Raw genomic sequence first — 288,358 nt, 5'->3', positions numbered from 1 at the left:
AAGCTCACAATTTCCAATATCATAGCATTGCTTAGTCAAAGTTAATTTTTGGTTGAAAACACACATAAATGAACATTCCCTCTGTGTGGGAATTTCTGTGACAATATGACTCACTCCCTGAAAAAACATTCACCCTGATCCAAGCTTTTCTATAATTTCCAAAAGATTATGACAACAACTTTATCTTTGTCAATATTAATTCTAGTACAGGAATTCTCATAACCCCAAAATACTACTCAGATTTGTAAAAGTCACATTTCTCTAATTTAATATACAGATTGTTATCACAAATTTTTTGGAACACTTCTCATACATGAAACACATGCAAATCTAATCCATTTGAGAAAATGTAAATGTCATCTATGTAACCGATGGTACAGATTCCTAAAACAGGTGTATAAGGACATTATTGTGATTTGTAGAGGCACCACAAAGTGAATTTGAATTTCATTACAAAAGCTGCCATTAACAAAGTTTTGAAAGATTGCTGGAGCATTATCATGTCCACATGGTGTCACCCTGTACTTATGGTGCCCAACAGAAATGTTAAACATAATTTTTCATTCATCCCTTTTCTTTATGCAGATTAAATTATAGACATTTTGAACATCAACCGTGGTGAGAATGGTAGATCCTGTGACCTGGTTTAACACGTTGACTGCCACAGTGAATACACGGAAATTTGTTCCTAATACCAATGTAAAATCAGGGTGTTATTGTAATAAGCTTATTAAATGCATTTTGTTATTGATCAAAAATTACAATAAAAAGTGTTTTCTCTATAAAAATCATATTGAATTATATTGTAGTTCCTGGAACATAAAATTCTTTATGCACATCAGCTATTTGTGCACACCAGCTGTACAATAACTCGGCTGGGCCTAACAAGTCAGATCTTGCAGATTCATTGCAGTTGAATGTCACTGTATCCATTTGAGATTTGTAGTGACGAGACGCTAATTGTTGGGAAATCTATCCAATATTTACGTGTGTTACCTACGAATATGCTTAGTCTGAAGATGGTTTTATGAGATAACTCATAGGAGGTGTCTGTCTATAGATCACCTGCTATGAGTTAATTTGAATTTCAAAGTTAATGTGTTAATAGGGAGGAGATGAGTTGAAAGGGATAAGTGTTCTTAACCTTTACAAGGGTAGTAAATTTGTTTGGCTGAAATATGCAACTTACTTTACATATTGAAAATATACTTGGTAGTATTTTTTAAATTATTTAAATAGAATGATACAAAACCAATGTTCTGCAATATATGGATCAGCTGCAATATTTTCTAGATTTTATAGAAGTGAGAGGTCTAAAGCAAGGTTTTTGACTGTTCAACATGATCTCTCAAGATCAAATTTGGCATTGGTGACACTGGGTCACAATGACCTCTGATGCCATTCTATGTGGCTTTTGTAAGTGAAGTTTCTTAGGTGACACTTTGTTTAGTGCTTAAAAAATAAATTAATAAGCTGCTCGATGTACCATTTCATATGAGATGAGTGTGTTGTTGGGTTTCTCCTTTTTCAATGCTTCCTTCTGTTGTTTCAATTTGATTTCAGGTAACAATAATCATATACTTGTCGGTGGTGGGGTCCTTGCTTCTGTACATGGCATTTTTATTAGTGATAGATCCTTTCATCCGGAAGCATGATTCCTACACTCAGCCCCTACAAAACGAGGAGGAGAATGAGGTATGCTTCAATATTAAAACAATCATTGATTTATCCTTCACTTGTGTCCATCTAGAAGTGCTATTCTATTTTAGCAAATAATACTGAATAGTAACAGTTAAAAAAGTGTGTGATTATGGCAGAGTGAGAAATCCCGTGAAGGATTTGTGCCAGCCTTTCAGCTAAATAGTGACTTGCTGACATCTTTAACTTCAAATGTGGCATAGGAGAATAATTTCACTTTTAAGCTACTCTTACCTTTGCAAATTCTAAGTAGGATCAATGTTTGATTTTTAAAGTTTCAATGGAAAAATAATTTTATAGTACCTTTCAGATGTGCAAAAGGTTTAAAATTTTAAAATTTTCTTTTTAACACAGACAGGTTTAGTACTTGCACAACAGTCAATTGGAGTTTGTGTCTCATTGAGGACAGAATTTCATTTATTCTTCTGTACATTAAGTGTTTATTGTCTGTCAAAGCCAATTTCATTACTTTTATTCTCAACTGAAGGATTAAGCTTTACTTTTAGACAAAAGTATTATTGAAATAATTCATTATGTTTTATTATTGCAGTTACTTTGCATTGTTAAAAAAACAAGCATTTGTCAGATATGGCTAGTCATTTGCAAGAAAATCAAGTGATACTTGAGGGGTTTTTATATTCCTAGTTAAACTTTTTAGGTTTTTTCAGTAAAATGTAAAGTAGCAGAAATCAGAGTAGTTTATACTACAAAGTATAACCCATAGTGTGCAAAAATCTTTATTTTCAGGAATGTTGATTCATGGGTCTTGGGGGATAGTTGGGATTCAAAGGAATATGTTAAGTTGCATAATAAGGTGTTAAGATGTCCAGCAGAGAAAATGTATGCCTCTTTAAAGTTATTTTACTTTGATCACAGTTTCATACTATTTATGCATTGCTGTATTATTTGTTTTTTTAATAATGCTTTGGAAAGTTGCAGTGCCCTTAAGATAAAATCGGGGTGGTTTCTAATGTCTTGCTTGTTTGTGCCCATTCTTCAGAAATTCTGTCATGGTGGTTTCATCACCATTGACAACTCAGACTACTATAGTGCAATGTAGAAAGAGTGGCTTTAGTGAACTTTTCAGAAAGTGGCCTTATTTAAATATACATACGTATTTTACAAGATTTCTACCCTTAGCTGCCTGTAGTGGTCTTGTTTCAACAAAAGAGACTGCTGTAGATGTAACTAATTATTAGAATGCTGCTCAGTTTGGACTGTAAAGGAAAGGTAACATTTTCTGGAAATGCCGAGGCGTACAGGTTAAGAGATGAAGAGATATAATTTACACAAACTGCAGTATTGTGGCACATTCAAGAGGATGGCAGTGATCACCTAAGTAACCTTTGGAGATAACAGTGAGGAACTGTATCCTTTACTTACTGTGAAGTCAAATTTAGTGCAGTATAAAGTTCATATTTTGAAAAATTGATGAAGGAAAATCCATTGATATTTTATCTTGAGACTTTAATTCAGGGTCACAGAAAACTAATGCTTATCTTGACATCACTGGAAGTCACATGAAGATGCTTTCCATGTTTGAAAAAACCTCAATAAGTGCTTTTTTGAAATAAACAGCAAATAATTTAATTCACAAGTATACAATTTGTTTTTAAGTTAAATAATCACTGTAATTGCTTTACTTATATAATAAATGCCTAAACACTTGCGAGTAAATGTGGTGACATATGAAGTATTGAGCAAGCTATTTCTTAAATATTAACAATTACATTAAAGAAGGAATATATCGTGGTATAAATTTTTTTTATTAACAATTACTTTTCCATTCATCCAACGATAATTTATGTTTTCTTAAATTTGTGAAAGAAAAATTTTATTAAAAAAGAAGGCATTAAACAAAATACTGATTATGCCAAGTAGTATTATTATTATTTTGGTGGTAAAAATATGAAGGTTGTTTCGGGCTACACATTGTTTGTTTTTCAAACTCTTTTTGACTTTATACAACGTATAGACATGCATGACAGTCTGTCATTTACACAAAAAATACAAATTAAAAATCCCCTTATGGGCAAGAAAACCACTGAGGCCTCATTAAGCTCTGTATTGGCTCAAAGCCTTAACTCATCTCTTTGTAAGATTTACATTTAGACTTTGCATTAATAAATTGTAATCTAAGTACAAAATTAAGTTTTTCTTTTCTACAGTCTCTTGCCTTTGGGTTACAGCTGGATGTGTAAGGCAAGATCTGACTAGCCCTTCTAAAAAGAATATAATTCAACTTTTAATTACAACCAATAAAATATGTATTGTGTATAGATACTTTCATCATGCTGCCTTGCATTTTTAAATTACTCCTAGCTCTGCTGTTGTCTCTAATATTGAAAGATTTCTTCAGTACAGGGCTGCTTTCAGATGGCCATTCACGTAAAGAAATAATCTGACTATCAAAAATGAGATGCAGTATAAGTTGATGTCCTTACATATATGGACCTATTATTGCTTTTTAAGAACATCAAAAGGTCAGTCATTCATCAGTCAAACATCACAGTGAAATCTGAGATATATCCAGCTCTTTGTTTAGGCAGAAGTAGAGACCGTCAGCAGCCATCTGCTTAGGAGGCACTGTGACATACAGTAGATCACACCAGGCCTGCCCATAGCGTGTGTGTATTGACTAGGTGAGCAAATCTGAAGAATACTTAGTTTTATTTTAGATTTTCCACTGTGTTGTTTTTATAGACACTCTTTTATATAATTGCAAGATGGTGCAAAAGGAAAAAGGAAGAAGTTTGTAATGTTAATGTTGTTCAGTTCACCTGGAATGTGAAATAAGGTCAGTTTGTATGATTAAGTTTGCCGTAGTCCACAAATTGACAAAATAGTGAGCTCAATCAATGAAACAAAGAAATTATTAAAATAAAATACTGCATGTCCATGAAATATATGAACAGTAGCTATTTCCATACATATTTTAAGGGCCTCTGAATATTTGTGGAGACTTGATAGTCACATCTAGGTATAAGTTAATTGTTACTAATTATATAAAATGTAGTCAAATTTTAGCAATTCTGGTATGATTTTACAAAATGCTTTGTAAACTTTTTTTATTTGATAAATAATTCCCCCTTAGTTAATCCTCCAGAACCATTGTTATATATTTTTGGAATAGGTAGAATTGTAAATCACAAGCAGCAGGCATAACATTTTACAAATACAGTACTTTTAACGAGTTAAAATGGAGAAAAAAAGTAAATTTGTGACAAGTCACTGGTTTATAATAGAAAAATCATTACAGCTTCAAAATATCAACTTAGCTTTTTGATGTGTTAAAATCCTACAAGTTCTGAAAGTCTGATTGATGCAGCAGAGTACTGAGCTGATGTGAAAGGTGTATTATCAAGGGATGAGTGAGACACGTTCGTTATTGATTGGTATACTTTTGCACGTTACCATTAACATACACCCGGAGGTCCTGTTCACACAATTACGTATGAATGATACCTAACTTCCAGTCTCTCTGTAGTATTCCACAGAGAATCCCATTCATGTACTGTAAGTATGAATAAGTGACGCCTACAATGCCTGTCACTCCTCAGTACCATACTTAGGGACTCTTTATCCCAGGGTGAACAAAGTCTGGGTGTCCTGAGACACACAAATGCTCATACACCTTTAGGTTATATGCCACTTACCAACCAGTGGAGTCTTAGTTCTACTGCACTTGATTTTTCTATTGTGGTGTGACCTGTCAGCCTTAATAAACCCTGTAAGAATGGGCAAATGGCAATCTCCCCAGCACCAGGTGCTCTAATATTTACTTTATTACTTTAGTTACACTAGGTATAAAGACAAAGTACAGAAATCTAAAAGCAACATTGAATTTATTAAAGTAAAATAATACTTATAGAAGAAAGTACAATAGAAAATAAAATAGATAGCAAAGTCTGGATATATATAAAGTTTTAGAAAATCAATGTCAAAGAGTGGATGTTGTCCACAGTGGCTTTTTGATTCAGCAATCATACATTTAACACACAATTTTACACAAACAATACAATACAAATCAGTCAACAATACCATTGTACTATTCATACAATTATACAAACATTGTGTTTGAAATAAAAATTCCATCCAACTGACAACATACAGTATAATGAAAGAGACAGTTTACTGTGGTTCCTTATATTAATTACAATAGCAGAAAAGGTTTGATGCAGACAGAGCATGCTTATTTTAGAAATTATTTTTTAAATACTTGCCAAATTCTGAAAAACAAATCTTGAACCCTTTATTGTAAAGAACATGTTTTTTTTCAGTTTACCATTTAGTTATGATAAGTTGTATAGGATTCTTCATGTTAAGGAAAATACAGTAAGTCTTTGTGCAAGTAATTTAGTGTAGATACTACAGCAGATTTTTTACTGTTAACTGCTGTTACTCCTACTATTGTTGTTAAAGGACTGGGAGTCATTTTTGATCCAAGTCTATGTGATATAAATGCAAAACGTTTAAACCAAAATGATATGAGCATAGAACACTCCTAAAACACTTGACATAGTGTGGTGGGCACTTGATGATAATGTTCACAAGTGGGGTTTTGTCCTAGATGCATTTTAGACTGTTTTAAATGATAATATGAAATTATGGTGTATTCATGAATTTCCTGATTTTTTTAAATTATCCATAACCACTCACTGTTAAATAACATGGGTGCCCACCTTGTCAAAAATTGACATATGTGTCTCTTAGGCTTTGCAAACAGAAAAGCACCACTAGCAACGAATGTGATGCAGCCTCGAGTGTCCTTATACAGGACTAAATAAAACAGATGCAAAATACAAATACAAATTAATTTCGAAACATCCAGATTAGAAAACAAATTCAAAACACTCAACATGGCTATTAAATGTCATGATCTCTCACAGTTTACTACAATTCCTCTCCCACAGTAAAATTTAAATTTAGTCTTTGATAGTAAAATATCTAAAAAACCAGATATGTCAGTGAAGTTCCAGCGAGTGGCTTAAAATAATTATTTCCACTCAGCATACAGATCATACATTTGAGGATGGAATGAAGCTGATTTATCTGTAACAATGCTGTTATTGTCTGGATCTGCTTAATACACTTATAGGGTGAAAAATTATTTGGAACCTAACGCACCATTATTGGAATAGTGCAGGATCCATGCAAGGCGAGGTGCCAGTCTCTCATATCCAAAATTTAAATGGAAAAAAGAAGGTAAAAATATATATCGTTCAAGTTGCAGTAATTTATATTGAAAATAGCATGCTGTACTACTGATTGAAGGTTTTGCTGATCAGAATTTTTTGCAATCAGACTATTTGTACAGCTCCCTTAGCTGCCAAGATAACCAATAGCTATAATTTCAGTTTATTTAGCTGTAGGATGCAGTTGCCATAAAAGAAAATAAATAGATGGCTAATTACCTCTTAGGCTGGTACTGTAATATTCTGTAATCTGGTGGTATAGTGATGAGCATAGGTGCCTTCTAAGCATTTGACCAGGGTTCGATTCCTAGCCAACGCACAGAGTATGATAAAGCTTAACTGCTCTGTAAATTTAATGCCCTCACTTTGGGGTGGAATGGTGTCCCTGAAGGTAAGGATCTGCACCAGTATCTGGAAGATTGTTGGTTCATATCCCTGTTACTGCCAAAACAGATCCTACTCTGTTGAGCCCTTGAACAAGGCCCTTAACCTGCAATTGCTCTGGGGTGTTGCACAATGGCTGACCCTGCGCTCTGACCCCAAGGGGTATGTAAAAATTAACAAATTCATAATTCAAGAAATTGTATAAGGCAAAATAAAGAACAAAAAACAAAACCAAACAAAAGAAAGAACAAACCAAATACAATATGCTGTATCACAGCATATTTACTTTGTGTGTTTAGAGCAAACCTAATCTTATAATATTTCTGGTCTATGGCCTGTGGAAGCTGGCCCAAACACAGACAGGTGGACACGTTCATTTCACCAACAAACATTTCACTAATTTACAATATATATCACTCACAAGTGCACCACAAAACCCCCAAAGCCCCCAAAGTCCTGGCCACACAATGCCTTACTTTCTCTTCTTCAGGCCGCCTCCTTGCCTCCTCCAGAAAGCTCAGTCCACTCTACTCCCGACTCTCGCCTCGAATGAAGGGAGGCGGCCCCTTTTATTATCACCTGGATGTGCTCCAGGTGGGTTCCAGCAATCACCCGCCGACACGCCCCTGTGTGGCGGAAGTGCCGGCTGCACCCCCAGAAGCACTCCGGGTGTCCCTGCTCTTCTTCCCCCCCAGCACTTCCTGGTGTGGTGGAAGTGCTGAGGTCCAGGGCTCCAAAGGAACCAGGGCGGTCGCCCCCAGATGGTCTGGGGAAGGCGCAAGCCATCCTCCGGTCCTCCTGGGCGTCCCGGCCGGGTCGCCACCCCAGCCACCTCTGACAAGCCCTATAACTTAACTAAAAAACTTCTTTGTTTCCTTTCTTTCTGTTAAACTATTTACCACATCAATTTCCTCTTATTTGGTCTCTTATCTTTTCTATGTAATAAACGTTAGGAAACATATTCACAAAGCCAGTAAACTGGTCTTTTTGACAGTAAATTGTGCTGAAAATAACAGTGTGCTAATAAAATAATTCAGTTATAGAAATAATGCAGAGAACAGCAAATTAGTGCTCTTCCTGAAGATTGTGTCTACATTTGTTTGTTTTAACCTTTTTATGCAGATTTAATAATGGATATTTGGATGAATAAAATGTCGGTTTTTACTATCTTATTATGCACAGGAATACCAGTTTTAAACTGTTTGATTTAAGTTTCAAAACCATTGGAGGAAGTAATGAAATATAAAACACATGGCTGCCAATAGCAATATTCACACAAGATCAATTTAATATGAAGAAAACAGCTATTGGTAACACTTTAGTTTGGATACTGCAAAGATTTATAAATTACTAACTTACTCTTATGTAACAAGAACTTAACAAAGACTCCTTTTGGTCTTAACTCTGCTTATAAAGTAGTTATCAATTTTCTGTAAAGTATGGTATATTAAGAGCCTTTGATACACTGATTAAATTCCTTATGAATATGTAGGAGTCACAAGTCTTATATTGAATTATCAAATACAAAAAAAGTATGTTTCAATTAAGTCATTTCTGACTGTCCCCAAGAGAAGTTATTTTTGTCCGCTATATTGCACTGATGAATAACCACTCAATTTATTGTTGCTTTGTAAGTGTTATTAGCACTAAAAGAAGCTTTTGTTAAGGTCTTGTTGCATAAGAATAAATGTGTAATATATGTATTTTTGCAGTACCTAAACTAGTGTTACTCAAATATGATTACAACGTGTGTACTGAGTGAAAGGAAACTAGAGTCGTAAATATCCACATACAATAAACACAAAAAAAAAATGAAAACTCAACAGACAGCCCTCCCCTGAAATTTTGTAGTTATATGTTCAGCTGTCAGGCAGTAACAATAATGGTTGCCTCACAACATCAGTGAAGAGTGTGAAAATTGATTATGAAAGATTCAGCAATGGGCCTAGACAGTTCCAAAAACTCATTCTAGGTACCCAGGAAAAAGCACACAAAAAATACAGAGAAAATGTGTAAACACCACATAAACAGCGACTGGGTCAAGTGTGAGAAAATGACATTAAGCATTATGTAAATATACAAAGTTTTAAAATAAATGGATGGAGGACAAGTTATGACTTACGACAAGTTTTAAACCACATATGAACATTTTTTTCACTCCCAATAAAAATCATCAACAAGAAAACAATGCTAAAGTTTTTGCAAAATGACACTGCATATCACCTTTCCCTGAGCCAATAATATTCCTGTTTGTAGTGCCTCACTAGCCATGATCATAAACTTTTTCAGATATTCTAACAGAGAACACCCAAGATCTATAAAACACTGGAGACCATGTTATGTCGATCCTGTGTAACATTTAAAGTCCCAAATTTACCTTCTTTCTCTCCTCATACCAAACATTATTTTTATTTACCTTTACATTGAGGTCTGAAAGAAGCGGCAAATAACAACATACATAAAGTTTTCTGTCAATGTTTTCATGTGGTATCTTCATATATGGTCCTCCCTGCGTAGAGTTTGCATGTTCTCCCCGTGTCTGCGTGGGTTTCCTCTGAATACTCTGGTTTCCTCCCACAGTCCAAAGACATGCAGGTTAGGTGGATTGGCGATTCAAAATTGTCCCTAGTGTGTGTGTGTGTGTGCCCTGCGGTGGGCCGGCACCCTGCCCGGGGTTTGTTTCCTGCCTTGCACCTGTGTTGGCTGGGATTGGCTTCAGCAGACCCCTGTGACCCTGTAGATAGGATATAGTGGGTTGGATAATGGATGGATCTTCTTATATAATACGCTACTGTGGCAGTTCGTTTGTCTGTCCAGGATTTTAAATCATCTGTAGCTCGCAAACCATTTCACCTATCGACCTGAAATTTGGTACACATACACCATGTGACGTCTACTATCCACTTTCGGGGTGATGATTTTTATTACTCTTTTTATTTTCATTTTATTGTAGAATCAACTCTTGGCAGCATGCAGCAGGGCAGCCGTGCAGCGCATGCATACGTGCATCGTTCTCATTCCCTACCACTTTCGCGGTCACTTCCCCTACCTCTTCATATCTTTAATCATTCTTGAGGCAGATTGTTGCACTTAAGTGGAAAATTAAAGAAAGTATACTAAGTAATTGCAACACAAAAACTAACTTAATCAGTTATAACGTGAAAAGATGCCAACGGAAGAAGAGAAGCAGCGGGCCGCTAGGGTGGAGAAAAGAAGAGCTGCTCAGGAAGCAGCAAGCGCATCAACCTCTGAGCAAAAGAATGCTAAACAGAGACAGACAAAGAGTATGAAAACTATGAATGCTCAAGTCAAGCGTATTCGTGCAGTGTGCCATTACTGGTTAATAATAATTGGTATTACTATTACTAATTGTTGAGTTATTAATTATTAGTAATTACCATTTCAATTGTATATTTGGTAAATAATATTTAAAACCTCTTGTTCATCAGATGCAAGGATGGAACCAACCTAGGATAAGACATCTGGTCATCACAGGGTACACACAAATAAACCCTTGCAATGGCTCATACAAGGCCAGTGTACTTTATTGTATACAAGAAAACTCATCAGTAACTTTTGAAATAGTTACAGCATGCTGTTAGGTTGAAAAGAATAATGCTTGTGCAGCATCTGATATCTGTTTAATGCTGGCCTTGACTATACTGTTAAAATCAGTTTTGCTTTAATGTTCATCAAACTTTGATTGGTGAATTTTTTTACAGGATCTCTAGGAGCAACTTTAGATTCACTCATTTTGCCCAATAGTATTTGCATCCAAGACACTGTATTTAAATTGGGGAGGGCAAAAGGAGGTTTACAGTTGTGAGTGCATGAAGCTGGCAATTTTAGCATTTATGAGATCGTACCCAAGTGCACTGTGCCACTGTGACATTGTTTATAGTTAATACAGTTAAAAAAGCTATTGTAATAATCATTGGTCCACCCCTGCATTGTGTATCTGTTGTATTTATGTTAATGTGCAAATATTTATATATCATTTTGTCATCCTAATCTATCAATAATCTATTTCACACATGCAAAGTATCCTAGGAATTTACCAGTAAATTTGACAGTCCATTGTACATGTCAAAGTCAAACTGGCAGTTTCCTAGGTCAAGACATCATATAATTCCTGGAATATTTCCTGTTTAGTGTACATAAGAACAACGCCAAAAAAAAAAAAAATCAGTTTTAAACATGCAACAGTCTCAGCATCAAGACCTTAATTGTAAAGTATCTGCCACTCTGTGTGAGATGTTTTGAGAAGGTCTCATATTCAGACCTTGCTAGAATAAAATTTTGCTTCCACTAATCTCCAATCCCCTGACAAAGCTGTTTGGGGTAATGTCAACTGGGACACTACCACACAGTAAACAGGCTATTGTGATAATCTATACTATGCTACTAGCACATTGCCTTGTCATGCTTCGCCAGAAGAATCCTAATCCATCCACCATAACAAAATGGGAAAGGGATGTCCTGTTATAATTAATGTTAAAAGTGAAAAAAATAACCTATGAGGAAAAGTCCAGATGTTCTTTAAAATCTGGCAGGAATGTATTAATGATGTACTTGATGAATTAAGCAGGCTGATCCTCTGCTAATTTTCTGGATACATTACTTCGTATTCTATGTGTTTTTTTTATGGCAAGTGCAGGGGCTACTTGATCTACTGATATAAAAAATGTCTTATTACATTGTAACTTACTCACTAATGTTAAAAAAGGAATCACAGCATCTTTGTTTATTAAAAGCTAAGGTTCATGTAAGTAAACCAAACATAAGAGACCAGGGTAATGATTAATGGAACTCATAATTTTATCATTAACATGGCCATGTTTGGGCAACACAGTGGTACGGTGACAGCAATGCTGCCTTACAACACAGAGTTGGAGGATACTGTCCAAGGTCCCCTCTGCATGGATTGGCAATGCTAAATTGGGCCGAGTTTGTGATCACCTTGCATTGGAATTGTGCCCTCTCTAGAGACTGTTCCTGGCTTGTGCCCTGTGTTTCCTGGAAATGGGTCCAGCTTCTCCACAACAATGGTTGGAATAAAGCAGGTTTAGAAAATGGATGGATGAGCATGTTTTTTTAAGCTAACTTTTTAAATTGATCAGGTTTTTAAATAGTGGAAGTACTCTTCGTCTAAGCTCAGGAGAACATTTGTAGTTGTGCTTACTATTAGATTTAATTTGTGCACTTCCTCATCCGGTGCTATTTGCTATATGCAAAGGTAGTAGCATACTCTGATAGTTGAAATGTACTGTAGTACCAAAGCTGTAGGGAACATGATGCATGATGTTTTGTGTGTTCTTTGCAGAAATTCCCCCTAGTGCAAATTACTACAGTAAAAATATGGCAACTTACATTTTTGTATCTTTGTTAATTGGTATGTGACTATATTATTTTTCAATGTCTGTTATTATTTAAGTTTTGAAGCCATCTGTGATTGAAGTGCAATGAATACAACCTTGCTGGATGCCTTTAAGTTATCTTTGCCTCCAACCCAGAAGAGGGGGTATATGTATGTAACTTTTCTGTCCTGAGAAATTGCAAGACCACCATAGCAAATCCCAGCCTGGAACAGTTACTTCTTGTGTGAAAGGGGATTTTGAAGTTATTGGCCGGGGACAGTATGACACTAATGACAATGTAAAAAAAGGATACTGTATTCTGCAGGTATCTTATTTCCCACCACACAGCTTTTTAAGCTATTGCTGCCTATATTTATTCACAGAATGAATGTGATCTGCATTTCTGAAGTTTATCTATTGTCAATATTCAAGTAAATTACCAATTGTTACATGGATAATTATATTCCTCACTTCCGAGTAAAAAAATTATAATGTATTGATAGACGTGTGTTATTTTATTTTCCTCAAATTTTTCCTCATTTTGTCACTTCAGGTGACCAGTTTTCTTTTTTTTTTTTAATTAATTTTATTGCAATCCATACAAATCAATCAAGTTTTTACAAAAATAAAAATTGAGTTAAGGACAGCTCGATCCCCACCCCTGAGAGAGAGAGAGAGCAAGGCAAACGGTGTAAAATTTAAGGCTTGTAAACATACCTAAATTAATAAATTCTCTGTGCTTTATGAGCTTATTTTAAAATACTACTGATTAGATCTTGCCATGTTTTGAAAAAAGTCTGTATGGATCCTCTAACTGAGTATTTGATTTTTCCAATTTCAAATAATATAACACATCGGTTTCCCACTGACTTGAAAGAGGTGAGTTTGGGTTCTTCCAGTTTATCAGACTAAGTCTGCGTGCCAAAAGTGTAGTGAATGCTATCACAATTTGTTTGTCTTTCTCCACTTTAAACCCTCTGGAAGAACCCCAAACACAGCTGTTAATGGGTTAGGAGGGATTGTGAGTCCAAGGCTGTCTGAAGGTAATTAAAAATTTTGTCCAGAATAATGTTAATTTGGTGCAGGCCCAGAACATGTGACCCAGTGAGGCTGGGACTTGGTTGCAACGTTCACAGGTTGGATCATGCCCTGGAAACATTTTGAGAGTTTTAGTCGAGACAGATGTGCTCGATATATAATTTTGAGTTGTATAATTGTATGCTTTGCGCATATGGAGCTCGAATGAATTCTCTGCATTGCTACTTTCCACTCCTTTTCTGATATATTAATTGAGAGATCTTTTCCCAGTGTCCTCTTGGATCTTTGAAAGGAAGGGATTGTAAAATGATTTTATATATTGTAGAGATGGAGTCTAAGTCCTTGAGATTGAGCAATATTTTTCCAGCATGGATGAGGGTGCAAGATGAGGAAAATCTGGAAGGTTCTGTTTAACAAAGTTCCTGATTTGAAGATAGTGAAAGAAATGTGTAGCTGGAATGTTAAATTTGGAATGTAATTGTTCATAGGATGCAAAGACGTTGTCTATATAAAGATCTCTAAGCAAGTTAATTCCAAATTTTTCCAGATATTAAAACTGCATATGTTTGTGAAGGTTGAAAGAGGTGGTTCTCTTGCAGGGGTGCCACAGATAGAAGCTTCTCCGTCTTAAAATGCTTTCTACATTGGTTCCAGATTCTAAGTGAGTGGAGCACAATTGGGTTATTAGTATATTGCCGATAACGTGTGTTTATTGGAGCACAGAGCAAGGAATACAAAGAAGTACTGCAGGATTTTACTTCTATTGCGGTCCAAGCCTGTGTATGTTCTTCTATTTGTGTCCAGGTTCTTATCGCCTGTATATTTGCTGCCCAGTAATAAAACTGGAAGTTAGGTAGAGCCATGCCTCGTTTTGCCTTTTGTCTTTGTAGGGTCGCTCTTTTGATGTGGATGTTTTGAATTCCAAATAAATGAGGTTATTGTTGAATCTAATTGCTTAAAGAATGATTTATTAATGTATATTGGATGTTTTGAAATAAAAAGGAGCTTAGGAAGAATATTCATCTTAACAGTGTTAATTCTTCCAGCTAGTGTGAGATGAAGGGTTGACCATCTATGCAAGTCTTGTTTAATTTTTTCCATGCAGACGCGAAATTTTGTTGATAAAGAGCTTTATGTTTACTTGTGATGTTTACCCTAGGTATTTAAACTGTTCTGCAATGATAAAAGGTAGGGTATCTAATCTAATATTATATGCTTGAGAATTCACTGGAAAGAGTACACTTTTATTCAGATTAATTCTGAGACCAGAGATCTTTTGAAATTCTGTGAGTGCTGCTAAGACTGCAGGCACAGAATTTTCTGGGTCCGATATATACAGTACCATATCATCTGCATATAATGAGATTTTCTGTTCCAGTCCTTCTCTGCTAATCCCCTTTATCTGATCAGTATTTCGACAATGTATTGCCAGTGGTTCAATGGCAATTGCAAACAGCAGCGGTGACAAGGGGCATCCTTGTCTAGTGCCACGTTCTAGTTTAAAGTAGTCTGAGCAAATGTTGTTGATGCAAACTGAAGCTTCTGGGTTAGTATACAGTAATTTAATCCATGCACAAATGTTCGGGCCAAACCCAAACTTCTCCAATGTAGTAAAAAGGTATTTCCATTCAATCATGTCAATGCTTTTTCTGCATCCAATGATAATAATATTTCTGGGGTGTTTGATTTAGTTGGTGAGTATATTACATTAAACAGGCGTGAAGATTTGAAGATAAGTGTCGGCCCCTAATAAATCCAGTTTGGTCTTGTGATATTACCAGGGGAGCACTTTCTCCATCCTTCTAGCTATGATTTTAGAGAGTATTTTAACGTCATTATTCAGAAGTGAAATTGGTCTGTATGATGCACATTGTAATAAGTCCTTATTTTGTTTTGGAAAAACAGTGATTAGTGCTTGGCAAAAGGTTTGTGGAAGAGATTTGTTATCTCTGGCTTCTGTAAATGTTGCTAATAGGAGGGAGCTAGCTGAGCGAGAATTTCTTGTAAAATTCTGCAGGGTAGCCATCAGGGCCTGCTGCTTTCCACCTTGGAGTGACTTTATAGCATCTAGTAATTCTGATAATGCCAGAGGTTTATCAAGTTCCTCCACACTAAAAGTGTCTATTTGTGGTATCTGTAATGTATCCAGAAATGCATTAGATTGTGTATTGTCTTCTTTAAACTCAGTAGTATATAGGGATTTATAGTAGTCTCTGAAAGTGTGCATTATATTTTTGTTTTTGATGATTTTATCTCCGTTCGTTGGTGATTACGAGATTGTGTTGCACTTCTTGCTTGTGAATTTGTTGAGCTAAAAGCTTATTAGCTTTCTCTCCATGTTCATAGTAATGATGTCTGGATTTGTAAATTAGTTGTTCAGTTTCTTTAGTTGTCAAGAGGTTTAATTCTGAATGTAGAGCCTGCCTTTTCCTATGTAGAGTCTCGCTTGGTAGTCTGGCATGTTCTTCATCTATTTTAGTAATTTCGCTTTTTATCTCTGCTACTTTCTTGGTTTCTATTTATTTCTGTGGGAAAGATATGAGATAATCTGTCCTCTTAAGAAGGCCTTAAGAGTTTCCCAGAGTATTCCTGCAGAGATCTCAGGATGTATTTGTCTCTAGAAAGAATTTGATTTGTTTGGATATAAATTCTGTACAATTCTCGTCAGCTAATAGAAGCGGGTTGAGGCGCCATCTGCGGGTGAGTGTATGGGGCTTAGTAATTTTAGCTCCAAGATCATAGGTGCATGGTCAGAAATAACAATAGCATCGTATTTGCAAGATTTAATCTTAGGCAAGAAGTTATTGTCTATAAAGAAGTAATCAATCCTTGAGTAGCAATGATGTACTGGTGAGTAGAAAGAATATGTTCTTGAATTTGGGTTTAAAACCTCCAGGGTCTGATAAGTTGTGATAAGTTATAAACTTTGTAATTATCTTTGCGGCGTTAGATGCCCTATCTAAGAGTGGATTTAGAACACAATTAAAGTCCCCAGCCATTATAACTTTATGAGTGTTCAGATTGGGAATGGATGCAAATAAATTTTGTATAAATTCCTTATCATCAACATTAGGTGCATAAACATTTATCAAAATCATTTTACAGTTAGATAAGTCTCCCATGACCATTACATATCTCCCTTCAGGATCCAATACTACATCTGATGCTACAAATGGTACTGTTCTATGTATGAGAATTCCCACACCTCTAGTTTTCTTTGTAAAAGTAGAATGGAACATTTGGCCAGTCCAGTCTTTTGCAGCGGAACTGATCCTTGCTTAGTAAGTGGGTCTCCTGTAAAAATACTATTTTAGCATTTAGACCTGTTAGGTGAGAGAGTACTTTCTTTCTCTTTAATTCGTGATTCAGGCCTTTAACATTCCAGCTTACAAGTTAACTGTCCCATCATGGAGACACTGATTCTGAGTTTTTGATGTCATTTTATAGTCTTAACTGGAAGTGAGACAGCTTGGTCTTAATTTCCTATTTCCCCTAGAGTTGTTGCCATGCAGCTTATTATTACGTTGGTAGTTATAATTATAAAGATTAAGGATAGATTAGGTATAGATCAAGCCTGCTCTCTTTCTCTGCCCCCCTTAACCCCCCACCTTTCCTTTTTGCCTCTCCACGTGAGGCTAAAACCCACTTCACACAGTCCCGGTCCTCTGACATACCCAGAGACAGAGCACGTCCAAAGCAAAACAAGCCCCATGCAGCGCTTTTAGGGTTAAAAATAGAGATATCTATTACCAATATAGTCTAAAAAAATTTTGCACTTAAAATATATATATATCTTCAGCAATTTTAGTGCATTAAGATAATACACCCAGATAATAAACCGGGGATGGTGTTAAAATGTGTCCAGAATAAGCATAATAAGTCTTAATGCAGTAATAGCAATAACAATAAACCAAGGGTATGATGTTGAACAGTCTCGTTTAGGTTAGAGAGAAAATAATTAGATAAAAAGAGAAAAAAGAAAAAGTAATTAAGCACAATAAGCACAATAAAACATAAACAGATAACGCCCTAGTAATAATGAGTGATAATGAGAATATATGATGATAAAAACCTGTATTTTAAACAAATAGATCAGACAGTAGATTATTAATCCTTGCATATCATTAACGCCATGACTCACTATTATGTATCAGAATAGTCCCGGGATCAGTTCCTTTTCTGCTTCTTCCTTAGTAGCGAAGACATAGAATTGACCCTGCAATTCCACTTTCAGTTTGGCCGGATACAAGAGGCTGTATTTGACGTTGGCTTGCCGTAACCGCTGTTTAATGTTGTAGAAGGCTGCGCGTTTAGTAGCTGTTGCTGGAGAGAAGTCAGGGAAGATACAAATGTGGTTATTTTCATATATAATCTCTTGCTTGTTTCTGAGGAGTGCCATCACCTCTAGCTTAAATGACAATCTTTCAAAGCGAATAATAAAAGATCTAGGTCTAACGGTATTTGATCTGTGTACACGGTAAGCCGCTGCTATCTCAGATTCTGCTTTAAAGTCCTCCCCGATTATTTTAGAAAAAGTTCAGCTGCGAATTTCACAGGGTTTGGACTTTCTCGATTCTCAGGCAGCCCTTCAATTCTGACATTATTCCTTCTGCTTCCATCTTCCAAAGCAGCCAGTCTGTCTCCGAGTTTTTTGCATTCGGAGCTGACATTTACTGCTTTTTCTTCGGCACTGGCAGCTAAATTTTCTGCTATTTCAATCCGAGTCGTGAATGTCTCCTTGAGATCCTCCAGTTGATCAGTAAGCATGCTTAGTTTAACCGAGTTCTCCTGAATGTGCTCTTCAATTTTACCCAGCACCTGTTGCAGCTCCAGTTCCAGCTCCTGTCGCAGCCTTTCATTTGCCTCTACCCTTGCTTTCTCATTTGCCTTTTCGCTTTTCTTTATCTCTTGCATGATCTCAGCGAACATCACCTTCAGTTCAGACAGTTTAATTGTGCTTTCTTGCAGCGCAGGTGAAGCGGAAGGCTCTATTGTAGCCGGTGTCCCCGCTGTTCCCGGCTCGCATGGAGTAATTGAAACCGTGGACTGCAAGGCCTTTTCCAGTTTTAGGTGATCTTCTCGAATCGGCGAGCTATCGAGACCTGCTTCACTCATGCTCGTACATTCGCTCCCCATTTCGCTCTCAGCTGGCGACGATGTGGCAGACTGTGGTCCTGAGGAGTCTGGGTTTTCGCCCATTTGATCCAGGTCAGTCTCTGAAAGGCCGTATCTTGAACTAGGGCTTGCCGATCTTAGCTTGGATGCAGCTTTAGTTTTCGGTTCTTTCAGACCCCTTTTCTTGTTGGCCATGTTTATAAATGCTTACATATACTATAGCAGTGTCCCTCGGATTGAATAAGTACAGGATATCTCAGGATAATAAGCAGATAATATGAAAAATAACACCGCTGCTAGCGGAGCTCCACTTCAGACGTCCATCTCTCGCAATGGACGAGACCAACTCAGGTGACCAGTTTTCTAAATGGAAGCATCTTTATTTCAGCTTCTTGCTCAAATAGGTTAATTAGTAATCTCTTGTACCTTTGTCATCTCATTTAGTAATCTGATTAATCCAGATCAGAGTCGCTTGTGTGGCTGGAGCCTATCCCAGCTAGCATTGGGCACAAGGCAGGAACAAACCCTGGACAGGGTGCCACTCCACCTCATAGTGAACACCCACATCCACACACCAAACACACACTAGGGCCAATTTAGCATCACCAATTCAACTAAACTGCATGTCTTTGGACAGTGGGAGGAAACCAGAGCACCTGGAGGAAACCCACACAGACACAATGTTCTGTACCTTTGTTTTGTTTTTTCAGTAGATAGATAGATAGATAGATAGATAGATACTTTATTAATCCCAAGGGGAAATTCACATAATCCAGCAGCAGTATACTGATACAAAGAAACAATATTAAATTAAATAGTAATAAAAATGAAAAGAATTAAAATAAAATTAATGTTCGCATTTACTCCCCCGGGTGGAATTGAAGAGTTGCATAGTGTGGTGGAGGAACGATCTCTTTAGTCTGTCAGTGGAGCAGGACAGTGACAAAAGTCTGTCACTGAAGCTACTCCTCTGTCTGGAGATGACACTGTTCAGTGGATGCGGTGGATTATTCATGATTGACAGGAGTTTGCTTAGTGCCCGTCGCTCTGCCACAGATGTTAAACTGTCCAACTTTAATCCTACAATGGAGCCTGCCTTCTTAACAAGTTTGTCCAGGCGTGAGGCGTCTTTCATCTTTATGCTGCCACCCCAGCACACCACCGCGTAGAAGAGGGCACTCGCCACAACCGTCTGGTACATTAATTTGCAAACCGTATCATATCATAAAGTTATATATTTCTTACTGTATGTGCCATAAACAACATAATGATATCCATCTAGCAAGTCCACTATTAGGTTTTAAAACAATGTAAAGAGTAGTCTCTTTGCTCAATATTTTAATTCAGGTGCTCATATTATAACAATGTGCCAGTATGTTCTTTCTTTTGTTTTTGAAGTACAGGGGCAACATATCTACATCATAAAACTATTTTAGTCAATAAATAAAATAGATAGCTAAACTAGATGGACTGTATGTGTGCTTGTGTTGATATGCTAAACACTTTTGCAGGTTCACAATTTAAAATATAGGCTACATGCAGTATCATTTTGATTGTAATTGAAAATGTATAACCTATTCTTCATTGTTGCTATTCTATGTCAACTATAGGGTGGTCCAGATCTAATTATGTAATTTTCATTACGATATAACTTATTAAGTTTATTACATAGAAATTCACCCGAAAAATCCCAGACCATCGAGAAGTGTGTGAACTGACATAAAGACATAAAGAATCATCTTCGTGCCGAACTGGAATCGTCCCCTCATAAATCAAAGTCATCCAGACGATCTGGATCTGCATAATTAGATCTGGACCCCCCTGCCATAATTATTTGTAAACCATTAATTAAGTGAGATTGGATGTGTTTTTAATGTAATATATAAATGTATCTTTTAAGAGAGGTTGAAAATTAATATTCATTAAGTTCAATTTATTTACTTTTTCTTTACTTAATAATTACTCTGTCTTCGTATATCTTGCACTTTTGTGAATTGTAACAGAACAGAACATTCCCATGTATATATACAGCACATTCACAAATGCATCCAGTTTAGGACTGTGAATGCATAAGCCTCTCCTGAGGGCATTGACCACAAGGCAGGAACCAAACCTGAATCAGCTTCAGATCCACCACTGAGGCAGTTTCAAACTGCCAAATAATCTATCTTGCACAGCATGAATTTTGAGCAGTGGAATTACTCTGAAACTAACAACAGTTTCCAGAACTGGATGAATGTGATTCCTGGTACTCAAACAGTCAAAGAAGCTTTGGGGGAGAGAAAAATTCCAAGTAGATATTTCTGTGTAACTGGCATTTCAAAAGGATTTCTACATGTTCCGTTAGGAAATCTTTGAATCTGATGTGCTTTATTTAATTTTTATAGTTTTTAGTTTTTTTTACTTGGGGAATAATGCCTAATGTAGTGCTTAGCCTGAAAAGGTTAAACTACATCCTTATCTCATGCACTATGCAAAGGATAATACACAAAGCCCAAAAGAGACCATAGCAGGGATAAGCCTGGCTTCCTTGCATATTACCATCTGCCTCAAATACCAAATGCACAACTTCACCTGGTATTTCAGCAAACTGTTCACCTAACGTTTTACTGTCTCTGTCTGGTGCTACTTAGGCATCTTGTTTGTCTTTGCAGGCTGATTTCAAGAACTGAGTGATATTCTCTCAGCATTCATATATCCTCTCATCGACTTCACAAATATTCATGAAAATCTGGAACCATAATATATGTGTCTTATATTTATAAATCAACAAATAAATGCTAAAAGGTACCAAGATACATGCCCTGTGGGCTAATGATAGGGACAGGATCTGCTGAGCCTTCCTCAGGTGATCCATTACATGACAATTGATGTGGAGGAGGTGAGTGAGCTAATCTTTTCCTTAGTTTTGGCAGAGGTTCAGAGCAAAAGTGCATAGGCTTGGAAATCCCGGCCCTTGGCGCCACTCTAGTCCTAATCCCCATTAAGAGGTGGCTTTAGCCTCTTGGTAAACATGGAAGCAGGTTAAATACAGGTGGCCACAGTATGAGGTTGGGAAAGCTTTTTAATTAAGGAAACACCATCCGGTTTGTGGCTTTGGCATTATCGCATCTAAAAGTAGAAGCTCGGCTGAAGTCCTCTGACATACTAAAGATGAAATGGAGGAGTTTATAAAGCAAGGAATGCACTAATAAAGGTGAAGAAGAATATGCTGCACATAGCTGATTTCATTCTGTGCATTTCCGAGATTTAAATGAAGATTAAGTAAAAAGTAATCAATGAAATGTGAATACCAGTCTCAATTTAGAGAATACCAACAGTTGTGAAAAGACAATTTCCTCTCGGGGAGTAGCAAAGTATATCAAAGTAGAAGCAAAGGAAGAATGTGCAAGAGTGTTGATGCAACAGTTATGGGTATAGTAATAAGGATAAACGTGGTAAACAGGGATAGGTATAACAGATGTAAATAAGACTGTAGTGGCAAAAGCAGGGGCATTGATGAAGTGGGGGAATGGAAAAATGTATCCTGGTCCCTGGGCTAGTGGTAGGACTCGGGACGGTCTATGCAGAAATTTGTTTTTGTCACAGCAGCATCAGTAACAGTATCAGTACGAATGGTGGCGACAACTGCATAGAGCTATGAAAGGCGAGTATGCATAATGATTTGAACCAAGCGAATCATTATGCAAATCAGCTCCCTGCCTCTAATGCTGCACTGATGTCACAGGATAAAAGCAGCCCACCAATTCAGCCAGATTTCAGTTATTCAACATCAAATGACTGAGTGGTCCTTTTACAGATAATCTACCCATAATAAATGACTTACTTATGCACAACAATGTACATAGAAAGACTGAATATGAGCTTGCACAGGATGTCATTAATGATTTTACAACTGTGAATGCTTTGGAGTCAGTCGGTCAGTCAGTCATTTTCCAACCCGCTATATCCTAACACAGGGTCACAGGGGTCTGCTGGAGCCAATCCCAGCCAGCACAGGACTCAGTGCACACACACACACACACCAAGCACAATTTAGTGTCGCCAATGCACCTAACCTGCATGTCTTTGGAATGTGGGAGGAAACCGGAGCACCCGGAACATGCTATGTACTATAATTGTTTTACATAGCATTAAGATATTTTGTTTTAATTTGTTTTGCAGTGTTGCAAAATACAAGCTAATACTCTTTTGCATTTGGCTTGAAATGTAAAAAAATACATATGGTTGAAATGTTATGTAATATGTGTTGCTGATGTTTCAATTTTGCTCTAATGTTTTAAAATACACTAGCCAACCCGCGGCGTACCATATGCTGCATAATCAGGCCGGTTTTTTAATGATTTTTAAGCACAGGGAGAAAATTAACATTTGAAAAATCGGTAATGTAATAAATCAGCAAGAAAAGCAACATTGTAACAATGCATGGAACGAACCAACACACAATCGTCTGAAGTGACTGAAAACTGGCGCACCATCCTCGCGCCTTCTCCTACCAGACGGAGGGATGGGGGTGCACGGCGCGGAGTGTGGAACGGGAGGAAAGGAGAATGACGTCCATTCAGCTCCGTCCGTCATGCTAGTCTGCTGATTTCTCGTTCAGTATGCACTGCCCGCTCATTTGCCCACCTCCAACTCATCAAGTCGCCGTCTTTACATAGTCCAGATGTACCTGTGAGTGACGCAGACTTTTCATTGCTCTGTGCGGATCTGGCTGCTTTTCTATATATAATCTACCAAGACACCCGACCACGGTAATAGCGAGGTGGGAGGGGGGTGTGTACAAAGGGTTGGGATGCAGCCAGTAGGAGCGTAGGAGTCGCACTTAGTGGGACTTAGTTTGCAGCCCGAATGGGGTTCAACGGCTTACCCACGCCGGGTCGACACACGCTCAATGTCATGCATAACTATTTATTGAATGCTAAACACTTCTGGAAAGACACGGTTGTCTAAAACGGGTTGGTGTGAGAATACAGCAGTAAGCGAATGAAAAGATGGAACTCTGGAGAGAGCAAAATACAACACAATAGTGAACCCGCGGCATAACAAACGCCGCATAACTATTTAATGATGGTTGAACACTTCTGGAAAGATACAGTTGTCTAAAAAGGGAGGGTTTGAGGATACAACAGAATGAGAATGAAAAGATGGAACTTTTCATTGCTCTGTGCGGTTTTGGCTGCCTTTCTATATATAATCCACCAAGACACCTGATCACGGTAGTAGCGAGGTGGGAGGGGGGTGTGAACAAAGTGCAGGAGCATCTAAAAAGACGCATGTTTGTCGCTGAAGCGAATTACTGCATGTAGCGTGTAAAACAGTTTGCTATGGTGCACGCAAGCGTCGTAACAAACCTCTTTTTAAAGACTGCCTACTTCATTGTGTTTTAACCTCAGTTGTAAAGGAATGTTTTAAGGACCCCATGGGATACCCCTCGGTTTTGGCTGCTTTTCTATATATAATCCACCAAGATACCCGACCACGGTAGGAGGGGGGTGTGCACAAAGGGTAGGGATGTAATGAGTGGGAGCGTATGAGTCACATTTAGTGTGAATTCCACGGCTTGCAGCCCGAATGGGGTCCAACGGCTTATCCATGCCTGTCTGTGCTGGGTAGACACACGGTCAATGTCATGCATAATTATTTATTGAATGCTAAACACTTCTGGAAAGACATGGATGTCTAAAACGGGTTGGTGTGAGAATACAACAGTAAGTTATTGAAAAGATGGAACTCTGAAGAGAGCAAAATACAACACAATAGTGAACCCGTGGCATAACAAACACCGCGTGGCTCAGACGTGCATGTGGACTCTTACCGCAGACGAAAGGGACTAACTGGGTGGTCGGTGAGTTTTTGCGTCCGGGCAAATGGGCAGGCAGTGTGAATGCCTAGAGAGCGAGGGTAGACGCCGGCTGGTGAAAAAGGAGCGTTGGTGGGCAGGAAAACGTCTTCCGTGTTCCTGCAGGAGCATCTAAGAAGACGCATGTTTGTCGCGGAAGCGAATAGGTGTATGTAGCGTGTAAAACAGTTTGCTATGGTGCACGCGGTCATGCATCATAACCGAAAAGTTGTTTTTTAAAGACTGCTTACTTCATTGTGCTTCAACCTCAGTTGTAAAGGATTGTTTTAAGGATCCCATGGGATACACCTCGCAAACCATTTCACACGATGCATATGGCAATACACCTCCGCGAGAAACATGCATCTATGAACAGTCAATGCACATGACATTAACCTGACCTGCACTTCATGTGGCCTCTACGACAGACGAATATAAATGACGCCATTTTTTCTGTGTCGTCGCGTCCGAGTTGGTGGGCGTGGTCCTGCGAGTTGCCGTCGTATCCAATGGTCTTGGAGTTGGTGGGCGTGGCTCTTTCCTGCGTGCGCCATAGGTGTCTCACTTGTCGGCAGCTTAGTGAATCCACACCTCTTCCGGCGTGCTTTCTATGGTTGTCTTGCCTTAATGAATTATACTGTATATATAGATGTTGATAACTTTCTGTTAGTAATGGCCAATACATTGTGGGGCAGTTCTGTCTCGGCCTCTGACCTATATAATGTTGCCCCTGGCGAGAACTAATATTCATCTTAATTTCCGTTTGTGAATGAGTGACAGTTATCTCACCTGCATCACAGATCTTTGAGATTCGTGGTGTGGCTACATTCAGTGTAGATTCTTCTTTCATGTGTTCTTAGCTGAATAGTTTTCTTACCATTCATTCCATCTCACAGCAAAATAAACCTTTAAGACTTTTTTTTGGCACAGCTATTACATACCCTGCCTTTGTCCAGGTTTTCTTGTTGCTTATTGCTACACAGCACTGTATGTCTTACTATCTCTGTAAATTGTCTGTTGAAAGCGCTGAAAGACATTCAGAGTGCATCCTGACAGTCCATCTACACCAACCACAACTCACTGTCATGTAACCATAGGATCAGAGAGTGACGGCAACTATTTCTGCTGACTGATGGCTGTCTGATCTCACCACAAGGAGCCTGGGTGAGATTTGTTTTTCCAGGATGCCTCTTGAATGCATCATCATGGCGAAGAGTGATTTTTTTTTTTTTAATTCTTAATTTTTTTTCCTGTGTCTGTATTTAACTCCCAGAGAATTACACGTTTGTGCCAAGATTTTAAAGATGCAATTGAAGACATTTTAAAAGTGTGATTTGATGAAGGTGTTCATCACTTGTAAGATCCAGTGCAGCTGCTCACTGTTATCAAATTGCAGTCAATGTAAGAGAGACTGGGGAGGAGGATCTGGAAAGCTAGCTATCTCTCAAACAATCATTGTTCTACCATTACCGTACGACTCCTTATAACCATCTTATTGGTACTGGGACAGAGACTTCCTTCATGGCTGTACCAGTCAAATTATGTTACTCAGTCAGTTATTACATAGCCTTTCATAAACTAGTATTAGTGGCGTTTCTTCACAGTTATCAACCTGTAGTCTCAGTCTTTGGCAATAGTTTGCCTTGTTCCTGAATTCCTCTCAGAAAGGCCAACAAATTATTCTTACATTGCAGCACTTTAAATATTTTGATTTTTAATTTCCATTTTTTTCACACCATTCATACTAACTATTACTCTACATTTGCATGTGCATATCAATTGAAAAGTTAGGGTTCCAAATGTTCCAAGTGTTGCAGGAGTACTTTGTTCATTAATGAAGAGGGCTATTCATAATGTAGCCCTGCTTTTCAAATTAAGTAGGAGTAAGCATGCACAAGCCATTGAATAGTATTTTCAATGCATACTGTATAAAAAAGCAGAAGTATATTTGCACACAAGACAGAAATAAATGCAAGTGTGTAATCTGAAATTGAGCCAGCTTCAAGTTTCATGATTTTCTATAGCACTAAAGGCCTGAAGCTCTTAAACACAAACTGTAAATAACAGATTTTGTTTAAAACAAACTAACATGTTTTTATTGTAATTTAGACAGCTAGCAATTGTTCTAAATAAGTCTCTCTCACAGTCTGGATATCACACATGCACTTATCTTTAACTTAGACAACCTAGGTTTCAAGGTGATCTTTTCTGAAACAGTGACATCAGTGCCTGATGTGCTCCAGAACTTACTGGTACTCCAAACCAGCTCTTCTGTGCTTTGCTACTAAGAGCACTGGAAGGTTTTCCTCTGTACCAATAGTGTTTGAAGTCAGCTGGTATTCACCAGTATGCAGTTTCACTCTTTCTACTTTTTGCTCTTCAGAGTATGGTAATTTTTTATTTTAGTACTCCATGCCAGCACTTCTCGGGCGGCACGGTGGTGCAGTGGGTAGCACTGCTGCCTCGCAGTTAGGTGACCCGGGTTTACTTCCCGGGTCCTTCCTGCGTGGAGTTTGCATTGTTCTCCCCGTGTCTGTGTGGATTTCCTCCGGGTGCTCCGGTTTCTTCCCACAGTCCAAAGACATGCAGGTTAGGTGGATTGGCAATTCTAAATTGTCCCTAGTGTGTGCTTGGTGTGTGTGTGTGCCCTGCGGTGGGGCCTGGGGTTTGTTTCCTGCCTTGCGCCCTGTGTTGGCTGGGATTGGCTCCAGCAGGCTCTCGTGACCCTGTAGTTAGGATATAGCAGGTTGGATAATGGATGGATGGATACCAGCACTTCTCGCACTTCTCCTCTCAGTACTATAATACTACTACATAACCAACAGCTCTCTCCTGGGAATTGCAGTGAGGGGGAAATTCTAGAGTTTCTTTACCCAAGGAATACATGTGAGACATTTGCTTTAAAAGTGTCCTGAAAAAGTTGCAAATATTTTTTAACTTTATGCTATTTTGTTTTTCTTTGGGCCTTTTGATAATTATGTATCAATGTTTCCCAATATTCCCTAATTCTGCACAGTGCGTGACATCATCAATGCGACCGTATAAAGGTCAGCATGAACACCTCCGAATTTTCTGGGATTAGAATGAAACTGTGTAGTTTTTGTAAAAGATTCTTTGGTACATATTTCTGGTATTAAGACTTTTTCTTCTGACTTTTTGTTTTTTGTTAAGCACTTTTTAGTCTTGAGGAAAAATATCTCCTTTCCTGGTTCTTTCTCTAAAGTCTTACTGTCAGTTACACGTCTCCCCTCACTGCTCGTCTCCCTCCACAGCAACAGTTCCATTCCAGGGCTGTGGTTTTCTCTGGCATGTACTCTTCACCTTAAAAAATCTCAACCAAGTGCTGTTATTCAAATTATTGAATGTTATGCCTAGATGTGAATTGCTTTCGCTATTCCGTAGACAGCTAAATAACAACCAGTAAAAAATATCACATTTAGTCACTCACAGTCTTTCACTGCTTGTGAGACTACTACTGACAACAGTCTGTCCTCCACTTATTTCAAACCATTATAGATACATAAATACTGCTGCAGGATGGGACAGGGGGCAGGACCAGCAGTGATTCTCAGTAATCTATATAATAAAAGCCCAGCGTGGTGTCTGTGTCCGGGTCCGCTTTCCTTTTGGCTGTATAGCCGCCCCGTAGAAAAGCCCCAGTCCGTCCCCTCTCAGAATTCCTGCTTACCCCCCTCCGTTCTTTTCCCTTTGCTTTTATTTTTCCTGTTCCCGAAAATCATTTCAAAACAAAAGTAAAGAAATAGACAGAGCGTCATATTAATGTCTTCTCCCCTCTGCCTATTAAATAATCAATAAAATGAAATAAAAAAATCACAAAAGAAACCGAAACCACAACCTACCGTTACAGCGTCCACCGCGCTTCTGGCGTTACAGCCAAACATGTGGTGTATGCAGGTTATGAGGTGTGACGCTAATTAACGCCCGTACTACAACAGATTATATTGTTCATATACTATTAACTATTTACAGGGATCAACTCTTTTGGGGAAGTTCGTAACAAAAAAAAAAAATTAATTATAAATAACATTTTGCACTTGAGTATTTCGAGCCCCGCGTCTGAGTCGGATGGTTCCCCTGGTCACCAATTCATGTGTTTCACTATGCCCACTATACCTTTCCGTCTTCAGCTACCCATGTGCACTTGTACGGAGGAGACCTTACTGAACAATGCCGAAACAAAACGCAACTAAACCTGCTGCTGCGAGAGAGGACACATTACAGCGTGATTACGAAGCAAAGAGCCAAAGGCCTGACAGTCGCTCGCAAGAAACGGACACTCAGCATTCACACAGATTAGCTCAACGACACATCTGTGCTGCACAACGAAAGGCAACTGAAACACCTACAGAGAGAGAAGACAGATTACGCCGTGATCGCGAAAGAAAGAGGCAAAAGCGTACCAATGAGACACCCGACGAGAGGTCTTTACAATTGAGTCCTTCAACTGTGGTCATCCAACGCGCAGCGTAGTGCGCGCCAAGTTGCTAGTACTTTAATAATAACTAAAAATAATTTTCTTAAACATTGCTGTGAATCACAACTCAGAACTACAGTACCTATTAATACTATGGGCTTGATTAAATACTTAGCTAGAAAAAACAGTGAAAACTGCTATTTTCACTTACTTAAAAACATTGTCCTCAGTTGTTCTTGTATTACCATATCCTTGTCAAGAGCAACTTAACATGTGTTATAAAATTTAATAATTGCTTTGTGATGTTTCAATGTATTTCACAGTGGTTTAGCTCTATTGCACAACCCACTTTTTCATTTCCCTACAATTTATTGCAAGTGCATACAACATGCCACAGAAAATGTGGATAATGTACAGCGTTTGGTATTGTGAACTTAGAATTGACTTGCAGGTGGCCTTGGATCTTTCAGGAATCTAAGGTTGGATAAAATTTGTAATGTATTGTATCAGTTCAATTCAGATTTATTTTCATGTGTACAAAGTACAAAAGAACTCTTATGTGCATTCTTGACCAGCACACAGCATGCTGCCACAGCTTGAATCTTTCTCCGTAGGCAATGTAAAACATAGCAAACAATGTAATAGTAGAAATGCCACCAATTTCCAAAGATACAGTAATAAATAAGTTGTTTTTCTTTGCTTGATGCAGGCATGCATCCAAGATTGCAGTCAGACTGTAACCAGAAGGACTGATTTAATGTGGAACATGTCTGAATATGAAGTGCTATTTAGGAAAAAAGAATTCATGATTTCTGTATCTGTTGGCAAACCACTGCCATAGTGTGTGATACCAGCACTCCATATTAAAAAATGATTTGAGTAGACATGGCATAGGAAAAAATATGATTTTAGTACACGTGTCAACAGTACTGGCACACAGTTTGAGTTCAGAAATAACAATAGTTTGATGGCAGGTGCATAACTCGGAGCAGATGATTTCATGGGATGCTGACAGCTCTGTCTATCTATCTATCTATCTATCTATCTATCTATCTATCTATCTATCTATCTATCTATCTATCTATCTATCTATCTATCTGACATTGAGCACACGTTTGTGCTGACATTGAGCACATGTTTGTGCAGAGCATCATATATTACAAGCCATGACGGCATAGAACTGTGAATTAAAACAAACTGGAGTGACAAATTCAGCAACATAGCTTGGAGCTGAATATAGTGGATAAAAGTAGTCAGACTCTTTCACTTTCTACACACTATTTTATATTGTAGATTTAATTTTAAATGAATACATTTTCCATTTTTGCCCATCAATCTACACTCAGTAGGCCATAATTCAAAAGTAAAAACTTGGTTTCAGAAAGGTTTGTCCTTTGCTGTGGCACACCAAATTATGGTCAGGTGCATCCTGTTTGCTTTTATTATCCTTAAGGTTTGCCTTTAACTTGATTGGAGTTCACCAGTAGAAATTTGAATTGATTTGATATAGATAGAAAGGCACATGTCTGAATTTATAAGGTCCCACAGTTCACGCCGCCTGTTAGCACTAAAACAAACCATGAAGTTTATGGCACTCCCTCCAAGCAAGGAGCTTGATGAGAACACACTGGCCATTCTAACAGAAGCCCTTTTCTGAAATGGGAGAACCTGTTGGAAGAAGAAACATCAATCACGCATTTAAGGCAGCATAGCTAAATGGTTGCCACTCTTGATTATAAGGCATACATGAGACAGCTTCTTGGACTTGGAGAGTTTGAGGAAGAAAGGGCCTTTGGGCAGAACTCCAAGTACTATGTCTGGCAAAGACCAGGCATAGCTCATCATCTTCTTAATATTATCACTACAGTGAAGCATGGTGTTGGCGGGCATCATACTATGGGTGTGCTTCTCAGAGGTAGGGATTGGGAGACTGGTCAGAATTAAAGGAAGGATGAATGCAGCAAAGTATAGAAAGGTCCTTGAAGAAAACCTACTCTAGAGTGCATGTGACCTCAAACTGCGGCAACAAGTCACCATTCAACACAACAGTTACCTAAAGCATACAGCCAAGACAATGCTGGAGTGACTTCATGACAAGTCTGACTGACCTTGAGTGGCCCAGCCAAAGCCCAGATGTATTCCCAATAGAACATCTGTGGAGAGACTCAAAGACAGCAGGTTACAGACACTTCCCATCCAATCTTATCGGAGCTTGAGAGGATCTGCCATGTATAATTGGATAAACTATGTAAATCCTGGTGTGCAAAGCTTGTTGCAATGTACTAAAGAAGACTCAAAGCTGTAATTGCTGCCAATGGAGCTTCTACAAAGTACTGAATTAAGAGTCAGAATACTTTTATGAATGAATAAGTGCAACTGTAGAAACATGAAAAACTATATCTACAACAGCCAATGTGAGCAGTGAACAGAAACGTTATCTTTACCTTAAGAAAATAGTATCAAGAATCTGTGATGAAATGTATTACTTACAGTTTACTTTTATTGTCAACAGCACACCTCAGATATGTGAAAGGCATATTTTCTTGAATTGAAAAACTTTCCACTTCTAAGTGGACATATTTGTTAAGTGTAAAAGATTTTATTATTATGTTTGGACACCTGTCCCTTGAGTTCCATTCTAAAACACTAAAACATGCTAGGTATTTTTTTAGTTTATAAAAAAGTTTCATTTTAAAATATAAGTTCATTTGGTAAATTAATGATGAATTACCTTGATTGTGAAGAAATGACATTGACATGAAAAATACTGTACAAATGTTAGGAAGTTTCTCATCACACTAAGAGTAGCAGATAATGGAAGTTACCAAGGAGTATGACTGACTTTTTGGACTTTGAAAACCTAACTTGGTTGTTTTGCTAGAGTTAGGTATTCTTGTTATAATTGTTTGAATGTCCCGATTATGAAATTAGTTGGAAGCCCACATATTTCAGACTTACCAGTAGCATGTGCTGACTTTTGAGGTGTTTACTAATGGTCTGTGATAGGTAGTTGATGAAGTCTTTTTCATTTAGTCCAGTGTAAGTTTTGTTAAAAGGTAGTACAGTAGTTAGCACTGTTACCTCATTCCTTTAACAACCTTTTTTCAGCTCCTGGCATAGTCACTGCTGGTGAACAATATGTAGTTTCTGAACTTGTTGTTCTAGTGTTTTTTTCCTGGAATTTTGATTTTTTCCCAGACTGCAGGAATGATGGTGTGTATGTGAGACAGATGACAATTATTATGTGCCAGTGAAATGTGAAGCCTATTCCGGTTCACCAGAATTGTTTGTTCTTATCTTTTCTTAAACCAGCGTATAGCAACAGTAGTATGTATTAATTGCACATTTTAAATACATGCTTGCAAAGCACAGTGTTATAAAAAATATCATGGTGAATGCAGTCAGCATTGCAGGATCACCTCATACAAGTGCAATTCATGCAATTTCAGTGTAATATATTTTATAAATACAAGAGCACACAGGAAGCACTGCAACTTTGCTCACCAAGATAGATGGTTGACCTTCAAGTTCATAGTCAGTGGAACATTCTGTAATTATTCTGTAATGCATTTTTTACACAGCTAAATATAACAGGCAGAGTTCCCAAATTTTTTCAGAACCTTTCCTGAAGTTGACTTGACTATTCAGAAGCATTGAAGGAGGAAACTAAAGGAGGAATAACAGTTGCAGTCTTAGCAGTTCAGTTAGCGTTGGTATGAATAAAGATGCACAATTAGGAGGAAGAACTGAAATAAAGGCAAGATATAAAATAATGTCAATTAAGTTTTAGTTTGTGCCTATAATAAGATTTTTGGCAGTAAACTGTAAAATATCTGGAGTGTTTTCACCAATCTATTTTTCCAATACAATACCCTGATCAAAAACACTTTATCATTTTTAGTCCTTAAACTGACCTTAAACTGACACAAAAACAATTTTTGGTCAGTTTTTTTTTGAATGCCACATAAATACTTAAACATCTGTTGTGTATGAAACTTTTTTTAAGATATTTATACAAGTGACACTCTTGAGTAAAAGCAAATCACAAATGTTACACTGTCTAGATATGTGATATTAAATATATCACACAATTAATACAACAAACATGATTAATATGGCAGCAATTGAGTGCATTTTCCTGTCCTTAAAGTATTTAATATTTTGTAACCCATTTTGGTCAAGTCAGCAAATATTTCTTCAAATATGGTTTTATTTCTGCAACATTTATGTGGTTTTGCCTGCAACTGGCACCCCTTTCTCCAGTTAGATAAAGAGAACCTAATTCTTTAGGTCTACTCATGTCTATCATGAAGCATTTCATTTATTATGGGGCATCGGCTGATAATTCTAATCATCCCTGTTACACAGTAATTAGTAAGGAAAATATTATTTAGTTTTCAAAAATGTAAAACATAATTTAGTTTTTAAAAACCCTTGCACATGATTCATTCCGAGAAATGAAATCTCTGTTTTTGTTCTAAAAAGAAAGTCACCAGTTTCAAATATATATGCATACTAAATTGCCTCAGTGTCCTTTTTAATGTATGAGTCAATATCTAGTGTTTGTGTGTGGTACCCCTCCACTATACTCCATGACAGCCACCCTGACCAAGATGCAGTTGTTTTGCACATTGAGTAAATGGATATCACACATTTTCTGAGAAATTTAAAGTCAGTTTCAGAAAATCTTCTTGTCATTTGTCACTTAGATTCTTTATAGCAAAGAATATTTAGGAAGACTGAATTATGTAAGGTATGGAAAGTATATTGGACTTTTTGAGCGATCTTGTGTAGAACCAGCTAACATTCAGAATTTCTAATATGCTCACTTCATGAGAACTTCTGGTTTTCATCTCTGTGGAGCTGCTTTAGTTCACCAGCATTACATTTTTTAACTTTGTAAGTATTTTATGTATTGAGCAAGACTTAACAGGCTTTTTCAGATTTTCTGATACTTTTGGTATCAGAAAACAAGTTTGTCATTTTTATTTGCTGTTGTTTTATTCTTATACTTTTCCTTGAAGCCAAGTCTCTTTTTCTAAGATATGTGTTTTGTATTTTTGACAGAATAATATACTTTTAACTGTCCTATAAACAACTGATGAGAGAAATTCATTGCCGCACATCACTCACGTACACCGTCAGTGATGAAAGCAACCTTGCTTTAACTTCTACGTCTTCTACTCAAATTACCTAGTTTGTATCTAGGAACTCAAAGGGCGTTTAGCTTACATGTTGCTTAAGTATTTGTGTTTGTAAAGTATTTTGAGCTAAATCCTGTTTATGAAAAATGTGCTTTACCAATAAAAATTTTGTTTGTGGCCTTTTCTGTTTAAAGCCCCAGTGTTAACCAAGTATGTACAGTAGCATTTCCTGTGAGGGAGGTGTTTAGAATAGACAGATTGTGTGATATAGTTTATTTCAGTGTGATTCTGTTTAAATTCGTAAGGACCATCAATGTAACTGGTGGTACAAAACATTAATCTTGTAGCTCAGATTAGTTCACAAGTACAAGCCTCAATCCATCAATATTATGACATCTCTTTTTTTGATTTATGTGGTTACTGGGTGTTGAAGCCTTCCTTAGCAGCATCTGGTGTAAAGAAGGAACCATCCTATAACAGGATGCAAGCTCAAACGCTCCTAACCTATACTGTGCCTATTTACATTTGCTACATGCTCCAGGAGGGGACATCCCAAAAAATTCAAAAAAACATACAGACTTAGCAATGTTTTATTAACTGCAACATTTTCATGATGAACACTGTTGCAAATCAGTATACTGCCACGGAGAATAATATATGTTATGCACTTTCTTGTGCAAGCATAAAATGTGGGTGAAATTTCTTCATTGTGGTTCATTATTTATTGTGATTTTTTTTTTTCCTTTTAGGATGTTCGCCCCTTTACGGCTCAAACTCAAGCACGTGTCAACTCTGTCCTGGAGAGAGTAGAAGGGGCTCAACAACGTTGGAAAAGACAAGTTCAGGAGCAGAGGAAGACTGTCTTTGACCGTCATAAGATGCTGAGCTAGAGTGCAACCAGTGACATCACTGTTGCCCTTCAGGCCAATGAAGCTTTCAGCTGGAAAAGGCCTAGTTTCTTTAACTGCTTAGTGGAACATCACTCCTCCAGCAGGGTTGTATCATACTAGCAGCACTTTGTGTACATTTTTAAAACTCTGAGATGAAGGCCTATTCTAAGACCCTGGAACTGTTTCTTAAATGATTATGGCAACCAACAATGAAAACATCTTTGTTAACATACACTTAGATAGTCTGGGATATAACACTATAAGAAATTAGAAAACTTAAACAAAAAGGTTGTTAAGGTCAGAATGAGTATGAATAGAATAAGTGTGTTGTACAATTCTGTTAATTTATATAATCTTGTAAAACTTGTACTGTATGTCTCTGCATGTTTCTTGGGGTGTCTAAGCCTGGATCTATGAAACTAATCTTAAACCAGAATCAATGCAGTATCCCTTTTCACTTTATATTTAGGCTGTCAATATTCAGGGCCCTGCTTCTACTGTATCAAAATCTATCTTAAGAGACTGCACATTGTAACAATTCTATCTGTAAGGTGATCATTAAGCCAGTCAGGCTATCTTATAAGCACCTACTGTATGTTTTAAATATCTGGCTAAGTCTGGGCTGCAGAACTGCTTTACCTGTAAAAGTTAACAATCCACTGACTAACATCTCTGCCTGTTCAGATGTCTAAATTAGAAAACAACACTTAATAATTTCTGAATTTTCTCATTGCTTGATGCTTTCGTGTTTTGAAAATTCTCTTTTTTTCTAAAAACGGTAATAATAATTTCTGTAATGAGTGCTACCATGCTTTTATTAATAATTATTTGTGGATGATAATCATCCATTAATTTTATGTACTCTCTTTTATTACTGGGTTACAGGGCAATGATAATATCTTTCGAGAATGACGCACAAAAAATAAACCAGCCCTATGTTGGGGTATTATGCATCATAAGGCAAATTCATGCTCATATCAGGCTCATTTATTCTAATGCGAATATCTTTATATTAAAAAACTGCATTCCAAACAAAATATACACACACACTCTATATTCGTGGTAAAATCTGAAAAAAGGGTGTAACCAATATCCAGATTCTCTCTGGTATCTTCCTAATTAGAGGTGGCTCTTCTTAGAGAAACTGAAGTGGTTTGTTGTTTTTATTTTGCTTGTCAATTCAATCAAGCAACTGCCTACTATGTACTGTGAATCTCTGTCATCGATATTGGTATCTCTTAATAATATACAGTATGTAATGAAGACTGATCATTTAAGTCTTACTAGAGTCACAACGAAGGCAGCCTGGTCTATATCCTGAAAAGAAAGAATGGGAATGACAGTAACACATAGCCACACTGTATATCATGTTCCTTAACCATCCTTAACGCTTCAAGAGGATAGTTTTAAACTTAAGTAATAGCTTTTTAGGAAACCTTTACTTCAGATGCCAAGTCTTGTGCCTATATATAGAAAATAGGGCACTTTCTGTCTGTCCTGCTATGTTTTGCAATGCTGAGTCTATCATACAGTTTGTTTACCATGTGATTTTCACAGATGATGGGGTGTACTTTGTTCAATGATCTCTCTCATAAATTTGTTGTTTGAGTAAGAATGTGATTTGAGTAATAAACTGGGCCATTTTAATAATCCACCTCTTCTAGGTCCTTAGGATGTACTGTACCTCAGCGCAGTAGCCATACCAAATTATAATACAGCTAATTCACAGCCTCCTGAAAAGGTGTAGGTACTGTTGAGCTTTGTTAGCAAAACAGAGGGCATTGAGAGATCCTGGGTGAAGTGCGGCCCTGAGAATTCAAAGCTGCTCACTCTTTTTACAGTTACCTAATTAATATTAATACAAGTATGATCATCCCTGATAATCCTGATAGTCCAGTCGCTTAGTTCCTCAACAATGAGAATCCTGCAAGCAGGAATACCCTCAGGGAATCACAAGAAATTGCTGATGCTCCCTCACAATGCAGGTAATGTGCCTTATTCAGGAATCTGTGAGCAACTGTTCATTAGATACAAAGCTAAACCAGCAGTACCTAAGGACTCTCTAAAGAGACACAGTACTGAAGGAGTCCTATCTTTGTCTCAGATCACTGGATAGTGTCCATGTCTCACAACCATATAGGAAGCACCAGGATTCTAAAGACTTGGACCGTTGTCCTTCTGCAGAGATATATTGGGAGCACCATGAGGCAATTAAAGGCCTGGATCTTGATTTTTATCCAGGATACTCACAAGCCCAGTCACTCAAAATCATGAAGATCACTGTTCTGTGTTGGAAAATCAAATATAAAAGACACTTTCTTACTTCTATGAAATATGAAGAAAAATGTCCAATAAAGTATGAAGTACGACTTTTTTTAATTTAATGCTAAATGTTAATAGCTTTGTAGGTTATTGTGAATTTCAGTGTGTTTTGGTAACTGAAAATACATATTCTCAAAGAGAAATATAAATTGTTTAAATTCAAACAACTGATAAAAATGATTTTGAGTACAAACACAAGCCTTGGTAAGTATGATAATGAGGCCAACACCTTGCTTTTTTAGAGAATTTTATTCAAGAATGAAACCTAGAAGTGTTATTAAAACTAGGTACAGATTTACAAGTTATGTACACTAAATAAACTGAATTCCCTCACATCTTTAAACAAATGTCTGTAAGAGAACCTTTAAAGGGCTTTGCAATGCTCTTTTGAAGCTGAGTACCAGGAATGTTCTAGGGTTATTGCATTTAATAACGTTGGGTATTGCCAATAAAAAATACATAGTTTCTCCTTCATCATTTGTGAAGGAGTAAAATGACTTTCTTCTTAAATTGCCAATAGCTCAGTCTTTAAGGCTCTTTTTTTTAACATCAAATCATGCTGCAGTTTTTTCTAGTAAGGTAATTTTTTTTGTCTGTAAAAACTATAATATCTGTGCTAATTTATACTATGTTATCAAGTTATAAAGTTCACTGGCTTCAACAATCAGTATTCTAAGGTTTTCTAGAGTATTGAAATAAAAAAGACTTGTGTAGAGATCTTTCAGCTGTGCTTGCTATAGCAAAATTGCTGAAAGTAACTTCTGCTAGATGGCAAACACAATTCATACTGCTAGGTGGTTCTTTTATACGTTTACATAGGTAAACAAGGAGGAGGCATGCGTAAAATGTTTCAATCAAAGGCTGTGGTACTCTGGTGTTTTATCATGTTAGCCATTATGGATGTTGTAAGAAGTCAAGTAAAATTACACCTTTTATTGGCTAAATAAATGATTTTAATATGCAAGGTTTCGAGGCAACTCAGGGCCCTTCTTTGTCTCAAAACCTTGCATATTATAATCTTTTTAGTTAGCCAATAAAAATAAATAATTTTGCTTGACTTCTCATTAATCAAAGGCTGAAGGCGGCTGCTGATTGTTAAATAGAATTCACAAAAACTGTATTTACTGTGGCACCACCATCCACTTCCCAAAAGTGCTTTATTCTTTAAAGGAGCCAAAAGATATCTTAGCAGCATCAAGCATGAGGCAATGAATAATTCTGTACTGGAAAACCACACCATGGCAAGGCAAACTCCAGCAAAGAACACTCCCAGACAAGGCAAAGATAAGAGTCAACAGCTGACCTAACTTTTCAGATTGTGAGAAAAGTGTTCAAAGAGAAAACCCATACAAAAGTCTTCATAAGACAGCTTGCTTTGAATAGCTGTGACAGTGTAACGACCTCTGTGCTCATCCCTGGGGTGATCTAGTGTTATAGACTTTCCTTAACTACATTGTGGCCATCATTTTAATTATCACAGAGCTCAATGTTATCTTCTTTTTAAGTGCTTAAAACATTTCTGTTAGAATTATAGCTTCTTATAAACTGCTAATAGAACTAATTATGGACATATACAATAATTGCTACCTTAGAAAGACAAATGGTATAATAAAAGACCCAAGCCATCCTGCAGAGTCACTTTACAGTAGATCACTACCACTAGTACCTATAGATTCAAGGACAGTTTAGATGATAAAGTTACTGAAAAGCCAATCATAAGAACAAAAACAAATAATGTAACCTAACAAACAATGTTTCTATATACTGTATATACAGTGTACTGTACATACAGTAAATATCAGAGGGAGAGAGAGTGTGCTATATACAGTTCGCATACCAGGAGAAGGTGGGAGTGGAGGATGCCATCATCTAAATGCTACACCGATCCCTCTCCCACTTGGACAGAGGCAGTGGTGCTGTAAGAATTATGTTTCTGGGCTTCTCTAGCACCTTCAACACCATCCAACCTCTGCTCCTTAGGGACAAGCTGACAGAGATGGGAGTAGATTCATACCTGATAGCATGGATCGTGGACTATCTTACAGACAGACCTCAGTATGTGCGTCTCAGGAACTGCAGGTCTCTCTTGTGGTCAGCAACACTGGAGCGCCAGTGGGCTGCATCAGGAGTGGGTAGGAGGAGGAGGAGTATAGGAACCTAATCAAGGATTTTGTTAAATGGTGTGACTCAAACCACTTACACCTGAACACCAGCAAAACCAAGGAGCTGGTGGTGGATTTTAGGAGACCCAGGCCCCTCATGAACCCCGTGATCATCAGAGGCAACTGTGTGCAGAGGGTACAGACCTATAAATACCTGGGAGTGCAGCTGGATGATAAAGTGGACTGGACTGTCAATACTGATGCTCTGTGCAAGAAAGGACAGAGCCGACTATACTTCCTTAGAAGGCTGGCATCCTTCAACATCTACAATAAGACGGTTGTGGTGAGCACCCTCTTCTACGTGGTGGTGGGCTGGGGAGGCAGCATAAAGAAGAAGAACGCCTCACGCCTGGATAAACTGGTGAGGAAGGCAGGCTCTATTGTAGGCATGGACCTGGACAGTTTGACATCCGTGACAGAGCGCTGAGCAGGCTCCTGTCAAACATGGAGAATCCACTGCATCCACTAAACAGTATCCTCCAGACAAAAGAGCAGATTCAGCAACAGACTGCTGTCACTGTCCTGCTCCACTGACAGACTGAGGAGATCGTTCCTCCCCCACACTATGCGACTCTTCAATTCCACCCAGGGAGGTAAACATTAACATTATACAAAATTGTTGTCTGTTTTACCTGCATTTTTATCACTCTTTAATTTAATATTGTTTTTATCAGTATGCTGCTGCTGGAGTATGTGAATTTCCCCTTGGGATTAATATAGTATCTATCTATCTATCTATCTATCTATCTATCTATCTATCTATCTATCTATCTATCTATCTATCTATCTATCTATCTGTCTATTGTGCTATAGTCAACTGATGTAAAGAGACATGAAAGAAAGAGTTTCATCAAACAATGTACACATTACAATAAACTTGGACCTGAACTTTAAAGTATAGTTGAAATACAAATCAAGATATTAGTCAGCTTACTAGAATCATTCTACTTAAAAAAACAAAAAAACAAAATAAGAGATCACCAAGATTTAATATTTTGGATTGATATAGGAATGGAATAAAATCAAATATTTAATCAGATATTTACGCAATCATTTCCCTTTGTGCTAAAACTAAATGATAAATGAACTGTTAAATAAGTATAGAAAAACACCTATTTGATTTCAAATACAATTGAGACTGAACTGCGTAGCAGGTTCAAAGAGTGTGTGCGAGCTGTAGCTTGCTCATTATCATCCTAGAAATAAATTTCTATTTATCGTAGTACAGTTAATTATAGGTCAACAATGGGGGGATGGGGGCAACCAGACATGTTAATTGTTGCTTCACACCGGGAGAGAGATTACATGTGTAACATCTCCACTCTGATGTATTGAATACCAGGAACTGTTTTGAAGTTAAACCCAGTTCCTATCAAAGTATTTTCCGTGTTAAAAAATCTTATTCTAACTTTAACAAAAAAGTTAAAGAAGATGTGTCTTGGTGAATGTAAAAGCCAATCTACTGTATAAAACAGACCACAGTTGGTAAATAAAATGATATAATGAGTATTTCAGGTCACCTGTTTTCCTGTCTCTTGTAAAGAGCTATTAATTTAAATAATATAAATAAAGTGGCAATTCATTTTAAGCTGAAGATAATAGTATTGTATAGTGTGCAGGAACCAAAATAAATAATTGCAGTAGCTATATCTTGTGTGCATAATGTTTTAACTGTTGCCTACTTTCATCTTTTGTGTTGAGTTTCCACATTCATCCATCCATTATCCAACCTGAAATGATCCACCATGCCGTCCTGAGTTTCCACAGTTGGTAAATAAAATCATATAATAAAATATAATGAGTATTTCAGGTAGGGCACAGTGGTAGCGCTGCTTCCTCGCAGTAAGGAGACCTGGGTTCGCTTCCCGTGTCCTCCCTGTGTGGAGTTTGCATGTTCTTCCTGTGTCTGCGTGGGTTTCCCCCCACAGTCCAAAGACATGCAGTTTAGGTGCATTGGCAATCCTAAATTGTCCCTAGTGTGTGCTTGGTGTGTGTGTGTGTGTGCCCTGTGGTGGGCTGGTGCCCTTCCCAGTTTCTGCCTTGCACCCTGTGTTGGCTGGGATTGGCTCCAGCAGACCCCCGTGACACTGCGGATGGATGGAGTATTTCAGATCACCTGTTTGCCTATCTCCTGTAAAGAGCTATTAATTTAAATAGTGTAAAAAAAGTGGTAATTCATTTTAAGTTGATAATAGTATTGTATAGTGCACAGGAACTGAAATAAATAATTGCAGTAGCTATATCTTATGTGCAAAATTTTTGTGTTGAGCTTTTATGTCTCTTCAAGAACAAGTTAAAAAAAAAATTTTTCTACTCTTGCTGCTTTGTTGTAAGAAAACATATATATGTATAAATCTATATCAATCTGTTCCTTATGCAATCCAATAGAACAAATGCTACTGAAAGAATACAATTTTAAATTATTCAGTCTAAAAAATTCAACTGAAATTTAATTCTGAACACACCTGCTTAATCATCCCGATCAGCCGCACCAAATCAGGTGCACATTATTAGCATAGTGCTGGACAGTGCTTTGATGGGCTCAGTTTTATATATAGACTAGCAAAATACCCGCGCTTCGCAGCGGAGTAGTGTGTTAAAGAAGCAATGAAAAAGAAAAGGAAACATTTTGAAAATAACGTAACATGATTGTCAATGTAATTGTTTTGTCACTGTTGTGAGTGATGAGTGTTGCTGTCATATATACATATCTATACATATACACATAAATATACACACACACATATATACATACATATATATACATATATATATACATACACACACACATATATAAACATATATACATATACATACATATCTACATATATACACACACAGCTATTTCGTATCAGTGCAATACGCTGCTTGTTAAAACGGATAACTCCCGCTCTTACGTGCAAGTCTGCGTGGATATTATGAACTATCGTATTTGTTCAAGTTCTATTTAAATTTTAAATAGAAGGAATTTTTATTTAGTCGACAGAAATATCTTTGGTAGGAATGGTAAAAACAGACAGGAATATTATTCGTGAATAAATCAACTCAAACCTTAAACAACTTATAATATTTTGCTCTCCATAAAAATATATCCTGTCTAAATTATACAAGTTAGAAATAAAGTAAACGTTAAAAGAACAAACATTCAAATTTCTTTACTCTTATGTAATTTTATATAAAAAATAAACTTAGATTTTAAATATCCCAAAAGATTTTGCTCTCCATAGAAATATATCCTGTCAAAATTATACAAATTCAAATATGAACATGCTGCATAACAAAACCTAGAAATATAAATAAAATGTGTTCCTTTCAGCAATAACAAATCAAATCATTCAGTTGTCTTTGCTCATATGTCATTTTAGAGCTGGACGCCTGGCATCTTTTTTTGGCAACAAGTTCGTTTATGTTTGGTGTGAGGTTCTGTGTTGTGGAGATTCTCAGGATGGATTGCAGGTGCTCATCAGTGAGGCGACTCCTGTGTGCTGTTTTGTTAGTCTTTATCACTGAGAAGAGCTTCTCACACAGATATGTGCTACCAAACATGCACAAGGTTCGAGCCGCATGTAGACGGACTTTTTTTGTTCTTCAAAGTCACCAAAGCGCCGTGCAAACTCAGTGCGCTTAGTTTATCAGCAAAGTGCGTATTTGGGAACACCGTAGTGACGACTTGGTTTAACATTACTTGGCAACAGGGAAAGTGTGGCAAATTGCACTGGTGCATTTGTGTCTCCCATAAAAGCAGCTTCACTTGAAATCACTTTGTGATTGCATGGGTAAAAACGTCCGCTGAAGTGTCAGATTCTTATTTAATTCTTCTGTTTTCTGTATCTTCTGCATTGCATTCAGGTTACCCTGATGTTTTGTCTCATAGTGCCGTCTTAGATTAAATTCTGTAATTACAGCCACATTAGCTCCACAAATGAGACAAACGGGTTCAGTAAACATATACTCAGCCTCCCATCGGTTTTTAAAGGCTCTATTTTCAGAATCAACTTTTCTCTTCAGCATCGTGTGAGCTAGCTTCGCAATAACTTGCAGCATCATAAGCTACACTTGATTAACGCGGTAAGTGTTGGCAAGGCAGCTGAAGCGCTGCATTATGGGATCTGTAGTTTATTGTGTTACCAGCGCTTCATATACCCGGGCCGTTAATAACAATAATACAGTATATAAAATGATCTTGGGGCGGATATAATTACACGCGGGCGGATGTGGCCGGCCCTTGAGTTTGACACATATGGACTAAATAGAACTTGAAAAGATATATTTTTTAAAATGTGATCGCGCAATTCAGATAAGAGTTGACGCGCACTACAGCCTGCATGCCTCAATAAGTCATCCTCCCCTCGCTCTTACTTTTTTACCGTTCATCTAATGAATACACTGAGTATGGCTTTACCAAAACAATCATTGATGGCGAATAAAGTATCCATTATTCGAGTATGTAGATCGGGATATATATATATATATATATATATATATATATATATATATATATATATATATATATATATACATATATATACCGCGTATCGCAGCGGAGAAGTAGTGTGTTAAAAAGCTAGAAAAGAAAAGGGAACATTTTAAAAATAACGTAACATGACTGTCAATATACAGTATTTGTTTTGTGAGTGTTACTGAGTGTTGCTGTCATCAAGGATTTGATTATCATTATTTCTTTCAATCAGGTTCGTATTTGTAGGATGTGTTGTGTTCAAGTTACATTCCGTGTTTGTCAATCGTTGTAAAGATGACAGGTGTAATTCATCGATTCGTTTCTTACTGCATCAATAAACAGCTCATCTTCTTCTTTATCTGAGACCTGACACACTGGCATGCACGGGTTTTTTTTACACTGTCTTCCTTTAGCGGGACATTGACATTTTCCAACGTGTGCTTTGTTTCGCAGTAGTTGGATCTATGAATATGCTTGTATGTATCAGACGCTTCATATTTTTGCTGCCTTTTCAATTGTGTAATTCGGTTTTGTTCAGCCTCTTTGGAACTGTTGCTTTTATCTGTGCACTGCGTCAGTTCACGTGAGCCACTTGGTGTACATGCATCGAAGGTTCCCAGCTGTGCTGGTGCCATCTTGTGCTATGTCCATGGCTGTATTTAATGTTACCTTAGTCCTGGCACTTAAAACTTTCTCTCGCAGTTTCGCTGAGTTTGTGTCAAACACCACCCTGACCATCTCATCTTCCTCTCCATAAGCACAGTCCTTCACCCGTGAATATTTACCCGTGGCAGTTTGCTATTGGATTGCCGCTGACGGACGGCCTTATATGGGCAGGCACTAAATTACAAACGCCAGCGGCAGCCTGTCTATGAACTTAATTTAAAGTGTAGGTTTACATCGTGCTTTGTTTCCGAAGTAGCAGAACTCATGAATATGGTTGTATATGTCACTCGCTCGCTTCTTATTGTTTCGCTGCCTTCTCAATTATATAATGCATGTTTTCTTCAGCGCTTTTTTGAGGTCTTCCTGGTTTTCTATGTACTGCGTGATTACGTGGGAGGCGTGATGATGTCACACGAAACTCCGCCCCACGGCGTTGAAGCTCATCTCCATTACAGTAAATGGAGAAAAACTGCTTCCAGTTATGACCATTACGCGTAGAATTTCGATATAAAACCTGCCCAACTTTTGTAAGGAAGCAGTAAGGAATGAACCTGCCAAATTTCAGCCTTCCACCCACAAGGGAGGTTGGAGAATTAGTGATGAGTCAGTGAGTGAGTGAGTGAGTGAGTGAGTGAGTGAGTGAGTGAGTGAGGGCTTTGCCTTTTATTAGTATAGATGCAGAACATATTTGAATCTTAACAGTACAAGACCAAAATATGCCAATCCATAATTGAATGGCTAAAAAAGTAAGAAATGCAGAGGAATGGAATGACTAAGGTAAAGCCCAGACCTAAATCTCTTGAAATACTGTCAAGGAAACTTGAACCAGGTTGCAAATATAAGAATGAAGCAGTCTTATACAGTGGAACAGAAAAAGATGCATCCAAGTTGATATAACAGTTGCATAATGTAGAATGAAAATTTTTTATATTAGCATAGAGAATAGCAAATTAACATAAAGAGCCATAAAAAGTAATTAAAAGCTTCTAAAACATTATATTAAGAATAAATTAGAATGTTAAGCAAATAAGATAGGTAAAGCATAGAGTTAACTAAAAATCAGTTATATTGCATTATTTTTAAGCTTATAGGCACTGGAAGGCGCGTAGTGAAACCAGCTGGATTGGTGAATCAGCAGAGAGGCAACAAAAGGCTTTTTCTGTAAGCAAGGTCACACTGTAACGCATGAAGAGAAAATCTTAGTAAATTCAGGCTTTAGAAAAAATATTAGAAGAATATATTAGAAATTAGTTTTAGTGTAGAAATTAAGACAAATGAAGTATGTCAAGCAATGATTAAATGAAAGCATATGCAATATTTCTTTTTAATTAAAGTTTAGCTTTAGGCCAATATTATAGTATAGCTTGAAAGGCTAGAGGAGGAAGTGACACCATGAAAGACCAAATATGGAATAGAGGACATCTGCCCAGTTGAAGAACCAATCAGGAATAAGAAAAACAGAAACTGAAATAAACAATAGACAGTATAGCCAGGTGCGGAATGAGCTTATTGAACAAGGTTAAAATGATAAGAAATTGTTATAAAAACTTTGATTATGGCAATGTTCAGGGCTCAGCTCAATTTGGCCGTATTGGGTTGAGTCCTTGTTATTTTTTGTGTTGTTTTATTGCAATAAAGCTTTAAAACTCTGTCTGTCTATCCTGTGTCCTAATAGCCTTTACTTTCAGGTAAAAAGCCTTCTGATGATTAATTTTTCGCCACGACAATAACTGATAATCTGTTAAAAGAAATTAGTTAGAAGCAATGAACAAATTGCCTCTTGTTGAGCTTATCTGCCTGCAAAAATTAGAAAATGTTTGTTATCAATTAGAAAGATTCCCTGAAGTCAAGGGCTAAACTGTGAAATTGGCAAAAATTTCTTCCTTGCAGACAGGCTCAACATGGGACAATTTGTCCCCTTTGTCTCCACTTTCATCTATATAATACAAAGAAAATTTTAAACAAGCCTTGATCTGCAGACATCCTTTGTAATTCCCAGAATTAAAAGGAAAAAGGAATAAAAACAACAGCATGATATTAGCAACCAACCTGCTATCTTCTTCTAAGCTGAAGACACTGTTAATACCTGGTGTTACTTAAGTGACAGATATCACAGCTTATATTAAAATCGGAAGTATGAAAGACAGAGCAGCACCCTCTATCTTCATCAGTTAACTAGTTGTCTTGCTTTTCAGAAAATAATTATAGGCTGATATAACCTCTAGGAAAGTGCACCTTTAAGATACGTCGAGCACAGGTTGATAAAGAAAGAAGCAAATAAGTGATTTGACTGCAAAAGAGAAATTAATAACTAGTTTTATATAGTTCCTTTCATAGTGTGGTCTATCATAAAACACTTTACAGAGCCATTTCTAACAATTTATTTAACAGTTCTATATAAAACACGGAAATGATGAGCTCAACATGTTCTATCTATTGGCTACAATTGCTTTTGCACGGGATCACAGAGAATTAATACTAAAAGGCAAAAAACAACCCTGGATGGAACAGGATTTATTATTGCTGGGCAATGAATCACACTCATACTCACCCATAAAAGGCTAGAGTCACCAGTTAACTTTTAGAATGTTGAAGGAATCAGATAGCTTGACAATTTTTAGGTTCTACTCATGTCAGAGTTTTCAGATTGAAAAAGCAAAATAAATGAAGGATCACAAAGTAAGTCAGAAGTTAGAAAAGTTAGATAGTTGAAGTTCTGTGGACTGGAAAGAAACTTTCTACACTTACTGGCCACTTTATTAGGAACACTTTGCTAGTACCAGGTTTGATCCCCTTTTGCCTTAAGAACTGCCGTAATTCTTCATGGCATAGATTAAACAAGGTGCTGGAAACATTCCTCTGGGATTTTGGTCCATATTGACATGATAGCATCATGGATTTGCTGCAGTTTGTCGCCTGCACATCCATGATTCAAATCTCCCATTCCATCTCATCCCAATGGTTCTCTACTGGATTGAGATCTGGTGACTGCAAAGGCCATAGTCATAAATGAAAATATCACTACTGTAAAGATATACAGTAGCATATATACTGTATGTGTTGATTGTATATGAGAACACAGTGCTTTCTGGTACACAGCCTGACAACCCACACATGGGCTTAAGAAACGTCTTATTTTTATTTATTGTTAAATGCAAACATATTTGCAGACAATCATTTTTCTTTTTTATTAAAACAAAAGGATCATAGCTGGATAATATTGGATATGGACAGTAAGTTAATATAATGAGATAACACCAAACCTAATGACTTAATTGAAAAATAAACATTCCATAACTGCAATAGGCAGAAGCACATGCTAACATTAGGCAGAGTGAGGATTTGCCAATGGGGCTCTCTTTTATTGGGCTGCATAACTGCATCTGTCATGCCACAGCACTAAATACAGGGAGCAACACAAAGCAACAATGGACGAATTTTGTTCTTTGTGGACTTTAAGCTGTGGTGCAAGGACACTAAGCTTTGTATGTCTGCCTCTCTTTGGTCACTACAGTAGGTGCTTAGTCAAAGGAGCTGTTTGCTTTTCTAGATCAAGGTTGATGAAGCTCTGATTAATGCCACTCACCCAGCACTTGCACAGACTGCATTTAACATACAACATGTTTTGTGAAACTGTCTGCCTTTTTTATGTTTAGCCTTTTGTGCCAGCTGTGGCCCTGCCTTCTTCCTTTTACAGTTATTCCACCTCCATTTCTAGGGTCTGTCAGCCAACCTCCATCTCCAAGGTAAGGGGTGGAGTCGTGGCTGTGTTTGAAGTGCAATCAGGTAAGACAGGTAAGGGATTTCCACTGTCTGACAGATGGGACATTTCCAGACCTGCAGTGTAGTCTCACCGGAGGAGAGTAATATTAACCACACAGTCAAGAATATGGTCTAAACCCTCTAGGTCTAAGGATACCTTACATTATCAGAAACCGTCTCTGGCTGAACAGGTAAGCTCTGAAAGCATAATCAAAGTCATATCGTGATTAGAAAGGCTAATGACTATGTAGCAGTCAATAACAGAAATAGCAATGTCTAGTAATGCAAAGGATTTCTAATATGTATTTCATAAAATGAACCAATGATCCTACAATCTTTACGGTATGGTGGGTGAGATGCTAGCTGAGCTTATCGACAAGACAAAAATTAGCTCTCGCATTTCGTTAGCAATACTTGCAGATTTAATAGCACCAGGAAGTTAAGGCGCACAGACAAACCAAGCCATCAAAATAAAATAATAATCATATATATATATATATATATATATATATATATATATATATATATATATATATATATCCGCATTCAAATTTTTTACTTCCGAATTAGGGAAACCTGCAGATTTTAACTAAGCTTTACAAAGAAGAGGGCGAGGACGTTATTGAGGCATTTGTCTGCTTTCCAGCTTCAGCGGAGTGTGGGTCTTTTTACTTTGTGTATAAAAAAGGTGAGATGTGAAAACAGCACAGCAGCTCTGTGGACTTGAAACCAGGATTTTCCCGCAGATGCTAGGAGCTCCGCAGCTTCTGCAAACGATGAACGAGCAGGCATCGGATCTTTACTCTAAACCATTTCAATGTGTTTTGTGACTAACATACTTGAAATAAGTACTATTAAGGTATACTGTAAATATATACCTTAATCTTCACAATATATGCATTAAAACAATTGTTTTTAGTTAAGTATATGTTTCTATGTTACATAAAATTTCAAATCAGCTTAATCCAATTTCTGGATACAGAAGGACGGTGGTTGGGGTGTAGAGAATCAGCCCCGGACAGAGTGACAGTCCACTCACTCGTAACCCCCAGCCGCCTACAACCCCCCAGTCCCAACCCCCCCCCAATTGCACTGCAGGGCCGTAAGGAATCAAGAATCAGAACCTAACACGCATTTCTTCGAGTGCAAAGAAAACTCGAGTACCCTAGGTTGCTGGAAACACTGATGCAGCAGCACTGAAACAAATCAATTTCGATCAATATAACTATTCAAATGCACATTATTAATGTGAGAAAACCAAAACTCATTTTTTATGTGATTAAGTTGAAACCAAATGTAGGCAAACAATGTGCTTCTTTTCTTCGCAACACACTGTTGCGTTTGAACCCTGAGCTAACGGAAAGTTATTGTGTCAGATGCCCAAATCGCAGGCGGATAGGTAACATCTGTCCATCATTCAATGCAACTTAAAATAATGAAGAAGGTCCAGCAATAAAATCTGTTTAATAACAAATGAATCCGCCTATTTTTAATACCGATTTCTCTACTTTTTATGGAAATAAAAATAAATGTTTATGTTATACAAAAATAATTCTGCACATATCTGTGTAGTGATGTAATCCTAATCTGTGCCAAAGGTTTCTCCATGATTTAGCTTAGATGACAATGTACAGAAAATTGTTTAACAAAAAAAAAGTTTCCTACAAAGTATACCCAGTGCTAAAACAGGGCAACTCAACATTGCGGCAGCTCTTTACAGTTTTTTTCAATAACCAGTCAGGATTCTTACCACAGGTTACATATCCATAGCGAATTAACTATTAGGATTAACAAAAACGCAGTCATGATGAAATCAAGGCGCCACTTCTTAAATTCAAAAGTACCCCCGACCTAACTGAAGAAATAGGTCATAAAATCAGGAGATTAAAAGTCACATGTGTTTCCAATGCCGTGTGTGACATGTAGTTGGGAGAAAGTTCATTATGCTTTGAATGAAAGGGTAGTCAGCAGCAGCAGCCTTATGTGCTAATTTAAAAAAAACAAGTTGGACAAAGTAAGGAAAGAAAAGCCTGATAGATAGATGGGTGTTTCGAAAAGAATCTCAAGCACATCTCTTATTATGTGCACACTCTTAAAAATTAAGGCGCCAGAGTGGTTCATGGAGAGTTGCCATAAAGGAACCATTTTTACTTCTTAAAAGAATCATACACGTGAAGGTTCAAGAAAGAACCTATATTTATTTAGATCTGTAAAAGGCTCCACAAATGACTATGAAAAGATGATGTCATATTTGTAATATCCCAGTGTGTTACTGATTTTAAAAGGACTCTCATTGTATACATTAAAACAGGCTAACTTCAGGTTTTCTTGATCGGTTACGTAGCTTTCTATCCATTATAGATTTTTATTTTGTCCATGTTAGGAACTATTTTAAAGACCAAAAAACAATTTCAAATGCAAAGAATCTGACGCAGAATTAAATGATGCTTTGTCAAGCAATAGATCTATGTGGAAGCACGCAACCCAGTGAAATGCCACTGCAGAACCAATGTTTTTGAGAACGTAGATAGCTATCAGTTGATCATCACATTTAATAAAAAATAATTTTTTAGTCTGTATTTCAAAAGGTCTTGTGGCCCACTGTTTTTACACAGAACTTTTAATAACTATATTGATCTAAAGAGAGATGACAAAATTGGCTTGCCATGTTGCTGACCAATAAAAGGATAACTTAATATAATTAAAAGAATACACATACACATACATACACACCATGAAATACAGGAATCCAAATAGCCTTAGGCAACAGCACTCACTGTCTGTGATCTTTAAAACAGGGTGTAGACAGAGGATGTCAACCACTGCTCTTCCTGAGCCAAAAAAGGAAAAGAAAATCAAAGTGACAACAAAGCAGTTATCTGTGGGTCCAGCATACAAGATGGGTGCAACTATGTGCTGTTGCTTACGACCATTTTAGTGTTAGGAGTTTTCCACTCATTGCTTCTTTAAGGTCCTCAGGTACATCTCAGCATAGAAGAGAAAAGGTGACAAATGGCCAACAGATATATACAGCAACTAATCTACAGGAAAAATCGAAGCCTTTCTTTAAAAGATGTACACATTTTTTTCTTGGTATCAGAAGATTCAAAAAACAGATACATCTTTTCAGTATGCCCAACTTTTACACGTGTCATTTCTGCTCATTCCGTTCCACAGGTTTTTGGAGCTGTTTCTCCTGCTAAAAGTAGATGTTCATGCAAATTTACAATGTTTTTTACTCACTTTATTAAAAGCAACCCATAAATCACAGTACAAATGCTAAAATATTTATACAGTTTAAGTCCATGGCACAAGAAGTCATTTCACATGCTCAGGATAATATAATAAGTTAATGGTGAAGACAGGGCTGGGAACATTGTGCTTTGTAGTCCAGCAGCTTAGCTGCTTTAACATCACTGCCTATTAGACAGACAGACAGACAGACAGACAGACAGACAGACAGACAGACAGACAGATAGATAGATAGATAGATAGATAGATAGATAAAACTTTATTTACTTTTATTTTTCCCGGGGGAAATGTGGCTTTTTACAGAAGCTCTTTTTAAATGTTATATATGGCTTAAAGCAATTTATTGATAATTCTGGTTTTCCCCAAAGAAATACAGTGAAGGTGAGATGTTACTTTACATTGGTTGAGTTAGGGTGTGTGTGTGTGTTTGTGTAAGTGTACCTTGTGAGAGACTGGTGAGATACAACTTCATGACCCTGTAAAGAGGTTTATTAAAATGTATAAAGAATTAAATGCATAGAGATTAATCAGAAAGCACCATAACCCACTTGTCCTGCTTACCCTCAAGTTGTTGTACAGTATCATAATTCCAGAGTTTTTTAGTAAGTTTGAAAGTTTTAGTTCTGAAAGTTTTAAATAAAATATTAAATATTGCAATTAAGTTATTAATTCTTAATTGTGCAATTATAAGTATGATTATGCTGTATGTTAAGTTACTAGTGGATTAGCAGTTTCACTTCTTTCTGTGTCTGCTGGCTTTTAGATTAATATAATTATACACTTAATAATATATTGACACCAAATATCTAATTTTTGTCTTATTGTATTAATTTATGTTAATCATGGTGGTAGCCATAATGGCTCCAGAGTCCTGTGTTAGAACCTCTGTCCAGGACATGTGTGTCATTTTACATTCTCCCCAGGATTCCATGAGTTTTCTTCTAGGCACACTTTTCCCACATGCCCAAAAACACAACTAGAAACATTACTTGATTTTGTATTCATTTTCCAACTCCCCACAAAACAATCTGTTAAATGGATTAACAGGTTAGAAAATGAATGGATAAGTGAGTAGTAGAAACCTTCATACCGTATATTTCTTCAGCCCGGAAGTACTTCTGTCACCGTGACTTTGAAGTACTTCCGGGCTACGAGGTGTGGCAGAAAAGTAATGAGACTGGCAACACTGCAAGCGATCTGGCAACGCTGCGCTGTTTGTCCTTAATAGAGCACGTGTATCAGTACCCTCCCATAGCTCAGTGCGAGTTTCAGCTCCTTCCGTTAACTACGTGATTTTTGTGACTGCTATTACCGAAGTTGTGTTTTGTTTGTGCGTCATGCAAAATGGAAAAGCGGAATTTGGAGCAACGTTGTGCTATTAAATGGCAAGTGTGACGTTTGAAAAGTTAAAACAGGCCTATGGGGAACATTCTTTATCCCAAGCTCAAGTTTTTCGCTGGCACAAATCATTTTTGGAAGGCAGAAAACACGTTGAAGATGAACACCGTTCAGGGAGGACTTCAACTTCGAAAACCAATGAAAACATCGAACATGTGAACACTTGTGAGATCAGACCGTCGTTTAACATTAAGAATGTTGAGTGAACAATTAAATTTGAACAGATTTACCGTTCAAATGTCCTCAAAGGACGTGATTTCGGGACTTCAGAAAACATCCAAAAGAGTGTAACGGACATGCTGAAGACCATACCGGTTGAAGACTTCCAGCGCTGCAACCAAAAGTGGGTACAACGTCTCCATCGGTGTGTAGCTGTCCAAGGGAACTACTTTGAAGGGGATAACATTGATGTTTGAAAAAAAAAAAAACTTTTCTCATTACTTTTCTGCCACACCTCGTATGTAACCAGTAGGGAATCCCCAGTCTCCCTGTAGAGGCTTCTGGCGGCAACCAGCAGAGCTGTGTTGCCAAACTCCAAGTCCTATAGTGCCCTGTGGGCATCCAGGGCACCACTATAGTCCAAGGAAGCTGCCATCTATCGTTTTGGGGGGTGGCAGTTTCCTTGATCAGTTGCCTTCCCCCATTTTTCCATTCCAGGGGCATCCCAGCCGGGTTGAACTGCTGGCTCTCTCCCACAGTTCATATGGGGTCAGTATGAATTGCTTGTGAGTGCTGTGGTTTCCTTTTCATTCCAATAAGGTACTTTCTAGCTTAAACAGTGACTCTGTGACATAGTATGACTGAGAGTGAATGTATATTATGGTGAAGTGGTAGCAAATCCGTGATTAGTAAAGATACCGCAATATACTATACAGTGCAGAATGACAGAGGGTGCCTCCCTTAAACAATATTACAAAACAAAGTACAATTTCGTGATTTTTTGTGAAAATATTCAATTGAGTCTTAGATTTATATAAATTACCCCCAAGTCACATTAATATAAGTGCTTCGTACATTAGGTTGTTGTAATGTTTTGTGTGCATGATCTAGTAATTTTATGGCTGAGCTTACACATGCTATTATATATTTTTCAGGGACATGTTAAGACTGTCATTCTCACATGACCTTGATCTGGTAGTTTACCAGAGGTGTTGTTACTTGTATATAACAAAAAGAACAATTACTATTTCTGTTACATAGAGGTGATTTTAGGGCAGCTGAATAGCAATTAAAGGCACCTTTAGAGCATAAACATTTGCTGAAATCACTAATAGAATGGAAATTTCAAATAGCTCTTGCAGTAAATACAGAAATGTAATAATTACTTAGTGTTTATTTTTTTTGTGAAAATTATCAGAAGCCCCAGTTCAAAGCACCACACAAGACATACATACATTTCTGTCTTGCAAAAGCCCTGTCATTTCTTATTGTACTGCAATCATCATTTTCACCAATGGCTACATAACTAAAGAGAAAAGCTTAGAGTGATCATTATTTTAACATATAACTATTTATCTGCTCCATCACTCTCAAAATGAGCAACATATTGGCATAGTAGATGACATCTGGGCTAGTCATTATGTGTCTGTATAGTCTCTCTTTTTCTTTTTGCAACTTAGAAATGATTTTGAATGTTTATGTATGAGAATGTGTCCTGTGATGAACTGGTGCTAGTTTCTTCCTTGCACATAATGTTGTAAAAAATGGACGACTAGACTATAGTCCAAAACCTTTTACAAGTCACCGGCACATAGAACAACAGATTTCCACTGAGAAGCACCAATAGAATAGTAATTTGCATAATGAGTCAATGGTGAGGGCCGATGTAATTGCCTTTCATTTCATAGTTCAATGTATTAGTCACCAGGACACAATACCTGACAGTTGTATTCTGAATGAAGAAAGTAGAAAGTCTGGACTAAATGTCTGAAGTCTGAAGAATAAAAGTGAGATAGGATACTTTATTCAACAACCGGAATAAAAATGTTATTACATACTTATGTGGCAAATATTTACCTATTCATAAAGACACAGACTGTTGAGTGTAGATAAACATGTTAAACATACTGCTTTTGAAATATTTAGTAGAAACTGGCAACAGTGCAGAGGTAGATTATTGTAACAGGGCAGCAATTGCTCCCAGTTATCATGTGCAATATTCCTTTAAAAGTGCTTATACTCCACCTGGAACTTTTGATGTGGCCTCTGCCTTCTTATTTGGATGACTAAAAGCTGCTCACAGGGCTGCTGCAACAGTCCAAGGGGAATTCCAAGATATGTCTATGATCCTCTTCTCAATCAGACAAGAAGCCTGTGGGTGTGTTCAGTGGCAAGCAAGCTCGTGTTTCTATGTTTTAAAGAACTGTAGTTTGTTGGACAGTTAAGTACAGTGTGTGTTTATGTGTGCATAAAGTTAAAAAAAATGACTGTGTTGAAGTTTACGTTACATTACACATTATATATCATGAGACGTTAAATGAAACAGGCATAAGTCTGAATCCCATCAGATGCTCATCATGTAACAATAACAAATTCCCTACTTAACTGTAACCCAATTATAGAATTCATGTGAACCAATTTGGTATTAATGCTAAATACAAACATTGCTACTGAAAACAAAAAAATGATTGATGAGTAGAGATACAAATTACTGCACATTCCTGACAATGGGTGACTGGTTGGTAAGAGGCTACCAGGAGAACAGCTACCACAAAGACTACTGTAGGGCAAGATATGATCATTGGTAAAAAGAGTGAGATCAAATTTAACACCCCTTAGGGGGTGTAAGGCGCTGTCATATATAGTGCCTCAGAAATACAATAGGTACACATATACTGTATATGCAAGAAAAAAGACAGTTCCATTCTGCAGATGCCAGGGGTGCTTGAACCCCAACTTTGAGCAAGAAATAGGGCATGGAAGTCTGGTTAGAGGCCGCAAGACTTTCTGTCCAACTGGTGGGAAGATAGTCTCCCTAGCTAGGGAAGCTGGGTATATTCTGTTAACTGAAGGGTGTATTCAGGGGATACCTGCACTAGACCTTACTCTTACACCATTGCTACAGTATGATTCATTACATAGTTACTGAAATAGTAGAGTGGTACTGTGTTTCCCTTTTAAGAAAAGTGACAGCTGGAAATATGGATTGGAGACCTGCTTCATTAAAATACTACTCAGGTGACAGTAGCGCAGAAGCACCAGATGCCACTAAGAACTGTTTTAGCCTTCCTTGCTGTCCTTGATCCAGATTGGGAAAGTTGATGCTACCTAATGCTACCAGAGAGCTTTTGTGTGGTACTTCAGAGCTGGGGAAGGCAGTGAGCACTCAACCTCTTACACACTGGCAACTACCAGAGTAAAAAGATGCAGAGCAGGATATATGTTGTCTTTGTTACCTAGTATGCATTCTCACTATTATCCTTCCCTTGTGTTATTAATATTTTAATAAACACATTATCTTTATATATATATATATATATAAAAAACTGTATATATATATATATATTGTGATCTTTGGCCAGCTTCTCATCCCGGCCAATACCCCCAGGCTGCCAGATGGAGCCCTCCCTGCAGTATGAAGGTGCCCCAAAGACCAGCAGGGAGTCATGGACTTTGTAGTTTTTATCCTCAGCCCTGCTGGATACAACAGGGGCCGCAAGAAGGAGCTGCAGGGAGGACCGAAGATTTCTTTGTGCCCTATAACCCGGAAGTTCGTCAGAGGAAGAGCGACGTGCTTCCGGGGTGAGAAGAAAAGGACTTGTACCGGACCCGGAAGCGATTGAGAGTCACATAGACTGGGGATTGGAACACTTCCAGGTCAGGATATATAAAAGGACTGTGAGAGCTCCCAGACGGCGAGCTGAGCTGAATGGTAGGAGGGAAACGCGTCTGGGAGTGGAGGATTGTATTATTGTAATTGTTATTGATTGTTTATGAGTATAGTGGAGGAGAGGGTGCTTTGTGCACTGTGGCGATTTAATAAAGTCAACGTTTGGACTTTTACCTGGTGTCTTGAGTCATGGACAGGGGTTCAAGGGAGGGATAGCGCCCCCTATCTGTCACAATATATGTACAGTATATATATGGGCTCTTCTAGATACTTCGAGTATGGACAGATGCTCCTGTTGCTTTATTTATTTTTGGCTTTGGACTTCAAACCCTGAGGATGTAGGTTCAGATCCTGCTACTGACACTGTGTGGTCACTTCACCAACCTGTGCTACATTTACAAAAACAAAAAAGAAACATAACTAATTGTATTTCAAATGTTGTAAGTCACCTTGAATAAAGAAGTGACAATAATATATGTTCTTATACTGTTTTCTTCTAATGGGGTTTTCTACTCATAGAACATATATCTGTACAAGGGCATGTTATGTGCATTAATATGTTGCGTGTATGTGTGTGCTTAGAATGGACTAAGTACGGAATTCCTGTACTTATGTGTATTAATATGTACAATATATTGCATTAAGATGTGTGGGTGCTGGGACAAATGATATGCACAGGTAGTTCATACAACATGTATAGAGCACAGCTGTGTTAAACAAGCTTTGATAATGAGTTGATAGTGTTCACTTTCTTCTTTAAAAAAGTGGGGAAGGGGGTTCTGTTTTGCAAGATAAATAGCACAGTTACAAATAACTTTAGGTTCTGTGGTCCTCATGATTCACATATGCAGAGAACACTAGCTCCTTGGGGACCTTCAGATTTGAAATATTTTGTAAACATGCAAACATCAAACTATCTTTTGTTAAAAGGCCTATCCATAATAAAGCTTTTCTTATGTTCTTATCATAATGGATTAACATGGTATTTTACTGTCTGCTACATTCTTTTACTACAATTATAAAATACTCTGTTCTATCTTTTGACAGTGCTTTCAGGAGGATGAGCCACAGGGATATAAAGTGATCTTCCAACCACTGTGTGCCTTTGAGGTTGTCAGTGACAATTTGCCTCAGCATAGAACCTACTGGTCCGCACCGATTTTCCTGCTCCAAAAAAATAGAAAATGAACAGTAACTTCTCTCTTTCGTTGATGGACTGTACACCTACTGTTGTTCCTGGTGGTTGTGTGCAGTATGGGATCACACCTTCAACTACCTGCTCCTCTTCTCAGCACCCTGCACATCAGCACCAATCTACCAGAGGTCAGGGTGACTCCTTGGCTCGTGTGCCTTTCTTTCTGTACCCTGCTAACTTCGAAACCAGCTACTATGATGCTTCTTATGGAAGTGCCTTATTTCCTTATGTCCCTTTCCATGGCCATTTTGGGGTGTATGATTGCCCTTTTGAACCAGCTTTCATTCAGAAGCGGAATGAACGAGAGAGACAACGTGTGAAGTGTGTGAATGAGGGCTACGCCAGGTTGCGGGACCACCTTCCTGGCCCTGTCTCTGATAAACGCTTGAGTAAAGTAGAGACACTGAGAGCTGCTATCCGTTACATCAAGTATTTGCAAGAGCTTATCAGTAGGACACCACCTGGGGGTATTGGTTCAGAGCATGAAAATGAAGACAAAAATGCAAGGACAAACAGGCGATGCAGGGCCAGCACAGTGGAAAGTAAATCCAGACTGGACCATAATAGTGATGGTGAATGCCACCTTCTATCCTTTTCCTCTTCATCTTCACCATACTGTGAATCGGAGGATTCTGGCAACTAGAAAGAGCAGGAGACTGTAAAACATTCTTTTTTACTGTGATATTGACATCTTCAATTAAACAGTTTAGCTAAATGAATTGCAAGCTATACTTGGATGATGACAGCCAGAAGTCAGTTTGTTAACATCTGATATAGGAAAAAAGTAGTATATAGTATATATATGTTTGTCAAAAAGAACTGAGTGATGAGAATAAATGCAGAACACTCTTTCAGGTGTTCATGGACAGTGTATTATCTGCAAGCTAAGGAGAAGTTGCTGCCAGAAACATAGCTTGCACTCAACATGGTGTTTCCAGCTGTTACTGTGTTAGTGTAGTGGGACCTTTGTCTAAAGGCTACACCTAGTTGATATAAAGTTCTGGAAAGTGATCAGCGCTAGACTGATCAGGTGAAACATAAGCTTATTGAGACTGGTATGAGTTAAGGCAGAATATTATGACATTGTTGTTAACTTCAGGCCAGCCCAAACCGCCACCAAGAAAAAAAAAACCTCAAAACAATGTATCGTTCTTTACATCCAGTGATGTGCATTAATGGCTGTTTTAATTATGCTTTCAGGATCTATTTTGCTTTTAAACCATCTGCACCATCTGAGGTAATGCATACACCTCTTCAAAATTATGAATGCTCAGCATCTTGGTTCAAATATGGAAACTAGCCTGCAGCACTTGTATTGCTTTCCATCCTATATAAACTACATACCATTGTCAAACGCACATAATCTGGCCCTGGACATCATGCCAACCCACTGCAGAACCATATCACATACAAACCCTTACTCACATATTTCTAATCACCAGGGATGTGCGGTCAGGGGAGGCTCTGCCTCACCTGTCATCATGAAAAGTAAAAAAAAACTAATGATGATAACATAAAATAAATCTGTCCACTGGTCTGTGCTATAATTTTGTTTTCTGTATGATTCCAATAATTGTGATCATTTCTATAGTCAAAATCGCTGAATTTGCGCATTTCCTGTTTGAATAGAGGAGAGAAACGCGAGGTGTGGCAGTGATGAGATGAGCTTTACCTCACCTTGGACTGTGCTCTCCCTCACACACTGGGTTGATGCATGCAATTGGCACGTGCATGTTGCTGTCTCTGTTTGTCGCCAATATATTGTTTGCAGACACATTTATTATACACCTCGACTTTCCACAGCCTGGCAAATATCTTTAATGAATATGTGTGACATATTTAGTCTTGCTGATTGGACATAAAAATGCAGTGAAAAGGCACAAGGTGAGGCAGACAGTACCTTGCCGCACTGAAGGGGGTGGATGTGAGCCCAACAGGTGCTTGTTGCTGCTGTTCTTCTACGCAGACACTCTATAAGTTAGCGATATCAGAAAGTCCAGTGCACTGCAGCAGTCTGTATATTTTTATTTTTTGTTCTGACTGACTGCCAAAATATAACATTAAGATTTTTAAAACTAAAGGGAAATAAGGAGGGACTTTTAGAAGAAAGTGACAGAGATTTTCATGGAGAAGGATAGGCGTATGGACTTCATTTACAAAAAAGAGGTAAGACCATAACTGGTTTTCAATTTTATAAAAAAAAGGGATCAGACTAAGAAAAAAAATCCAATATTATACTGTATGTGTAAAGAATTCTGATGAGAAGTGAAACATAACCAGTAGTCAATGTAAATATAAAGAACTATCTTTATATCTGTCACCAAGTTTAATTATAGTGAAGCTTTGGAATCCCTTCTATGGTTAGTGTTGACCATTTTGTGGATACAAAAGCATTGCACTAGAGTTCCTTTTTGGGCCTCCTGTGTTCCAGCACCCATAAGCCTGCAGTTACCCTTAAAAAGCCAGGTCTCTCCACTACCTCCAATTAACTTGTTCTAACTCTCAAGTGCTAGAGAGTGCTACCTGTCCAGACTGTGGGTTATGACCTGCTGTATTGGCTCTTCTGGTCCCTTGAAAGATCTTCGTGGTTTTCTCTTGCAGATTATGGACCCTGGCATCTGCTGGCCAGGCTGCTTTTTGGTCTCCTGGGAGAACAATACACATGTGCTCCCAGGGTTACCAGTCTCTCTCTTACTCTTTCGTGGCAGTATACAAACTTGCTTCACTTCCAAAAATCGTGTTTTACAAGGTTTGCCATTCCATAACAGCCCAGGAGTTTCAACATTGGCATTTTCAGAAGAATTCAGCAAGTAATATTTATTGCCTAAAACAGAGACTGAAACAAAGATCATACTCTTTTTGGAAGGTAGTGTAATTAATAATTGCTTGATTAATGAATCTTACTCTAGCTCATTCATCATCTCTGGCCTATTAATGGTCTAAACAAACAGTAGAAAGGTATCTACCAGCACAGACTCAGCAGACTTTATTCTCCTGGTCTCTTGAGTGACTTAAGAACTAATTTAGGAATGCTCCCTAAACAAATCTGTTTTGTCATCTGTTTGTTGTTTGTTATTTTATGTCAGTGCAGATTTCAAATTATACTAGAGAGAGATGTGTTATAATAATGATATATTAATGATATCCAGATATTTAAGATCCCAAATATTTATCTGATTTCTAAACAGATTAAACTTAATTCTTATGAGGTAACATAACTTAATTATTAAAGAGGTTAAAGATTGGGATGAGCTTAAAAGTGTTGTTGCTGTTCTTTAACTCTCACCTACTAGTTCCCTGATTGATAGCTGACTGAATGCAATGCTGCTTCCAACTCTTCACTCTTCCAAACAGTCCCTATAATGTTGTTTATGAAGAAGGGTCTTTTATGGGATGGGAACTGCAACCTATTCCAAAATATTTATTTTAATGTATTTAATATTTAAAAAATTAAATAGTTTCATTCCTTGGGCTGGATGTATTTTTTCCATTTAAGTGACCTCTTTTTAAGAGATCTGGAGTGTGTACAGAGAAACATGTAAATGACATCTGAAACCTGTCAGATGGCTCCTAATTATAGGCTGAGTGGAGACGAACACAGCAGCTTACGTTATAGTTCTGTGTCTTACTCTTGCAGCCATAAAAGTAGCCTTTATCTTCCTTCAAAATGATCAGTGTTTATAGTTTCGGGGTGTATGCATACCAAAAAATATTGCCTGATGGGAAGAGAAGCACAAAAGCAAAAGCCAACATGTGTATTTTCAGAAGGATTTAGAAAAAATACAAGATAATCAAAGGCACAATTGATCAAATTACCAAATAAGCAAAATGTCTACAAGATCATTATAATGAGAAGAAGGTGACTATTTGGAATAGATTATGAAAAAAGGAGAGGGAAACAGAGAGAGAGAGAGAGGCAGTGAGAGAGGGGTGTAAATATTTGGCACAGCTACAGAATTTCACTGGAGTTTGTTTAGGCTCTGGTTCATTTAATTCAAATGCCAAAGAATGAGTGTCATAAATAAAGGGCACACTCTGACCCTCTGACTTGAAAAGTTAAAGGGACCTGGGCCTGTCATAACTGTGCTTAGTTTAATTATTAAAACATGATCAATTGACAAGCATCCTGGACTGTGTGATTTCTTGTGTCTAATTTCTTTTTTCTGATTTGTCATATAAAAAAAAACCCTTTATACAGTAACATTTTACTGTATATGCTTTTGTAAAAATGTGAAAAATACTTTTTTAACAATAATTGTAAAGATTAATTATATAGTCATGTAATGTATGACAGTGAAGAAAAAATGTATATTAGAGTAATTTAGATTTGACATGAAAGACCAATATGAAGAAAAAGTATATATTATTATATAAAAAAACATGAAATCAACATTCTGCTATCATTTGTTTGTTGTGCAACATATTCAAACATATACATTTTAAGTGCAAAGAAACTGTTATAGTTTAATTTAGCTAATAATCAGGGTTGATTAAGGCAAGCATATAACTTTGGCTCTTGCTCATTGAAATTAAGCTGTAAGTACCTTATACAGGTTCAAGAGGAACCTCATGTAATAAATAGAGTTTATATAGACAGGATCTTGGAAAAAAGAATGCTGTCTGTTAGTCTAGAACAGTTTTAAAAGCCATTTGTAAGATTGTAGAGTTCTACCAAAACACTCCTAGAGACATATTATTAAAGCAGAGGATGTTTGAGATAGAACTCTTTCCATGAAGTCCAAGTGCAGGATGATTTTAATGAGGTTACTAAGAACAGCAAATTATGGATTTATAGCATTTTCTTAGACTTCCTGCAGTACTATTATGTCAGTCTTGTAATACAATGACAGTATCCTAGATGAGGCACTGTCAATATGTTGTACACCTTGATAATAAGATTATTTGCTTTGTATTTAAAATATGGTGTCATGCAACACAACATCCTATTAGGCTTTTTAATTGCGTCTGTACACTATTGGCCTATATCCTATCCTGTACTAGGATACCAAAGTTTTTTTTTTCATAAGGCATCCTTTCAAGTCTAAGTATACACCATTAAATCAAAGTAGACCTTTTTATGTAAAATATCCCGGTATAAAACCTAGGTCAAAAGTTAAAGGAAATTGCTCAATTAATTCTGCTAAAGGTGGTATAGCCAATTATTAAGCCCAAGGAGACACTTACCTTAATGGGGCATTGGGTATTGTACTGTATAACCTTCTTCAAATAAATAAGTGAAATGTGTAAAAGAAATAAGTAATTTTATCACTCAAAGTTAGTTTTATATATTTTGTGTTTTCACTTTACATTCCACTTTCCTAGATCACAAGTTACTCTACCAATTTGTAATGGAAAGCACTGGTTTGCAAAATGGATATACCTAATAATAGCAGTGGTGCAGTGTTTAAAAAATCTTAAAAAGTAGCTTCAAAGTCTCAATCTGTTTCCTTTAAAAGTAGCACTTACGCAACATGCTTAAGTCTACTAAAATTAATAAGAATCAGTCATGGCTGTCCATCAATCTGACAGTTATGGTGCCCAGTCATTTGTCCATCTCTGACACTATGCCTCCTGAGTGTACAATGGTGGGAGAGCAACCCGATTTGTGAAATGCAGACCTGGGGGTATGATGGGCAAGGGAACTGCTTTCCATGCACAGCAGGCTGGCGTTGACAGAGCAGTCTTGCCACTCTCTTCTCCTCTTGTTGATGGGTCTGTTGCTGTTCAAAGTGACAGACTCCTTTGATGTGAGTCACTCTCCAAAGCAGGCAATCCCCAGCCAGTGTCTCGAGCTGCCTACGTGGAATAAAGCAGACCTTCAGAGAACGTGTTAATGGTCTTTCCAGCATTTCTCTGGGCCACCCTAAGGTCAGGATCCTTTGACAAGTTCACCATACAGGACCATCTGGAGAAACTGAGATTCATCCATGCAGCTAATGTGACTGGTCCTGTGGAAGACATACATGGCTGAGCAGTATGGCCTCAATGCTGGTTGATCATCAACATTCAAGACTTTTAATGTGTTGGATACTATCCTTCCACGTGATACCCAGGATCTTCCGAAGGCACCACATACTGAACTCTCCTAGGATGCAGATTTGCTTACAGTAGGGAATCCAGGACTAACATCCATAAATGAGAATTAATATACACACCAAGTAATAAACCACAACCTTGGTTGCCATGGGGAGACTCTGGTTAGAGAAGACACATTTGCAGAGTTGACCGAATGCAGATGAGGCTTGTCAGTGTCGATTTGCAATCTGCTCAGTCATACAGGCATTACTACACATTATGCATTATGTATGGGCCAAAAGCAACTTGGAATTCCAGAAGTACTATGTCTGTAATGTGATGGAGTAGCTGGAGAGGCATGACACAGTCAAGGACTTTCCCAGTGATATCTAACAGTGAGATACCCTGACTGCTGCCACAGTCCGATCGGTCCTCCAGCTTCTTGTAGATAATATCAAGCCAGTGATCCAAAACAGAGTGAAGAAGTTAGTCAAATTGACTAGAAAATTTAGTTTCCCATATATATATATTTCAGTAGGTAGTGTCTTTATCGGGAGCCTTCTTGTTCTTCAGGGCTTGGACAGCAGATTGGACTTTCTGGAGAGTTGGACTCTCATCTAGTTCAGTGACTTGGGGAAACATGGGTATCTTCTCAGGGATCTAAGGATCTGGTGCTTTGATTGAACTGTAGAATTCATAGGTCTTGTTCTCATCAGCATAGTGTTGAATGTCAGCATCCTTGTTGATTCACCAGTTGTTCTGGATTTCATGCAGCCTGCGTTGTGTAATTGATCTAATTTTTTTCCACTTCTGTAAAAGAAAACTAATGATGGATTCACAAAGTGAGCTTCAAAGGCTGCGTTCTTGGCCTCCAAGAAGGAGATAGTCTCATCTGTAGCCTCATCAAACCAGTCTGAAATTTCTCTCTTGCAGAATCCAAGGGCTTTTTTGGAGGAGGACTGGAGGACTGTGAGTAACGAGGTATATACTTCATCAAGATCTGGATGGTAGTCACGATGTTAGTATCCGTGGTTAGGAACAGGAAGTGTTCAAGTTGAGTATGAAGATGAGTTGGCAGTGGGTCTCTGGTATCGATGATTACAAGGGATGCAATGTTGAGGTGTGGCTTAGGGTATTGTCTTCTAGTAGCTGGTCTGAATAAAGCACGGTGGATGTACTGGACAAGTCTGGGGTCTACCCAGCATTCAGCACCTTGCATTGCTTGTGTGATCAGGGCATTCTGGAGATCACACTGATGAACAATGATATAGTCCAAAGGGTGCCAGTTCTTTGATCTATTCCATGCTGTCCTTAGTTTGTCAGGGAGCTGAAACATTGTGCTGGTAATGGACAGTTGGAGCTTCATGCAGAAGGGCAAGAGATGGAGCCTTTTAGTGTTCATGTTTCTGTTCGTGCATTTCCCAGTCACATCATTACAGACATCAGAGCTTCTTCTAACTTGTGCATTGAAGTCTTCAAGTAAGGCAGTCTTGTCTGAGGCCGTAATGCTTTGTCAAGGGAAACACAGAAGTCATCCTTTTCTTCATCTACAGAATCCAGCATAGGAGCATATGCACTAATGGTTGTCTTAAGTGAGCCTTTTGCCAGTGGAACATGCTGTCATTGAGCACAAGCTGATGCAGTCAGAACACACTAGAATTTTTGGGAAGTGTTAATTATTGACATCAAAGGCCAGTTCCATGGATCTCTGATTGTGGCCAGCGTTTCCAAAAGAGTGTATAGCCGGCTGTGGTGTCAGAGATGGATTCTTCATAAGTGTGGCGAATCTCACTGAGGGTGTAGATGTCCACCCTGAAACTCTGGAGCTCTGTAGCTCCCTACAGAAGGTAGTTGGTCAGTAGTGGTCTGCAGACATTACCAGAAAATGAGGATGTGAGATCAACCACATGGAAAGGCGTGTGGCTCACCAGGTACAGATGCCTGGCCAAGTACTGGTGAGACAAAATTTGTTTGGGATGCCTTTTATTGTCCCCTCCTCTTTAACGGTAGGCAGTGCTATCCCCGTCTAGTCATGTCAACAGGACACAAAAGAGGCATTTGATACAAAAAAAAAAACTTTGAGATCAAAGGGTGGAAGGAACGTCTGTGAAAAAGAGTTGTTGATATTAGTGATAGTGATGGTTCTTAATCCTCAGTCACACTGCTTCACTTCCTGTTGGGACTTCACATGGCAAGACATGTGTACGATGAAGAGGGACAGCAGTAATTTTCACCACCTTGTATGGACCCTTGGTGGCATGGTGTGGGGAGAGGGTGGTTGAGTCAATCTTAGTCTGGACCTCACCACTCAGATGAAAGTTTTTTGACATAACTTGGTACAGATTCACCTGTAAACATAAAATACTATATGAAGAGAAAAATTTATTTCTGACCTAAGAACACCACACTATTTAATATGCAGGACCTGAGACTCTACAAAGGTAAAACAACACAAAAAAATCCAGCATTTTGAGGGAGCACAATTTTCAGTCAGCAGACAAAACTACTTAATTCACTAGTTATTACAGAATGGCACATTAGTCTCAAATCCAGAAGCACTGTGTGTGCACTACCTGGATCTTCTTCCTGTTTCCTGAGGATGAGCAAGTTAGGCTAAATAGTAACTTTAAATTGGTATGCATGAATTAGTGCAGTAAGCAAAATCCGATTAAGATGTGTAGATGCTAAATATTTTATGGCCTGCAGTGGACTGGCACTCCATCTAGGGTTGAATCCTGCCTCAGATTACAGCCACCCTGCCCATAACCTTGAACTGAATTACGTGGGTCTGATAATTAACAGATGACAAAAAAACATTCAAAATTTTTAAAATGTCCTTTCATTTTTTAACTTACTAACCCAGGTCTATGTTGCAGACAAATGGTTGCTATCCCAGCACCATAGTGTGGAAGGTATGAACCTGAACTGTGCTATAGAGGATGATTATTTTGGACTAAATTAAACACCCAAATAAATAAATATATTGTGAAATGGAGAATAAATAAACACACAAGACAGTAGGGTACAGAGGTTAAGGTGCTGTACTTTGAACATCAGACCCTGAGGGGTTGTGAATTCAAATCCTGCTACTGGCGTAACCACGAGTAAGACACTTCACATGCCTGTGCTCCAATTGGAAAAACAAAAGAAACAGAGTATCTCATATGTTGTAAATCACACTGGACAATGCATAAACAATTTAATGAGTCATGAAATTTGCTTATTTCTTTATGTAATTTATTTAATTATTTCTTTATTTCAGTGACAAAGCTCACAACATGACATACAACTTGAAATTAAAAGTGTCATTTACACAAGTTAAAATTGAAAAGGTGCTAGCGAGTAATGTTTTTTAATCGGTGAATTGTCGTTAGTGGATGCAAAAGGTGAAACTGTAAACGTTTGTAGATGAATTCACAATTTCTTGAGTTTAAGTAGCCGCTTGGCACTATAATTCTGGGCAGCATTTTCTTGCAGTCATGTCTGCCACAGATGCGTGTAGTCACAATTTATATAGCATGCACTTTACAGAACATTTATCAAAAATTAAGAGTAATTAAATGAATACAAAAAGAAATGACCATAAAACGTTTAATTATTTGTGCTCACGTATGATCGTGTTTTTATATATTTATTGTCACATTTCATAATAAAATCTTTTTTTTTCGTATTATTTTATTTTGCCCTTAGGTACTGAAAAGGACTCCAGTCTTTGCTGGGTGCTCTCATAGAAGGCCAACATTGAATTAAACAAACCTGAAGTTCTTTAGGGTGATGAAATGCCAAAGACCTAGAAAGACGCAATGAAAGCTTACAGACTCCTCACATAGCCTTAGGAGACTGGAGTTCTGGGACCACAGTGTTCTCCCCGCCGGTTTTTAAACATCACTTTAATTTATTTTATACACCGCCAGTTAGACATGATTATAAATTCAAAAGCTGGGAACGCTAAACAATACCTGTTTTGCCAAATACATGAAAAAATAACATTCTTAATGTATGAAGTTATCCAGAAAACGGTTATTACATCACAGGAGTTCATAATAATGGGAGACGTCAAAATGCTACGCAAGGGGGAAAAGCCATTCCGTTTTACAAGCGCTTCAAATCTCAGAACTCCTGTCTAAAAATATCTGAAACGCTTACCGTTACTGGACAATAGTAAAGGCAAACTGTTTACCGCGAGCAATGACTTGGCCTTCGAGACTTTTGCCGCCTCCACCCCTGGCGTTTCACTGACGAGCCCATCAGGGTGAACACGCGCATCCTGTTCATTCACCGCTCTCGTCGGGACACACAGAAGATGAACTGTCGCGATGGCCAGTCCCTCAGGAGCGATTCAGGTGATTTCCCCAAATTTGCAACTGCGTTCGGGTCGCGTATTTATTTATTTGTTAGTTTGTTTGCATGTGTATGCATTTCTTTATGTACAGTATTTGTTTGCTTGGGACTGGACTAAGTATCCACATTGTAGTGTGCTGGCAGTGGAAATTTATTTAATCTTACAGTGAGAAGTCAAGCAAAATGACACATTTTATTGACTAAAAAGATTACAATATACTGTACAAGCTTTCAAGGCAACTTAGGCCCCTTTAAACATAGAGTTTCTTCGAAACATATTAACGTGTATATTTCAAGCCAGCGCACAACGTTACTTTAATGTGCAGCAATTACATATTTTTCAATTCTTTCCAATCTATGTGACAAACTGATTATTCATGCTATCTCACAGCTCTGAAGTCCTGGGTTTTCATATTGACCCAACACTGTATGTAGTGAGTCTGCTCATTCAACCCATGCATGTGCACATTTTCTATGGTTGCTCTTGCCTTTCTGTTAATTAGTGAATTCAAATTGGTCCTATAAAGAAATGAACTACAGGATAAAAAATTGGTCCACCACAGTCAGCTGTGTGCCACATTCTTGACCCCCTCCCTTCAGTTAATGTGCACATCACATTAAAAGCAGTACAGTCAGTGATCGAACAAGGGGTTTGAACTGGTAGGGCTGAGCTCATTAGTGGGTCCCCCTCTCAAAGGGGCTGTTACTTGTAATTTACTTGCAATGAGAGGTTTCTGTAGTGGGTGGCATCGGTTGCAGAAAATGGTTTATCTGGAGATGTGAGTAAAACTCTGTCATTCAGGTGGGGCCAAGGGCAAATGCCACTTCCGCACATTTCATATACTGTCACAAAAGCATGGGCTGTATGCAGTGCCTACGAAAATATTCATTCCCTTAGAAGTTTTCACAATTAATTTTGAATTTTTGATACTGTCCAAAGCTGATAAACATTTGTTTATACAGGCTTAAGGCTTTCAAAGGTATTAAATACTTTTTAAAGGCACTTTACATTTTGCACTATCCCCCTGACTTTCCCTTACTGTGGTTTCCTGTGCTGAAGCTGCACTGTCCTACTAACTCCTGCATCCGCTTTGTCTTCTTACCTCTCACTAATGGTACTCTGCTGCTCTTCATTTGTCACATATGGCTAAACCTTGACAATAAATTAAAAATATGTGAAGATTTAATACATATGCAAAAGTACATTTTACAAGTAGAACTAAGCTTCTATTCCCTACTTTCTAGCTAATGTTACTTTCACTTCACATTCGTTTTAAAGTTGTTGTCCTTGTACAGTAAAGCATGAAACGGTTTAGGTCTTTGGCAACATTAAACAAGAGAAAATAATGAGATGTCTGTTAACTATGACATTGTGTTAGTTAACAGCATGATCCTAAACATTCAACATATACTTCACCACTACGGTTGCTGGGTAATAAGTCATTTAAAGTGTCTATTAATTTTTCTAATGTACTGCTGTGGATTGGACAATACCATGAACAGTCATTTTAAACAGACTGCTGAGCTGACCACTCTTCTACACTCTCGCCCTATTTCAGTCCCTTTCTCGTAAATCACTAATTTTTCTAAAACTGTGCTTCCCCTAGTTTTACTGATTTCAATTTTTTTTTCAATTAGCTTTCAGTCCCTTCCCTTTTGGATGTTTCAGTTAGACAGTCAAGTGAGAGTAGTGGCTAGTAGACACTGAAGATAAAATGTTGGCCACTCATGTCTCTCTCTCTCTCTATCTATCTCTCTATCTCTCTTTCACTCGCTCACTCACACAGTAATACAGCTTAGCCCACAGAGGGAGATAGGGGATAACCAGGTAGTCCACATTGGCAAAAAACACTCATCCATTATTAATGAGTGTGCCTTGTAGTGGATTGGTGACCTGTCCAAGATTTATTCCTGCCATACACATGATGCACCTGGGATAGGCTCCAGTACCCAAAACCAGGGTTAGAAGACTGATAGATGACATGCTGTATCTATTACTCATTCTCCATTGCTTTCCCTATACAACATTTTTATCTTCTTTTTCATGGAAAAACAGAAATTTATCCATCTATCTACAGTATCTGTTCCCCAAGCTCTGTATCAACTTCAATACTGTGGAAAGCTGGTGGTTGTATTGCAATACTGGGTACAAGGTATGTAAGAACCTTGAATTGACCTTAGTCCATTGCAGGGCACAATCAAAAAGACACCTAAACTCACACATAGTCTCCAACTGATATATTTATTATAATTTTGTTTTGTCTGTTAAAACATATGACTGGATTGAAACTGTATCTCAACTATAAAATCACAGTATGCAGCCATAAAGTTCAGTCAGTCTGGTCTGTGTTTTTATTATGCGTTATTAAAATATTATTCTTTTACATACCATACATATTCTTTCAACTTATTATTGTTGTTATTATATTCCAAGTATTTTCTGAGATAGTTCTATTGCTACCACCTATATTGGACTTAGCCAAAGACATAGGACAGTTGTGTGTATATGTACAATTGTATATATTTTATGGAATCATCTTTGTGTTAAGGAACTTCCTCACTGTGCAACATATATTTAAAATTGCTACTTTCTCTAGTTCTATGTATGTGTATTGGTTTATATGTAACGTCTTTAGATTTTTTTCTAATGCATAGAAAATATATGCATGCATATATAGGTAGATATAATGGACACACTGATCACCTTGTCCATCCTCCACATGTAGCATACTTCTTTTGTCAGTTCTGTGTACTTTTGCATTTCATTTTTGTGTGACTTTTGTATGCCTTGCAAAGCAGTCAGAGTGGTGCAGTGGTTAAGACTTTGTACCTCTAACCCTGAGGCAGTGAGTTAAAATCCTGCCCTTAAAACTGTGTGATCCTGAGCAAGTCACTTGACCTGTCTGTTCTCCAATTGGAAAGCCAAAAGAATTCTAACCAATTGTATCTCAAGTGTTTTGTGTTGCTTTGGATAGAGGTGCTGGCCAAATAAGTAAATGTAAGTTGTGTATGTTTGGTATGGCATTATCAGGAATATATGTAGTTTTAATTAGGTTTTTCTACTAATGTTATGCCTGGTCTGTTATGGTGGATGGTTTAGTCTGCCAGTATAGTTCTGTCCTACCATGAAGTTTATTATGTGGTGGTAGTGTATTTATAATATGGTTTGCAGGTGTCTAGTAATCTCCGTTGAAGTGGCAGTTCTTAATGTATATTTGCCATTTGATTGCCTCTGTACATGTAGTCTGTCTGTGTCAGTAGTTTACATCCTAATGTGATGCATGTTGGAATGTTACTTGTTCTTTGTAGCAGTATCTTCATGGACTGTTTGTAACAATAGCATCCATAAGAATATATTGTATTTTCTGTACTTTCTCATGTTTATAACTTCATCTTCTATAGCTAGCATATGACCATGCTGTTTGGTGAAATCTCTTCCACAAAAGGCAAATCAATTCATGAGGAAGTCTTCCGTGCAATGTTTTCTGGGTCCATGCTTGTGTTTTAAGTTGTGTGGTTGTTAGGTTGTCTGTGATATTTTTTGTGGTATGTAGGCTAAGTGGGGTGTAGATAGATAGATAGATAGATAGATAGATAGATAGATAGATAAAAGGCACTGTAAGATAGATAGATAGAACTTTAGTTTGTGTCTGCATTAAATATACCTTTATGTAATGTTAATATATATTCCTTTGTGTGGAAGAATTTACTTATATTATTAATCTGTACTGTAAATTAATTATAGCTATGAGGCTCCTGTCTCCCTCAGCATATGGAAGAGTGAGTAGTTCTATGGCTGCTCTGGAGTGGTGTTATTTGTGTTTTGTGAACAGTGTTCATAGTATTCTTTGGAGCTGTTGTAGGTCTGTTTGTGACCAATGTATAAATCCAAAGGAATATGTAAGTTTTTTTATGGCATACATATTGATGGCTTTAGCGTGTGTGGCGTGGTGTAGGTATGTTTTGAGTATTTGTGAAAGACAAGATGTGTATTTTCATGCAAAAGTATGTTTAATCGATTCATATTTTATAAGTGCTCTTGTTGGAACTGATGGTATTTGTATAGTTCACCATCTGCAATGGCCTTGAATCTGTTGCCATTTCTACATTATTATTATTATTATACTGTTTTATATTGCTTGCTTTTTCTTTATATTATTATATTTTTTTTTTACCATTTTGATATTTATTTTGGGGTGTTTGGATAGTACCTGTGCTATGTTGAATGTTTCTTTAATATAAGACACAACCTTTCCACAGTGTATTTCTGAGCACTTAATCTGGTCCACCCATGGTGCCAATGCTCATTACTGAACAAAACTCCATACTCTTCATATGCCTCTCCAAATAAAACTCATATTGTTTTTGACCACTTTCCAATCTATGTTTTCTCCAAACACGTCTATTCAGTTCATATCACAAAGAATCCTCGAATTTATTTGTACTCCCCTTCTCTGAAATGACACTGCTCTGGTGGTAATTGTCTCCAATTTCATTGTGCTTTTCCTGAATATGTTCTTTATTTCTCTAAAGGTTTTTGTCCCAGTCTTCTCTTATTTTATATCTACCATGCCTGAATTTATCACATTCTACTGTACTATTCCATTAGTACTTGTAGCTCTCAATATAAGAAATTTACTACTCTGTCCCTTTCCTTATGAAACACTCCACAGCAGTCTGCTTTTTAAAATTTCTTCAGCTCTTCACCTAACAAAACCCCTGCCTGTCTCCTTTTCCCACTCCTAATATGTTTCCTCAAACTCCTGTCCTTTCCGCGACCTCTGTCATGTACTAATGAACATCCCCTGCCCCTCTGTAACAAACTTTATTCTGTCCCTGTGCTTTTCATAATGAAAATGCAGCTGTTCTTACCCATGTTTTACTTCTATCTTCTTATAAAGAATGTCTCCTGTCCCTGAGTTAACAGAACCCATATTATACTTGTGCATTTTTTCTTGGGTCTCCTGCTGCCTGTTTTTTCTGAATTAAACTATTGCTCTACCTTCTCCTCCACTTATGAAAAAATTCTCTTTGCTCCACTTTATATGAATAACACATACTGTAGCCAACAGAGATGTGACCTGCAAGACAGAAAAAGGTGGAACACCTTCAGTGTCATTCTTTTAGTAGATTCGCTTACAGCTCTCTCAAGAGAGCAACGCTGGGCGCCCATTTCCTGATTCTTTTGTAAATGTTTATTCCTTCTTTTCCTACTCTATAACTTCCAAAGATGAGCTTTGTGAAAGCTAGCAGGACACGCTGACAACAGCTGTGGAGCCCATTTTTTTCTGCTGCCTCAGGAGCCTGACAGCTTAGGAAGCTCGGCCCCTCAGCTCTGCTTCACTGCTGTGGCTGCTTGTCAACTCTGCCGAGCATCTAAATTTAAATCATGCTGCCAAAGCCCAGCCTGCCGCTCCTGGTGCCCCTGCACGGTGTTGTTTTACCCTTACAGAAACCCAGCTCAGCAAAAAGGCACTCGAAAGCGTGAAGGATAGGAGGAGAGGGAGAAGCAGCCACAGCGGGCAAACTTGGGTCCTAGTCCTGCTTCGTGTCCTGGGATAGAGGAAACAAGAGTGTACGTGTGGGAAAAGGAGGGTGGGGGGTGAGGGGAAAAAAAGGAAAAAATCATATTTTAAAAGCAAACTTACTCAAAAGAGGTGAGCAGCTGACATGGAGCCCAACGCTGTGGCTGCTCTCCCTGACAGCGACACACTACAAAGGAAGAAACAGAAGGAGAAACTGAAGAAACAGGCCACTGCTGCCAACCCTCGACCGGCCAGGGCCTTGTGCTGTCTGACCCTCCGCAACCCCTTCAGAAAAGCTTGCATCAGTATTGTGGAATGGAAGTATCCTTTGATTACAAAGACAAGCATTCAGCATGTTTCTGTTGCCTTTTCTGAAAATATTTAATTATTATCTGAGAGCAATGGAATGAGCTACAAGTGCTCCAACTCATACAACTCATCATTTGGAATTACTTACCCTGGATGTTGCTTTCAGAGAAATATAACATTTTTGGTATGAAATGGGCTTGTCTGGGGATAAACAGGTCTTTCTTAATACATGAAGTTAAAGAAATGACAAGATGGATTTGGACCTGTATAGAGGAAAGGAGAGGGGGACTTCTTTGCTGTACTGCTTATATGGTATGTACTGAATTTAGTTATCCTTGTTGGTCTGCAGATTTATTTAGTTTTGTGTCTTAAATAACTATTCTGGAATTCAGGTCTGTGAGCTCCATTTTATGTTTTATTGACACTAAGATTGCTTTTCTTAAAGGTTTATGAGCTGTTAAACCCTAACTATCTGTTCAATAAAGCAAAATGGTGCCTTTTTGATGGTAACAGAATAAACACTTTGCATATTATATGACTGCTAGCCTAAATGGGTAGACACTGAATAGCCACATTAACACATTGAAGTGACGGAAGAATGATTTAGAATATGTCAAGACATTGATTGAGGTTTTGAGCTTTCTTATATATTTAAGTATGAAGATGATATTCTTGGTGTCCACAGCTGTTCGTGTGTGTCAGTTTCTATTAACAGAAGTAAGGCAGAAGGCGGGGGAAATTATTGCTCTCTAGTGGACAGATTGAGGTCATGCGTAATGATAAAAATTGCTTTTCTGTCTCGCAGTCCTGGACAAATAAAATAATTGAGGAAAAGCTAGGTAACCAGGCTTTTCGATATTATTCATTTTTTGTTGTATTTATTAAAGAATAAATAAACTTTTTCAGTGCTTGCTTTGTTTAAATGACACCTTCCTGTTTTACAAGTACAGAAAGTAAAACTGACCGTTTGAATTTCTACTCTTGTTTTTATCTCTTTCCAAGACATGGCCATGTGTGAGTGAGTGTATATGTATTTGTTTACCCTCCCATCCAGATGTTTCTAACAATGCTTTTGGGCATCAGTTCCTAATTTACTTCTTTCCCTATCTTTCTAAGGCTAATGGTAAAATGGATGGATGAATTTTAATGTGTTTATTGATGTTACATTAAAACTTTCAGACATTTAAAATTCTTTTGTGCCTTAGGAAGTGTATTTTTCACCCAAGAACACTCGGGCATCTTCTAAATTTTTAACACTGTTAATTTATAAGAAAGCAGATAACAGATTTTACATATGAGAGGAGATTATGCATTACATCAAACTTATTTGGTTAAGTGACATTTATTTCATTCAACGATTCCATCCAAATCTGTCAAGGTCTCCATTAACTATACTGGAGCTACTTGTGCTGCTTCTGACTTCCATAACATTTTGTGTGTAGTGCTGCTTATATGTACTGCTACTTAAAATGTCATTAAGATAGTAATTCTCTATTTATGTAGACAATTTTCAGGACCCAGCAATAACAGTGTCCTTGAAAAATTTGAACACCCAGATGAGTTCCTTATGTGACCTTCACTTTTTAAGCTTAAAGCAGCCAGAAAAGGATATTCCCTTTAGTCCTGTGATGCACTTAGTTGTTCTTTGTGGCACAGATTTCATGAAACACATGCTTACAAATATAGAGTAGTTTAAAAAGCAGAAGCACCTTTCCAACATACAGCATGCTGTTACTTCTGCATATTCTGAACCTGAAGTTAAATGCAAATGTTGTAAAGGAAGATTCTATTTTAAAAAGCATTTCAAAGATAAGGTCACATTGCAGTTATTGTGCTCATCCCTGCATTTCATTTCAATGTGCATCTTTGACTCTGCTAGAAAACGTAATTGTGATTGAAGAGAGCAGCTGCTGCCTTAGAATATTTCATGGGGGCAGCCAAAAGAGTCTTGTCTCTTTAAAGACAAAAGGAATGGAAGATTGCATGATTTCTAATGTACATGTCAAAATGTTTTCCATTAATTTAATTTTAACAGAGCTGTGAAGTTCATACACTTACAGGCCTTACCTACATACTGCAGTTTTTTTCTGTATTTGTACAGTTGATTTTGATCAGAGTTATAAAGTGAGTTATTGGTGGCAACATGGTTTAATGATATGACACTTTAGCCAATAGTACAAAGTGCAAATGAAAACAATATTATTTATAACACTTTTCCACATGTAGCGCTGCTGACTTGCAGTAAGGAGACCTGGGTTTACTTCTCGGGTCCTCCCTTCATGGAATTTGCATGTTCTCCCCATGTCTGCATGGGTTTCCTCCCGGTGCTCCGGTTTCCTCCCACAGTACAAAGACATGCAGGTTAGGTGCATTGGCAATCCTAAATTGTCCCTAGTGTGTGTACCCTGCGGTGGGCTGGCACCCTGCCCGGGGTTTGTTCCTGCCTTGCGCCCTGTGTTGGCTGGGATTGGCTCCAGTAGACCCCCATGACCCTGTAGTTAGGATATAGTGGGTTGGATAATGACTGACTGACTGACTTTTCCTCATTGAATACAACCCATGCAACTTTCTAGATAAAATAGGTAAGTACTATTTCCATATTCTTGGCTATTCCAGTTATACTTTGGAAATATCTGTTCAATATGTGATGAAGATGGTGATGTGATTATTTCCATATTTTAATAGATGGATCTCTCACAGGTGATGTAACTTGTTTAGGGCCAGACTGAATAATACAGTAAACTTTCTGTTGACAGAACAGTATCTCAGCTACTAAAATACTTTCATAGCACCATTTCATAGTGAATTCCATCTCATGCAAATTACCAGGTATAAAAACTAACAGTCATTTTAAAATTGAATAGATGGAGAACTAGCTTGAGTTATGACTTTGTCATGCTCATTAAGTGAATCAGTTGGTTTTCTTCAACCGGCAACTTAATGGTTTACACTCCATTACCTTAGCAACAGAGAACACTGCCTATTCAAAAAGAAAAAATACATATATATATATAGCATGCACAAAATATGTGTGTAAATCCCATTGTATACTCACTTCAAGCTGATTTTCTTTATTTGTTTTACCCCAAATGCATTTCTTTACAATTTGAAAGGAAGCTAAAGGTAAAAAAAGTTCAATAGGGGAAACATGCGGATTCCATGCAGGCAGCAGCTGGGTTATGAAATGAGCCCAGAGTCCAGTCCCTCCTCATTCTTCTGTCTTGTCAAAAGTCTCTGAAACATGCAATGAACATAATGGTCAGATTTTTTTAAGTAACAATATAGGGTGCTTATCAGTTTACTTATTTAATTGTTTACAGTGATCTGACTTTTTTCAAATATTTTTGACATAGATATTTCAGTATAGCATAAATGAATACCTTTATATTAGAAATTTCATGGCTGGCAAGAGTGGTCACCATGTCCCATGACAGTAATGACCCTATAAACCTATAAAAGTTGTGTACTTGCTACGATAGGCAGACATGGTCCTTTTTAGGGCATAGAGCCTTGTCATTGTAGAGTGAACCCCATAAAAGAATTGCATGTTGATGACCTGTAATTTTCCAAACATTGTTGCTCCTTTGTGTTTGTTTTTAAGTAAAGCATTCACTTGAACATTTCAGAGTCATTTTTGTATTAGTTAACCATCAAGTTCTAAACAAACTAAATCATATGTTCTGTCCATATGGCAGTGGGTGTCTTCTTAAGTTTCCATATTAATCCCAAAAATCACTTCTAAGATCAAGTGCAGATTACGAAAGTCTCACCTGCCCTCTGAATGATCCGATTTCCACCTGTCCCAGGTGGGTTATCACTGACACCAAAAGTCAGCTGAAAGGAGTTGAGGTGCTTTAGTGTCTTACATTTAATAAAAATGTATTGCATTTTTAAATGGATCTAGCATTCAAAGACTTGTGGGGGGAATAACAAAGAATTCCATCAATAATGTAACAGTCTCTCTCAATCAGCTTCTTAAGATTCCTTTCTTGAACACCATCTGCACTGTCAGAATTTACTGTCCCTTGCAGTACTTCCTCTTCCCATACTAGAACTCAGAGATACCCTGATAGATAATCTGAGATAGATAATCTCTCTCTCTTTCTCTTGATCTGTCTCTTACTATGACCTTCACTGTGTTGTTTTCCTGTCCTGCATTATTTTGGTTCCATATTTGCCCTGTAAAATCCCCTATTCAATAGCGACTATCATGCAGTACATGCAGCTTTCATGAGGGATTCCCCCTATAGGTGAATGTGGCAGGACATGATGAAGGGTACATTTTATTTGTTAGCCTGTCATGTAGCTTCAGTCTGGACATCATCACACTTGTCACTCAAGGTATGGTTCTGTGCGATTGATTAGTAACTTCTCTTACTCGGACAAAGGAAAAATTGTGAATATGTTTTTGTGTACTTTACACAATAGAATTAGAAGAATAGGACTCATTACCACATAGTGAAATCAATAGCTTTATTGAAGAACTACTGTATATGTTTTCAGGATATGGGGACAAAATGAGAGTATCTAGAGGAAAATCAGCATAGACAGAAAGAATATGTAAACTTCACTAAGGCATTCTCCAGGCATTAATCACTATGCTACTGTATGGTCATTAAGAAATACATAATTTGTCAAGTATAATATTTAATACATGAAGAACATTACATTCTTGTAGTTTAGCATCTTTTGTTGGCTGTTAAAAACTGTTCTGGAAGAGAGAGAGAGAGAGGTTAGGAGCACACTCTGATAGAGCACATTGCCGCACCCACCACATGAAAAAATCAACTGTGGAGTACAGCTATGAAATGGGCGACACCTCAGCACCACACTAGTTCAGATGGAATGGAACCACTGTAAGGTTTTTTTTATGGTGGCCGGAGTGCCAATTCTGCTACCAACCCCCACATTTTTCCCTGCAGCTTAGAGAGCCTACATGCAGGGCTGGATGCAGATTAATGTCATACCCAGAATAGGTTCTGGAAGTAGTGTCTGAAAATATGTATTGGATTGATTGGCAGTATTATAATGAATTGGGCTAAGTCAAGATACGTAGAACTTTTCCATAACTGAGTATGTTTTGTTCTTTTGTTGTTGGCTCAAGCAATTAATTTTGCAAAAAATTTGAGGTTTTCTTGAAAAGCACAATCAATGAATATAAGATGATGTTAATGATAATGATACAAATGAATCAGCTGAATTTCATAGAAATAATCATTGTAATTTATTCCATAGTAATATGAACTGTAATTTTACCAGAATCAGATAATTTTAGAATTTCAATATACAGCATCTCTGCTTTTTGACAAAAATGTTGATATTGTCAGTTATTTTATTAATTGCTTCCAATGTCTTCTATGTCTTTGTCAACTGATAATGATTTAATAATGTGTAATTTAAGGTTATAAACTGTATATTTTCAATGGTTATAGCCCTTTTCATATTTCAAAATATTTTTAAGAATGGTCTGTTGACAGTGGATAAACTGGGAATTTTGGCACTTTGCTAATAAATAAAATAATCTGCGTTGTATAATAGTATTTTGGGCCTGTAAGGGAGAATACCACATTTGTTTTTTTAGGAAACTATCAAGGGACCTCCCTTGCAAGAGCATTTAGGCAGCTGAAAGACCACACCCATTTTCATTGTTAAGATGTCAAGAGGACACATAAAGCCTTTAAGGAGTTCTCACAACTTCCAAATCTCAGTGTAACCCTTAGTTTTTCATATACAGTACATGCTCTTAAAACTTTCTCTTAGTGCAGTATGCATTACATCAATGGTATGTAATATGGTATACTGAAATTAGGTAAGACATTGTAAAAACAGCTATTAAAAATCTTAGAAATGCAACTGATATAATTCAGTAGAGAATGCTTACAGAAACACTAGTCATTAAAAAGTTCCATTGATTGATATTCTGTTTATGGGGTATGAAGGCAATTACAACACTTTTGCAATGATTATTTTCACTTTTTGTAGACAGTGTAGATATGACCTGTAATAAATGTGCAATGTGTAATATCCTGAACTAAAACAACTCATCTGAGAAATTAAAAAGAAACATCACTTCAGTGAGACCAATATCAGACGTATTACAAAAATAATTGAATAACTAACATGTAATGAGAATTAAGTTCTTGGAAACAGTGAATAATAAAGCCAGATAGGTAGAAATTATTAAAAAATATCTCATAGTAAAAGTCTAGTCAAAGAGAGTAACAGTCAAAGAGCGGGTACGAATTGTACTGGAAGTTAAATGTCTTCTTAAGCAAATGAGTTTTAAATGGAATGCGTCAGAAGATCTAAATTTACAGAGACCTCTAACGAGTCTAGGTGTAATTGAACTATTCATGGCACATGGATTAGTTAGAAGAATGACAAGACTGCTTGTATCGGTGAATTGGAGTGTGTGGAGTGATGGGTATTGATGCAAAATGTTGCTGATATAGGGTTGTACAGGGCCAGATAAAGCTTTATGACTCAGCATCAAAATTTTGTCTTCAGTTTTGGTAGATGCCAGGCACCCGGGGAAAGGTTGAACAAAACAGACATTAAATGCTAGCATGTGTGACTGAGGATCCTGTTGTGAAACCAGTTGAAGTTAATGTAATGGATTAAAAATAGAAATACTGTATATGAGTTGATTCCTCAATACAGACAAAAGCACAATTGTATCATCAGAGTGACAGGAAAAGGAGTTAAATCTGTTTAGCTGTGCTTTATTGCCAACAAAGTTCTATTTCGTTGTAGTTGAATTTTAAAAAAATGTACAATTTAATTTCTACAAGGCTGTTCATACTCCAGATTAAATAACTGAGCATCTTCTGCATAAAACTAATACAAAACTCAAAGTCAAACATTTTATAGTGAGTTAAGTACAGAGCTTTGAGGATCTGTTTACGCAACTGGAGCTAACAATGTTGATGGACAAGTTTTGCCTAACGCTGATGTAAGACTCTAAACAGTGAAAAACAGTCTCAGAGATGCTGTCCATTCCTAAAATTAATATAATTGAATATTTGCAGAAAAATGTCAATTTGAATCCCTTATGCTTTAATTTAGGCTTTCAGGGGCTTGAGCTTAATTCGGCATGTTTGAGCATAAAGCAATGACCATCTCTGGATGGAGTACTGGTCCATGACAAGGCAAACATACACTAATCATAGTCACTTATACAAGACCAATTTACAGTTGCCAATCAGCATAGCACATATGCAGAAATGTAGTTTATTGCTTTGAACAGCAATTGCCAAGATTAAGCTTTTTAGTTTAAGAACATGACCCTGATTACATATCTCTCTGGATTTTATGATGTGTCTGGGTGCACATATCTTTGTACACAGTCTACTAAATAGCTTGGTTACAACTAAGTAGATGAAAAAAAATGTGTACCAGTAATTGATACTGAATCATTACTACCATTAAAAGTGCTATATTGGGTTTTGTGTGTGATTTTTTTAATCTATAGAAGTAAGAATAATGCATTTTATTAATATTTACATAAAGGAATATACATCTGCATTCCCACAGATGGTGCACCACTAAATTTAGCAACGCTGCTAGAAATGTTAATATTTAATCATTTAGTTTGGGAGAAGAAGCCATAACAGGTATTCTAATTCCTATTTTATTTAAATATGTTAAGACAATTTTCAAAACAACTTTCTACCAATTACTAAACTTTACAATTGTTAAGATTTGTTAATATCATTCTCCCTCTCCGTTGTCTCTCCTCCATTGAGGAATTTGTATCACTATTTCCTTGCTCACTAAACAGAACTCATACTTTTTGTTTACAACTTTAAAATGTTTTGAAAACTGAGCATCAATGTACACACTGGAACCCATTGGTCCACACTGTGTAGAAATAGAAATTCTGGTCAGAAACTTTAAGAAAAGTATGGGTTTCTGAAGACTAATGACACAGCACTGACAACATTCATAGCAGTGCAAATATCATGCTCATTTATTTTTTATTTATTGCTCTGTTTAGTGTGTTTCTACCTTCTGTCCAATAGAAAAAGGTCTGTTCCCCCATATGGTGACATAATTGCATTATTTAATTTGAAAATAGATCATGTAAAGGTGTTTGATGGGCAGTAAAAAGAGACTTCGGCATGTAAGTCTTGAGCTTGTGTTTGGAATTCAAAAGTGACATGATACATTTGATTTATCAATAGTTCAGATGCCTACTTTAATGATTACTCCAAAATGGCATAAAATGATTAAGGAAGCTTTTCAGGCCCAGCAGAGTAGCTGTTATACAGGAAAGCTGAGGCAACAGCTCCACCAAAAGTTATTCAAGTAAACTGATTATCTTTTTTTTTCAACTCACTTTTTCATTTCAGTGTTAAAATTATTTTCCTGATAAGAGACTGAAGATGATTATTACCATGTAATGATATAAAACACGTGAACAAAAAATAAAATATTTAGCATTTATTGTGTACTGTGTGGAGTGAAAGTGAAAGAAGGTTAAGCTTAAACTATATTATTCATTTGTGAGGCCATACCTGAAATATTATTTGCAGTTTTGGTCTCTGTATCTCAAGAAGTACGTAACAATACTGAGGAAAACAAAGCAAAGATCTATTAGACTTATTTTGGAACTTTAAGGAATCTGCTTTAAGGAAAGAGGGAAGAGTTAAAAGTGGATATCACCTGTTACTTTAACAATAAGTTCTTTAAAAAGAACAAGATGGCTCAGATTTAAATTAGTTAAGGATAAATTACACATACTTAAATGTTAGGAAGTTCTTACTGAAGACTGTGAATACATGGAACTGGATGGCAAACATCTGAAAGTAGAATGTTTGACTTTATGTCTCAGTTTGACAATACTGTAGAAACATAGAAACATTAGGTTAATAGGAAATGACAGGTGTTGGGTGCAACAGTGTGTTCTTGTCAAACATATATTGTGTTCTTGCAAATAAATATTCTAAACCACTGTGGCAAAGAATTGAGCAAAAATCTTGAGTAAAATAAAATATTTTGTTGACAATACCATGTTGGATGGCACAGTAGTATTTTTTCTGCAACAACCCATATATATGTGTAACTTTATGTAGTGTGGTTGTGAATGTACCTTGCTCAATCTGCATTTGGTTCCTGCTTTGTGCCAGTTGTTACAGGGATGGGCTTTGAAGCCCTGTGAACCTGGACTGTGTTAAGCAGGTATAGTGATAAATACATTAATCAAAGGTACTGATTAAAACTAACTAAATGAATTTATATGGTAAGTAATACAACTATTTCTGAATACAGTAAATTCTAATCTTATATTAGTGATGTCAAGAGCCAGCGAGGTTGCCTTAGTGACAGGCACAGCTTAAGAGTTTTTCAGTTTGGATGATACATTTTTGAGCTGCCATTTCAATTCTTTAATGCGTATGAGGTTCAAGACAAGATAGCCTATGAATATATATAAATACAAAATATATTTTCAAAAAATTATACACAATGAAGTGTATTTTTAAAACATTTAAGAACTCACTAGACTTAGTATTATTACAACTGTATTGCAGAATTCTTACAATGATTTACTGTGCAATGCAGAATTTGAGATAAATTAAGCATTACAATGTCTGTATTGCATTTTAGTACAATATGAAATTTAGCACTTTAAATGAAGAGAAGCTTTAATTCTTTTGCAATATTTTTATATTGCTGACAATATTTCTATAATTAGATTTTTTTTACTTTAGACATTTATATGTTATTCTGTTATATAGATGTGCATAGGCGTAGTATGATTTTTATTTTGTACAGTACTGTATTTTTTCCAGGTTTTCTGCCATTTGTATGCATTTTAATTGTTTTGCTGCCTGATGAAATTATAGTGTTTTCACTAGCTAAATGCATTTGCATTATTTTGCAGTCATACATTTTTTTATATTTCATGTTTATTTCATTTTGTCATATTTCCTTACTTCTTAACTGAATATAAAAATGTTAGAATAAGAATACAAAAATATATATGGGTATGATGTTGTCTTTTCACAGAACAACATTTTGTTACTGTTCCAAGCTGCTTTTAAGAGTGATTATGCAACCAAGGTCTGTCATGAAATTAATGAGATTTGACTGCTTAAACTTAATTGTTGTTGTTGTTACAATTGTGTTGTAAAACTTGGAAGCATTTTTTGAAATGATCTTATATGACATTGTGTCGGTACATTTGATGTTTTCTGTCAGTTCCATCAATTTCATGACAGGCCTTGTATCGCGTGGGGAGGTAATGTTCATCTAGCCTATACAAACAAAATAAAATCAAACCTGAGGAAAACGAATTAGTACAAAGTTTGTGTGGAGGGTTAGGGAGGCATGCCGTGCCTATCCAACTGTGTGAACTCACTCGGAGGCTGTTGGTGATTTGTCAAATAAATCACCAGGTGGAGCTGGTGATTCAGGTAACAAAGCTTCTCGAACGTGAAGGAAACTTTAAGACTGAATTCTGCAACTGTAGTGCAATCTGTATCAGCTCAGTGGGCTGAAAAAAACAGAAAATGAATCTTGAACCTCTTTTAGATTAATAAACATTATAAATTTACAATAAAGTTTTATCATTTTTGAAGTTTTTACATTAAGCAGAGCTAATAATTTTTTAATCTGTAAATTTAATCTAATCATATATAATGTAAATACATTTTTAAGATAAAATTAGATTTTTATTGCTTTGATTTACCTATGAAATTTTCAGGATTTTACACATTCAATACTTTTGTCTGTTCCTTCTGGTATCATTGGTGTAATACTTATATGTGATATCAAAGCAAAAGTGCATAAAATATAAATTTATGTGTGCAGTGTTTGTCTTAATCTAAGATGGCTGAAGTTATTTTTATAAAATCTGCAATGTTAACTTTGTTTTAATTTTCCTTTACCTTGGTGAGGACTTATTTTGTAACTATTACTTGACATACATTTTCTTTATGTAAAAGAACAAATATCAAAAAACAGTTAAGGCAAAAGTTTTCAATCTGCCAGATGTAGACATGACATGCATGGCACCTACACCCCCAAGTATGTTCCTTGACTTTTTCCAACAGACCATTTGAAGTCATCATTCTACTTACCATCTTTGCCAATTGTGTTGCATTGGCTGTTTTCCTCCCAATGCCTGAAGATGATACTAATTTGGCCAACTCAAGTCTGGTAAGTATCTAACTTTTCTATCCTAATAGCTAAATGTTGTGCATGATTATTGTTTTACTGTTGCTTGCTTTTTGAGTGCACTGTTGTATTTAATGTGAATGTTGTACACAGTTTATAGAATGCATGCCACAAACATTAAAAGGTAGATTTTTTTGATAGGTCTATACATATTCACCAAGGGGTAGACAAAGTATAGTGAATAATCAGCATACAGTTATTTCAACATCAGGGGCATTTTGAAAGGTGCTCCAGATATGCAGTAAGTCCTGTATATTTTTCATGTAGGAAGGAAAAGACAGGATTACACATCACTGTACTTACCATATTTATTGTATTTTACTCTTTAACACCCAGGATAACGTAAGACAACTTCAACATATTTAAATCTTTGCTTGCTATAATCTGTTTTCAGAGTGCACTTAGTAATTTTATATATGCTAATGAATTTCTAAATAGCTATTGCAGGTATCTTGAAATTTGATCCCTATGCAATAATGACCAAGCCTTAACTAGAATAGAATCCATTTGTTCAGCAAATACTGTATTTGTATCTTCAGGGTTAAAATGTACTAAATTGTAAACAGTAATCCCATAGGTTATTATATAACTTGGTAATAAAGAATAAAAACATAAAGCAATTTTGCCATTGGCTATTTTGATTTACTGGTTGAATGTAAAGATGTTTGTGTCACTCCTTTGAGTTGCTCTGATTTTAATATTTCACATTCCTAATATCAACAATAGAGCTATTTTTTGTTTTCCAAATCACAAAGACATGTCAGGTTTTATGGTGAGTTTTATTGGTTCCTGTGTTGAATTCTATTCTGCTTTGATAGGCTCTTGTATCTTGTATCCTTGACCTTGACTGAGCAGGTTTAAAAATGGATTGATAAATGCATAATTTGAAGACACTGCACCATTCAATAAATATGAATTGCTTTGTGAGATTAGATCAATAGGAGTCAGAGAAGCTGTCTTTTCTCTAACTTGGAATTCTTTAAATAGCGTGAGATTGCTTTTAGGATAGAGGTTGTTAATAGTCATGGTAATTTCCCTTTATGCTAGATAAATTGGATGTTTTTGTCAGCATAACTTAATCTATTTTCCCTTTGTATAATTGTTTTTGGGTTCCTTTGCTGGGGGTAGCACAAAACAGATGTTGTCAGAGGGATACAGTACTAGTTGGTCAGTATTTATTTCTAAGTGAGACAGATGCTATCTTTATATATGTTATGCAGCAACTGAACTGAATTATACCTTTTATGTTAGAAGAAATCAGTACAGAATATTAAATCTTGTTTTAGGCTTTGATTTAAAGACTGCAGGCTGGAAAAATGTGTAAAGAAATGTGGGATGCGGGAAGATTCAATAAATATGCAAGAGATCTTCAATGGGATGGATCAATGCATTTAGATCTGTGACTAAACTGATTAACTGTTCAGTGCATTGAACATTTCGGGTTATATTTCAACACTATTTTGAACATAACCAGAGAGTGAAGAAGAAATGACCAAATTTAAAATTTAATTTTTACTTACCTTTGGCTAATGAATTTCATTTATTTTATTTCTGGCTTTTCTTTAACATGTAGCTAGCTTGCAAGTCATCTGCTATTCCAGTAATTTAGACATCAGGTTCACACATAACGTTGTTTATCAATCATCATGTTGCTCTTATCAACTACTTGTATACATTACAATTGCAATTTGTTGTCTTACTGTACATTGCATTATACAACCACTTTCTTCCACTTCTCAAGTATGTCCAGGATTCTGGTGATAACTAGTTAAACTAAAAATATTTTACTAATAAATATAGAATACACAATACAGTATGTATTTTCTAGGGTTGACAGAGATCATCTTCAACTTTGCCAGACACTATGCTGAAAGCTTGAGTTTTAGTGTATTTTTTTGGAATGTTAGAAGACTAAATGGCTTTAGTATGGCTTCAACTGAATTCGACAATGGAAAGATGGTAAATATACCTTATAAAATATCAATCAAAAAGGCACTTATTTTTATTATTTCCTTCCTGACTGTACCAAGTATCAACTTTTCAGGAATATATTAAACTAGACCTTATCCTGGCAGTACTCAGGGCTGTGCACTAAATGGGAAGTGTTATTTCATCTGAAAGTGCATTATAGGCACAGCCATACACACACAAAATGTAATTTAAAGGCTTCATAACACTTCTTTAGAGTGTGTGAGAAAGCCATAGTGTCCATCATGGATATTGCTATTTATCTTATTATTTGCAAATAGTAAGTTATCCACATTATAGTTTTTGTCTATTAACTGAAAAACAAATGTTGCTTAAAACCAATACCTGTCTTATTTAGGCTAGGAAAGCACAGAGAGAAAACACCACTCAGTTACTTCCTGTATGAGGTATAGAAGAAACTACAGTAACCGTTTAGGAAATAATATTATTTGTATTAAAAAATGTAATCAATGTTTAGAGGTGGACTCCACGTTAGGTACATCTTTCCCAGCAAGCTTGATGATACTTGTACTCCAATGTTTTTCCAGCTTTTGGCGAGTGTTCAGCACCAGTGCAATGTAGAGAGAAACTGAATTCACATGCAGATCATAGTCATGATGGCTAAAATCTTAGATTAAACAATGTTTTGGGATTATGTAACTTTTTATTTAAATAGGCTTAATTTAAATCTACTCTTTTGCATTTCAAAAGGACGTTTTTTTTTAGGTGTGCTCGTGGCTGCAAGACTAGAAATATCACAGATCTCCAAAATGATGTTCTTAATGAGTTGTATGCTTATCTGCATTGGGTTTTTCATATTTGATTATTCTTCATTGGCTAGAGTTTTCACATTGAAAGGTGATATAAAATTAAAAGTGAATGATGGCAAAAATGGATTAAAAAGAAGGATTTTCAGGATGCCTGAATCATATTGAGGTGTGTTAAATTCTTTTTCCTGGTAAGTGTAGGTGAAATAAATTATTGGTTTTATGCATGTCGCATTAGCATAGATGCAACTTTACTTTTAAGGCCATAACCAGAAAAAGTGCAGTGCCATTGATATTGTGTTCATGCAGATAGTATTGTTAAATCCTAGCAAAGAGTCCTTACCTCTACTCTAGGTGTCTTCTGTCTCTGTCCTAGAGTGGCTTCAGTGACTGCCTGTTATTGATTCAACTAATTTTATAAAATGTATGCCAGTTTTTTTTTTTTTTTTTTGCTTTAACAGTAATTCTTGACTTCTAATTAATAAACTGGTGACATGCAATCTTGCACATACTGCATCTCGTTAGAACATACAACATTAAAACATTAGAAAAATTTAGACAAGAACAGACCCTTCAGACCAAAAAAAAATATCATCAGTCTTATCAACTTAATTCTTCCAAATAAAATCAACTCGAGTTTTGAAAGTCTTGGAAGTTTACTGTCTACCACACTACTTGGTAACTTATTCAGTGCAATCATGGTTCCCTGCGCAAAGAAAAACCTGCTAATGTTTGCAGAAAATTTACCCTGTCCACATGTTCTTGTTAAACTCATTTTAAAGTAACAATCTCGATCCATCATACTAATTTCCTTCATAATGTTAAACACTTCAGTCATGTCAACTGTTAATCTCAATTTGCTTAAACTAAAAAGGTTCAACTCTTTTAATCTGTTCTCATATCTCATCCCCTGCAGTCCTTGAATTTGAGCTTCTAGCACTTCTTCTTTGTCTTTTTTACAGCTTGAAAGCCAAAACTATACACAGTACTGCATAGGAGGCCTCACAGTGCTATCTACACATCGTGCTATATAGCATTACATTCTGTTAACGTTCTTAATGGCTTCTGAACACTGTCTGGAAATTGATAGTGACAAGCCCACTACGACGCGTGTTTTCAATTTTCAGATCTCGTATTGTGTATTCAAATCTAACATTTTTACTTCCTACATATAATACTTTACATTTATTTACATTAAATTTCATCTCCCAAAAACCTGCCCAAGCTTGTATGCTATCCAAGTCCTTCTGCATTGATTCAACAGATTCACTGATAATCCACCTAGCTTGGTATCAACTGCAAACTTAAACCAGCTTCTTATTTATATTCCTATCCAAATCATCCATCCATCCATTATCCAACCCACTATATCCTAACTAAAGGGTCACAGAGGTCTGCTGGAGCCAATCCCAGCCAACACAGGGGCAATGCTGGAACAAATCCCAGGCAGGGCGCCAGCCCACCGCAGGACATACACACACACACACACACACACACACCCACACCAAGCACACACTAGGGTCAATTTAGGAACGCCAATGCACCTAACCTGCATGTCTTTGGACTGTGGGAGGAAACCGGAGCACCCAGAGGAAACCCATGCAGACACGGGGAGAGCATGCAAACTCCACACAGGGACGACCCAGGAAGCAAACCCAGGCCTCCTAACCGCGAGGCAGCAGTGCTACTACTGCACCACTGTGCTGCCCTCCTATCCAAATCATTTATATATATTTAAAACAGCAACGCTAGTATTAACCCCGGAGGTATACCACTCTTATCTTTACCTAAATCTGATTAAGTTCCTCGCACCATCATCCTCTGCTTTCAGTGTTTAGGCTAATTCTTAACCCATCTACACACAACACGCTGAATTCCCACTTCTTTTAGTTTGATGCCCAACATCTTAGGTGGTAACTTATCAAATGCTTTCTGAAAATCAAAATGAATAATATCATATGCACCATTCGTATCATATCATTTTGTTGCTTCTTCATAGAATTCCAGTATGTTAGTAAAACACGACCTCACTCATCTCCCTCTAGGACCAAGCTTCAGAATTTCAGTGTAGTTTTAAGGCAACCCTGATCTTGGAAAGTGCAGAATAATAATTTGGTTGTGCTTGTTGCATGTTTTAAAGAAAAATAAATCTAAATGTGAGCTACAATCTTTATGCAAACTTTTTGAGAATTACAGTGATGCTAATCATTAAGTAGCATGTCACATTCTTAAAAAAACAGGATTAAATCTTGACATGTTTTTGCAAAAGGTGCCTAACGCTTTATTACTGTAACTATTTAAAGTAATCATAAATGAGCAATCGTCTTGTATTTCTCCTCTGTCTTCTTTACCACACAGGAAAAAGTGGAATATATTTTTCTAATTGTCTTCACCATAGAGGCCTTTTTAAAGATTGTAGCATATGGATTTCTCTTTCACCCAGATGCCTATTTGCGGAATGGTTGGAACATATTGGATTTCATCATCGTTTTTGTTGGGTAAGAAGTATGGGATTATTTTTTTTAAGTTGGAAATTAACAAATACTTATGCTTTTTAGATTAGATTACAATTTATTTCCAGCAAAGGTCAAGCTTTATGTAATGCGGTCATATGAATGAGAGAATGTTGTGACAACTGGAGAATTATTGGGGTGCCAACATGGCCCTCCTTGTTTACTTGCAATCTTAAACAAAAATAACACTTGATGGCATAAACAAAGCATCAAAAGTAATCACCACATAAAATGGATGGCTTCTTATTAAATCAGCTCTGTCGTTGGGTCAGCCTGATTCAGAGCTCCTTCTTTCAAGTCGTCTCCCTGATAAGTGACACTTCCTTCTGGACCCCTCCTTGGCTTTTATCCACATACAGAAGTAGTTTGCAGAATGGTGTAACAATACATCTACTGCCCAAGGAAACTCTTTTTATTTTGAATTATATCATTACATACATTTTTCATAAATATTGCATTGAGACCATTCTAATATATTTTCCACTGGCTTGGTTGGGGAATCTAAATGTTAGCAACAAAACTAGGATAATTGAAATTGTAAAATGGAACAGTAAAATAATATGATTCTATCAGTCAAATCTGACAGAGCAAGTACTGTAAAAGCAGTGTATTCTTTCTGGCAGAACTCATCTACTATATTACAAATTCCATTTTTTGCCATTATGTTACATGTTCATGTTTCCAAGGATAAATAGCAATTGTTTCAGATACCTATTCATCTGAACTACTATTAATCTTCAAAATTTGTTTTACTTTTATAAAGGTCCATGGGCATTTTATATGTAACATTTATGAGCTGATGTTTTATCATAGATATTATATTCACTGGTATACTTTATTTATTTGTACAAAGTTATGTTTGATGATTGACTTTTTGTTTGATGTGTTCATAATGTGATGTATTGGTCTCTCTGTGAAACCCTGTGACAAACCAAATTTCCCTGTTTGGACACTAAATTTTAAATTAAATGTAAATTTGAATATTTAGTAGTTTCAGCATTGTCATCCACCTTTAATTTTTTATTAAACTCTCAAATACTGCATTATTGTCACTTATAAACTGTGTTATTTAAACATTGCTCAAAATATGGATTCCATTTTGTAACAATTTCTTTGACTGAATTCAAAATTACCCTGCTAAGAACAACCTGGATGATGTCCTGTCTACCCTTCCTGTGTTGCAGAACAGTATGCCAGAACTTGATTAATGCCAAAGTTACAGCTGTTTTTTTACTATTATCTTTCAGTCAAACACGGAAACTCTGCTGCTAACAATGCATAAAAGACATTCTCTTATTCCATTGTTATAGAATTGACACCATGTTCTTGATGTCTCCAGAGATCCCATGCCTTGTACAATATGAGCAACATTCAGTTACTTTGTTGAAAACTATTTACTACTCTGTCAGTCTCTCGAGTGGTAACAGAGTCTTTAAATTGAGTTAATCATTGGGAGATTAGTTACTGTGGTCTCTGTTTTCAGCCTCTTCACTGTAGCCCTGGAAGCCATCAATCGTATCGAAGGAATTGAAACTCCAGTTGGTGGCAAAGGGGCTGGATTTGATGTGAAGGCTCTTCGAGCTTTCCGGGTCCTTCGACCTCTGCGCCTTGTCTCTGGAGTGCCTAGTAAGTCACAGTAAAACTTTTATGTGATATATTAATATATTCAAATGGGATAAAAAGGATGCAAGAAAAGTGAGGCAACATTATAGTGAAAGCTGCCCACAGTGAAATGTGTTATAATTTGTAATAATATAGCCAAAACTACACCTATATATATATATATATATATATATACTGTATATTTTTTTATCCCAATGGAAAAACAAACCACTAATCCCATCTGCAAATACTGTATCTTGACAACCATAAAACACACATATAACAGGCACAAACAAAAATTGTTTGATGTTTAGTTACAAAAAGCTGGAAGCTGGATTTACTCAATCGCATTTTGTCTTGTTCACCTGTTCTAGTGTGGAGCTATGTGTTATAAATCCACAGATTTGTTAAACTTGTGTCTTTGTAAATTTATTCTAGTGACTCATGGTAATAATAAAGGTAATCTGATTATATTTTCTAAACTGTTAGAAATGTGTTTCTGTTTTGTATCTATATGGAGTCCCTGAAGGAGTGGTAAGCAGTTCTTTTAATGTATTTTATGGTATGTAATCAGTATGATTATGTTTGCATCTCTAGGTTTACAGGTTGTGCTGAATTCTATCATCAAAGCCATGGTGCCTCTCCTGCATATTGCTCTGCTTGTCCTTTTCATGATTATCATCTATGCCATCATTGGTTTAGAGCTCTTCAAGTGTAAAATGCACAAGACGTGCTACTACAGTGGCACAGGTTAGTCCTGCACATGATTATTTAACAAGCCATAAAATTTCTTTCCATGACTATTCCAAATTATGGGTAGAGGACAATTGTCTAATGTGCCTATATTGTATACTGTACCATTTGTTAAAAATGTAAAGGATGGATCTGTTTCTTTCTGAAATGTATTTCTTCTTTCTTGTTTTTTTAAAGAAATTGTCGCCATTGTAGAGGGTGAGAAGGCAGCTCCATGTGCAGTGGGAGGGCATGGCCGTGAATGCCTGATCAATGGGACTGAATGTAAAGGAGGATGGCCGGGACCCAACAATGGCATCACACACTTTGACAACTTTGGCTTTGCTATGTTGACAGTGTATCAGTGCATCACAATGGAAGGCTGGACTGATGTGCTTTATTGGGTACTTCAATTTTACTTCTTTCATTGCTTCCAATTACCTTCATTTCTATTAGAGTTTTTTCATAGATTAAAAGTGAATAACATAATGTTGTAGGAACACACTTAGAGACAGCTTATCCTCAAACTTATAGAAAGAAAGAAGAGTACCATTTTGAGAGGGTATCACCAACCATAGTTCTGTTACAGAAAAATCCCTTTGACATGAGACAGATGAAGTGTAGTAAATTGGTTTCTGTTCTCCTCTTGCTTGTTCTCTATTCTCTCTTCTCTCTCTCTCTCTCTCCCTCCCTCCCCCTTTCTTTCTCCAACCATCCAGATTGTTTGTGTCAGCTGTGGAAACATGGGAGGCTGCTTTTATGACTTGCACATAGGGTTAGGTTAGCCATTTGAGAGTGTGTATTCACTAGAAAGAGAACAGACACAGAGTTATGATCTAGCTTGTAGCCTCATCCCCTTTAATATCTCATTCAGAGGCTTCCTATAACAAAAACATTTAAGCACTTTAATTATAATATCTTTGTAATTGTTTTGTTGTATCCGCGGGCTCCTTGCATTTGAAACAGAATCAGGAAACTACAATGCTTCACAGCCTTCCTGATCTTAGCTTGGTATTTGTTTACCATGCATATGGGCCTTAGCTATTATTGTCTTGTGTTTGCTTCATCTATGGGTCCTTTACTGCGTTTAACTGCTGAAACAGGGGTATATAGTTAATTGTGAAGAGCTCCAGTAGCATTCATTATAGCTTAGAAACAAATAAGCTGTCAGAAGAGCAAACATGCAAAAGTACAATTTAACTTTCACATTGTACTGTGTTTAATTGGTGAATGCTAACATTGAAGAACCACAATGTTTATTCTGTTAGTAAAGCAAGTAAACTGAAATGTCATGAAAAACAGCTATAGGGCCAACTCTTACTAACCCATAAAAAATTAATTTTGATTATCAAAAGCTTTAAAATTTTGTAATGCAAGAAAAAGGGGCTAGAAAGATTTAAACTAGTATTCGCCATCTGTTATGTTTAAATCGTAAATGAACTGTTATATAAGGCCTACTTAGAAGAATCTTAGTATTTGTGCAGTTACTGTAGCATTCCATGTAAAGCACCACACTAACAAACAGAAAGACTGCATTGCTGACTTACAATATATAGACACAGAGATGGAGCTTGCCATTTCTCCTGTGCGTTTTTTGGTGCTCCTCCTACAATCCAAAGGCATGCTACTAAATACCTGGGGCCTCATGTATAACGCCGTGCGTAGAACTCGCACTATAACATGGCGTAAACACAAAAGCCTAAATGTGCTTACGCACAGAAAAATCCAGAGGCAGGACTCTGTGCTTACTCCAACTTCCACGTTCTTCCGCTACATAAATCCCGATCAGCGTGAAAAGTAACGCTCGTGCACGCGCTTTATGTAACGCCTCAACTCCTCCCAGAATTACGCCTCTTTGAATATGCAAATCAATATAAATCGCCCTTAAGCTCAGCCTTCTGTGAAAAGACAATGGGAAAAGCACGGGGAAAATATAGGAATTTCAGCGAATACCAAGTGGAGGCAAAGGAAAAACATACTATTTGTTCAAATAAACCATGGTATAATCAACAATAGGAAGTTGATCGAGTGACATAGAGTACTGGAGGAACTTGAAAGCTCACGTTCACAAAATCGCACAGTGCTGGAAATAAAAAAGAAGTCACATATCAAAGTCGCCGTGAAAAGGCAAGTTGTAGCCCACTGTCTGAGTGTCATATGAAAGCTTATTAGGGTACAGAGAAAAAAATACGTACACAGTGGGGAAAAAGCACGAAATGTCAACTTCAATCTCAACATTTCCACTTTAATCACGTAGTTTATGTTGTCATTAAAGTAGAACATCATAAACTTCATCTTAAAATCGTTTAATTAACTAGTTTCTCAAATCACATCGTAATTAAAGTAGCACGTTAAATGCTTTGTTTTGTATTTGATCTTCTATGTGCTCTATGTGTGTGAATTACTACTTGCTTCTTAAACCGGCTCTCTTCCTCCAACTGGACACAGAATCCATTACATTCGTGATATTACAGCTCTCTGAGTAACTAAAATACTGAGATGTATACGTGATATCATTTTTAGATTTTTGATAGGAGTTAAAGCACGTTATTAAACATGGGTTTCACTTCGATGAAATCATTTATTGCAGCAGTACTCAGGTGGCACTGGGCAGAGGAAGAATCGGTGGCTCTTTCGCCCGCCAATGTCAGTAAGGTAGCTTATGCACGGTGGATGGCCACGTCTGTTGCAGACACTGCATAGCTGCTTCGTGCTCATGACACAAGCATTTAACTTTTGCCGAAATTTGTCGCTGCGTTTTTAGCTGTGTTGTTATTTTCTCTTTCTGTTTTATATTCAATATATATTGGCGTAGCCGTCACTGCAGTCAGTTCTTTTCTTTCCCCAAGTAACCGATCGCCATACAATCAGCTCTGTAATAGAAGTTAAGCCATCTGTAAGCTTAGCGCCGATTCTTTAAAATGTTTAAGGAACATTGAAATATCTTCGTAGTACATGTTTAATTATTCTATCCTTCATGGCACTCCCAGTGAAGAATATAGATTATTTAAATGAAGTTAAAGTTTTATCTGTATAATTTAATAAACATATTTTGCTGCATTTTACCTTAAAAATGATATCCTCATCATATGTAAATACGCGCTTTATAAAGTGGCTCAGGTTGTGCGATATTATAACTATAGTGCAAGTTTACAGTGGGGTGATTGTACTTATAAGTACAAACAGTTCTACAAGGTGCAATTTATTTTGTGCGTTTAAAGTTCTTGGGATGAAACTGTTTATGAACCGCGAGGTCCGTACAGGAAAGGCTTTAAAACGTTTTGCAGTGGCTGAGACAGCGTGCGCTTGAAGCTGTATACTGATAATTCTCTTTCCGATCAGCTGCTGCTGTGATTCACACTCAGATACAGATACTGTATATAAATACTCCGAGTGGTGCAGTGAGTGTAATATGGAAAAAGATGATCCGCTGTGGCAGCTCCTAACGGGAGGAGCTGAAAGAAGAAGAAGAAGGAGAAGTGAGAGTAACAACGCTAAAGCAGTTATGGTATTTGGAATACTATGGCTGTTCCCTGGACCATTATATTGTTACAAGTTAATTACAGATTAATTAATTAATTAATTAATTAAATCAGATGCGTTACAATAATAAACAATATGTGGTTAGTTTCAGTGTATTTATAAAGCCACGTCAGGAAAATAAGGTGCAACCACACAGGAACAGTAGCACTGTTTCGACGCTGGGTGCCGCCAGTCTGCAAAACCGAGCGGAGAACTTGCGTATGACAAGGTACTGTATGAGGTACCGTGGAAAAGTGCGTGGCTTTACGCCAAGTGAAGGTTTTATACATCACGTTTTGAATGTGGAAAAGTTCTTACGCAACATTTCTGTGTGTATGCACTGTTTATACATGAGGCCCCTGGTGACTCAAAATAAGCAAATTCTGTGTACCTACTTGTAGTCTATAGGGCATTGATATGTCATTCAGAATAGGTTCCTACCTTGTTTCTGTTGATTCTGGAACAAGTCTTAGCTACCTGTGGGCTTAGTAAATGGTTAAATGAAAACATACAGTGATTGATGCATGGAAATATGCATGGAAGTTTATTTTCACCTTTTCATGCTACATCCTACAAAAATGGATTGACTTTTTTAACTGTTTGATTAGATTTAATGCATGGGCTCTAAAAGGTATTTCGCCAGCAGTATGCAGTTTTTTGTAAAAAAAAATTGCATAATGTATACTAAAATGAAGACTTGACATTTTTTGCCAATAAATTTTTGAATGGATCCCACCCAGCGTTCTACCAGTGGTTCCTGATTAATTCATTGTAAAAAATTAACTGTAAACAAGCTTTGGGATACAAGAGCAGCATTAATACTGTGCTTCCATACTGGTTAATCCCTTCCTTGGAGGTACATTCTCAGTGTGTGCAGTTACAATCTATGTTGTTTTTTTTTCAGTATGAGAGCACAATGACAATCTTTGTGAACTGCATTGGACAGTGGAAAGAAATGTAGATCTTGTTTGCTTGAGAAGAGGCAGGAGGACTCCAGGAAGGGACTAATCTGTATGTCTTTCACAGTTCATGACGACAAAATCATGCATATCTTATAAGTACAATTACACTAGCTTGTAAATAAAAACAGACAACATCTGAGAACAAATCAGAAAAGATACTGTCATCTCTGAGCCAAAAAAAAAAAAAACAGTTGTGGCCACACTTCCTTACTCGTACTAGCTGCAAGAAGAAAAATATTCAGGATATGTACAAGGGTAGCTGGTTGCATCTTATGTCATTCAATGAGAAAAGAACCACAAAGAATAATAGGAATGTGTGCTGGAGAGGCTAATCTGTGAAAATGTTTCTTGATCCCTTGTATATTTGAGCCCTTGTATATTCATATCTATTTATTTAACAACCCTGTCAAACCATGTGTTAAATAAATAATTTAATATTTCTCTAGAATCCTGGGACAACTGTTATACTTCCATGAATTTCTAAGTAATAATTATAATAATAATACATCTTATTTATGTACAGTAGTACCATTCCCATGATGTAATGTGTTCACCCCTACCTCTTCTTTCAGGTTAATGATGCAATTGGAAATGAATGGCCATGGATTTATTTTGTGAGTCTCATTCTCCTTGGATCCTTTTTTGTACTCAACTTGGTGCTTGGTGTCTTGAGTGGGTATGTGAAAACATGATATAAAAGAGTCATTTTGCTAGTTTCCAGTGTCCTCAAATCAATAACACACAAAGCATTGTCATCTGTTTTTTATCCCTAAGTGAATTCACCAAAGAACGTGAGAAAGCCAAATCCCGAGGAACTTTCCAGAAGCTGCGAGAAAGACAACAGCTGGATGAGGATCTTCGGGGTTACATGGACTGGATTACTCATGCAGAGGTCATGGATCCTGATCAGGTGCACAGAGAAGGTATGTTCATTTTTTTTAACTCATACAAGTCTCACTTTTCTCAACAGGCTTTTATCATGTTCGTCTAATGTGTCAGTGCTGATAACAGATAAAAAATACCTCAAACACTTGTTATAAATATTTCTTTGATAAATCTTACGTATTAGAGTATGCACTGAAACAGTTTTGATCTTCCGGTAAGATTTTAAGTTTTAGTTTCTATTCATAAGGTAGAGGATAAACAGATTAAAAGTTTTCATGAGTATAGTATAATAACGCAGTGGATAATATTACGTTTAAAATAGAAATTTACAGTTTTGTAAATGACCAGACTATAAAAACACATTTTCATAATCAACAAATCTGTAACAGAAACATATATTTGCTATTGATTTTATAGGCTTACTGGCCTTGGATGATGCTGGATCAGAGACTGAGAGCCTTTATGAGATTGAAGGGATGAACAGGTGCATCTTTTTGCTGTAAGTGTATTTACTAAATAATAGGTTAAAGGAAATAATTTTACAAATTTTGGAACATGTAGCTGTCTACCAAACACACTCCAGACAGGCTGAAGACAATACAAATTGTACAGTTTTTTTTTTTTTTGCTTTTCTAAAAGTTGGACCCATATTGGATTACAACCACACATTATATTGCCTTGGCATTCCTTTTAATAACCTGACCACTTACCATTGGAAGCAAGTTTTCATCCCAAACAATTTCTTCTTTAAATTGAATTCCTACCTTATTTAAGCAAATTTTCACTGTTTCAATGTCTTCTTGCTTTAAAACTGAAATTACAAATTGAAACAAACATGTAAATGTGTGTTAGATGTGGATGACATATAACCAGCTTATTAATATACAGGTTATTTAAACCATTATTTAGTAATGAGCATTCAATTGGGTATATAAATAAAGTAGAACCTCAGAGAGAAAGAACTTTATTTGTTTGTATGGGGGAATTTTAACTTTTTATAAAAGCTCATTAAATCGATAGATAGATAAATAGATAGATAGATAAGAATATATTTATATATACATGCATTATGATCTGAATACACACAAGAATGACTGAAAGGGAAGAAAATTAAAAAGAAAGAAAAACATCTGACTTTGTAGTCCCAGTCACAGTGAGGCATGTTGGTATAAAGGAGCCTCAATAATGTTTCTAAACCCACTTCTCCTGATGAATTTGTTGGCTGAAAAACTCAGTGTGTCAGAGACTGGATGTGCCGCATTGTTGATAATGGCACTCAGTTTTGTTTTCAGTCTTTCATTCACTTGTACCTCCAGGAGTCAAGAGTGTGCCCCATAACTTTGCCTTTTTAATTAGCTTGTTAATTTGGTGGGCCTCTCTTGAAGTGAAGTTACCTGTCCAGCACACCACAGCATAGAAAATCACACCAGCCATCATAGAGTTGTAGAAGACATGAAGAATGTCATTGACCACATTTATAGAACTCAGTCTCCTAAGAGAAAAAAGAAGTATGAATAAAAGAAATAAAAAAAGAGCTTGAATAACTCTGATGTATCTCCTGTCCTTTACCATTTAATGTTGCTTGTATTAGCACTGGCCTCTGCTCCCTTCATCATTGTTAGTATTTGGATATAATTAAGGCAGCAAATTGCACAGAGAAAGGGAATTTAAAAGAAAATGGCAAAATATAAATATGCTTGTAGAGAATGGCCAAAAATAGAAATATTTATATTTCTTATTTTCTTATACATGTAAATGTCACATTGCAGCACTTTTCTAAATTCACTTTTCTAAATGTAAAGTAAGAGTAGGAAGAAAGGTCTGCTAATTAAAAAAATGAGAGAAGGACAAAAGCTTGGAAGCCCTGGAAGAAACAGAAGACTGGACTTGAAAACCCCTGTGCTGACTCATGCAATGTGACTTTAAACTTGGCATTGTCATAAGATACCACCTTTGCTAAAAGTCAGCATGTACAAATTCTTCTAGATCTGCCATGGTCAACTTTAAGTGCTATTATTGTGAAGTGGAAGTGTCTAGGGGCAACAACAGCTCATCCACGAAGTGGTAAGTGACACAAACTCACAAACAGTTTGCCTCTGAATGCTGAAGCACACAAAACATAACAATCAACTGTACTTTGTTGCATTGCTCACAACAGAGTTCCACACTGCCTCTGGTAGCATCATCACAGAACTGTGTGTCAGGAACTTCATGAAATGGCCTATAGGAAAATTTTACTGCTCAAAGGTTGGTCTTTGATGGCCCATGAGACTTAAAATAAATTCTCATTTATGATTCATTTAAGCATTTAAGCAAAATTTATTGGGAGAAATAACTTTTGACAAAAAAGAGACATGAGATACAACTGAGGTAAAAGGAGTCAAAATTGTGAATTTGGTTTGAAAAGTGTGCTATATTTTGTGAACTGTCTTTCTAGTGTTGTTTTACTATCTTTCAAGACTTCGTTTTTAAAGTCTTAATGACTATTTCAAACTGCACGGTTTTTCTTCCAGAAAAAAACTATGATCTAATTGGAGCACCGCAATGTACAGTAGTAACTTACAGCAACTAATAGTATTCTTCAGAAGCAAGGACTACAGTTTTATAATCATAATAAAGTGCCTTATTACCAGAAACAACTGTTTATACATTTCACTATATATTACTCACACTTTCACTATATATTACACAATGTACATACTTTCAAATTGCAAAAAAAAATGTCAGGACACTATTTGGATTGTCTAAGCCCATTGTGCAACGTCGCTGAGCTCTCTGTTAAAACTCAAGTGGAGACATCTGTGAAAATACCAGGGTATTTTTTTCAGGAGAAAAAATCTGAATAACATGAGACAAAACAAAATATCTCCACTAAATGTCTCGATTTTGTTTCTTTCTGATCTCCTTGTTGTCTAGGAGAAAACAAAAAGATATTTAGGAGATCTCTTTTTTGATTTTTCATTGCTATGGAGGGTTTCCATGGCCAAGTAGCTGCACATAAGCCTAACTTCATTATGAGCAATGCTTTGATTAGCCTCTGGAGCAATGGAAGTGTGTTCTCTGAAACGATGAATCACGCTTCACTATTTTGAAGTTTGATGGAAGAATCTGAGGTTGGCAGATATGGAGAATGCAACCTTCTTGACTGCATAGAGCCAAAATTTGTTGGAGTAGGGATCGTAGTATGGGGATGTTTTTCAGCTTATGGGCCAGACCCCATGTTTCTAGTGAAGGGTACTGTTAATTCTACAGCATACAGAGACATTTTAGACAGTTGTGCACTTCTAACTGTGTGCCATCATTTTGGGGAAGGCTTTTTTCTGTTTTTGCATGACTATGTCCCTGTGCACCAAGCTAGGTCCATAAAGACATGGTTTGATGAGTTTGGTGTGGAGGAACTCTAGTGACTTGCACAGAGTCCTGAGGTCAACAATACTGAACACCTTTGAGATGAATTGGGACACTGTTTGTCAGCATGGTCTTCTCATCCAACATCAGTATCTGACCTTATAATGCTCTTTTGCCTGAACTGGCACACATTCCCACAGATTCACTCCAAAATCTTTAAGTGGAGGCTGTTCTAGCCTAAAGGGGGAACAGCTCTATATAAATGTTCGTGGTTTTGAAATGAGATGTCCCAAAATTTTGAATAGGTGTGATGGTCAGGTGTCCACAAACTTTTCACTATATAATGTATTACTTAAACTATTAGTATATCATGTCACATAAAGAATTTGAAAGAGAAAAGAAAAAAAATGACATGCTTGAAGTAATAGTAAAAATAATTAAACATCCATCCATCCATTATCCAACCCGCTATATTCTAACTACAGGGTCACGGGGGTCTGCTGGAGCCAATCCCAGCCAACACAGGGCGCACACCACCCACATACCAGGGACAATTTAGAATCGCCAATGCACCTAACCTGCATGTCTTTGGACTGTGGGAGGAAACCGGAGCACCCAGAGGAAACCCACGGAGACACAGAGAGAACATGCAAACTCAACGCAGGGAGGATCTGGGAAGCAAACCCATGTGTCCTAACTGAGAGGCAGCAGTGCTACCCACTGCGCCACCATAATTAAACATGCAAGAAAAAAAAATTCTTTCTCCAAAGGGAAAAATAAAGAAAAACAGGTAATCTAATCCAGACAAGAGCAAAGTGCAGTGGTTTTTGAACAATAAAAAAACTATGCTACTGCCTCCCAGATACCCTACTATGAGTCCTGTGCCTTTTTGTTTGTAAAGGTTGTTTGTTCTCCCCATGTTTTTATGTTTTGTTCCACTATGTCTCCAGTTTTTTCCTACATTCCAATGATGTGCTGGTGAGATTGATGGCAGTTTTGAGGACTTTATGATGTAATAGCACACTGTTCAGGGCTGAGTCCTGTCTTGCACCCAGTACCACCAATGCTGTAATTGTCTGAGAATTTGCTGTCATGGCAAGAATGTTTTTTTCTTTACCCCTTTAGTGGACTATGTTTAGGTAATGAAAGGTTGCCATGTACTTGTGTTTAGAGTTAACACATTAAACTAAGTTGTAAGTCAGATTTGAAGGAGAATAACCACACTTTGAAGTCAGATTTGAAGGAGAATAACCACACTTTGAAAATAAAATCACACAGTAATAATTTGAAATTATGAGATAAATACACATGAGCCCCAGAGCAAAGCGCCTTAAGTACAGACATAACTGTGAAGTGAGAAAACAAAGCAGTAAGTTCTAGTACAAATAATTCTTTGTAAATTCTATGCTATCTATAAAACACAGTTGACAGTTGTTCTTGCCATGTGTCTGAAATTTAGATGATGTTGGAATAATGGGGATATATTGGAGGTTAAGTTTCAAAAAAGTTTTAGTTACATATGAAATACTAGCTGAAGTATCTGGTGCTGCCTGGGTATATGGTATAGGTATAATGGGTTCAGGAAAGAAAGCAAGTGTTTGTGTTTTTTGAACATCGACCCTTTCTATGCTTTCATGATTTAAGTACTGTATTTGTTCTTTTTGTGTATGATTGGATTCCATAAATTGTAGAAATTCATTGCTAGGTTGTAACCTTGAACCTTATTTCTTTGTATTTCCAGGTTTAGTGTTTTCGTGGATAAGATGTTTAATCTCACATTAGTAAACTGGAAGTCTTATGGAATAATTGAACCATTGTTATGGCATGTAACCTGGGCATGTCTACCTATGTTTGTATTGAACCCTAATCATGATGAAACTTCTGAAACTCCTTAAATTCTGCATATTAAGTTGGGTTAACTGTAATATTCATTCACAATTTCATGAACATCCACTCAACTATTTCAGAGTAATGATGATTTTTGTGGTGTTGTTCCTCCCATTATGGTTCCCCAATGAAATTCATGAAACGGCATGAAGCCTATCTTTTAAATTGCATGAATAATAATGTAAATGCAACATTTTGTAAAAGTATACTGTACATAGCTGTTTTTTTTTAGAGATCCTTGATTTTTGTTTTTGGTCCACCGTCACAACTCAACAAACCTGTAGTAATTTCCATTAAAGTCAGGTTTTTAACTTGTATCACCATTAATAAGCATACAAAATTTCACAAAGTTTCAGTAATGCATTTTTACACACCCCACCCCATCCATTACAACCCCCTTTCTAATGAACTTTTTGAAATGTCATGTAGTCTAGATGTTACATTTGCTCAGCTTTATTATACATGTAAAATTTAATGAAGAGTGACACAGCTCTTTTGGAATAATGAATATATTTAGGGTTGCCCCCTCATCACAGTATTTTGAGTTAGACCAACAGCAACCTTCATGCAAAATTTTATGAAAATCAGTTTAGCTGTTTTTGCATGATTGGCAAGCAAACTAACGAACAGAAAAGATGTAATCTCAGGGTTGAAATGAGGTCCTTAGTGTGTAAAACTCATAAATAACATTAAACAAAGCCAAAAAATTAAAAAACTAAGGGTATTATGGTTTTATTTATATGAATTATATTAGTAAAATGCTTGCTAAAGACACAACTCTTTTTGTGACCCTTTTTCATTGCTAGTAGTAAGTTAGATTGCAATCACTCAGTTCAAATTCCCACACCTGAATTGAATCACGATGAAGTTAAACAAAAATTTCAACAATAGTTTTATTGCAGTATTTCTTGAAAGCATAATATAAGCGCTACATGTCTATTTTCAATTTCCATTAAGTTACAACCATTTTAAAGTCTACATAGAGTGACAGTTAAAAACAACTTTGGGAGTCTTTTTAGGAATAAATATCTTGTTCAAAGAGGAAAACTGGAAAGGACCAAATATATATAATTGACTGGTTTAAAATATTATTTTACACTTGGAAGGAAGGATTTCGCTCCGATAACTAAATCTTAAAAGGAAAAGAGGTCTCTAGTAATAAAGAGGAATATATTGGTGGAACAGCTAGGATTATGTATTAAATATGCTGCTTGTTTGTTATACATACTCATAAACCTGTAACAGAAAGTATCTTAATGTTTTTTCATTCTGAGAATCAGCTTTCCTCCATCCAGCCTTCCATCCATTTGCTGAACTTACTGAATCCAACAGCATGGTTTCAGAGTTGGAGCCTATTGCAGGGGTATATAGTATAAGACAAGAATCAGCCCTGAAGGTGATTTTTTTACGTCACACACACCCACACTCACAGTAGGCCAATTTTGAGTCTCCGGCTTATGTAAATGAAACATTTTTGGTATCTAAGATGAAAGTAGAGTCTTCTTCTTTCTGCTTCTTGTTCTGTTACACCCATCACCTGCATGTCCTCTCTCACCACATCCATAAACCTTCGCTTAGGCCTTCATCTTTTCCTCTTCCCTGGCAGCTCTATCCTTAGCATCCTTCTCCCAATATACTCAGCATCTCTCCTCTGCACATGTCCAAATCAACGCAATCTCGTACCTTAAAAAAACTCTTACAAATTTCAGAGAAACTGCAAAAAATCACGCAGTGACTAAGCTGGAAGTCCACAGTTAAATGAAGTGAATGCATTTAAGTTTTTGCTTTAACAAAATCCTTTCTGCCATTCTTTTTTAGACGACAGAGTCGACGCTGGCATAGGTGGTTTCGCAGAAAGTGTCGTGTCTGGGTGAAGTCCAGTTTTTTCTATTGGCTGGTGATCTTGCTGGTGTTCCTTAACACACTGGCCATTGCAACAGAGCACCATAACCAATCAGAGTGGCTTACTAATGTTCAAGGTCAGATATTTGTAATACAAAGTTATAATGAATGTTTTAGAGGAGTAGGTTTATAAGTAGTTTACTCATAATTAAATTAGACTGTTTGTAGACTCTATGTGACTTGTCTACATTTGCAACAATTGTTTCTGGTAGCCTCAATTGTTTATGTGAAGAGGTATCCTACTACAAATGGTAAATCTCATTGTGCTTCTCAGGAATAAACATCCTTTCAAAACAGTCAATAAAATCTTAAACTAGATGTCTATTGGAGGCTCCCTATAACTTCTTAGAGCATGGATGTAAATCCTGAACGAATTTTAAGATAGCAAATTGGTCTTAGATACAGACATTATATCCAGATTATTTCCTGAAATATGTTAGACAAAGTATCAATACTCACAAAGAAAGTGGAGGTTTGATTGTAGAGCTTTATATTTGGTGAATTGTTAAAATGTATGGCAAATGAATGTTGAAATGCAGTAAATAAAATGAGTCCTTCAAGATTTGTATTACATCATTTTATTTAAAGCACTTCTACTTAACAATATCATTTATTTTTTCAGTCCTGTATATCAGGGTAGCTAACTCCAATCCAGTGGATGCATGTTTTTGTTCCAACCCAGTTGCTTAATTAGAAGTCAATCCTCACCAGTAACAGATCTTATTTAATTTCATGGCTTGTTAGTGTTTTACCTCTACCATGTCAGTTCTTTCTTAAATCATAGATTTTGTTTTCTTTTCTAATGATACATGTATCATCCATTTTGAAGCCTAAAACGAATGAGTAATTTTCAGTTCTTCACTGTCTCTTCAGTTTCCTTCTGAGTATTTAATTAAACCAAATAGTAAATGATAAATGATGGAAATGGAGATAAGCTAGATGTAAAATAACTGATTCCTTTGTCATTTGCATCTTATTGCTAATACGGGACAGTTAAAATAATAAATACAGCTGTTTAAGAGTAAAATAAACAATTAAGGGTTCACAATTTTAACAAGAAAGACAACTAAAAAGAATCAGAAAAATGTCAATTGAGCAATAAGTGCTAGATCAGTAGTGAATGATTTCTCTTGAAGCAATTGGGTTAGAACAAAAACCTGAAGCCACTGGAGCCTTCCAGGACCAGCGTTGTTCACTTCTTATTTAAAGGGCCTGAGTCTTAAGTAGAGTTAATTAGCAGCAAAAACTAGTCACTAATTAAGAAAATGGTTAGAATGAAAACCTGTAACCTCCAGGATTGGAGGTGTCCACCCTTGCTATATACACTTTACTGATTATTGATTAAGGAAATCCAGAAGAAGAATGTGGTTCAGCATCATTGTTTTCCACCTGCTCTAAGGGGAGGCCCGTAGTTGATAATAATCCTTTATATTTAAATTTGTTAGAAAGATTATTTTCTTTCACAGTGGTATATAGTAACATTGACTAGGTTATGGCTTTAACTAGAGTGAAACATGCTAGATTACTATACCTGCAATGTTTAACTTTGTTCTTTTATTCCTTATACAGACACTGCTAACAAAGTTCTTCTGTCACTGTTCACTGCTGAGATGATACTCAAGATGTATGCATTGGGGTTCCAGTCTTACTTCATGTCCCTGTTTAATCGATTTGATTGTTTTGTGGTCTGCATTGGTATAGTGGAGCTGATCCTGGTTGAAATCAGTTTAATGTCACCTCTAGGTATTTCTGTTTTGAGGTGCATCCGGTTACTTCGCATCTTTAAAATTACCAGGTAAGCAGACACAGACAGAAATGGAACAATAAACATCAGAAAGAAAAGTAAAGAGTAGTAGTATATCTCAAGTGACTTGACTGCTTCACAGTTATTACTGGGCATTTCCATAGAACAGATGCATGTTATGTCATGATTAATTATAATCTCTGTGTTTCACAAATATGTAACTGGTAGGCATCTTGATATTCACTAGTTGAGATGCTTTCTGTCATGCTAGAAGTTGTTTAAACCATGAATTCCTTCATCTGACTGCCACTGTTGAATTTTTCAACCATTCAATTTTTACAGTGCTGCATCAAAACAATAAAGGACAAAACCCAAATAAAGTGTACATATTTGTATACAAATCTGTTATCTTCTCAATAATACCGTGGCCTATTTTGGGGAAGTTCTTGAGCTGACCCCTAAATCCCAAAATAAAACCAACAGGACCAAAGAATATAAAAAAAATAAATGTATTATAAAATATAAATTAATAGAGGAGTACACATCTATCTGTCTATCACTGCAGAGTAAGCTGTCTGCTGCTATAATAAATAATTATCATTCTAATTATGGTATGTAAGGGTGGCATTTTACTCTTTTGGTATTTCAGATGACATAAGGATTTGGTTTTTTTTTCAGATAGTTTTAGGAAATTAGTCATCCAATCAAGTTATCAATATATTTAATACTTTTTTCTCATCTTCAGTATAGATACAGTATATACCTGCTTATTGTTTCTGTAACTATGAAAGTTAACCTTATATGCGCAATAAGAGTTTGATTAATTGGCAGCATGCATAAATAGAATACAAGGGAATAAAAAAATCATGATTTTATTTGTATCTTGGTTTTTACATTATTTTTTCAAATGAAAGCAAACATGAGTGAGCATTAATCAAGTATATTTTTAAATGTGTGACACCATTTTGATTTGCCAGATTTATACTTACAGTATGTTGCTCAGATGGGCATAACTGTCAAGTGGGAATGCATTTTACATGAAGTTAAATGGATCATTGCAAAAATTAGTTACTTAACTTATCAAATCACCCCATATTCTGACAGGTATTTACTGCACTTTATCAGGTCATATTCATTTACAACACCTACAGTTGTGCTTGAAAGTTTGTGAACCCTTTAGAATTTTGTATATTTCTGCATAAATACGACCTAAAACATCATCAGATTTTCACTCAAATCCTAAAAGTAGGAAAATGATCAAATATTACATATTTGTGAGTGGCAAAAGTATGTGAACCTTTGCTTTCAGTATCTGGTGTGAACCCCCATATGTAGCAATAACTGCAACTAAATGTTTCCGGTAACTTTTGATCATTCCTGCATACCGGCTTGGAGGAATTTTAGCCCATTCCTCCGTACAGAACAGATTCAATTCTGGGATGTTGGTGGGTTTCCTCACATGACAACATTTCGATTGGATTAAGGTCAGGACTTTGACTTGGCCATTCCAAAACATTAACTTTATTCTTCTTTAACCATGCTTTGGTAGAACGACTTGTGTGCTTAGGGTTGTTGTCTTGCTGCATGACCCACCTTCTCTTGAGGTTCAGTTCATGGACAGATGTCCTGACATTTTCCTTTAGAATTCTCTGATATAATTCAGAATTCATTGTTCCGTCAATGAAGGCAAGCCGTCCTGGCCCAGATGCAGCAAAACAGGCACAAACCATGATACTACCACCACCACGTTTCACAGGTGGGATAAGGTTCTTATGCTGGAATGCAGTGTTTTCTCCAAACATAATACTTTTCATTTGAACCAAAAAGGTCAATTTTGGTCTCATCTTCCATCATCCACAAAAAATTCTTAAAAAAATAGCCTTCTGGTTTGTCCATGTAATCTTTAGCAAACTGCAGACGAGCAGCAATGTTTTTTTGGAGAGCAGTGGCTTTCTCCTTGCAACCCTGCCATGCACACCATTGTTGTTCAGTGTTCTCCTGATGGTGGACTCAAGAACATGAACATTAGCCAATGTGAGAGAGGCCTTCAGTTGCTTAGAAGTTACCACGGGGTCCTTTATGACCTCGCCGACTAATACACGCCTTGCTCTTGGAGTGATCTTTGTTGGTCGACCACTCCTGGGGAGGGTAACAATGGTCTTGAATTTCCTCCATTTGTACACAATCTGTCTGACTGTGAATTGGTGGAGTCCAAACTCTTTAGAGATGGTTTTGTAACCTTTTCCAGCCTGATGACCATCAACAACTCTTTTTCTGAGGTCCTCAGAAATCTCCTTTGTTCGTGCCTTGATACACTTCCACAAACATGTGTTGTGAAGAGCAGACTTTGATAGATCCCTGTTCTTTAAATAACACAGGGTGCCCACTCACACCTGATTGTCATCCCATTGATTGAAAACACCTGACTCTGATTTCACCTTCAAACTAACTGCTAATCCTAGAGGTTCACATACTGTAATATTCGATCATTTTCCTCAATAAACAAATGACCAAGTATAATATTTTTGTCTCATTTGTTTAACTGGTTTCTCTTTATCTACTTTTAGGACTTGAGTGAAAATCTGATGATGAGGTCATATTTATGCAGAAATATAGAAAATTCTAAAGGGTTCACAAACTTTCAAGCACAACTGTATCTCATTCCAAAGATAACTTTACACAATACAGCATACAGGAAAGATACTGTAAATAATATGATTAAAACCATACACTGCATTCAAGCTAAAACATATCAGTAAAAGCAGGCAACACAACTAACCTAAGAAACAATCTAATAATTAATCACCCATGTTTTCAATGCTATACAAATGTAAAGATTCCGTATTATCTAATAAATCTTTTGCTTAAAATTCTCATTTGATGCTTTACAGCAGTTGCTTAAATGCAAAACAAAAACATACCATAATATCTTTCCAAAACGTAATGAATTTAAAAGAGTTAATGACACCTATTACAGTGCAGTCATTTAACCAACCTACTTCCTACACAAGTTATCCTTCTCTATTATTAAGGTTATTGGAGAAGGTGGCTTCACTAAAATTAGATTGTTTTATAAAACTGACTTAATCAGATAATGCTGTGGGTCACTGCAGGTGTCAATTTGTTCCAGGAGAAACACTAACCAACAGCACAATACCAAATGTGAACTCCAGATTCCAATATCTCTTAGTTTATATTGCTTCTTCGTAGAAGTGCATCCATTTCATAATGTAAAATAATGCTCTTTCACTACTAGAGAAAGATTTTTCTTTATGTAATTTAAATGCATCTGCCTATATTAAGTATTCAAGATCTTTTGAATTTAAACTCACATTTATTTATTTTTTTTTTTTTGACAAAACTCTTAAAACTGAGCAAAAAATACTATTTTAGTATACATTGACTTTTAACTCTTACAGATACTGGACTTCTCTAAGCAACCTGGTGGCTTCATTACTCAATTCAGTACGTTCCATTGCCTCACTACTGCTCCTCCTTTTTCTTTTCATCATCATCTTCTCACTCCTTGGTATGCAAGTGTTTGGGGGCAAGTACAACTTTGAAGACACTGAGGTTCGTCGCAGCACCTTTGACACTTTCCCTCAGGCCCTCATCAGTGTCTTCCAGGTACATGCTTGAAGTAAAAGCTTTTATTTTAGAATTGGCAGTAAGCTGATAGGGATGTGTATGGTCTCCATAATTATGTGATTACAACAAAAGTGTTTTTTTATTGATTATTTGTAAGAGCTACTAGGAAATAAAGGTTACAGGTATCTGCCCTAGTTGTGAAATAGGATTTTCCAGGCCAGATCTAAAGATTTGAGCTGAAAGTAAAGTTAGGACTATTTGGATCTCTACCAGTAAGATAAGATTTTTTATAATGTGTAGCTGCAAACCTTTAATCAAAAATATATCTCTGGAAGCTTACTCTTTGAGTAATTAAGAAACACAATGTCTGAAAGTACATGTAGGAGCTGATTGTTTTAGTGCCATAAACTGAAAGAATTCACAATTTTGTATATCTTTTATTATTACATATTTGGCAAAAACATTTGTAACATCAGAATACTTTGCAATTGTTTATATTTTATTTTGTACAGTGGGAGAGGAAACAGGTTAATTGATTTGTTGAGGGTCACATAGTGAAACAGAGGAAGAGACTGAACCAGCAACCTGTTTAAACTTCTGTGCCAGTACACCACATTGCCCTTTTTTCAAAAATAGACAGTTCTAAACAGAACTCATTACAGAATGACTAAAATATATTGTGTATGATTTGAACAAATAAATAAACCAGTGTAAAAAAGGCCAGGTGAAAGCATTGTTGTTTCTTCTTTTTGTTTAGATTCTCACAGGGGAAGACTGGAATTCAGTAATGTACAATGGAATTATGGCCTATGGTGGACCTTCTTTCCCAGGAGTACTTGTCTGCATCTATTTCATCATCCTCTTTGTCTGTGGGAACTGTATCCTCAAATGGTTGTGTCATTAAATAATTATATTTTATTGGTATTATTAGAATAATGTTATTTTCATGATGAAAATTTTATGAGTTAATACTTTAGTAGTAGCTTATGCCGCCTATGGACATAGTTGTATGTAGAATAGATCACAAATACACCTCTGTGAGAGAGACATAAATACAATCTTCAGCATCCTGAAAAATATCACCAGCTGTCAGCTTTGGTATGTGAGCCATTCAGTTTAAACAAGGATTATGTGTACATAAAAGGTTTGCTTCTTTCTCAGATTATGAAATGATGCTGAGACTGTGAAGAGTGTCATCCCTTCTTATTTTAGGTATTCACAAATAACACTTGATTTTAACCTTCATTTGAGCTTTGAGTTACTGTGCATGCTCCTAGACTAAAACCGGTATACCAAAAACTATGAGAGTCACTTGTGGTTTTAGATTAAGTGGATCTAAGAATGGCTATTAATGGATAGGAAGAGGTGTGGTTAAAATAAGGGAGGATCAAAAGCTCAAGTAGTACATACATCACTAAACTTCTAAATAAATTAGGGCTCAAAAGTAGGATTAGAAAACAATATCAAATATGTGAAACAGAAAACAATCAGAAAAACAATCAGAAAATGAATCAACAGAGTCGAGAAGCAAGCAATCCATCTCAAGTCACATTTTCACCGTCTTCATTATTGTGCAGGTAGCTGAATATGAATATTGAAGACTAAGTCAAGTGTGGGAGTTAAGAACTGTTAATGTTTTGTTTAATTTATGAATTATTTAATAACAGATGGCTAACCACAGAAAACAGAGATATGGTTAGCATAATCAAAAATGTTATTATCTTGTCACAAAACAACTGAGAATTGATTACAAATTGAGAAAGTAAAATGATAAGAAACAGACTTATGATATTAAAACACAAATACAAATTGGCTATTTAAAACTTAAGAGAGATTATTCATAGGAAATGGTTAAAAACATGATTATCAAAAATCAGAATCTATTGTGAACCATACTTTCTAAAGGATTGCCTTCACCAAGGAGTTGGTGGTGATTTAGGGTGAAAAGCACAGATATCCGAGAGAGGCTTGGAGTGGAGCCACTGACTTTTTGCATCTAGACGAGCTAATTCAAGTGTTTGGTATCTCCCTTTGGAGGTTTTATGGCTGTAACCAGCTAGGAGGAGACCCTAGTGAAGAACCCAGGGCTCACTGTGAGGATTTCATCTCCCAGATGGCCTTGGATCGCTTTTGGATCCCACAGTATGAGATGGCAAGTGTAACTGTCGAAAGGGACATATGGACCTCACTACTAAGATTGTTGCCCCAGTAACACGGTCTCAGACAGATGGTGGAATGTGAGAAATGATGAGATGAGAAGGTATTGCATAGAGTAAGCCAAAACATGAAGTAACTTTAATTGAGTATAAAATGGGGACCAAGGTCAATGTAAACTAAAAAAGGAACTGGTCAAGAGTGTGAAGAGTTTGGAGCCATGAAAATTTTGTTTAATGCTTCAGTTTGTTTTCCCCTTATATGTAGACAAGAATATGGAGTTAACAAGTTCTCACTATATTCAAGTGGGGTTTCTTAAAGAACTCTAGGTTTTTTCTCAAATCCCAAAAATATGCATGCTACAGTAGATTGATGACTGTTGAATGACCAAATGTTAATGAAAGTGAGAATGGTGTGTATCTGAGTTTACTTTAGAAAGGTCTAATAATCTATTGCTTCCCTTTGTATATTAGATTTTTGCATTGTGTGGGATGTTCTATTCAAGTCTTCTAGCCTTGCAAAAATATAGTGCATTATATATCAATTGTTTTTGTTGTTGTTCTGATCAAAATTCACCTTATAGATGGTAGACTCATATAACATTTTAATATTACCAACCGTGTTCCTTGTAATCAGTATTTTTGTTATCAATGTATAATAATTTGTAATCAATGTATAATAGTAACTGTCTTGATAGTGAGTATTTTCTTTACTGTGGTAATTTCTTATAGTACATAAGATGCATGGTACATTTCCCATCCTTAAAGATATTTATATTTTTTCAGGTACAATTGAACTATGTTGTTAAAATACAAAAGACATATTGGATGACATGTTTTCCTTAGTCGCCATAACTTCAGATATCCTGCTGAATGTCTTCTTAGCCATTGCTGTGGACAACCTGGCAGAGGCAGAAAGTCTAACCTCAGCACAGAAAGAGAAGGCTGCAGAGAAAAAACGGAGGAAAATGGCAAGGTGAGGACTGATGATCATCAGTCTAATGAAACCTACAATTTATAACAAATGAACATCTATTAAATAAGATACATTTGATATCTGTTGGGGTTTTCTTGAACCAAATAGTCAGTAGTCAAAGTTGTTCTGAATGAATCACCCAAGACAAAACGATTAAATTCCTTTTATTTTGATAAGGACAATTCAAAAACTGGCCAGAAGATTAAAAAGAGGGTTTCCAAAACAAGTAGGAAAAACATAAGTAATAAAAGTTACCAAAAAAAATCAAAAATACTGCAAGGCAGGAAAAAAATACAAAGTGCAAGTGCAAGCCAACATTGCTACGATTTTCAGCCTTTTAATGGTCACACCTTTTTGTGGGTCTATTGCCATATCACAACAGGCTGCTGCAAGGGAGTGTGGCTTCTGGAAGATTGTGGATATCTCTTAAAAAAACTTAATGTGTATTTCTCTATAGTTCTTTTTGTCATTTTTGCTCCTGGCTAGGCTTATTTTGACTTTTGGTTAATGTATTTCATTGACTTACTGGTTTTCACATTAGCTAAGTTTTTCACTCGTGTTTATCTCCTAGTCCCCTACCATGTTTTATGGTCTGTCTTCCTTCCATTCTTATGGCAATACAGATGTTAGAAATACATCCAAATGCTTGTATGCAACCTGAAGCAGGCTTTTATCTTTTATAAGTAGACATGACACAACATATCACAGGACTTTCATGTCTCATGATGATGTGGCACCTGTAAACACAACAATAAAATTATTTGTTAATAGCAGATTAAAAGGTGGAGCTGCAACAAAAAAGATCACATTCTAAACCAACTAACAAAGATTAAGAAATACCCTATGTAATACTTGTAAAAAATAAAATGAACACAACATCTGCTCTTTACTTTCACTACTCCTTTATACTCTGTGTATAGTTCAGCACATGATGCCAATGCGATTTGTTGCACTTATTCAAACTTTCCTCTTACATACAGAGCCAACAAACCCGAAAAGTCAGAAGAGGAGAAGCTGCTTTTGGCAAAGAAATTAGAGCAAAAAGCAAGAGGAGAAGGAATTCCAACCACTGCTAAGGTAAAAAGAGTGTTATGTACTTCTCATTCCTCTGCTCGAGGAAAGCAACACTTAGTCTTATTTACATGAAAGGGACCATTCCAGACATCCAAACAAATTAGAGGACTTTTAATGTTTTGACATCACCAAACAAACATTGTATTGTCTGTTATCTGTCCCACTGGAGCATGTATATGAAGACAATATAATCAACATATGAACATTATGCAGTTAGTATATAGGTCGTTATACAAATGTATGAGACCCACTTTCATTACCTCTTAATGGCTACCTCATTACTAGGTGATGAATGTAATTATAAATTTAAGCAATATGTGATCTTAAGAAGGCAGAGAAAAAGTACCAGAGAATATTTTAAATCATTCATTCATTCAATTTCAAAACACGCTTATTCCAATATGGAATAATATACTATATTGGATGCTAAAGATTATACTGCAGCACCTAGTGCAAGTCAGGAACCAGCCCTGGATGGAGCGCCAGTACATTGTAAAGCATAGTCATACACACAAACACATTCACTAGTACAATTTCCAGACACTCATTAATTTAATCTGCACTTATTTCAGATGTTGAAGCAAACTTGACAACCCAATAAGAATATACAATCCTAAAGTAAAAATTAATAAGTATCTATCTATCTATCTACAGTGGTGTGAAAAACTATTTGCCCCCTTCCTGATTTCTTATTCTTTTGCATGTTTGTCACACAAAATGTTTCTGATCATCAAACACATTTAACCATTAGTCAAATATAACACAAGTAAACACAAAATGCAGTTTTTAAATGATGGTTTTATTATTTAGGAGAAAAAAATCCAAACCTACATGACCCTGTGTGAAAAAGTAATTGCCCCCTGAACCTAATAACTGGTTGGGCCACCCTTAGCAGCAATAACTGCAATCAAGCGTTTGCAATAACTTGCAATGAGTCTTTTACAGCACTCTGGAGGAGTTTTGGCCCACTCATCTTTGCAGAAATGTTGTAATTCAGCTTTATTTGAGGGTTTTCTAGCATGAACCGCCTTTTTAAGGTCATGCCATAGCATCTCAATTGGATTCAGGTCAGGACTTTGACTAGGCCACTCCAAAGTCTTCATTTTGTTTTTCTTCAGCCATTCAGAGGTGGATTTGCTGGTGTGTTTTGGGTCATTGTCCTGTTGCAGCACCCAAGATCGCTTCAGCTTGAGTTGGCGAACAGATGGCCGGACATTCTCCTTCAGGATTTTTTGGTAGACAGTAGAATTCATGGTTCCATCTATCACAGCAAGCCTTCCAGGTCCTGAAGCAGCAAAACAACCCCAGACCATCACACTACCACCACCATATTTTACTGTTGGTATGATGTTCTTTTTCTGAAATGCTGTGTTCCTTTTACGCCAGATGTAACGGGACATTTGCCTTCCAAAAGTTCAACTTTTGTCTCATCAGTCCACAAGGTATTTTCCCAAAAGTCTTGGCAATCATTGAGATGTTTCTTAGCAAAATTGAGACGAGCCCTAATGTTCTTTTTGCTTAACAGTGGTTTGCGTCTTGGAAATCTGCCATGCAGGCCGTTTTTGCCCAGTCTCTTTCTTATGGTGGAGTCGTAAACACTGACCTTAATTGAGGCAAGTGAGGCCTGCAGTTCTTTAGACGTTGTCCTGGGGTCTTTTGTGACCTCTCGGATGAGTCGTCTCTGCGCTCTTGAGGTAATTTTGGTCGGCCCGCCACTCCTGGGAAGGTTCAACACTGTTCCATGTTTTTGCCATTTGTGGATAATGGCTCTCACTGTGGTTCGCTGGAGTCCCAAAGCTTTAGAAATGGCTTTATAACCTTTACCAGACTGATAGATCTCAATTACTTCTGTTCTCATTTGTTCCTGAATTTCTTTGGATCTTGGCATGATGTCTAGGTTTTGAGGTGCTTTTGGTCTACTTCTCTGTGTCAGGCAGCTCCTATTTAAGTGATTTCTTGATTGAAACAGGTGTGGCAGTAATCAGGCCTGGGGTTGGCTACGGAAATCGAACTCAGGTGTGATACACCACAGTTAGGTTATTTTTTAACAAGGGGACAATTACTTTTACACACAGGGCCATGTAGGTTTGGATTTTTTTCTCCCTAAATAATAAAAACCATCATTTAAAAACTGCATTTTGTGTTTACTTGTGTTATATTTGACTAATGGTTAAATGTGTTTGATGATCAGAAACATTTTGTGTGACAAACATGCAAAAGAATAAGAAATCAGGAAGGGGGCAAATAGTTTTTCACACCACTGTATCTATCTATCTATCTATCTATCTATCTATCTATCTATCTATCTATCTATCTATCTATCTATCTATAAGACATGCTTGATTATCTAATTGTGGTTATCTAATTTTCTCATTGTTGTCTATAATTTGCACTGTATGTTTTAAGTGCGACCAAGTGCATGAATGTACTCTGCAATTGATAAGTGTCCCATGTCTATAGTCAGGCTCAATGTTATTTTTATTAATTTCATGCTCTTTATTTCAGCTCAAAGTGGATGAGTTTGAATCCAACGTAAATGAAATAAAAGATCCCTACCCTTCTGCAGATTTTCCAGGCAAGGATACCTCAGTTGTTCTGGAGTGTCTTTCCTTTAGGCAATGGTTACCAATAAAAATTTTTTTTTCTTTCTTACGTTCTAATTCAGGTGATGATGAGGAAGAAGAGCCTGACATTCCCCTAAGCCCTAGGCCCCGTCCCCTTGCAGAACTACAGCTTAAGGAGAAGGCTGTTCCAATGCCAGAAGCCAGTTCTTTTTTCATTTTTGGGCCACAGAACAAGTGAGTTGTTTTTGGCCTGCAGTATTTTCAGTGCTGTAGAAAGTGATTTCTATTAAGCGTAGAAAGTGTCACTAATTTGGGCTCAGTCCCCATACCCTGAATTAAATCTTCACTGTTTTTCACCAGAAAGTCTAACATTGCTATTTTATAGGAGGATATTGTAATAGAAGGAAGATAAAGAGCACTTTTACTTTGCAAAGAGTTAGATTCTAGGCACAGCATAGAATTAAGAAGGCACTGAAGTGTAGAAAGGAATATAGGCAAGTGTTTCATCACTTCTGGAGGCATAAATAACTGGATCATTCTAATTATAGTATATACAATTATGCAAACAAAAACTGAACATTTCTATAAGACAGAATTTAATCTTTGAATGGAACATAATTTATTATAGCTAAATAATGTAAAAAATTCTCATGCCAATTCCAAGCACTATCATTACCACAACACTGGCTTCCATATTTCATTTACTTATCCACAAAGTACAGCTGCTTTGCTCAGGGTCTCTAGACATCACCAACATCAACCTGACCATAAACTTATCTTTCTGTGTGTTTTGTCTACTGATATGTAAGACATATACTGACAGTAAAACATTAACGGTGTACCAAACAATAATTTCTGTACAAGCATTACAATTACTCACTTACTTCACTTCAACCACCTTTTCTGCCACAAGCAGACCAATTCTGGCATTAGGTGCACTGGAGCAGAATAACATATAACAGTACAATATAAGTCTTGAATTGATTGTTGTTGCTGTTGTTAATTCAGTAAAACAGGAAGTAATCCTGGTCAGATTATCTCAGCACTTCTGTGTAACTGTAAACTCATCCATCTGTGTATCCATCCACTCATACATTCATCCACCTTTACTTCCATTATCAAACCTGCTTAATCCAGGTTAGTGTCATTGGGCAAAGTGGAGTTGTAAATCTAAGAACAGATTGAATAAGCCTGCTTGAAAATTTAAGGAAGAACTCTTGAGTTTGATTTGTGATTCAACTTTAAATTAAAAGCTATAATAAAATTGCAGTTATTAGCTAATCCTAACCAACATATTTTTGAGAATATGAAAGAAAAAGGAGAACCCAGAAGACCAAAAACATGGCATGGGATTTGACTGGAGACTGGACCCATGAAGTAGCAATGGTATCCAATCAGTCTCTATTGTCTCTGGCAAGGTAATTAAAATATTTTAGTAAATTCAAAACTCAGAAGGTAGACTTTTAACTAAAACTGCAGTTCCAGAATACATAATGTTTGTTTTAAACTATTTCAACTGGCTTGAACTTGTTACACAATACATATATAGTGGTCTTCTGAGGGAATGACAGGTTGTAACAAAATAAATGTTGTGACGCCAACCCTGCCGTCCCCATTTACTTCAGACAAAAGTAAAGAAAGGAAATGCACAATGGCATCAAAACCACAGCAGATCATAGTGTTCTTCAAGCCTAAGGCAAAGTAATCTGGTTATTAGATAATGTATGATCTCCATTTCTTTGGTTGCTCTGTCATGAAACAATGTCTCCTTCTGGGTGGTTTGCTTCTATGGCCCAGTGACTAGGAGAGACAGAGTTATTTGCCCTCACTGGGCAGATTCTGGGTACTGTATAGGAAGAGGACAACAACTTAGTTAGTGACTGCGCCCATCTCTCGTCCTGGATTAGAACTACATACCTGGGAGGAACTTAGGGAGTGACCCTCTGACGCACATGCACAACAATATATATATACAAATACTATGGTATTTTGCAAATCTCAGAAAACTGTAATATGTAGACACTTGATACCTCATCATAATGGCTTAAAAATAAGCCACCAACTAAAACTAAGACGTAATGTTTTCTAATAATATACCAAGTTAATATTTGCATTTTTTAAGCTCAAATATTGCGTTTTGTTGGTGCTACTTTTGATCCCAGAGTGAACAGAGCTGCTGTAAATCTTGTGTTCTCCTCAGATCCCTGTTAATAAGACCATTCCTGTTTTTTTTTTTTTTGTTTCCCACAAGGATTCGGAAGCTTTGTCACCGGATTGTCAATGCCACCACCTTCACTAACTTTATCCTCCTCTTTATTCTGCTGAGCAGTATTTCTTTAGCTGCTGAAGACCCCATTGATCCTGAGTCCTTCAGAAATCAGGTAACATATCCTGTATCCAGCATTTGTTTTGTGCAAATCCCTACACCTGTATACTAAAATCATTCATATTGCACATTTGAAGATGCCCAGCTGAACTGAAAGTGTAGTTATAAAATCTGTAAATATGACATAAATGTGAAGTATTCCTGCAAAGCAGCACTGTGCTATAGACACTTTTGCTGTAGTCAGGGTGTAGCAGCCTTCAAAAATCACATTAAAAGATTTTCAATACTTTGTACAAATAAAACACATTATTTATACAGAACCAGGATGACACTGAAGACTGTAACACATCTCTGATAATGCAAAGACATGCCTTTGTGTCTTAGTATAAAAAACAAGTTTTACAAAACAACAATTCAACATCCAGGAAATGTGCTAAAGTTATCATGTGTAATACAGTAGATAATGTAAGGAAGTAGATATTCTGATCTTAAAATCCAAAGTCCAAGCTGCAGAGTAAACAGGTGTGAAAGGCGCTATATAGGCGCCCAACCCGATACAGACTTACAACGGAGACACATGTAAAACAAAAGACAAATTTATTTTTCTTAACCTTTGGGGAATGTCTTCCCCATGTTCCACAGGCACAGCACAGTCCCAAAAAGCACACAAACCTAAATCAAAACACCAATACTAAAGTTCGTCCTCCTCCTCCTAACTCAGGCTCCTGGAGTAGTGGCTGCTGGCCCTTTTATAGCTCATCCAGAAATGCTTCAAGTGCTTGACCACCTGCTTCCGATTGCACCTCCGGGTGTGGCTGAACTATGCCCAGACGGGTCCAAGAACCCCTGCAGCACCTCCTGGTGGCCACCCCGGATCCCAACAGGGCTGTGGAGAACTCCGTCTCCCCCGGAGCCCTGCTGGTATCTGAGGCACCACAGTCTCACAGTGGGGCTGCCACCACGTGGTCCGGGGGAGGTACTGCGCAGCCTATGCTCGCTCCTCTGGAACATATAGAGAAGGGGCGTCCATCACACAGGCAAGAACCAAATCTGGTTGGGATGTCAATTGATGGCAAGGCACCTCTCATGCTGAACCAATTTAGAGTCACTAATTAACCTAAAATATGCATTTGAGATGTGGCAAAAAAAGAAACAGCACAAAGAAGACCCAAACAAACACAGGGAGATTATGTAAACTGAACAAAAACAGTATATATTGAAATAAAATCCTTGGATCTGTGAAGTAGTAGTGCTGACCACTGTGTCACCCATTATAAAATATGGACAAGTACATAGAACACCTTAAGATTGTTGGTAAAGAACAAATAATCTGAATATTTTTTATTAAAGGTTTAAAACAAATAACTTATTTTTGAATAGACAAAAGCCATCAATAAAAAAAGTTATATTCCATCTGCAAAATTTTGAAATACCATATTTAAATTGCTACATAGCACCTTAAAATAAAAAACAGACATTGCCTAAGTGATATCAATTGCAAATCCATGCAAGCTTGTGAAGAACAGTTCACCCTACACAGAATTTGTTGCATTCATCCTTAGATGGAAAAGATCAGTGACTGTCACAGTCCCCATGAGCAATTGACAAAAGGAAATAAATGATCCATAGTGTACCTAAGGTGACTTTAATACCAATGAAGTGGTGACGCAGTGGTAGCGCTGCTGCCTCGCAGTAAGGAGACCTGGGTTTGCTTCCCAGGTCCTCCCTGTGTGGAGTTTGCATGTTCTCCCTGTATCTGCGTGGGTTTCCTCCCACAATCCAAAGACATGCAGGTTAGGTAGACTGGCGATCCTAAATTGTCCCTAGTGTGTGCTTGGTGTGTGGGTGTGTGTGTGTGTGTGCCCTACGTTGGGCTGGAACCCTGCCCGGGATTTATTCCTGCCTTGCGCCCCGGGATTGGCTCCAGCAGACCCCCGTGACCTTGTTTTGTGATATAGTGGGTTGAAAAATGACTGACCAATAAAGTGTTTGAAATTACAGCATTATAACTTCTTCTTTAAGGGGGTACACGCCTTCTGGACCCAAACCAGAATACATACTAAACAGCAAGGAGTGTTTGCCCTGTTGTAATCTAAACTATATCTCTGGGCATCTAGAGCAAACTATAAACTTAGTCAAGATTTAACAGTGGGTTCAATACCTGCTGGAAATATTGTATGATACAGCTTGGGGTGAATTCTGCTTATAATGTAGTTGCACAGTTTGTTTGTGATTTACTTTATTCTGTGATCCATAAAAATGAACAAGGGTACTGTATGTTTGTATTGTCTCCATGTTACTTTACATGTTGTACATAAATTATGACAGAACTTATTGTAAAATACTCTTGTTTTAAAGATGGTGAAGGTACTGCACTGCTTGTTTTTTTACCGCCTCAGGAACATTTTAACAATAAGATCAGAATTCTTTTGAAAGTCTGTATGCTAACATATCTAAGGTAAATGTGAAGATAATAAAAGTGATACTCATGGATATGTAAGAAAAAAAACAGTAGTCCTATCTACACAAACAAACTTCTGTTTTAAGAAACATAAAATTGAACTGCAATACTATTCAATTACAAGAGTCATTGAGGTCAAGCAAAGATCTTTTTTTCTAGAATGCAGAAAAATGCAAAGCATTACTGTTTAGGGGAACAAGTAGCTGAATTTGAACTAAACACATTTCAAACAAAATATATTTAAGTGATTTTCTTTTATATTTTACTGTATGTTTTGCCATGTCTTTTGTTTGTAATGTAATGCACATAATAAAGCTTAACTTGACTTTGAATTTATACAATAGCACCTCTAATTCCTTTCCTTTCTTTTTGTCTGTTTGATTTAGATTCTTGCTTACTTTGACATTGTCTTCACTGTGATTTTCACAACTGAAATTGTTCTAAAGGTATTCTTCAAAGCAATCTTTTTTATGCTTTTAGTGAAAAGCAATTTTCATATATAGCACATGTTTTTAAAGTTACTCCTTTGGTTGCTGCAGTCTTTACCCTTTTACTGTTTATAAATACTTTTTTAGTACTATAATGTTATACAATGTTAGCCATTATGGATGTAGTGAGAAGTTAAGCAAAATGACACCTTTTATTGGCTAATTTTAATATTAACCAATAAAAGGTGTCATTTTGCTTAACTTCTCTCAAAATACTTAACTTGTTTAGAAATACATTAATACATATCCTTTAAGTGACAGAAAGCTGTTCTGACAAATAATTTCCACTTTGGGTCAGGGTCACACCTCTAAAAAATGAGCTCTTTGTGGCAACACTATGCCTAAATATTAAGAAAAGACAAAGTTAATGCATCCTGTTGGAATTCATCAGCACAATTCCTCAACAGGCCATATGTGGAAATTTGCCCCTTTAAATTAACATAGTAAATATGATAAAAATATCTGTAATACATTTTTAATATAGGTACAAGATAATTTCAAGGGAAAACGTTTATTCTCGGTACAGATGTTAACATTTTTATGGTAGCATATTAATTGCTCATCACCTCTGTCATTTCTAAGATGCGTAAAACCTTTCTCTAAATCTTCTCCTAACTTTTCTACCCATAACACTGTTTTTTTTTCCCCTCATGTGCAGTCTTGTAACTCCTTGACTGAGATGTATCTCCGCCAAACACTATCAGGCTGCACTATTCTTTTTTCACGGTTTTTAAAACCTCCAGTAAACATTTCTTAAACATCCTCTCCCTTTTCATTCCCATTTCCAATATCCACTTCAATCTTATTGTTATGTTTTGTGGAATTGTTGACATAGGGGAAGGTTTTGGGGTGTACTTTTTAAAAGATTATAAAAATATTATAAAAATTATAAAAAGTTACAAGGATTAAATTATTTTCAAAAATATGATTGTGTATTGCTATGTGATTGGTAAAATAAATTATGTGGTTGTATTTTAAGAACTGCAGAAAACATGGGAAAAATACACATTGATATACTGTAAATAAATTCACATTCATTTTCTTTAAATTTGATCACAAGACGGGGACCAGCAACATTACTGCTGGAATTTGTATCATACTTATGGTTCACTATTAAATGTGCAAGTATCTGTGTTTAAGCTGCTTCATTGTATTTTCATATGTAGATACCTGTAGCAGTTTAATATTTAGTATTTGAATCTAATTTCTAAATATTGACCTTGCTGAAATGGATTTCTATGGTTGGGTAGTAGATTCATTATAATGTAAAGACTCTGTTTAGTTATTTTCTGCAAGAATATGAAATATTTTTAAAACCTTCATAATAAATATTCATGCTTGGAATGCCACTGTTTAAGCCTCTTTGGGATACTGAGATTAGTTACATTGAATTGTATTGTTTGGCCAGAAGATGACACTTTTGCATTTAGGTGGCAATTTGTAGTTGAGTCACTAAGAATGGCTTTCTCACCCTCTTTCTCTCTCTCTCTTTCTCTGTCTTTCTCAATCATCCTCTCTCTTTCTCTTGCTTTCTCTCTCTCTCTCTCTCTCTTGCTCTGTCACTCTACATGAAGATGACCACATATGGTGCATTTCTGCACAAAGGTTCTTTTTGCCGGAACTACTTTAACATCCTGGACTTGCTAGTTGTTGCCGTGTCTCTTATCTCCTTTGGTATCCAGTAAGTTATACTTTCATATAACTCCTTTAATTTAATATTCTGGGGATTTAAAAACTCAGGAAGTTTCAAAATTATAAACACTCTCCTTGTATCCTTATCTCCAAGAGATGTATGTCGAATTAATTGAAAACTCTAAATTAAACTGCAATAATTGCAGGTATGTCTGGCTGAAGGTCATCACATCTCATTTGGGGTTTGGGTTTTTTTTGCTTCTTGATGTTTCTTGCATTTGCATGGTTCAGAAAGTAAATGGATAGATGGAAGGGAACATGTGAGTTGTTGAAGAGGAGACACTCCTACCCTTATAGGTAAGGGCATCCCAGACAGTGTCCTAGACGTAGAGAATGATTTTTAGCTCAGAGTATTTGGCAGTTAGTCATCTTCTGCAGCATTGGTATTATGAATGTAAGATGCTAAGGTTTTGTTTTAAACTGAAGATAGAGAATTTAGGACTATCAGCTTGTTTCTGATTCAGTTAAAGTGTTAATCCTCAACACTATAGGCCCTTCACATTCAAGAGGAGTAATGAAATCTATGAAATAGATGAGACACACATACATAGAATTTGCTTATTTAAAAAAGTATATCAAAACCAAAAACATGTTCTGCTAATATGTATTTGTTACAGTGCACTACTTTTTTATTGTTTTTACATTGCTGTAGTTTTTATTATCTTTATTTTTACAGTAAATGACTCAATTTTACATATAACTATCACTAACATAAACTTTACATAGACTAGGCTCAATACACATAAAGCACATTATTTTGCTGGGATTCATTCTTTTATTAGGATGCACAAAAGACATTTAGCATTCTTTTGAGTGTCACTCACCATTATCTTCATTTTTTATTTAGAACCTTTTATTTTATGAGTATACAAATTTCCCTTTCTGTTTCCACATTTTTTTAATTATTTTTCAGGTCTAGCGCCATCTCTGTAGTAAAGATTCTGAGGGTATTGAGAGTCTTAAGGCCCTTAAGAGCCATTAACCGTGCAAAAGGATTAAAGGTTAGTGGCATTCCCTACAATGAAGATAGAAGCAAAATTCAGTGGTTATGCTTTCTTTGTTTACAAAGTGTGACAAAGAGATTCGACAGAAATATCAAAATATATCATGTAATGTAAGATTTTTTTTCTTTTTGTAAGATTTTTCTTTTCTTGTGCTATGGTTGTTTCACACATGTATGCAAAGAAAAAAAATGAAGGTATATACTTGAACAGATAAAAATAATTTGTGACAAAGAGAAATTCAAATTATTTATAGGGTACATTAAATCCGTCCACCAATACATTAATTTTTCATTCTATCTAATTTGGAATTTCAGAGGGCTGGTGCCAATAAATAAAAAATACCTTTTTAAATCCTAGATACAAAAAATGATTTTCATTAAAAAACACAACTCTGATTTTTGACCACAATGGAAACAGTGCTTAATTCTATAGTGTGCCTATTATGACTGAAGTTGATATCAAGGTTTATTTGAGATGTGCTGATAGTCAATGCTCCTCTGTAACTCTTGTCTGACAGGCAGCCTACACTCTTACTTCTGAAGGTAGTTCTACACTTATATATTCTATCATCAACTTGACTCTTGAATATTGTCACATAATCTTGCCAATAGTTGGTTTGGAGCTTAGTTGTGCAAGAGAGAGACTAAATTATAGTAAATTTCTCAATTTTTCTGATTCCTACCTTTAATTTATAGAACAATGTGCACATTCCCAGATTTAATTTTCAGAGAGTGTTAAGTGAGCTGTAACAAAGGACTCATATGTAATACTTACAACATCAACACAATGAAGCTGTGCATTCTTTACATTTCTAATGTAAAAAAACAAGGTTCTATGCACCGAAAATGGAATGTTGTTTACACATGTATTTTTAAATCTTTCAATCGTTATTTTGCTTATTTTAACACATTGTCACAGGGTCTCAGAGTCTATTATATAGAAAGAGTATGAAAAACAAATTTTTGTTGAATAAGATTTTTTTAGCTAAGTATTTGGAATATATAAAAACAGTAAGAGAATACAAAATGCTTCCAGAAAGCAAGTAAATTCTTCTAGTTTGTGATCAAAGTTGATTTTTTGGTTGACTAAATTTTTGTCTTTTGTTTTATTCTTAATTTGGCAGCACGTGGTGCAGTGTGTGTTTGTTGCAATCAAAACAATTGGGAATATTGTCATTGTAACCACACTTCTGCAGTTCATGTTCGCCTGCATCGGAGTCCAGCTGTTTAAGGTGATTCTCAACCCCTTACGCTCTTTTGTTTGACTTGTTCTAGGTTTCAGAGTTGGTCTTGTATTACTCTGTTTATGTATGCTCCACTTGTTTAAAAAATCACATCTATTACAAGTTCTAAAAACATATTGAGAGGCTGTTTCAGTGATCAAGTTTTTGTTGTTTATTTTTACAATACAGTATGAATGGAGATTTTCAATATTTTCTCTTGCTAAATTGGGCAACTACAGTTTTGATGTATAAAACTTGTTTATTATCTTTATTTTAACAACTTCAAATATTTTCATTGCTCTGAATCCTTCTCTCCGTTTTACTTTTTAGGGCAAGTTTCGCATGTGCACAGATCTCTCTAAAATGACAGAAGAAGAGTGCAGGTACAGTCATCATTGGATAGTATTTTGGATATGCCAGGATTATGCTTACAGTTTTGTTCCTTTCCAAGATGGAAATCAGCTGAATGCTAACTTTAAAACATATTCCTTGTGATAAAATAATATAAATTTAAGTTAGCTCCAGTAAAATGAAAAACATTTTGCTTCTCTCTGATTGCCTATATTCTTGTATATCTTTAATATTCAGTCAGATTTTTTCTTTAATTGTAGCAGTGTAATATAGAGGAGAATGTGAAGGAAAATGTCACCAAAGTTTAGCGTTTATTTAATTTCTTTGGTATACAATCTAATCAATATACAACACACAAATTAAATGGTTTTATATGGAGGAGTAGGACAGCATGCATTCCATATTTCTGAGGGAAGAGGCTAATCAATATCTACAGGAAAAGTGTAGTTACCGTTATTGCTTCTAAAATTGGACTAACCAATTACTGAGCTCAATAAACACTTTTTGACACAAGATATTTGATATTATACAATTTTCTTTAATTAATATTTAAAATATTAACCAAAATTTTGTATTGTTTTCTCACTCAAGTTATCTTTTATATAACTGTAGGTTTTGGCCAAAGACATGTAAGCATTCAATGAATAATTAATGCTATAAGTGCCCTCTCATTTGTCAGCCTTTTGAAATAACTTCCTAATATTTATCCTTAGAAATCCATCTCTCTATTATAAAAAAAATCTTGGAAGGCTTGTAAGGAGATGATTCATGATTTTCTTGGAGACACTTTAATGTCCCGCAAGACAAGGCATTTAGACAAAAGGACAGCAGCTGTAAAGGCTTTTAAATGGTCGACGCACAGTGGGACAAACAGAACACGCAGCTCGGCAGCAGCAAGCCAGCAGTTGATCCGACCGCATCTCCATATCGTGCGTTCTACCCCCATAATGCGAGCAGCAGAGACAAGAAGTGGCTGATGCGTAGTGCACCCCAGGGAATGAGGGGGTGGGCAAGTGAAGCGTGTGTTAATAAAGGGATAAGTGTTAGTGTATATATCTGTGTGTCCACCCTGTTATTCCAACACATGGCACATCACAAACATTAACACTGCTTTTATGAATCCCATACCAAATGGCATGTAACATAAATATATGTGTGGTACACTGCAGATATCAATGTTGTGGTCTACATTGATTATTTAGATTCAACCCGTCGAGTAGCACAGCTATTAACGATAAAGCAGCTGTCAATCAATGAGCAAAAGTATAGTTTACAATGCTTTTCAGTACAAGAAGCCTTCCTTAAAATTTGCTTTAAAAATTCAGTTAATGTCAAAATACAAGATATGAATAATGCACAACTTTCATTAAATTATATTTCTTTATTACCTTCTGTGTTTTTGAACCATTATTTTGCTCTCATGACTTTCTTCTAGCCTCTTTCTGTAGCCATTGTGCTTCTCGGTGTTTTAAATTCATCTGTATTATAACTTTTTGCTTCCCATTTTGTTTACATTCCATTTCCGGATTTTGATTGTTTGGTGTCCTCCTGTATCCCAACTCATTAACACAAATCAGCCTTTAAGTAATGCAGCTAGCAGTTCTCCCCCTCTCAGATTATCTGTTACTCAACAAATGATCAGCCATAGAAATACAAACTGAAGGCATAACGTAGACCGGGCTGACCGTGCAACAGGGTCATGCCAGAAAAAGTATGACTTTTTTCACTCCTCTAGCCTCTGCTTGATGCACATTAAAATTTTCTAGATAAAGCTATCCACTCTGTTAAGCATGAGGCTGTAGAAATGCAAGAGGTCATGTGTATTGTTTCTAGGTGAAACAAATTTTGTGGTACCTCTATTTCTTTTAGAGGTCATTTTTGTTCATTCATCTAGTACTATTTTTAGTTTAGGATTAAGCAAATTCAAGACCATTTCAGAAGGTTGAAATTCATAACCATTTTTAATCTGAAGAGCAGTAATTCACTAGTTGTGCCTGTCAACATATCTTCCTTCTCCTTTTTAGATTTATCATTGGCTGCTTGGTGGTGTTGTGAGCTGATTTCATATTATTTTGTGTACTAAGCCTTAGCATATTTTTCTTGACATTTTGTGTTTCTTTTAGGTTTTGAAGTATGGAAAGTTCAATTTTGTATTGTTTGTTGTATTTAACTATTATGAACAGTTGTTGAAATGATTCTGCTTCATTTACAATGCGTTCATGTTTGTATGCGGATGTTGCTGTTTGATGAATTCCATTATCTTGACAAAGGTTACAGTTGCTGGGGGGTGTCTCAGAGGTTGCAACACTTGTGTTATCAGCATGATACAGTAATAGGTCACTACTAACGTACATTCCGTATCCAAGACTGTGGAAAATTGTACTTTGCTTATGCTACCCTTAAAAACAAAACTGTTACCTGATCTTTATGCCCTGTGTTTTTTGACTGTTGTTTTGCTTTTGTCAATGGTATTTTTGACTTTCCAGTAATGACCCTACTCTTTATTTTTGGCTGCATTTCTTCTTCTCATTCTAATCATTTAAAAGTCCTTCTGTCCTTTTGCAGACAGCTATTGTGGGGAAATAAATGTGACAGTGTTACTACTGCTACCACAGTTACATATTTGTTCCTTTATTGTCCTAATCTGTGTTAAAATATTTTTCCTGTGTTTATTCATTCGTCCTACTGACCTTTATCCGACTTTCCATATTTTCCGACTTACTGCCCCTTGACTCACATATTTATAGCAGCATCAGTAGCAGCTCTTGGCCTGTTTTTCTTGGGTGTAACTTCCACGATAACAAACAGCCGGTTCTACCACTAAATGGTTACCATTTGGCATTTGAATGTAGGTGAAGTCTTAATGTGGGATATGTAAGCATTATAATTATGTATCAGGAATTAATAGAAAAAAGCAGGAAATCACATTATCACAGTGAAATTGAGCAGGAAAAATGTCAAACTCAGGTGTATTGATCATTACACATGCTACACTACCAGCTATTTTCCCATAAGGTATGCATGTAATTTAACCATTACTGTTTAACAATAATGAGCTTTAAATTAAACTAGAAGGCATGTACTGTTCCTCCACTGTGGCTGTAAAAATTCAGAAAACATGCCAAATTTTTCCTTCAAGCTATATTTAATTCTATTATTTATATTAAAACACCTCCCTTCCTTCTCTCACACACATATTAAATTATCATGTGTTGTGTACTTATGACTTGTAGTCAGGATATGACAGTATTGAAATGACATGACATGATAGAGTCAGATGATTCTGTACCTAAACTTCCTTACATTAAATTGGATAAGAAAAGATGAAGACTTTTTTGTGGTATTTTTTACTTTTCTCTTTTTCAGAGGCGAATACATTGTATACAAGGAGAATGACTTGCATCAGTTGGAGATCCGGCAGCGCATGTGGTACAACAGCGATTTTCACTTTGACAATGTGCTATCAGGCATGATGGCCCTCTTCACTGTTTCCACGTTTGAGGGTTGGCCACAGTAAGTTCACCCAAGTCAGACAATTGTTCAGTTTCTTCGATGCACAAAGTAAAATATTTTAAAACTGTGACTTTACAATGCTTTAAACATACAGATGTGTGTTAGGGCCACAGAGAAGAAAAAAACAAGAGACACAATGAATCTCGAAGTTTCAACTTTAATGTTGTAGTTTATTTCATGATTAAACTGAAAAAATTCATACATTAAAAAAATGCATAAAAGGTTTGTTGCATTTCAATCTGTCAATACTATCTTATAATTTGCCTTTTTCTGAGGATTTTTTATGATTGTGTATGTGCAAGACACAACATGATAAAAGTGGATTAGCAAGGTTGATGAAGTAGCAAGGTTGCCCACTGAAAGAATTTAAAAGGTCTTCATTGAAAATTTGGGTATAGCAATGAAGACAGAATCAAGTAATGCTCCAAGACTGATGAAAACCATGAACAGGAGTAGCTATCAGGATCTGACATTCAGGAATAATCAATTTAGAATGTAGATTATAAAAAATTCTGCAGGGAGCAGTGTTATTTTGCTTTAACTCCATACAAGGATGGCAGTGCTCTTGTGCATGGTGCACAATATCATTTGATCTTTATGGGCATAGCTTTCTTTTTAAATAGAGTACTTTTACATTATCTTCTGTTTAAATGTATTTTGAATTTTAACATTTCATGAGCATTATTTGTCCTTTAAATTAAAATTCACATGTTTATGAAGTCTTCCTATTTGTCTGACAGGCTTCTTTATAAAGCAATTGACTCCCACACAGAAGACATGGGGCCCATTTACAACTACCGAGTGGAAATGTCCATTTTTTTCATTGTTTACATAATTCTCATTGCCTTCTTTATGATGAACATCTTTGTGGGCTTTGTTATCGTCACCTTTCAGGAACAAGGAGAGCAGGAGTACAAAAATTGTGAGCTGGATAAAAATCAGGTAAAATACCTACATTATTTTTAGAAGAGCGCTTGAGTTGTCAGCATTCTTGCTCAGAAAACTGCCACTCTTATCCTGCCTATAGAAAAGCTCATCAGTGTTCCTTTTACTATGCCTCTATTTAATTTTGGTTTATCTCAAATTACGCCTCTTGCTTATTGTGTTTTGGTGTTGGCAATCCTTTGACAGTCATCTGCAGCTCACTTGAATCGAATTGACCTCATTATTAAGACAGGCTCCTGAAATGACCTCTGAGCTTAGAAATTGTTTTAATATTTTGACATTTGTTTCTTGGTTTTTTTGCCATGTTTTTGCTTCTTGGTTTCCAGTATTATTAACAAAATTCTTGAGTGTGCTCCTTGCCTCTGTGTTTATAGAGAGATTTTCTCTCATTCTCCATTTCTTGTTCTTGGATGAATGTGCTGTAATGCTATTATTCAGCTTGATCTCCATCATGGTTTTGTACCGGTGGAACTATGCATCGTCCATCTGTTTTCTTTTTTTATCCATGTGTTTTGTCATTGTCTTGCTTTTGTGGATTATTAAGAAATATTATCAAATGAAAATTGTTAAAATACTATTTTCCTTAAGGCATAAGCATGTGCTGCATATGTCAAGCCATAGAGTGCAATACTACATCTTGAATGTGGATTTTACAAATATATCAGCCAAACCTTAATTACTGATTTTTTTTTTGCCTTGCAGCGTCAATGTGTACAGTATGCATTGAAGGCCCGTCCATTGCGTCGCTATATTCCAAAGAATCCCTACCAGTACCAGGTGTGGTACGTGGTTACATCATCTTATTTTGAGTACTTGATGTTTGTGCTTATTCTTCTAAACACTATCTGCTTAGGCATGCAGGTAAGTAATTTGACCCTTTAAATAATCAGGTATTTATTTCACAGTATGAATTTTCACAATGTTCTTTGCAAATCAATGTAATAAGTACAGTGCTCTTTTCTGCTGCCTAACTATTATAAATTACCTTATACCAGATTCCACTGTGTTCTTACCACATTTTTGTCATTTGTAGCCATGCAGACGTTTGATATATAAGTTGCTTAATCACAAAATTACTCCTATGGAGAAAAGGAAACCAGTTTTACAAGTGAAAAAACAACTCCTATTAGCAAAAGAGATAGGGAGGAGGCTACAATGTCTTAGGTTAATTTAATAAAATGTGCTTTGCGTAGCTTCAAACATTAAAGTGAGTTTGCTTTCTTATTATAATGTCGATTATAGTGCTCAAAGCATCTCCAATATGAAATTTTGTAAAAGTCTTTGGGTTAGTGTTCAATGTAAACATATGCCATGTGCAAAAAAGGGTTTCATTCTATGTTTATTTTGTGGAATTTTCTTCACTCCCTATAAGCATCACTTCTTAATACGTTTTAGATATGATGAACAAATAAATAAGACAAATAATGAGAATACATTGATGGAAGAATGAATCTGAGGCAATCTCCCATGCCGAATATTTTCAGATCAATGATGTCTTTAGATACTTAAAGACTGCCCACCCTATGCCAAGCACTTATTTTCAACCAGGCTTAAGTGTGGAGACTGAGATGGTCATTGTAAAACATTGATTTTGTTTTCAATCAATGATTTCTTCATGATTCTTGGACTTTAACTTTGAGTAAATGTAGTTCTAGAAGGCCCAACTGTGAATCTGCTAAAGCTTTCTGGCACAGTTAACAATTTTTGTGCCAGGATACTGTATCTGGATATTATGTAGTGGTCATAAGGCCTTTGATACTAAACCCAAGACAAAAGGCATCATGCCTGCATTAATGATTCAACAACTTATTTTTTGGTTTTTTAATATTAGTTTTTTTCATCTTTCTTCAAACAGCAAACATGATGATGGTATAAACAGACCAATAGTTCAATTTTGGTATGTTTTGGCTGTAATATTCAGTTTTAATCAAAATGCCAATGGCACCTGACAAAATGTTTGTAGATTCAGCTTTTGAGTGTTGATTTAGAAATTTGATGTCCTCAGTACGCAGTTAGACAATGCAGTATCTTAAGTGTGACTCTTGGAGTTTTATTTGCCTCCCCGCCTCAATATGCATGGAGACAAAACATATTTGCTTCGTCATCATTTTAAGTTATTAACTGTTTTAACAGTTTAACTTTTTGATTGATATAATAGTGACTAATTGAACTGTTATGTATTTGTTTGTATCCAGTGTATGATTTGTGAAAAACAATTACTAAGTATTTTTTATATGACTCTTCTTTATGGTAAATACTAAAATGATGCATTGTATATGTTACCACTTTTTATGGCAAGTCAAATATGAAAAACAATTAATTTGTATGTTAATTAGCATAATATTTTTGCAGATTTTCTCTTTCATTAAACAAAGGGTACCAAACGAAATAAATGTACATCCAAGGTTTAAGCATTAACAATAAACAAAGGCTTCTCATTAGAATAAATTAATTTTTACTCTTTGGAGATGTAATACAATAAGTCATTAACTGCTGTATTTATTTTATACATCGTTGATGGAATAAGGAAGTACCTTAAGTTGACCTGAGGCTTGAGCCATACCACCTTGAACCTCATCTTGCCTTTGGGCAAGACTATTTCTTTGAGCAGATAAAGGTCCTCTGTTAGAATAAAGTTCAACTATGCCCAGATCCCAGCACCTTTTGAGCAAATGCAGTATTAAGGCTATCTGAATTGCTGAGCCTGCTGCATAATAAACATGGTAAAAAAGAATAACCAAAAACAGACTATCAATCAAATCTTCTGTCAGTAGTATAGTTTGTTTCTCGTTTTATAGGTACATAGCATCATTAGACTGTTTTGAGTCTCTCATTATGTAGAGAAAATGTATACTCAATGGCTGATCTTTGGTCTTTGTCTGCTCTGGCATCAAGATAGCAGTATATTGGCAAGAAATAGGCAATCCACCTGTTTTATGGAAACACCCATGTTTCTCATTAAATCCTTTTTTGCTTTACTCTTGGTGACTGTAAGTTTGTCTGATTTGTACTTCTCTTTTTGCCTACTACAGCACTGTGGCCAGTCAGAAGAAATTAATTACATTTCAGACATGCTAAATGTGGTCTTCACTGGCCTTTTTACTCTTGAAATGGTACTGAAACTAATGGCCTTCAAAGCCAAGGTAACACTATTAAACCATTCTCAGATCTTGTTTCCCAGGAAAGAATTTTCATAGGTGATGCCTTGTTATGCTTATACTGTATTTTTACAGGGATACTTTGGAGACCCCTGGAATGTATTTGACTTTCTGATTGTCATTGGTAGCATCATCGATGTCATCCTAAGTGAGATTGATGTGAGTAAAAATCTTTCTTTTGGAAAGTTATGAGTGATATGTTAGGTAATAATGATAGGTCAAATGGATGTTCAATTATATAAAGCAAAGGCATCACTGTATACTGTATGTTACACCATTTACCAGTTGGCTACAATCTGGTTAAATTAACTAAATGCTAAATAGCTGAAGTCTGTGAGACTGAAAGCTATTGCAGGTTATAATAAAATTTGTTTATTTTGATTTGCCAAATCCTTGTTGTAAACCTAACTAAGCAATTATTTAGTAAAATTCTGGAAATTCACGGCATATATGAGCCATTTTCATGCTAGAAATGAAACGTCTGCCAACCTTTTGAAGAATATGTTTCTTTAAATGTGTTGTATTTTGTTTTAAGAAGTCCTGTTCAGTACAACTTGAATCAACCAGTTGAAGTGTTTGATTATCTACATGTTTTTTGCTGATAACTATATTGTCATTTTTTAATTTTTATATAGTAGTTTTATTCCTTAACAAAACACATTTAAATAAGTACGGAGATATGTAAATGTATTTTTTTCTTAGGTAAATATTGATAAATAATTTGTGTATATAAGGGAAAAGAAATTAATGTTAATTTTGACTCCACATGTTTATTTGAATTCTCTGAAAGTTATCTTAACCTTTTCCTTTTTTCCTTCTTCTTGTTGTCTTCATTTTGTTTTTAGTCCTTCCTTGACCTTTTTTTAATCTGTATTGCACTGCTCTTCATCCATTTTCTCCTCTTTTCCTGGCATAAGTAGTTGTTCTATTACTTTCATACATAACAGCTTTTAATTTTGTATCGTGTTATAACCTACTCCTTTTTTAGTATCCCTAGTTGCATTTTACTGGCTATTATTATTACACTCCTTTGTCTGAATGGGGCTTAGGATTAGTGGCAGCATGCTTTTCCTTAATACCCTTGAGATGACCTTTAAACAACATAAATATGTTGGCATTCTAATTGTCAATGCTTTGTAGAATGGCATTCTAATACTCTATATTTTATAAAATATATAGAGTAAAACTATATAACTGGCAAAATGCTGGAAAACCACCTAACCTCTTCTCGCTTTTTGTTTCTTTGTTTGTTTGTTTTCGTCATCCCATCTCTGTTTCCTGCGTCCTCTGTCCTGTCTAATATTCTCCCCATTTAATCCTCTCTCTTGCCATCTTTTTCTGTGCCTATGACTTTTATCTGTCTTTCTTTCTACTCAACAGACTGCGCTTGCTTCCAGTGGGGGACTTTACTGTCTGAGCGGTGGCTGTGCTGTAAATATCGTTCGCACTCGCATGAGGCTTGATGTGTACCTGTTTGACTCTGGCTTTCTCTGCCTGTCCTGTTTGCCTCCTTCTTTCTTGATCTCATGAGTTTTGCTTTTGTATCTCATGGTTGCAATGACTGAGGCAATGAAGAGGTGATGAGCTTCTTGGGCAAGAGAGCTCATTCTCCTACCTGTACTCTAGAGACCTTATTGCTGCAGTCTTAGGTCCATAGATACAACTTTTCAATTCATTACCTAGGCTTTATTACATTATTTAAGTCAGTGTGCTTAATCTGCAAAAAATAGGAGGAGTCTATTTTGTCCATACAGTTAGCCTTAAAAGGTAAAATAGTACTTTAGTTTAATCTATGACTAAGTCACTAAGTAGCATAGGAACGACTGTCTCTCTCTTCACATCTCCCTTTTGCTCTCATTATTTCACAAATACACAAAACCTTGACATGTTCCTCCTGCCACTGAGCCCATAATCTCTTCTTGATTCTAGGCTCAACATAGATCCTCTTAGAGTCACTTTTGATGCTGTTACTTCTAGTGTCATGTTTAGAACTCTTTACCTATAGAATTGCCAGGTTAGAGCTAACTCTAGCTGACCCTAGTATACTTTATCCCCTATAAAAGGCCAGATATTGTATACCTTATTATTGAAACAGCACTCTTCCACTCATGTCAGGCTGGAACAGTATATTATCCCCAAGCAGCTCAGAAGGACAGTATTTTCTGGTCTGCCATTCCTATTGCCATTTTCCCAAACTGAAGTCCATGTTGCGTTAGAAAGATACTGTGGCCAAGCTCCCATATTCTGATGTCATGAAGGCTCTACAGTATATTTATGTATGTGTCTTCTCCCATGTTTACCAGCACAACATACTGAAGTTGTTAGTTATTCTGTCTCACAGTTCTAAGCATCAGGGATAACTTACAGACTTGATATGCACCTTTAGTGTGCCCCGGAATTACTCACTGGGTCTTCCTCAACCCTTTAACCCTATTAGGTAATGTGTCATTTCTAAACTTGTGAAAATCCTTCACTCTGGCTTTGTCATTTCAGATTTTTTAAAACTTCTGTTGTGGCTTGGCACAGTAACATTTGCGTGCTCCAGTACAAATAAAATAAAAGAAATATGTTTCTAAAAGCCAGAAATTCATAAAAATTGTTAATTAGTTTACAGTAGCCTTATCTGTTATTACTGATGGCTATAAGATAGACCATTGAGTTTAGAGACACGCATTTAACAAATCTTTTGTAATGGAGGCTTTATATGTATGCAGCTGCATGCTGTCATTGCTTTTTGTGCCATGTCTTTATTGTTTTTGTTGTTTGCTGTATAAACCTTTGATTCAGAAATCCAGGAACTGAAATCAGAGAGTTGAATGAAGCTATCTGCTGTCTCTGGATGTGCAAGATCCTTGGAATACCACCCCTATTGCTCAGACAAAAACGAGTTCTGTCATTCAATCTGTGCAAAGTAAAAACTGTCCAAACATACAACCAGACTTTATCAAGGCAAAAAGAAGCTTTTTTAAGTTATTACGTAATTGTTGTATGCTGTTTGGAAAAATGTATGAAATGGTACAATTAGTTCACATATCCAGTTTAGTGCTGCTTGTTGCAACAAATATAATTTTCAAATTCACTGACAAGAACTTATTCACAGGGAACACATAAATTATCAATGATAGCATATGGATCTGGACATGACTGTTTTATTTATACCAACTATTCCCACCAGTAATAAATGACATTATCGACCTGTTATTAGCATAATTGGCTTTATTAACTTGTAGGACTGTCTTTAGGAAACGACAGTCCTAACATTGGTATATTTTACTGATACAATTGCGAAGTTGACTTAGGTAGTTTTAGTTTATAAATATCATGGTTTAAGCTATAGCATTTAAAGCAACATTTTTGTGAAGGTTTTTCATTTTTCATCTACATATTTCACAGGAAGCATTTTCAAAAAATGAAGTGAAGGCTGTAATCTATTTATGCAGTCACCACAGTACTTAAATGAGAGAGGTCTCCTTTTGCTGTTTAACAGCTTAACTGTGTAACTGTTCTGCTGGCTGAAAGGTTAATTTGAATTGTAGCAACCAGGGGGATAGGTGAAAACCAGGCCAAAGGCCATAACTAAGAAGTTGGTCGTAAAAACATTTCTAACAGAATTATTAACCAGAACTCAAAGTCAAAATGAAAGCAAAGGATCTAATCCCAAATGAAAGCACACTGTATATACTGGGTCTTATATAAAATATCAACTAATCTGGGATAAAAGAACCTGCACAACATGGCACAAACGTTTTAAATAATAATGTCACCGTGTGCTGCAGAAAAACCCTGGTAAACAAAACCATGACCAATTGAAAACAAAACAGTTTCCTTAATGGCAGTACCCATTACAAAACACAGAATATACTGTATATTCTTCACATTCCACAATCTAAAATCCAAATCCTTATACAAAAAGTTCTAAACCAAGAAAATCAAAAATTAAAAATTATTGGACCCACAAAACAAAATAAAAGGAGAACTGAAGAAACATGTACAGAGTCAGCTTATAGCCTGCTAATCCTCTAAATATTAGGCAGATGGTCCAGCAGCATCAAGGGGGCCCACAGATTAAAGATGTAAAAAACAAAATTAGTAGAAGAATTTATAGAGTAATCATACAAAAAAATAATACAATAATTAGATGTACAAAACACATTAAATGAAAACAATAAAAGACTGGAATTGATAAAATGATTTACATAGAAAAACAGCCAAAACAATCAATAGAAAATAGCAAAATGAATAAACTAAAAAAAAATAAAGAAAAAAAAGAAAGAAGTGTGTAAGCCGAATTTAATCAGACAAATTAGCATATGAGGGGGGCTAATGTGATTGTTTTACTATTGAAAGGGTCTATAGGCAGCAAACCAATTTCCAGTGTTTTTCAAAATACACAAATTACCTGGTAGTGCAACAGAACATGCTTCCAATCACCCTATGTTTGGTCAGTTTTTTCTGTTCATTATTTATGATTTAAAAAAATCTTTATTGCTCAATTTATCTGTTATTTGAATTTATCATTAGGTTGATTTATGAAGCTGTCTGTAATATGCTGTTTTGAGTCATTTAAGATATTTCATGTTTGATCTAAGCTTTCATTGTCATGGATATAGTTATACATGCAAGCTGACGGCACTTTTTTAAAGTTGAAGTTCAGTCACATTTGATAGTCTTTGTAATGGATATTGTTGGCATGATTAATATATATATATATTATATTGTAGCTGCACAGTTATTTTTAAACATTTCTGGATTTCTTGTTGGTATCGTTAACTGATAGTTGTGGTGCTGCTGTTAATCCAGTCCTTGATTATTTTTGACCTTGGTGGCTAGTGATATCATTTTGAATATGAAGTTTTGATTTCACAAGAATGATGACAGTGTTTTGTGTTGCTGCTTCATAATATAGATAGATAGATAGATATTTTATTAATCCCAAGGGGAAATTAAAAAAAAAATGGTAGTGAGTTCACATTTCTGAGGATCACAGAAGGCACCGACAGTTTATAACGCCATTTTCTCGCAAGCTGCTTGGCTTTTATCTTATCTTTTATCTTTGCGCCGGCTCGGCTGCCCCGATATCGTCTTCTTACCTCGTCAGGTAAATAGGGAACCACACCAGCGTGGGCGTTTCTTCTCAGTGCTTTAAGTTGACTACTTGAATAGGCGAGTCTCGGAGTGTAAAAATCCATGTCAAGTAGTAAAAATAGTAAAAAGTGTCCAGGGAGCGATTCCACATAAAAGAAAGTGGTAGAAGTGATCAGTGAAATAGAGAAAAAAATAGAAAAAAAAGGTAAAAAGATAAAGTCATACACGGAGCTGCTGGAATGGCTGCCACTCGCGACAGCGCCGGAAATGAAGAATAATTCCATAATAATAATTCCACGACACTGGGTTTAAATCTGGTTTGGTTACACTCTGTATAGAATTTGTTTGCTCTCTTTGCATCTTGACAATCTTTTTCTAGGTATTCCTGTTTTCCTCTCATTTACCAGTCAGTTTAATCTGAGATTTTAAATGTACCTTGTTTATGTGAAAGTGTGTGTGTGTGTCTGCTTGCGTGTGTGTGTGTGTGTGTGTGAGAGTGTTTCCTGCACAGGACTGATGATCCTTGCAGGATTGGTTTCTGACTTAAGCAGAATACTGTTGGAATAGCCTTGAAGCCAAATACCACCCCCAACACCGTGAACTGGATTACGCAGGTTCAAAATGCATGGATGATTTTCATTTTAACTAACTTGTTATAAAATTTCTTATAATTTGTTGATGAAGGCATACATACTGTAATTAAGTAAGCTATTCTGATATTGGTATAACATTTTGTAAATGGATCCAGTCTCAAAAAAGCACCTCTATCTCTGGAGAAGAATAAATTACCATTTTAAATTGTGTGATTAATAAATATTAATATATTGTAATACCACTTGTATAAGGTGATTCTAACAAAGTTTCATACTTAATATTACTAAATGAAATTTAGCAATAGTTTAGTTTAACCAGTGAAAATATTAACAGAGATCTAACTGACAGAAAGCAATGGCTTGGGTGACCTTTTGGTTCTGTATGCTGTTTTAACAGAAAACACCCTTTCAAAAGGACTTTAAGAGTTTATTGCTATGCCAGCCATTAAGACGAAAAGGGCAATGATTTTATAATTTATTAATATTTGTCCAAAATTATACTGCTAATTTATGAGAGCTAGATAAATGCTTTTTTTTTAAGACACAATATATCACTGCTAGATTTGAGTTACTTTTTAACATTCTCAGCTAAGATATCAATGAGTAAACCTGATAGTAAAGAGAATTAATTTTGTGATATTATAAAAAGCATATGCAGCAAAAAAACAAACAAAAAGGGTTTGTCAATTGCATTCACAATGAGAGTAAACACTGATCAATGTATCCACCTTTATATGGGCTTTATTGTATCCCAGAAATGTTCAGATCTATTGAGGGTTTACTGCACCATTTTACGCATTTTACTTATCCTTAAAAGAAAAATGGCAACTTCTCATGAACCAGGTTGGTGCTATTTACCTTTAGCTAAAAATAATTCTCCCATGCATCAATTTAAAAGTAATTTCAACTTTACTGAGATTTTGTATCTGTTTGGTTTCTTATCAGTGTGTTGAGAGGATTTCTTTAACTTAAGTAACACAGTACTTTAAAAATAAAAATGTATTACTCTTTCAGTTTTGTATTATACATCACCATATCTAAATTGCTTGAGGTACAAACGACTCCAGGGACTTTCAGTTAAAAGAGACTTACTTTCAGGAATTAAACTTTATTTTCAGAAATAGATGCTAGTGTTTTTATAGTACATCAATGGAACTGAATGCATACCTACAAAACCTAGCCCAAGCTGTGCATTCCTATTTATCTCTTTACACTGGTGTGTTTTATAAATGATATATGACAATTTTAATGAAAAGGTACAGTATAATTAGTGGAGTATTTGTTTGTGTACTAGAAGTATTTTCTTATCTTTCATTGGTTCTTCAATAGTAGAGGAAGGATAACTTCACACCCAGAAATAAACCCACATAAATATGTGTCTTCTTTTTTGCTTTAAAAGCATTATAGCTTTGGTCTTTCATTTGTCTTCCTTTTCAGTAATTTTAATGATTAATACAAATTATGTATTAATTGTAAATGTTAAAATTTTCAATGTAATATATATCGAGCGCTTTTGTGTATTTATCGATCCTTTGATGCAATTGCAGTAGCTATGGAATGATGACCTATTACAGTACCATCAGTGAGTAGTGGAGAAGTTTAGAGATGCTAAGACATTATGGATATTGCTTGGTCAAATATGTCTGCTAAACTAGTTGACTAGTATAGTAGTGCCAGACTCAACCCCTTGGAAAATTATTATATCATTGTTCAGATGGTTTCTTCTGCCAGAATAGATAAATTAGGCTGTTACAGCCAAATTACTATCTATTTTTTTATTTTATATCCTTCTTAAAGTTACTGTTCACCAGGGCCTGCATTCTAAGAAAAGATAAGAAAATGAATTTGAATACACAATCAGAGACTCCTGAAGGATAAATGAGTTTAGAGGGCCAATGTGCTTTCTAAGAGCAACTTCAGCATCTTGTGGTGACTGACAGTACAGTATATAATATTATTTCTGTTAACACTGCCAGATACTTGAGCCACTAGATACTAGTCAACACATAACAGGACATTTTTGGCTGCTATGTCTGTCAACAAGAAATGATAAGCCAGTCATGCTGAAGTTTCCAAGTGGACAGCCCACTGGTAGCCAGCCTCTAAACCTTCATTCTGCTTAATTGTGTTTCCCATTTTCTTCACTCTTTTTTCTCCACTTCTATTTTTTCCCTTTTATGAAGGAATCTGAGGACAACTCTCGCATCTCTATTACTTTTTTCCGACTCTTCAGAGTAATGCGGTTGGTCAAGCTACTTAGCCGAGGGGAGGGAGTGCGAACATTGCTCTGGACGTTCATCAAGTCTTTTCAGGTGAGATTCAAGTATCAAGAACACACAATTTTGCTTGTGTATAGTTGAAATTTGAAATAAAGTTAAAACTCTACCAAATCAGTAGGAGAAAACCAATTGGTGGGAATGTCTGAGCTCTCAATAATTAAAGTATTTTATAAAGAGTTGTAATAGGAGGTTGTGCTGTCTTGATAAACCTCTGCATCATGGAATTCAAAAGCATAAGTGTGTTCATAGAATAAATACAAAAGGTGGTAATGAAGGCAGGGTCAACGTAAAAGTACAAAGAAACAGAACTGAAACAAAATCCTTTTGCTGCTCTGGGCTGAGCTGCAGTATGCAGATCTTGTGCACATATCCATTCAGTAGAGTGACTTCCTCACATCAAATTACAGTTTATCAAAGCACGCTTACCTCTTTCGTTCTCTAGATCATTGCCTCTTACATTTGCCAGTTGACTTGTCAGTTCAACTTGATTCTTGTCTATAGGTTGAAATAGCCGTTGTCCTGAGGCTGCTCTAAATTCCATTCCATAGTCACTTGAGATCACATCCAAATTTGGTCTATAAAGTATCAAGGTCACCTAGCATTTTATATAGCCTTTACAGCAACACCTTTTAGGCAGCTTTAGGGCTACCACATTTAAAAGAACAACATGGTCTTATTTCCATTATAAGATTATATGCTGCCATATACTAAAGTGACGGTTAACAAATGGGCTTCATACCAACACTTGTTTCAACAAAAATCTGAACCGAATAACATACAATTCCATCTAGCTAGACTGCCCTTTCACCTCAGACTAGCCGGCCAGTTTATGTCCTACTTGTGTTGACTGGCTTATAGAATGTACTGCACAGGGGGATAATCCAGCAGCCTTGCCAAAGTGGTTACAGTATTCCTAAAACTTTGGGGAATTCACAATGACCTGCTTAAAGAAAGCTGGTTCTTTCTTTAAAGCACTAAATAATCCTTGACTGACACTTTACAAACAATTACCAAATGTTAAATATTAATCTACATCACATTTATTTTACTGACATAACACCCACGTAGCTATTTGACATGGAATATGTCCTTTTGTCATGGCTTATGTCATTCTTTTGTTCTGTTTTTATTCCTAATATAACATGTATATCATTGAGACGCCTTGACCTCTTCACGTCTCTATAATCTTTTGCTAATCTTGTGCAATGGATTGTCTGATGCCATTCATTTTCCAGTAAGTAAAAAATTATTATCATAATGCAGCCCAAAAAGAAGATTATTAGCATAATGACAGCAGAGTCATACATAGACAAATAACAATAACAATTGTTTCCATTCAAGCATACCTTAACACATGAATATTACTAAAAGAGAAAACTGTAAAACAAATATTGTTAATAAAAAACAATAATTGTCATTTAAAACAGAGAAGAGAATTCCTAGGCATATCATTATCAATGTTTGGATTCACTGTGTGCCATAATGACGAACATGCAATGAGGCACCAAAACTCCATTTAGCATGCAATACTGCCATGGAACTTCATATACCCCCACCCTACTCACCTTCTTCTCACAACACACTTTTGTTGTACTATTTATTTTTATTTCAATATTTCATATTAGCACCACTGTCCGTTTTACTCAATGCTTGTCTGTCATTCCCACCTCTCTCACACTTTCTTATGCATATCTTTGCTTGTCAGTTATCTCAGGTTGATTGAGTTACAGTTCTACTGCTTGCAAGTATATGTTGCCTTTTAGATAACTGCATTTCTGTAATCCTGCAGATACTATCTTGTTTTTTTGTACTTGAGGACTGTACAGATCATTCTGGCACAACCTATTTGCTTTACTTGGATATGAGGCACTGAAGAACCATTGATTTTATCTATTTTTTAAGTCATGATTGACTGTGTTTTTGTTTTTAACATTAATATTTCACTTTGTTCACTTCACCAGGCTCTTCCTTATGTTGCTCTACTGATTGTGATGCTGTTCTTTATATATGCAGTCATTGGAATGCAGGTAATTTGTCTTACTAGAATCTTCTCCCAAGCCTAGGTTCATAGCAGACTGGAACAAGTTCTTCTTTAATACTGTGTGGTATTTGTTTCCACTGATTGTCCCTTCAACTCTGATAAGATTCCCATTCTCAGCACATGAAAAGCATCCCCATAGCACAATGCTGCCACTACCGTATTTCACTGTAGGTATGGTGTTTCTTGAGGCATTGGCAATATTAGTTTTATGCCACGCATACCTCTTTGAAGTCTGGCCAGAAAGTTATATTTTGATCTTATCTGACCACATAACCCTCTTCCACATCTCCCACTATGTCGTTCTCATGCCATATGTGCTTTTATGTGGACCATCTTTAGGAATGGCTTCTTTTTTGCTACCCTCCCATAAACGCATGTTTTCTGGAGGGCTGTTGAAATTGTGTACCTATGGCCCTTCACTCCAGTTTCAGCCACAGAGCATTTCAGAGTTCTGAGAGTGACAGTTGAATTTTTAATAGCCTCTCTCACCGGTCAATGTCTTACTCTGATGTTTAGTTTTGAGGGATGGCCTGTTCTTGTAAGAGTCTGGGTGCTGCGATGAACCTTCCACTTTCTGATGATGAATCCAACAGTGCTCAACAGGATGTTCAAACTCTTCAATATTTTTGTAGCCATTTCCTGCCTTGTGCATTTAAATGACTTTGTTTCTCACATCAGCAGAAACTCCTTTGTCTTCATTTTTGTAGTGATTGTCCAGAATAGACTATTGTTGTTACAAATGGTGCTTTTTATATCCAGAGAGATATAAAGGACTCACAAGTAGTACCTAGTTATGTTTAATTATGGTCAAATGACTGTCACCTTTGTGATTAATTTATCATTTGTATAACCCTGGAGCTTCCAAAGCAAAGAGGTTTAAATACATATGCATGCACTAACGTTTGTGATTTCCTTCTTTAGTTTAAAATCTGAAGAAAATGGTTTATTTTCACTTTGGAAATGTTTTGTTACAGCATAAGAGTTCACATTAAAAATACTTAATAGATAAATATGTGAACAAATCTTTTTGATTGAATACTTTTGCATGTCACTGTATTTCAAAAAGAGTATGGGACAATAAGACGTTATACTGAAGCACTACTGCAAACTAATTGGTAGTTCAGCTGCTAACATTATGGAGTTTTAGTCAAAAATCTACTTTTTTATGAAAGTGAACAGTGTTATAGCCTCTGAGCACAAACTGTCTATAAATACTAAAATAATGTTTGAAGTTTGATAGGGTGGAAATAATTTGTTATTGGAGTGTGTGAAAGGTGTCTTGTTCAACAGAGTCAAGTTTGTTCATTGTATTATAGGTATTTTTGTACCAGTAATAAGTCTAATGTTTTGAATGGAATATTTGCTGCATTGAGGCATATTATTATCATATCTTGTTTCTCATTCGAGGTGACTGAGTTGTACTTTTAAATCAGAACTGGTAAACATTTGCACACTTGTGTTGGAAACAGTATTTTGAGCATGTTTGTTTATTTCAGGCTCTGAAATATTATAACATTTTTGATCAATTAGAAGGAATTTATTATTAATTTTTTTTATAGCTCATTGTCTGACCAGCTCTGATTTGTAGTTTTTCTCTCTAATATATTTCTTCAAGGTGTTTGGCAAAATTGCTTTGGTGGACGGAACACAAATCAATCGCAACAATAACTTCCAAACCTTTCCTCAGGCTGTGCTTTTACTCTTCAGGTGAGTAAGAGATATACAGTCGATTGAAAATAGTACATGACTTTTAAGAATTAAGAGAAAAGACTAACCACTACATGACATATTCAAGTGCCACATTTGAAATGGTACAGCATCAATACTAATTTTGAAGGATGGTTTTTATGCACAATTCATTGCTTCTCAAACTTCAAGTTAACACTTTGCACTGTGAATAAACATTGATATTGAACAAAGACACAAACTGCTTTATTAGATTGTTCATCTCCCCTCCCTATATACCATATAAATCGGCATGCAGAGTCACTTTATAGATTAACCTGGTGGACATAAATCAGATTAGAAAAATCACGACTAATCTTTCCAGACACAGAAATTAAAAAGGATAATTGACAGTTGTAATGTTAAGAAAACCGCAGAGTGGTATTGTAGTCAAGCATACTTCAAAGGTATAGTTACACAGAGGAAGAATTTCATTTTTTCCAAATTAATTTGGAGAAAACCAATAATATTCTCTTACTGTACTGTATATAAGCCAACACTTAGGTTAACTTGATAGTACTCCTATTATCTTTTCTATATAGACAGGAATATAATCAAACAGTGACCCCTGCTTCTCACTAATGACTTTAACCCTCAGCATGTAATGTAAATGTACATGAAGAAATCCAAATACTGGCCCCATGTCATGCATAGAGTCAAACAACAGAACATGGAGCCAAGCTTGATATATCCCTCAAAGTCACTTCCCAGATTCTGTCTGTGATGAAGCTAATCAAAAGCTCTGCATCTTCTCCAGACTGACAATAAGATAAGGTTAACAGAATCCCTATCTTCTGTTCTAGTGTCACATTGCACTTGAAGATATCTTCAAAAAGCAGTAATAACTGTACTTGACAACATTCTGTAAATATACTTATACAATAACCAAAAATAGGTCCCAGTGAGCTAGCAGTATATCTAGAGTATACTGCAGGTGCGTGAGAGAACATGGGTAAAGCCAATATTCCCCTCGAACTCCCCTGGAACAGAGTATCAGTGGTACCTATTGTTTACTTGTTGGTGCTGCTGTTCATGGTGAACCTGGTGTGTGTAATTTTTGTTTTGTATAATATCTATCTCTTACAGCCAGATATTACAAAGGTTTATTCTACACATTTCCATAACATTGATGTTGTTCATTCAGTGTAAATTTTCTCTTTCAAGCAACTTAAGATTAGTCATTTAGTGCCGTAGCTTGAAATATTTGGTTTCAGATCTCAATCAAAGTAAAAAAAAAATGTTTGTGCCAAAGTAAGTTATGGTGAAGGGAATAAACGTAAAAATCCTATTTCAGTTAACCTAATATTTTAGGCTGTTCGTGTGCTGTGTTTGAGGGGCCGTTTGTATATCCTTACGGTCGTACTTTCCAGCGTGATGGCTTTCCAACTGCCAGAAAAGAAGAACAACTTAAAAAATTTACTTCAGTATAAAACAAGTGAATTGAAACCCTATCACTCTAAATGTTTTCCTCAACTTAAAAATTGTGGGATCAATAAGCTAAAAAGATTTATATTGGTTCAGGTTGTAGAGAAAAGCCAAACAAAATGACCCCTTTTATTGGCTAACTAAAAGGATTACAATATGCAAGCTTTCGAGGCAACTCGGGCCCCTTCTTCAGGCAAGATGTAATCAGATTGAATCATTACCAAACATTTTTCAGTGTACAGTCCACTAAGCAGCTCAGATTTTAGTCTAACAGAAAATTCCATTTTCATTCCATCATTAATGATTTGTAATTTCTGCACATTGCAGAAGACAACTACTCTGCTTTTCACAAGTTAGAATCTAGGGTATATGGACCAAATATTTCAATTATTTTCTAAATTATAAAACTAAACTGTTGCACACATTTCTAGTACTGCATTGTAATTTGTGATTTTTTAAAATTAATGAAACATACTAAATTCAACTCAGTCCGGCAGAATAAGATAATTGACATATAACATTGCATTACCTGTCAAATGTTCTCGGTACAAGACTCCATTCATCCATTGTCAAGTCTGAATAAAGTGAATTTAGGTTTAGGGGTGGAGGCAGCCTGTGTTTTGGGGTGCTGAAGAATATCCCTGCACTGTTAGGGTCAAAGCAGGAACTAAGCCTAGATGAGGAAATAGACTACTGTATATATAACACAGACAATGTATTTTATAAAAGTATTACAAAATTATACTGAAGTGATGTTTTTCAAAAAAGGATTTTGCTACCTTTTTATATTCACTTAAAGTCTGTGACAATTTTTGTGGTAAAATTATTTTTTTCTTTTAATTAACAATGTTACAAATAGGAAAAGACATTTCATTCTGTTGAATTCAGTTATTTTGTTAAGGATGAATATATCAAAATGGCTTTCTTCTCCAATCAGTTTTCAGATTTTTTTTATGGTCTCAATTTCAGTTATGTGACTATACCTTGATTCAAATTTTGATGAAACTTTGAATTTAGAAGAGCTTCCAGTTTCAGCCTTGAATGCAGTTCACTCTAGTTTTCATCCATGACTTCAAATACATAAATTATTGCCTTCATTACCTGTATTTTTTCATAAAAGTCACAAATGTGAAGATTTTATTGCACTGTGTTTAGACAAATTCCACCAGTGAATTTTGAATTAAATGAATGAATTGTGGTTCTTCTATTCTTGTTAGATGTGCGACAGGTGAAGCCTGGCAGGAGATCATGTTGGACTGCATGTATGGGAAACTTTGTGACCCCAACTCAGACTTCCTGCCTGGAGAGGAATATACATGTGGCTCCAGCTTTGCTGTCTTCTACTTTATCAGCTTCTATATGCTTTGTGCCTTTCTCGTAAGTAATATTCCACAATAATTAGTAAAGTACAAGGCAGGGCATTAGTAATTATTTGGCATATTGAATTATCTTGAATTTTAACCCACCTCACATTGCATAGCTATTCTGGCTTTCTCCTGTGTTTAAAAAGAGTTAACGTCTAATTGATAGACAAACACCAACTCGGCAAACATTATGTAAATTCAGTCAGCTTATAGCTTGTGTATCCAGTCTGTAAGGTGCCCAAGTCTGAGTGACATGAAAACCTTTCCAAAACAGAGTTTTTGTTTTTTTGGGAGTACAGATGTTTCACAACATCTTAAATAGGTGGCTAATACATTTTTTTAAAATGTTCAGAAATTAAATATTTAAAATGGTGGCATAGTCTAAAATGTGTTAACAATATTCTGAGTGATTTATTTCTAAAATCGTAGGTTTCATTATGAAAGATGCTTTTCCGTTAGTTTTCATGTAGGTCTACTATTGTTTGATAAATGTCATAAAAACAAAATCTTGAAAGTTTGTATGCGAATGTATCACATCTGTGAGCTACACAGAATGGCAACTTCATTTTAAGAAAATTATTTAAGATCTACAATGAAACAGAAACAGACAATAGACAAGTTGATAGATTTTATTCTTGACACGTCTCTTTTAACTTCATGTATGTTGCTTAATACTTGGTGAGTATAACCTCACCTGCAGAAATCTTTGAACCTATTACAAGTACAAGTACTGTGTGGTTGTCCTATGAGATGACTATGAACCAGTACAGTATAAATATATTTTGGATTGAAACTGAAATTAAATTAATTCTGTCCTAGAACAGTGGCGGTGACCAGAGTAAAAGAGACAAAGCACAATGTTTTGTAGCTGAATGTCTGTTTGGGTGTAATGTGTGACAAATTATAATGTGAACCTACATAATGATAGGAATCTTTGCCTTCTTTTCCTAAAGTAAAAGCCAAAAAAGGAAATAATCTGAAAATCAAACATCAAAATTCCTGATAGAGATTCTAATTTAATATGTGCCTTGTAAAATTTTGGGGAGACTGATATTTACAAATGAATAAAGGCTAGTCACATTGTTCTTATTTTTCTATAGATTATAAATCTATTTGTAGCTGTTATCATGGACAACTTTGACTACTTGACTCGAGACTGGTCTATCCTTGGGCCTCATCACTTGGATGAGTTTAAGAGGATATGGGCTGAGTATGACCCTGAGGCTAAGTAAGCTGTGTGTTTTTATCTAAATATAATTTGTTTATTTAAACATCCACAGACACTTCTGCCTTGCATAATCTGATTTACAATGCTGAGTATGCAAATTGCACTTTCTCCACTAGGGGCCGCATTAAACATCTGGATGTAGTGACATTACTGCGTAGAATTCAGCCCCCACTTGGCTTTGGAAAGTTCTGTCCTCATCGAGTCGCTTGTAAGGCAAGTATGGATATTAGAGTAGAAACCAGGCTATATACAGTAAATACTGGAAGGTTACTGATTGTGAGAATTATTTACCCATTGAATTTTTGCTGAATCCATTAGCTTCACTTTACAAAATATAACAGGTGGTTAATACAGATACTCTTTTTTATGTTGGTAAAAAGGGCAATAACATAAACAGTAGACAGCCTTCTTATCACTCTCTTTTTCTTTAAATTAGATTCACTCTTCAAATATTTTATTAAATATGAAATAAGAACCATCAACAGATTGGTTTTAGACAACCATATATCTTTGTGAGTGTCTTCTGGAAGTAAACTCCTGCAATTAAATGTTGTATGGGGAAACTAGTTGTCATATTTGTTTCTGATCATATCATTTTGAAAATTGAGCATGGAATCTCTGTTTCATCTTTCAGAACCATGAAGAGATATGTACATTCATAAATTGGCAAAAGTCCACATTAAATAAATTCTGTTTTTGTATTTGTGTTTTGGATGTTGTGATAGGCTTATTTTTCAACACATGATCCTGACTTAGTAAATCAAATAATACAAGTTATTCATAACATAAGGATAGTAGAAGATGAATGTATGCAAGTATGTACTGATGGATAACTACAAACAACACAAAACATAAATCTGTGCAAGCTTAGTTTGATCTTTTTCTGTCCTATAGAACATACCAGTGTAATAATACACATAACTTCAGTCGGTCATTATGAATTTTATTTTCTTAATTCTTACCTTAAGAAGTATTCTGCAAACGTCATTCCTCTTCTTCTTCCTCTTCTTAAGAATTCCGATCTTTTAGTCAGTCAAGATGGATACATTATATAATTAGTTATTAAGCTTTAAGTATCTACACCATGATGGTGCTGTTGATTTTCTCACAGCTAGTCTGTACTGGTTTAATCACCCAAACACAGCTCCCCTGTGTTTGTGTGTGTGTGTGTGTGTGAGAAAGAACATTTTATGAAGAGAAACATATAACTACTAAAAACATATTCTTCACAAAAGTTATTACTTTTTGGTTGCATTGATACCAATAACCAAATTACATTAGCTGGCTTTATCCTAATTCCCAAGTTACAATTAATAGTTCTTGGAATCAAAGTAGTTGTACTTATGGTTTGGTTCTTGTTGACTTTGTGTGTAGTTGATGACTGTTCCAGTCTTTCTGAGTCAGCAGTCACTGGCATACATGGAAGGATGTTCAACAAGACTTTTCTTTCTTTGTTAAGAAGTTCTTCTCCTTCTTTGCTTTGGTCACATCTTTTGGTTGCAGGCAGTGCGGCAGTTTTCTCTGAGGTTTCCCACATACAATGGTTCTCATTTGCTAGTATAAAGTTTCATCTGCTGGGCAGTCGGTGATCAGTCAGCTCTAATCATCAGCTAGAAGAATGCATTGCTTTTCATATTGTCTGTCCTGCTTTACTTTAGCAAGGCTTAGACTTGTAGTACCCTTGCCTAAATCTGTTACAGACTTTGTTATGGCCACATTCCAGGCAATAGGTGACCTGCTATGGAGAAGAAGTTATGGCCAGGCTGAGAGCATATAGAGAGTGCAGAGATAATGCATGCAATGAGTTATATAAGAAGGCATGGACGTCTTGCCATTCTTTTCTTTGGAACACAACATTTTGGTTGGCAATTGGAGCAACGTTTTCTTCTTCAAGATTGCCAGTTGTTGAGTTATGGCTCTTTGTTTATTGACCAACTGTTTAAATGGTGCATCATGGCAACATATGTGGATGTCATTTGCTGTGATTGATCAGTGTTATCAGATGAGACAAAGAAAGTGCATTCCAAAGAGGGGCCCTGTGAGGAAACCTAATGCTTTAGAAGTTAGGAGGGTGTGACACCTGCCTTTTAAACAACAGACTTGTGTGCCAGAACAGACTACTGTAAATTGGGTAATTCCAGTCTTTTTGTGCTGTGCAGCAAACAATGTGTAGTATTTCTGGACTGCCGCCCCAAGGGGAACCTTGGACAAAATAAGAGTATGTACCACTGCTCTTCTGGAAACTGGAAAAAGATTTTTTTTTCTCTTTTCTAACAGCGTCTTGTCTCCATGAACATGCCTTTGAACAGCGATGGCACTGTTACTTTTAATGCTACTCTGTTTGCTTTGGTGAGGACTGCCCTAAAAATTAAAACTGAAGGTAAGCACAGCTGTGTCATAATATTTCTCCTATTGAGAAATTGTCTGTAATATTAATTTTTTTAAGCCAATAGAGATCACATATTGTAAATGTCATACAAGTACCAGGCAGTCTGATGGTACATGTTGAGCATCTTTCTTATTATTTAATCAGAACTAACCTAACTAAAGCAAACATCTTCCCTTTCACCATTAGGTACATTAATACTTTATGGTTTTACTACATGAGCTGGAACCCAAATGCAGACCAAACCAAAAGTTATATGTCAATAATATGACTCCTTTAGGAAGCAAATGTCCTAATTAATGAAGTCAGAACCATTTCAGTTTTGAAAAGAGATCTGCATATCTGTTTTGTATTTTTTGTGTATTTTCTTTGCCCGTGACGTTTGTTTAACAGTAGTGCCTGGGAAGGAGAAGTAAGTTTGATAACACTATTGCTTAAGTCAAGACATATTCCTTTACATTTAATAATTCAGCCCCCCTCTCATTTTGTATTCAATCAATATATAGGTTTAACAATATTTTTTATTATATAGGTAACTTTGAACAGTCCAATGAAGAACTGAGAGCCATCATCAAGAAAATTTGGAAGCGAACTAGCATGAAGCTGCTGGACCAGGTCATTCCCCCAATTGGAGGTTAGATTCTTTCTCAGTACAAGTACTTCTTGTATCTTTAAATTCCTAACCAAAGGAAATAGCTATGGCTTAATCTATTCTCAAACTTGCGTAATCCAAATCAAGGTTGGTAAGTTTCAAAACCTATACTGGCAGAATTGGATGCAAAGCATGCGTGTAGTGTATCAGTTGTTTATTCTTAATGAAAGAATTTATTAGTTCTTGTTAATACCGTAAAACATGACTATAAGACACACGTTGATTCTGCTAATAGATTTATAATACTCATTGTTTTTAAATAAGTGTCCATGTAAAATGAGAGTGAGATTGTTTTTACTAAAGTTTGGAGGTTAGTAAAACAGAGAAGAAACACCACCAAGGATACCACACATGGGCCCTTCAGAATGTCACAAGTCATTTTCTAACTAACCAAGTTTTTTCCTTCTCTGACACCTTGTTACACCATTGGTACAGCATGTGAAACTGAGTTTCAGCTGTACTTGTCACTGAATAGTTTTAATACTACTCTCTTAGAATAAACATCTTACTCCTTCTGTACATTTATTGTGGTCAAACAGTTCAAGTGCAGGCATAAATATCAGCAGCAATAAACAGTTTTAATGGTCAGTTGGTATACAGACACTATGGTTGGACACAAATAAAATGCCCCCACATTAAATGCTTCTTGTCCACCAAAGTCCATTTATGATATCACTCCACACTACAAAGGATACATTGCTGGTCATCTCTTCAGAATTTGCAAGACTGTTTTCTAATGTCTTAAAGAGTGCTTCCATTTTTGTTACAGATGATGAAGTGACAGTGGGCAAGTTCTATGCCACTTTCCTCATTCAGGATCACTTCCGCAAGTTTATGAAACGCCAGGAGGAGTATTATGGTTATCGGCCAACAAAGAAGAGTGCAGTTGAGATACAGGTATCTCTCTAGACGTTTCTGCATTTAGATCTTTGCTTTGTTTCTCAAATTTTGATTTTTAAACTGTGAACTTCTACTGGTTTAATCTGATACTGCATTACTGTCTGAATATGTGCTTCTTTGTGGGAAATTGCTTTAATAATGACACATTTTAACTAAACGCAAGAATAACCAAGAGCTACAGCAAAACAAGACTTCAGAGTTGGTTTCAGTCCTTTTTTCATTACATGAAAGAACTCTAACTGTTGCAATACTTGTCCAATAATTAAATCAAATGTCAGAGACTGATATTTGTATACTACCTCACATCAAATATCTGAAGCAAATTTTGGCAGTGCTGAATTTTTTTCCTATTTTTATCTACAATGTTACAGAATACATCTGCATTATCTCCATATAAGATATACAATAGGTATCATATCTCCTACTTTCACAAGTTTATTGCTTCAAACACATACAGTATGTATTTACAAGTCCAAAATATGGTTTGTCTTGCATTCCTGATTTGCATGTCATTTCTGTAGCATCAGCTGGGGACTAAGCTTATGGCATAACAGTACCTTTGGTTTTACCTCCCAGGCTGGGCTGCGCACTATTGAGGAAGAAACTGGGCCAGAGCTGCAAAGGGCCATCTCAGGTGATCTTACAGCAGAGGAGGAGTTGGAAAGAGCAATGGAAGAAGCTGGAATGGATGAGGGCATCTACCGGGTGAGAAGGGTTCAATAAATTTGAATGGACTTTATGTTCTGGACAGCTTTTGTTGTAACAGTCATTGTTATTCATAGGTTATGTTTTCTGATGTCCAAGTTATATGGTCTCACATGTGTTAATCTATAATGTTGCTTCTATAGTTGCCTTTCTGTCATTTTCTCTCTTTTTTCCCTTGGATGAGCCATATTTATTTCAAAATGCACACGTGGAGTTTCAAGACATGTGACATTGCACACATTTGATTGGCTATCTTGTCCTAATTTTGAATGACTCTGATCAAACTGTTTGATCTTTTAATTACCTCCGCATTCCTTCCTTTCTCAAGATGTAAACTAATTCTGTAATTCCTATTCCTATGGCATCTCTCCATTCCCACGTTATAAATTAATTAGAACAGGTTCTGTGGCATTTGTTCTTATATCCCATTCCCAGGTCATAACAGGAAGAATGTAGAAGAAAGAATGCTTGCAATGGCTTTAATTAAAGTCCTGTAAATTCAGTTCATCCTGGTTCATTTGAGCAAAATAGGTCAAATTTAATATAAGCAGTCTGCAGTTAAAAAATTGACGATTTTCCACTCTGGGACACTGGTATCTCTAAATTGGCTCTGTATGAGTGACTGTGTGTGTGTGTGTGTGTGTGCTTGCGTGTGTGTGTGTATGTATGTGTGTGTATGTGTGTGTTTGTGTGCTTGTGTGACCTGTGATGGACTGGTTCCTACGTTGCGCCCAATTCTGACATGATAGTCTCCAGCCTAGGCAATGAATGGATATATGTTTTGTTTTTCTAAAAAAAACTTTTTGCTTTTCCTCTAACAATATGGATTTAGAGTTGGCTTACAGTTTTTTGTTAACCAAACGGAAAATGTTTCCTAAATGTTTACTCTTGCTTCCAGAGGTCAGGTGGTTTGTTTGGCAACCATATTGATCATTTCCCAATGGAAAGAAGCAGTCCGATGCCATCTCATGTCACCAGTCAACGTCCACTGCAGTTTGCAGACACCAGAAATGAAGATATCGAGTCCCCTCCAGATTCTGCTTTTCTTCACAATGAGATTGAGTTTTTCCCTCTTCAGGATAATGTCAAGAATACCAACAACAATGCAGTAGACAGGTAAACCAACCACGTACCTCACATACTCCTTAAAGATTTGCTGTAGCTGTTACACTGCAGTTTGAATAAGTTGAAATAATTAGTCCTTTTTTTCCAAACCCATGTTTTACACATGCGTTACATTCATATAAACAGTTTATGCTTAAAAAAAGTGGCCTAAACAACATATTAGTAATAAGTACAAATTGCTTCTCTACCCTTTACTTTTTCCTCATGTCTAACCTTTTCTGCATAACTTGCTGCTCATTTTAAGGTTTGACTATCAGAGTGAGACCGCTAGAGAGCAATCCATAGCTACTATTGATGAGCTCATCAACTGTAGTCCTCCTCAAATGAAGAAAAGCAATAAGCCTGGTGAGTAAAGAATGACTTCTAGCCTGCATGGCTGGGATGTGCATCTTTTATTAGTTACTTTACTTACTTGTGTTTGTGTAACGTCTTCCCCATTCCCACAAGTACACAGCACAGTCCCAAGCACAATACAACACTTTTGTTTCTCCTTTTCTCTTTCTTTCTCCTTCACTTTCCCTCCGGCAAACTTCGTCTTCCTCCTCTCGACTCAAGCTCTCGGTAAATTGCTCCAGGTGCTTGATGACCAATATCCGGCAGCACTTCCGTGTGTGGCGGAAGAGCTGTTCTGTAGGGCTCAGCAGCAGCTAAAGCACCCCCTGGCAGCCCCCATGGATCCCATCAAGGCTGCACCAAACTCCAACTCCCATGAAGCCCTGCGGGAGTCCTAGGCACCGCTGCAACCCATTGGGGCTGCCATCTAGCGTTTGGGGGAGGTACTGTGCTGGCCAGGCTTGCTCCCCTGGTCCATACGAGAGATAGGCGTCCCAGCTGGGCAAGGGCCCCAGCTGTCCACCACAGGAGAAAGTTATAATTTATGGGTGTACAAATACATTTTTGAAAATCTAATGCTTTAAAATATTAATTAAAAAGGCAAACTGTAAATGTGGCCAGTTACTCTGTAATATTAAGAACATAAGAAGATTTTTGTCAGGAACAAAACAATGAACCCAACTTGTCAATCTTTATTCAGCTGACTGTATATTAATATCTGTCTTTTATTAAAATGTTGTCAGTGTTAATGCTTATCAAAATACACTGATCAGCCACAACATTAAAAACACTGACAGGTGAAATTAATAACATTGATTATCTTGTTACAATGGCACTTGTCAAGGGGTGTGATATATTAGGCAACACGTGAACATTCATTTCTTGAAGGTGATATGTTGGAAGCTGGAAACATGGGCAAGTGTGAGGATCTGAGCGACTTTGACAAGGGCCAGATTGTGATGGCTAGACGACTGGGTTACAGCTTCTCCAAAACAAAAGGTCTTGTTCAGTGTTCCCAGTATGCAGTAGTTAGTACCTACCAAATGTGGTCTAAGGATGGTCAATCGGTTAACCAGTTACAGTGTCATATGCACCTAAGGCTCATTGAAGCATGTGGGAGGCAAAAGCTAGCCCATCTGGTCTGGTCCCACAGAAGCTACTGTAAAAAATATTGCTGATAAACCTAATGCTGGCCATGAGGGAAAGATGTCAGAAAACACATTGCATTGCAGCTTGCCTGTCCATCACTAAAAGTGCCTACAATCTGCAGATGAGCTTCAGAACTGGACCATGGAGCATTAGAAGAGGTTGGCCTGGTCTGATGAATCACATTTTTTTTTAGATCATGCAGAAAGGCAGCTGCGTGTGTGTCATTCACCTGAGGAAGAGATAGCAACTGGTTATGTTATGGGATGAAGAAGGCAGTGTAATGCTCTGGGAAATGCTCTGCTGAGAAATCTTAGGTCCTGGCATTCATGTGGATGTTACTTTGACACGTACCACGTACCTAAAGATTGTTACAAATCACTTACTCCCCTTCATAGCAGTGGTATTCCCTGATGGCCTCTTTAAGTATTATAATGCACCTGGCCATACTATAAAAATTTTTCAGGAACGGTCTGAGAAATACAGCAATGAGTTCCAAATTCAGCAGATCTCAATCGAACATTTATGGAACATGCTGGAAAAACGAGTCCAATCAATGGAGGCAGAGTCATACTGTATATGTGTGTGTTCAAGAAATAGTTTATCTGCATTGCTACATGTTTACTGAATAGTATCCTCAAGCTGATTGTAAATTACTTAATGGTCAGTTTCTGTGTAATTTAAACACTTCAATAGCTGCAAATACATTTTTTACAAAGTCAGTTTTATTGTGCTGGTATATTAATCATACATTTTGCTGTTTAAAGCATACAATTGAATTGAGTTCACAGAAAGCAAACCACTCTGATACAAAAATTTGCACTAAACTGCTAGTATGTGGCCATTTTCTTTGGTGGTGAAATTTGTACTTTAATAGTTCAGCTATGCGATCCTCACTCCCAGCTCTCTTTGGCTTATTTGTATTTAGAAGGCACACTTTCACATGCCTATGGAATGTGTCGGGAAGTTCTGAGCACTCATAAGTATGCAGACATATATTTGTAGATATACTGTACATGCCTGCCTTTTTTTAAAGTTGTAAGTTCATAATAACCAGTTTTATGCTATGTACCAATTCACTTAGTAAGATTTAAGTTTAAGAAAAAGTGTACTGAACTTCTTAAAGATGATTTAAACTGGTTTAATGCTTAAACTAGTCTATGTAAAGATTGGTCTATTATATATACTGTTTTGAGTTTTACAGTTATTGCTCAGAATACTGCACACATTTACTGTACTGATAAACTTGAATTAATGATTACAATATTACAATTTTGTAAATATACTGTATATTATGTTTTTCCATACTTTCCATAATCGTATATGCTACACTAAATTATTACAGCTGGCAACATTCTGGACTTGACAATGGAAGTGTTCTATATACAAATACATTGAATTTAATTATTTTGAATTGCATCAACAAATGTGATTTTGCTTTTTAGTTAGAAGCCTCTCTTTTCATTTAAACTACCTGAAGCACTGCCTAAATCAGCAGAGAGAGGATGATAACCTGTTTTCTGAAATTTCAGTCCAGAATCTACATCGCCAGGTAAGATTTTAAACATATGTCACTTGAAATTAGAAACATACGAAATGCGACTAGCTTAGTTGATGTATACTGTAAGTCAGTTAGCAACATTGCACATTTGAGAGAAAAAAGCAGAGAAATATGTGCAAGAATATTATTTGTGCACTTTTAACATTGTGTATGCTGTAATGTACAGTATATATATTTAACTAGTGAAACTCACAGACGTTCAGTCCTAAAATGAACATAGTTCATATAGAGCAACCCTGCGGTGGACTGGCCTCCTGCCTGGGATTTGTTTCCTGCCTTGCAGACCCCTGTGACCCTGTAGTTAGGATATTGCGGGTTGGATAATGGATACAGAGCAAGCTGAGCATTTCCATGTTGGCAACACTTGCTTTTGTTTACATCACTAAAAAATATAGCTTTACAGTGATCATGCTGGTAATCTAACTTTCCTAAGTAGTGCTCTTCAAGCAAACATTGATCTAAGAATGTAAAAGCACTGCTTGCATATGTTGGTTAATTTTGAGTATTTGGTGATCAACCTTTTCTATTTTGGCAACACATAGTTTTACTTCCAACATTTATTTATGATCTTCAAAGAAACATCAATGCAAGATTGTAAAAGCATTGTTTTGATATGGTCAGAATTTCAACCATTTGATGATATACTCGATTGCTGCTTACATTTCTGTACATAAAAAACAAATTAATGCTAAGCAGGTTGTTTTAAGATGGTAAATTAAGGAGCCTTCCATCTAAGTGTAGATAAAAACAGCAGTAAACTCTCCAACAATTGCTTGCACATGTACAAACTCACACTTCCTTCTGGATACTGATCATATATGTGAGGTCTGCATGTATTTCTCCATTTTTGTTGTTCTTGCATTCTGTATCCCACACTTGATGTTCAGCAGAAGGAGCTGAACCTGTTCTTCCTATTATGGTGTTCTTCCTAACATCATTGACCTCTACTATTTCCTTGATGCTCAGCAGTAATCGCCAGGGTTCTTTTTCTTTCCCACATGTCACTTCATTTGCTAATCATTTTGCTGTAAAAAAACCCTCAAGCAGAAGTCACTTTCAAAGGTTGATGCCTCCTCTGATTTTTTGTATATTCAGCATGTAGGCGTCATTACCTGTAGATCAAGTCTAAGAACAAGACAGACGGGCACACCTTAGCATTTTATAAATACAAGTTCTCGATATTTTCATTTACTGCATGCTTCCCATACAAAGTTCCTTGTAATTATTTAGTTGCCATAGTTATTTTATAATCATCTTTGTTCATCACAAATCTTCCAATTTGTTACAGGATGACAGAAGTTCAGTGAGGTGCAGCAGCACTTCTCTCCCAACTGACTGGCTGTATCAAGGTTCCCAGTTCACAATGAGAGGCACCCCAGTGCTGGCTACTGACCAGCTCATTCAAGAGGTTAGATCTCCTCTGTTTATCTGCTAATCATAATAATAATTCTTTACATTTATATAATGCTTTTCTCATTTGTCAAAGCACTCTCCACGCAGGGAGGACCCGAGAAGAAAACCCACAATCTCTTTACTCAAAAGAAGCGGCTAAATAGATTCAATAGTTTTATTACATTTTTTTATAGTCTGAGGGACTTGTGATTGGATTGAGCGTCAGAGGTTTTTGCAGACAGACATCACAAGCTGTGATGCTGATTTTACACTGTAGTTGACTGAAGATATGCAAGTGGAATCATTTTATAGAAGAAATGTTTGGATTAAGTGATATCCTAAAGAGGGCAGAACCATTTCAAGTTTGTTTTTCTTATGTAGGCCTTACTTCTCTTCACCTTTCATGTCTCCATAGGTGCTGATTGATGGTGGACTAGCAGCATTAGCGAATGATGCAAAGTTTATAGCTGTCACAAAGCAGGAAATGGCAGATGCAATTCAAATCGACTTGTCAGAAATGGAGGGTGCTGCAATGGTTCTCTTGAATGGGCGAAGAGGTCATGTGGTCCATCCTAACTCCGATGAATCAATGAACACTCAGTTGTAACCCTGAATGAAAAGCCGTTAATGCCTTGATGACACACAATGTCTGCCTGGATGGTGGTACTTCAGGCTAACTGTGTACTTGGACGTACCAGGTTGAACTGACATGACTTCACGCTCTAAAGGGAGTAGCCTGCTACTGAACAGAGCGCTCCCAGTGTGGTGGATTGACAGCTGTCCACGAGCAGGGTATCATCAGTGTGGAACACCAAAGCTCATACACTAGTTTCACAATTCAATAAAAAGTAGAGCGTTAACAAAAAATACAAAAGTTTTTGGACATTTTTTAGGTTGAAAACAAAAGTATTTATGTATATTTTCAGATCACTACCTTTGCAGATTAGAGGGTTTAAACCAAGAAAGCAAAAAATACAAAATTTATAAATAATAAATTTCACTTTGGTTCTTAAACTGTGAGACTTTACTGTCATATGAGTATTCTGCTCAATGTTGGGCCTCTTGGTTCATTGTGGTAACTGAGGCCTGTTTTTATATGTTCTGAAAGATACATTCATTTCACTTTCACAGACTTTACAAAAAGAAGAGATTACTCACACTACTTAAAACTGGTTTCTTATGTAAACCTATTGCAACAACATGATTTTTTATTTATTTTTATTTCTTCTAATAGACAGTGAGGATGTTGATACAACTGGATTACTCAGTTATACATTGAGTGGATGTTCTGGAGCCCTCTCGTTTACAGTACTACAGGTGCAAGAAGAAGCACAAGGTACACGTCAGCCAGAGCTTCAGAGGGAATGGTATTAGTCTTATTCAGAAGTCACATGTTTTTTAAAGGCATGCTTCATTGTCACAGTAAAGTCTACTGTTGGTGATGATGCTCACTATGTGCCTGTAAATTATTTGAAATGTTGACTATCTGTAACAGCGCAGTAATTAAAAGCTATTGAATGACCTATTGCTACATCATTTTGTTTGGCCAGCAGGATCAAAATGCATCCATTGAAATCAGTCTAACTAGTTTAAATGGAATTTTGGAGTAATACCAAAATTTCCAATAGTTCTGCCTTAACAGGGTCAGACAATGTACTATTCTCAGTGTGATCTTTCTTTTCTGAGCTAGACCTTAAAAGGTAGAATACAAATTCCACACGTGATGTCAGACAGTGTTTTTACATTTAGCAGGAAGACATCAGATGAGCTTTTATGTGGTTAATGTGGCTTCAGGCAGTGAGGGAATGAGGTGTACTGCCTCAGACTGGTTGAGAAAGACAACCAACTGATTTCTTTACTACAGTATATATAAATATATATATACAGTATATTAAAATATAGTATTGTTATTTCAGGGCTTTCACGTGCCATTTCTGTGTTGTTATACACATTGAAGACATGACAGTGTTTGATACTATAGCGGATGATTTGGCTTGGATTGCAGAGACATTTATTTGAAGTAAATGCATATGCTTACTGCTTCTAGATACTCATTGAAATAAGCCTAGAGGCTTTTTTAACCTTCTGACTATAACAATTTGAAACATACATGATGAGTGCTAATAAATGTTCATTTACGTGTTTACTATTTTTATCACTTAAGTGCTTGGGCTGCAACATTTCTTTTTGGCCCTACTACAGTTACAAGGATGATGTGCTATCCAACTATACCCTCACGTTTTTAGCACAGGGCAATGGGGAAGCAGAGTCTATCCGAACAGCATCAACCCCAAACCTGAAATGGACCCCAGTCCATCACACTGTCCTACACAAACTAATGATGGGCTAATTTAACTTGTATGCCTTTTGATATGAAACAGGAGACACAGGGGTAATGTGCAATTCGAGCCAGAAAGTGAATGGGCAGGGAACTGAAACGACTTCACTGGGGATAGAAGGAAACAACGGTAAATGATCGAAGCTGCTGCACCTTTAATTCAGCAATAACAGTGGTGACTATAGTCCTAAACATCACTTGAACGTTGCATGTAATAAAGACCTGCACCATTTTTTGAAGTTTTATAATCCTTCTATGATAAATAGCAAACAGCACATTGACAGAGGGTCCCTGAAAGCAGAAATTGAATGGCTTTTTAAAATTAATCTGCTTGTCAACGTTGATGAAGACTGTTCAACCAAGACTTTTTAAGCCACTGTCATGGTGCTGAAGTAACACATTTTAAAATAACTTATAAAAAAGATTCTGATTAATAAGGGAGATGTCATGTGTCCAGAAATAAAATATTTTATGGAGATAAACATTAAGGCTACAACTTGTGAAATACTTTTACTTGAACTTGGTACTTATTCATATTTTGATCGACTCACAAACCACCCCAAGGCTACTATGGACAATCTACAAGGGTGCCTAGGAATACTCCTGCAAAGTGCCTCAGAATGAAATATTTGTTTGAATATATTCAGTTTAACTGTGAAGTGTATGGACTGATTTTTTTCCCTTTACTCAGATGAAAACATAATTGATCAGAGAGGAGCACATTGTTTGCCTCTCCTCATCAAACTCATCTTCTTTGCCATCTCACTCGCTGTTCACTCATTAATGCTTTTTTGCTCAGTTGCTGTCAGCTTGTGCTGCTTGTGTTTTGCTGTTTGAATTGGTGCCTGCCATCAACTTCATTTTGATAGAGTGAACCTTTTTTAGTAATGCCAATAAAAAGAAAGCTTAAAGGTTAAATGGTTAAGAAATGCTTGTCATTCTTATTTTCAATACCTCAGAGCCTCATACACCTCTGTTAAATAGATAAAAGTGAGTAACTTTGTAAAGTTTACAACTAAAACTATGTGCTACCATGCATTCTGAAAGCAGCTTCTGTAGGATCACTAGCACATACACAAGAGATATAATACTGTATATATTCAGTGGGGAAAAAAACACTTTTTAAGGATGTGTAGCTAACAGTAGATTGTGCATTTGCTTTATACATAATGTGAAGCTTTTGACCGGAAAGGGCAGGGGTACTCAACTCCAGTCCTGGACGTCTGCAGTGGCTGTAAGTTTTTGCTTTAACCAAATTTTGATTTAGAAATCATGTATTTACTACTAAAGCAGTATGGTTTTTGGCTTCGTATTTGTTATGATTCTGAACCCTTTGATAGCTAGATGTATCTGAACACTAGATACGGAATCACTTGACAAACTCCAAACCATATAAACACAGTTTATGAAGAAATCTGCACTTGTAACCCAAGAGCATCTTCAGGTATCAATGTGAGTAAGCATGCACCAGGGCTCAGCATCCTTTATTTAGTTGAAAGAAGCAATAGAACTAAATACTTCATGGGCAATAACGTGAGAAAAGGTCCTGGAAGACAGGCAGGAGGGGTCATAGATAGATAGATAGATGGATGGATAGATGGATGGATGGATAGATCTTGGGATTAATAAAGTATCTATCTATCTATCTATCTATCTATCTATCTATCTATCTATCTATCTATCTAGATAGACGGATCTTGGGATTAATAAAGTAACTATCTATCTATCTATCTAGATAGATATATGGATACTTTATTAATCCCAAGAACTATCCATCCATCCATCCATCTATCTATCTATTATATAGTTCTATCTATCTATGACCCCTCCTGCCTGTCTTCCAGGACCTTTTCTCACGTTATTGCCCATGAAGTATTTAGTTCTATTGCTTCTTTCAACTAAATAAAGGATGCTGAGCCCTGGTGCATGCTTACTCACATTGATACCTGAAGATGCTCTTGGGTTACAAGTGCAGATTTCTTGGATGGATGGATGGATAGATCTTGGGATTAATAAAGTATCCATCTATCTATCTATCATAGATAGATATATGGCTACTTTATTAATCCCAAGATCCATCTATCCATCCATCTATCCATATATCTATAAATACTGTAGATAGATAGATAGATAGATTTATTATTGCCTATTTTAGTTTTAAACTACTGCATTAAGGTTTTAATTGTTGCCTGCTTTCTTATCCAGCTGCCAGTTAATAATAAGGTGCAAATGACAAAGGAGCTACCAGCTAAGAGGTATATGCATTAGTACAATGTTTTGAGATGAATGAGAGAGATGGGAAGGACCAAGAGGTACAAATGTATTCTGGACCACAATACATTACTAATAATGTTCTCAAAAAGCAAAAAATCTACACCATGAGAAAGATTTGTCTTGGAAGAATGAAAGCACTAACAAGCAATATACTTGAATTCTAAGTTTCATTATCTGCTATTCCTGGCTTCTAATTACATCACCAATTAGAATGAAACCCAGCAGCTACTGCAGACCTCCAGGACTGGAGTCGAGTAGAGAGTAAACCTACATGGACTTAATATGGCCACCTGCAACCCAAAATCTTTACAGGCGTTTAGCTGGCATAAGGTGACAATTTTCCCACCAAGTCCTTCATATGACACGGGCTGACCGCACTGGTCTATACGAATGCATGTGTTGTAATGTGGCCCTCGACCCATTAATACATTTCTAGGCATGCATGTGACACAAAGTGATTTCTGTTACAATAAATGCACGCATTACTGCATTTTTGTGAAGCTAGGTGTCAGCATATTATTTGAAGTGAAATACTCCTTATATGTGTAACTTTTATCATTTTTTTTCATAATTTTTGGCACGAGACTCATACGACAGTGAATGCTCACTTTTTAGAATGTCAGAAGGGGCTACAATTGATTTGCATGATGTCTGCCCCCCCGTTGAGATGATGATTCCCACAGTGAAATAGTTTGGCTTGAGCCCCATTGTATCATTTCTTTATCATTCATAGGCCACTTGCATGCTGCCCTATCATCAGAATTGTCAAGCCACTGCAACATTTTTTCTGTCTTGTTAGTCTCTGGACACCATCCGTAGACTCCATATTCAGCCTCATGCAACAAATCAAAAATTCCTAATCCCAGATATTCCTTCAGTCAGCCCCAATTTTGTCTTCCATTTTGTGAGGCCTTGAAGTCAGAATAACAGAGGGACTTCTGCGCCCTGGTGATTCTACATTGACGTTATCACCTCACAGGGCAGAGCTCTACCATAACGGGTGCTTCATTTATTTATTAAAAAGGAGTTGTGTTGATTTCCTTAATTGACATGGAATACAACACTGAAGTATTTTTTGTTCTTTAAGCATAACATGATATTTTCAAGTTGCTTAGTCCAATTCAGGGATGAAGTGCTCCAAGGACTTGACCAGCAGCACTGGGTGCAAAGAATGAAGTAGCCCTGTGCAGAATGCCATTCCATTGCAGGGTCCACTTACACTGAGTCAATCTGGTGCCACTAGCGAGGAATCACTCAGGTTCAGACCCCTATCTGTTTCTCATTCTTACATGAAGACCTTAACTGTGAACCTGGGGCCTCCGAGTCAGAGCATCAACATATCCATGCAGCTCTGCTAAAGGTAACTTCTCTTGCTCAGCTGAGTAAGTGGGCCACTTGATGTCTACACTCTGAGAAGATAAGCAGTGGGCTCTGAGTCCCCTTCTCAAAGTGGTCCTGCTCTCACTTCCCATTATCAGAAAATCTATTCTGCATTTCCAATTTGTAGACAAGGGAAGATTGCTCCAACTTCACAGAAACTGTGACCGACATGGGACTCAACCTTAGTTTGCTAGATAATGAGACAGCAGTGACATCCATCTGTCATCCTCCTTTATACAGACTTCTAAAAATGCATTTTACATTATTACATCCATTAACCCATTTCATGGGCAATCACTGTCTATCCTAACATCACTGATTATAAACCACCCTTGAATGGGGGGCAGGCAGCCACAGATTACTGTAATAGCATTTCAGAAGTAGAATTCATTATTAGACAAGGGGGAATTTACTGAAGTTTGAAACTTCCTTTTTCTTCTACAAGAAGTTATTTTTAATGGGGTCAGTAATGCTGCCTTCAGTAATATGCCTTTAATAGAACCTATGACTAAATGTTTTTGGCTGTCTGTCTTCTTCATATTTCATACCACTTCTCTTAAAGAGAAGGATAGCACAAGCACCTGGGCTCATATATACTGTAGAAAGTGGAAAGAATGAGCAGCACATTTTACAAACATTTGGGGATGTAAAGTGTAAGTGCCATTTGAAAGCACTGCACTGTGTTAGGAGCTGAGCTGAGAAGTGGCTGGTGCTGCCTTGAAACAAGAAGGTCCAAGAAAGATGCAATGGCGGAGACAGAGACTGCAGCGCGGATGAAATCAGATGGTAGATTAAGGACAACAAGAGATACCAAACTAAAAAAGAAGAGAATTTACCTTTGGAATTGAACGCTGATTTGGTTGCTCTTCATTTGCAACAGATGGCACATAAAAAAAAAAATTGAAAATAGCCAGATGGGATATCCAGCAAATAGCAACTGATCACACCAGTAAATCTAGTGGATTGGTTAAACTGAGCTAGAAAGATGCAGAAAAAGAGAATCATGATAATAAAGCATTGGTTGTGCGCAAGTTTAACGCAGACAACATTAAAAGGGCTTAAGATAGAAGATACACATCTGTTAGTCTTCATTTCCATGGGCGCAGATACGTTTTAACAGCCAATGGTGTTCATCCCCTTTAGACATTTTATTCTTTGAAACTCCTGCACATTGCAGTTTCATTACGCCTATTGTGATTTTGATTATATCATGTTATTTGTAGTCTGCATTTTTATAATCTGCATTTTGCAAATCATTAATGATTTAAAGTGTGAAACAATGGTGTTTAGGTCTTTGTCTTTTAAAGCATCATTCATTTTCTTTTAACTGTTATTTAAAAGTGAAGCAGTACGTGCGCAGTTTAGGACATTTATCTCCTGTTTCCTGTATTTCAATACGTAAAGTAAACACTATACAAGTATAACATTATCTGGAATCTGAATTTTTTTAATCTGCTTTTTATAAATCATAAATGATTTAAAGTGTTTACTTCTTTGACATTTAAAGCATCTGTTATATCAGCACAGCTTTCCGACAGTGCTGTGTTTTGTGCTCTCTTTGTGCGTCTTTGGCTCAAGTTGCAAGATGTGCGGTTTTTGAAAGCGTTGTGTTGGCTAAACTTTTGACTTGCCAGTGTGTGCGTTTTTTGGGGTATTTTTTAAAAGTTATGTGAGGTCGACCAAATGGCAAAATTCCAAAGGGGGGACCGGGGGACCCCCCAAGCCCCCCGAACCCCAACTTCGAGGAAGAAAGATGTCAACAGCAGCAAAACCCTCTACCGGGTCGTCAACAGCGTCATTCATTGTTCCGGTCCACAGAATCATTAGGTGGGCGTTCAGCTGTCATTGGGCTGGAAATATTTTCAGGATCTGGCAACCCTGCTTGGCACAACATGGCCAGTTTTGAAAATGTAAGAGAATGTTACGTAAAAGACTTCTGCATACACGCTGATCAGGACTGGCTCTGCCATTTAGGTGAAGTAGGTGTTTTCCTGGGGTGGCATTGTTTTAAAGATACAGACCTACAAACATTAGAAAACTGTCTGATTAGATTGTTTGTTATTATTTTTGCATGCTAACAATGTCTGATCTTAGCAACCTACACAATCCAACAATAGCATGAAAATTAAAAACATTCAGTTCAATGCATGGACTGTATAAATGTGCAGCCTGTAAATGCTATTGCTTTTTGTACTAAGTTAAAGTAAAACACAATTCAGTCTAAAAACTTTATTGTCTGGCTATGTCTTTTGGGGTAAAGCCAGATTAGTAAAATTAAAAAACAAATTACAAAAAAATGAATAGGAGCTTGAACATATATCTTATGAAAAACACACAAGCAAATGAAAATCATAGTAATATAATAACAATAATAATAATACTATAGTGCTGCATCCCACAGCACAACATTCACTAGGGCTTATGATCCAAAGCCTCCGAAAGTTTGTAACGGTACAAGATTACTAATCGAAGCTAACATTCAAAACTGTCTGAAACTACCAGTTTTTTCAGAATCTGCCACGGGGTGAAATTATACATGAGATGTTCATAAATTTTCTGCATTTTTATATTTTCGTTGGTAACGGTGAAGGCGGGAGGAGTTGTAATTGGGCGTTAAAAAGTTGGTACGACGCTGGGAAAATTGCATCACAAGCAAAGGTGACTACTGTATGTAGAAAAGCGATGTCATTTGTTTTTGAAATTCTCAATAAATAGAGTTAAAAAAAAAGTGCAGAAACTTTTTGAACGTCCCTCGTATTTATACCCAGCATTCCCATTATTCAGTTAATTACCTGTTTGACAAAAACACAAACTGATCTATGGCACAAATGTTTTTGCCTGAGGAGTTTTGACGGAGGCAGGAGGATTTCCTAAAATGGATTCCATACTAGCGGTTCTAACACTTTCAGATTGTCAGTTCAACCAAGACTTATGACATCTTATTAGAGGAGCCTTTGCATTTGACGTCCCAACAATGCTGCAGTTGTTTTAATGTGCTGTTTTCTAGTTTAAAAATTTGTTTTTACACATAATGTACCCTTCCCATGATTTCCTCCATCCATCTATCATCCATACCCCCCCATACTGCTTGTACCCAGAGGCAGAGATGCACCACAAGGCAGGAACACCTCCTAAATGGTGCACTCCGTTCAGGGCTCATGCGTCAATGCCACACTCACAGAATGCTAATCAAACCTTTGCAGTTCAGCCCCAGTTTGGACACTGACCCAAGTGCTCCAAGGTATATAGAAGTAGCGATAAGTGCTCAGGCAAATTAACATCGGACTATTTGGCTAATTCACTTTAAGGATTTTCCTCAAATTCTGGTCTTCTAAATGTGATCCCTGGTGTTAACAGACAAGGCAAGAAGCAGAGATTATTTTGCCTGAGCTGCGTCTAGTTTAGTCATCCAGAGGCCAGAGTCCTTGGCCATGCGCCACCTGGTGGATTGTCTTCACCCACAGTTCTCTGTGCTCTTCACTTTCAGCCACAAAGGTGAGGACCTGTGTTGACTGCACTAACTGGAAACTGCAGGAGTTTTCCCCAGGTAAAAGCTCCTTCACTTCATATCCAAGCAAAGGGATGGTGCTCTGGGCTCTCACATCCTGCAATAGTAAAAAGACGAGAAGGCGAATAAAAGAAACAATACATCAAGAGGTTTCTGCTCTGTCATGTGGCAGTACCAGAAGATGGAAAGGATTGTGGGTGACAGCCAGAAACATTCTAGAAGGTTCATATTTGAATTTCAGGTTTCAACTTTTGCCTTTGTGTTATTTTATGTTGTCTACCCTAAATCTTTCCAGTGTAATCTGATCAGCAATCTAAAATTTTGAATTCATAGACATTTCAAATGTCAATCTATTCATCCTCTGAGCCCACTTCTTCATTACATTACATTGTAGCAGGGAGCCACAACCTATCCTGTCGGTATCGAGCTCAGGGCAGATATGGGTCCATCCCATTGTGGAGTACACTCTTTAAGACACCCACCTACTCATACCACATTGATTTAGAGGTGCCAGATAACTTAACTGGCATACCTTTGGAAAATGTACATAATCCGCACAGGCTCTAATAGAGTTAAGTCAAGAGTCTTGGTGCAGTGGGGCCATCTAACTAATTAAAATTTAAAGTTGTTCAATGGCATCTGGCATTTTGTAGAGTTTGCCATTTTGACTGCAATTTTTAAAGCCATATTTATTGCAATGGAACCGGGGGATTGGTCAGTTTCTCTTCCTTTACCATCATGGGCTGGAGCTCTTTGGGGCCGTCAGCTTTCTTGAAAGTCACACAAATGTCAGCTTTAACATACCCACCATTCAGTTGGGCAGTCTTCTGTTTTTGACCATAATAAGCTAAGTCCACACCTTCAACAATAAGGAGCCTGCAGCTTTTCACAAGTCACATGAACCCCCTGAACTTTATGGACATTGTGTTGCAGTCTTCAGAGATAAGTCCAGCTGTATTATTTCAAGACATGTTGGCCTTCAATCTTTCATTGTTTAAGTTTCTGCTTAGATATTTCATGTATGTACTGTAGTTATGCATGCAGATGATGTAATGACCATATAAGACGTTATGTTAAAGACCACCCTTTACAATGTGCTAAAAAATTATGGAGGAATGCTATGCATAAAAAGTGATCCATCCATCCATTTCTGAACCTACCTGATTTCCTCCCAGTCCATACATTCTAGATGGTATGAGTGTTGGTGTGTGCGTGCAGCTGGGCTCTGCAATGAATAAGCACCTCGTTCAGGGATGCACCTCATGCTGGTGAGATGAGTTCTTGCCCTTTAAAACCTACACCCTGAACAAGACTGGTTCTGGCCTTGTGCCCAGTGCTGCCAGCATGGACTGTGGTCCACCACAACCCTAAAACCACGAAGAGTAGATTGATATAGCACCCTGATAAATGCATGTGTCATCAATGGTTCAGAAGTACTCTATATGAAGCTGAAACTGGGGGCAGGCAGAGGGGGCGGTCTGGCCCAGGTGGCACATTTTTTGGGGTTGGCATTATTGGTCAAAAGGCTCAGTACAATTTGTGTGTAAGCAGCAAAACAAATATCACACATGAATGAAATAAGTAAAATTCTCTGATTTTTATCCACAAATGTTTCAAAAATAATTTTCAGACTGTTCTTCTGTGACGGCATCAGACACAGCAGTTGAAATTTATGAGGCAAGAACAAAAATAAACTTAAACATTACACAGATAATAATTTCTAGAAAGATAAACAACTTATTTACAATTTATAATTTCGCTTCATTATCAATGTGAATGCGTTCTTGCTCTGCGCAGAAAACATCCCCACCTATCACTTGTACACTACACTGGTTCTGGTTCTCGTAGCATAATTATATTAAACTAATAACTAGAACATGGCTTATTAGTGCTTCTATATTATATTCTTGTCTAGTTGATGCTTATAAATAAATTGTATGTGAAAGATTATTGCTGTTTCTCTATATATGAATAAATCTATGTAAAATCTATCTTCATTTTTCTCTATACGTCATTTTAATTTTTTATTTAAATAGGTTAACATATTCAGACATGTTGGAGGGCGGCAAATTGAAGCACCACCCGTACCCGAGTGACACGAACTCAAGCTACACAACTGGGAACTGCAGGTCAAAAAGTGCTCCTCAGCAAAACATCATAAAACAATACAAATATGATTTTATATTAAAAAAAAAAAATCATCTTGTTATTCCCAGTAGTTTTCAAATGTCTTTTCATTAACCTCTGTCTATGAATGAAAGCTGAAACTCTATATGTGGATGTATAATATGTGATTCCATTTTGTTTTTCAAAAGTCATTGAGGATTGAGGTATAAGATCCGTTTGGGCTTGATCTGAGTTGCTTCCTGGCCCCTGATGGTTTTTCCTTCATGTAGACGTGGGCTCATCAGATGTGAGAGGTCACGCTAGCTGATTCTGTGCTTCAGTGCTCTTTGACCAATCAGAAGGTGACTCTGTGTCTAGGCTTTTATAAAGGCTGAGAGACATACATGGAAGCATGGGAAGGAGCACAAATTGGTCAATCTGTGGCAAGAGAACCTTTCCATGGTATGATATGACTTTGGAAAAACATTATAATGCGGTGGAAACAGATATATAGAAGAACACTGCCCAGCAGCTACTAATCCCTGTTTGACTAATCAGCATAATATTTGTACTTTTTTTTTTTTTAACTTTCCCTTTGGATTCATCCATAATTGCTACCTGACAAAGTTCTAATTGCACTGAATTCATTCTTCACAATTTCAAATTGCATGGCTCACCTAATGGTCTCAGTAGCCTGCTGCACAAAATTGTTCACATTTTATGTCTGCCCATATAAACACTTATTTGTAATGGTAGGTAATCAGAAACAGGCATACACTGTTTTGTTAAAAGAGTCAGAGAGCACCTGATATCCTGATGTCAAAATATGTGAGAAAAATCACAAAGTGCATGACTGCCCTAAAGGCGTAGTGGTGTAGAGCAGGGGTGGGCAAACTCAGTCCTGGAGGGCCGCAGTGGCTGCAGGGTTTTGTTCCAACCCAGTTGCTTAATTAGAAAATAATCCTTGCCAATAATTTAATTTCATGACTTGTTAATGCTTTAAATCTGCCATGTCAGGTCATTCTCATATACTAGATTTTTTTTCCTTTCTAAGGATATTGTCCAAATTATTTGAAGTCTAAAACTGAAGAGTAATTCTCAGCCCTTTACTTTTCTCTCTTCACTTTCCTTCTAAGTATTTAATTAAACCAAAGAGTGCACATTAAATATACACTCAGGTGTAAATGGAAACAAGTAAAATGGGGAAATGCTAGTTTCTGTTGTCACTTAATTATTAAAAACCAAGGCTACAGCTGTTTAAGACAAAAATAGGCAATAAGGGTTCAAAATCTTAATGAGTGAGACAACTAAAATGGAGAAGTGTTACTTGAGCAATAAGTGCTTCTGATTAAGTAACTAGGTTGGAACAAAAACCTGCAGCCACTGCGGCCCTCCAGGAATGACTTTGCCCACCCCTGGTGTAGAGGCATCCACTGAAGTACAATCGGAGTTTGCTGGTGTTACTTACTGTTTTCCTAAGTATCCCTACACCTTTCTTACTGTAGCATTTCACTGTGGTTTTGTAAGTACACATGCTTGTTGAAAATGAGATTCTTTTATCTCACAGTCTAATTCTAGCCCAAACACATATCTCAAACAATAGAGAAAAATAACACTAAGCTTGTCTTTTGTCCTGGGTATGACGTTAATCTGCACCCAGCCCTGCGTGTAGGCCCTCCACCCTGCAGGGAAAAACCTGGGGTTTGGTGTCAGAATTGGCACTCCATAAAAAAACCTCACACTGGTTCCACTCCATGTGAACTAGTGTGGTGCTGAGGTGTCACCCGTTGTATGGCTGCACTCGGGTCCTAATCTAGGATCCTGAGTTGGTTTGTTGTGTGGTGGGTTCGGCTATGCGCTGTATCAACGTGTGTTCCTAACCTCTCTCTCTCCATCTTGTCTTTTGATGATTATTGAAAAACCTTTGGAGTACACCTTATGACAAGGATTTAAGAGTCGTAGTGGACTCATCACTATCAACTATCAGAAGGCCTCACAAAATGGAAGACAAAATTGGGGCTGACTGAAGAGATATCTGGGATTAGGAATTTTTGATTTGTTGCTTGAGGCTGAATATGGAGTCTACGGATGGTGTCAACAGAGACTAACAAGACACAAAAAACTGCAATGTTGTCATAAAAAGAGTCTCGCGTACCGCTGGATTGAGGGTGGGTTTCTTGTCTGTGGCTCACGTCTTGGCTCTCCAGCTCATCCTAGTTGGCTTAGCGACATCCAGCAACACACCTTTAGATGTGACAGAGAGACTGGCCATGAACGCATGAGCAGCATTGTGCGTAAGATGCTCCTTTAATTTTATTCAACAATTGAAATAGCCCAAAATATCATCTGATTTTATAAAAGCTTCTCTGCACTATCTCTCTGTAGCCAAATTATTCCAGCAAGTTTCTTGGGTTGGCTGTGTTTTGCTTTCCTAATTTGTTTCTGGATGTTTACATTTTAAAAGCTTCTATTGAATCTTAAAAGCTAAAAAACATCTAAATGCAAGCTAAATCCAGATGTGAAATATGAAAATAAAGTTGTCCCTTGGTATCCATGAAGGATTAGTTCCAGGACCACATGTGGATACCAAAATCTTAATTTAGTAAAGTTCAACCGCAATTAGTTTTTGGTTATTTTCAAATACTCCTGTACACTTTAAATCATCTCTAGATTGCTTACTTACTTGCACAAGTTTCAGCTTCTCTCTGCATCATTGTGTGAATGCTCGATTCGTTCTTACTGACCTCACGGTCCACTTCAGCAAGCGACACGCCACTTTTGTAAAGATCTAAGATTTTTATTTTCTCATTGAGAGATAGCAGTGGACTGTTTGTGCTTCCTCTTAGCCTTTGGACTCTCATTGATTTAGTCTCTGCACTTTATAGAAAGCACAATGATGGTTTAGTGAGGTCCTCAGGCTGGCCCTGTCACTGTCACAAACACGGTACGTTAAAACACCAACACAGGGTGAAGCCTGTCTGGATTTAGTATTTTGTGATAATCAGGACAGAATTGAGGGTATAGAAGTGATTGAACCACTAGGGTCAAGTGAACAGAATATAAAACAATGGTCAGTGTTTTTTTAAGAGTGCAGATCCAAAGACTAAAATTGTTAAGTCTGACTTTGGTCGGGTAAGATTTGAACAGATCAAGGAGGACAGACTGGGATATGTTTTTAAGTGCACAGTCAGTCGAGGAGCAGTGGAACAGGTTTAAAATGTTTTACACGTATTGAAGGACAGGTACATAAATAAATTTGGAATTAATAGGACATTTTTAAAAACTCAGCAGTGGGTTAATAAAGAGTTAAAAAAAAGAAGCTGCAAAGAAAAAAACAGCTGTATTAGGCGTATAAAACTAATAACTCCAAAGTGAATAGTAGGGCATATGAGAACATGAGGGCAACCATTAAGAAGGATATTAAGGATATAAAAGACAATTGGAGAGGAATAAAGCAGATGATTCTTTCAGTATTTTAGTAGCAAAAAAAAAAACAGTCAAGTAGGAGGTGAAGTGCATCAAGAATTGTAAAGGGAAATTAAAAGATACAGACAATGAAATAGTAGAGGCTCTAAACTCGCATTTTTATGACCTCTCCACAAGTGAGGAAGTGAATAACCCACCATAGGTAAACGGAACTACTAAGGAGTTACTAAGTGATTTAGAAATCGTAGAGGGAGAAGTGCTGCTCCGATTATAAAAAGGCTGAAATCAAACAAATCACCAGGCCCAGATAATATTTACCCTCGAGTTCTTAAGGAGGCTAGTGAGTACATACATAAACCCTTGACACAAATTTTAGGAAGTCACTGTGCACTGGAGAGATTCCAAAGGACTGGAAAATGGCAAATATTATCTTGTTATATAAAAAAGGTGGCCGGGCATATCCAAGCAACTATAGGCCAGTAACCTTATCGTGTATCACAGGAAAATTAATGGAAGGAATTATGAAGGATAAGATTGAGCAGCACATGGCAAGGACAGGAGTTATTCTGAACAGTCAGCATGGGTTCAGAAGAGTTAGGTCATGTTTTACTAGCATGCTGGAATTCTATGAGGAACTAACAAACGGATACGATCAAAGTGGAGCTTATGATATTATTTAACTTGACTTTCAGAAAGCATTTGATAAGGTGCCACATGAGAGGCTGGGCATTAGATTAAAAGAAGTGGGAGTTCAAGGTGTGGTGTGTAAATGGGTGTAGAATTGGCTCAGACACAGGAAGCAGAGGGTGATGGTGTGAGGAACCTAATCAGAATTGGCTGATGTTAAGAGTGGTGTCCACAGGGGTCAATGCTAGGGCCGCTGCTATTTTTAATAAAAATAAATGATTTGGATAGGAATATTATACGTAAGAAGCTGGTAACGTTTGCAGATGATACCAAGATAGGTGGATTGGCATATAATCTGCAATCTGTTAAATCATTACAGTGGGACTTAGACAGCATACAGGCTTGGGCAGATTTGTGGCAGATAAAGTTTAATGTTAGTAAATGTAAGGTATTACACATAGGAAGTAAAAATATTAGTTTGAATACACAATTCAACATCTGAAAATCGAGAGTACACCTTATGAGAAGGATTTAAGAGTCGTAGTGTACTCATCACTGTCAACTGCCAGACAGTGTTCAGAAACCATTAAAAAGGCTAACAGAATGTTAGATTATATAGTGTCCTGATATGTGGAGTACAAGTCCAAGGAGGTTATTCTCAACCTTTGCAACACACTGGTGAGGCCTCATCTGGAGTATTGTGTGCAGATTTGGTCTCCAGGCTAAAAGAAAAGGACATAGCAGCTCTAGAAAATGTCCAGAGAAGAGCGACTAGGCTGATTCCAGGGCTAAAGGGGATGAATTAGAAGGAAAGATTAAAAAAGGTGAGCCTTTGCAGTTTAAGCAAAATCAGATTAAGAGGGAACATGATTGAAGTGTTTAAAATTATGAAGGAAATGGTACAGTGGATGAAGACTTCTATTTTAAAATGAGCTCATCAAGAACACGGGGACACAGTTGGAAACTCGTTAAGGGTAAATTTCACACAAACATTAGGAAGTTTTTCTTTACACAGAGAACCATAGACACTTGGAATAAGCTACCAAGTAGTGTGGTAGACAGTAAGACTTAAGGGACTTTCAAAACTTTATCTAGCTAAAGTTGCAAATGCTGGTTAGGGACGTCACTACCCAATCTGTGCTGCCTGCCTAATTTGCGTTGCACATGCTTAGAGCTTATGCCAGCTTTCTGACCTGCGTACTGTAAGTGTACTCCACTTCACATGTTACGCTGCTGCTCGATTTACTTCTCACACATTTGAATAATTGACAGCATATACATGCGCTCCTGATGTCACTACCCAATTGCTACCCAGGCCACATTTGCTCCCTGCATGAAATTTAACTCAACATTACACTTTACAGTATGGCCCAATCTGAACTGCACATGTATATACACAGATTTCAATATTTTCATTTGAGGAGGATATTAGCTGACCATAACCAGAATATTAAGAGAATACTTTGCTTTTCTGTATAGATTCATTGCATGCTGTGCTTTCACTGCTGAATTCAGCAGTGCAGATCAGGTAGTGACAGGGACAGCCTGTATATAGTGCCTAAGTATATAGTGCAGATTTCTTACATAACAGGCTCTGTGGGTGTTAGTTAGTTGTAGTGATAGGAACAATGGAGATGCACAGAGATAAAGGACACAGAGAACTGTGGCCACCAAGTATAATTGTATCTCAGGGAGGTATGGTCATGCAGAGGTTAGCACTGCTCCTTCATAGCTCAAGGCACATTTCTGGCCACAATAAATTACCCAGCATAGTTGGCAAATGCTTCCCTAACCCTCAGGGACACTTAAAAGAACACTAAAATCCAATCAAATCTAGTTTAGTTTCTTCTTCCTCACTGACTTTAATCCATTTCAAAATTCCCCAGCATTTCCAGGTTTTCATCAAACTTATGGTGAAGCAAACTCAGTGATGTTCACTCATCTCTAGTGATGGACTAATTATTGATTATATTTGCTACATATTACAAATTTCATTGCATGATATGCAGGGAAGACCTAATTAACTCTTACGTTTTACAGAATGGCCAGAACTTACAAAACCCGGATTGTGCCATATCTCAGTTTAGAACTCAAAGAAAACTGTTCTATCAAAATTTATGGCATTTTTTTAAGACAGCTAGGAGGTGGCAAACAACTGTTTGACAGCAACTCAGAAAATGTGTTAATTGCACTGTCTAACATGATGTCCTTAAACTGTAGGAGCAAACCTGCAAATGTGTTCAGAAAACATTCATACTCCACACACACAGCATCCCATAAGGAATTCAGACCAGGGTCCAGTCTTTGTGAGCTACCTGTTGTGATGTCCATGTGAATGTTTCATGTGTTTTCGAGGCACTGGTTGCAATAAAGATTTTGCTTCCTGAATGCTTTTGTGTGTATCTTTTGGATTTTGACCTTCTAATCACTTAAATCACCACTAAACTTTACCGTGTTGTACCATTGTATTGCAATCGCCTATTTTTGTGATTTCCTCCCATATTATAAGTGTACATTTACAACACAGCAACTAAAACTGGATCATCTGTGATGATCTAACAGTAGTAGAATGGCAGCACAGATATACCAAGTAGCCTATTGTTATTTAATTTGTGAATGGGGCAGTCATGCTAAAGAGTCTCATCACAATTAAAAGAACTGGCCACTCTGTAAGAGTTTGGTTCCAGGGTAGAAAAGTGTTACATAAAAACCACTTCTCAAACCAACGGGGACTATTTTGAATACCTCTTCACATAAAGCTTGGACTGATGAAAAATTTTCTGAAGGTGATGAAGCTGAAGGGTTTTGATATTTGAGACAGATGTTTCGACAAATAAGTGATGCCAAGATCAGGTGCACAAATAAGTCGCATTGTCAATAACAAGCAGTTTAAAGATCTGCTAGAAGGGCCAATGAAATCTCATGAGAGGCATTCGAGGATGTTGTTGAGGAGCATCAAACTACATTCAGCTGTTTGACAACATGATTCAAGCGTACAAAACCATGAAGTACAACATGTCACAAAAGAATCATTTACTGAATCCACACTTGGACTTCTTCCAAGCTAATCTTGGTAGAGCCAGTGATGAACGTGGTGAAAGGTTTCAACAGGACATTGCAAGAATGGAGAGGCAGTATCAGGGCAAGTGGAATCAGATGCTGAGTACAAACAAAAATCAACAGCAACATGCTTTTAGCTTAATTGAACTAATGTAATGTGTCATGAATAATATGTGGTTAAACACACTAAAATCAATAAAAATGAAAGTTACATTTCATGTTTCTCTAAATTCCTGCATGATATAGTCATATCTGTGTTCAGCACTAAGTTGTCCGTCATATTCACCAAAACTTTTATAGGAAGCAAAACCTTTAAAAAACATGTTATCTAGTGTTTTCTTTTATTCAGGAATGATTGAATTAAAGTATCTATCTATCTATCTATCTATCTATCTATCTATCTATCTATCTATCTATCTATCTATCTATCTATCTATCTATCTATCTATCTATCTATCTATCTAAACTGTTTCTGGAAAAGGTTGTCCCTGCTAATGGAAGGTTTCCTGGACTGATCTTTTCTTAAACACCTGCCTTGAATAAGACTGCTTTTGAAAATCAAATGGGTGAATGATCAAAGGTAGGATTACCGACTCATTACCTGTGCAAATCTCCACACGACTGTCTAAGAGGAGAACTGGTAGAACTTTCTAGTTGAGTAAAGGTCACTGCCATGCCTCTCATGTAAGATACTGCAAAATACTAAGGCCCTGAGACTTTGACCAGACCGCTTCAGTCTATTGAGCCCGTCCTGGTGTGATACTGAGCCTTTTTTGGCATCTACCAACAACAAGAATGTTCAAATTTTCCCCATGAAAGAACGTGAAAAAACTTCTTCAACTCCATATAATACTGAGGCCAGGTGTGTAACTAGAATTTGATAGGTCCAAGTGCAAAAAAATAAATTTGGCCTCCTCGTGTAAAATTTTAAAAATGAACACCATCATTGAGATACATCAAGCACATAAGCTATATAAAAGATCAATAGTCATAATTACTATATATACTCGCATATAAGTCGGATCTTGAAACCCGAAAAATCAATCATAAAATCGGACCCCGACTTATATACCCATTCAAAAATACGAAACTTAATTTTATTTTTTTGCATTTTACATTTTTTTTACCACTTCAATGACGTTTAATTTAAATCCAGCTTCATATTTTCTTCTGATCAAACACTCCATGGTAGATAAGGGATGCTTTCACGATAAAGGTGTATGAGGGTGTGAGATACAAAAAACACAAAACAGTGAAAATGTCGCTTCGGAATAGTTTGGGTATTACCGTGTGGTCATGTAGGCACAATGCATAGAAAAAAAGGTAGTGTGATCCGTGGTTAGCACATCGCAATCTTTTGGACCAATAGCGTGAGTTTTCCACATTCGACTTATATGATCGTCATTATAAAATACTGGAAATAATACGGTAAAATCATGCCCCGACTTATCCACGGGAGAACTTAAATGCGAGTATATACGGTAAGCTTTCTGGAGTTGCGGGAATGATAACATCACTAAACGTTCTATTCTATTGTGTTATGTTGGCAAGCATGTTAATAATAAAGCCTTGTGATGCAAGAACCACACTGTCACTTTGAGCCCCAATGGGCCTCAGTGAAGATAGTTGTGCTACTGGCTGAGACAAAACTGTGAGAAACCTCTCGTACTTCAAAGCTGTCAGCAGGTTTGTCTTGTAACTTCTCAGTGTCAGTTCAAGTCTCTCATCTTCTTCACAGGAAACAGTGAGACTGCAAAAACTCTTGGTAGGCGTTTTATTGGTTAGCTTACATATTAGAGATAAGCAGTTAACATTAATATACCCACCCTAGACTTGCATCAACCCTGCCATTCAGTACCTGTGGAGCAGTGTACATGTAGAGAATCATGGGCTCATCTTTGGAAATGGCAAACCAGCTCTTGGCTCCGATCTTCCCATTCTTGTCCACCATCTGCAGGAAGCTGCACATTAAGCTCTGTCCAGAGATCTCGGCTGCTTCTTTCTAAGAGACATGCAGTGAGCAAAGTGGTTTACACGACACCTTTCATCATTCTAATCAACCATCCTAAACCAAAAAGAGACTTCAGTCTTTATGACCCAAGTGATAGCAGAATGATTTCTCCAATGGTCTGTGCTGTGATTTCATCTAAAAGCTCAGTTTCTTTTTTTTTTTGCTCTTTCAAATGTATCACCTTTTATTTTCTTTGATACATTAAAAAAAAAACAGATAAGACAAAATTAGTACAACAACTGAACATGATGGATTGTACACCTGGAAAGTAAAGCTTAAAAGGGAAAAGTTCTACCCAAGGAATATGAGAAGCTGTAAATAAAATAATTTTAATTAAAAAGATTCTATAACCAAGAGAAAGATAAACAGCATGAATGTAGATAACCAGTGTGAAGTTGCCATACATTTATTGCTGCAGGTGGCCAGCCTTGTCCTACTGTGCCATTGTTCACCTGGACATGAAAACATATCTTCCACATCACGCCATCAAATAAAGCCATAAAGACCCCTGTGGATATCTTTGTTGGGATATGCGTTTGACAAGAGCAGTTTTCAAACTTGGGCTAGATGAAGATAGCCCCTCAGACTCCTGTGAGGGTATTTTGAAATTCTTACTTTTTAATTTATTAAATTAATTTCCAGAGCACTCGAACAGAGATTGTTTCTAATGTATTTTACCAAACACTTGAATTTACAGTATTGTAAACAAGAATTTTAACAATAGTATAATTTTGCTGATTAACTAATTCTATAGGCGTTCAATTTGTGCTAAAACTACTGCTTCACAGATCAGAAATGGATGTCAGACGATGTGCTATAATTCATTTAGTATGTATGCTGCACAAACTATCATCCTTCAACAGGAACTGTATCACGGTCACATTAATTAACACTAAAAAATTCACAGGACAGATGAGTGTGAAAAATGTTAATGTTTATTGCATTTTTTTTTTTATACAAGAAGGTTCAGGTTGTGCTGTCTTTTCAGATTTGTTCAACGTTACACCCGGTCCTGATGAAGATTCAGAGTTGCAAAATTTTATTTGCAAGTAGAAACAATAAATAATAAATAATCTAATATAATCTACAAAATATATTAAAACATCTTTAGCTGATTCGTAAGTGAAGAGCTGCCATTATAGGTATTGAAGGCTTATCTAATTGTAATTTGATGTTTCAAATTCATCTAAAATGTTCCCCTTTAAACATATTACTATGTTGTTGTACCATGTTAGCCATTATAGTTGTAGTGAGAAGTCAAGAAAATGACACCTTTTATTGGCTAACTGAAAAGATTACAATATGCAGGCTTTCGAGCCAACTCAGGCCCCTTCTTCAAGCAAGATGTAAATGATTGCATGATTATGATTACACTGATTACATCTCGCCTGAAGAAGTGACCTGAGTTGGCTCAAAAGCCTGCATATTGTAATCTTTTCAGTTAGCCAATAAAAGGTGTCATTTTCTTGACTTCTCACTACACCCTTTAAACATGAAAGGCTTGCTTAGTCACAAAGTGTACTCAGCTGGTGACAGCAAGCTGCTAAAAATCACTGCAGTTGTCCACAAGTGTGAACACAGAGCCACCATTCAGTCCAGAGCAGCCAGGCTCCCTGAGAAAAAGGAACAACTAAAGCTACAGGTGACATGTGTAATGTTTAGTTCTTGGTAGTTATTATTTTTGTGTCTGTATTTGTAATTTTTTGGGCTGTTTATTTATTGCACAGCAATTTCATAGCTTAGATACCTTATTGTTACTAGTAATACATTGCCATCGCTACTGCTATTGTGACTTCAGAAGTGACATGTTATGATGTCATCACCCAGAAATTATTTAAGATAGTAGGACACTACTCTCAGAGCCTCTTGTATAAAACCTTGCTGTGATGGAGTGATATCTAGCATATAAGTTGATAAACATTTTGTATGCCTTTATTTGTAAGCTAGACAAACCATAGCTTGTGATTTAAGAGGCGTGTTTTGCTTTATTAATTAAAACAGCAATGCTTTGATGTTTACCTAACCAACTCCCCCACCAGTCTTTAGCATGGAGCCAGGATGTGAAATTTATGGCAGGGGGGATGGAACATCAGTCCAGCTTGGCAAATGTAACTCTATTTGGACTTAGAGTCATCCCCTGCAGGAAGGCCATAAACTGCCTAAACAAAGCAACTGGGGGATGAGCTGTGCCTGAGCTATTCCATTGTTGGAGGGCCCACAAAGGTGTGGTTGTCAGGAGCTACATAGAGACAATCTAAAAAGAGCCTTGGAAAGGCATGCTCTCTCTCTGCCATGTATCATCGTAATGCAGCGGTTCTCAAACTGTGGGCCGCGTCCCGCTGAAGCTATACAAGGGGGGTGCCGAATAAATGAACAAGACATCAAAATTAATTTTTTACATTTTTATTTCAATTTTAAATTTGCAAGCATATAAGCACAACGAATGCATTATAACTAAATTTAAAATAAAACATTTCTAAGACATAGATCTAATGACTAATGTGTGCCTGCTTTAAAGTAAACAGCCTGTCCAGGTTTGGTTTGATATCCGAGATAGAAACTCTGAGCTACTTTTCGATTTGAAGTTTATTTCTATGACGAGCAGCGCTGCTGCTACTGCATTTATTGTCACGTATTTTCAATCCAGAAAGTTCAAGAGGTATCGGTTATCTGTCGGTAACAGAAGATCAGGTGATAATGCAGCGCGACTGCACCGCATTGGCAGCATAGCCAGTATTGCCAAATTGAGTTAAATAATTTACTGCGTATTGGGTTATTTTCATGATACAACTAACAGCGGTATAATATTTGTCGGACGAAGATACGTTCATCTCGCGCAGATTGACTTCATTGGTGTCCTCGTTTACGATATTTTAAAAAATGTAAACATAATCGTTTCTTTACATAAAAAAATAATTAAATAGGAATAAATAATTTAATCTTTGTTTTTGGGATTAGAATTACTACCAAAAACCACACAAGGCATTATAACAGTTATTAAAGCACTTCACCGATGAAGTTAATCTGCGCGAGACGAACGTATTTTCGTCCGCAGTCGCACCACATTATCACCGGATCTACTTTTACCCGAATGTTCGCAACAGACATTAGTCATTAGATCTATGCCTTAGAAATGTTTTATTTTAATTTTAGTTATAATGCATTCGTTGTGATTATATGCTTGCAAATTTAAATTTGAAATAAAAATGTAAATAATTAATTTTGATGTCTTGTTAATTTATTTGATGCTCCCCTTGTACAGCTTCAGCGCTCCCCTGAAGGGGGGCGTGCCTCACAGTTTGAGAACCGCTGAACTAGGGGGTTCCCCCATGCTAGCTTCGCTTGCCAGCCCCTCTGGCCTGCACTACACACCAGACACTTGGCGTCTCTGTCACTTGCATTGTGAAGAGGGGGCTGAACGCACCCCAAGGAGACACGTTTGCTACTCCAAAACCCCCTCTTAAATGGTGAATCAATGGGAAACAAATAGTTTTTTTTTACCTCCTCTTTGCTCGATCAGCTGCTGGATTGCTGCTGCTGCCGTACTGCAAGATCAGCAACTTGTGTGGCGTTTCGGACATTTACAGGGCCTGTAAAGCAACTGTTCTACTCTTTGTCTTTTATTTCCGCCCCCGGGCATGGTTAAATCTCTTGGCACAAAGTCTCGTCTTGTGGGATGTGAGTTCTTGATATTTTTTAGTTTAGAATTTAAAAGCGGAATAAGAATCTGAAAATCTAATAACGTCACATTAAAGTTTGATAAAGTCTGAAAAGAGTGATACCAAAAATATATATGTAGTTTTTCAAATAAGCCCGATTTAAAGCATGACAAAGAATGTGCCATAAAAACGTGGCATGAAATTGTTGCACAAAATCATTGCACTTTTAGGCTTAAGATTTTATACATATACAGTAGAGTAGAGATATAGTTAAAAGTGTAGCTCTTTATACTGCCAGGTTTTTTTATCACTCTGTCTAATTGCCTGATGTTATGGGTAACTCCACCAAGGATGGTTCAACTCCACCAAGGACAGTCCCAAGCCAGCTGCAAAAGGAGGAGTGAGGTCATTCTATTGAAATGACCAGAACCAGGAAACTGGGCAAACCAGGCAAAAAATCTGTATGGGAACTGAAATTGGATCAAATTCATCAATGTAATCATGAGGAAGATACTCAAGGGTAGGCATGGAGAGTAATATGATGAGGATTACTTTCTGACAGACCTGATGTTTACTGATCATAGCACCATATTCACAACTGATATTCTTTACTCTGTCACCCATACCGGTCATTCATATAGCCTAAAAATCAATACTGACAAGATCAAGGTTCTAGTGACATATGGGTCGCAGTCCATTGTACACCTTGAGGGAGTACAGATTTAAGTTCAGGAATTCAAGTACTTGGGGTCAGTGGTCTAAGAGAAGAAAGTATCATCAATCATAGAGATCTGCAGTAAGACTCGACAAGCCACTGCAGCATTTGCCCACACTAAAGTGGTGTCTGTGAAAGAAGATCAACATCACCCTAAGCACCAAAATTCGTCTCTTCCACACACTCATCCTGCTGATTGTGCTCTATGAAACATGAACACTATATCAATCGGACCTGAACCAACTTGTGGTATTTTAAATGCAATATCTACGACAGATTCTCCACATCTCAATTTCCGATCACATCCCAAACAAAGTCATCCAAACAACATGTGCGCAACAACTGACTGTAGATGAGCCAATCCAGCAGCAGCAACTAAGATAGTTTGGTCATGTCTGCCGATTGGGTCCAGACTGCACACCACATCGACTCCTGATGAAGATAACAACGAACTGCACCCAAGAAAACTTGGATCAAACATGTACTGCAAGACTTGAAGAGCCAATGCCTTGACCTCAATCAGGCCGGAACAGTTGCCATGGACCGTGAAGCATGGAAAGGCATCTTGAGCAACATCCGAAAACCTACAGCACCTACAGCAGCATATTGCGTGGTCAACCATCACTTCCAGTCAGCAGCTATAGATTACAGACAGACAGAAGTAGTGGATCTGACCACAGAGTTGGATTTGAGGTGTTTTGGTCAAGTCCACAAAATAAATTATATAAAACGGAAAATAGTGCCACTCTACACAACATGACACTTGACTAGATTTCATACTAAAAGTTTGCTTTAGCTTGGAAGGCAAAAACGACATATATACAAAAAATCACATTTACAAAACTGTACATACACCACATACCACACCAAATTCCTTGATAAATCTCATCTCAACTTAAAACCACGTTGTCACACATATGTGTTGGGCCTACCACCATCCCTTCTCCTACATAACCATATAAGGCATAAAGTACAAGATACACTAGAGTATGAAAGGCGCCATTTAAATGGTACTGGAAGCCAAAAGATTCCAACCACAGCTACTTTTCTTGTCAACCTCAAATCTATTGTCATGGATGGCCAGAGCCCTTACCCGGCCAGGACGCCTCTTCCTTGGAATGATGGGGGAGCAAGTGTGGACAGAGCATTATCTCCCCTGGAATGCTAGATGGCAGCCCCCCTGGGTGGCAGCAGTGCCTTGGACTCCTGCAAGACTTCATTTTTGGACTCCTGCAAGACTTCATTTGGAGTTGAATACAGTCCTGTTGGGATCCTTGGGGGCACCAGGGGGCGCTGCAGCTGCTCCAGAGCCAGTGTGGAGCCCTTCTGGGTGGCTTATATAAGGGGCCAACAGAGACTACTCGGTGAGCCAGAGTTGGGAGCTTGCTAAAGGAGGAGTGGAGGAGAAAGAAAAGTATTGTGTGGTGCTTGTGCTTAGTGGGACTGTGTTGTGCCTGTGGGGAACGGGGAAGGCGTTTCTCATGAGGTGAAGAAAAATAAAAAAACATTTGTACTTTTATAAGTGCCTCCTCTGTCTGTCTGTGTCGGGTTGAGTGGCTGCTGTGCACTCTACACTTGTCACACTAGGAATGCCTTCAACACATATCTGACCAACCCCAAGAAGGCTGTAAGACTATGACACTGACCCATTGTGCATTACAACCATTTTGCAACTGAAAATTCTCAGAGAGAACCACCCCCAACAAAAATAAGTATTTTGAGCCTACCATCCACAACATATGGTAATGCCTCAGGAGGCCTGCGTGGGGTTCTTGAGATGTGCAATAAGGTGCAGGGTCAGTACAATATTACTCCACAATGTGATAATAGCAACCTTCACAGCTGCATGTGATCATAATGTCCCCAACATGACTGTTTTGCTGCAAAGCCTGCTCAGATTAAAACACAAAGTTCAATACATGGAGAGGTTCGAACCTCCAGGATCCCTCTCCTCCTTCTTTCTTCTTTCTCCTTCTTTTTAGTTTGGCCTTCCAGGAGGGTGTAGCACTCCAGGCACACTCTGTTGAGCCGCATTTCATCATATTCAAGGCTGGTTTTGTAGTCCGAGCATTTCCAGCACACCACCTGATGAGAGAAGTGTGATATCTGTGAGAGAGTGGAAATCATGTTACAGTGCATGTGTGATGCTCTGTGGAGCCACGAGGAGATGGATGATAAAGAAATGGTGAAGCTTGCTCCTAGCACCGAGATTAGTTAATAGAAAAAAAGATTCCTAAATGTGTATTTGCTTGGATGTTTGCAAAACTTGTCTTCCTCTACTAAAAAATGAAAGCTGTTTTGTTAAGAATCTACAAGTAACAGTAAGTGACAAGAAACAAAACAAACCAATGAAAGTCGATCTTGATCAACAAACATGGCAGGACACCAGTTGGCTTCAATAGACTAGACTAGACTAGACTTAGACAGCAGGAAACTCGAGCAATCCGAGATTCACTAATTAACCTCTCATGTTTACTTTTGGGATGAAGTCGGAAACCAGAGTATGGTAAGGGCACGAGAGAACATGCAGACTCCACTTACATGATGGCTGGCTTTGGAAGCTTGGGTGAGGTTGTGAAGTTTCAGCACTAACCACTCTGCCATAATTGTGCCTCTGATCACCACTATTTTAGTTTTATTATTTTATCTTTTTTTTTTGCTGTGCCAGAAACGTCAGTAAACACATGCTTTTAAGTTAACATCTTTTCTTTTGCATTTCCAGCTACTAGTTCAGCTGGCTCATGATCGATCAGGCTGATTTTCAGTTACCGTTATGTTGTGATTCTATAGCTGGAATCTGACACCACTGCAGCTGGTCAGGAATGTAATATTAAGATAAGCATATGTCACAGGTGGAAAACGCTTACCGAAGTTTAGTTCACTGGTACAATGCAAATTCATATGCTGCTCCAACTTTGCCTAGTGGTTCAATTTGTGCATACAGGCAACTGACTATAATAATGGAATACAGTGGAACCTCAGTTTGCGAGCATAATTCGTTCCGGAAACGTGCTCGTAGTCCAAAGCACTCGTATATCTAAGTGAATTTCTCCATAATAAATAATGGAAACTCAGATTATTCGTTCCACAACCCAAAAATGATTAATACAAAATATAAAGTAAAAATACTTAAAGCAAATTAACCTGCACTCTACCTTTATAAAGAATCATGGCTGGTGTGAGTGAGTTTCTAAACTCTTGTGGGATTCCACCCAACGGGACGACACGCGGAAGAGTGTCCCAAACCAATCGCAGTCTCCCAGCGCTGTAGCAGTTCGCCGTATAAGCGCATCCAAAAAGATTGCGGACATGCTATAAGCGCCTGCCGTCGATGGGTGATACAAGGAATATTATAAAGATCCCGCTACTATAAATAACCGCGCTGTTGCTGTTTCAAGCTGAATAAAGCTGGTGTTATTAAAGTACTGAGACTCAGCTTCATGTTTTGGGGAGCAAGACGGGGACTCGCACTTCACAGCAAACACGTGCGCGCGCACGCGCACAGTCACAATGCTGTAGTAAACAGTATACGCTCGTACGGATGTTGACTATATGAGTGAGGCACGCAGACTCAGACGGAGAATAGGAGACGATTGCCCTCAAGAGAAGTGAGAGAGAGAGACAGAGAGAGAGAGAGAGAGAGAGAGAGAGAGAGAAGAGAGAGAGAGCGAGAGAGAGAACCATCAGCTCAGTTGTGATCACATAACACTCAGCAGACGAAGTGTATCCATGCTACTCGTATTGCAAGACATCGCTCGTTTATCAAGTCAAAATTTATTAAAAAATTTAGCTCGTCTTGCAAAACACTCGTAAACCAAGTTACTTGCAAACTGAGGTTCCACTGTATTGCAATATGATATTATGGCATATAAAGACATTTTCATCACCCTCCCACCTCTGCTATCTGAAGGAAGATGAGAGGACCCCTACAAAGGTGCCCTGCAGTTGTCTCGTAAGTTGTAATGTTTGACTAGCCAGATGGTCAGTACTTGGCTAACACCACCACCATTCTAACTACATCAACAGTTTCCTATTGACAGGCATCCAAGTGAAAGTACTCATCTCTACCACTGACAGCTGAACCATCCTGAAACCAACATAACAAGGAATCCCTCCATGGAAATGTATAATTAAACTGCCACCAGGTGGCACTCTCACATATCCACAGGCCCGGCAATGGTGGCGTCTCCTGATGATGGCGTTGAAAGGTTCTCTGCAGCGCATGCACATGGACACCAGGTTGTCTCTGACCCACTGGGGGGCACGCTTTCCTAGCTCTTGGCCTTTGACCTAGATGGAAATAAGGGGGAAGAGTTGAACATTGTAGGTTTCTCTAAAGGATCAAATGTAGAAGCAACAAGGAGAAAGAGATAGAAAGTACTGAGAGTGGAGTAATGGAACACCTTCAAGCATAAAGCTATCTCTATCATCGCCAGGGAATTCCTGTACAGAGGTGATCATTTGTATTTTACTTTAAGGCTCTTTAAGGTATATAGGGCTTATGCCTGGATAAGTGTGGGTTTATATCAAAGAATAATGCCTCTCATACCGGGACTCTCTGCTGGTCTTCGCTCATGCTGCTGACGGCTGCTTTGAAACTTTCAGTTTTCTTCTCATTCTGGTCAATTGCCTGTTGGCAAGCCTGCACATTAAAAAAAGACAACTTGAAGAAAGCTCATAAGATGCTGATGAAGTTATGACCCGGGAACAAACAAACAGCATTTCTAGCCATGTTATTTACTTTTTTAATCCAGCACTGCTTCAGGAAACCAATATGGATGGTGTTGTGCCAGAACCTAATGGGCATGATCTAAACAGTCCTCAAAAAGGCCCAATTAGCCTTTAATAGCCTTTAAGCTCATAAGATGCTGATGAAGTTATGACCCGGGAACAAACAAACAGCATTTCTAGCCATGTTATTTACTTTTTTAATCCAGCACTGCTTCAGGAAACCAATATGGATGGTGTTGTGCCAGAACCTAATGGGCATGATCTAAACAGTCCTCAAAAAGGCCCAATTACAGCAGTCAGAGTCTCTAAAATGATTCAAGAGCACAAAGTAATGCAAAGAAACTCAAAGCTTTGTGTCATCTTAGTGGGACTCACCACCAAGTGCAAGAAACCAAGGAGGCAGCACCACAATAGAGGGGGCCCAGAGCCTTTTCAGATAAGATGGTGGCGTTATTTCTAAGAGTCTGATGGGAAGGTTATTCACAGTCCCTCTGTGTTTCAGTAACAAGGTAAAGAACTGTGATGGATGTCAGTTATGTATTAAAAATGGCAGGCCCACAACACAGAACTCTATAAACTCCAAGAACTCTATTAGAGGAGGGAGCAAGGTGCTAGATATAGGTGGGCAACTGTACAGAGATGTACACAGTGATGAGCGAAACAGTTTCAATTTACATACAGTTTTGCAAAACTGACACTAAAATACTCTGCGCAGCTGATTTTATAATTGTGAAACTTACAACAAATAGTTTTTGGAGGGTTTAAAAATTTTCTGGCATGGAAAACAAAGAATAGGCCTCATTCACACTTCCCTGTTTACTTGTGCTCCTTTCTGCAGCTGCATAATGCAAGAATCTTTCACACATCAGTAAAAACAATTCTATTTTTTATTCTTGCTCACGTCACCATGGTGGAACACAATGCATTGTTTATTAAATGTGACATGATGCATATCTTCCACGCACTAAAACACACCATTGTGTGCATTGACTGTGTTTTCTCCACAATGAAAAACTCACTACACAGAAAGCCGCCCACCCTCCTTCCCCAATCCTTGTTACCAAACAACCACACTTTCCTGTTTCTTGATTCCTACAGAAGTTGAAGAAATGAGCACTCCAAGCACCATTCGACTTCAAGTTTCTTTTCTGCCTCTGATGCCTCTTTAGGATTGCAATCGCTAGCATAGGCAAAGTAAGGAGTTGTACTATCAGAGAATGTCTGGCAGCTCAATATGTTCGACAATTTAACAAAACTTCTACATACTAAATGACAGGCAAAAGTATGCTGAATTAAATGCTTCCACACAGGAACTAAATGCCTTTCTTGTGTGAATATCACTAATTTCACTGGAAGCAAAACCCATTGTTTTTTTTCGTGGATTATTTTTGTGAAGTGAAATGGAAATTCAATTTTTCATAAATCGTTTTGCTCATCACTATGCAGGAGGAAGAGTCTCATACTTGATGAATGCGACAGTGTGTGTGCCACCAAGTGGAGTCCAAGTGGAAGTTTTCTTATTTGTTCCCTATTTAGTCCCAGTGCTTAATTCAAGTCCTTTGGAGTGCCTTTTTAGTAGTTCAGCTTGACATAGCTATACTTCTAGATGTCACTGCAGCCTATTTCCATGTACACTTTAGACATAAATCTTTTATTCATCCAAATTCATAGATACAGTAGATATGATCAGAGGTTTCACTGAAGAAAAAAAGTAGTACCTTAATCCAGGCCTCCATCTCATCCTGTGACCTGAAGAGATAGGAAAAGCTTGTCTTACAATCAGAAATGCTGCCATTGTCTAAATATTAAACTCAGTGCTAAGACATTTCCATCAATTCTACTACCATCACCAAGTGTATGTAGTGTGCTAATTAAGTCGGGGCCTCATCTATTTGGCAGCACAAACTAAACAGCTCAAGAACTCTTACAGCTCTGGTAATAGTGGCGTACTACCATGGTGAACCACTGCACACTCAACACTATACAACCCACGCCTAACCTGATAGTGTGGTCAGTTTGGATGAAATTGCTTGGAAGCAGCCATGTTGAGAAAGAATATAGATTTGGTGGCATGGTCACATGGGAGTACTGCACTATTTGAACCTACCAGGAAGTGACACTACCAGACAGCACCAGCGAGACGGGGTCTAAGGTCTGAGTGGTTTAAATGGAGTACAGGAGCTGGGTGAAGAAAGAACTTCTAAAAAAAAGTTAGGAAGAGGTATTTGGATTTTCATTAGGGAGTATAAAGGTAGACTTTGTTTGGGTTCATTTCTCCTCCGAGTCCCTATGTATGTTTAATATGTATTTTTACGATATAATCGGCTTTTGTAATGATCGAATATAGGGGGCCATGCTGTAAGTGATCCTATGAAAGTGGACTTAAAGTGTGCATGCAGGGGTCAAAATGAGAAACAGAATTACAAGAATGCTGTTGAAGCAGGATGAAGCTCTTAGGGGATCATGAAGTAAGAGGAGGTAGGATACCCAGTCAGTGCTTTTACAAGAGTCACCAAAACAAATGTCTAGATGCTTACCGCAGAACTAATTCCACGCAGTGTGATTGATGCTTACCTGGCTTGCAGTTCCAGAGTTCGCAGTTTTCCAGAGACAAGGAATGAATGGGGAAACTGTGCATCCTTCAGCTCTTTGACCTGAAGAGAACGGTATCAAAAATAAAAGAGAAACAATTAGCAGAGTGTTCCTCAGTCAAGTTCCTCTCCAAACCTTCCTGATGTAATTGTGTGCCAATTGTATTCTCGCCCTGCAACCTGGAAAGTGGCATCTTGTAGTTAAGGAAGCTTTCATTTTGGCCTTTCTTCTGTAATATTTCGACTTTTTTTGTTGGGGTGTCTTTTTCTTTCCAAGCTTTGTATCCCTTTCTTTGAGGTCCACAGGAAATTACATGTAATCTTGGCATGGCTGGTAACAAGGCAGGAACCCATCCTGAATGGGCAAGGAACATTCATTCAATACCACCCTAAACTGTAGAGATCTAGGATGAAAGGAGAAACCAGAGAGCACCAGGAGAAAGCCCACACAGATATGGGGAGAGCATGCAAACTCCTCACAATCAGCACTCATTTGAACCCAGGTTATTGGACTGGTAAGGCAACAGTGCTAATATCCTCATTTATTTACTCAGTTATTCTGTTGTTTTACCTGGTTCTTAAACATTTCCAAAAAAAAATTCAGCCAATAACACCACAGCCCACTTTTAGAAAATTATGCTTATGGAAGCCACAGTTAGAAAGAGAAAGAAAGAATATGGGAAGCATTATAGAAGGCAGCAGACTTCCAGGCATAGTTGATACTTCATGCAGCTTGGTACATCACCTGCATTCCATCCATGTCCAGCCGAGTACGGACGATAAATCTGGGTCCCGCCAGACTGAATTTTGGCACACAGTACAGCAGCATGTTGTTAAACTGGCAAAACACAATTGGTAGAGAAATCAGAGATAGCCTGTACAACACTCAATCGTGGTTATTTCATACAGCGCCTTTTAAGCCATGCTTTGCACAATAACATGAAGGAATACTGTGGAATATAGCCAAGGAAAAACAAAACAAAAACTAGTTCAGGTGATTGGAAAGATACTGGGAATTTCCTGTAAAATGACATGCATGAGTAAGCAACCATTCACCATTGAAGTAACTTAATCCTAACTGAGGTGATGAAGCCTGACTTGGCCGCATCATCCACAAGTCAGGTGTACCAGTCTAGCGCATTCACACTCACGTGGGACTGGTTTAGCATCACCAGTTATTCTAACAGATTCCTCTTTGGGATAAAGGAGAAAAAAAAACTTGCAAATATGCAGGGACGTGAAAATTCCAGAGTGCTTTAATGTGTTAGAAACCTGTCAGAGATGAGAAACAAAGGCAATTGCAGCTCAATTTGGATGTTTCCAGTAATGTGTGACATACACTTAATGTTTTTACAGAAGTGTCTCAGACTGAAAACAAGTGGAGAATGAGATAGCAGATGTCATTAACATGAATGACCAATTTCTGAGTACTGATCAAGCCCTCCACCCCCTTATTGCTGCCCACTTCATGTTGACTCACCAAGAAGAGGTGTCTCTCTTTGCAGGAGCTGCTGCTACGAAAGGAGATTTTCATGACGGCTCCTTCTTTAAGAAGTTTGTTGGAGGGATCCACCATCTCCTCATCCATACCCAGCATCTCATAGACCTCCCATAACTTCTCCAGCTGCTCCTAACAAGCACAGTGCATTTCAGGCATGAGATCTTGGCTTTCCTGTTGTGTGGCCCTCACATTGCCTCAGTGCACACATTGCAGTTATTAGAGTGAAACCTGCAGGGGTCTGTGGCATTCACAGATAATTCATATCAGCTCATCACAGGTTTCCAGGCATCTGCTTTAATTCTCTCACTTCTTCTTTCAAGCACATACCCCACCCCATCTCCATAATACATGAAAGCAGAACTGATCAGAGCTTCAAAATGTGCTGGCTGGTGCTGGTATATGGAGGCACTTGTCTGGAAATAATGTTGAACGCCAATGCTTGTAAAAGAGCATGGCTTGCTTTTCAAGGCAGTACTTACCATGTCATCAATGGCAGCATTACAATGTTTTGCCGCCTCAGAAATGATAGTCAGAGACCCTGCAAAGAAGAATCATAAGTCAGTATGGTACGATCCATCTTTAATAAGTGGCACTTAGTGAACTCTCAACCTGAAGGGAGAGGAACAAAATGAAAAGAATAAATCCATAATGGGCATCCAAATGTAAATTAGTTACATAGATTCTGTGAGGTTAAAAGTCTTAAGGAAGAAATGTCTTATTTCTGTGCAAAATGTCTTCAAGCCTTCTGGTTTATAATATAACCTAACTTAACAATCATTCATAATGCATTTCAGAATTGCAGTGAGACAAGGGTTACTCTGTCAGTATCATGTGCATCTGGGAATCAACTGCAAGTACAGTGCCAGTCCATGGCTAGTCTCGCTGAAGCCAGATGTGTAATAAATAGCCCTGAGGCCACCATGTGTAAATGTTTCTTAAAACGGTGTGTGAACGATTACATAACTCACTGAGTGTCACATTTGTAAATCAATCCAATGATGGTGGCTCTCAAAGTAGAGGCAGTGATTCTGAACTGTGAAGATCTGAGGTGCTCTCGCTAACCTGTTCCGACAGACAACAAGCTTCGGTTTACAATGAGGTGTCTACAGTCGAAATGTCTCCTAAAAAAAACCTTTCTGGAGATATAAATGTGTCACGTGTACTGAGAGTTCACTGCCTGTTTAAAAAATAAGCATAACTCGATTCAGGGGAATAATCTTTCAGTAGCATCAGATTATGCATTGACATTCGATGACCTCAATGGACATGCATGATATGTTGTCACAGGTGCTGTGAGTTCTCTCTGCTGTTCAGCATTACAACAATAGTGTAGGAATTGATGTAAGCTGGTAAGAATTGGCAGCTATATTCAAGAAAATATCTGAAAAATATTTATTTGACGTAAATGATGTGTCACATTCCATCAAGAGGACTGCCATTAAAAGAGCTGATAACAAACAGCCACAGGAGATGCAGATTTCAGTACTCAAAACACCCGAATGAACAAATCCGCAAAAATGACACCAGTAAAGAACTGACAAGGCTGCACAGCACTCACCTTCTGACTGCACCTTTAACTAAAGTAAGTTAACATGACAGTCTAATTGGAAATTCAAAGATGCCATGTCAGAATAGCTGCAGCGTTTTAACACATAGTAGGTAAATAGCCGACAATGCTTATCTAACTTCTATTACCTGCTGTTATGTCATAGGGTAATGCAAAAAAAAAAAAACAAAACATGTCATAGCAGACAGAAGCCCTTCTCAGAATTGGAGCCAAGTAGCTGCAATGGTCTACGTGTCTGTCTTCACTGTCGCAGCATTCATAACAATATGCAAATTAATTATTAAGCTTCAGACACCTTGTGTTACTGAGGTCCTGAATGAGCTTTTTATTTTTTCAGCGACAAATTTTTGGTACAGTTTCTTTTGCTCTCTCTCTGAAACCCCGGCGGTAGTTTAAAACGCATAGACTGGAGCAATTGGAGGCAGGTGCTTTCGAAAAAAGTCCTGTGTGTGTAGTCTTTGCAGTTCAGGACTTCACCGCTATTCACTACACACTTTTTAGCCGGTTGTACCAGATGTGTATTCTCACCATTCTCGCGGTGGTGTGCTGAGGAGGCAGCATAAAGAAGGATGCCTCACGTCTGGACAAACTGGTGAGAAAGGCAGGCTCTATTGTAGGCACAGAGCTGGACAGTTTGACATCTGTGGCAGAGCGATGGGCACTGAGCTGGCTCCTGTCAATCATGGAGAATCCACTGCATCCACTGAACAGGATCATCTCCAGACAGAGGAGCAGCTTCAGCGACAGACTGTTGTCACCGTCCTGCTTCACTGACAGACTGAGGAGATCGTTCCTCCCCCACACTATGCAACTCTTTAATTCCACCCAGGGAGGTGAACGTTAACTTTATACAAACTTATTGTCTGTTATACCTGCACTCTTTAATTTAATATTGTTTTTATCAGTATGCTGCTGCTGGAGTATGTGAATTTCTCCTTGGGATTAATAAAGTTATCTATCTATCTATCTATCTATCTATCTATCTATCTATCTATCTATCTATCTATCTATCTATCTATCTATCTATCTATCTATCTATATATCTATTGTGGAAAGCAGCTCAGACACAGACAGGCTAACATCATTTTTAGTCCAATGTTTATTTATACTACTAATAAAGTGCACAACCCAGTGCTGCAGCACCAATCACCCCAATAGTCCAGGCCTCTGTCCACAATGCCTTTCCTCTCTTCAGGCCGCCTACTTCTCTCTCTCTCTATCCAGACCTCTTCCACCCGACTCCAGCCCTGAATGAAGGGAGACGGCCCCTTTTATACAAGCCAGTATGGGCTCCAGGTGCTTCCCGACACTCCTCTGCGGACACTCCCCTGTGTGGCGGAAGTGCCGGCTGCGCACCCAGAAGCCCTCCGGGTGTCCCCAATCTTCTTCCCTCCAGCACTTCCTGGTGTGGCATATGTGCTGAGGTCCAGGGCTCTTCAGGCACCAGGGTCCCCCCTGGCGGTCCCCAGCGCAACCATGGTGGTCGCCCCCTCGTGGTCTGGAGGAGGCGCAAGCCCTCCTCCGGTCCTCCTGGGCATCCCGGCTGGGTACCACCCCCAGCCGTCTGCCACACTATCTATCTGTCTATCTCTCTCTCTATCATTTGAGAATCACGTCTGACCGCACGAGACTAGTCCCTGGCAGTGCTCACACACCAACACTGACACTCATGGGACAAAATGAAAATCTCCTATTACTACTAATATGGCATTTGTAGGAGTTGGTGTACATAAAAGAATAAAACTGACATGGGCAGCATTTCAAAACAGCACATACAGAATGACATGACCTGCATTTTAATTCAGGACTCTGGAACAGTGCTGCAGCAGCACTTACCACTGGACCACCATCTTTCAGCTCATGCTTTCCTCAACAATGCCTATGCAGGTACTTTGCTAGAGGGAATATCTGAACTGCCTGAACCAAGAGCAGTCTGTTGTTTATCTGGGCAGGTGGTCTGTCTTGGGTTTGTCCAGATGACTGTCACTTTAAAGAATGACAACCTCAGGTCATTCTCTGCAACCCCCTGAGAACTAACATATGCATCCCTGGCTTCTCCTGAGATTTGAGGAAGTTGCATAATGGCCAATCAGCCAATTAATAAGATACGGCAGATTCAGAAAATATTCAGAATTCTTTCTGCACATTTTATTTTGTTGTTGATTTAATTTTAAATTGATATATTTACCATTTTGCCCATCAGTCTACACTGAACCCAATATGACAAAGTGAAAACGTTTTCAGAAAGGTTTGCAAATTTAATAAAAATCAAAAACTTACATCTCACATTTATATTAGTATTCAGTAAGTCAGTACTTTGTAGAAGCCCTTTTAGCAGCAAATACAGCTTCAGGTCTTCTTGGGTACAAGTTTGCATACCTGGATTTGGACAGTTTATCCCATTCTTCCCAGCAGATCTTCTCAAGCTCTGTTAGATTAGGTGGGAAGCTTCTGTAAACAGCCATCTTCGGTTTTCTCCATGGGGTTTACGTCTGGGCTTTGTCCTGAAAGCCACTCCAGCACTGTCTTGGGCTGTATGTTTTGGGTCACTGTCATGCTGAAAAGTGAACCGTTGCCCCAGTGTAAGGTCGCATGCACACTGTAGCAGGTTTTCTTCAAGGATTTCTTATGTTTTCTTGCATTTATCCTTCCTTCAGTTCTGACCAGTCTCCCTGTTCCTGGCACTGAAAGGCTCGCACATGGCATGATGCTGCCATCACCATGCTTCAGCGTAGGATTGGCATTAGGCAGGTGATGAGTAGTGTTTGGTCTTTGCCGGACATAGTGCTTGAAGTTCTGCCCAAATTATTTTCTCATCAGACCAGAGAATCTTTTTCCTTGAGTTCTCAGAGTCCTTTAAACTGTCATGTGCGCTTTACTGAAGTCACTCTACGATAAACGCCTCATTGATGGAGTGCTGCTGTGCTGCTCATTCTTCTGACAGATTCTGCCATTTTTGCAGAGGACTTCTAAAGCTCATTTAGAGTGACCTTTGGGTTTTTGGTCACTACCCTGACTAAGTCCCTTCTTCCCCAGTTACTCAGTTTGGCTTAACAAAAAACTCTAAAGTTTTGAAGCCACTGTGCTTCTGGGAACACTCCAATCCTTAGAAATGGACTTATACCCTTTCCCTGATCTATGGTTCACCATAGCTTGATTGAGGAGGAGTACACTGAGTTCCTTGGACTTCATGGTTTGGTTTTTATTCTGACTTGCAATGTGAATTGTGGGACTTTATTTACATAGGTGTGTGCTTTTCTAAATTAAGTCCTATCAATTCATTTTACCACTGGTGAGCTCCAATCAAGTTCTACATGCATCACAAAGATACCTAAAGCCTGACCACAATCTGGACTGCCACAGCAAAGGGTCTAAATACTAATATGAATTGAAGATTTCAGAGTTGGATTTTGAAGAAAGTTGCAAACATAAGTTATCACTTTATTATTATGGGTTATTGTGTGTAGATTGATAGGCAAGAATGGCACATTTATCCATTTAAAATTAAATCTACAACACGATAAAGTGCGCAGAAAGTGAAGGGGCCTGATTAGTTTTTGAATCCACTGTACATATTCATCAGCTTTTATTTATGCAATCCATCTGCACAAGAATAGCGCAAGTCTTAGTAGCATATTGAACATTTTCACAATAATTATGGCAGTTAAAATGTAAACAAGTGGAAATTAAAAAGCAGCCTGCTGTACTTCAGAAGACAGCTGCACCTCTGGTGTTTATCTCAGAACCGGACACGCTTTTGTGCATTTGCTTGACTTTCAATACAAAAACAGAGCATATTTTATTATATTTTGTGACCTTATTCAGGGATTTAAAAATAGACTATTTTTTTTTGTGTTTAAAACATATATTATAACAGCAAAATGATAAAACTAAAGTGATAAGATAATGTTCTTGGATGTTCTGCATGTGCCACTCACTAAAAGACTAAAGAGACTGGAAGGTTTAATGTGCAGTTTATAATACAGGAGCTCCATTTATGGGCCTACTTTTGGTGGTGGTGGGACTTCCAGCACCAGGACAGGCTGCATGATGCCTGATATTTGGAAGATGCATAGAGGTGTCAATAAGGTACTTGGACTTGAATATTGGGAATAATATCAAAGAACCCCTTAAAATAATTTATAACCACAAAGGGACACCAGAGAACCCCAAACCCCAGGCACTATAATGCCCAGACACACCTCCAACTCAAATGAAAGGTTTTATTGAGCTCCAGTGCCTTCTTCACAGGAATAATAACAATATAAAGCACCAAGCACAATCCTCCTTCCTCCTTCAAGAGTGTAGCCCACTGCCTCCCAACTCTGAGGCAGAAGGCTTTATTTTAATGTCAGCCCAGGAACTGCTTCCGGCCTCCTGTCTAAGTCATTTTATAATACTTTCAGGTGAAGTGCAAACCAGGGCTTTCCTCCCCTGGCAGCATCCTCTGGCGGTCCCCAAAGACCCCGACAGGTATGTATTAACCATGCAGCTCTGCAGTTGTCCTAATTTGGTTTAGCCCCAAGGAACACTGGCACCTGCTGTGTGGGGGAATGACCTGCTCCTGGGGATTCCACCCTACCAGTCCTTCCATTATGGCCTCCTGGCCCGGTATGAAACCTTCAGCCAGGAGGCCTGCCCATCCTCCTGAGCACACACAACTTGTTAACTGGGAAGCAGGCATATATCATAAATAATAATAATAATAATAATTTATTACATTTATATAGCGCTTTTCAAGGCACTCAAAGCGCTTTACATACAAGGGGGGGGATCTCCTCAACCACCACCAGTGTGCAGCATCCACCTGGATGATGCGACGGCAGCCATAGTGCGCCAGAACGCCCACCACACACCAGCTTACTGGTGGAGAGGAGACAGAGTGATGAAGCCAATCAGTGTATGGGGATGATTAGGAGGCCATGACGGTCAGAGGCCAATGGGCAAATCTGGCCAGGATGCCGGGGTAACACCCCTACTCTTTCCGAAAGACATCCTGGGATTTTTAATGACCACAGAGAGTCAGGACCTCGGTTTAACGTCTCATCCGAAAGACGGTGCTTTTTTTCAGTATAGCGTCCCCATCACTATACTGGGGCATTAGGACCCACACAGACCACAGGGTGAGCACCCCCTGCTGGCCTCACTAACACCTCTTCCAGCAGCAACCTAGTTTTTCCCAGAAGGTCTCCCATTCAGGTACTGACCAGGCTCAACCCTGCTTAGCTTCCGTGGGCAACCAGTCTAGGGCTACAGGGTGATATGGCTGCTGGATAAATGTAAATAAATGTAAAATCCATTTAGTTGATGCTAAACTTATTACAAACTAGGCTGACCCGCCTTTTAAGGCGACCGACTTTTAAGTTGACCACTTCTTAAGGCAGTTCAATATGTAGATCAATTTGATATTTTATACAAACTCATTAATTTGGTTATATTGTATTTGAGCGGTATTACTTTAATACTCGTAGTTTCTGTTATTTTTGTGATGAAATGTAAACTTTTTTCTATATTGAGGTCGCCCTTTTGAACCCCCCTGATATTTACTACACAGTGAGGCATTTGTACTCCATCAACATTAATTATTTCCAGAGACATAATTTTGTCTATTTTTCCAGCGCATCGCACACAAAAGCAAGGGAACGATGGGAGCACCAGAACTCTGCTCACATCATGTCGCTTCGTACCGCAAGCTGGTAGTAATAAGTCTGTGATAAGCGGAATACCGCTTTCCACTCACAGGACGGAAGGACAATCCCGACCGCTTTTATATTTAGTAAGAAAGAAGAAGAAGATATCGCACAGTCTGGAGAAGAAAATCATCTTTTACCTGGAAAAATGAAACTACAAATCCCATCGTGCATTGCAAAATGGACGGGGCGTGTGTTAAACTCCGCGCCTGCGTAGCACTCACGGGACGGAAGGACAATCCCGACCGCTTTTATATAGAATTACAAATAAGACAAATGAATTGAAGTTATATGAAACAATAAATGTGATAATACAACTGTCGAAAGACAGGCAAAACTGAACACAAGAGAGAATTTAAATGTGAGTTTACATCAAATGTGACATAATTTACACCCTAATATAGATATCAAGGTTCAAAATGAAAGATGTACCCATAGAGGCATGAAAATGGGAGTCTGATATATACCTGTTCACTCAGTATCCATGTACCACTTTATGTCAATATCAGAAAAGAGGCTTACAAGGGGTTATTATAGTAATTAGAATATTAATTATTTAAATATTCACTAGAAAAACCCTGAAAATAGTGGAACACTGGAACAGGAGTACATGCATGTGATACAATGGTTGTTTATTAATGCAGAATATCAAGACTCCAGTAATAGAAGTATAGAATTATATCTGCGGTGGGCTGGCGCCCTGCCAGGGTTTGTTTCCTGCCTTGTGCCCTGTGTTGGCTGGGATTGGCTCCAGCAGACACCTGTGACCCTGTAGTTAGGATATTGCAGGTTGGAAAACGGATGGATGGATATAATTATATTTAAACAAAGATTGTCAGGCTCTTCTGGTCCAAACTTTCCTTATGGTTTACGTTCTTTGCTAGAAGAAGCAAGGGCCCACACATTTCCATTGCAGACCTAACTAACTGAGGAGTGGTTTAAAAAACTTTTTTTTTTTTTAATGAAAGGTACCAGTCTTTGTACCCCTTTCATATGCCAGTAGTGCGATTATAGGTGCTGTTTACAAGGTGATTTTCCAAATGAAGAGAGGAGGAACAAGCAAAATGATAAAAATAGATAAAGACATGAAAAGATTTGTAGCAATAATCAATTAAAACACCTCAATGCCTGTCTGACACTGTACTCTACCATCAAACCCAGTTAGGGCCAGAGCAGAATCTTTATAAATAAAAAAAGATTTATTTTGCAAAATGCCCTGTAACTAAAAGCCAGCTTCAGAGATCACAAAAGACAAAAAGGAGTTGCCAAAAACACACAGCACTCCAGGTGAATAAAGTTAGGTTAAATCACCCATAAACCACCAAAAGTAAACTCGGCACTTCCCAGGCACATTCAAAATGAACCATCAGGGACTGTGGGAGACCCTTTGGATTTATTAGGCAGTTCCAGGAGGTGATTGGCAGGTGGCCCCTCCTCTTGGGGGGAACACCCACTAAACACATGGAACATAACAGTCAACTTACATAGATAAACAAAATCAAAAACAAAGAATAATGTACATAACCAACATAAGTAACAACAACATAATCAACATAACTCAAAGAATTAAAAATGAGCATAAGACATGCATTTGAACCCCAGACAGGGAAGGAAGCCAGGCTGAGACATGACACTCAAAAGACTGTTTTCCAAGAGCTGGATACTTACTTTCTGCATCTGGTCGATCGACAGAGCCAGCAGGCAGTTTACTGAGATAATCCTTGAGCAGCATCTCATATCGCGGAATCCTCTGCACAGGTTCCAGCATGTGGTGCTGCAAAGACAGATTTCCGCAAATGCCCCGCTTCTAGACAGAAAATGCACAAGAATGTCCAAGTCACGAGAGCCAACAAAAAATTCTTTATTTCATATATGGTGTCTTTAAGGGGGAACTTCATCCTAAAAAACACCTAAAATGAACTCCGTAACAAGCATCCCAGAAATTAAACTGTTACAATGACAACATCACACAGTGAAGCAGGGTTGCCTGATTCTGATGCCTTAAACTTCAGAGGTGCATTAGAGTAGTTCTGGGTTACACCGATCCACAGAGAAGGGTAAAGAAAGTTTGCACAAATGTCAAACAGTGCAATAGTAGCAGGGAATTCCAATGGTCCCTAAAGACAGATGTAACACTTCTAGAAGGGCACAGACAGCAGATAACAAAACTTGATGTCCTCACCTGTATGCCCAAGATGACTTCCTCAAACTGGGAAGACTTCTCCATCCAAATATTTATCAGGTCCATGGCTTTGTCAAACCCTCTGACATATAATCCATACATTTTAAGGAAAGGGGCCAGCTTCTGCAGGATGTCTCCTATGCGTGGGTTTGTTGCCCTGGATTCAAGACACAGATACTTCATAAGACAAATCTAAAATGCTAGGTCTATCTCCAGCTCTTGAAAATGACTCTGGGGGCAGTTTCTTCTGAAAGCACCAGGATTGTACCTCTGAAGATGTGTGTTATTTCTTGAGGGGTTTACTACTGCTCTCTTGATTTCCATCTGTGTAAGTTTACTTCTCTCACTCTAAGAAAAGAAAGACAAGCCAAACTCTACAGCCCCTTTCACCGATATATAGAGAGATATTCCCATGTTGACCAGTAATGTTAGATTGCTGTTTTCATCTTATTTACTATGTTGCAAAATACACTTGATCTGCAAAGACACTTTGAGGCCTACTCGATAATCTGAATGGCAAAATGAAAAACTGTTGAATACTAATCTTTACTGATCCCCAAAGATAAAAGAAATTCAGCTTCAGCCACATAAATGCTGGGTCTCGCCTCAACTAACCTCACCTCATGGCTGCCCAGGTGCACAGAAGCATTATCCTCCTTGGCTTAGATGGGCAAAATCTTATTTCAGAATTCAATCAATATCCAGACAGTTTCAAATTACTATCTATACAAAACAGGAAAACGTCCAAAACATAATCAAGCTAGTTGCCTGGGTTTCTTATGATTGCTTGATTTAGTTAAAGTCAGTGTGCCTTACTTTGCAGCGAAACAAGCAAGTATTAGTTTGCATACAGTTTCACAAAACTGATGTTGAAATTAATTTTTCCAATTACAAAAAAGTTTTTATTTTTGAGGTTTTAAGGTGTTCAGAACTCCTTAGGTTTTTTAACGGCTGTGCTAACCAACTTTGTGGTGTCCTCTGTGATCTGTTCAGTCTTTCCCTAAGCCTTCAGAAAGTGTTGCTTCTGTGGAAAACATCCTGCATTTTTCCTGTTCCAAAGAAGGCAGGCACTGTTCACCTAATAACTACAGACCACATCTCACATCATGAAGACCATTGAGAGGCTGGTCCTGGACTATATGAGTCTTCATGTGGTAAACCCCCTGGACCCACCACTGTTTGCCTATCAGATAAAGACTGGAGTGGAGGATGCAACCATCTATCTGCTCCACAAGGCTTATTCTTGCCTGGTTAAAGCTGGCAGCACTCTCAGGATTATGATTTTTGATTTCAGAAGCACCTTTAATACCATCCAGCCATCCCTGTTAAGGGATAAACTCAGATATATGTAGGTGGATGAGCTTATGGTGTTCCAAGTGGAGCTTCAAGATTCTTATCTGTCTCCAATGCATCTTTAGGACTGCAAATGCCAAGAATGTCACCATTTCAAGTCAAGTGGCTTTATTGTCATACCATCCATACACACAATTGGAGCATACAATTGCATGAAATAATGTTCCACAAGACCCCAGTGCAACATATATATAAACACAAGACAAGTGCAAGACTGGTAAAGAACCGAACTAAACTATAACTAGGTCAATGAATAGATAGTAATAATTTGAAATAGTAATGAATAATACAATAACTAATAATAAAAACTACAGTAGTAACAAGTTTAACAAATGTACTGAATATGTAAGCTACTAGAAGCAGATCTGAGGGCAGGAGGCAGCACAGACTTTAGAATCCAGACAGCCACACCAAGAAGCTGTTGCAGAACTGGTTCAAATGCTACAGTGCCTTCTGCCAGATGGAATGGGACAAAGAGAACATAGAAGGGGTGGCAGCTGTCCTTCACAATGCTACAGGCTTTCTAGATGCAACACTTCATATAGATGTCTTTAATGGAGGGCAGAGAGGTAATCATAATTGGCAAAGTGGGGATTGCAGTACAAGAACACATCTAGTGTGCTCAATAACAGGCAAATGCATGCAGAATTTGTGGATGTGAACACTTCCAGACAGGATTAAGCACCTTTCTTCATGTGTCAACTGCATGAATTTAGCTGGAAGTGAATACTTTTTGTGAAGTTAAACTTTCAGTTAAATTCACACAAATCATTTTGCACAATATTACTCTGCAGTTTTCTTAGAATTTACTTGTAATGTGCTCAAAGGGGTGGCTACAGTGGCTCAAGTCCCTGCCCCTTTCCCCTTGTTGTCCCATGTGCCCTATTCTCCCATTAGGAATGGGGGCATTTTTCATGGTTTCATTGCAGTGCCTTATTGAAACTACTAATGCTACTGTTTACTGTCACACATGGAAAAAGGTTTAGTCTAAAGCAGGTTCATCATTACACTGAGTCACTTCCAGCAAGTGGAATTCCCATCAAAGATATGAAGCGGCAACTTGCATACAGTATCTACTGTAGACAGATGCCCAGAGACACTCAGTGACCTTTAATACGCTTCTATTGTTCAAGCTTTAAATAATACAACTTCTACTAGCGGGAGGACCCACATGTAATATCAAGCCAATGCAGATGCTCCAAAATGCAGTAGCCCATCTTGTATTCAACTAGCCAAACTCAAAATCTGTTATACTCAAAAGTTGTAGCTCTAAATGATCTTATTAATACACACTCTTTCAGAAACATTTTGAAGCATTCACAATCTTGGACGTTGACAGGTTCTTCATACTGGCGTCCCTAGTGATGCCACAGATTGAGACCTCCGGGATTACTTTCCCTAACAATGAGTTGCCACATCAAAGCAAAGACACCACAAAATGGTGGCACTCCTTAAAAAACAAAATGGCATCTTAAAATAAAAACAAAAACAAAAATAATCCTCAAAAAAATAAAGATGATCCTTATATTTCAAATACATAATAAAAATGATCAGATGTTAAAGAAAAATAATTTAAAATTTTCAAAATGAATCATAAGAAGGAGTAAACGGTGAATAATGAGCACCTAAATTCAATCAGAGTGAATCTATAAACACTTCTAGTTTCAATAACAATGTGTATTTGTGAATGAAAAAGTCCATGTTTCGATGTATATGTCCTTTTCTTTTCTACTACAAGAAAGGCAGAAGCAATCTATAGAATTTGAATGATTTTATTTTACTTTGTTGGTAAACCATCACTGCACGACTGGCACAGTCTTCCATGGTTCACACCTGCTTTGTATCCCCAGACATCCTTGACTCCCGACAGACTCCAGACTTCATGACCCTGACCTAGTTTAAAGTGAATGGGTGTGTGACTGAACCTAGTAAAAAGACTAATCTGTTGCCTCCATTTTCCTTACCATTCATCCATTCGTTTCTGTAAGTCTGGAAGGAAGAACTGGCTATGAAACTGGTAGATGGTGGAGATATTGGAGAAGATCTGCTTGACAACATCTTCTGGAAAGGAGCCGCCTGAGCGGGCCTCTGCTAGTAGCTCAGCATAAAACACCTGCAAGAGAGAATGTTAATGGGACATGGGGTAGGACCAAGACCCCTAGTATCAGCTAATACTGAGGGCCATAACTGGTATAGAAATCTAACTGTATGTATAATGGCTTTCTCAGTAACCCCTATTACAGCATTTTACTAATTTCTCTCTATTATAAAAAAAAATCTTGGGGAGGGAGACTTTGGGAGACAAGATGTGATCTTCTCAGAAGACAAGTCCCGTGAGAAACACTTTAACTTGCTCCCAGCTCTTAAAACAATGACAAAGGACAAGCAATACATGAAGCTCGCCAGCAGCTGAAAGCCAACAGATGATCTGATCGCTTCTCCTTCACGTGCGTTCAGCCACCGTAAACTCCCCACCACCCCCTTTACAACGCGAGCAGCAGAGACACGAAGTGGTAAAAGGACAGCTGCTGTACAGGTTTAGTAATGATTAGGCAGCGAGACAAGCAGAGCACGCAGCTCGCCAGCAGCAGAAAGACAGCAGATGATCCCACGGCATCTACTTAGCGTGCGTTCAGCCGCACCCCCTTCACAGTGCGAGCAGCGTTATACGTCCTGCGAGAAAGACATATAACCATGCCCAGGGCTGTAAATAAAGGACAAGTATTGTTTTTACAAAAGTTTTAAAGTAAAAGTGAAAATAATGCATATGTGACAATTCCCATGAAAATAACAATCTCTTTAAATTGTATATCCAGTAAACCAAACCCGGGGGTGGGCGAGCAAAGCGAGCAGCGGGCGGAGTGCCCTAGTCTTCATGAAATTCAAACACATTCTTACCATAAAGCTTGAGCATTCACTCAATATTTGGACAAATTTAAGTTCAGGCTCACATAGTCACAAAGAAAGTATAGATAAATAAACAGTAACATATTGATTAACTTTTTTTTCTTTTGGTCTTAACACAATGTTCTTCTACTTTCTGCAATCAGTTACAATATCCTACCAGACCCAAAATGGCAACTTTCCTTTGAAAATCAAGCAGGGAAATTTTCATTTTGTTATATCAAGCTGCTGCTCATTATTGCCACTGCCCTCATTTCTTTTACACAGAACGTTGACAGAGGCTTCAACCTAAGCCAATCGACTCAGTTTATAGATATGTGTGTAGGTCAGAGACAGAGTCTGTTAAATGGTAGGGACCTAAAGCTGCAGAACTTCAGGAAGTAGCCTTCCTTTAAGATGCCCTTTGTTTTAATACAGCTGTGACAGCAGAAGTGACTCAGACCTGTGGTTTATGAGTGCATTCCTCAGGAATTTACTCAGAAATTTCAATCATTCTGAAAATGCTGAAAATGTTCTGGAAAATCTGAGAAATTAATGGACAGAGCAGGATTGACTGGAAAGGAGATGAGCATTCCTTTCCAATCATTCATACAACCTCTCTACCTCCCACTCAACAAGGTTGTACACTTTTCTAGGATAGCAGAAGTGTGTTGATTATCACTTAACATGCGGATTGTGCCCTTGGGTACATGTTAGTCTCACTCAACCTTGCTTCTCTAGGTATAACAAAGAAGGAGAGTCATAGTCACATCTCCTGAAAGTGGAGGCTACCTCAACATTTCTAAAAAGTGTGCCATTCTCCAAGACGTGGATAGTACAGCATCCTGAACTTGAATCTTAAGTATTCTTTCCTGGGGCTCCACTATCTTGAGGTCATTTGTCAGAGCAATAGGTGAATGCAGCCATTCTAAAAAGCATCTAGTAGGCTGTCCACCTACCAGGATCACCTGAGTAATAGGAGGGTCCCTGGAGTAATGAACTTAAAATGCTATAGCAGGAAGAGAATGGATAAATATTCTGTTACAGTTCAAAGCATTTTGTATAAGTGCTTATTATGAAAGACCTTTATGAAATAAAGATTGATTGGCCATTACCAGCAAACTCCCAAAGCCTGACCTGATTGAGCAAGTGCAGGCGACTGACGTAGGCCTTCTCTGTGTCTAGAAGTTCCTGGGAAATTTTGAACAGTTTTTCTTCATTTGTTTCCTAAGAAAAGAAGCAAAAAAAATGTTTTTCCACATCAGATGGTTCCACAAGGAATTTTCAATATCAAGCATTTCAGGAAGGGCACTACTATAATAATGACAAGTTTGCTATAAAGCATATTTTGTACAATGAATGCAGCTCATAGTGCTGTACACAAAAATGAAAATACCAATTACAGTGATCCCTCGCTATATCGCGCTTCGACTTCCTCAGTTTGTTTGCACAGTTGATTTCATACAAGGGACGCTATTGGCGGATGGCTTAGAAGCTACCCAATCACAGCATGTATTACATATTAAATAAAACCCCTCAATGATATACGATGTGCTTCCCGCGCGGTGCTTGATTGTTTGCTTTTTTCTGTCTCTCTCACTCTCTCTGCCTGACGGAGGTGGTGTGAGCAGAGGGGCTGTTTGCACAGAGGCGGTTTGCCTAGTGGATACGGACGCTCCTCTACAAAATACCGCTTTATCGCGGTACTTCGGTATACTTAAAAGCACAAAAGCACTTATCGATTTTTTGATTGTTTGCTTTACTCTCGCGCTCTCTCTCTCTGACATTCTCTGCTCTTGACATGCATTCTTTGAAGAGGAAGATATGTTTGCATTCTTTTAATTGTGAGAAAGAACTGTCATCTCTGTCTTGTCAAGTTTAAACTTTTGACTAAAGGGTGTTATTTCATGTCTAGAGGGCTCTAATAATGTTAACAGTGTGGGAGAGTTTATAAGGGCTCAAAATATATAAAAATAACCATACAAACATATGGTTTCTACTTCGCAGATTTTCATCTATGGTGGAGGGTTCTGGAACGCAACCCCCGCGATTGAGGAGGGATTACTGTACCTTAAAAATGATACATATATATATATATATATATATATATTAAAATTATATGTGTATATCTAATATATAAAGCTCAAAATCTGTATGTGTGTACATGTCCGATATTCAAATCCACACTGTTGGACCAATCTCTGCCAAAATTTGCACAGCTCCCTTATTTGATCAGGGGAAGACCATAGAGTGTTCCAACAGAAATGTTTGACCCAATATATCAATATTTCAGAATGAATAATGTAGCTATGCTGACCTGGAAAAGAAGTTTATAAGGACAAACTACTGATGCGACACATGAAAAGCACTACTGACTCATGAATGGATGAGTGTAGATGGGGTGTTGTCCTGGACAGAAAAAATGAGATGGCGTCACATTTGGCATATAAAGTAATTTGCCAAAAGGAAAGAGAGGTCGGTACAAGTCAGTTCAGCACAAGAAATACATACTTAGTAAGAACACTTCCAAGGTTGAGTGCGGGTACCACAAGTTACGCCTGTTAGCTTTGGTGAGTTTTTGGTTAGCTTTTTTACTAAAAGTGGAAAAGAAAGTAACGTTGTTATTGCCAATTTCAGGTCCCTGAAGTGTTGTTTAAGAAATGATTTTACACCCAGAAGAAACACACAGTAACATGTCTGATTATCCAGTCTTGCTGCTCAGGCCGCCCCCTTCACAAGCTGCTGGAACCTCCAATAAATATACTCCTATATAACCTCTGTGGAAGGCAGCCCGGACACAGACAGGCGGACACCGCTGGTTTGCACCCAAACACACGTTTATTTACAGTTTCCATATTTACATGTACACACAACCCAATACTCTGTACCAAATCACCCTTCAAGTCCAGGCCCTCAACAATGCCTCTCTCTCTTCTGGCCACCTCCACTCCTCTCCTCCAGGCTTTGTCCTTCTTCCACCCGATTCCAGCTCCCGAATGAAGGGAGACGTTCTTTTTTATCTTCATGTGCTCCAGGTGCCTCCAAATGAACATCTGCTGGCACTCCCTGGTGTGGTGGAAGTGCTTGCTGTGCACCCGGAAGCACTCCGGGTGTCCCTGGTCTTCGTCCCCCCAGCACTTCCAGGTGTGGCAGAAGTGCTGAGGACCAGGGCTCTCTCCAGGCATTCCGGGCGCCCCCTGGTGGTGACCATGGGCCCCTATTGGGTTGAGCTTCCACGCTCCTTTCCCGTGGTCCCCATAGCCACCAGGGCGGTTGCCCCCTCTTGGTCCAGAGGAGGCGTAATCCCTCCTTCGGTCCTTCCGGGTGTCCTGGCTGGGTACCACCGCCAGCCACTCACCACACCTCCTATATATATACTGAGGGCAGCACAGAAGCTCAGTGGTAGCACTGCTGCCTTGCAGTTAGGAGACTGGGGCTCATGACCTGGGTGTTCTTGACATGAATTTTGCATGTTCATCCTGTGTTCTCCTCACCTCAGGATGTAAAAACATATATGAAAAAATTAAGTATAACTTGCTAAACCCATTACCTTGTATATATTTGCGTATAAGTCAGGGTCTTGAAACCCAAAAGATTGATCATAAAATCAGATCTCAACTTATACGGCCGTTCAAAAATACAACACATTTTTTTTATATCTTCCTCCAATCTCACACCAGTTTCTCAGATACATCAAATTTTGTTGCAGCAGCACAGTTACCAATTTCTTTCACCACATCAAGTACTTTTAATATAAAACCAGATTCTGCATAGTTTGTGTATTACCGCGTAGTCATGTAGGCACAATACATAGAAAAAAATGGCAGTGTGCTAAATGGTTACTCTCTCAGGTGGGCGTTAGCATATCATAATCTCTTGGACCAATACTGTGAGTATTCCGCATTTGACTTATATGACCGACATTATAAAATACTGGAAATTATACGGTAAAATCAAGCCCTGATTTATCCACGGGAGAACTTAAACGCGGGTATATACAGTATTTATCTTACAAATGATGATTTGAAACAGTCACTAATTTATTATTTTTTATAGCTGCAGTCAGGTAACAGAGGAGAGGACAACAAAACATTCAGGAAGACGAATTCTGAAGAAAGTTAACCTTTGTGGGACCATAGCATTCATTCTTTTAGGAATTCAAAGATTTGTCAAAGGGTGAAATGGCTGTCACGGTATTTAACAATTAGATTTTCCGTGTTGTACTGTTGCAAAAATGTGCAAATTATATTTATTGGAAATGTGAATTATTTTCTCTTATTCTGTTTTATTTTGCTCAAAGCACTTTGAGCTACTGTTTGTATGAAAATGTGCTATATAAATAAATGTTGTTGTTGTTGCTCAGTGTTCTAAATCCACCCTTATTGGAGCCGGAGGCACATTACATGAATTCTAGTCAGAAGGGCAACATACTTGACCACTGTAGTTGCTGATCTCTCCTCCTAAGGATGTCAAATTACAAATTTGGATTCACAAAACTTGACAAACTACACGACTCAGTGACTGTTAGGCTGGCATGTTAGCAATGAGTACTTTATGGTGGTGACCAGCAAAAAAGATGTAGTAAAAAAAATAAAAGTTCAAAATGGGGGATTCATCAACAGTGTAACTAAAGCCTAAACAAGCGACAAAAAACCAAGAAGACAAATAGTAAGCACAAGTTTTGAAATTGTCAAAGATGGTGTTTGAAGGCTTTTGTTATTCACAAATTCAGCTGAGAAAGTTCTTTTAAGGCTGACTTTTTTTTTTTTATTCATTTTATTTTCAAGAAAGTAACATACTGTATAATCAAACTGACACAATTTGCAGAACATATACAACAAATTTTCTTAAAATCAATCTGGGAAGAACGCCAGAGAAAGTTAAATAAGCAGCGAAAAAAAAAACACAAACATTCATCCCTATCCAAAAGAAAGAAAAAGAGAGGAGAGGCAAAAACAGAAAAAAACATCCTTTCCCCCTTAAAATGCTCAATCAAATTTTTTACTAATTAAGTCTTGCCATGTTTTAAAACAAATTAGATATATCCTCTAAGCAAGAATTTAGTGTTTTTAAAAATTTAAAATAAAATACCCACTGATTTATAAATAAGGGTTTCGATTTTTCCAGTTAAGCAAGATAAGTCTACGCGCTAATAGTGTGGTATAAGCTGTTACAATCAATTTGTCCGTATTCACTTTAAGCCCATCTGGGAGAACACCAGCTACAGCTGTTAATGGAAAAGGAGTGATGGTGGCACCAAGGCTGTCTGATAAATATTTACAGATTTTAATCTGACATGATATTAGTTTAGCGCATTCCCAAAACAAATAGCCTAGTAATGCTGCAGCTAGATTCCAACACTTATGAGTAGAATCTTGCTTTGTGTATATTTTGGACAATTTTAAACAATATAATTGTGATCCAAGAAAGATTTAAAGTAGAATTTGTGAGTGTCTGGTGCATATAGAGCTAGAGTGAATTCTATGTATGACTGACTTCCTCTCCTTTTCTGAGATTTTGACATAATGTCTGAATCTTCAAAACCGACAACTATTGTCTCTGTAAGAACAATTTGTGAGAAATCTGGAACACTGGGTAGGTTTCTTATAACAAAAATTGTAATTTGAAAATAGTGGAAAAATTGTGTTGCTGGAATGTTAAATTTTAAGTATAATTATTTATAAGAAGCAAATTCGCTACCACTATACAGTTATCTAAGTGTCTTAATCCCAAGCATTTTCCATAGGTTAAATACAGAGTGGTTTGAGAATGTTGAAAAATGGGATTAGCATATAGAGGAGTAATAGATTGATGAAAGTATATTGATATAAAGTATAAAATATATATGAAAGTATATTGATGAAAGTTAGTATTTACTGGGCCAGAAAGCAGACCATATCAAGAGGATATAGAGTATGATATGATTTACAATAGTAAACAATTCATTAATTTGTGCTAATTTCCAGGTCTTTATGGTGTGTATGTTTGCCATCAAATAATACAACTGAAAGTCAGGTAGTGCCATGCCACCTTCTGCTTTAGGTTTTTGTACAGTTGCATGCATGGATGTCACGAATTTCAGATAAATGAGGTTATAATTTAGTCTGCTTTGTTAAATAATGCATTGTTGATGTATATAGGGACGGCCTAAAATTGAAATAGAAGCTTAGGAATGATGATTACCTTGACAGTATTGATTCTTATTGCTAAAGTGAGATGGAGGCTAATCAATCTGTTAAAGTCTTTAGTATTTTTCTATTCTGTTACCAAAATTGTGTTGAAAAGTATTTTAAGAGATAAATATTATAATTAAATATAGATATTTAAACTGTTTTGGTAGAATGAACGGATAAATGTCCATTCAATCTGTGCCAGAGAGTTCACTGGAAAAACACACTTTTATTCAAATTTATTTTGAGACCACAAGTCTTTTGGAATTCTGCTAATGTGTTAAAGACTAATGGTAAAGATATTTGTGGGTGCGATATATAAAGTACTGTATGATCTCTGGTAATCCAAATAATCTCTGGTGTATTCTGAAAATGAATAGCCAATGGTTTAATGGCTATTGTGAAAAACAATTGTGATAGAGAGCTAGTTCGAAGTAGTGTGAGTTTGCGTAGTTAATATTAACTGAGGCATCTGAACTGGTAATAAAAGTAATTTTATCCATTCAGATATATTTGGGCCAAACCTGAATTTGTGCAAAGTATTAAATGTATAGTCCCATTTGACTCTATCTTCTAGACTCTGCTTCCGAAGAAAATAAGATTTTTGGTGAGGTAGATTTTGTGGGAGAGTATATTACATTAAACAGGCACCAAAGTTTTAAAACTAAGTACCTGTTTTTAATAAATCCAGTTTAACCTTGTGATATTACAGAAGGAAGCAACTTTCTTATATCTTCTAGTTAAAGCCTTGGAGAGAATCTTAACATATTTATTCAGAAGTGAAATGGGTCCATATGATGCACATTGCAGTAAATCTTTTTTCTTTGAAAAAATGATTATTCATTCAGAAATTCTGGGGTAAAATTTTATTTTCTGTGGCTTTATGACTATAAATGAAACTTATACCACAGTATTTTAGTGAAAATAAAATATATATTGAATATTGCTCCATAACCCAAAAATATCAAGATACGGGTTTTATGCCATATCATCTAGCCCTACTGGATAGGGATCAAGGCTTTCAGTTTCCCAACTTTGGAGTGAGTTTACAACACCTAGTAGTTCTGAGAGTTTCAGAGGTTTGTCAAGTTCTCCTGCGTTAAGAGTATCGAAATGTGGTATTTGTATTGCATTAAAAATTTAATTAGACTTTGACTTGCCTTCTTTAAACTAAGAGGAATATAAAGACTTGCAATACTTCTTTACCATGTAAGTTATATTCTTATGGTCCATGGTCTTATATCTAGCTGCATTGGTAACTTTTGGTATTGCTTATGGATTTGATGAACTGAAATCTCACTGATTAACACTGAATGCTGCTTTGTTTTCCAGTTTATTTTTAGGGGAGATATATGAAATGAAAACACTTTCAAAGTTTCCCAAATCATTCCCATGGATAACTCTGAGGTTGCATTATTTTCTAAAAATTCTATAAAGTTCCTATCTGCTAACAACAGGGAGTTTAGACCACTAGTTAAAAGATGAGTGTATGTTATTCAGGCTCCAAGATCAGAGTGGCATGATCTGAGATAACAATAATGTTGTACTTACAGATTAGATAGTGGGCAGTGAATTATGAAGAAATAATCAAATTGTGAGTGAAAAGAAGGAATTTGTATTGAGAAGAAACAATATTCTCTTGAGTTTGGATATTAGAATCTCCATGGGTCCAATAAATTATAATAATTACAAACTAGATGTTATTTTCACTGTAGTTGAAGATCTATCTAATTCTGGATTTAAAATGCAATTAAAATTTCCAGCCATTATAATTTTATGAATACTCATATTGGGAATGTATGCAAATACACTTTGGATAAAACCACTATCATCCACATTAAATGGATATGTATTATCTAAATTACTTTAGAATTGAATAAATTACACATCACCATGACATAGCGACCTTCAGGGTCAGCTACTATGTCTGATTCTAAATGTGATTGTCTTATGTATTAAAATTCCCACACCTCTTTTTTTGTTGTATAGCAGGAGTAAAAAATCCTGTGGTGGTCTATTGCCCTGCCCGGGATTTGTTTCCTGCCTTGCACCCTGTGTTGTCTGGGATTGGCTCCAGCGGAGTACCGTGACCCTGTAGTTAGGATATAGCGGGTTGGATAATGAATGGATGGATGGAGTGAAAAATATGGCCAATCCAACCTCTTTGCAGTTGAGACTGGTCCTTACTTAAATAAATCTCCTGTAAAAATTCTGTCTTGCCTGTAGACCTGTGAGGCAGGAGAACACTCTATTTCAGGGTTTTTCAAACTCGGTCCTAGGGACCTACTGCAGGTTTTTGTTCCAAACAGATTAATAATTAGTGACACCTGATAACACTGATCTCATTTAATTAGCTGATATTTTTCTTTCTTACTCTACAGTCAGAAAAGCACAGAAGCATGATTTTTACATTAATAAGACATTTAGAAATATTTCTGCTTTTGCTACAGGTTTAAATACTTAACTCTCTTTTGTTGATTTCATTATATTGTGCCCTTTCTCTGTTTAGTTTTTCCCCCTTCGTTGTATCTTATTAGTGACAATTAAAAATGAGCATAGCAGACACCCAGCAAACAACACTGAATAATCAAAGGCTGCTACTTTAGTGTTAGACCCACTAATTAGAAAATAATGGATTAATTAAACAAGTAGAACACCTGGAAAAGTAGAATGGAAATCAAGATGAAAATATTGTAGAAAAGAAAAAAATACATTATTCCCATATAATTGCTTGGTATATTTTATTTATTTATTTATTTTTTTACCAAACTTAGTTTTCTAATTGCTATATTGTTCCCAAAACACATAACTTGGAAAATCACAGTTCACTTAATTAGTCCAGGATTCCAAATAAAAACAAGCTGGTTGGAACAAAAACATGCAGCCACAGTGAGTCCCCAGGACCAAGTTTGGGAAGCACTCCTCTATTTCTCTTTAGATCAGTGGTCTCAAACTCTGGTCTTGGAGGGCCGCAGTGGCTGCAGGTTTTCATTCTCACCTTTTTCTTAATTTATGACCTGTTTTTGTTGCTAATTAACTTCTTTTCAAGGTCATTATAGTTTTGCCTTTTTATATTAGTTTTCATTTCTACATTTTCTTTAACCTTACTTAGAAATTCAGTTTAGATTTAGTTTAGACTCATCGTGTATTTTTAGCTTTAATTTAGTTTTTATTTCACAAATAAATTTCTGTTTTATTTTTATATCTATTAGTTTCAGTTTTAGCAATTCTGGCATGAAGCTAATATGGAGTTTAGTTTTGTGTCACAATCAGATAAAACTGTACACTTAACGGATTTGGACATATGAGTTTAATGTTAAACTACACTACATGGTTTAATAGCTGGTTTTGTTTTTCTGTGATAAAAACAAGCATAATCAAAACCAGATACTGAATACAAACAATTTTATAATTTTTAAATACTTCTATGTCATTTGTGCTGAATAAATGTGCGCTGAATGTTGACACTTTTCATCTTTTCCTTTTATTGCCAGAATGTGCCCATTTGTAATGAAATTTAGGCGAATTTTAAGGTTTCAGGGTTTTTTACTCTAAATTTCTACAGCACAAAACATATCCTGCTCCAAGAAAATATGCTTATAATGAATGCCTTCAATCTTGCATTCAAAAATCTCCTATACTGGGCTTTGTTATTTTCTACCAGCCATACTGATCTCTGATTCCATCTCAGGCACATACAATTTATAGACAGAATTTTGCCACCTTCAGGCCTAAAAAGATATCTAAAATCAGAAAACAGATTCTGACATGTGAGATCATGAAAATCATGGGGGATTAGGAAGAACAGTGCTTTTGGGCTTGAATGAGTGTGCAGACCCCACCTAGCTATACAGAGGGAAACAAAGAAAAACACGCATTTAGTGTCAAGGTTAGGGGCAGTGAGACTTGAATAGCCCACCATAAGAACAGTAAACCCTTAATGAGCAGGACAAGAGTAAGTTATAGGTGTATGGACAGGCACAAAATGACAGAGACAGCATCTGTGATTAAGAACAATACACTATACATTATATAAACCTGTTTATCCAGAGCAGGATCACAGGAAACCTGCAGCCTACCCCAGCAGGTTTGGATGCAAGGCAGAAAAAATCCCTGGTATGCAATATGTAGGATAAGGCTGATGTTAAGAACAAAAAGAATATGATATTTCAACTATCTATTTTGAGAGCGAGAGAAAATTTGAAAAAAGGGAGGCATATTCTAAAACATAATTCTGCTACTGGATTATTTTCACAATATCAGGTATTTTGAGCTGTGACTATAAACAAAAAAAAGCTAAATTAGTAAATATAGAATAAATACAAAAACACATCAGTATGTTTAGTTTTTCACCAGTTGGCAGACTGTCTTCACCTGCCTACCTGTAGTTCAGTAGAGACATTGCCAACTCAGGAATTTTACAAGTTTGTATTGCTTCATTGTTAAACGACTTTATTAAAGCAAAAGTGACTGGTCAGCAACAATATGCTGATCTTGTATGATGACCTTAGTAAGTCTCTCAATCAGTCAGTCAGTCAGTCATTTTAATATCTGAAAATAAAGAAAGATCTCAGGAATGCTGATCTGCTCAGGTCCACAAAACATTTTAATAGTTAATCAACCATTTTGGAAATGTATGCCATTGCACAATGAGTGCAGCAACAAGCCATGGAATAAAAGAAGCCCTGACTTAGTTGGTCTTCTGTTGACTCACTCACTTCACATTTCATTTATGTTTGGATGCCATTTAAGAAATGATGAAATTCTGAGTAATGATAAGTAAAAATCAGGGGTACACATCTTAAAAAAAGTCAATTAAAATGAAAGGAAAAGGAATTAATTAGCAGCAAAAACTGGTCACCAATTAAGAGAAGGGTTAGAATGAAAACCTGCAGCCACTGCGGCCCTGTGGCCCTCCAGAACCAGAGTTTGAGAGCACTGCTTTAGATCATGATTGAAGCCTTTGACATTCCAGCTTACAATGCTCAGTGGTTGGCCAGAGAAATACTGCTTTTGAACATTTGAGAACATTTTGTAATCTTAAGTTAAATCAGTGTGTTATTTCAGAATTTATAACATATATAACATTAATTTATTTCTGGGTATTATGGCTAAGGAGCTTGCCATTAGCACTTATAATTGTAAGGGTAAAAAGAGTAGATAAATAGTAATTTGCCCCCACAACAACCCCCGTCTTACCTCTGTGAGGCTGAACCACACACTTTCAGTTACTTAATGGTTACTCATTGTCACACACGTGCGAGTAGGGGGACGATGTGTGGACCAAGTAAAGGTAATTCCACGCCAGGCTGGGGGGGCAGAGTGCACTAAACCTTCTCCTGTTATCTCTTCAGACCAGCTGCGGGAAAACCTATCTGAACCAAGAACGTCACTTCCGGTTCCAGCGCCCAGAAGAACATCACTCCCGGTTCCTGCGCCAAGACTAATGCCAGGAGAACATCACTTCTGGTCACCTTACATCACTTCCTGTATGACCACTTAAAACCGCCATCTTTTTCCAACCTTGATCAATTCTGTTTTGGACTCTGTACTATCAACATCTCAATTTGAACTTAAAGAATCCTTTGCAGCTAGGAATATTATACAGGTGGCTGCCCCAAACCTTTTTCTATGCGTGTCGAGTCTCTTCCTTTGACATCATATACACGTTGTGAGTACCGCAGTGGATGTAAAGGCATTCTGAATGATATGAAGGATTATTCCTTGCCCAGCCAGGATGCTATCATATAGGAAAATGGATTACTGTGGCAGCTCTTTTGGGTTCCTTGTAGGCTGCTAGGGGGACCTACTGGGATTAGTAATCTTTACTTTCACGAACTTCCATTTTACCTAGAAGTGCTTCAGGCTGGCAATGTCCTAGCATCAGAAGTGCTCTCAGGTCATAGATAAAAAAAAGCCTTTCAGCCTCATCCAGACGGCAGAGGACAACACTTGCCTCATAGAAGAGGAGAAGAATGGAGAAGGAGGAAGGTCTTTATTGTTGTGGTGTACTGCATACATGATTCTAAAATGGCCTGTAAATTGACTAGATAGAATAAAATCATTATATTTGAACCCGTGACCATTTCTATGTTGGTTGTGTCCAGGGTTTGGGGCTCAGTGACACCCCCATTTTTCATAACATCTATTTAATAAACTAAACTACTATACAGTAAATAAAGTATAAGCACAAATGCATTCTCATTTTTCTATATTATGCTAAATTATATAATACTACACTATAAAGCACAATGATGTTTAATTATATAACTTTTTTCTACTAATTATACATTTATGTTATGTAAGCTGGGCGGCACGGTGGCGCAGTGGGTAGCGCTGCTGCCTCGCAGTTAGGAGACCCGGGTTCGCTTCCCAGGTCCTCCCTGTGTGGAGTTTGCATGTTCTCCCCGTGTCTGCGTGGGTTTCCTCCGGGCACTCCGGTTTCCTCCCACAATCCAAAGACGTGCAGGTTAGGTGGATTGGCAATTCTAAATTGGCCCTAGTGTGTGTTTGTGTGTGTCCTGCGGTGGGTTGGCACCCTGCTCAGGATTGGTTCCTGCCTTGTGCCCTGTGTTGGCTGGGATTGGCTCCAGCAGATCCCCGTGACCCTGTATTCGGATTCAGCGGGTTAGAAAATGGATGGATGGATGGGTTATGTAAGCTCTTACTGATTTATTTTTAATTACATATTCATTAGCATTCTTATCAAATTTTATCTTTTTTTCTTGTTACTTTTTATTTGGTGACTTGTAAATCACTTTGAGCCGCAGCCTTTAAATGTAAATATGCTATAGAAATAAATGTTGTTATTCGTAAAGAAGACTGAAGATACAATCAAATTTTACTAAATGTTAATGAAAGATGACCTTTTAACCCATTAGGTTGTTTCCTGGAAGGTCATGACCTCTGAGAGACACACCCCTAACAGCATGACATATTATCCTAATGACAAGAGACACAAAATGACAGCATCCATAAATAACTAAAATGGCAGTGGAAGGACCCAAAAAGACTTTTTCATGTCTGGGCAACCACCTTTATGGAATTTAAAGCACCACCAAAAAAGTAATTTTTAAATTTTCTTAATCTAGATGCAGTTTATTGGCAACAATAAGTCAGTAATGCAATTTTTTTATCATCATTTCATCTTCAAACTGAGTTCCAATGTGATCCAACGATAGGTAGCTACCAGACTTAAAGGTACTCTGGTCACTTAAATATATTTTTCATCTTACATATATTAATATAATAATGGGTTCCATTTTCTTTATCTATTAGTTAATGTTCAAAACATTATAGTGTGGGCTTAGATTTAAGAAAGGAATGACTGATGATTAATTAATTAATGATAAGCTATATTTTTTGGTAATTGAAGTTAATGAAGTTACATACGCCATATGAGTTATATTGAAGTTGGACTACATTTTATATGCATGGTAGAGGGAGAGTTATTTTTTGGCATACTAAAAGTTTTTTATCTTTTTGTTGATGCCAATGTTTAGGATTTTTATTGGTAGATCTCATTGGCACCCCTCTCATGCAATAGGGGAGTAGAGTTGGTAAATATTTTTTGCATAGGAGAGTGAGTGAGAGGACTACAAATACATTGGTTTAGACTATGGCTGCTCTGGTTTAAGGATTCATCCCTTAAACACCTTGTGTATTCATAGAAGTGAATTTAATTTGATTTTCAAATCATAGCCATCCCCACTTGACTCCATTAACTCCATGTGTAACAGCACAGCTTTTGCTTTTCAAGTCGTGGCAGTTCATCTTTCAGCATTGTTGTTGGTTCCATGTTTACGTTTTGTGATAGTACATCTTTTGGTAGCTAACTTGTGACTGTTTGCCTTTGAGCTACTTCTACGGTTTACTGCTTTGATCCTGGTAATAGTTTATCTGACTTTCAATATCAGTCTATGCTACAGTTTCCCAAAACATCACTTCTGTCCCAATCTGGCTGCACACCCCTGAGGTGATTCTGTTGAAAAAGGGTTTCTTAAATTGACTACCACTGATGAACTGAGGTGGCTATTGTCAAGAAGGCTCACAAATTACTTTTCTTCCTCAGATGTCTAAGGGAAACTCAATTTACTCCTACAGGTACACAAGAGAGTCCAACCTTGCTTGCTGCATAACGTCCTGGTATGGCACCTGCTCAGCTCAAGATCACAAAGCCCTACGGAAGATAGTGAAGGCAGCACAGATTATCACTGCCACCCAGCCACCTTCTGTTCAAGACACATATAACACAGAAAGAAAAACAGATCTCAATCCTGGCTTAAATGTACAGCAGTGTAATATGTTATGACCATTTTGCTAGTCTTTAGACATCGTTCCTGTGTATGTGATGTTTTTGCTATATTTTGAATATTATTTTGCCTATTCATTTTTTATGTATGCATTTCCATTTTTATGTTATTATTGTGATGTTCAGTTTTGTGCCCTGTCTCGTTAAGATTAAGTATCAACTGGAGGGCCGTCTTCTACCTATTTATTCAAGGCAGAGAGTCAGGCCTTTCAGACCAGAATTGAGAGTTGTGAAGTTTTGACAATTGTGAGTACCCTTGTGAATTTTCTTTTTTTTATTATTCTGGCTGTGCTTTTGACTAAGGATTTGGAATTTGAACTGGCATTTTAGCTTTGATTTGCCTTTTCATGAAACCCTTTTTACTTTCTCGTATATGAAGTATAGGGAAAGTATTGTAATCGTCCAAAATTTTGATGTCGAGATTTTGCCGAATCTCGATGTTTAAGACCTCCCTGAGTCAGAAAATGCCATTTTTGGAATTATGTCTGTGTGTGTATGTATGTATGTAAACATGATAATTTGAGTATGCTGTCACTTCGGTCAACCATATTTTGCATACAAGTATTAGGTACAAAACGTAGATTTCTATCAACTTTTGGGCTATTTTCATTAATTGGAAGTGGTACTTTACTTTTTATTCAGGTTCAATATATTATTAATTTGATTTGATTTGTTGTTGATGGCTCTTTAATGTACATAATATAAAAATATAATAATTGTCTTGCAATTTACTTCTCAAATATCCATCCCCATATCTGAATATACAAGAAAGTCTAGAGGAGACCACTCCAGATTTTTTGACTATTTTTGGAAACTGGCATTTTCTTATGAAATAGCTACACAAAACACAGCCAAATAGCGTGTTGGCCTCAGAATAACTTAACAGTATTCTCCTGATATGGAAATCCAGAGTAGGCCTCATCCCAGGTAGCCAGACCTCAATCTCAAAAGGCAGGCTTTAACCTGCACATGCCCAGAATGTTGCTCAGGCTTTTAAAGTTAATATTACAAAATTGCCCTTTACAGAAGAGGATTACCATAAACCTCTGATATTAAGAACAAAAAACAATGCCAGTTGGAAAAACCAAATCCTTAGTGAAGAAACTGTTTTGCCTAAAGACAGACTGACATCAAAAATATGAAAATGACCAGAAGATGGGTAAACCAAAATATGAGCCTAGGCCAAAACAAAAGAACATTGCACCAGAATGTAAACAAAAATTTGACTTTTTCAAGAAGCAACAACACAATAACAAACCTCAGATTCAAATTCGTTATACTTCAAAACACCATAATCGATTTAATACCCCAGAACAATCATTAGGATGAACACAAAAAAAAACAAACAGAAAATTCACAATGGTTCTCACAATGACCCACAATTCACAACTCCCAGTGCTGGTCTGGAGGGCCTAACTCTCTGCCTTGAATGAATGGACAAAGAGTTGTCCTCCAGCTGACTGTCATAGAGGTCCCCACCCCCTGGTATTCAGTCTTAAGGGGACAGGGCATATAACTGAACATTAACATAACACAAACAATGAAATACATATATAACAAAATAATTGACAAAACAATATTGAAAAAAATGACAAAAACATAATATGCACATAAATGATATTTAAGAACTAACAAAAAGAACACATGACACTACATTTAAGCCAAGGCTGAGACCCTGGCTCAAACATCAGAACTTAGAGTACAGAAGATATAAAAGAGACCCAGCACTCAGCTCATTATGTTTGCTTGTCCTGGATTCCTTCTCCCATTGTTCCAGACTCCAAAGTGTGCATGCGTGGCATACCTTTGTGGCTGTCTTAGTGCTTTCCTCAATGGTGGACAGTGTTGTATCCCTCCTGACAAGTTTCATGGTGGAGAGTCGTTTCCGAAATGACTGTAAACCCCTCCAGTGGTCTTCACTGTTGACTGAAGGTGTCTCTGGGTGCTTCGCGGAATGCTTAAAAAGTTGAGGGCTATCTTTCATCTTCAGATTATTCCTACAAATAGGGCCTGGAATCTCAACTCTTGGACTTCCAAACCCCTGCAACACTTGTTTAGTTTCAGATTTCTTTTCAAAGTGCTCTCTGTGGACTTTGGGTTGTTTCCACTGCAGAACAGTTGCTTGAGATCTATTAATGAGAAGAAGGTTGGAATCAAGAGTACACATGTGTGGTTACACAATGCTAGATCCAGATCAAATGTGTCCAATTCACAAAAAGTTATTTTTATATTGTAGTATGATCTATAAAATATCAAAATATGACCTAACTCAACCCACATCTAATATGAGGTCCTATAGAGGAAAGCCTGATGAAACTAAGAAAAAAACAAATAACACCACTATACCTGGTAGTGTGTGGGCAAGTGAACATACAACAAGGAGCATTTTGCACAGCAGGGGCTTCCTTCTCAGGTTGATGTCGCATCCCATATTTGTGCATAGGTTTTCCTCTTCCCCTGCAACACAAAAAGCGAACAGTCATTTAGTGGCATTCAAAGGACTCTGTTAGCTTGTAAGGCCAGTGTGTATTTGGGCATTTGACTCTGGGCACTTACCTTTAACAAACAAATTTTTAATGAAACTAGACCTGTGGGAAGTGGTGACTTTCTTAGGTACTCTTTCCTTTTTTAATTATTCTTATGATGTAACCTCCATTAATTTACGTTTCCTGTTATTTCATGCCTTAATATATTTTTCTTAGTGTTGTTATTATCTAATGGTATTTTGGTGATCCCACAGCAGTGCTGTTTTGTGAATTGGTTTCAAGTCTCTGTGGGTTTTTGTTGTTTGTTGTGGTAGAAGATCTCAGTTGCTGTCATGTGGTCATTGCATGACATGGCAGGACAGCATCATTGTGACGTTACTTAAATCACAGTTCTGCTAATTCTGGTGTACAATATTTTGGATAAAAAAAATTACTATAGTCCTTAAATTCAAAACAATTTTTCGCACTTGCAAGTTTAGAACTTTTTTAATTTTTAATTTTGGATAACATTTTGAGCTTCAGTTCTTTTTGGTGCTCTTTGTCTCCCTGGTTTTGACTTCAAGCTGGTTGGACTATGACTTTGGTCTTTTGCATTTCCTGGTCCTTTTTTCTTTTTAAAAAACAAAGGCAGCCAATCGTTAAAGTGAGTTTTTACATAACATATTGTTGAACAGTGACAGCGTTAACAGTGCATACAATGATATTTAAAGCAGGAAAGAAATTTACAGTGTAGTGTTGGGGCTGTACATGTGCAAGGGAAAATGGGCAAGAGTAAAGGTTTAAGAGGCCTAGTAGTGAACACTCAAGTACTGCTGGAGTTTTAATGCATTTTGTCCAAAGGAAAACCCACCGCACTTGCCATTACCTACCACATTTCCTTTCCTGTTTCTTGGTTCCTGCAGATTTGGCTGAGGATATGCAGCTCCAAGCACTGTGTAGGAATATACTGAGGATCATTTCTGTTTCCAATGCATCTCAGGACTGAGATTTCTAAGATTGTCATCATAACTAGCAAAGCAAGTAATCTTCAGTTCAGGTATAGACTCTGCTTATTGGCAAGTTTGACACTTTACATGTCCTGAGCTTTTGTTGTCAATGTGTTATCCAAAATTCCCGTATGGCAGGACCTCTGGTCCTGGAGGTGCAGAGCAGGTGCAGGTTTCATTCCAACCATTTCTTAATTAGAAGCCAGACATGGCAGATAATGAAAGTCGCTAATTATATGGCTTGCTGGAACTTTCATTCTCCCAAGACAAATCTTTATGTCAGTGTAGGTTTTTTGTTTTCTGAGAACATTAGAGCTCCAAACTACCGGTTCCCTCTCTGAGCTTCTTGAACCCACCACCAAGGGATGAGCCTTGGTAAGTGAGGACACACACAGCAGTGGATGGGTGAATAAGTGAAACAGTGCTTTTATTTAAAACAATCAGTGTTCCAAATTAAATTACTCCATCCATTAAAATTAAATAATTCGTCAAATAACCATGAACGTGGAGTTTAAAATTCAAATAAATAAATCCAGTAAACAAGATTAAAACATGGCAGGAATCTTCTCATTAAAATCAAAGTCCTCACTGCTTCCCTTTAAAACTGACGTCTCTTAGGTTCATCCCACTGATGCCACCAAATGTCACACTCCGGTAGTGTGGAGCTAACCCGCACCGTCATATTTGGTGGCAGCAATGGAATGAGCCAAGGAGATGAGGAATGAAGAACGGAAAGAGGAACAGCAAGTGGGTTAGGTGACAGACTCATTTTAACAAACCCATGGACTCGAGCCAGCACAGAACATTTTAGAAATCTGAACCTTCAAATGGACTTTTAAATTTCTTTTAAAAGTTCTTATTCTTTTATTGTCCTGATTTTGCAAATGGAGCTTGGGTTTCATTTTAAAGGTTTATTTTAGTGCTTTTATTGTTGGGTTTTTTAGTGCAGTGTAGGGTCACGCTGTGGACCTGGGACACCAGTTGCACTGGGTTTAGAGAAGGGTGGCGCCTTCCCATGCAACTGGGACCTTGTGGATGGAGGTGTGTACTGAGTGGTCCATGGTGCAGAGTGACTTTAAAAATAAATAATCATATCCCCATAAAGGTGCTATTAAAACTAAAATTAAAAAAACTACTTAAAACTAAAATAGGCAATTTAGGGTTCTGAATTCAAACAAGCAAGTTAACTAAAACTAAACCTAAAAACATATTGCTTTAGTAGTCAATAAATGTTTTCTAATTAAAAATTTGGTTAAAGCAAAATCTCGAAGCTGCTGTGGAGCTCAAAGGCCGGAGCTGGGTACCTCTGCTCTAAGCTCACAAAAAGACAGAGACGTGTCTGTGTTTGTGTCACAGATTGAAGGAAGCTGATTTTTTTATAGCAATTTCCAATTGCACTTTGGATTTTCATTTATTCCGCTTTTGTGAATTTGTTTTTTAGATGGGAATTGTCCAGTTGTTTAAGATAGTGTAAATAGACAGAGAGAGAGAGAGATTTTTTTTATTAGTTGAAATTTATTTGCCCAGTTTTCATCTAAATCTTAGATCAGTTTAATATCCTTATTGAACATCACTCATCAAAAGGAAAATAAAATAATCTGTATGCACTTGCTTAAACAAACTAATAAATCAGCCGTTTTCACCAGGCCTTTGTCTAGAACAGGGGTCTCCGGGGCCGGATTTTCCTATAGGCTAACTAGGCTTCAACCTAGGGCCTCAAGATCAAGAGGGGCCTACATTCAAATTGTTAGCAAAATTAAAACGACACAATTCTAAAAACAGTGAACACTAAAACACTGAACCGAAAATAAGGAGAAATTCTACGCATATGACTAATAACCAAACATAAAAATGTATTGGTTAAGATCAACGCGTTCGGCTCATTGGGTCTGTTCGTTTGTATATTCTAGATTGCACCAAAGTATAGTTCATACGTTCACTGACTGCTATGGCAAATATTGACGTGCCTTATGCTACTAAGCTCTGGTTTGTTCTTGCATAAATAAAGTGCAGATTGGTGTAGATTGGAACAGACAAACGAACAGACCTATTGATATCCCGACGTTCGGTTATATTCGTGTTACTTCGATAATATGAAACACGTGTGAATGTTATTAGAAAAGATTCTTATTTTAGGATTGCGTACACGATCATTTGATTCTCGTCTTCAGAGTTCAGTAGATTCAATGCTTTAGTGAAATGTTTATAGACTAGTGAAATTTTTTTTTGTGACAATATCTTCATGTCGCGGAATTCTAGGTAAGTTCTTAACATATGTTTTAATTTGTATATTTTAAAATGTATATTACGTGCTTTATTTTATATATTTTACGTGGAATTAGGGAAGATTTTGATGCACTTGAGCAACAAGCAAAAAACACGTTGACAAATACTGAATATAGAACTGCCAGGAGGATAACAAGAAGTAAAAGGCAAGGGAATTACGAAAATTCATCTGACCCTGATGCCTTAGACGAACTCTCTTCAAGAGATAAATTTAGGATTAAATCATTTATTCCTATATTAGATGCACTAGAATCAAATTTAGGAAGAAGAGCTTCTGTTTATGATGATGTAGTGAAAATAATTTCCTTTCTTGCCGATCTTACATTATCAAAGGTAGAACTTCAAAGAGGTGTTGAGCTGTTAATGCAAGAATACCCAGAAGATGTCAACCAAAATCTTACTGAAGAACTATTTCATTTCCACACATATGTGAGACAAACGCATAAGCCTTCAAAAAATTCCACATTGTCGAATATTCAAAGAAAATATTCAAGTGGCCTTCCCTAATGTGGAGTCAATCTTACGGCTGTTTCTCAGTTTAATAGTCACTAATTGTACTGGAGAAAGGTCATTTTCAAGACTTAAAAATATCAAAAATCAATTAAGAAGCACAATGACCCAGACGAGGTTGTCTTCATTGAGTATTTTGTGTATCGAAAATGAGACCTTCAGAAAAATAGATTTTTGATGAACTTATAGAAGAATTCTGTGTGAAAAAGTTTAGAAAGAAATTCTTCTAATCTACTATTTCGTTTTAAATGTATACTTGGATTGAATCAGTTCTTAAATAAAATAACTATTAACATAAAATTTAATATGATATACAATTTGATATTTTCTTTTTTGTGATCTGGATTTTGTTTGAATAAAGTTCAATTTTTGGTTTAGTTTAAGACTTAAAATTAATAATAATTCATACTTAAACTTTAAATGTGAATTATTATGAAATAAATGTATCGTAATTGAATTTGGTTTAATCTTCAATGTATTGAATATATCTAATTTAATTTGATAGAAAATATGGTAATTTTTATTGCGTATTTTATTTTCGTGGTCAAAGATTTTCATTATTTGAATTTTGTTTCTTTGTAAATGTTGTGTGTTATGTTTGATTAGTTATTGTTACAAGTACTATATATGGTGCTGAGAATAAATGTCCAAATAAGTGTTCTCGACTTTTTTTTATTTATTATCCGTGCCACATTTTTTATAAAGGTTAGTACCAATCACAACATGTTTCATTTAACATATTGATATATATCACAGTAATGATGTATTTTATTATCCCTCATGTAATTTACAAACTTAAAAATGGGAGGTGAAAGGGCCTCATAAGTGGAATAGCCTAGGGCCTCTTTTCATCTAAATCCGGCCCTGGGGGTCTCCCACACGTCACTCGCGAGCTACCAGTAGCTCACAGCCCCTTTCCAAGTAGCTTGCCAAAGGGTTAATGAATCCTACATACATCTGAAAACTTGATTAGTCAAATTACGGGTGGGCGATCTTTCCAAAAAATCATATCACGATCCTTTTAACACAAAATCACGATCCACAATCTGAATTGCAATCTATTTTTTCAATGTGGCATACACTTAAGAGAATATCCGAACTCAAACTCATCGAGACTTAAGTAACACTTTATTTTAAATATTTTGAAGTTGAATTCAATTGTTCTCTCGTTCGCTCGCAAAGAGGAGTTAAGGAACACGCCCCGAAGCTGGCGAGTGAATGAGGAAGGCCCCTTCCCTCGGTCCATTGCGTGGATCTCGGATTCGTGCAAATAAATCGGTACTGCAAGAGAATTATGATACATAACAAAATGAGAGAAGTCGCAAAATCAACCGGAATGTTCAAGCAAATTATTGAAAAAAAACCTGATCTAAATCCTTTTTAAGTAGTTCTCTCGTTCGCTAGCTAAGCGGAGGTAAGGTACACGCCCCGGGCGGCAGCGTTAGTGAGGAAGGCCCCGCTCCAATCCCATCTGCCCGCTGCGTCTCACTTGGATTTGAGCAAATAAATCGGTACCGCAAGCGAACTATGATACATCGCGAAATGAGAGAAAGTTCAAGCAAATTATAGAAAAACACCCAATCTAAGTCCGCTAAGTAATTCTCTCATGAAAAGCGTACAGACATAGAATTTTATATATTTTATATTAGTAAACCTTCAACATAATGTGCAGTTAAAGTCTCAACAGCATTCTCAGCATTTCTGGAGCTTAGTAGAGCCAGATAACTATAAGAATCTTCACCAAGCAGCTCTGAAAATGTCTGCTTTGTCTGGGTCTCCATACCTCTGTGAGTCTGACATGAATGTCATGAAATCAAAGTTCAGAACAAGACTGACTCCATAAGAGTGAACCTAAGTGGCTACACTCCACCATACACCTGCCTCTCTTCTCGATTCCATGCATTGCCAGTCCTCTGAGCTAACTGATGATAAACACATCACACATGGAACTGGACATGTGAATACTCTTGTGAAGTGAAACAGTGACATTTAACACAATGACAAATGAATAAGTAATATCTGTGTATTTGTAATGGCATTGTTTTATTTTGACATATTTCATGTTTTAATTCAATAGTGTGAGATACACTAGAAAATGCATACAGACATACAAAATGCACTTGCAGGTGAATGAAAATTTTTTTGTGATGTTTTAATGCAAAATGTGAGTTGTGGACACCATCATTTTGTAAATGTTCAGGCAAAACAAGCTTATTCGGTTTGTTTGGGTTGAAAGAATCTATGAGAAGAAACATTAGGAAACATGAGTAGCTCTCAGCCTTTTTCATTTTGTAAAAGAAGGTCTCAGGGGAAAAAGGTTGGAGACTCCTGGTCTAGAGTCACTTGTGCTTTTATCCAGATGGGGCCCCAATCTTTGCCATCCTTTTCCCAGCCCAACCCCACAATTCTGCTGTAGTATCCCATTTAAAAAAAAAAAGAATGGTTGAACTCAAGTTCAGGTTAGATGGTTAAATTGATATGAGATAATGCAAAAAATCAAATCACCCTGATCTACAGATTGGCCTCACAAATCTGTTCTGCTCTTGTGTTGTTCCTATATGTTTTTTAGTTTCTTTTTTATTTTGTTGATTTGATTATAATTGGCCCTGTGTTGGCTGGGATTGGCTCCAGCAGACCCCCGTGACCCTGTAATTAGGATATTTACGAGTTGGATAATGGATGGATGGGTGATTATAATTGTCTGCCTTGAGCAAATCTAGCTTGATCTTGTGGTCAGTACCTTAAACATGGTGTTTACTAGATTAATGATCAACATTAACAGAGGATGTGGAGCTAGAGCTAGATCTCAACCACAGAATACAATCAGGCTGAGAACAAGAGTGAAGGAGAAAGTGGTCAGACCAGCATTGTTGTATGGATCAGAAACCTGGGCAATTACAGAGGTGCCTGAAATGGAACTGGAAGCTACAGAAATGAGGATGTTGAAGTGGATATGTGGAGTAGCAAAGCTTGATAAGATCAGGAATGTAGGAATAAGTGGTACAGTTAAAGTTGGGGAAATCTCAAAGAAAATACAGGAAAGAAGGTTAAAGTGCTTTGAGCATGGCATAAGAAGAGAGATAAGTGTGAAGAAAGTCATGCCACACAAAGAAGAGGAAAAGGAGATAAAAGGGAGTTAAGAAATAAAACTTTAAGCAGTTCATGCCAAAAACCTAACGCCAAAGCCAAAATGAAAGTATAAACTCAAAGTCAAAAGACAGGATTTAGTTGTGTCCAATGAATTTTTAACTCACATCCGATTTATTTTTTACATCATATCCGGAAAGTCTAGGAGCTGACCTTTATACTCAATGACCTGTGATATCACGCATAACAAAACCTCAGACATCATTCTATTGCAACGCCACAGAAGCCACTAACAATCATAAACAAAATGGTGATGCATACAGAATTCAAAATGGCGTCACAGAAAGACATTTAAATATTTAAACACACACTTAAACTAATATAAGGATAATCAACAAAACAGTATTTCCTATTTAGTTAAAAATCTGAAATCTGGCAGGATGGTATATCCAATAACAAAGGACATTTCAGTATATCAATATTCAGGGGTAAACCACCTTCTCTATAGAAAAGCTAGATACCCCAAAATCTCAAAAAAATACTCTGTGCCTCGAAATTTCAGTTAGATGTTGTTACTTTTTAGTTTTTCTTTTCCAGGTTTGTTTTCTGACTTTGAATTACCATTTTCAATTTTTTATGATCAGTACTTCCTTCTGGTATCTCTGACTGAATGCCTATCTCTGGCCACACCTTTGCTTCTGTATGGTCCTTTTAAGTAATTCATCTTCTCGTCTCATTAATTTTACATTTCAGCATTCTGCCAAGAAAGGTTACTCAGTGTGTCTTTTTGTGGAAATTATTTTTGATTTGATTTGATACACTTTATTACTCCCCAGGGAGAAATTGTCTATTTGCATGACTTTTGAGAGTCTCAGCACAGGGTCAGCTATTGTATAGCATCCCTGGATCAATTTTCTGGTTTTCTAGTAATAACTGAATTTAAACTGGCAACCAGCACAGATCCTCTGCCTCAGAGCCACCACTCCACCTAAACATATTAACCACATATCACATTTTTTAAAAAACAAACCCACACTGTTCCATGGTACTCTTACAGAAGACAGCGTAATAGACTCACCATTCCTGCTTGTGCAGCAGTGCTTAGTCATTAAAACACAAGGAGCATAATAGATTGATCGTTGATATGGGTTTCACACTTGTTCTGTCAGTTTTAATTGGTTTTTGCTGCAGTTTTGCTATTCCATTTTGATTTGGTTTCTAAGGTTCGAGACACTACTTTATGTTTTGTTTACTCACTTTCATTTTGGGCAATTTGCAACCACTTTCATTGTAAAAACCGTTGCTGTCACATGTTCTTCACACTTCCTGTGGCAAGACGTCATCTTCAAGCATCTTTATAAACCAGCAACATGCAATCTTCAATGTCCACATTTGTGAACAAAACTCCTTAAGATTGAAATCTATAGTATTATAATATCTGTAATAATAACTAACTTTGATAGGTTACTAATTGTTAGCATTTTCAATCTTCATGTCAATAACCATTATGACAGCTTATGTTGACATGTGCCTGCTGAGCCCATTGTGGCAGTGGGTTTAGAGTTAGTGCTGACAAATGGCAGAGCTCATTTCTTTATGGAAAAGGCAGAACAAGTTGAGCTTTTCAGGACCCTTCCTGTTTGTCAACAGTCAGATATAAATGCAATCAGATTCATGGAAGATGTTGGCAGATTCATAGCAGGTTAGTTCCTACAGCAGTCCCTATTACAATGGAGAGATACTTGTGACATGTTTGACGGATGGGTGGGATGCTTACCAGGCCGTAATGCCATCAGCGAAAGCAACAGATTTCCTGAACCTCCTGCACTCATTTAATCTCAGCGAGCACGTCAACCAGCCCACACATAAGGGAGGACACACACTGGATTTAGTCATTGCAAAAGGATTAAAAGTTGATGTGAGGCCGGTCATTGGTATTGGTATATCAGAGCACTTTGTCATATTATTTAATGTAGAAATACAGCATTGTAGTTATGAGAAGTGTACATCTGCAGCTTCAAAGCTTGCTAATATTCTAAACAATCAGGGCATTTGTAGTGATTAACTCAACAATGCTAACAATGTTAATAGCAAGGTGGAAAATATTTATGCTAAGGTAAGAGCTGCAGCTGACATAGTTGCCCCTGAAAAGACAGTTAAGAAATCCTCCATAACTGTTATACCCTGGAGAACCCAAAGAGTGTCTCATTTCAACAGAACATGTTGGAGAGTTGGGTGTAAATGGAGAAAACAAAATTGATAGTCTATTATGAACTGGTCCTCCTGGCCATCCAACCTTACCTTTGTCTTTTTTACATAATGAATAATACTGTAGCCTAATCTTGCTTATGTTTTATATATTAACTACCTTTTTATTTTATCTTGTAAAGCACTTTGAGCTACATTGTTTGTATGAAAATGAGCTATATAAATAAATGTTGCTGCTGCTGTGCTGGAGAGTCTTCAGAGTGTGTTTTTCTGTTTTAGAGGAATCTGTTACTTTTGTATCAAAGAAAAAGAATTTAGGAATTAGTTTGGGCTTTGGTGTTTTGGTTAATTTTGTTTGTTTGGTTTGACTTTTGTATTTGTTTCCTGACTATGCTTTGGTCTTTGATGTCTCAGATCTTCCCATTTAAATCTGTTGACTTTTTAGTCAACGGCACAGAACACAAAGTTGAACAAACAAGAAAAAACTGTAAATATCCCGCCCTTCCTTGTATTTTTCCAATTAATTTTTCAAGTCTTAATTTTTACGCATGGTTTTCAGACTCTGAAGCATTCAGAAACAGCAGTCTAATCTCATGGAGGAGATGGTTGATGGTGAGGACTGCACTCTTCTCTCAAGACCAAATTGTTCTGCTTATTGTCTTGTACACATAAATAATATATAATACATATATTTTACTCTGAATATCAAATTCTAGAGTGCTACATGGTAGCCCAAGGGCTATGCTTTCCATAGCATCCTGTCAAGTGGACACCATGTGTCAAAGATAATACCCCAAACTCCACAAAGAGGTGATCACTTATTTCTTAGATCACTTAAACGGCTATTACCTTTCACAATTGCAGTAAATATAATTTTTTCAAGAGTATCCTTAATCATTTAAACTTTTATATTTTTGTAAATTTGTATAAGCTCCCAAGAGTATCCATGGGAAAACTTGGGTCCAGGAAAGTCATCTTCCTTCCACTTTCCCTGGGCTTTCTTTCGAACTTTCAGTTCTGCTTTCTTGTCTTTCCTCCATACTGTCCTGCATGCCTCGGTTCTCTTTTTGCTTTTCTCTATTTTGCAGCTCTGGAAATGATTCTCCGCTGTTTCTCTTCTCTGTTTTCGATTTGATCTTCCAGCCAATGCTTCAGAGCCTTCCTTAAAATGCTGTCTAATCTAATTAATTAGCAGAAACAGTAGATTATCCATCCTAGTGTGATGAAATGGATCCCATGTACTGTAGGCTACCATTTTTGCTCTTTGTTTCCTCAGATTTATAGGTACACCAACTTTTTCACTGTTATGTTCTTTTTTGACATTTATTGTTCCTATCCCATTCCCTCTTCTGAGACAGACAGCTGCAGACAGGGCAACAGGGAGTGTTGACGTGGATTCTAACCAGAGGGGACATTTGTTAAAAGCATAGCTGTATGAATTCATCTGTGCAGAGACTTAAGGAACACTAAGGATATTAATGTTTACTCTGCTCCTAGTCAAATAAGGAAACATAATAAATTCTAAATTTAAAAATCAGGCAACAGGCTAAGGACATCATCAGTTTAGATCTCTAGATCTAGAATTCCTGGTATTTCTAAAGTCACTACGGCTATCCACCTGTCAGTCAGTCAGTCAGTCATTTTTCAACCCGCTATATCCTAACTACAGGGTCACGGGGGTCTGCTGGAGCCAATCCCAGCCAACACAGGGTGCAAGGCAGGAAACAAACCCCAGGCAGAGCACCAGCCCACTGCAGGGCACACACACACCAAGCACACACTAGGGACAATTTAGGATCACCAATGCACCTAACCTGCATGTCTTTGGACTGTGGGAGGAAACCCACGCAGACACAGGGAGAACATGCAAACTCCACGCAGGAAGGATCCGGGAAACAAATCCGGGTCTCTTAACTGTGAGGCTGCAGCGCTACCACTGCGCCACCGTGCTGTCCACCTATTTCTGTTTTTTCCCAAATCCTTCCTTATTCTGCTTTTATCTTATTACTCTCCTTCAGTCCCATATACTGTATATCCTCAGCCATTATTTTACCTCTTTATACAATTTACATACAAGTGGACTCAGAAAGCATTCAGACTTCTTCACTTTCGCCACACTTTATTTTGATGTAGAATTCATTGTAAATGGGTAAATGTGCCATTTTTGCCCATCAATCTACAATCCATAATGACAAAATGAAAAGTTGTCAGGAAAGCCTGCTCCATCACGGGGTAAATCCTGGACACACTTGAAACTGTTGTGGAAAACAGGATGCTGGCAAAATTGGAAGAAAAATCCCCTTCATCCCTTCCAGGGGGCGCTCTCTTGGAGCACTTTTAGCTACAGGCTCACTCTACTATGGTGTGCTAAGAAGCACCTCTGGGGGTCTTTTCTACCCACTGCTATCAGGCAATCTAATGCTTCCACCCGATGTACTCGTTAAGTTTATTTTTATTTGTTGATTGATTGAATGGTTGATTGTATCCTGTAAGTCTGTATCTTTGTTTTTTATGTTTCTGAATTCCCCATGGGATTAAAAACGTTTATCTGATGTAATCTAATCTAATCTAATCTAATGTTTTCAGAAAGGTGTGTAAATTAATTGAAATCAAAAACAGTTACAGTAAACCCTCATTTATCGCGGTTAATCCATTCCAGACTCTACCACGATAAATGAATTTCCGTGAAGTAGTATTCTTTATTTATAAATCTAATATTTTCGCAGTTAGAGCATAGAAAACCTGTTTATGACCTTCTAAATATGTTTTTTAACAATATTAGAGCCCTCTAGACATGAAATAACACCCTTTAGTCAAAAGTTTAAACTGTGCTCCATGACAAGACAGAGATGACAGTTCCACTCACAAATAAAAGAATGCAAACATATCTTCCTCTTCAAAGGAGTGCGTGTCAGGAGCAGAGAATGTCAGAGAGAGAGAGAGAGACAGATAGAAAGAGAGAAAAGCAAACAATCAAAAATCAATACGTGTTGTTGGGCTTTTAAGTATGCAAAGCACCGCAATAAAGTGGAAGGGAGCAATGTGAAGGTAGTCTTTCAGCATTTTTGAGAGGAGCGTCCGTATCTTTTAGGCAAACAGCCTCTGTGCAAACAGCCCTTCTGTTCACACCCCCTCCATCAGGAGCAGAGAACGTCTGAGAGAGACAGAGAAAAGCAAACAATCAAAAATCAATAGGTGCTGTTAGAGCTTTTAAGTATGAGAAGCACCACACGGGAAGCATATCGTATATCATTGAGGAGTTTTATTCAATACGTAATATGTGCTCTGATTGGGTAGCTTCTCAGCCATCCGCCAATAGCGTCCCTTGTATGAAATCAACTGGGCAAACCAATTGAGGAAGCAAGTACCATAAATTAAAAGATCCATTGTCCACAGAAATCCGCGAAGCAGCAAAAAATCCACGTTATATATTTAGATATGTTTACATTTAAAATCCGCGATGGAGTGAAGCCGCGAAAGTCGAAGCGCGATATAGCGAGGGATCACTGTATTTTGTTTTTCTGTACCTTTTCCTATTCTTCGCAGTTCAGTTGAACAGGATTTATCAGAGTGGTACCCCAACTCACTGTGCTGACTGATTCTCACTTATGACAATACACATACATATTCGTGTACCTCACCCACTGCTTACCTATAACCCTGTGCTCCCATGCCAGACAAAAACTTATGATAAGGCCCCACACCTTATCATAAAATCATTGCATTTAGTGAGAGGCATTGCCTCACACTAAATGAGAATAAAATCAAACTTGTAAAATATAAAGAAGAACAAATGTCTCTGTCCATCCATTTTCTAACACACTTATCCAGTCCATGGTCACGAAGAGCCTGTGCCTATTCTGGTAGCACTGAGTTGCCAACTTTATCTTAGGCACTTTTTCGTTATGCTGGCACAAATTAGAGCTGTCAGTGAATATAACGTACATCTTTAGGATGTGGGAGAAAAACTAGAGTAACCAGGGGGAAGTCCATCTGAGCTGAATGTGAAAGTGCAAACTCCAGGATCATAGACTGAAACTTAAGACAATGCAGCTGTGATACAGCATTGATATGCATCGTGCCATTTGTTAGGTTTTATAAAAAGCTGCTATTTCCAGGCTACGGCCCAGCACAGATGCCTAATCCATTGTTATCTTCTCTTAGGATATACTGTATAAGTGTGAAACTGTGATGACCCAGGTTGCCTGCAGCCTGACATCTTCCTGTACCTGGCACATCTATAGTCATGAACCAAGTGTGGACCAGTGCAGTGAGGACACACAAAACAACAAGAGTGGTGCGGTTTACTCAATCAATCAACTAATGTCCAATAAGTAAAATGCATTGCAGAATGTTCCAATAAATAAATAAGCCAATAACATCCAGGGCTTATCTGCAGTAGTTTAAAATCAATGACTAAATAAACAAATACATCCATTCAAGGGTTAAAATCAAGTCAAATACCTTGGAATTAAAATTGGGTTCCTTCTCTGCTATTTTACCTGTGAGCTGTGTGCCTCATTCTTCTTTGCCTCCCCTTGCTCACCTATTGGGTCTCCACAGCAAGTATGGTCATCCATTTAACAGCTCACATCCCAGACACCTCAGCCGGTCCCCACTAAGAACACCCAAAGCCTAGCTGCGTTGTCCCACAACCATCTTTAGGCATTCATAGAATGACTTTGAAAGTTGTTTTGTCACTCCTGCTTCCTAGATGCTCAGCAGAGGTGACCCACCCCTGAAACCACAGTTCCTCTCGCTCCCTGTGGGTCCACCTTCCAACCACCATGGCTCACACTCCAGATCTTTACTCCTTGCTTCTCCAGCACATCTCTTTTCCTTGATTTTCTTTTTCTCTACTTTCTTATTCAATCCTTCCTTTTCTTTTTTTTTATTCTATTCAACACAGGATCTTTTAGACTCTGTGAGTGCAGATGCTTTGCCTAACAACTTGTGGAGTGTCAATGAGGAACATCTAAGCCGATCACACTCGCACGTAAGTAAGCAATCACCTAGTTTCTCCTATTAAACACCCTGTAGAAACATAAACTCACACCCGCAATCCTGAGCTGCACTGTTTTTATTTAAAACGCTGCAGTGCCATGGACCCCTAACATGCTTCACCATAAAACCTGGCAAGAATTTCTCTCTTCAGAATCACTATAACTACGATTGAGTTTCACCCAACAATACAAAAAATATGGCCAAAGAAGACAACTCAAAATGCAACGTTAGAAAGCATTTGATTGTATCAAGCAAGAAACTGATTTAGTACTGGGAATAAAATGACAAATGAACTCCCAACAAGTATTGAAATATCAAAAAATGAAAAGCAAAAGCTACCAGTGCCTCCTTACAGCCTGCCTTTGGTTTGTCCCGTGTGATTCTGTGGCATTGCATTGTGCTAAATGAAGTTCTGTTTGATGTTATCTCTGTTATCTGTAACTTACTATGTACCCCCAGGTACATTTGTTGCATGTTGAAAATAATGTGAGCTTTTTTTGTATTGTGATCACAGATCGGCCCACATGTGAAAATCATGGTCTACTGCTAAATTTGACCTGGCACTGACATTGCTCATGCCCAAGTTATTTATGTGTGTCATTTTCACAGCCATCTGGTAAATGAAGACCCGATGACAAAGTGTCCTGTTTGCACTGTATAAGTTTTATTTTAATTAATTCATTAATCAATACCATTGAAATTGTATTAATTTCCTGCACAGTTTCAGATAACAGGATTTTTGACTAATATAATATCTCAAAGTCTGATTGATTATAGTTAGGCAAGTGCTGAAACTTCTTAGCATTTTAGTATGTTAGTTCCATAAAGCCATTACGTGTATTAGTTGTAAGAGACAGATGTTTTACGTTAATGTTAATAGTAAATTCACATACGTTTTTGCTTTGTTTAAATTTGAACAGATTGTATCTTTAACATGTATAATGGAATGTTCAGTTTTACCCCCTATAATCTATAAAGCAATGGAATGCTCTTAATGTTTTAGCTCTCAGATTATAGTTAGGTAGCCAGAAGGAAACAGGAACTAATAGACAGGCATTGAAGGGCTTAACTACAAAGAGGACTGTTTCAGTTATGTTAGGTAGAATGTCCAGAGGGGACTAGGCAGTCTCATGGCCTGGAACCCCTGCAGATTTTATTTCTTTTCTCCTACCGTCTGGAGTTTTTTTTGTTTTTTCTGTCCACCCTGGCCATCGGACCTTACTCCTTTTCTATGTTAACTAATGTTGTCTTATTTTAATTTCTTATTTTGTCTTTTGTTTTTTCTTTTCTTCAGTATGTAAAGCACTTTGAGCTACTCTTTTTATGAAAATGTGCTACATAAATAAATGTTGTTGTTGTTTTAGTTTTCTGACTGTTATGTTAACGTTACTGTTCATATGGTCCTAGTGAGTGGCATAACATATAGAAACTTTAAGAAATGTACCAAGATACTTAAACCTTAAATGAGATCATAGACAACAGCTGTCTTCCTTAGTTTTTGTGTGAACTAACCAACCAACCAACCATTGTCTAACCCGCTGAATCCGAATAGGGTCACGGGGGTCTGCTGGAGCCAATCCTAGCCAACACAGGGCACAAGGCAGGAACCAATCCTGGGCAGGGTGCCAACCCACCGCAGGACACACACAAACACACCCGGGCCAATTTAGAATCACCAATCCACCTAACCTGCATGTTTTTGGAATGTGGGAGGAAACCGGAGCACACCCACGCAGACAAAGGGAGTACATGCAAACTCCACGCAGGGAGGACCCGGGAAGCGAACCCGAGTCTCCTAACTGCGAGGCAGCAGCGCTACCACTGCGCCACCATGTCGCCCTTTGTGTGAACTATCTACTCTCTATATATAAAATCAAAGCCTAAAAGTGCAACGATTTTATGTGATTTTTTTTTTATGTCATGTTTTTTGTCACGCTTTAAATCAAGCTTATTTTAAAACTTACATATATATGTTTGCCATCATTCTTTTCAGAATTTATCAAACTGTGTTCGATTTTCAGAATCTTATTCCATTTTTAAATTGTAAATTAAAATATCAAGAAAGTCATGTTTTTTTATTTTTGATCGAGTACATTTTCTTTCACAGGAACAAACTATTAAAAAGCAAATTATCTATTCATAACACCAATGTTTGTATTTAGGTGATTTAGTTAGTTGAAGGTCAAGTTGCGAAGATCCATTGTATACCACTTAAGTTTTCACCTGATTTTTTTAAAAAAAAGTTTTTTTATCTATAAGAATATCAGTTAAAATGAATGGATCGGTTATTTAGTCTCTTATACATACTCATCGAGCATAGTGGACCTCAGTTTAACGGGAATATTCCAACCGGTAAGACAGTAAATATTTTATTCTCATTTCATGATTTTTACTCCGTTAAATAATAATTAATTTTTCTTTTACATATTTATAGAAATTCATGATTTTTGACTCCAATAAATAATCATGTTTGTACTATTTTACTACTATTCTGGCTGCAACAGGGGGTTGGCGCCAAAAGCACCAGGGGGCTTACCCCGCCAGTTAGTTTATAATTTCAATAAAACTGTTAAAACAAAAACAATTTAAAAAAGCTGTGATTCTTTCCTTTTGCACATTTGTTTGGTAGTATGTGATTAATATTTCCATTATTTTGTATACTTTAAAAACATTTCATTCCAGTTTAAGGTCCTGAAAAGTGAAAGTGTGGTTTATGTGGGTAAATGGAGTCCTGGCCTCCAAATTTAATCAACACTTCATTTTAAATCGTGATGGCTTTTTTGTACTTGTTTTTTAGTCTGTTATATTACTTATTGTATTTAAGTTTTATTGTTTTGATAAATATTAGATAACACCGTGTTATTTTTTTTTTTAAGAATTATATTATAGCTGCCAGGTTCAACAGCAATGCAAGTGTTGCTTTTTAACAACTCAACCTTTTCTGTTTTTGTTTTTTGTGTTTTTATTCCTGGATTCTGGCCTTGGGGTTTGATATACAGTAGCTGTAGTGTCATGATGTCACACGGTGGGCGTGGCTACAATATGAAATGGGCCTGGGTCACCAGCTTCAGTATGTGATGTCACAACAACCATTTTCTCCTATAAAAGCAGGTCTAAGTACATGCATGATTCTTACAATCAGCTTTTCTGCACTTGTAATATTTTCTCTTTGCAAATTCATAGCAGTTTCTTTTTGTTTCCTCCATGCTCTTTCAATTTTGTGATATTGGCATTTGATTCAATTAGCTGTATACTTTTCAAGATTCGTTTCATCACTGTAGTAGTTTTGTACCCATTAGGAGTTTATTTAATTAGGCAAATGCTCAGGTTACCTGCACAAGTTAAGGTGAGTGTAGTAAACCCTTGCGGGCTCATCCTGGAGCTGCTGTTTACTTTTGCCTCAGGCTACTGTTAGAGCCTTTTGAAATTCTTTTTCCACTTTCTACTGTTTTTTGTATCTTCTTGTCACAATTCAACAGAAATGACTGAAGTTAATTTAAGCTACATGTTTGTATTTTGAAACGATTACTATATTTAGAGTTATGCGCACTTGTTGCAGAAAAATTGCAAAATGACTAAAATTAGAAAAAAAAATCTTCAAAATGACGAGAGGGAAACATTGCAAGATCAATAACATAAAGTTAAAAAAAAATCATCATAATCTAATAAACTAACCAAAATTTGTCTTCAACAATTACTGTCAAATTCCTGTGTGCCTGAGAAACTTAACTAACTACACTGTGAAGTTTACAATATCCTCACAACTTGAACACCAGGGAACTGGTGATGGCAAACTTTAAAAAGTTGTGGTGATGATGTGTCATGTTGTGTCTTCTGGCTGTCATGTTGTTAACAAGAAGAAACCTATTTGAATTTCAGAATGGCGGCTCCCACAGAAAACAAAATGGTGGCATGCAAAAACAAAAATATAATGTGAAAAAATAAGAACAGTAGAAAAACAAGACTGAATGTACAAAATAAGTGCATAATGAAGCTCTGCATATTAAAAAAAATGATTTGTGACTTGTTGGGGCATTTCAGACCCCCAAAACTTAGACACAACTGCACAGTCCTATGTTCTAAAGACCTTTTATCCATAACAGTACTTTTACAGGTTCTCTTCCATTATAAACACAATACTTTATCATTTTGCTTTCTCCACTACTTCCAGGAAAGCTTTGTCTTCCTCCTCCCAACTCCAACTCCCAGATTGAAGTAAGGGAGTTCCATTTTTGCTGGACCCGGTAGTACTTCCTGTGCCCGAACATTGCACCCAGGAGACACTTCCAGGTCAGGCAGTACAGCTGTAAAATAAGAGGGTCCTCTCCCTCTGCTCTGCCTTCTGGTGGCAACCTGAAAACCCAACAAGGCTGCCCTACAGAACTGCACTTCCTATGCAGTCCTGTGAGTGACCACAGCAGAGCCATGCCAGAGGAGCACTGCCACCTCTCACACTGGGGGAGCAACTGTTCTTGTCAGGTACAGGTAGTCTCTTGCTGTACATCCATTATACCTTCTCCCACTAATGGTAGGGTTAGGAACCATCCTAGCTGGGATGCACATCCATCCAAACTGTCTTTTCTCTTGGCCAGGTAAGATACCACTCTATATTCCAATTGGGATGCCGGCCCATCCATTATGTCTATCACTTGTGATACTAATTTTGCAAAAACATATTGCTTTTTAAGGCTATGTATGTTTGATTTAAAGCAGGTCTGAAGATGCATTGCCATTTCTTTCCCTGCAAGTGTAGCTACCATCAGCCAACAGATGTTTAAGCTTCTCCCTTCCCAGACTGACTGGCCCACCTTATAAGCTTGTGTTGCTGATCCCTCTTATAATTTCAGAGGCATCTTCTAGATGAAAATTAGTTTGAATGCACCTAGTGGAGTAATTAAAAGAATAAATAAACTCAGAAACATGAGGGCCAGAACATGTCCTGGTAGCACCGTTAAGTAGACCATTTAATTTACATTTTAAAAAAGTTGCACCCTCTTTACGTCTTAAATTACAAACATGTTCTATGATAAATTAATGGCTTTAAGGCAGATGATGCATTACAAAAACTCTATTAATTTAGCAGAGTTTCAAATCAATGAAAGCTATTTTCTGTTACTGCCTTATGGGAGCTTTACAGAAAATCTTCTCCCATGCTTTTACCGGCATTTACAAGATGGGATGTGTCTCCATTTATGAACACTTAGGAACGTGCAAATGGAAGGAAGGCCAGCCTCATCATTCTAAAATATCACACACAGCTGCTGAAGCAGCAAGAAAGAGGTACCTCTTTTATTCCTGTACCAAACATTAGCCTCTGCAAAAACATTCCTCTTATATTATGTCATTGGCAGCTCTCATTTGGTCTTGTTCTGCATTTTGATGGCCACTTCCCTTCCTCATTTGATGCATGTTTCTATCTTAGCTGTACAACATGTGTATACTGTACATTGTGCGGTCATAAACAGTGTAGCCTAGTGGTTAAGATAAGGCTGTCCAAACGTAAATGTTGCCTGTTCAATTCCCTCACACTAATTCAAAGCATGTGGATACCTCTTCTAATTAGTGGGTTCAGCTCTTTTTACGCAAAGCCTTTGGTAACAACATGTTCATAAAATAAAGCACACAGCCATGTAATCTCCATAGGAAAATATTGGCAGTAGAATGAAGAGTTCAGTTACTTTCACTGTGGCAATGTCATAGGATGCCACTTTTCCATCAAGTCAGTCTATCACATTTCTACCCCAGTCAATTATGAGAGCTGTTCTTGGGTTATACATTTTTTAAGAACTGACAACCCTGACATGTAGCCATGTCCCAAAATGTAGAGGAAAGCTTTTGCCAGATATTGCCAGATTGATTCATAAATATATGAATTGGCTCAGATATATATATATTGGTTGAGATACATTGGTTTGAATACATCCATTCAGATATATACAGATATATATTTGTCTTTAAACACAGATAAAACAGAGATGTTAATTGTTGGAGGGAATGATGCTGATCACAATATTTTGTCATCATTTAACTCAGTTGGAATCCCCATTAATTTTACTGAATCAGCCCTCAATCTATCACTCAATCTTTGACTCTAGAATGTCATTTAAAGCGCATATTACAAAGTTGTCCAAATCATGTTTCTTCCATCTTAAAAATGTTGGGAAATGAAGGCACTTTCTAAAAAACAGGATTCTGAGAAATTAATTCATGTATTTATTTCAAGTAGGATTGACTACTGCAATACAGTGTTCACTGGCTGTGCAAACTGCTCTTTATTCACCCTCCAGTTAATCCAAAATGCTACTGCAGGAATTATTACAAGAAGAAAATATGAACACATAACTCCAGTTCTTAAATCCTTACACTGGTTCCCGGTTAAGTTTAGGGCAGATTTCCTTTTAACATACAAAGCATTACAAGGCCAAGGTCTGGCTTACTTGTCTGAACTTATCATGACTTACAAACCAGAGAGCACATTACTATCTTAAGATGCCGGTCTGCTTATGATTCCAAGGATTAATAAAATAGCAGTGGGCGCTCGAGCTTTTAGTTACAGGGCCCCTAAACTGTGGAATGGTCTGCCTGCTACTAACAGAGATGCCCCTTCTGTCTCAGCTTTTAAATCCCGGATGAAGACTCACTACTTCAGCTTAGCATAACCTGACTAGAGCTGCTGATTAGCTGTACAGACTGCATCTCTGTTGTTAGTCATTAACACTAAAAAGTAAGTAATATGATAGTTAGAATTGAATACTAACCCTCACCTATTCTGTTTCTCTTCTTAATACTCAAATGTGGAATTTGGTGCCACTGCCCACCTGCCAAGTTATTTTGCCTGCCTAAGGTTAAGTCATCCCTGATGGAGGATCGCAGGAATCATGGGAAAGAGGGGTCCTTTCATCAGATTGGCTGGCCCAACACTGTTTTAGCTGTGGAATGGCCAAATGGGGAGGCAGCTTGATGGATGAGGTCACCAGAACTGTAAACAAATCCAAATCATATTATGTGATATCATCTACTGTTAAATTCCGCTCTAGCACTTGTAAAATTTTTATTTTTATACTGTATTAAGGATTTGTTCTGTTCTGTGTATTGTATTGTATTGACCCCCTTCTTTTTGACACCCACTGCACACCCAACCTACCTGGAAAAGGGTCTCTCTTTGAACTGCCTTTCCCAAGATTTCTTACATTTTTTTCCCTACTTGAGTTTTTTTTTTGGGGAGTTTTTCCTTGTCTTCTTAGAGAGTCAAGGCTGGGGGGCTGTCAAGAGGCAGGGCCTGTTAAAGCCCATTGCGGCACTTCCTGTGTGATTTTGAGCTATACAAAAATAAATTGTATTGTATTGTACAGTGGGTGAGATATATATATTGGTTGAAATAGATTAGTTAAGATATAGATATTGGTTCAGATACATCTATTCCGATATTTATATTGGTTGAGATACATCCATTTGGATATATATATATAGAGGCAGCCTTAGGGGTTTGCGGGTCCTAGGGCTGACCAACCCCATGCGGGGCTGGTTACGTCAAATGCTGTTACCGGTATGTGTGGAATATATAAACTTGCGTGCAAATTTAATAAAAATAATTTTAACATACACCAGATTTTCTCATTACATTATTCAGCTACATTTTTGCAAGATAACACGCAGACTTTATCAAAATATAACTGGAGAATATAACTTGACAAATCTGTTCGAACAGTACATGCAGACCTCAAATGCGCGACCCCCTTGAGCATGAGGCCTGGGGCGGTTGCCCCACTTGCCACCCCCAAACACCGGTCTTGGATATATAGGTCGGTTCAGATATACACAGCTTTGAGACTGACACAAGTATTGGTTTTCACAAAGTCTGATGCTTCAATGTTTTTAGATCTTTTTGTCAGATGTTTCTAATGTATACTGAAGTATAATTACAAGCATTTCATTTTCTTTTTTTTTTAATTTTATTGAAATCACACAACATTCCATACAAATAGATCAATTTTACAAGAATAGGATTGAAAACAAATCAACCCCCACCCGTGAGAAAGAGAGCATGGGCAGCAGAATAAAACTTAAACCTAGTAAAAATAAGTAAATAGATAAATTAATAAGTGAATATAAAAGAAATGGAAAAGAAAAAGAAAATTTAAAAAAATGGGGAGAGAATCTGCTTCCTCAGTACTTTAAAAGCTTATTCTAAAATTTTATTGATTAGATCCTGCCAGGTTTTGAAAAGTTTCTGCACAGATCCTCTAAGTGAGAATTGTATTTTTTCCAATTTCAAATAATGTATAACATCAGTTACCCACTGACTTAAAAGGGGAGAGTTAGGATTTTTCCAGTTGAACAAGATAAGTCTGCGTGCCAGTAGTGCAGTAAAGGCAATCACAGTTTGTTTCTCCTTCTCCACTTTAAGCCCATCTGGAAGGACCCCAAACACAGCTGTTAATGAATTAGGAGGGATTGTGACAGCAAGGCTGTCTGAAAGGCATTTAAAAATTTTGGTCCAGAACAGAGGTGGGTAGTAACGAGTTACATTTATTCTGTTACATTTACTTGAGTAACTTTTTAAAAAAATTGTACTTCTAAGAGTAGTTTTACTGCACCATACTTTTTACTTTTACTTGAGTACATTTGTGAAGAAGAAACGCTACTCTTACTCTGCTACATTGGGCAACACTCGACTTGTTACTTTTTTCCATTTATACATTAAACTATATTTTTGCCAGAGAGAAGTCGCCAGTGGATCTACTGCATGACCGTTTTACCAATCAGACGTAGCAACCATAATCACATGACTATGTTTCACCAATCAGACTTCGCAACAATAATCACATGACTTCGTTTCACCAATCAGACGTAGCCATGCAGTCACATGACCACACACAAACTTCCTGCGTCTGCAGCCTGCGAGAGACTTTTTAGTCATGCGGGACTCCTGTTCAATGCTAAACAGTCACAGCTTCACTACAAGAACCCTGAGAAGCTTAACCATTACTTCACTGAGTGAAGAACAAGCATGTTTAAACCAAACCTGCACAGACAGTCATGGTAAAGTGAGACTTCTTGTACATGCACAAGCTGCGTTTTTCTAATATTATTTTCTATCAGCTGTGCTATTTGGAGGGCAAGTGTGTGATGATGCTGGTCCCCCACAGACTCCCTCTTCCCACATGGGAGTCTGCTGAACTCACACCATCGATAGTTATGACCGAGATGAGCTGACATATGAGGATAATTCACTGATGAGGCCAGATAATGGTGGAAAAAGTGCTCAAGTGCTTTTATTGAAAACCAGTCAAAACAAAATTAAAATCAACAAAAGTGTCAGTGGTGCAGTGTTCTAAAAAACAGTACATGTAAAAATCCATAAAAATCATTGTGAAAAGTAAGGATAAAAAAAATCAATAAATAAATCTGTTAAAATCTAAGGCTAAAATGCAGACTAACTCCTCCTGATCTCAGCCCACCACCTCACCCATTGCTTGCATAGCTGGCAGAGACTCAGCAGCCAAGAGCTCTATTCTTTGATTTCTCCCTTCTTTTTTTTGTTCTGACCCGTATTTATACACTCCTGTCTCCGTCAGCCCTAATCACACGCCGCAGGAAGCCAATGAAGAAATTGAGAACGATCGCACATGTAGGTGCGACTTGCTCCAACTACCTCATTAACTCCCCACGGTTGTGCAATTGCACCCACGGAGAGTGACACTGCTTTATGGATTTTTTTAAAGCTGTGGACCTGCTACACCACAAAGTGAATATACAGTTTTTTTTTAAATTTTATTGCAATCATTCCATACAAATCAATCAGTTTTTACAAAAAGTAGAATTGAGAACAAGTCGACCCCCAATTCCCCCCCTCCTCCGAGAGAGAGAGCAATGCAAATTAAATTTGGTCCAGAATGACGTTAATTTGGTGCAGGCCCAAAACATGTGATCCAGTGAGGCTGGAACTAGTTTGCAGCGTTCGCAGGATGGATCCTGCCCTGGAAACATTTTGGAGAGTTTTAAGCAAGACAGATGCGCTTGATATATAATTTTGAGTTGAATAATTGTATGCTTTGCACATATGGAGCTCAAGTGAATTATCTGCATTGCCATTTTCCACTCCTTTACTGATATATTAATTGAGAGATCTTTTTCCTAGTATCCTCTTGGATCTTAGAAAGGGAGGGAATATAAAATGATTTTATATATTGCAGAGATGGTGTTTGAGTCCTTGGGATTGAGCAGTGGATATACAGTATTATACTGTCAGTGTACATTATATCTTGTCACTGTAAGTAGTTTGCGCTGTTCAAACATAAATGTTACCTACTGTAGGTATTGGCTTCAAAAGCTTTGTTGAGAAAATCTGAGATTTGGAACTTTGTGTTATTTGTGCATCTGTATTTTGTAAAGATGTTATTTTTACTCATATTTTTTATTTTATTATTTGGAAATAGCAGAATTTGCACATTATTTTATATTTTTGTCTGTCTCATTACAACATTTCTAAAAAATAAATCATTTATTATGTTCAAACAGTTCCTCGGTACTTGAGTAGTCTTTTCACCAAATACTTTTTTACTCTTACTTGAGTAATTTTTTGGATGACTACTTTTTACTTCTACTTGAGTAATATTATTTTGAAGTAACGCTACTCTTACTTGAGTACAATGTTTGGTAGAAATGCTGTCTGCGTCCTCGAAACTGGTCAATATATTTTCCAGCATAGAAGGAGGTGGGAGGAAATTACAAGCATTTCATATGTTTCAAATGCTCAACTTCTGGGCCAAATCCTGACTGATGGTAGCCCATTCTTGCATGATGATTGACAGCATGCCAGGGCGAATTGTAGAGGTCTTGAAAAAGAACAGCCAACATTGCAAATATTGACTATTGCATAAACTTAATGTAATTGTCAATAAAAGCCTTTGAAACTTATGAAATACTTGTAATTATACTTCAGTATACCATAGAAACATCTGACAAAAAGATTTGAAAACACTGAAGCAGCAAATTTTGTGAAAACCAATACTTGTGTCATTCTCAAAACGGCCCACGACTGTACATCAGTTTGGGTAGAACAAACCAGGGGTGAACAAGTTCCTTTCTACTGCAGCTACAGCCACAACACACATAAAAAACATTAATAATAACTCATAAACTTCCAATATTATTTAGGAAAATCGCAACATTTTACTGACCAAAAATTCGGATTATTTGTAAACAAAATCTGTCCTCCTCTCTTTCCTCAAAAACAGTTCAATTACTCTGTCGTACAGATTATCCGTGTGCGTTCCATCAAAAAGTCCCTTTCTATCGCCATCGAAGCTAATGCTGAAAGTCTAACCTGCCCTGTTGTATTTCTGGCATAAGTTTTAATTCGCTTTAGGGCTGAAAATGCCCGCTCGACAGAAGCAGTGGACACGGGATTGGTCACCACCAAATATACCAATGTGTAGAGCTGCCCCATGCTCTCATTTAGATTTTTCTGATGAAGGAAGGCAAGGAGATTAGTGGGCGATTTTCCTGCAAAATCATCCATGGCATACATTACAGTCAGTTCTGTTTTTAGCCGAGACAGATCAAAAAGTGCTCCGTGGCTCTGTGTTAAACTGGAGAAGGCTGCATGCGGGAAATTTTTCTTGTATTCCCGAAACTTCTGGGGGTCGAGGAGCGTGACAAACATCAGTTTTTCGTGGTCTTGAAATCTGGTCTGTGTCTGGCAAATAATATTGTCCAGAATCCTGCCATGGAGTTGGCGGTAGTGCGTGCAAGGATCTAGCGATTGACCTCTTTGTGTGCTTGGAGCACCTGCGGCGCGTTCAGTGGCCTCATAGAGTTCCTCATATCGGCTTCTATCCAATCAATGGGTCTGAATACGGTGACGTTGCCGTATGCCTGCTAGAGGGCCCTACTGACACCAACTCAAAATCTGATTGGTTGAAGCAACAGTTTAATCGACATTTATTTTGTGTTAGAGGGCCTGCAGAATGGATTGTGAAGGCCTCTTTGACTTTGACTCTGCCTGGCAACAAATGATGGCTGAAATGTAATTGGTTAAATGCTTTAATACAAAAATACATGTCTGGAAGCAGAACAACCATCCGAAAAGCTATGAAAGGAAGTGGACAGACTATTTGGAATTATTTAATAAGTATTCATGGACAAAATATAATTAACATCAGTTTGTGATTCGGATATTTTTTTAGGCCAGCAGAGAAGGCCTTGCAGGCCCTGACGGCCCACCACTGACCAAGCTCATGGTTAACTCATCAGGTCTTACATCACCGGTCAGCGCCTGACACAATTTTCTGCCGCTTTCTCCAGTAAGATACCGGAATAATCTGACCTTATTGTTTTCCTCTGCCTCCGGCATTGCAAGTTCTGTGTATAATGTGAACTCGTCCTTCTATGTTCTCCATGACTTCGCCAGGTCTTTAGCATCGAGGCTTTATACTCTTCTCATTAAACTTGTATCTCGTGAATATCTCATACGATCTTACAATGTCCATGGCTTTATTTAATTTTAGCTCAGACCCAGCACTTAAAGGTTTCTCTCGCACTTTCGCTGAGTTTGTGCCAAACACTATTCTATCCCTGACCATCTCATCTTCGTTTGCATAAACACAGCCCTTCACCAGCAATTTTAACTCCGTTAGAAAGTGATCAAAAGTCTTGTTTATACCCTGCGTCCTCTCAGTAAACTTGTATCTTGCAAATATCGTATTCATCTTAGGCATGACAAACGCCAGCAGCAGCGTGTCTATGAACTTAATTTAAACTTAAGCTTTACACCTTGCTTTCATATTTGTTTGCATAAGCACAGTCCTTCACCAGAAATTTTAACTCCATTACACCAATTTTAACTCCCTTACAAAGTGATCAGAAGTCTCGTTTACACCCTGTGTCTTCTCATTAAACTTGTATCTCGCGAATATCGTATTCGTCGTAGGCATGACAAACGCCAGCGTGCGTGTCTGTAAACTTAATTTAAACTTACAGTTTACACCGTGCTTTGTTTCCACAGTAGCTGCACTTATGAATATGCTTGTATGCATCACTCGCTTCATATTGTTTTGCTGCCTTCTCAATTGTGTAATGCGTTTTTTGAACAGGTTTCATTCATTGAAGTTTTCACTACCCAAATCGGTACATCAGAATCTAAGATGTTTAATAGGCATTCCCGGTATTAAGTTGTGGATTTGCCTGCGAATATTTAGCGGCAGCGTGTCTATGAACGTAATTTAAACTTAAGCTTTACACCTTGCTTTCCTATTGATATGTGTACAAAGGCTTGTTCAGCATCAGAGGGTTTCCGCAGTAGCTGCACTTATGAATATGCTAAGCACAGTCCTTCACCCATGAATATTTACCTTATATGGGCAGGCACTCAATTACGTGGGAGGCGTGATGATGCGGGATGCAACTCAGCCTCACACAGCAACCGAGCTGCAGGCTATGGCCGTTTATATGGATGAAAGTAGGTTCCAGTTATGACCGTTACACGTAGAATTTCAAAATGAAACCTGCCTAACTTTTGTAAGTAAGCTGTAAGGAATGAGCCTGCCAAATTTCAGCCTTCTACCTACACGGGAAGTTGAAGAATTAGTGATGAGTCAGTGAGTGAGTCAGTGAGGGCTTTGCCTTTTATTAGTATATATATATATATATATATATATATATATATATATATATATATATATATATATATATATATATATATATATATATATATATATATATATATATATATATATATATACTCAGCAAAAAAAGAAACGTCCCTTTTTCAGGACTGTGTATTTCAACAATAATGTTTTAAAAATCCAAATAACTTTACAGATCTTCATTGTAAAGGGTTTAAACAATGTTTTCCATGCATGTTCAATTAACCATAATCAATTAATTAACATGCACCTGTGGAATGGTCGTTAAGACCTTAACAGCTTACAGAAAGTAGGCATTTAAGGTCACAGTTCTAAAAACGCAGGACACTAAAGAGACTTGTCTACCGACTGTGAAAAACACCCAAAGAAAGATGCCCAGGGTCCCTGCTCATCTGCGTGAACGTGCACTAGGCATGCTGCAGGGAGGCGTGAGGACTGCTGATGCGGCTAGGGCAATAAATTGCCATGTCCGCACTGTGAGACGCCTAAGACAGCGCTACAGGGAGACAGGAAGGACAGCTGATCATCCTCGCAGTGGAAGACCACGTGTAACAACACCTGCACAGGATCGGTACATCTGAATATCACACCTGCGTGACAGGTACAGGATGGCCACAACAACTGCCCGAGTCACACCAAGAACACACAATCCCTCCAATCAGTGCTCAGACTGTCCGCAATAGGCTGAGAGAGGCTGGACTGAGGGCTTGTAAGCCTGTTGTAAGGCAGGTCCTTACCAGACATCACCAGCAACAACGCCGCCTATGGGCACAAACCCACCTTTGCTGGACCAGACAGGAGTGGCAAAAAGTGCTCTTCACTGATGAGTCACGGTTTTGTCTCACCAGGGGTGATGGACGGATTCGTGTTTATTGTCGAAGGAATTGAGCATGTCTGGGACCTGTTGGATCGCAGGTTGAGGGATAGGGCCATTCCCCCCAGAAATGTCCAGAAACTTGCAGGTGCCTTGGTGGAAGAGTGGGGTAACATCTCACAGCAAGAACTGACAAATCTGGTCCAGTCCATGAGGAGGAGATGCACTGCAGTACTTCAAGCAGCTGGTGGCCACACCAGATACTGACTGGTACTTTTGATTTTGAGCCTCCCTTCATTCAGGGACACATTGTGAAACATTTTTAGTTTATGTCTTATGGTGTTCACTCTTTTAGTGTTCATACAAATATTTACACATTAAGTTTACTGAAAGTAAAAACAGTTGAAATTAAAAGATCGTTTCTTTTTTTGCTGAGTATATATATATATATATATATACATATATATATATATATACATATATATATATATATATATACATATACATATAATATATATATATATATATCTGAACCAATTTATATATTTACTGTACAAAGCAATCTTTTTGTCCTGAATGGCCCCTCATACAAGTGATATACAACAAAGTATCAAATATGAATGCTTTAATAGACCTACCATTGCTTTGTATTAAACATTATGGTGCCCTAAAATGAGGGAGACCAGGTAGAAAAAGTGTTGTCATTTCTTTGTGGTGTGATTGAAACGTATGCAAATCCCCTTAATTGAAACTCTGCAACATGCGCTTTAATTGCAGCTGGTTTGTTTTATTTGTAATTTTAAGCTGTGGAGCTGAGGAGTAAATCAAGGAAAAATGTACCTTTGTCCCATACATTATGAAGGGCACTGTAGTATTTGAAGTGCACATGAATTCATAAATTGAAAAATAACAAATTATTGAAATGCAATAAAGAGGAGTGAGTTAGTTATTATATCAGATAATATTTTTACTGTACTCTTTACACATGACCTACAAACCTATAATAAAAATTGAACAATCAACAAAAATCAAAGCAACTTAGAACAGTCTAGACAAGAACAGTCCATTTAGCCCAAAGCTTGCCAGGTCTATCCAGTTAATTCTTCCAAAATAATTTCGAGTCTAGTAATCAAGACTTGTAATTCCATATTAATAAGAAAAAAATGGGTCTTGTGAAGCCTCATCCAGCTTTGTTTCCCACCATGGGCACTGGCTCAGTGTGCAGCTGGTGTTGATAAGCTGGTTAGAAAATGGATGGATGGATTAGGTTGTAGTGATTCTTTGGGGTGTCAGCTTGTTGTCCCAATACTGACACAGGCAGTCTCCCATACTCACGTCCAAAAAACATGCACAATGTTTGTAGGTGTACACTGTGGTGGGCTATCATTCAATCCACATTTATTCTTATTTGTGCACAATGCTGCTAAATAGATAGCAGCACCCCATAACCAAGGATTATATAAGGGATGAGAAAACAAATTTCTTAACATATACTGTAGGTAGGAATTTAATGGCTGCAAATTGTATTCAATTTAATGGCACAACTTAAGACCTAGGCTTTTGTCTTTTTACTGGAAAGAGGACTTCTGTGTTTTCCAGATTTGCATATGTGTTCAGAGTGCATGAAGCGTTGATCTTTGGTGTGTGTGTTTATGCTTGCTAAGAGACTTCTCCTCATCAGGTGAGGGGAACAGCATTATTTAAAGATAACTCAATGCAGACAGAACTTCCTAAATGTTACAACCAATTCATAGGCTCTGCAAATGTGAAATCTTTTAATGTACAGTACCAGAGGCATGGAGTCGGATGTCATCAAAAGGACATTTAAAACAAAAGCAAGTGGTTGGAACTTATTGCTTACAGCAGGGGTACTCAACTCAACTCTATGGCAGGAGCTCTGCTCCTGGAGCACCACAGTGGCTGCAGTGTTTCATTCCAGCCAGTTTCATAATTAGAGGGCAGGCCTAGCAGATAATGAAATTTGCTATGTAATTATATGAATTATATAAAATAATTATAAGAAAAACATTAGCTTTCAAGATTTCAAGAAGGCTTTTCATATCCTTCACCAAAGCCATCCTTCCTTTATCTGCATCTGCTCGCCCAGTTGAGGGTTGCAGAGGCCACAAACCAACCCTGGTCCAGTTGTTAGGTCACCACAGTGAACGTGTAGGAAGACTCCTTCACTACTACACCAATTAAAATCTAACATGATTGATTTTTGGGGATTGTGAAGTGAGACAATGCATGCAGACTCAGGGAGAACATGTAAAATCCAGACTGTGGTGACCGGGCCAGGACCTAAATCAGGTTTTGTGGAATTGTGAGGCAGCAGCGCTAGCAGCCATTAACAGCCTCCTTCACCAATGCTGAACATCTATGAAAGGTTCTTTACTTTAAAGCTCAATTCATCTATATTTTGTATATTGCCCCTCAAAGGTGACACAGTTACAAAGCACTGTACAAAGCAAATAAGCTTAAAAGGCAGCCGATAAGGAATACTTGATAATGTGCTTGTGTTCTCAATAATGTGATTGGTGCCATACAGCATACACTTCATATAAATATTTTATGAATGCAGGGGCATAGCCAAGAATTAAGTTTCAGAGGGGATGAGAAAGTACATGAGTCAAAATTCCATCTAAGATTAATCTGTTGGAACTGTAATAAAATACAGGGGTGGGCAAAAGTAGGTTTACAGTTGTGAGTACCTGAAACACAGACTTTATTCTTGGATTATTATGTATTTATTAATTATTGTATTATTTGCCTTCTTTTTATTATTATTATTAAAGTGTGCTTGATTATAGCAAGCAGACTACAAGAATGAAGGCTGACAATTTGAGCACTTACAAGATTGTACCTAAGTGCACTGTGTCATTATGACATTCTTTTGAGTTAATAAAGCTATTGTAATAATCATAACCTGCATGTATTTTTCCACATGAACAACTGTAAACCTAGTTTAACCCACCCAAGTATATTTCAAGGGGCTCAAACCAGAAATCCCTACCAGCTTTGTATGGACGCTATAAATTAGTAGTGATTTACAAGTATACACTGTGCAGGATACATTCAAAGAGTTAGACTTGCATGATTGATCAGACTATTTCAATTTTGAGATACTTTGAAATGTGCCTGACAGATCTTAAATTGTAGGTTAGACTTACAATCTCTTGAAATGATTTCCTGACAGTTTAAATCATCTACAATCAGATTCCTTAAAACTATGGGTGTGGGGACATCTGTGCAAGTGTGCCTGCCATCAGCCAGCCCAGGGTTGATTCCTGGCTGGCACCTGATGATTCTGAGATAGTCACAATTCACTGTAGCACTGAACTAAATAAGCAAGTAAAGAAAATGGGCAGATGTGTTTATGGGTTGTGCCTCAGCTGCTTCAAATAAAAATTGTGAAAACCCATCTAAAGAGTGGAAAATTTCATCTTCAGAAAGCTATAAGTGGTCATTGAGGACATGCAAATGATGAGGAGCTGTGCACTTTCTGTCTGGCTTCTCAAGTGTCCGAAAATCAAAGTATGAATCTTAATAATAATAATAATAATAATAATCTGCGGTGTTCTGGCGCCCTGCCCGGGGTTTGTTTCCTGCCTTGCGCCCTGTGTTGTCTGGGATTGGCTCCAGCAGACCCCCGTGACCCTGCAGTTAGGATAGAACAGGTTGGATAATGGATGGATGGCTAATAATAATAATAATAATACATTTTATTTAAACAGTTCCTTTCCCATGCTCAAAGTGTTTCATAGAAATTTAGATTGAACAACAAAGCATACACAACATTGAATACAAGTAATATCTGTGTAAATGACTAAATAATTTTAAAAAAGGATATGCAAAGCATTGAAATAGATTTAAAACGTTGTAGGTTATTAATAGAATTGTATGTTCAATCCTGTAAGACTGCCTCGCAGTTAGGAGACCCGGGTTCACTTCCCAGGTCCTCCCTGCGTGGAGTTTGCATGTTCTCCCCATGTCTGCGTGGGTTTCCTCCCACAGTCCAAAGACAAGCAGGTTAGGTGCATTGGAGATCCTAAATTGTCTCTAGTGTGTGTGTGTGTGTGTGTGTGTGTGTGTGTGTGTGTGTGTGTGCGCCCTGCCCGGGGTTTGTTTCATGCCTTGTGCCCTGTGTTGGCTGGGATTGGCTCCAGCAGACCCCCGTGACCCTGTAGTTAGGATATAGTGGTTTGGATAATGGATGGATCCTGTAAGACACAGGGAGCCAGTGAAGTCAGAGCAGGATGGGTGTGACGTGCTCGCAGTGTAAGGACTCTTGCAGCAGAGTTTTGAATCAATCAGAGTTGTGATAACAGATTAGATGGGGCACCTTCCATTGCAGAGTTACAATAATCAATGCAGGATGTGATACAATTACGGACAATTTTCTCAGCATTGGAAAATGAGCAAACACAGGATGTGTTATGGAGGCAGTAGAAAGAAAGTTTCTTAATGTGGTTTATGTGGTTAGAATAAGGAAGGGAAGAATCAAAAATGACACCAAGATTGCTTGCAGAGGAATGAGCTCTGATAAAGTCATCACCAAGAGTGATTGAAAAGGAGCTCATTTTCTTAAGCTGGGCTTTAGTGCCAAGTAGCATGGCTTTGGTGTTGTTGCAGTTCTGTATTTCATCCAGGTTTTAATTTCACTGAGGCACATTGTCAGCTAAGAAAGCTCTGATGAACTTTCACTTTTAACACTGAGTATCATCTGCATAAAAATGATAAACCAGTCCAAAGTTATGAACAATGTGGCCAAGTAGAAGCACTTAGACACTGAAGAGCAGTGAGCCAAGGACAGAGCCTTGAGGGATCCCTTGTGTGACTGGTGCTGAACTGGCCCTTGTGTGCCCTGCAGGGAAGCCTGCCTGATAGTAAAATGGATATCTACCAGGTACTGCTGCAGAAGAGCTTTTTCTTTTCATTGCCCAGCCTGTGCTACATCAGCCGTGAAAAGCATGGTTCCAGAATGAATGCAATAGAAATTAAGTTTCCTTGAAGTCATTCAGTCATTCATTTTCTAGCCTGCTTGGTCCTGAACAGGGCCACAGGGGTCTGCTGGTGCCTATCACAGCTAGCATAGGGCACAAGGAGGGAACAAACCCTGGACAGGGTGACTGTTATAGCACAGCCTGGGCATTGAAAAGAAAAAGGTTCTCTGCGGCAGGCTTTGGTTTCCTAAAAGTGTAAAGAAATACTCTGTATGAGTAAAAACGGGAACCAGCCCTGGATGGGATGCCAGTACACCCCAGGGCAAATTCACATACACACACACGCGCCCCCAGAAAATATACCGAACTACCAAAGTTTAGGAGGAAATCCCCATGTAAACAGAAACAGAACCTGAAAACTTGAGATTGGGGATTTGAACCTATGACACAAGATGTATGAGGCAGCAGTAGCTGGCCGCTGAGCCACAGTGCCTGTCCCTTTAAAATTTCGCACAAATACATTTGTGTTCAAAATAATCAGGCCGTATCTGCACCAGCTGGACTGGAGCCACACCCACAAGCAGGCACTCATGCGTTTGTACCACAATATGTTTGAGGACTTCCTGTTGTCACCCTCAACGTTGTTTTGAATTTATAACTTTTGACACTAGGCACAATGTTTTTTTTTAGAAAAGAAAACGTTTAAAGTATTCTTTCACAGACTGGGATGGTCCCTTGAAGGTGAGTTAATCAGCACTCGCTGTCTTCATGAGCACATTTACCTGAAGTCCACTAGCATCACACAATTACATTAACACTTTGAACACAGCAGCCACTAGATGGACAGCATGGCCTTGTGGGTATTAACGCTACTACTGTCTGCGAGCCACAGAGACTGTCTGAGGTCTAACAGTTAGACTACATGTCTATCTGAGCTGTCTTGTGCAATATTAACCAAGATAAAATGTTCTGAAACTTCCTTAAATGAACATGAAATATATTTATATGATATTTAAAGATCGGCAGCTGACAATTTTAGATATTTCAAAGTGAGCTGAAAGACCAATAGAAAAAGAGCACAGGAGATTGGAGGGGAATAAGCTGTAAACCAGCTGAAAAACACAACCAGTCATCTGACTTCTATGAACATGGCAGACAGGAATTATCACCTTTTAATTCTCACTGGCACGTTTCATGTAATTTGCATGATGTGTAATGACAAGAACCTCACGTTTGTCCTTCAGAGCCTTGACTGAACCTGTTGCAGCCCCCCCCAAAACACAAAAAGTTCACCCTAAAGCCAAATAGCACAGTTCAGAGTCCAGCACTCCCAGATTGTGCTCAGTCATCCTCGAGTCTGTTTCTTAGAACTTAAAATCAAACACATTTCAATTTATTCTTAGATCTTTGTGCAGTCATTCCATTTTCAGTTTCTATGTGTTAAAGAGAAAAAGGAAATCAAAATGGTAAATGTGATAGACACTGTGTGTCTGGGAAACAACCTGCACTTTACAATATGAGACCACTACTTCAAATGGATGTGCCACCTTTAAATGCACCACATCTCCCTTGCAAATTGTACAAGTGGACCATTTGGAAGGCTGAAGAAGGTGAATAAAACAAACTGATTCTCCTGCTGGGCCAGCTTTGCAAGACACGTATTAGTACTAATAATGGTAGTAGCAGTGTTGTCACGTGTACAGAGTACAACGGAATTCTTATTTGCATGTCTGACCAACATGCCACACATCTACAGTCTGCAGTGCCATGATAAACAAGGCTTAGGTCCATCCTAATGATCTCTTCTTATTCAAGACTCATGGGAAAGAAAAGTCACAATGTCTGCACGTCAGCCCCATACAAAAAATCATTCATTAATTCATATGTCAATCTATCTTATTCCAATGCAAGGTCTCAGGGAGGCAGGGCTTATTCTGACAGGTTTGACTGGTCCTTTAGTGAATTAACCTGATTGGTTGCTGGGGAGAAACCGTCCCTCAATATGATATCAGTCAGTCATAGGGCATATTTACAATAAACATTCTGTTCAATTTAACATCCTCATTCGGACTAACCTGAGCAACCCGGTGATTAGGGGAAGTGAAATATCCAGAAAAAAATACCCACTCAGACACGATAACAATGCGCAAACTCCACACTCACTGAATATTTCAGCGATGGGGCAGCTATACTAAATACTGTGCTACCCTACAATATTAATAACTTACCAAAATAAGTAGCCCAACAGGTCATGCCAAAAAACTCTTGCCGACTACACTATAAAGGCCTATGAAGTCACCATCAGGAAATAAATGATGGGTGTGTTGTTAACATTGCTTGCAACAAAACCAATTCAAGGCCCATGGCATGGATGCTGTTCTGATAGATTTACCTGTTCTGAGGTGGGCTCAAATGATCATTTTTCTAGCCCTCAACTGCAAGTCACTACATCACTACACTGTGTCACGGTTTACACAGAGTCTGCATATTCTCCATTTTCTCTGGATAGTTCACTTCATACAATACATCAAGGGAATACAGAACAATTAATGGAATACTCTGAAGAGATAAGATATTGGGACAACTTGTCTATTAGCTAACCAAACAATCCTGATTGACCGGATGATCTTCTCCTATTTATAAGATTGTGCAAATGTCTAACAGCTCACCTAAGGCCTGTCGAGCAGACCTGAAAGAGAACAGTGGATTAACACCTATCATACATTTCACTCAAGGGTGGCTGGTGGCATTGTATTATAGTCAGTTACTTAGTCTGTGGCACGTTCATTAGGGTAGGGAGACATGAAAATAACCAGTGGCATACCAACTTTTGTGGGGGTACACAAGCATGGTGCACAGCCATGACATGGACAATGTATTAAAAGTGTACCAGTGTTTGTGATGAGAGAAAGTTGAAAGATGAAATGGTGTGAAGACGAGAACTCCTTCACACCTCAACACAGCTCTTATATCTAACCAGCCTAACAGAAGGCCAGCCCTTGGAGGACCTCACTAATTGGCTGTGTGATCCAACACTAAACTCAACATTAAACATACAGCACCTCATATGACTTCTAGTCAGAAGAGTTGTAAAATTTAACAACTTAAGTTGTTGGGTCTCGTTGCATTGAGGATTTCAAGTTAAAAGACTAGGAATTGCAGGGGATGATACATTACATGACTCCTTGATGACAGCACTGTTAGAAACTTCTGAAGTATCGTGAGCTCAGCGCATGCTGATAGCCAATTAGAGTGCAGCCTGACAGCACTGCCGCCTGTACAAACGCTTAGCTGGTATCTTTTCTTTCTCCTATTTCCATTCTGTCACGTTATAACAGACATCGGACAGATAAGCCTCGTTTCTGTTTGCACAGTCCAAAACTCCCCACTTTTGTTTTTTTCCTTGCAACTATATTGTATGCGCTGTACTTCTGCATTAGCACTTATTGGTGGTCAGCTCTTGGACACACACAAGCCTGCCCACCCCTACGACATAGGGGAAAATTGCTTTTGTCGAGCAAATTGCAGAAGGGACTGCATGAGTTGTTGGAGTTGTCACAAATGAAGTCCACAACTGGAAATCATTGGAAAAGTCGTGCAGTGTGTGGTGGGTTGTTCACCAGCAATTACTTTCATGCTGTACGAGGTATCATCTCCATTTATGTCTGATGCCATTAAGAAACTGCTGTACTTTTCTATTTTATAATTCCTAAAGTAACAATTGGGTACAGTATACACATTCATACTCACAGCTGATTAATTCAGTGTTGTAAGGTGGCAGAGCCTATCACGACAGCACTGGGTGTAATGCAGGAACCAATCATAGATGGCCCCCCAGTTAATCACAGGGCCCACTTATGTACACAGCCACTCTTATACTTAATTTTAATTTCACAGATCTTAAAGAAAAGCTGAAGTAGCAAAAGAAAAACAGGCAGGATGTTTATCTTCTACATAAACAGCAATAAGAAAGCAGAATTCAAACCCAGAACATCGGATCTATGATGTTAGCTGTGCTAACCACTGCGCCACCCAAAGTAACCTGGTATACAAATGAAATTAGACTGCTAACTGACTAACCAAGAGTAAGAAATGAATGTTACATGCCTCAGAGGTAAACGCTCATCCAAGGAAGGCTTCTGCCTGATTTCTGGCTGCTACTTGGCTCAAATGGTCATCACACCCAATGACTACAACTAAGGATCTTCAAATCATCTGAAACCCCACAACACTGTCCATACAGGTAAAAAAATAAGCCCTTCAGTTACTTACTTGCCATCTTCAAGTTTAGAGACAATATCCAAAACAGAGACTGACTTCCGGTCAACACCTGTGTCATTCATCATCAGCCTCAGAAATGGTGGAAAAAGCAGGAGCGAGTGTTACAGATGTGAGGCCGTCTGACTGAAGAAGCAGGGTATCCTGCTCTGTATCACTGAGACATGCGCTCGGCACTTTCTGGAAAAAGCATTCACTGGTTAATAAAAAATCACCACAAGAGGAAGAGAAAGCAAAGCCCGCAAGCCAAAATTAAGGTGGGGGAGGGATGCTTGCGCAAACGCAAAGCTGGCTGAAATAGAGGTAGTCCATTTTGCTCTGGTGATTATTCCAACAAAAAAGATATCGATTCTATTGCTTATTTTCCAGCTTTCTTTAATTACTAAAGAAAATCTGGGAGGCAGGAAAGAGCTTCAGCATGTCAGGCAAAGTGATGAGGATCAAAGGTTTCATGTCTCATATGTGTTGAATTAACAAGGTGCAGATTGGCACCAAGTGCTGAACTTTCTCAGACAGCAGTGACTTCTTCTTTAATGGGTCACTCAAATGATGTCTGCTTTTTTGAAAAGTCCAGTGGCTGGCAGTTATGAAATACAGTGAAGACTCTTTGCCAGTTTTTAGTCTACAGAATTGCTGGGATGGATGGTGGTGGCAGCAAATAGCAGTCTGCTTTTCAGCTGGTATCCCCTGGGCAAAAACCACAATGTAAAACTTCATGCATCATCAAATCCACTTATTCTAGCTAAGGGTCATGGGAGCATTGACAGCATTGGTTGTCAGGCTTTTTCATGTGTATACCAACACTAATTCATAATGGACCAATTTAGATGTCCAGGATGTGGAAGGAGAAATCAGAGTACCTGAAGAAAAGCTCATAAAAGCATAGTGAGAACATGCAATTCCACACTACTAGCGCCCAGGCTGAAATCTGTACTCAGGAGGTGTAAGGCAGCAGTGCTAACCACTGCATGGCCATGATGTACAGTTTCCCTGCGCGTTTGTGTCAATTCACAAATGAAGGTCAGTTGATCTGCTTGCAGCCAGCTGCTGGGAAGAAAATCTGAGTGTGTGTACAAGAAGGCAGGTGCTGACAAAAATCAAGACAATTCTCGAAGGTTACTGCAGTCTTTCTATAAATGACTACTCAAACAGCTGTAGTCACACTTCCCAACCCTGAGTCTCACAACTGAAGTCACAATCTAAACGCAGAGTTTGTGCAAATAAATAGATGCAGCTATTAGTATGGTAAATGTGATTATGTTTAAGGCCATTAGAGGATGTAACTGATTGTCTGCTACTGCATACTTCAACATGGCAGGATGACTCCAAACATCGTAACTTCTGCACGCCTAAGCTACAATTGCAACTGAAATTCATTACCATCTTGTACATGTACAGGACTGGAATTGCTACATGATAAAGTCAGACTGCACACTGCAAATGTTATTCGTGATTTGTTACAGAGGTTTGCATGAGAGTTGCTGGACCCTCCACCCCACAACGCATGACCACCTATTAGATTTTTGTCTCTTTGTTCATTTCAAAAGCTCACTAACTCAATGGTGATGCGCAAAATGCTACCACCTCCTAACCACAACACCTTTTCCTCAAGGGTGAGATGTTTTAGGTTTAATGATGGAACAAATGCCTTGACAAGCTTTGAGATTAGATGGATGAGTAGATTTGAATAAGACTTTGTTTTGTATGAACGTGAAAGATCAATTTACTTTATTCTTTGGTTACTTGCAAAGTTATTTTAAACATAATGCATCCCGATCATACTGAGCAAAGGACAGGGTCAATATGAATAAAATGTACTAAGTAGTGAAACCACAAGGGGGCATCACTTGGCTCCAAACCACAGACATAGTAATGTCCAACACAATTCCAGGTTCAAATAAAAGGTTTTTATTTGCTTCCAACACATTCTTACACAAACACCAGCCATAATGCACAATTATCAATTCTCTACTTCCACCTCCCTTAGAGTGTTGCCTGCTGCCTCCCAACTTTGATTTGATTAAGTGCAATAGACTCTAGTTGCGGATCTCCAGAGCTCCATTTCATTGAGGAGGTTGTCACTTTATATCATGCGTCAGTGATAACACATGGTTAGGTTACACTATGGTTAAGTTTAGGGTTGGTGGAGAGTTATCTGACTAAAGTCAAGTAAACCAAGTGACAAAAACCTACAGTCCAATTGCGATTTTACTGAATCTCAGATCTGCGGAGGTCTGCAGCTGGATACATCTCATTAAGTGAGGGGACAGGCTCTTTTTAACTTCAACCTAGACAGTGCTTGTGGTTTCACACCCTCATCATCTGGAGTATTTCCGGGTCATGCGGAAAACAGGGCAGACCTCCTCTAGCTGCGTCCTCTTATGGAATTCAAACATTGCGACAGGGCTGTGTTTTTGGACTCCAACTCCCTCGATTGATTTCAGCATTGAGGAACACTGACATTTGTCATTTGGGGGAATGAACTGCTCCTGGTATGACCATTTGCCCAGCCAAGCCATTATGGCCTCCTTGCTGGGCAAGAATGCCTGTCCATCCTTCATGGCATCTACTGTAGCTACACCAATGGAACAAAGTGCAGCCTATGATCCAACATCTTGCGTAGGAATGCTCCACCTAGCCATAGTCAGTGTGGAGTACTTGGCTCTGCTGATATGTGTGTATGAATGTGTCCTGTAACGTATTGGAAACCTGTCCAAGGTAGTCTCCTGCCTTGCCCACAGTGCTTCAGGATAGGTTCGAGCTGGTGTGAGAATGTTATGATATGTTACACCCATCAGATTGCATACAATGCCGTTGTGGACTAATCGTCAGTAGACCTTTGATTTCAAAGAAGTCATAGGTTGTGCAGTCTTGATTTTGGGTTTTGGTATGACTGTGAAGTATAATTCTTGAGGTGCACACTCATGGGCAGTAGGTTAACTATAAAGATATTGTGATGGGTGCAGATATTGAGGAGTTTCCTGGCACTACTGAGTTGCTCCCTCAGTCTGTTTTTGAAGGAAATACAGGCTTTCCATGTCATTTGATCATCGCCATGTGGTTCTGTTCTTGGTACAGTGGTGACATCTCACAACTCTTCAAGACCTCCAGTGGTATGAAGCAGGGCTGTGTACTTGCCCTAGTCATGGTTTGCTTGTTGTTTACATACATCCTGAATATGTGTGACCTTGAAAAGAGGGTGTATCTGAAATGTAGACTAGACAGGTCCCTTTTCCATCTCTGAACACTGAATGCAAGGACCAACACATTTGAGAGACTTATCCTTGAGGCTCTGTGTGCGGACAGTTGTACCCCCATGGCAAACCAGGAGTCTGATCTTCCAGTTATCATTAACAAGTCCACTAAGGGCCTCTTAACACTTCAAATTCATGATCAGCCTCCTCCAGGCTCTACAGCTCCTTCTCCTGCCATCCACAACCATGGCATTCAGGTGGTTGATTACTTCAAGTATTCAGGGAGCATTATCTCTTCGAATGGCACTCTTGATCAGGGCATAGTGGCTCTTATCAGCAAAGCCAGCCAGTCCTTGGGTCTTCTTCAGTCTTGTGTGATGAATCATAGGAATCTCAAGCTATTCACCAAGGCCAAAGTATGCAAAGCAGTTGTGGTCTTGAGCTCAGACCAGGACACCACCAGAGACATAAGAAGCAGTTTGTGGGCTTCCACAGGAGATCCCTGTGCTCAATTTTGGACATCAGATGACTGGACAGGATGGAATATTGCACACTGGGTTTGAGGCAATAATTCTGAAAGCCCAAATTTGCTGGACTGGCCATGTAGTTTAAATGAACAGCTTCCGTATGCCAAGTCAGATTCTCTATGGAATTCTTGTTCAGGACCAAAGAAAGACAGGATATCCAAAGAAATCTTACAAGGACTGTATCAAAGACGGCGTGAAATCTCGGCAACTAAAAGCTTGAGCTCCAAGTTGAGGACATTGTGGACTAATAATATTCAACTTACTGGTGGCATCCACTGGATTTGCTGTTCAGGCTACACATCCTAACTTGGAGCCCCCTTGCCTTCTGTTAGTTCATTCTAGTGGTGCACAACAGTTGTGTTGACATACTAATTAGCTAATGCTGGTTTTGCTGAAGTGAAAAAGGGAAGTTCTATTATAAAAAGAAAAACTTCACGCACACACATATGAGCTTTTAACTGGTTAAGAGTACTTTAAGAGGCATATCTGTGAGGGACATAAGATAGGGAGATCACTAAAGGAAGCCATAAGTGATATAATTCTTTTATTGTGAAAAAATTACGACCAATTAGAAAGACAATGCCTAGGTTTTTCACCTTGGTGTGCTGGATCTAACGGTGTACAGTATATCTACAAAAGAAATGAATCTGTTTAAACGGGATCACAGTGAAAGGTTGGTTAGCTTCCCTGAAAAGAAGAAGTGACATATTCACATAATACAACAGCAGTGGTGACCAGATGAAAGTGTATGTTTGACTGCTGTATAGAGGTTACCTGATTAATGAAAATACTGGGAATATTGAATATGCAATAGATGACTGCGAGGGCAGCTGTGACACTGTGAGTGGGCTCCTTGCTCCCTCTTCTATTATAGGAGCTTCTTGCACCAGACACTCTCAGTACCGTAACTGAGATGAGATTGGCAGAAGAGGACAATCCGCACTTGGAGCAAGGGGATGGTGTAAAAGGGAGTCAGCGCTTTCATTAAAAAAAACAAACCAAGTGTTTAAAAAGTGCAGTGCTTCAAGATGTTCCATAAATAAATAATCTAGTTAAAACAAAGGTGAGGTGGAGGTTAAAATCAAAATAAATAAATCCATTAAAAATTAGGCTAGAATTCAGGAAGGAAACTGGCCTTACTAAAAATCATGGTGTCTTCTTTTAACTGGCAGCTCCCCTGTCTATCCCATATGGGCTTTACAGCAAAAGAGTTGCCCTACTGACAGTGGCAGCTAATCTTTCACCAGACCGGGTCCCAGCCATCCCATGGATACAGTAAGGCTCCGTCTCTGGACCTAGGCTTGGGTCATCAACAGCCATAGCGCTCACGGGGCCTCTTGAACCCCCGCTGCCTTCCCAGTCGTCTGTTGAGAGTTGCTCCTACTCTTGGTAACTTGCACTCCTTCGATATGTTCAGCCAGAGTGACCCTTTTCAACTGCTCTGAGTGTCGGCCACACACTCCTATCCAGGGCTCTCTTCCCAGCTGCCTGCCTTCTCTCTCTCCCTCAAGCCTGCTCCTTTCAGCTAGCTTGCACCGGCTCCTTCTGCCACCTACCTTCTTCTCCCCTTCACCTCCGTTCACTTTTTCTTACGTGATTCTCCCCTCTCTCGCACTTGAGATTTCCTTTTAAAATGGGGACATGGCACAGTTGTGACAATCAGCAGCTCCCAGCATCAATTAGGGTTGCGGGTGATCCTACACATGTGCACTAAGTGCAGGGTCATCCATATCCACATTGTGCACGGGAACCGATCTCGCCATGCTAACACGAACCCCCCCTCCCCCTTCCCCTTCCCCATACGAAGATGCAAGTGTGCTGATTATTTAAAACACCAAACAGCTGTGGACCTCACTTTACCACAGTGGGATGTCTCTATTTTCTTGAAAAGAATAACTGAATCCTTTCTTCTTTTTTCGGCTGCTCCCGCAGAGGATCATCTTCTTCCATATCGTCCTGCATCTTGCTTTGTTACACCCACCACCTGCATGTCCTCTTACCACATCCATAAACCTTTTCTTAGGCCTTTCTCTTTTCCTCTTTCCTGGCAGCTCTATCGTTAACATCTTTTCCCAATATACTCAGCATCTCTCCTCTGCACATGTCCAAACCAACGCAATCTTACCTCTCTGACTTTGTCTCCCAACCTTCTAACCTGATCTGATCCTCTAATGTACTCATTTCTAATCCTGTCCATCCTCGTCACACCCAATGCAAATCTTAACATCTTTAACTCTGCCACCTCCAGCTCTGTCTCATGCTTTCTGGTCAGTGCCACCATCTCCAACCCATATAACATACCTTGTCTCACTACCGTCCTGTAGACCTTCCCTTTCACTCTTGCCGATACCCGTCTGTCACAAATCACACCTGACACTCTTCTCCACCCATTCCACCCTGCCTACACTCTCTTTTTCACCTTTCTTCCACAATCCCCATTGACTCTGAATTGTTGATCCCAAGTATTTAAACTCATCCACCTTCACCAACCCTACTTCCTGCATCCTCACCATTCCACTGACCTCCCTCTCACTCATACACATGTATTCTGTCTTGTTCCTACTTACCTTCCTTCCTGTCCTCTCTATAGCAAACCTCCAACTCTCCAGGGTCTCCTTAACCTGCTCCCTACTATCGCTACAGATCACAATGTCATCAGCAAACATCATAGTCCACAGGGACTGTCTAATGTCATCTGTCAACCTGTCCATCACCATTATAAATAAGGGCTCAGAGCCGATCCCTGATGTAATCACACCTCCACATTGAGTGCATCCATCACTCCTACTGCAGTTCTCACCACTGTCACACTTCCCTCACACAGATCCTATACAAGTCTTACATACTTCTCTGCTACTCCCGACTTCCTCATACAATACCACAACTCCTCTCAAGGCACCCTGTTATATGCTTTCTCCATGTCCACAAAGACGCAATGCAACTCCTTCTGGCCTTCTCTATACTTCTCCATCAACGACCTCAGAGCAAACATTGCATCTGTGGTGGTCTTTCCTGGCATGAAACCATACTGCTGCTCACTAATCATCACCACCCTTCTGAACCTAGCTTCCACTACTCTTGCCCATAACTTCATGCTGTGGCTCATCAATTTTATTCCGCTGTAGTTACTGCAGTCCTTCACATCCCCCTTATTCTTAACAATTGGTACCAGTACACTTCTTCTCCACTCCTCAGGCATCCTGTCACTTTCCAAGATTCCATTAAGCAATCTGGTTAAAAACTCCACTGCCATCTTTCGTTAACACCTCCATGCTTTCACAGGTATGTCATCTGGACCAATGGCTTTTCCATTTTTCACCCTCTTCATAGCTGTCCTCACCTTCTTGCTAATCCGTTGCACTTCCTGATTCACTATCTCCATATCATCCAACCTTCTCTCTCTTTCATTCTCTTCATTCATCAGCCTCTCAAAGTACTCTTTCCATCTTCTCAACACACCCTCCTCACTTGTGAGTACATTTCCATCTTTATCCTTTATCACCTAACCTGCTGCACATCTTGCCCAGCTTGGTCCCTCTGTCTAGCCAATCGGTACAATTCACTCAAGTCTGAGTAGACAACTTAAGATTGACTGAGCTTTCCTTAGTTCTACTAGTCTCCAACTTAGAGTTTGCAGTTTTCTTGTTTGTTATTTTTTTAATAATTGGCACACCTTAACTAAGGAATGCATTTATGCCATATAAGAAACAAACTAGAAAACTTATTAAAGTGCTTACCTTCATAAGCAGATCAAGAAAATTTGTCAGTCCTGTATGTCAGCAGGCATACCCTGCGCTTCAGAAAAGGTCATCCATCTCAAATTAAACATATTTGGGCCCGGCCAGTACTTGAATGGGAGACCATCTTGGAAAAGCTTGTACTGCTGCTGGAAAAGATGTTGGTGAGTTCATCAGAGGTGTTTACCCTGTGGTTCGTGTGTGGATCCCAATGCCCCAGTGCAGTGATGGGAATACTGTGTTGTAAAACTACCATCATCCTTTGGATGGGACATAAAACTGAGGACTGGACTCTCTGGTTATAAAAGATCTTTCAAAAGGAGTAGAGGTTATCCTGATGCCCTGGATAAATTGCCCACTATGGTCTCGTTTGACAATAAGATTAGCAAATTGTCTTAAAGGAATCTGTCAATTAAGCAAAAATATATAACATTCCAAACAGTTAATCCATTTCTGGGTTCTGGGATGCTGAAACATTTCCTTGCAGCACCGGGCACAAGGCAGCAATTAGCCCTGGGCAAAGTGCCACTCCACTTTAGATACAAAATATTGTCACACACAATTTTAATAACAGCATAATTTAAAAACCAGTATAATATTTACAACATTTGCATTGTCTGCATTTTATAATCTTGAGAGCTCCAGTGTAATCATTGATTACTGACAGAACAAACAGAATTTAAATTTCTTGATACAAATGGCAAAGAATAAACATTCAACCGAATAAGGGAAACCTATTTAGTTCCTTCTTCTTTCAGTCTGAATTGTAGACCAAGATGACACTCAGTGATGTATTGGTGCCATCTGCTGGAAGGAGGTTCATTACCACTATGTATTTTACTTTCAACTCTGCAAGTATTTATCATTTCCTTTTATTTCTTATAACATGACAAGTATCAAATTTTACCTTAAATTCAAATTTATATAAATAAAACTGTAATCTGTATGTTTGTTTGCTGATCACCCAAAAATGGCTAAAGTGATTTTCAGAAGATTTTGCAAATGGTCCAACTTAAAATATAAGCTATATATAGCATATTGAGCAGAAGGACTTTATGTGGGCGGCAACCAAGGTCTGGCTCAACCATATAGGCGACTCACATATGACTCACATGAATCTCCAAGGGGTTCTGCTCAGTTCTTTGTGCAGTAATACGTATAGCAATTGCCTTCAAGATTATGTGGATTGTACATGACATTCTCACTTGATTAGGGCAGCACTGAGGGCAACTCAAAAACAATTACCGACACAGGGACTACAACTCCCATCAGGCAGCAAGACAATCCAGGGGTTAAAGGGAGAATGGCAGAACAACTGGTCACCCTATATCTTAGAATTCTATATTTCAGAATACTGTATCTCCTTGTCCTAACAGAATTCTAATCACCAGCATGTTCAATTCCAATTCATTCATCATGTACCAAGTCTTTAATCATGTGTACCGTAACTCAGAACTATTATTATGTCTGCCAATGTGTGGTGTTTTGGGGATATCAGTCATACAATTTACTGTCCCCTTTGATTTAGTATAGCAAATTATTTTCCAAATCTTCATGCTCACGCACTATATCTTTGCTTTATTTAACACATTTTTTACAGCTCCTCAGTCATAGTTGCAACATTCACATGTTAAGCTATGAGGATGAAGGACACGGAGCGGCCGAGTCTTTGATTTTGGCCATACTTCAGCCACTATGAACAAGCAGTTGGCATAAACATCCATACATTATAAATAAAAAGCATGCTCAATAAATAGTTCTGTTTGTAAGCATCCGGAAATGTGTTACTGTACATGCACTAGATGTGTAAGTGAAAACATGTTGTCAGAGTGAGGAAATATTTTACAGAAGATGATTAAGGCCAGAGTTTCCATGCTTTAGACAGAATAAATTTCTTCTAAGGTCAGCATCATTTAACAGTCCTCGATAGGACTCCTGACTGTCATCAAATTATATGACTAGGAATCCAGGGGGTGACTGGTAACACGAGTCCCCCATGACATTTAATCACAGTTTCCAAATTTTGTGTTACTTTTCAGAAGTAAACATAGGTTGCCTCATTTTCACAGCCAATCCGTGTTGGGCCTGCCTTTGTTTCAAAGTGGTAAGACAAACATAAACCATTGAACAGATATTTGTGTTAGGTGTAAAGTCTGACAATCCTCTCCTTCATTTGCACAGCCCAAACCACTCACTTTCCTTTATTATTAAGAACAAACATAATACAGGTGCAATATTTTTATGAAAAGGTGCAGGTGAATTTCCCCTTGGGATTAATAAAGTATCTAACTAGCAAGATATTGACTGATTGCAGCAATCTGCATTATGAAAACAGTGGGGAGATGTACAGAGAGTGTTTTTAATGCATATACTAGGTTTGTTAGAATACTGGAGTTTAAATTAAACTTTATTGGACAGCAAAATAGCTTTGGAGAGTATTGATTAGAACAATAATTAAACAGTACAATTTGTCAATAAAATAGACATCTAAAACAAGAACCAGAAAGGATGAAAAAAGTTAGTTAAAAGCGAAGAAATTCTGCAGAAAACATTACATTTCATTTTTCTCAAGGAAAATTAAAGTTATAGAATGTCTATCCTGCTAATGTCCATACTAAATATTGATGTTAAGATTCTGGCCAAGGTTTTAACACTCAGAAAATCCTGACTATTATTTTACAGAATCAGACTGTATAAGTTAAAGGCAGACAATTGGTATCAAGCATTTAAAACACATTCAGTTTAAATTGCATCTCATTGGCATCAGAGCTTTCTGAAGTCCACGGGTCTCGGTTATAATTTTTCTCATGGATTTGATCATGAAAGTATGCGTAAAGAAAGTGCATAGCCCAAAACAAAATAAAACTTTGAGTATGCACATTTGTTTGCAAATTACCCTTTATAAACCACAGTCATCTTATAATTGTGCATAATGAACACACTTTAAACTCCACCTGGTTGCTACAGTGAAAAAAAATCATATATGGATCATGCTAATCAATCTCATACATATACTGGCCCAATGCTGAGGACCCACATGACACATCCAGCCATCAGGTATGGCACCATCAATCAGCAAATCATCTGCCACTGCTACTTTGGCCACCAAGCCACAACGCAGATGACTTATGTTCATGGAATGAAACTTGTGGTTAGCAAAAGCCACATCATTATTGCCAGGTGCCTTTATTCAGTGTTGAGGTGGACAGTTTTTGATGCATACCAGCACACATAATGCAAAACGTGATTCTAGGGACAGAAGGCTTCAACAGGCACTACAAATCGCCCCCAGCCAAGCCCTTACATGCAAAAATTTATGATCATTATTTTAGTGCAAAGTCTAAATTAATAGGATCAATGGGGAGAATTTAAGAAACACAAATCTTTATTTTAATTTTGTGAAAAACAGATTAAATAAAACCACAATAAATGCAACACTTTTATAGAAAAGTACACTGTTGTGAACACTTGTACAGAAAAGTATAACCCAGCTAAAAGGGATGCACAGACCAGTGTGTTTGTGCCAGTTCTAAGCCTTGGTAAATGGGGAGTGTTACATCAGGAAGGGCATCCGGTGTAAATTTTTGCCAGATCACTATGTGGACAACAATACAGATTTCCATACTGGAATTGGTCAAGGCCCAGGTTAACAACGGCCACAATCAGTACTGTTAGCCAACAGGGTGCTGGTAGAAATTGGGCTACTGTTGGCTAAAGAAGTAGAAGAAGAGGGGGAAGGCATGTCCGGATGCAGGAGGTGAGGAGGAAGGTAAAGAGAGTGGAAGTGAGGGTTGGAACTTTGAATGTTGACAGTATGACTGGCAAGAGGAGAGAATTAGCTGATGTGATGGAGAGAAGGAAAGTTAATATATTGTGCGTGGAAGAGACTAAATGGAAGGGAAGTAAGGCCAGGTGGATTGGAGGTGGGTTCAAATTGTCATCATGTCAATCATGGCGTGGATGGTCTTCCTTGCTTTACCGCATTCACCTTCCTAGCTCATTATTTAAACAGTTTTTCTTCTCACTTTTCACAATTGTTAATAGCATGAAAAAACATTATTTACAAATCTCTAAATGATTTAATCCCATACATTTTCCAAACATTAAAAACTGTGTAAGTTTGAGAGGGTGGAAAAAGAGAGGTTCCACAGATAAAATATTCTCTAACTTGAAGTGCTTCCTATATTGGTTCCATATTCTGAGTGAATGAGGGAGAATTGGGTTGTTAGTATACTGATGATACCTTGCATTTACTGTATTGGTGTACAAAACAGGGAATATAAAGAAGTACTGCAAGATTTAATTTCTTTTATTGACCAAGATAGTGTGTGTTCATATTGTTTCAATGTCCAGGTTTTTATATCTTGTATAATTGCCACCCAGTAATAACACTGAATGTTGTTAGTGTATATGCCCCTCAAGTTGGGTGTGCGATGGATGAAGATTTCTGGAGCGAGTTGGATGAAGTGGAGGGGAGTGTACGCAAGGGAGAGAAAGTGGTGTTTGATCGGATTTCGATGGACATGTTGGTGAAGGGAACTGAGGAGATGAGGACATGATGGGTAGGTATGGTGTCAAGGAGAGGAATGCGTAAGGTCAGATGGTAGTGCAATTTGTGAAAAGGATGGGTATGGCTGTGGTAAATACATATTTTAACACTAGAATTACCAGAGCCTACGAAAAAAACTTGTAGATCCGTCCCATCTTAAATTGCTTCGCACCTTTCCATCAGCATCTTTTGTCCTGTAAATGTGTCAATAAGCAGCAAGCAGCCTGCTATCTCATCCCCCTACCCCACACAGCTTTCTCAGTTCAAGTCTGTTTACCTGCGTGTCAGTTGCATAGAGTTATATAGAGTGAGAAGTCAAGCAAAATGACACCTTTTATAAATACTATATCGTTATTTGGAACACAATAATTTTATGCATGTTCCGTGTCTACAACGATCTATGTAAACACATCGCTAAGAAGAGGGAGGAATATGAGGTGACGTACAAGAGTGAAGGAAGATGCACACAGGTAGATTATATTCCATGTAGGAGGGTCAGTGTAAAGGTGATTGTAGGCTGCAAAATGGTGGCAGGGGAAACCGTACTTAGGCAGCATAGAATGGTGATCTGTAGGATGATATTGGAGATCAAGAAAAGGAGAAGACTGAGGGCAGAGCCAAGGATCAAATTGTGTAAGTTAAAAAAAGGAAGTTACCAGACAGCCTGCCAACTACAGCAGAAGTAGTAAGAGTGAAACGAAGAAGGGTGCTTGGTATGACATCTGGACAGAAGAAGGAGGAAAAAGAAACCTGGTGGTGGAAAGGGGAAGTCCAGGAGAGAATACAGAGGAAGAGGTTGGAGATGAAGTGGGAGAGTCAGAGAGATGAATAAAGTAGTGCATGTGACGATGCGGGTTTGCTGCATGCTCCCATCGTCCATCCGGGAGCCCTTTAACCCAGCACCGTCGGTAATGTTACCGATGAGCAGGGCAGTGAGGCACAACAAATGGAGCAAGGGGATGGTGTAAAAAGTGCAAAGGGGCTTTTATTAAAATCAGCAACAACAGTGTCCAAACAAAGTACAGTGTATCAACTTTCATAAATAATCCATAAAAACAGTTGTGAAGGCGAGGTTAAAAACACCATAGAAAAAAAAAAACACAACCTTTTAAAACAACGAGGCTAAAACAACTCTGGAAGCAATCCTTTAAAAGCACAAAGCCCAGTGTCTTTTTACCTGGCGCCTCCCCTGCTTCTCCCATCGGGCTTTGCAACAGGAGTGTCGACATACCTGCAGCGGACCTTCTTTCCACATAAGTGATCTGGTGGCCTTCCGAGCGCTGGCTCCGGTTCATCTCACCTAGAATGAGACTTGGCTTCCCTGGTGACTAAGACGCTCATGTCAGGGTATTCACCGCCCAAGCTTACCGACTCCCGTTGCCTTCTGCAGCCAGCCGTCCATCTGCCGGTCACTCCTGTTCCTTCATAAAATGCTCAGCGGGAGCAACCACTATACACCGGCGCTCTCTCTCTCTCCTCGCTGCTTCCTGCAACCTCCGTTGTTCCTTTTCTTTCTTTTTCTTCTCCTTGCTGCCTTGCGCTCCTATTTATGACAGACACATGATTCACCTGTGGCAATCAGCAGCTCCTGGAAACAATTACGGATGCAGATGACTCCTCACCTGTGCACTTAAGTGAGAGTTGACCACACTGCAAATCACCCCAGGAACCACTTTAACCACACATCACCACAACCACTCAATAAGCCGCGCGTGCGGCGATTATTTATTTTAAAAATGGCCCTTTGACATGAGCTGTGGACCCGCTATACCACAAAGGACTGTCATCCAGTCCTTGTCTGATAAAAATGTATAACACATGCATTTTGCTTTCACTTTACCCTTACCTGTTTTAAATATTAATAGCTGTGCTACCCGTCTAAGATGGGTTGAAATCTAAGTAATCAATGCGGATCTCAGAGTTAATGTTTGCAGCACACCATGGAATGCATATGTCTCTATTATATACCATTTGGTATGTGATTCATAAAAACAGTGTTAATGTTTGTGATACACCATCTGTTGGAATGACAGGGAAATAGCAACCAGACGGACACACTGACACTTATCTGTTTATTAAGGTGGAACTGCCATATGCTCTAGAGTATGCTAGTGAATCTGACCAGTGTGTTCACATTGGTCTGGCAATGTTTAAAAAAAGAGTCCCTGTCGCAAAAAAACTATTAAAATAAAAGTGATCAACGTGATTTAATCCATTAGACTCTTCATCAACATTATAATTTGCTCTGTGCTGTAGCTATGAAAGTGTATCGACTCTGACAGTGAATATACTTTAGTATACTCACATTGGGTCAGGCAAAATTCAGAAGCCATTTAACACCAAATGCATCTTGTCACAAATCTGTGAAAACAAAGTGCTTCAACATTATATATAACCAGTTTTAGTGGTAGTTAAACATTTTAATATGTGCCATACTGTGCTGTCGATATTAGAGTGGATAAAGACTGTAGGTCATTTTAACTAGTGTACCTGGACTGGGCTAGCTATGGCTGTGTAACATTACGTGACTTTTCCAGCAATTTTCAGTCATAGCCTTCCCTTACATAATGTTAGGGAGTCGTGACATGATACTGTTATTGTCAGTTATGTAATTTAACATACTCAGCAATTCAGTCCAACCAGTCTGTGACTCGCCCCAAACAAATTCAAGCAGGTCTGATTTTGTCTTAAGTCAGAGGCAGTCCGTAATACACTCCTGTGAAGTCAGGTGTCTCATGTGACAGGCCCAGCCATTCACTCCAAGTAGTCCACACGTCTCACCTAAAAAATCAAACAGGTATGATTTTATCTTTAGTCGTAGGGGTAGGCTTTGTGCTCATGAGAGTTGACAACCAATGAATGCTTAATCGGAAGTACAGTGCATATAATGCAACAACATGGAATAAGGAATGTGAGTGTTTTAGACCTCACTAACAGAAACAGGCAGAAGCTCCACTGTCTGTGTGGTTTACATAACACAGTAGAATGGGAAAAAAAACGAAATAAGGGCTAAACTTACCCATTAAACTTTCTTACAACACTGGATCTGTCAGGCTGCATGCTATTGCCTGTCAGAAAAAAGGTCAAGCCCGACTATGAGCCTGTGCAGCCCGATTCTCCACGCTGGAGCTCCAAGTACTTGGCTTGGAGTTGACTTAATGGACAGTCTTCATTATTTGAGTCAGACAATCCTTCCACAGCTGTAATCTTAACCATAGTGTAACTGGGCAGAGCTTTGGATGTCTGCACCTTTACTCTATTGGCGCTCGTTGTAGTCAAATCCACCTACTTGGAGCTCCTTGGTGGAGGCTCCAGGCTGCGGAGAAGGTCGGCACTGTGATATGGATAGCAATTTCAGTCGTGTAAATTGACAGGGTCTGGCAACGACATCGGCAACTGCGGTATGCAAGTCTGACATACCCAACGACTATAAGTCGCATAGTGACATCGGCTTGACATGAAATTTAACACAGGTCAGACTTGCAGACGTTCGGTATGAAAATAAGAATGACGTTTTATAATGTATATTTGATACAATAGATTTTTCGCCCTGTGCAGCCGATGTGGGAGGTTGTGCTACATTTGTAAGTTAATGTGACTGTTTCCCCACATTTGACCGGACAACCTGCACATGTGATCAAAATATGGTATATTTCCTTATCAAATTATTGGTAAGATTTAATGGCACAATCAATGTATACTGAATCTCCGTTAATACAGAGCTGTGCGATATAAGCTGTTGGGTAAAAACAAATACGAAGATGGATTGCGGCTGTAAAAAAAGGACCTCAGATTTATGTGATCACACCTCAGAATGGTCTGGATTAAGGTCCCCCTGATCAGATGGAGAGACAAGGATGCAACTAAACTAAACAGAGAGGGAACAGTCACCAACAGCAGTCCAGCAGGAACTGTCCAAAGTATTAAAACCCATAAAACCCAGTCCTAAAGGTAACTGGCATTTAGGGGCGACAACGTTTCGGAATGATGAAGATTATTTATTTTTCATTTTATAAGAGGGTGTGTATGAACTGCGAATCTATTTTACGTAAAAACTCGAAAACTAATCCGTGGTATTATGCCACTGGCATACCCACCTCGCCAGACAAAATGAAAGCTATTGTGCATGTTCCCTGTAATACCAAATCTCATTATTTAATTCCACATTGAAGGCGAAAGTTAAAGCAATCCTGATTTAAAGATCACACACGGATACATTCAAGGGTCTCGCCATGCAGCCATGCAGCTGCAAACTATATAAACAATGTCACGCCCGTCGGATTTATTTAAGAGGTATATTACAAACGTTGGCTTGCGGGCAGTCACACAGGCAATTCATTTGCATACAACCAATCAAAGACGTCGATGGGCCGGCAGGACGTACATTCTACTCCTAGTCTGACCCGCCCCATTCTGTATTTTGCAGCGTATTCCTTCCGCGAAGTTTTCTTGCGCACGCGCAGTGCTGGTCTCGGTTGCTCTTTTGCTCAGTGTTTATCCTACACATTCCCCTTTCCCTGTTGCATTTATTGTCAGCGCCCGGCCCGGTTTTGCTCACCGTGAAGATGGCGGCTGATGCATATTCAGCCAGGCTACGGGACAGACGTGGGCACCGACCAGGAGGACCAGGAGCTCCTGCCGTTACCTCTATGGATTTGGACGCCGCGACTTTGGTGCTAGGAGCTGGAGTTACTGTGCTCACCCACCCGCTACTTTACGTGAAGCTTCTAATTCAGGTAAACGGTGGGACAAGTGGCCGCCCCCTACACATTGACAGAAGTCTGTCACGACCCGAGGTGGGGACTGAAGGAGAGTGAAGCGTGAAAGGAATGGGAAACTGCCCCCAAAACTTGTCCCTCTGAGTATTCTGTAGTTAATTTTGTCCGAATTTTCAAATATAATTTGTATTTGGTTGCTTATATTTACATGTCTTATTATTATAACACTTGATGTGACATACAATTCAAATGCCTCAGATTTTAATTTGATAAGGGGGAGGGGTCTGCAACGTCACTAATACTCAATGAAGCAGACGAGCAGCTTGCTGTAGGACAGAATGAGATGACGGGCTTGGAAGGTCGATCGTGGCATACAGTTGTAATGCAATGTTTGAAAATTAGATTGGATTAGAGTTTTTTTTGTTATATGCGCTGCAAAAAAGAGTGAAATTCTTGTTACACAATTGCGGTGATGTATAAATAAATACAGTAAATAAGCGAAGCAGAAGATAAATATATGAATAATAACGACATACATAAAGAAATAAACACAATTAACAAGAAAAGTTAAAAATGTTCAGACACTACTTCGATTCCGAACGTGCCTTCGATGCCGTTATTAATGCTGCAGATACTTGAAACAAATAACATAACCATGTAACTAGTGCATCCCTTCATGAAACAGATGTGACAGTCATACTACGGTCATGGACTACTCCGTAAGAGCCGCTTAAATAACCTGTTTAACCATCAGTGATTTAAATAGAATACAGTTAAGTAGTCATTGCCTTTTCAAAGAAAAAAAAAGTCCCAATTGTAAAACATGTTCTTAAGTGTTGATTGTTTAATAGCCAATATCATAGCTTATCTAGACAGTTTCCCTTTTGCTGGTCTCCTGCTACCTTTGACAGACATAGAAGTGATCATCCATTCTCTTCTTTATTCTGTCTCTCAGCCTCAACTTCTATATCCATCCTAGGGAGGTCATAAAATAAACACTTGAGCAAGACAACCACTAAAACCAATAGGTCTGAGGGGCTTATCACATTTTAAAAAAGGGAAGGTATTTAGACTGATTGATCAATTAGAACATTTTTATTTTATCGCTAAAAGTTTCCTTACTTGCTGACTTTATTATTTAATTTCCATACTCTGAAGAATTCATCTCTGATTATCAAATGAGATGTAAAACTGAGGTACTAACTCTCTGTGGTCATAAAAGATCCCTGGGCATCAATCTTTTATAAAGAGTAGTGTGTTTCTTGATGTCCTGGCTAAATTGCCCATCATGGCGGGTCATTCCGGTCTCCTAACTATCCCCTGTTTCTAATTGGCGGACTGTCTTCATCACTTAATAACTAATGTGTGGTGAGCATATTGTTGCAAAATGGCTGCTGTCACATTATCCAGGCTGCTGCACATTGATGGTGGTTGAAGTGGCTCCCCCTCTCTATTTAAAGTGCCCTGAGTGTCTTGAAAAGCGCCATACAGTATAAATGCAATGTCTTCTTCTTCTTTCATTAATTTTTTCTTCCTGAAATGATGATCAGAAGTGGAGTAGTGTGCCATCCAGTGTTGTTTGCTACACCCAGAATTGCTTCCCACTTTCCTGCAATGGAAATTGTTGGTTTGGAAATTAAACTTCACAATATCTTAAATTGTCTGGTTACTGTTTGCATTTGTGCAATGTGTTCACAACCTTGCCTGAAGAAGGGGCCTGAAATGCTTGCATATTGTAACACTCAGTTAGCCAATAAAAAGGTTGTCATCTTGCTTTACTTCTCATAATGTTTGTTTTCAGATATGCTGGCTTTTTCACACATCCCACAGTTGTGTATGTCAAGCCAACTGTAAATTTGTCTCGGGGTCCCACCCAGGCTTGATGTTGTCTGAATAGTCCCTAGTTTGTGGTGACCCAGCATTAGAGATTCAGGTTGATAAAATGAATGAATGCCTTAACCAGGAGCATTTTCTAACTGAGTGACCCTAGTTTTGTTTCAGTATCTCAGCTGTGCTAATACAGTGTTGGCACATCACCAGTTACTGTATACTGTACATCTAAAATCAAAGAGTGCTGCTGCCTGTAGCTCTGACTAAAGGGGTTTATGCGAATTATTTAAAATATTCTGAAATGTTTGCAATTAATAATATAAAAGATAGAATTCATTGGTTTTGTATTTGAAATCAAATTTGAATGGTGATATAGCCAAAAAAATAATTTTTTGCTGCATTGTTTCATGACTAATGGAGGATACTGTAGGTAAAAAGACAAGAGTAGTTAACTGCAGAGAAGAGTACACAAAACACACAGGGAATAGTAGAGTGGCGAATTTAATATTTGGTAAATACAAAGGTACAGTGGAACCTCGGGTCACAACCGTAATTCGTTTCAAAACTCTGGTCGCAACCCAATTTGGTCGTGACCTGAAGTAATTTCCCCATAGGATTGTGTGTAAATACAATGAATCCATTCCGGACTGTATGAGCTGTATGTAAATATATATTTTTTAAAGATTTTTAAGCACAAAAATAGTTAATTATACCATAGAATGCACAGTGTAATAGTAAACTAAATGTAAAAACATTGAATAACACTGAGATAACCTTGAACAGAGAAAACTAACATTGTAAGAGCTCAAGCTACAGCCTTATGAACTGCTCGCTGTAAACACTTTTTTTTAATGAGTTTTAACCACAGGGAAAAAAACAAACATTTGAAAAATCCATAATTTATACAAAAACTAACCATAAACAACCAAGAAAACTAACCTTGCATGAGTCGAGTTCTGGCTTGAAGGAAGTGAGGAGGAACTGAGTGAAGAGGAGATTACAGTTTTGAGGTCCTTCTACGCAATGCATGTCTGGCCGAGAACAATGTACTGTTCAGGGAGTGACTGAACACGTGCGTAAATCACCGTTGCGTACGAACCGGAAGGGAAACTGGCTTGTTTGTCATCCGAGTGTGTGGTCGTGAACAGATGCAAAAGTTTGGCAAACTTTTTGGTTGTATTCTGATTTGTACGTGTTCCGAGACACTCGTGACCCGAGGTTCCACTGTATTTGGAAAGTAAGTGAGAAATGATTGTGTATTTTTATGAGATGTTTCCTTTAAAGTTACCTGTGACAATTTCAATGGAGTGGATATTATAAAAATAAATATTTAAAAGTATTTTACTTTTTTTAAAGAAAAACAACTTTATTGAAATAAGACTTGCGTGGCTAAAAGTGACATGCTATTTGCAATACCCGATGTTTCCAGGGTTACACAATAATTATTAAAAGTTTACTAACCTTAAGCTCATTAAATTTAGTACATAACTATCGTTGGCATGTAGGGTTTCCTTCTGGTGCAAAGAACCCCAATATGACCCCAGGGTGGCTTCTTGCTATGACAGAAATAGCAAGCGAATATGTGTTGACTATTGCACCTCGTGTGATGCTGCTTCTCTACCAGTAGTTCCACATTTTAAATCTGGTGAGAAAAACAAAGGTGTGCATAAATAAAAACACACTGAGATTGTGCTTTATAAACAGAGGGATTTAAACCTGGGAACAAAGAATAGGGTGTAGAGTTCTGTTTCATAAACTAAAAGTTTTGAAAATAGGAAGCCATTAGTCGACCGAGAATCAACAAGAATGTTTCTTGTTTGCTTATGATAAATCTGAGGCCCTGATTTGGCACTGACAATCTGTCAGCTGACAGCGTGATTTGGATGGAAGGCAAATGAGTAAGTCAGTTTATGTAAAAGGTGCTAAAGTGTTGAAGCTTCACATATAGTAGCAGCAGGAGCACTTAGATGTGTGAAGCATAAGAAAAATGCAGCCTAAAACACCCATGTTGGGCAAAGAAAACTGCCAACAGATTAGTATAGTGCTGTCTCTACTTTTACATCTGTAGAGCCATATGCTGTGAATAATAAGGCACAGGAGTTCAGGGTTGATCCACCTTATGTGGTTGATTCTCGGAAATTTCATCGTAAAGTATGTTTATGCCACATGTCAGTATATACAGTTACACATGACAGAGTTATAAAAATGAACCCTGTGGCAGTGCAAACATTTTGTAAAAGGTAAATAAATTAAAGTCTAGGATTTGGGCATATTTAATTAATAATTAAAAAAAAAACTCAATTAACCGCTTGCTTGATGTCTATATGTACATATCCAGGTTTAACAAACCTACATTTTCGTGTTCAGTTCATAATGCTGACTGATTTATTCTGTAACATTTCAGAAAACGCAATTTCAATTATGTGGCAGCAGGCTTTGTTAGCACTCAACTCAGGGGAGCAAACAAACTTTTTCAAAAGATTCAGTGTTTCCTGATCAGGGGTACAGAATTTGATGGTAAAGCTTTGAATGTGTCAGATTAAACAACAGATTACTTTTTTGCATTAATTGGGAAAACTGAACAGTCATCAATATTGGACATGAGATAATTAATGCAAATATAGTACAGAATATTTGGAACTCACTTTTACAGTCCATTAAACATAACTTTATCTTTCTTTTCTCTATAGGTTGGTCATGAACCTCAGCCACCTATAATGGGAACTAATCTTTTTGGCCGTAAAGTTCTTTACCTGCCTGGGTTTTTTTCTTATGGTGAGTTGCTGTTTTACTAATTATGTTGTCAGTGACGTGACAGATATAAGGTGGGATGTTGGTTGTGAAGCTGTAAAGTTCTTTTTACTTTTTTGGTTTGGCTTATAAATTTTAAAATGACAAGAAAACCAATAGAGAAACAGAAATCAAGTACAATTACTTAAGTCTTACAGAGAAGTTTTATTTCTTCAATTAGTGGACTTTCTTTGCTGTTTTTGTGTATCTACTGTATATGTTCTGCTCTATTCAATTTGTAAACATGACTCCCAGCCCTTATATGGCTTTTATTATAGTCTTGCTTTCATAATTGTAAATTACTATTAATGAAAAAATCGATATTTTGTTGCACCCCTCCAAATTATTTTTTTGAGATAAAGTTTTTGAAATTGCAGTGTTACAGCCTTTTATTTCAACCTACAGTTCATCATTCCGGGGGTTACACACTCACTGAAGTCCAAGTGCTTTTATCTCAAGCCCAAAAAACACCCACACACCTCAAAACAGCCACTGGAGAACAAAACCATGTAAACATTAGAAAAAACATGTCCTTACCTTTTACTTTTGGTTTAACTTATTGAGAGAAACGCCTGTAAAGGTATCGCGTCAGCATAAGACTCTCTACTAGAGCAAAAACAAAACAAGTTTCTCCCCAACGGTGCCCTGGTGACTTGGTTTAAAGAAAACGTTCAAAGAAGAGATGGCCTGATGCCAGCATTGAGATGTGAAAGCATGAAGAAACAAAATAGAGCAATAACAACTTGCAGTCCTCTTCCTTTTATCAACTTGTGTTTTACATATTTAACAAGTCATACTTATAATTTCATTTCCAACCATCCATCCTCTTCCACTTATCCGAGGTCGGGTTGTGGGGGCAGCAGCTTGAGCAGAGATGCCCAGACTTCCCTTTCCCTAGCCACTTCTTTGAGCTCTTCTGGGGGAATCCCAAGGTGTTCCCAGGCCAGCTGGGAGACATAGTCGCTCCAGCGTGTCCTGGGTCTTCCCCGGGGCCTTCCCCCGGGGACGTGCCCGGAACACCTCGCCAGGGAGCCGTCCAGGAAGCTTCCTGATCAGATACCCGAGCCACCTCATCTGACTCCTCTCAATGAACTTCTCACCCTGCCTTTAAGGGAAAGCCCAGACACCATGCGGAGGAAACTCATTTCAGCTGCTTGTATTCACAATCTCGTTCTTTTGGTGTCTACCCATAGCTCATGACCATAGGTGAGGGTAGGAACGTAGATCGACTGGTAAATTGAGAGCTTTGCCTTAAGACTCAGCTCTTTTTTCACCACGACAGACCAATGCAGAGCCCGCATCACTGCGGACGCCGCACCGATCCGCCTGTCAATCTCACGCTCCATTCTTCTCTCACTTGTGAACAAGACCTCGAGATACTTGAACTTGAACGGTGGCAGGATCTCGCCTCCAACCCTGAGAGGGCACTCCACCCTTTTCCCGCTGAGGACAATGGTCTTGGATTTGGAGGTGCTGATTCCCATCCCAGCCGCTTCACACTCAGCTGTGAACTGACCCAAAGAGAGATGAAGATCACAGCCTGTTGAAGCAAACAAGACAACATCATCTGCAAAAAGCAGTGACCCAATCCTGAGTCCACCAAACCGGACCCCCTCAATGCCCTGGCTGTGCCTAGAAATTCTGACCATAAAAGTTATGAATACTTATATTTGGACTTGGAAAAGGCGTTCGACTGTGTCCCTCAGGGAATCTTGTGGGGGGTACTCCAAGAGTATGGGGTACCGGACCCCCTGATAAGGGCTGTTCGTTCCCTGTATGATCGGTGTCAGAGCTCACTGTCCACTGTCACCGATTCTGATACTTATAATTTATTTTGCTATTTTTCATATTTTACAAACATATTTGTCTTGCATTTACACAAATTAAAAAAAAATTCTTATGCAGAGAATATGAAAAACTATTTAAGCCCCAGAACAAAGTTTCTTTTGGAATGTAAACACATTGTATAAACGGTGTGTACGCACAGAAATGTTGCGTAAGAACTTTTCCACGTTCAAATCGCGATGTATAAAAGCTACACTTGGCATAAAGCCACGCACTTTTCCACGGTACCTCATGCCTTGTCGTACGCAAGTTCTCCGCTCGGTTTTGCAGACTGGCGGCACCCAGCGTCAAAGCAATGGTACTGTTTCTGTGTGATTACTCCTTATTTTCATGACGTGGCTTTATAAATACACCGAAACTAACCGCATATTGTTTATTAGTGTAATGCATCTGATTGTAATTAACTTGTAACAATATAATGGTCCAGGGAACAGCCATAGTATTCCAAATGCCATAACTGCTTTAGCGTTGTTACTGTCACTGCACCTTCCTCTTCTTCTTATTTTTCTTCTTCTTCTTTCAGTTCCTCCCGTTAGGAGTTGCCACAGCGGATCATCTTTTTCCATATTACTCTCACTGCACCACGCGGAGTATTTATATCACTGTATCTGAGTGTGAATCACAGCAGCAGCTGATCGAAAAGAGAATTATCGGTATACAGTTTCATGGACACGCTGTCTTAGCCACGGCAAAACGTTTTAAAGCCTTTCCTATACAGACCTCGCGGTTCAGAAACAGTTTAATCCCAAGAACTTTAAATGCAGTCAATCAAGTGCTCCTTGTAGAACTGTTTGTACTTATAAGTACAATCACCACACTGTAAACTTGCACTACAGTTATAATATCGCACAACCTGAGCCACTTTATAAAGCGCGTATTTACATATGATGACGGTATCATTTTTAAGGTGAAATGCAGCAAAATATGTTTGTTAAATTATACAGATAAAATTTTAACTTCATTTAAATAATCTATATTTTCACTGGGAGTGTCGTAAGGATAGAATAATTAAACATGTACTACGAAGATATTTCAATGTTCTTTAAACGTTTTGAAGAATCGGCGCTAAGCTTACAGATGGCTTAACGTCTATTACAGAACTGATTGTATGGCGATCGGTTACTTGGGGAAAGAAAAGAACTGACTGCAGTGACAGCTACGCCAATATATATTGAATATAAAACAGAAAGAGAAAATAACACAGCAAAAAACGCAGCGACAAATTTCGGCAAAAGTTAAATGCTTGTGTCATGAGCACAAGGCGGCTATGCAGTGTTTGCAATGGATGTGGCCATCCACCGTGCATGACATTGGCGGGCGAAGGAGCCACCGATTATTCCTCTGCCCAGTGCCACCACATGCCTAGAGCCGCCCCTGAGTACTGCTGCAATAAATTATTTCATCGAAGTGAAACACTTGTTTAATAATGTGCTTTAACTCCTATCATCATGAAAATGACATCACGTATACATCTCAGTATTTTAGTTATTCAGAGAGCTGTAATATCACAAATGTAATGGATTCTGTGTCCAGTTGGAGGAAGAGAGCCGGTTTAAGAAGCAAGTAGTGATTCACACGCACAGAGCACATAGAAGATCAAATACAAAACAAAGCATTTAACGTGCTACTTTAATTACAATGTGATTTGAGAAACTGGTTAATTAAACGATTTTAAGATGAAGTTTATGATGTTCTACTTTAATGACAAAATAAACTACGTGATTAAAGTGGAAATGTTGAGATTGAAGTTGACATTTCATGCTTTTTCCCCACTGTGTGCCTTTTTTTCTCTGTACCCTAATAAGCTTTCATATGACACTCAGACAGTGGGCTACAACTCGGCTTTTACGGCGACTTTGATATGTGACTTCTTTTTTATTTCCAGCACTGTGCGATTTTGTGAACGTGAGCTTTCAAGTTTCTCCAACACGCTATGTCACTCGATCAACTTCCTTGTGTTGATTATACCACGGTTTATTTGAACAAATAGTATGTTTTTCCTTTGCCTCCACTTGGTATTTGCTGAAATTCTTATA

The 288,358-nt window shown here is 37.7% G+C and overlaps 5 protein-coding genes across 8 annotated transcripts in view; 4 read left to right on the top strand and 1 right to left on the bottom strand.

Moving 5' to 3' along the window:
• The window catches only part of tmem9 (transmembrane protein 9), a 50,513-nt gene extending 14,450 nt beyond the window's left edge, over window positions 1-36,063 (top strand). For both annotated transcript variants that reach the window (XM_039748632.1, XM_039748631.1), the window contains exons 5-6: window positions 1,564-1,695; window positions 34,958-36,063. In XM_039748632.1, coding sequence (XP_039604566.1) covers window positions 1,564-1,695; window positions 34,958-35,098 — 273 coding nt within the window. In that variant the 3' untranslated portion in view covers window positions 35,099-36,063. The remainder of the gene's footprint in view (window positions 1-1,563; window positions 1,696-34,957) is intronic.
• A 12,489-nt stretch (window positions 36,064-48,552) lies between these two features.
• On the top strand, window positions 48,553-58,787 carry LOC120526877 (achaete-scute homolog 5-like). The gene is made up of 2 exons (XM_039749994.1): window positions 48,553-48,660; window positions 57,996-58,787. Exon 2 carries the CDS (start codon window positions 58,133-58,135, stop codon window positions 58,784-58,786), a length of 654 nt encoding a protein of 217 aa, XP_039605928.1. The 5' UTR covers window positions 48,553-48,660; window positions 57,996-58,132; the 3' UTR covers window position 58,787.
• A 15,121-nt stretch (window positions 58,788-73,908) lies between these two features.
• Window positions 73,909-163,620, top strand: LOC120525930 (voltage-dependent L-type calcium channel subunit alpha-1S-like). 2 transcript variants are annotated; one of them, XM_039748629.1, is made up of 44 exons: window positions 73,909-74,345; window positions 85,388-85,493; window positions 90,605-90,744; window positions 92,243-92,385; window positions 92,959-93,111; window positions 93,292-93,497; window positions 98,150-98,253; window positions 98,352-98,500; window positions 98,880-98,961; window positions 105,516-105,676; window positions 107,169-107,394; window positions 110,763-110,970; window positions 111,689-111,809; window positions 113,946-114,060; window positions 115,041-115,137; window positions 117,640-117,709; window positions 117,800-117,932; window positions 119,950-120,079; window positions 122,872-122,931; window positions 124,548-124,654; window positions 125,579-125,666; window positions 126,793-126,900; window positions 127,222-127,274; window positions 130,609-130,755; window positions 131,496-131,697; window positions 132,403-132,561; window positions 134,733-134,843; window positions 134,934-135,017; window positions 136,239-136,289; window positions 142,720-142,848; window positions 144,777-144,842; window positions 146,472-146,563; window positions 149,224-149,383; window positions 150,471-150,598; window positions 150,715-150,811; window positions 152,876-152,978; window positions 153,517-153,618; window positions 154,406-154,533; window positions 155,113-155,241; window positions 156,140-156,357; window positions 156,611-156,711; window positions 159,291-159,397; window positions 160,695-160,814; window positions 161,214-163,620. In XM_039748629.1, exons 1-44 carry the CDS (start codon window positions 74,170-74,172, stop codon window positions 161,403-161,405), a joined length of 5,562 nt encoding a protein of 1,853 aa, XP_039604563.1. In that variant the 5' UTR covers window positions 73,909-74,169; the 3' UTR covers window positions 161,406-163,620. The 2 variants fall into 2 exon arrangements, with proteins under 2 accessions (XP_039604563.1, XP_039604564.1); XM_039748630.1 differs by lacking the exon at window positions 136,239-136,289 and having other exon boundaries at window positions 73,910-74,345.
• Window positions 163,621-169,009: 5,389 nt separating this feature from the next.
• On the bottom strand, window positions 169,010-263,298 carry LOC120525929 (FYVE, RhoGEF and PH domain-containing protein 2-like). Of its 2 annotated transcripts, XM_039748627.1 has the most exons (17): window positions 263,127-263,298; window positions 225,228-225,338; window positions 224,686-225,010; window positions 209,538-209,627; window positions 207,482-207,630; window positions 204,165-204,321; window positions 203,651-203,789; window positions 195,205-195,263; window positions 194,705-194,854; window positions 193,970-194,062; window positions 193,208-193,287; window positions 192,352-192,382; window positions 190,452-190,544; window positions 190,061-190,192; window positions 187,838-187,987; window positions 181,376-181,519; window positions 169,010-170,395 (listed from the first exon to the last, which is right to left on the bottom strand). In XM_039748627.1, exons 1-17 carry the CDS (start codon window positions 263,198-263,200, stop codon window positions 170,192-170,194), a joined length of 2,181 nt encoding a protein of 726 aa, XP_039604561.1. In that variant the 5' UTR covers window positions 263,201-263,298; the 3' UTR covers window positions 169,010-170,191. The 2 variants fall into 2 exon arrangements, 1 of the variants encoding a protein (XP_039604561.1); XR_005633044.1 differs by lacking the exon at window positions 169,010-170,395 and having other exon boundaries at window positions 181,441-181,519; window positions 187,630-187,987.
• Window positions 263,299-279,571: 16,273 nt separating this feature from the next.
• Window positions 279,572-288,358, top strand: part of LOC120525928 (mitochondrial carrier homolog 1-like) — a 45,263-nt gene continuing 36,476 nt past the window's right edge. Inside the window, exons 1-2 of the mRNA XM_039748626.1 lie at window positions 279,572-279,875; window positions 284,378-284,462. Coding sequence (XP_039604560.1) covers window positions 279,705-279,875; window positions 284,378-284,462 — 256 coding nt within the window. The 5' untranslated portion in view covers window positions 279,572-279,704. The remainder of the gene's footprint in view (window positions 279,876-284,377; window positions 284,463-288,358) is intronic.

The sequence above is a fragment of the Polypterus senegalus genome, chromosome 3 (assembly GCF_016835505.1).
Source record: "Polypterus senegalus isolate Bchr_013 chromosome 3, ASM1683550v1, whole genome shotgun sequence".
Classification (NCBI taxonomy): domain Eukaryota; kingdom Metazoa; phylum Chordata; class Cladistia; order Polypteriformes; family Polypteridae; genus Polypterus; species Polypterus senegalus.
This window is presented reverse-complemented; position numbering and strand designations above follow the sequence as displayed.

Coding starts and splice junctions, on each gene's coding strand:
- LOC120526877 (XM_039749994.1), top strand. CDS start 58,133: ATGAACAGTAACTTCTCTCTTTCGTTGATGGACTGTACACCTACTGTT.
- LOC120525930 (XM_039748629.1), top strand. CDS start 74,170: ATGGAGCCCAACGCTGTGGCTGCTCTCCCTGACAGCGACACACTACAA. Junction 107,395..110,762: donor CGCATCTTTAAAATTACCAG/GTAAGCAGACAC, acceptor TAACTCTTACAG/ATACTGGACTTCTCTAAGCA. Junction 156,358..156,610: donor AACAACAATGCAGTAGACAG/GTAAACCAACCA, acceptor GCTCATTTTAAG/GTTTGACTATCAGAGTGAGA.
- LOC120525929 (XM_039748627.1), bottom strand. CDS start 263,200: ATGATGAATGACACAGGTGTTGACCGGAAGTCAGTCTCTGTTTTGGAT. Junction 181,520..187,837: donor GGAGGAGAGGGATCCTGGAG/GTTCGAACCTCT, acceptor CATGTCTCTTAG/AAAGAAGCAGCCGAGATCTC. Junction 170,396..181,375: donor ACATGTACACTGCTCCACAG/GTACTGAATGGC, acceptor TTACTATTGCAG/GATGTGAGAGCCCAGAGCAC.